A 243,793-nucleotide genomic window follows, 5' to 3' on the forward strand; every position below is an offset into this window, starting at 1 on the left:
ATCAGTTTAACAGCTCATGGATCCAAGTTGCTGACAAAGATAATATACAGAAGAATGGAAAAGCAAATTGAGGATGTATTAGACAACGATGAATTTCGCTTTAGGAAAAGTAAAGGCACTAGAAAGGCAATTCTGACGTTGCGGTTCATAATGGACGCAAGACTAAAGGAAATTCAAGACACGTTCACGGGATTTGTCGAAACGGAAAAAGCGCTTGACAATGGAAAATGGTGCAAGATGCTCGGAATGCAGAGAAAAATAGGAGTAAGCTATAGGAAGAGACGGGTAATATACAATATGTACAATAGACAAGAGGAAATAATAAGAGTGGACGGCGAAGAACGAAGTGCTCAGATTAAAAAGTCTGTAAGACAGGGATGTAGTCTTTCGCTCCTACTGTTCAATCTGTACTTCGAAGAACCAAAGAGGGAAATAAAATGAAGGTTCAGAAGTGGAATTAAAATTCAAGGTGAAAGGATATCAATGATACGGTTCGCTCATGAAATTGCTATCGTGAGTGAAAGTGAAGAAGAACAAAGTGATCTGTTGAATGGAATGAACAGTCTAATGAGTACAGAATATGGACTGAGAGTAAATAGAAGAAAGACGAAAGTCGTGAGAAGTAGCAGAAATAAGAATAGCGAGAAACTTATCATAAGGATTGATGGCCACGAGGCAGATGATGTTAAGGAACTATACTACCTAGGCAGCAAAATAACCAATGACGGACGGAGCAATGAAGACATCAAAAGCAGACCAGCACTGGCAAAAAGATCATATCTGGCCAAGAGAAGTCTACTAGTATCAACAACAGACCTTAATTTGAGGATGAAATTACTGAGAATGTACGTTTGGGGCACACCATTGTGCATAGACTGAGAGAAAACTGAAGCAGAAGAAAATCGAGGCATTCGAGATGTGGTGCTACAGACGAATGTTGAAAATTGGGTGGACTGATAAGATGTGGAATGAGGAGGTTCTGCCCAGGATCTGAGAGGAAAGGAATAACCGGAAACACTGACAAAGAGGACATCTATTAAGACATCATGGAACGATTTCCATGGTGCTCGAGGGAGCTGTAGAGGGCAAAAACTGAAGAGGAAGACAGAGATTGGAATACACCCAGCAAATAACTGAGGACATAGGTTGCAAGTGCTACTCTGAGATGAGGTTGGCACAGGGCAGGAAATCGCGGCGGGCTGCATCAAAACCATCAGAAGACTTATGACTCAAAAAAAAAAAAAAAAAAAAAAAAAAAAAAAAAGGAAGAGAGAGAGAGAGAACTGATAGTAGAGCTCGAGTGTGGTGCAGACCCCATGAAGCCATGGACCGAAGTTGTCAACAAGGCACGATGCAAGCTGGTTGTGGCTCCATGGTCGTCTGGGCCAAGTGAACCGACCATTTGTTCGGCTACTTGGAGACCGTTTGCAGTAATTCATGGACTTCATGTCCCAAACAACGATGGATTTTTTTTTATGGATGACAGTGCGGCATGTCACCGGGCCACAAATGTTCACGATTAATTTGGCCACCCAATCGCAAGACATAAATCCCTTCGAACATGAATGGGACATAATCGAGAAATCAGTTAATGCACAAAATCCTGCACGTGCAACACTTTCGCAAATGTGGACGGCTATAGTGTAAACATGGTTCAGTTTTCCTCCATGGGACTTCCACAGCAACTTCTGGAGTCCATACCACGTCGAGGTGCTGCACTACGACGGGCAAAAGGAGGTACGACTCGATATTAGGAGGTGTACCACATCTGTGACGTCAGCCTCACATGGAAAGGAAACATCTTTCAAATATCTTTTGACCTTGTTTACCAGATGGCGAAACTGCCATAAGGACAAATGGTTCAAATGGCTCTGAGCACTATGGGACTTAACATCTGAAGTCATCAGTCCCCTAGAACTTAGAACTACTTAAACCTAACTAACCTAAGGACATCACACACATCCATGCCCGAGGCAAGATTCGAACCTGCGACCGTAGCGGTCACGCGGTACCAGACTGAAGCGTCTAGAACCGCACGGCCACACCGGCCGGCTGCCATAAGGACATTTGGGGCTTCGAAAAAGAGTCTCAAATTCTCGGTCCAAACTCATCATGGTTTCCTTTAAAACTACGAAAAGCGGGATGGTCAATGTGGAAGAAGCGTTTTGAGCGTCGTACCAGCGTACAAGAAACGTCTGGTGATCTCAAAGTGCTCGATGGCACAGGTACAGCCGTGGAATGTATACGACTTTCGACTCTGAAAGAACTTTGTGAGAAGATTTTCAGATCTAATTCTGTTGAATGTTTATGACGTCAATCTCCATCTGAAAAACATACAGTCAACCTGCAGTCACTAGTACATAACTAATTTTCTCCTCTAAGACTTACCAATGTACTGAAATATGCCAAATACAAAACAGCATATTTCGAGGATCATCCGTGGCAGATTGTAATCCTGCTGTATTTTGTTTTATTATGTCTTCTCCATCGTGTATATTACGCAAAGAAATTTCGTTCATTTCATGTGCATGGTGTGAAAAAACGTTATGTTTTAAGCATTTCTTTACAGATTAACATTATTGTGATTATTTTCTATTTTAGTAACGGGTTGCTTATTATTTTCAATTAACAAAATACACTAAGTAAAAAGATAATCTAGAAAAGAAAGAATACATGAATATAAAACGTGAAATAACAATTTTAAACATAAAACAATTATAAGAAAAATATATAATTAGAATATTAGCGAATGTTCAAATTACATTTCGGAGTGTGTTTTACCCCGTAAAAGGGAAATTGGGTGCAAGCAACAAGACACGTATTGCCAAGTTCATCAAGAACTTCTACGGACACTTGGGAAGTTTTCTTTGTAAGTAAAGTTGAAAACAGAGAAATGGAGGTTTCAAATGAAGAGCAAAGGGCGTAGTCTATTCCCTGATAGTGAAAGCAGCGTGGGGGCCAGAAATTCATCGGAGAATGGCAGAAGTGTATGTAGAGCACTGTGTGTTCCTAACAAGGGTCAAGGAGCGACACAGGCGCTTCAAGGAAGGGCGGACGTCCTTCGCCGATGACGCCGCGATCTGGAACGCGACACTGCATAACCGGTACCGTTGACCGGTAGGTGCCTGCCCTCATTAGCGAAGACAGATACGGTGGCAGTCATCGCCGCAGAGGTCGGATTGAGCGTCGGATTCGCAAAGAACATTCAGTGTTTTCCGTACACTCGGGCTATTCTTCGATGAATTTCCGTTCCGCACTCCTCTTTGCCCTTCTTCTGAAGCATCTATTTCTCCGTTTCCAGCACCACTGAGTCCAGTGGACGCCCCGAAGCGTGCACGTTCTCGCTCTGTTGCCACGTGATTATGCATCCTGTCCCTCCAGCGAAGAATCTGGGCTCTCAGCGCTCTTATAAGAAACACGCCTTCTTCCGTAGGCAGTGGCATTACGACCCCTTAGGTGGTTTTCAGTTTACAGCCACCTGCAGATTTTTTTTATCGTACTAAGAAGAGAGGGAGGGATAATTCCTCCGCCACTCTATAATCGCCAACATCATACAAATTCAGCACGCAGGATATGCTTTCCCTTCATGCAACCAGCAGGTGTGACTTCAATCCCCTTTGGACAATAGAAGAAAAAATACAATACCATTTACGAGGAGAGCGCTTGGTATTTCAAACAGAGAGTGGCAACTGCACGCCACATTTCTGAATCAGGGGAAAAGTTCGTTGTGAGACTGTACGGTGGAGACATGAACAGAGATACACGATACGATATCGCCTAGGCCGGCCGGAGTGGCCGAGCGGTTCTAGGCGCTACAGTATGGAACCGCGCGACCGTTACGGTCACAGGTTCGAATCCTGCCTCGGGCATTGATGTGTGTGATGTCCTTACGTTAGTCAGGTTTAAGCAGTTCTAAGTTCTAGGGGACTGATGACCTTATCAGTTGAGTCCCATAGTGCTCAGAGCCATTTGAACCATTTTGATATCGCCTAACTACTGGCATGGCTGGCTAGCGAAAGGATTCCATCCGTTTGGGGTTGGACACTGTCAAAACGAGGACTAATTCGTAAAACAACAGAGAACAACATATCTCCAGACTCCTTACTTTAAATTTCTCGCGAATGCACGAAAGCATATAGGATACGTCACTATAGCATTTAAAACGGAAAACAGTAATCCTGATACTCTGACGTTGTCAGTGTTATGGCCATATATGCGAATATGAAAGAGTTCACCATTGACAGACCTCAACGAAGAGGATGCTGAAAGAATTATGACGAAGGGGGAACCCTATCTGAAGCCGAGGCTCCATCAGATTTCCCTGATACACACATACACACACACACACACACACACACACACACACACACACATATATATATATATATATATATATATATATATATATATATATATATATATATATATCGATAGAGAAACATGTCTACGTAAATGTATCTGTTGCTTGTGTGTCACTAGTCTCTCGGAAGGAATTGTATCGTTTACATTGATATGTTGTTTCTTTTCTTTTTTAAGTTACAAATACATGGGCATCTGAATCTTCCCCAAAGCCTTGTTCTATTATTTAACCTGTGGTCAGTGATTGAAACGAGTGATGTGAGTTTTCGTGAGAGTATCCAGTAGCTATCGCATACTGTAGTTTCGTCTGCTCCTCCAGTTTTGGCAACAGCTTTAGGGGAAGAAGAAAGGCAGAGATGTCTAGCTTGATCATCATAGCAGGTACAATATCACGCTAAAGTGTTAGGTTGGCAGGTAAGACGTCTAAGACATCTGCATCTTTGGTCCCTCCCACTACCACAGGGGTAGCGGAAGCGGCAGAGTGGGAGTCTGAAGGGGTTGGTTGCTATTCTGCTGGAACCTAGTGAGTACTTACTGGTATGTGAGCTGCCCATGGATGGTGGTATTTGAATTTTTTAGTGTGTGAATTTCAATCATTTCAGTTCCATTGGTAGTCAGGAGTAATCGTGCTAGTTATCGTGGGAATACTTTCATGTGAAGGTTTAATATCATTGTTGGGTTTTTAATTAAAAACACTTTGTGTATAAGTGAGCTAGGCTCGATGGGTAGGGCACAACAAAAATACTTTGTCTTACCAGACCGGTAGGATAGCGGATTAATTCTCAGTGTATACGAAAGACACGAGATTGAATTTTATATCGTTCATGAGGTTTTTGAAACTTCCAAGTCAGTCGCCTTGTGCAGCCACACTGCCACGTGGCCGACGATAGAGTCTACGTCCATTCTTTGTTTACCTACAGTAAATGTGTGCGCTATCAGTGCATGAGTATTGTATGAAACGCATTCCGAGTTCTACTGAATTTTTCTGTCGTAAATTAAAGATTTTCATTGTGGAAATCTGAATTTCTCAAACAAGTGGGAGCAGAGTAAAGCGTATTGCATCTTTACAAGCAGTAGATTTATTTCAATCTGTAGTATGGAATATGTATTTGCTTAGTCAAGATATTTTGCGATTCGAGAATTGATCACTTCATAGTACTTTCGCTGATTGTGGGACTCGATCACATTTTACTACTTTTACACCAACTGCTCACTCCTTGTGCATTCGTAGATCGTTTGTATGCTTTGCTATATTTCTGTAAATTTTGTCGAAGTTATAACTGGGGCTTTTCTTTGTATGTACTGTATCATGTGCGACAACGTGTTGATCAGCCCACGTTCTATCTAACGTATCTAGCCAAGGTACTCTCTGCTGAGTAGTCATTGTGTTTTATGATAGTTTTGGTAGTACTAATGCGATGCTTATTTCAGTGTGTTCGTGTGTTGTCGTATGAGTGAATGTACGAGTGTTAGATTCGTTTTCCTAATTCCTGTTCCCCTTTGTTTTCTAACCAACCTACATTATTGTTCGGTTTGGTGCTCTTACGTATTTGTAGGTATTGGTAGGTTTGATCATCACGCGAGTGTTACGGAAATGCTTCAGGAACTCGGGTCGGAGTCTCTAGAGGAAAGGAGGCGTTCTTTTCGTGAATCGCTACTAAGGGAATTTAGAGAACCAGCATTTGAGGCTGACTGCAGTACAATTTTACTGCCGCCAACTTATATTTCGCGGAAAGACCACAAAGATAAGATAAGAGAGATTAGGGCTCGTACAGAGGCATATAGGCAGCCATTTTTCTTTCGTTCTGTTTGGGATTGGAACAGGGAGAGAAGATGCTAGTTGTGGTACGAGGTACCCTCCGCCACGCACCGTATGGTGGATTGCGGAGTAAGTATGTAGATGTAGATGTAGATTGAACCTTCGTGTAAGGCTGTGGACTACTTTGCGTTAGTCAGGCAGCAAGTCAGGCAGCAGCAGCCGGCCGAGACTACGCAGCAGCAGCCGGCCGAGACTACGCAGCAACAGGGAAGTAACCGATTTTGTGACTTTTACGAGTTCCTAACCAGGAGCGAATTTTATAATGTCATCTGTGTGCTTTAATAGTTTAGTTTCTTGTGTTTCTGCGTGTTACTTTAATATCTAATAGCCAAAGATCCTGCTTTATCGTTTGCGTCGGAAAGTAATCCGATTTTGTGACATATTACAAGTTTCTAATCAGGGGCGAATTATTTAGTTTCACCTGAGTGCTTCGGTAGTTAGGTTTCTGAATCTCTGCGTATTAATCTAATCTATTAGATACGGCTCCTGCAATGTCGTCAGTGTCTACAGTAGAATACCGCAGAATGTGCCGATAGTCCGTTTATCTACACAGTTTAGGTTTCCACGGTCTTTAGCATGGACAGGGACTGCGATTGTTGTGTATGGATGCGAGACGAGTTGGTGACACATCGCTCTCAGCTCCAGGCTGCAACGGCTTCGGTTACACAGCTTGAGCCTGCAGTGGATGGGCACCACTGTTGCGGGCCGGCCGTGGAGATCCTAAGGACGTCCAGCACGTCCGAGTCCTCCGATCGGTCCTCACCGATGGCCAGCCCTGTTACTGCTAGCGCTGACGTTGACCCCTCACCTGTGGTCGAGTGGGTGGTCGCCCCAGAGCGTAGCAGGCGGCGAAAGATTTCCCAGGTGGCCGCACGTAAGGCATACCCAGTTTGTCTGTCAAACAGGTTCCGGGTGCTGTCTGTGGCTGACACTGTCGCTGAGCCAGATGCCGTCGCCTGTCCTGATTCAGAGGAAACTTCTCAGCCTGCAAGATCCGGAAATCACAGAGGGTGGGATTATTGATAGTTGGGAGCTCCAACGTTAGGCGCGCTATGGGGCACCTACTAGAAAGCACTGATGCTCAAATCGTTATAGGCACTGAAAGCTGGCTAAAGCCGAAGATAGCTGAAATTTTTGCGAAGAACCTGACGGTGTTCCGAAAGGATGGGCAAAAAACGGTTGATGGTGGCGTGTTTGCTGCTGTTAGAAGTAGTTCATCTCTTCGTGAAACTGAAGTAGATAGTTCCTGTGAGTTGGCCTGGGTAGAGGTCATTGTTGGCAACCAGAATAAAATAAAAATTGGATCCTTTCACTGACCTCCCAGTTTAAAAGATACAGTTGTATCTGTACAGAACAGGGGACCTAGAAACGACGGAGCCTTCGACCCCGCCGTAGTCCTCAGTGGTTCTCAACCTCACAACAGGCTACCGCAGTCCACCCACACCAACACCGCCCCACACCGAACTCAGGGTTATTGGTTATTGGGCGGTTTGGCCCCCAAGGGAGTTAATAAAGAGCATCAAAACGGAAACAGGGATAAGTGAACAAAGGGTTGTCGTAGCAAGACTGAATATTGTAACCCCCAAATCCTCCAAAAATAAACGAAAAATACATCTGTTCAAAAAAGCAGATAAAAATTCACTTGACCCCTTCCTGAAAGACAATCTCCACTCCTTCAAAATTAATGATATAAGTGTAGCCCAGATGGGGCTTGAATTCAGAGAAATAGTATCGGCAGCAATTGAGAGATTTATACCAAGAAAATTAACAAACAACCGAGCTGATCCTCCGTGGTACACAAAACGGGTCATAACACTGTTGAATAAACAACGAAACAAACATGCCATATTTAAAGGGAACCAAAATCCCCAAGATTGGCGATCTTTTACAGAAGCTCGAAATTTAGCGCGGACTTCAATGCAAGACGCTTACAAAAGTTTCCACAACGAAACTTTGTCTCGAAACCTGGGAGAAAATTCTAAGAGATTCTGGTAGTATGTGAAGTATGTTAGCGGCAAGGCACAATCAATGCCTTCTCTGCGCGATAGCAATGGAGATACCATCGAAGACAGTGCTGCCAGAGCAGAGTCACTAAAGACAGTCTTCCGAAATGCCTTCACAGAAGAAAACGAAGAAAATATTCCAGAATTCAAATCAAGAACAGCTGTCAACATGAGTGACCTAGAAGTAAATAACCTCGGAGTAGTGAAGCAATTTAAATCACTTGCCGGCCGCTGTGGCCGAGCGGTTCTAGGTGCTTCAGTCCGGAACCGCACTGCTGCTACGGTTGAAGTTCGAATCCTACCTCGGGCATGGCTGTGTGTGATGTCCTTAGGTTAGTTAGGTTTAAGTAGATCTAAGTCTAGGGCACTGATGACCTCAGATGTTAAGTCCCATAGTGCTCAGAGCCATTTGAACCTTTTGACACACAGTCAACATGGATTTAGAAAACATAGTTCTTGTGAAATACAACTCGCTCTTTATTCACATGAAGTGTTGAGTGCTATTGACAAGGGATTTCAGATTGATTCCTTATTTCTGGATTTCCGGAAGGCTTTTGACACTGTATCACACAAACGGCTTGTAGTGAAATTGCGTGCTTATGGAATATCGTCTCAGTTATGTGACTGGACCTATCAGAGAGGTAACAGTTCGTAGTAATTGACAGAAAGTCTTCGAGCAAAACAGAAATGATTTCTGGCGTTCCCCAAAGTAGTGTTATAGGCCCTTTGCTGTTCCTTATCTATATACACGATTTGGAAGACAATCTGAGCAGCTATTAGGTTTTTTGGAGATGACGCTGTCGTTTATGGACTAATTAAGTCATCAGAAGATCAGAACAATTTCCAAAACGATTTATAAAAGATATGTGAATGGTGCGAAAATTGGCAGTTGGCCCTAAATAACGAAAAGTGTGAGGTCATCCACATGAGTGCTTAAACTTCGGTTACACGATAAATCAGTCAAATCTAAAGGCCGTAAATTCAACTAAATACCTAGGAATTACAATTAAGAACAACTTAAAATGGAAGGAACACAAAGAAAATGCTGTGGGGAAGGCTAAACAAAGACTGCGTTTTATTGGCATGACACTTAGAAAACGTAAGAGACCTACTAAGGAGACTGCCTATACTACGCTTGTCCGTCCTCTTTTAGAATACCGCTGCGCCGTGTGGTATCCTTACCACTACAGGATTGACGGAGTACATCGAAAAAGTTCAAAGAAGCGTAGCACATTTCGTGTCATCGAGAAACATGGGAGAGAGTGTCACTGAAATGGTACAGGATTTGAGCTGGACATCATTAAAACCAAGGCGTTTTTCGTTGCGACGGAATCTTCTCACGAAATTCCAATCACCAACTTTCTCCTCCGAATGCGAAAATATTTTGTTGACACTGACATACGTAGGGATGAATGATCACCACGATAAAATAAGGGAAATCAGAGCTCGTACGGAAAGATATAGGTGGTCGTTCTTTCCGCGCGCTATACGTGATTGGAATAATAGAAAATTGTGAAAGTGGTTCGATGAACCTGTGCCAGGCACTTAACTGTGATTTGCAGAGTATCCGTGGAGATGTACACCAACCTGTTATTTTATGGATGCTGCTGTTTTTTCTGTACATAATCCACGTTCAATCAAATTGTTTAATAAACCATTCAGACCATGTGTTGAAAAATATTTCACTACTTCTATATTCCAATCCCATCCCCTTTTCTCTTGTGTATTTTTGGAAGAATGAAGTTAAAACATCATTAATAAATTAGAAGTTCTGCTCTGTCTCCTTGGTTAACATGTTAGATATAAAAGATAGTTATCCCATGCGCTCTCTTTCTAAATGATAATCAGATGCAGGTGAAGGGTACGTTCAGAGTTATATGTTAAAAGAAAGGAGCTCTCTCTAAACTGAAATAACTATTTTAATTTTTCCTCCACTTGTACTTTTTAACAGTAACAGAAACTTTTCAAGGTCAAGGCGTTAACCGTTTGTGTGTGATTCTGTTCATATTTTTCCAGTCTAAGTAATTTTCATTTTTTTATATACATTTAACTGGTAAGAAATTACATTTTATTAAGAGTGAGGAGGTATTCAGTGACTGTTAAACTTTGACATTTAGAACCAACTACCATGAAAAACAAGTGATTTTTGCCATTTTTAAGCAGCCTAATCAGAACTGAGCATCCTATTAGAGATAGTGATGGGGAAGGGGGACATTTCTTGATATTAAACGTTGACCATTAGAGGCATCTACCATCATCCTTACAAAAAGTTGTCCAGTTAAAATTTTAAAGCTAAAATCTGTGTGTTTTGCAGCGTTTTTGACCATTTCAGAATTTTGACGTTTCTTTTAAGCTCTTATCATGGTAAGTATGTAGTGTAAAAGTACTTTTGATCAGTGCAGACTGTAGAAAACTTAATTCTGTACTACAAAGAGAAAAAACTGAAAAGTGCCAAAATTCCGTGATTTTTCGGAAGTCACTGCCCCAAGTTACCACAGGTTTAAAATTCGGGCTTTTGTAAGGCACAGTGCCAACTGTACTAAGTTTGAGGAATAAATTTCTGATAGTGAACGTTTGGAACATAGCAGTGTTTGAAAGTAGATCATGGAATGTGGGAAAACCGGAGAAGAAGAAAATCGAAGAGTCGGAAACGTTGTGTTGCAGAAGGAGGCTGAAAGTTATATAGACAGATAAGATAAGAAATAAGGAAGTTCTCCTCAGAATCACAGAGGAATGAGATAGGTAAAGCTTTCATCAACATAACTCGCCATGGTCTTACTAGACATGGGATGTCGTTGCCTTCCACTGACCTTTGAAATAGCTGCCCTAGCCACTAAGAGTCAGACCTACAGTTCGTCATGGATGCCGAACAAATGCACAACTCGTTCTTTTTTACATTAACGAGTGACAAGTGACATATGAAAATCCTGAGACAGACTGGGGATTGAACTCGAGACTTTCGGATGCGTAGTCTGACACTTTTTCTCCTACTTTTTTCCTCTTTCAGTATTGTTTTTGTCTTTCTTTTACCTTTTTCTTTTTCAGCCATCTTTGTTTTGTTTATTGGGCCTCCCACATCCCCTCTGATAGCCCATCCTCTCCATCTCCTAAAAATACCTTCTATGGCTAGCTTCTTACTGTACGTTCCTCAACGTTTTGATAAGGTAACATCCCTTTCAACGTAACATAACAACCACTATTCCTCTTCAAAACAACAAACACTTTTTCCAAAAACAAACATGATGCCTCTTCCAAAACAAACACGACTCCTCGTTCAAAGCAAATAAAACTCCTCTTCTAAAGATAGCAAGATTTCTCTTTTATAACAAACAAAACTCATATTCTGAAATGAACACTGCTCCTTTTCTAAAACAAACCAGAATTCTCTTTTTTTGTCTAAAACATTCTCGTCCCCTCTTTTAGATCAAAGCTTATTTTCTAACACAATCAGAGCACTTTTTCTAACACGAAGCTTCGTTTCTAGAAAAATTAAGACTTCTCCCATAAGTCCACGGGGTCCCTCTCTCAAAACAAACAAACCTCCTCTTGGAGAAAAACCTACAAACTCTTCTTCTGAAATGAACCAGTCGTCTTCTTCTGAAACAGACAAAGGCATCGCTTCTAAAACAAGTCAGAGTCCTTTCTCAACACTAACCGGTGTATTCTTCTATAACAAAGCACTTCTCCTATAAATCCTATATAATACAAAATACGACAAATAGTTGTTGCCAATGAGATTCGAACGAACGACCTTACGATCGCTTGACTACTACGCTAGTCACTCAGCTACCGACAACTGTGTACCACACAGCCACACATATGCAGGGTCAGTCAATAACTATTGTCACCAAGAGTAACTCCGAAAATATGAAAGGAGCTGAAAAGTTTGTGGAAGAAATGTTGCATGGGACAACGGGGGTCAAAATATGACGTTGGTTTTCTGTTGCTAGGTTCGGTCTCGTCAGAGATATGAAGGTCAACTTTGTTTTTTTTTTTTTTTAATGGGATGCTATAGTCTGGTACTTATTTTCTGATAGCGGCTATCGATACGAATCCAATGATGCGTAATAGTAACGTCTTTGAAGCCCGCCCAGTTGGCCGTGCGGTGTAACGCACGGCTTTCCGGGCGGGAAGGAGCGCCTGGTCTCCGGCACGAATCCGCCCGGCGGATTTGTGTCGAGGTCCTGTGAACCGGCCAGTCTGTGGATGGTTTTTAGGCGGTTTTCCATCTGCCTCAGCGAATGCGAGCTGGTTCCCCTTATTCCGCCTCAGTTACACTATGTCGGAGATTGCTGCGCAAACAAGTTCTCCACTTACGCGTACACCACCATTACTCTACCACGCAAACATAGGGGTTATACTCGTCTGGTGTGAGACGTTCCCCGGGGGGAACCGCACAATAACCCTGAGTTCGGTGTGGGGCGTCGGAGGGGTGAAGGGGACTGCGGTAGTCGTCGTGGGGTTGTGGACCACTGCGGCTGCGGCGGAGACGGAGCCTCTCCGTCGTTTCTAGGTACCCGGTTAACATACAATACAATACAACGTCTTTGAAGGTAAGCGAAGGTTTAAAAGGTGGCATGAACGTCCATTTACGGAAGGTGTTCGAAATGATGACCATTGGTATCAATGCAGTGCTTCAACCTTCTTATCATGCATTGAGTGGTCCTTATCACATCGGCATTTATCGTAGAACATGCTCTGACAACTCTCTCTCGCATATCTTCAGGTGTAGCTGTAACGTCTTTATAAATAATGTCGTTTACCAATTCCCACAATCCAGAGGTGTCACGTCTGGCGAACGAGCCGGCCACGACACATCTCCTCCACGTTCAATCCAACGACATGGGAGTTGCCTCTGCAACTCATATCCAGCCATCAGCGAAAAATGTGCCGGACACTCATCATGCTGATACCACATTCTGTTCCTTGTTCCTAAAGGTATTTCTTCCAAAAACAGACCTAATGTTTCTTGCAGGAATGTGGTGTACTTCCTACCAGTATCATTTCCTTCAATGAAATAGGGACCTATAGTTCTGTCCTCCAGAATCCCACACCATACATTCACCAAGGTTTTTGGTGTGCAACTTGCCGCAGCCAACACGGATTTTCAGTTTCCCAATAATGCATGTTATGCAAATTAACATTGCCATTGTTCGTGAATGTAGCCTCGTCAGTAAATGAAATCAAATTAATAAATGTGTCATCCCTCTGAATCTGAAGTTGAGCCCATCGGCAAAATTCAATGCGACGCATACAATCCGTACCAGTTAATTCTTGGTGAAGACTGATATGGTAAGGGTGATATTTATGGCGATGCAGAACACGAACAACACTAGTCTGCCTCATGCCAGATTCCCTTGCAATTTGACGCGAACTAACTCAAGGATCTCGAAACACAGAGGCAAGAGTACCAATTTCCGTTTCCTCGTTAGAAACTTTCCTTTGCCGGATATGTTTCCGATGCGTTAAAGATACAGTTGTTCTCAATTTATCATACACATATTTAAATGTACGAAGTGTAGGGTGAGTACGTTGAGAATATCTTTCAGCGTAAAAGTCCCTAGCTCTCACTGAATTTCGTTCTCATTCTCCGTAAATGAGAAGCATATCGATTTGTTCTTCGAAGGAATACATCATTCACATTCGCTTGACTGGACGATACTAGTCTTACCGTTCCTGTTAGTGTTGTTTTGCGAAAACGTCGAATGGTGTTTACGTATCAATGGCACGTTAGATGGATACGCCACATTCGGCGAATATTTACTATTTGCACGATATACAAGAGAGAATTGTCAGAGCGTGTGCTTCGATAAGTGCGGAAGTGATAAGGAATACCACTCAATACATGATAAGAATATTGAAGCACTGCACTGATACCTATGGTCATCTCTTCGAATAGCTTCTGTAAATGGAAGTTCATGCCACCTTTTAGACCTTCGTTGACCTTCAAACACCTTAACTGTTACACATCATTGGATTCGTCTCGATAGCCGCTATCAGAAAATAATTACCAAACTATAGTATCCCATTTAAAAAAATATAATTGACCTTCATATCTCTGACGCGACCGCACCTATGAACAACTTTTTTTTCAACTTTATTGAATTTCGATTCTCCCAGAAGTGTGCGGGCTGGCAGCAGCTTAGTACGTTGCTCTTCAGCCTACAGAATTTTTAAAACATAAGAAGATAAGAAAGAATAAAAGCAGGCGATAAAACGGTGACTTAAATTGTGAAATGGCGGAAAAATTGTGGAAAGTTAAAACATAAAACAAAGGGTGGGCGATGTAATGCAGAATTGACCACTAGATGTCACGAGAGGCGAACCCGCCAGTACAAGAGGAGGTGGGGACTGTCGAGTTGCCAGTAAAGGAGCAGTGACAGCAGAACGGACCTATCAGGAGAGCTCTGTGACTTCAAACACGGGATACCCATTAGATGTCATCTGAGTAAGAAACTGAGCAGGAACATTGCAACCCTTCTAAAGCTGTCCAAGTCGACTGTTGGTGGTGTTATTGTAGAGTGGAAACGAGAAGGAACAACTACAGCTGAAGCGAGACCTGTACTGACGGACAGGGATCGTCGAGCATTGCGAAGACTGATTATAAAAATCGAATTAAATCAGCAAAAGGCGCTCGTGAGCTTCAATGTGCTACCAACAACTCAGCGACCACAGTGAATGTGCGTAAGGGATAAAAATAACGCTTGAGATGGTCTCTAGAGCGACGCCACTGGACAGTGGATGACTCGAAACATATTATTTGGAGTGATCAATCACGCTATACCGTGTGGCAATCTGACGGAAGGGTTTGGGTTTGGGGGATGTCTGGAGAACGGTAGCTGCCACCATGCGTATTGCCAGCAGTGAAGTACTGAGTAGGTGGTGTTACGGTGTGAGGGTGTTTTGGTGGATAGGGTGTGGTCTCCTTATTGCCCTTTAGAATACGCTAAATGCCGAGGGATATGAAAAGTGTTTACAGCACTGTGTACTGCGTACAGAAGAGACCAGTTCAGAGATAGTCATTGCTTGCACGAGCACGCCAGTGCTCCGTTTCACACAGCAGCATGTGTGAGGCAATTGTTTGAGGACAATAACATTCGTGAAATGGACTGACCCGCGAGAATCGCAATGTGAACGCAGTGGAACGCCTTTTGCGACGAGTTAGAATGTCGACTTCGCTCCAGACACGACCGTGAAACACCAATAAGATAAAGGAACCAAATATGGCCCCTTATCCAAATACGGCCAACTTCTGCACACTTTCCACTAAGTGGCACATTCAGGCAGTACTGGCATGAACCACTTCAGAAGGCGCTGATAACACAGAGTGCGTGAAACAAGAAGCTTTCTTTGTAACTGTCGTGCATCTTTTGTTTTGGGAGCAAAGGGGAGTTTTTGGTAAGTTTTACTTACATAATGTGTTTCACTGTAAAATATAAATACCAGAAACCAAGTTTTTTAATCGGAGAAAGTCAGCGTTTTTTCCTTTATCTTGGATCTGATGAATATATTTTGCGTCAACTGTTCCTTTGGCGTCTAAGTCCCATCTGCAAGTGCTGCCCGCTCTTCTACTATGTCCCCATAATACATGTTGGTAACGAAAGTGACGGCGGTGAAGACGCAGCATGCCCAGTGCGCAATGAGCTATGTTCGCAGAATAACAAAGGGTAAACATGAATTCAACGCGTAGTGTGCATTTTGTTCAAATGTTCAAATGTGTGTGAATTATTAAGGAATCAAACTGCATACGTTATCGGTCCCTAGTCTTACACACTACTTAAACTAAGTTAAACTAACGTATGCTAAGACCAACACACACACCCCTGCCCGAGGGAGGACTCGAAACTCCGCCGGGCGTACCCGCGCAGACCGTGACAGGACTCCTCAAACCGCGCGGCCACTCCGCGCGGCTGCATTTTGGGGAACCCTGCCTACTCTCCCTCTGCCACCCTTCTCTCCACCGAGTCGTTTTGCATTTCCCTCCTCTGCCTTCCCCATTCCCTCTCACGCCTGCCCTGTCCCGCCCCCCCCTTATGAGTCCTCCCCCTCCGTCGGTTCCCCCCTTTCGTTTGATAGCCAAATGTAATGAATGTGTTTCACTTAAGACTACAGTTATGTGGCGAGTGTTCATCAGAGACAAGAATGTTATCAGGAGCGCCCCAGCCAAATGTGATACGACCGCTATTGTTCTCTACATACGTAAATGATTTGACGGACAGGGTGGACATCAATCTGCGGTTGTTTGCTGATGAAGCCGTGGTGGACGGTAAGCTATCGAACTTGAGTGACTGTAAGAAGATGCAAGACCACTTAGAAAAATTTTTCAGTTGATGTGATGAATGGCAGCTAGTCCTAAATTTAGGACAATGTAAGTTAATGCGGATGTGTAGGTTGGGATTGTTTTGAGGGAGGAGACCAGACAGCGAGGTCATCGGTCTCATCGGATTAGAGAAGGACGGGGAAGGAAGTCACCATGCCCTTTCAAAAGAACCATCCCCGAATTTGTCTGGAGCGATTTGGGGAAATCACGGAAAACCTAAATCATGATGGCCGGACGCGGGATTGAATCGTCGTCCTCCCGAATGCGAGATGAGTAGGAAGAACAAACGTGCAATGTTCGGATACAGTATTACCCGTATCCTGATTGACACAGTCAAGTCGCTTAAATATCTGGACGTGACGTTGCAAAGCGATAGGATATGGAACGAGTATGTGAAAACTATGGTAGGGAAAGCAAATGCTCGACTTCGGTAACTTGTGGAGCAGATGCAGATGATCAAGACAATGTGTCTAAAGCTGTGAAAAATCGTAATGTTAACTTCGCTTTAAGGGGCGTACACATTAGGGCAACGAACGACAGTCAACCGCTTCTTTGGCCGAGATTTGCTTAGTGTGTGCGGGCGGCAAATCGGAGTCAAGCGGTTGGCCTTTGTTACATTTCGGTCTGTTGGCGGCAACATCAAAGTTGGCGAGTGCGTGGCGTCGGGACCGCTCTCCCAGTGTGGATGCCACGGTCGAATGGTCGTTGGTTCGGTGGCGATTTCTTGTATCCCCAGAACGGACGTGTCTTTAAGTTTTCAGGACAGCCACAAGTTTCACTTAGCATGTTTTACTGACCCGTTTCGCTCTTTAGGTTAACAAGAGCATCATCAGAAAACTGGAATTTACAGCTTAAAATACAATAGTTGGCTATTAAATGAAAGAGCAAAACCAGTCAATAAAACGTGTTGATTGCGACTTGTGGTTGTCGTGAAAAATTTAATTTGAGCAGTCGCTGTTTCCCCTGAAGGTGATGTCTGCTCTCGCTAAAGGCTTAACAGGAGCTGTTTTCAGCTCAGAAATGGTTTTGGGTTTATTGATGTACATTAATATAGTCCAAAAAAGAGGAGACGCATGTGCTCAGTTCCAGAGAATATGGCGGCCAATCGAGGCCCCCGCCAGTGCCCTCGGGGTATCCCAGAGCCAGAATTCGGTGCCCAAAGTGCTCCTCCAGAACATCAAACACTCAGTCGGGCTCGGTCTTGTATGAACTACATCTTGTCGAAATCGAGGTCACCTTGGATAATGGGGATGAAATCATCTTCCAAAACCTTCACGTACCGTTCGGTAAATCAACGTGCCATCAAGGGATATCGCACCGCCTATTCCACGACTGGACGTTGCACACCACACAGTCACCCGTTGAGGGTGAAGAGACTTCTCGATCGCGAAATACGGATTCTCATTGCGCCAAATGCGCCACTTTTGCTTATTGACGAACCAATCCAAATTAAAGTCGGATTTATCGCTAAACCGAAACATAGTCAAATCATAGAACTGTTTGTCAATTCTGTGGACAACTGTGTTGGCGATACACAACCGCTGTTCATGGCTTTGGGACTTAATGGCTGATGGGTTTTAATTTTGTATGGGAAGAGATGCAAGTCTTCAACAACAATTTGTCGCAGGGTCTTCCAGTTGACTCCCACCTGTGGTGTAGCACGCCTGATCGATTTCCTGAGGCTCGTTTGAACCACGGCGCGTGTCTTTTCGATGTTTTCAGGCGTTTTCACCGACATTGCCAACATGCCATCACGAAAACTATCCGTCTCCTGCTACGTTGACAGATGCGCCAACCACTACACCACCATATCAGTGTAACTACAACAGCACCACGGACTACCCCACTCCAATGCCCTTCCTAACACAAGCTTCAGTTCACACCTTCAACCCGTTTTCCCCATCTTAAACCATCAGTATTGCCGAGGCTCTCCACCATTGGAACAGCACCGCAGCTTTGTACGCAACGGGAAAATCTTTCCTGAATCCCAGATGTATGTTAGGGATGGGAAAAATACATCGATATTTCAAAATGTCGGTATCTTTTCAAGAAGTAATCGATATATCGATTAATCGATATTAATATACGAATATTGAAAGTTATATCTTTTATTGTCTGTCTTATCTTGACTCATAGGCACTATAGTTGTCATCGGCAGTTTTCTTGCCCATTCCAGCTATTACCAATGTTTGCAGTCTAACAGTAAAGGTCTTACTGTAGTGTCGGCAGACTTGCCAACACTACGCACACTAATTGAAAGAGGCGGCCTAGATGCACGCGCTAACTCACGAAGGATGGAGTGAGGTCTGAAACAGGAGACTTAATGAATGTGATAAAGAAAATACGTAGCTTCTGGACTACTTAACTTTTAATCCGTCCTTGTATACATCGTTCTTGATTATACATCTGGAGATTGTGGCGATACAAATGAGACTCGTATGATACATGCACTGATACAATTGGCGCCTTGCTAAGTCGTAGCCATTAACTTAGCTGAAGGCTATTCTGTCTGTCTCTCGGCAAATGAGAGCAAAGGCTTCGTCAGTATAGTCGCTAGCACGTCGCCGTACAACTGGGGCGAGTTCTCGTACGTCTCTCGAGAACTGCCGTGTGGTGGCGCTCGGTCTGCGATCACACAGTGGAGACACGCGGGTCCGACATGTACTAATGGACCGCGGCCGATTTAAGCTACCACCTAGCAAGTGTGGTGTCTGGCAGTGACACCACATTCCTCCCCCGCAAATCGGCGAACGGTCGTGTTATAAGGCTTCCGCCCGCCGTGGGGAGGACCCCATGTTGACGTATGCGATGAGGTGGGGAGCCTAACAACAGGCGAGGCTGTGCCACCCGCACCCGGCCATTCGGTCCGAGGGGAGCTAGGAAATGCCTGAAAACCTAGTCCAGGGTGAACGTCAACATGCGGTGTATGCGCCCATAGAGAGACAGGAGGGGCCGAAGGGTCGACCTCCTTGTGGTCGGGGCACCCGACGGGCGAAGACGACATCTGGGCCGGAGCGGGCAAGAGTTCCATGGCGGAGGACATCTGGTCACGGGAAGCGATCGGCGGCGCGTGACCCAGGGAGGTGCCATGCGGTTGCAGTGACACGTCCACTGCGGGCGGCGCCGGCGGGAGAACAGGCGGCGGCGGCTCGTCGCCATGAGGCAAAACGGAAGGCAGCGTCGGTAACACCTGGGGATGAGGCGAGCCAGTAGATGGGTCCCCAGGGCGCTGACCGGACGGCACCGTCGCTGAAAGCAGACGGGGAGCGGCAGAACCCAGGCGACGGCAGAGGCGCAGCTGATTGAAATGCCGACGTACCTCACCAGAGGCCCCCAAAACCAAATACATCGCGCGGCCGAGGCAGCGAAGAATGCGCCCTGCGAGCCAACGCCGTGAACCTCGATAGGTGCGATAGAAGACAACGTCGCCAGGAGCAAAAGCAGTAGTCTGCCGCTGCACAGGAACCTGATGCGGCGGATGCAGCAAAGACATCAAGGTTCGATGAGGACGACCATGGAGCAACTCAGCCGGCGAGCGACCATCACGGGGCTGAGAGCGATACGAAGACAAAAAGAGCAACAATGCGTCCTCCCTAGAATGCGACTCTTTCAACTTCAACATCTGTGACTTGAAAGTCCGGACCAGTCGTTCAGCGGCACCGTTTGACTGAGGCGAAAACGGCGCGGATGTCAGATGTTGAATACCATTGGCCTTGCAGAATGACTGAAATTCTGTGGACATGAATTGTGGGCCATTGTCGGAAACAATAGTCTGTGGTAGACCTTCAATCCAAAAAATAGCGGACAACGCTTGGATGGTGGCAGATGACGTCGTGGAAGACATCCAGACAACAAAAGGAAAATTACTGAAGGAATCCACCACAACCAACCATCGAGCATTCCAGAATGGACCAGCAAAATCGATGTGCAAGTGTTGCCAAGGGGAAGTGGCGTTCGGCCATGCAAAAAATTTCCGCGGCGGTGCGGATTGTTGTTCAGCACACGCCATGCAAGAAGAGCACATATTCGTAATCGCAGCATCGATTCCGAACCAAGTACAGTGCTGACGAGCAAGTTGTTTCGTACGCACTATACCCCAATGTCCTTGGTGAAGAAGCCGTAAGACAGAGGACCGTAACGAACGTGGGACCACGACTCAGGATTGATCATTATCCGAACGCAACAACAAAACACCACGTCGTACAAAAAGTCTCTCCTTGTGAGCAAAAAAGCGGCGAACCAACGGATCCTCGATCCGTGACTTTGACAAGGGCCATTGCGTAGCAACAAAACGCAAAACAGTAGCAAGGACAGGGTCAGCAGCTGTGGCTGTAGCGACACGACAAAAATCAATCGGAAACGATGCGACCACGTCATCGGTTTCCGAATCAATGAACATGCAAGCAAGTTCGGAAGAATCGAATGCTTTATCCTCAGCAACAGGCAAACGGGACAACGCATCAGCGTTTCCGTGCTGAGCAGTGGACCGATACAAGATATCGTAGCGGTACTGCGAGAGAAAAAGAGACCAGCGAATGAATTTCTGCGCTGTACGTGGAGGTACAGGCTTGTTCGGATGAAAAAGCGATGTCAAAGGTTTGTGGTCCGTGATGATGGTAAAGTGACGACCATACAAGAAATCATGGAACTTAGTAACACCAAACACGAGAGCTAAAGCTTCTTTCTCCATCTGGGAATAATTGCGTTGCGCAGACGAGAGCAATTTTGAAGCAAAGGCAATAGGACGATCATGCGATCCATCTTTGTGCGCAAGCACAGCACCGATCCCGAATTCCGATGCATCGACCATCAACAAAAGGGGTTTCCGGGGATCGAACGGCGTAAGGCAAGTATTGGAAAGCAACGCCGATTTCAACCGGCGAAAGGCGCGTTCGCATTCCGTCGTCCAGACAAACGGAACACCTTTACGGCGCAAGCGATGAAGCGGAGCTGAAATGGAAGAAGCGCGCAGCACAAACCTGGCATAGTAGTTAATTTTTCCCAACACACTCTGGAGCTGTTTCAAGTTCTGTGGCGAAGGCAACTCCTGTATGGCATGGAGGTGCTCTGGACTCGGATGTATGCCTTGGGCATTTATGACATGGCCCAGATATGGTAAGTCACGAGCAAAAAACACACATTTGTCCTTCCTCAAGCGAAGACCATTTTGTCGCAAGACCTGAAATAACGTTCGTAGGGTGGTTAAATGTTCGGCTTCTGTCTTTCCGGAGATCACAATATCGTCCAGATAGTTCGCAGCAGTAGGGACCGACGCACAAACAGTTTGTAAATATTGCTGAAACAATGCAGGGGTGGATGCACACCCGAATGGCAGTCGTTTGAATCGGTACAATCCAAGATGCGTGTTAACCACCAAGACACGCTGGGATTCTGCGTCCACCGGTATTTGCAAGTACGCATCTGCTAGGTCCAATTTCGAAAAATACTTTCCCGGGCACAGTTTGTCAAAAAGATCTTCCGGGCGTGGCAAAGGAAAAGTAGCAGTCACAAGTTGTGGATTCACAGTTGCCTTGAAGTCCACGCAAAGTCTCAATTTTCCGGAAGGTTTTGGCAAAATTACTAAGGGTGAGGCCCAGAGAGAAGCCTGCACACGTGCAATTACACCTTGAGATTCTAAATCGTTTAATGTTCTTGCGACCTCATCATGCAATGCGTGGGGAACATTGCGCGCTCTGAAAAATTTCGGTTGCGCGTCCACTTTGAGTTCCAAATGTGCTTCATAGTTCTTAGCGCAACCAAGGCCCGGTGCAAAAATGTCTGCAAATTCTTCACAAAGACGAGAAACACTGGCGGAAGGCACAGTCTGATTCACGGATAGGACCTGATTGACTATAGACAAGTTAAACAACTGAAATAAATCTAAACCAAACAAGTTCACTGCAGTAGAAGAACGAAGAACGTAAAATGACACAAGTTTTGTTTGTCCCTTGTATGTGGCAAGAAGGCTGCACTGTCCTAACACAGGTATCTGCTGTCCTAAATAACTATTGAGCTGAACATTTGCGGCACGCAACGGAGGCTTGCCCAGCTGTTTGTACGTGTCTTGATTGAGCAATGAAACTGCAGCTCCGGTATCGAGCTGGAATGGTATCACTTTGCCTCCAAAGTCTAAGTCTACAAAAAGGTTATTGTCCTGCTGACGACAAGAGCGACTTTCACGTGCAATTTGAACTGATACAGGGACAGAAGCACTTGCGACTTTACAGGATTTCCGGCGACGTCGACGCACACTGGACGGGGTGGAATGAACGACATGAATGTCCATGGGCGAAGGTTCACGAGCCTGATTGTCCCTGGTTCGATTCCGGCGCGAAGCAAAGGGCCTGGAATCGTTGTGATTGTCTGATCTAAGCTTTTTCTGGCAAACACTTTGAACATGTCCTTTCTTATGACAGTAAAAGCAAATAGCTTGGCGTGACGGGCAATTGTCACGCGAATGTCTGGTTGCACACCGCGGGCATGATTTTAGAACTGCAATGGCATGCTTACGCGGCACACGTGTGTGCGAGCTAGGCTGCAGCTGCGCGGACGCGCGCGAGGGCCGTTTAGCGTCCCGTGCCGCGCGCCCGGCGGGCCGGTCAATGCGACACACTGCTGGCGAAGTTTCAAATGATTCCTGAGCAAAGTCAAGTGTGTCTTGCCTATCTAAAATGTCTATCACTTGTTGAAGGGAGGGATTTACTAGTTTCAAAATCTGTTCCCGTATGCGAACATCAGAAACGTTCTGTGCAATTGCATCATGCACCATAGTATCTGAATACGGAAGTCCACATTCACATGCAAAATCACAATCCCTAGTAAGTCCTTGCAATGTTGCAACCCACTCCCTATTAGTCTGACTGGCCGTACGTTTGGTACGAAAGAACGTATACCTTTTTGCAACGACATTAACTGTTTCTTTGAAATAGGCACCTAAAGCAGACAAAATTTCTTCGTAGGACAGAGTTGCTACGTCGCGTCGGGGAAACAATTTCACTATCACACAGTAGGTGGACACACCGACACAAGAAAGCAAAAACGGCTGCCGCTCATTACCTTGAATTCTGTAGGCGGCTAGATGAAATCCGAATTGTCGAGACCATTCCGGCCAGGTCTCGTGGGCTGCGTCAAAGCTACGAAACGGAGGTGCAACCGCGTGTTGTGGCTGCGGTAGCGATGAAGCGGCGGCGGCCGCATCGTTTTGCAGCGCACGTTGACCCTGGACGAGCTGCCCAAGGGCATCCAATAACGCCTGCGTCTGCTGATTCGGCAAGCGATAAAACTCGGACAGTACATCTGGCGAAGCCATGACACAAGTAATGTAAGCAAAGCAAGAAGAAGAAAGACCGTTTTTACGCTCGTCGCCAAAATTGTAGTGTCGGCAGACTTGCCAACAGTACGCACACTAATTGAAAGAGGCGGCCAAGATGCACGCGCTAACTCACGAAGGATAGAGTGAGGTCTGAAACAGGAGACTTAATGAATGTGATAAAGAAAATACGTAGCTTCTGGACTACTTAACTTTTAATCCGTCCTTGTATACATCGTTCTTGATTATACATCTGGAGATTGTGGCGATACAAATGAGACTCCTATGATACATGCACTGATACAATTGGCGCCTTGCTAAGTCATAGCCATTAACTTAGCTGAAGGCTATTCTGTCTGTCTCTCGGCAAATGAGAGCAAAGGCTTCGTCAGTATAGTCGCTAGCAACGTCGCCCTACAACTGGGGCGAGTTCTCGTACGTCTCTCGAGACCTGCCATGTGGTGGCGCTCGGTCTGCGATCACACAGTGGCGACACGCGGGTCCGACATGTACTAATGGACCGCGGCCGATTTAAGCTACCACCTAGCAAGTGTGGTGTCTGGCAGTGACACCACACTTACAATGATCTTAATCTACTTTCATTCAGTGCTACAAATGAGCACAAGAATTGTACATGAATGTATCCGTGCTGCATCTTCATGCAAGTTTGTTACTTCCGAGTGTCGTTTCTACCATTGTAAATGATAGATACAAGGTGCAAAAGGAACACGTTTGGTGACAGCCGCGTATGAGAATGGTGGAAATTACCACTCCCTGCTCCCAACTACGTACGCCCACCTTACTCTTTGAGTGTCTAGATCAAGAAAAGATAGATGCACTATGAAAGTAACGTGGACTCTGCACAAAAGTCACCCACATTACTGCATTGGTATTTAATGAAAAACAGACTCTTGTTGTCTGAAACGTTTACTGTAAATACAATATTTCATGGGCAGAACACATCAGAAGTGTTTGACTCCAGAGACTTCTCGCGAGTAGGTATGTGCCAAACATATCGGTATTTCAAAATGTTGTTACTTTTGTATCGTCTATGTCGGTACCTTCTATAAATATCGATACAATATATATTGACATTTTTAAAAACTTGCCCATCCCTAGCGTAGGTGGTCTATTGACCTGATGGAATTATATTTTCCTGGAGATGTATGAACCTCAGCTTCATCTTCGGTAAGGATAGAAACTGAAGCAATGAATTAATTTTTGTACCACTTTTAATTCATTGCTTCATCCTTCATTCTTATCGGAGATAAGGTTGAAACTCAGACGTCTCCAGTAAAATGTAGTTGCTTCTTTTTCTGATCATCAATTTCTTGCAGTAAAATAAATGCTGCACGTGCAACGACTGCTAAATTCTCTTCTTCCCTCGTAATAGCGGCCGATGTATACTGTTATTAAAACATTACTTCATAACTGTAATAGAGCGGGAGCAACGTCCCGCGAGTTACAGAGACAACTGCGATTGCATATGGGCGAATCCCTTGGCCCCAAGCCCTTCGTTTGGTATGGATGAGAAGGACAACTGTGATTGCACATGGGCGAAGCCCTTAGACTCAAGCCCTTCGTTTGGTATGGACGAGAAACCGAACTAGGATTCATTGGCCACCAACGACCAACCGGAACCGATCTCTGCCATTCATTGGCCTTCGTTAGCTTAGTGCAGTAGTCGTCACACCTCTCTACCCAAGAGCCAATACTTGTGGGGCGGCACCGGGGGCCGCATATGCCCAGATCATGTCATTGATTGATAACCTACATAAATTACTACGTTATGAGCCCCCAAATAGGCTACTTAAAATATGGGCTCGGTAAGTTCGCTGCTGGTTCCAAAGTACTGATCGGTAATAGTCGGCAATGCTCGGGACAGTATGTTTCAGACAGCTGCCGCTCTCAGCGACCTCAGAACTATGACATTGTACGCTGCTGGCCATTAAAATTGCTACACCACGAAGATGACGTCCTACAGACGCGCAATTTAACCGACAGGAAGAATATGCTGTGATATCCAAATGATTAGCTTTTCAGAGCATTCACAAGAGCTTGGCGCCGGTGGCGACACCTACACCGTGCTGACATGAGGAAAGTTTCCAACCGGTTTCTCATACACAAACAGCAGTTGACCGGCGCTGCCTGGTGAAACGTTGTTGTGATGCCTCGTGCAGGGAGGAGAAATGCGTACCATCACGTTTCCTACTTTGATAAAGTTCGGATTGTAGCCTACAGCGATTACTGCTCTGGTTGGTCGAGATCCAATGAGTATTAGCAGAATATGGAATCGGTGGGTTCAGGAGGGTAATACGGAACGCCGTGCTTGTTCCCAACGGCCTCGTATCACTAGCAGTCGAGATGACAGGCATCTTATCCGCATGGCTGTAACGGATCGTGCAGCCACGTCTCGATCCCTGAATCAACACATGAGGACGTTTGCAAGACAGCAACCATCTGCACGAACAGTTCGACGACGTTTGCAGCAGCATGGACTATCAACTCGGAGACCATGGCTGCGGTTATCCTTGACGCTGCATGACAGACAGGAGCGCCTGCGATGGTGTACTCAACGACGAAACTGGATGAACTAATGGCAAAACGTCATTTTTTCGGATGAATCCAGGATCTCTTTACAGCATCATCATGGTCGCATTCGTGTTTGGCGACATCGCAGTGAACGCACATTGCAAGCGTGTATTCGTCATCGCCATACCGGCGTATCACCCGGCATGACGGTATGGGGTGCCATTGGTTACACGTCTCGGTCACCTCTTGTTCGCATTGACGGCACTTTGAACAGTGGACGTTACATTTCAGATGTGTTACGACCCGTGGCTCTACCCTTCATTCGATCCCTGCGAAATCCTGCATTTCAGCAGTATAATGCAAGACCGCATGTTGTAGGTCCTGTACGGGCCTTTCCGGATACAGAAAATGTTCGACTGCTGCCCTGGCCAGCACATTCTCCAGATCTCTCACCAACTGAAAACGTCTGGTCAATGGTGGCCGAGCAACTGGCTCGTCACAATACGCCAGTCACTACTCTTGATGAACTGTGGTATCGTGTTGAAGCTGCATGGGCAGCTGTACCGGTACACGCCATCCAAGCTCTGTTTGACTCAATGCCCAAGCGTATGAAGGCCGTTATTACGGCCAGAGGTGGTTGTTCTGGGTACTGATTTCTCAGGATCTGAGCACCCAAATTACGTGGAAATGTAATCACATGTCAGTTCTAGTATAATATATTTGTCCAATGAATACCCGTTTATTATCTGCATTTCTTCTTGGTGTAGCAGTTTTAATGGCCAGTGTTGTAGTTTCCTGACGAAGTGCTGTCATGTTGCTTTTGTGAGTGGATGATAAATAAAAAATAGTAATTGTGTTTGTATTTAAATGCATCGTTAATTATTAAAGACGATGTTTACTAAATGTTTTTCGTATACTTATTGCGTTGTGTCACAAGAGCCTTATTGTCTTATTCCTTTCTACAAGTGTCGTATAGCATTTTAGATTTGCTATTTCTAAAACGCGTATTTACAAGTGCACGTTACTTTCGTTTGACATTTGTACCACAGCAGCTGATTGGTACCAGACGCATAAGTCCTGAGTGTCAGTATTGGTGGACAGACAATAAAAGCCCACCCCCGCCCCCTCCATCTCACATCCTCTAACCCCTGAGTGGGTGCGCGACTTACCCCTATGCCCCTGAGGCAGGCGACCAACATTTTTTTTTTCTTTTTCTTTTAACTGAGCAGGAAAACTATACTCTTAAGAAGCTGTCACCGTTGGCTGATGTTTTTGGATTCGGCTGTTAATTGCTAGGTGTATATTATTAGAAAATACGGAAGAAAAGCACGGGCCGCAGTTTGACGATCAGTGGCCTAGTGGATACACGCCTTTACGGAAGCTGGCAGCCGAGTGCAATCACCGGTAGTGGCTTCGCGTGAAGCGTAGCTAAATGGCTCGTAACAGATGATTATCTCCGGTTGCGTCCGATTAAGCGCCTGCGCATCCAGCCGCCAGCGCGGAGAAGCGCGTAGCGACTTCCTGCTACTGGCGGAGGGGGGCGGGGCGGGGCGGGCGGCCGTGTCGTGTGGCCGCAGTCGCGTGGCGTGCCGGAGTGTGAGAGTGGCGGCGGCGTGAAAGTGAAGCTGCCGCGGCGCGCGGAGAGAGCCAGTGTGAGCGATGCGGCCGCGGCGCTGGCAGCTGTGCGCCGCGCTGGGCTGCGCCGGCTGGCTGTCGCTGGCGCTGCTCGCGCTGCTGCCCGCCGGGCCGGACGCGCGCGCCCCCCGCCAGCCGCAGCAGCCTCCGGACGCCGAGCAGGCAGCCGGCAGCACGTCCCCGCTGGCGCCCGCCGCCGACCCGCGGGTCCTGGCGTCGAGCCCCGCGGCGCGCTCGGCCACCAAGTCGCTGGCGGAGGTGGCGGCGATGCCGCCCTCCGCGCACGTGCTGCTCTTCAACCGCGTGCCCAAGGCCGGCGGAGAGATGCTGGTGCTGCTGCTGCAGTGGCTGCAGGGCCGCAACGGCTTCCGACACGTGCGCCTCGGCCCCGGCCCGCGCAGGATGACCCGCTCACAGCAGGTAAGCGGGGTCGGAGGAGCCAAGACTCTAACGCTGGCATTGTAATACGAGCAGTCCCAGCTGCATCGGCCAGAAATCGGGGATATGCGACTGTTATGCCCATATACCTACCTGACGATGGAGATTAAAGCTTCGAAACGCATCGTGGAAAAACATAAACAGTGACCGGTAACAGTAAACTTGTTGTTTCATCGAACAACTCGTTTATGCAGGGTGTCCTAGGAGGAACGTAGATATGACGGAACGATCATTCGAAGCAAAAACTGCCGACCGCTGTGGCCGAGCGATTCCAGGCGCTTCAGTCTGGAACCGCACGATCGCTACGGTCGCAGGTTCGAATCCTGCATCAGGTATGGATGTGTGTGATGTCCTTAGGTTAGTTAGGTTTAAGTAGTTCTAAGTTCTAGGAGACTGATGACCTCGGCTGTTAAGTCCCATAGTGCTCAGAGCCATTTGAACTGTGGTGTCACCACCAGACACCGCACTTGCTAGGTGGTAGCCTTTAAATTGGCCGCGGTCCGCTAGTATACGTCGGACCCGCGTGTCGCCACTATCAGTGATTGCAGACCGAGCGCCGCCACACGGCAGGCCTAGTCTAGAGAGACTTCCTAGCACTCGTCCCAGTTGTACAGCCGACTTTGCTAGCGATGGTTCACTGACTACCTACGCTCTCATTTGCATGACGACAGTTTAGCATAGCCTTCAGCTACGTCATTTGCTACGACCTAGCAAGGTGCCATATTCAGTAATTAGAATGAATTCTGAACAGACAATAATGTGAATCATGTACCGTCAAGAGCGACGTTCATCATTAATGGATTAAAGTTAAGTATGAAACTAATTACGTCCGCTTTCTGAATTCTAATTCCTTGTCATGTTCCAGACCTCACGTCAGTATAGTTCTCCCTCCTCAAGCCAGCCTGCGTGATCTAAAAAGCGTGCAAAAAAAAATGGCTCTGAGCACTATGGGACTTAACATCTATGGTCATCAGTCCCTACAACTTAGAACTACTTAAACCTAACGAACCTAAGGACATCACACAACACCCAGCCATCACGAGGCAGAGAAAATCCCTGACCCCGCCGGGAATCGAACCCGGGAACCCGGGCGTGGGAAGCGAGAACGCTACCGCACGACCACGAGATGCGGTAAAAAAGCGTGCATTTCGGCCTCCTCTAGTAACACGGTGTTGGCTCTTCAGCCAACACAACATGAACCATTTGAACCAAAAACTTACAGTAAACAGGGGCTGTAAAATGCATATCTTAAAAGATGTGAGCACTTCATCCTAATACCGTGAGTCGGGGATTTTCTCCACTCGGGGACTGGGTGTTTGTGTTGTCCTCATCAATTTCAACATCATTTCGGAAATGACGAAGACTGGAAATGGAAAGATTGGAAACTTTTACGGATTTTCGTGACCACAATGGTGAGCGCCCCAGAAACCTCCACCACAGTTATCATCCTAATACTGTGAAACAAATTCTTTCTACTGCAAGCTCTTTGCTTTCCATATTTTTGGAGGAGGTATTGCGGACCAAATCAAGAAAAAATGTCTAGAAAACATGGGCCCTAAATGGCTCCCTTAAGAACTACTAGCACTTGTGCTGTAAGAGAAATGTGTTTCACACTAGCGAAAATGAACAAGTGCACACAGCTCTCAAGCTGCGCCGTTTAGAGCCCATGTTTGCTACACTTTTTTGCTTCCAGTGATCGTCCCTGTCATATTCCTGAATACTGACCATTGATCCTCGGACAACTAGTGCAAATGAGTTAGCTAACGAAACAAAAAGTGTACTGTTGCCAGTCACTTTTTATCTGTTTCCACAGTGCGTGTCGAAGCTTCAAATCCCCATCATTAGGAGAATTAATGTGGATTAACATGGCATGTATATGTACTGTTACGACACTGGAGTAACTTGTGACAGTGTCTCCAGTGCTCACAGGCTTGTTACTCTGCCAATACATATCACGTACACCATCACACTTTGTGACAACCAAGGTTGTAACGCAACACATACTTTAGATACCATATTAACCCACGTAATCCACCTGAACGAACCGCGTTGTGGAAATAAACAGACATAGATTGGTAGCATTAAACTTCTTCTTTCATTCGATAATTAGTAAAAATCACGTTATGGTAAAACCTTACCAAATAGGTTTAAAAATAAATGAGTTGGGCAGTTTGCAGACATGCCATGCCACAAGAAAACCATTTTATATGTGACACAAAAAGTGCCATGTCCGGATGATATGTGATAATTCTGTGATGAATAAAAGCCCTGTACTCTACATTCCAGACGAGGGAGAGGGCAACAAATGCCACCTCTGCTTCCACTTGCAGACTCCTGTGCTCTTCTCCTGTACACTCTCTTTCCCACAACCTCCTCCACTTCTGTCAATATTGTCCTTCTTGTGTTCAGTAAAACGCTCAATGTAACTTATAAATGATTTCCCATCCATCGCAGTGAATCTTAAGGATTCCTGGCAATGAAATGGATGTGATTCTTCAATTTTTCCAGGCGTATTTTATGACGAAATAAATCTCGGGTGAACAGCCTGGTACAAGTGTGCATAGGACACAATATTTCGGCAATCGACCACGTTGCCATCATCAGCTGCGCTGATGCACCTGATGATGGCAACGTGGTCAATTGCCGAAATATTGTGTCCTATGCTCAATCATACCAGGCTGTTCACCCGAGATTGATTTCGTAATGAAATGGATAGTTACAGCATTGGACATTTCTTTACTTTATTTATTTATTTATTGCAATATGGAAACGTGCTCTCTTCTGTGTCCAACGCAGGTCGTACAATACATTTGCAACATTGAAAATTCTCTATATAATGATATTTTTTTTTAATTCTGCTATAATAAAGACGATAATTTATAGAACATAACTTTACAATAGCTATATAAAAACCAAAATTCTGGTACCACTAGCTCTGTATGACATCTAATTTCTCTAACTTTCTCGTTCCGATCGTTTCACGACACCTATGTGGGAGGAAGCAATGCGTTGCCCGACCGTTCCTTGAACGTTAGCTCTCGAAATTCCAGCAGTAAGCCTGTCCGTGATGCACGACCCTACTCTTGCAACGCCTGCCACTGAAGTTTGCTGAGCATCTCGCTCCGAGTGATCCACTTTGTGACGAAATGCGCCGCTTTTCGTTCGGCCTTTTGTATTTCTTCTATTAATCCGGCTTGATAGGGAGACGGATTGATGAAAAATACTCAAGAATCGGCCGAAAGAGTGTTTTCTGAACCACTTTTTTCGTGGATGAATTACATTTCCTCAACATTCTCCCAATAAATCTCAGTCTGGTGTATAATTTTCCTAGTGTTTGTTTTATGTGGTCGATCAACTTCAGATAGCTGCGGATTGCTACTCCTACGCATGTAGTACGTACTGTTACCAGTGACTTGTTGGCTATAGTGTAATAGAATAGTGGCGGATCTCTTCGCCCATTTACGACCAATACGTTAAATTTATTTACGTCCAATGTCAACTGCCCTCCCCGAGCAGGTCTTCCTACATTTCATTACAGCCTTCCTATAGACAACAGCAATCCTCCGCGAATAGCCTCACAGAGCCTCCAACATTATCCTCTAGTCCATTAACAAATTTAAATAGTTGCGGCTTCGTAACATTCCTGTGAGGTACTCACGAAATTATCTTTACATTTGTTGATTTTGTTCCGTTTCGAGCAACATGCTGAGTTCTACCTGCAAGCAGGTCGTGCATCCATTCACAAACCCGATCAGATACTCGTTGAGTACATATTTCATTCTCTAAACGACAGTGTGGAATTGTATGGAGCGCCTTCCAGAAATCAAGGAACACAACAATAACCTCAGCTCCTTTGTTTACGGCGCTCTGGATCTCATCCTCGATTAGAGTGAGGTGAATTTCGCAAGATTTCTGTTTATGGAATTCGTGTTGATTTTTCTACAGGAGATTTTTGTTCTCCAAGAATGTCGTAATGCGTGTGCCTAAAACAGGTTTCAAAATTTAGAACATATTGAGTTCAGCTATACAGGACTTTAATTACTTGCATATGTCCGATAGCTTTTCATGAAAACGGGAATGACCTGCGCTTATTATAAATCTCTAGTTAGTCTTCGTTGCTCCAATGTTCTAAAATAAACTACTCCTGGAAGGAAAGCAAGTTCTTTCGCATAATCTCTGTACAAGACATTCCACTTGCCTTTCCACTGTTGAGCAGCTTTAGCTGATTTTCTATTGCCCGATCGCTTATCTCATATTTGCCACTTCGGCATTCGTGCTATGATGGAGTGGAGGAATCGTATATGGTCTTCCACCGAGAAACAATTTCGGTAGATCGAATTAAGTTTTTCGCCCATCCAGTGTGCGATTTGTGCTTTTACCAGTGAGGGGGGTGTCTTAGGGGGTTAGTATAATTACATATGTTCCTAGCTTGGACCGTGGCATTACCCATGGTTAAACAGTTATTTATAAATTGATGTTAATGTCGAAACTCACTATCCACGCGTATGCACTATCAGAAAAGCCATCCCCCCTTGTTATATCTTTAAAAGTACATTATAGTTAAAGCTTAGTTACGAAGTCATCTACAGACAGCTATACGACGGGAATTCAGAAAGTAAAGGCACATCTGTAAAAATCTGCACTTATTCTGATGATATAAAACTGAAACATGCGTTATTTTTCTACGTAACCTCCCTGGACTTCAATGCAGTTTTCCCGACGTTTTACGAGTTTTTTTATTTCATCAGAAAATACGTTTATCGATTGCACCGCACCGCACCGCAGCAATAACGTCTTCATCACTTTCAAATCTTCTTCCCTGTAGTGCTTCCATTAAGGGTCCAAACATGTGAAAAGTGCTTGGAGCCAGGTCTGTACTGTATGGTGGATGTTCCAGCACCACGAATCTCAACTCCTTTATTGCGTCGGCTGTCCGTTTGGCAGAATGTGGGCGAGCGTTATCTTGCTGCAGGATGACACCTCTTCAGAGTTTTCCACGACGTTTGGATCTGATTGCAGGTTTTAGTTTCGTACGCAACACGTCACATCCACCATACAATACAGACCTGGCTCTAAAGCCTCGTTTACGCTGGGGCGACATCTTGCACCATTGTGGCATGCTACGGAAATGTGGCGTGCGTCGTCGTGTAGCATGCTACAACAGGAAACATCTTGCGGCGTATGTTGCATGCGGCAGGTTAATTTACACCAGAGAAACAGAATTTGTGCCACATGTGTGTCGATCTTGCAGTATAAAGGATGATGAAGTATCGCAGCGGCGGCCTACTTGGTACTTGCACATGCAGCTAACAACGGAAATGAAAACCAAAGGAAAAGAAAACGATGGTGGAAGAGAAGAGTATTTAAAGAAGGTCCACAAAATAGTATCCTAGGAACTAGAAGCAGACGATGGTGCGTTATTTAGTAAGGTGTGATTTCGTCCCAGGCGCGTTAGTCCGCTCCATACCGTTGCCAAAAGGTGGCCTAACGGTAAATGTTCGCACAGATAGGCTCCAGATATACTGAACTCTCCATTTTCAGCGTCGAGCGCGGATCGAGTTTACCACGTTATAACCTGTTAGGGCGTACCGTGAGAACGTCAGTTTGGGGAAAACAGACATTGCTATTAGCCTAATGGCGCGGGGAACAGTGTCGATGACATTGCGGATAATAATACGTTGTTCCCACAAATGTATCTGACTTCCCTAAATGGTGGTCTGTTGTGGACGTCATATAGGGTTAGCAACATTGTACGTGAGCCAGAACGACGTCATCTCTCAATTCGTGCAATTAAGTACAATTCAGTAAGGTTACTGTTGTTCTGCTGAAGACTGTATGGTTCTCCCGAAGAACTGCTCAACATGTTGGATTTATTCCTCAGCCGTGTATCGAAGGTCTACAGCAAATATACTGTCTCTTCCCTCTACTCTCAGGCAGCAGTGGCGTACAGATTCACACCTAGACCGCCGCTTACGATTAACAACTATTCCTGAACGTATGGCGTCGGCAACACAGATTCGGAGCAATGTTGCACCCATTGTCAGCTGAAACCATCATTAGCCTTCTGCTAACAGATGGGCTGCTACCAAGGGAGTTCCTTTTCTCATGTTTCGCCTCTCAGTGGAAGTTGACACTTCATCAAGCCTATTATGTTACAGTTCCCACAAGGCCAAGGAGATGTGCTTTTACAGCTGCAAAATAGAATTAAGCACACTTACCACTATTCACAGAGCTTGGTTCGTTCTGACAAAGAGCTTAATCATTCTGAGGGGATATGATACGTACACAAGTAACAAACAGAATGGTGTTGAATGTATATGCAAGTACACCACCTTGCAAATCATTTCGTAGTGGTCTAGTTTAGTAAGCAAGGTAAAGGGGTGCCTTCAAATTATTTAGGGAACTCACGGAAAACCTAAGTTAGTTTGGTCAGACAGGAATTTGCACCACGCTTCTGAACCTCATAAGGCTTCTGGTAGACTTGCTGAAATACTAACGGAAGCTCCATCTTCTGTTCTGTGCTAAGTATGATGTATCAAGTAGGTATGTGTATCGAGTGGACGACTGCGGTGAATTATCCCTCATTGTACTGTTGGGCTGTTAACAAGGACTAACGAGTGGAAGGATATCAAAGAGTGAAAGTCAGAGCTGGCAAACATAAATATCCATTCCTCACAATTAGCACCAAAGAGCTGCTGAAAAATAGTCCCCTTCTGACACAAGAATGAAACTGCTTCACGCACCGTAATTCGACTGCCTGATAGTCAGACGCTGTACGCCACTACGTCACCTAAAACGTCCGGTGTGACAGGCCGTTCTCGATGCATAACACTTTCCTCAAACATTTCGTCTCCGACTATGGGAAACACCTGCAGCGGTAGAGTGGCGAACTGCAACCAGAACTCGAGGGAGCGGCGAACATACAGGGTGTTTCAAAAATGACCGGTATATTTGAAACGGCAATAAAAACTAAACGAGCAGCGATAGAAATACACCGTTTGTTGCAATATGCTTGGGACAACAGTACATTTTCAAGCAGACAAACTTTCGAAATTACAGTAGTTACAATTTTCAACAACAGATGGCGCTGCGGTCTGGGAAACTCTATAGTACGATATTTTCCACATATCCACCATGCGTAGCAATAATATGGCGTAGTCTCTGAATGAAATTACCCGAAACCTTTGACAACGTGTCTGGCGGAATGGCTTCACATGCAGATGAGATGTACTGCTTCAGCTGTTCAATTGTTTCTGGATTCTGGCGGTACACCTGGTCTTTCACGTGTCCCCACAGAAAGAAGTCACAGGGGTTCATGTCTAGCGAATAGGTTCAAAAATGGTTCAAATGGCTCTGAGCACTATGGGACTCAACTGCTGTGGTCATCAGTTCCCTAGAACTTAGAACTACTTAAACCTAACTAACCTAAGGACATCACACACACCCATGCCCGAGGCAGGATTCGAACCTGCGACCGTAGCAGCAGCGCGGCTCCGGACTGGAGCGCCTAGAACCGCACGGCTACCGCGGCCGGCTTAGCGAATAGGGAGGCCAATCCACGCCGCCTCCTGTATGTTTCGGATAGCCCAAAGCAATCACACGATCATCGAAATATTCATTCAGGAAATTAAAGACGTCGGCCGTGCGATGTGGCCGGGCACCATCTTGCATAAACCACGAGGTGTTCGCAGTGTCGTCTAAGGCAGTTTGTACCGCCACAAATTCACGAAGAATGTCCAGATAGCGTGATGCAGTAATCGTTTCGGATCTGAAAAATGGGCCAATGATTCCTTTGGAAGAAATGGCGGCCCAGACCAGTACTTTTTGAGAATGCAGGGACGATGGGACTGCAACATGGGGCTTTTCGGTTCCCCATATGCGCCAGTTCTGTTTATTGACGAAGCCGTCCAGGTAAAAATAAGCTTCGTCGGTAAACCAAATGCTACCCACATGCATATCGCCGTCATCAATCCTGTGCACTATATCGTTAGCGAATGTCTCGTGCGGCAATGGTAGCGGCGCTGAGGGGTTGCCGCGTTTGAATTTTGTATGGATAGAGGTGTAAACTATGGCGCATGAGACGATACGTGGACGTTGGCGTCATTTGGACCGCAGCTGCAACACGGCGAACGGAAACCCGAGGCCGCTGTTGGATCACCTGCTGCACTAGCTGCGCGTTGCCCTCTGTGGTTGCCGTACGCGGTCGTCCTACCTTTCCAGCACGTTCATCAGTCACGTTCCCAGTCCGTTGAAATTTTTCAAACAGATCCTTTATTGTATCGCTTTTCGGTCCTTTGGTTACATTAAACCTCCGTTGAAAACTTCGTCTTGTTGCAACAACACTGTGTTCTAGGCGGTGGAATTCCAACACCAGAAAAATCATCTGTTCTAAGGAATAAACCATGTTGTCTACAGCACACGCTTACAGCAGAAAGACGACGTACAGAATGGCGCACCCACAGACTGCGTTGTCTTCTATATCTTTCACATCACTTGCAGCGCCATCTGTTGTTGAAAATTGTAACTACTGAAATTTCGAAAATTTGTCCGCCTGAAAATGTACTGTTGTCCCAAGCATATTGCAACAAACGGTGTATTTCTATCGCTGCTCGTTTAGTTTTTATTGCCGTTTCAAATATACCGGTCATTTTTGAAACACCCTGTATATAGGCAGTGTTGAGGACACCACAGTCTATGACATGACGTCGGCTATGTGATTATCTCTCGTAATGCCAACATTCTCGATCGAAAGTAATCAATCGTTATTCTTACGTTGCAACGTTGACATCCAAATTTTATCTATTTTAACACCTTCTTTCCCGTTAAAATTGTACGGTGTTTTTAATTCTCAATACTCACTATGCATGCGCGCATAATAATGCGATTTTTTCGATATAACCCTCGTCTCCCTTAACTTTATTTGATGATCACCCTCTTAGTAAACCTGTTCCGCTTCTACCGATTTATCAGACATCCCAGGCGGCAATTCCTCTTGTGTTCATTCATCCTCACGGGTGAAACTTCCTGGCAGATTAAAACTGTGTGCCCGACCGAGACTCGAACTCGGGACCTTTGCCTTTCGCGGGCAAGTGCTCTACCATCTGAGCTACCGAAGCACGACTCACGCCCGGTACTCACAGCTTTACTTCTGCCAGTATCTCGCCTCCTACCTTCCAAACTTTACAGAAGTTCTCCTGCGAACCTTGCAGAACTAGCACTCCTGAAAGAAAGGATATAGCGGAGACATGGCTTAGCCACAGTCTGGGGGATGTTTCCAGAATGAGAATTTTCACTCTGCAGCGGAGTGTGCGCTGATATGAAACTTGCTGGCAGATTAAAACTGTGTGCCCGACCGAGACTCGAACTCGGGACCTTTGCCTTTCGCGGGCAAGTGCTCTACCATCTGAGCTACCGAAGCACGACTCACGCCCGGTACTCACAGCTTTACTTCTGCCAGTATCTCGCCTCCTACCTTCCAAACTTTACAGAAGTTCTCCTGCGAACCTTGCAGAACTAGCACTCCTGAAAGAAAGGATATAGCGGAGACATGGCTTAGCCACAGCCTGGGGGATGTTTCCAGAATGAGAATTTTCACTCTGCAGCGGAGTGTGCGCTGATATGAAACTTGCTGGCAGATTAAAACTGTGTGCCCGACCGAGACTCGAACTCGGGACCTTTGCCTTTCGCGGGCAAGTGCTCTACCATCTGAGCTACCGAAGCACGACTCACGCCCGGTACTCACAGCTTTACTTCTGCCAGTATCTCGCCTCCTACCTTCCAAACTTTACAGAAGTTCTCCTGCGAACCTTGCAGAACTAGCACTCCTGAAAGAAAGGATATAGCGGAGACATGGCTTAGCCACAGCCTGGGGGATGTTTCCAGAATGAGAATTTTCACTCTGCAGCGGAGTGTGCGCTGATATGAAACTTGCTGGCAGATTAAAACTGTGTGCCCGACCGAGACTCGAACTCGGGACCTTTGCCTTTCGCGGGCAAGTGCTCTACCATCTGAGCTACCGAAGCACGACTCACGCCCGGTACTCACAGCTTTACTTCTGCCAGTATCTCGCCTCCTACCTTCCAAACTTTACAGAAGTTCTCCTGCGAACCTTGCAGAACTAGCACTCCTGAAAGAAAGGATATAGCGGAGACATGGCTTAGCCACAGCCTGGGGGATGTTTCCAGAATGAGAATTTTCACTCTGCAGCGGAGTGTGCGCTGATATGAAACTTGCTGGCAGATTAAAACTGTGTGCCCGACCGAGACTCGAACTCGGGACCTTTGCCTTTCGCGGGCAAGTGCTCTACCATCTGAGCTACCGAAGCACGACTCACGCCCGGTACTCACAGCTTTACTTCTGCCAGTATCTCGCCTCCTACCTTCCAAACTTTACAGATCATTCTGATCCTCACGGGTGTTTTCTTTTCGTCGTACCAATATAAACCAGTCCACAACTACAAGGTATTTTATGCACACTGACCAGCCAGAACATTATGACCACCTGCCTACTATCGATACAGACCGCTCCAGGCGATAGCAGCGTCATCCGGAGAGGAATGACTGCTAGTCAGACACACGCACCGAGTATGTGGTATCAGTGAGAGTGTGCTGCCCATGTGTAGAATGGGGAAAGCGCTCGATCTACCTGAGTTTGACCGAGGGCTGACAATGATAGCCCGGAGGCTCGGCACGATCATTTCGGAAACTGCGTGACGTGTCGGGTGTTCGAGGAGTGCTGTGGTGAGTGTCTTCAACACGTGACGAAACCAAGCTGAAAGCACGCCCAAACGTCGGGGGAGTTGGGCGACAACCCCTCACATTAGATGTCGGACCTCGCCGCTGGGCAGAGTTGTAAAATAGGACAGACGGCGAACTATGGCGGAAGTGACATCAGACTTCTATGCTGGGCAACTGTATCTGAACACACAGAGCGCCGAAACACCTAACGATGGATCTCCGCAGCCTACGACGCACGCATGTGTCAATGTTAACACCACGACTTCGGCAACTACTACTGAAGTAGGCACACGAACATCGACACTGGACGTTAGATCTGTAGTGGCGTGGCAAGACAGCCAAGCCACTCGGAGGTAGCCGAAAGGCACGCGTTAAGCTCACGCAGATTGGCGTGAGGTCTGGAACAAGGTGAAGTAATTATCCTATAAAGAAAAGAACGTAGTTCTTGGAATACTTAACTCTAATCCACAATTGGAGAACATCGCTCTTGTTTAGACATTATTACACTGGATATAAACTGGTAATGGCGCCTTGCTAGGTCGTAGCAAATGACGTAGCTGAAGGCTAAGCTAACTATCGTCTCGGCAAATGAGAGCGTATTGATCAGTGTAGCTTCGCTAGCAAAGTCGGCTGTACAACTGGGGCGAGTGCTAGTAAGTCTCTCTAGACCTCCCGTGTGGGGGCGCTCGGTCTGCAATCACTGACAGTGGCGACACGCGGGTCCGACGTATACTAATGGACCGCGGCCGATTTAAAGGCTACCACCTAGCAAGTGTGGTGTCTGGCGGTGACACCACAAGATCAGTGGCGGAGCTTTGCATGGTCTGATGAATCCCGATACCTTCCTCATCATGCCGATGGGAGGGCGCGAATCCGTCGTCTTCCAGGGAGACAACTCCTTGACACTTGTACCGTGGGACGGAGACAAGCTGTTGGCGGCTCCATTATGATCTGGGGAGCATTCATGTGGGCATACATTGGTTCAGTGGAGCTCATGCAAGTCACCGTGACGGCCAAGGAGTGTCATGCACTGCTTGCAGACAACGTACACCCCTTCATGCCTATAGTGCTTCCCGTTGGCAGTGGCATTTTTCAACAAGGTAACGCGCCATGTCACAAGGCCAGGAGTGTTATTGAGTGGTTCGACGAACACAGTGGCGAGTTCCAGTTGATGTTCTGGCTCCCCAACTCGCCCGATATGAACCCGATCGATCATAACTGGGAAGTGATTGAACGTGGCGTCAGCGCTCATCGCCACCCTCCCCGGAATTTGCGGGAATTAGGTATCTCGTGTATGCAGACGTGGTGCCAACTCCCTGCAACGACCTACCAAGGCCTCATTGCTTCCATGACACAACGCGTCGACGCTGTTATCTGTGCCAAAAGTGGACATACCGACTACTAGGTAGGGGGTCATAATGTTCTGGCTGATTAGTGTACACATGGTGTAGCCAAAGGATGTTGTATATCTTTTGCCGATCTTAAGCATTCTTTTACATTGCTGACGGGTGTGAAGATCGTTTCAGCACCATACTTGCTCAACATTTCCCAATACGATCAGTAATCTTACTAATGAACGGAAAGAAACCTTTCCCCTTTGGCGACAATTTTTCTTCATTGATCCTGATGCTCTCCCTAGGGCGAAGTGCTCGAACTGTCTCCTTCTTGGAATAACCATTCTTCTTGAATGTCGACATAAGGTGTTCCACCCCATCTTTTAAATAAGTATGTTCACAAATTTTGTACGCCATGTCTACTAAGACTTTAATCATATCTCTTTTTTGCCTGGTTAGAATATTGATGAAGGTAACGATGGGTATGCGTGGCTTTTCTAGTTACCCTATGGCCAAACGTCGCATCCCCTCGCTTGATATCAGACACATCCTAAAAAATCTGTTGGCCCTTACTCTCCGTCTCCCTAGTAAATTGAATTTTCGAATTGATACTGTTGAGATGGATCAGGAAGGCATCCACCTCATCTGCACCGTGTGTCTATACCACGAAAGTATCATCGACATAGCGGCATCATCTGGCTGGTCTTTTACTGGCAGTCTGCAACGTCCGTTGTTAAAAGGTCTCCAGAAATAAACTGGCCACAAACGTACTAAAAGGACTTCCCATTGCCACCCCGTCAATCTCTTCATTAAAATTGTTAGTGTATTGAAAATAGGTTGTGGTGTGGCAGTGTGTGAATAATTCCACTACATCTACAGGAAAAATATCAGCTATGCACGAGATAGCTTCGTTCACCGGAATCATGGTAAGTGACTACAAACATCAAAACTAACAAGATTATCATCTGGGCCCAAGTACATTTCTTTTAATTTGTCAGTGAAATTATACGAATTTTTAATACGACGCTCAGTCCTACTAATATAAGGTTGCAGCAATGAGGCAAGGTGTCTAGCTAACTCGTGGCTGGGAGACCCTATAGTACTCACAATAGGCCTCAAAGGAACCTGTGATTTGTGCACCTTCGGTAATCCATAGGTCTTCGTAGTCAGATCCTCCTGAAGTTTTTTTTAATAATTGGTGTGATCAAAAATATTGTTCATCTTCTCATGATACTCCTCACTTCCTTTCAAGACAGTGATATCACCGTTCTTCGTCGTAAGAACAATAATGTTTTTATCTGCGTTGATATCCCGCAGCTCCTTCCTTTGTGCCTGAGACAACTTACTATTAGGTGGGTTATATATATGCAAAATCCAAGCTGTTTCCATCTGAATTACATGAGCGGATTATTGTGAGAGCCTTCTAGTGACGTCACAGCTAAATTGCCTCTTTAGGCTGTTACAGAAATTTCAGCTTGAGTCAACTCAGCGACCGTGGTGACTGCGCCTTCAGAATACACACTCCTGGCGAATAGCAGTCTACAGCACCCCACCCAGTTATTGTATGGATCCTATGATGCAAGAGTCAATGGCTCGAAGTACACATGTGGTTAACGGTAGGAACTGAAGATGACGCAACTATTGCGTTGAAACTAGTTCAAAATGGTTCAAATGGCTCTGAGCACTATGGGACTCAACTGCTGAGGTCATTAGTCCCCTAGAACTTAGAACTAGTTAAACCTAACTAACCTAAGGACAGCACAAATATCCATGCCCGAGGCAGGATTCGAACCTGCGACCGTAGCGGTCTTGCGGCTCCAGACTGCAGCGCCTTTAACCGCACGGCCACTTCGGCCGGCGTTGAAACTAGTGGTCTGAATAATAAATACTCTGAGAATACGTCTGTGGGGTTCCATTTTTATATTACTTAAATCTGTACGTAGGAGTATGAGTCTCTCATTATGGTTACATACAGTTAACTGCGTTTCTAATAAGTGAAACACTCGTTAAAACGAGACTGCTATTCAAGGTGTTTACCTTTAAATTTTCGCTAGTGTGTAATACGCATGAAAATTGTATGTTTATGGCACGGAAACTGGCAAAATGTAATACGTAGTGCTGCTTTAAGAATTAAGACGAGAGATTACAGAAGTCTATCAACAATGCTAAGCAAGAGAAGGATGAAATTAGTGGTATATCCGCTAAGGCATAGAGATAGTATTAATTTGGCATTAAAAGAAGCATTAGAGGGGAGGAAATGTAGAAACAGACAAAAGGTTAAAATATGCACTGCATCTTAAGGTACCTCGCGTGCGGTAGATTTGTAGAGAAGAGGTTAGTGCAATATGTGTGTTGCCACAGCTCATCACAGACGTTCGAAACCAGTATCTCAAGAGCTCGTTCAACTAGAACAACTGACAGACGTTGACACCTTTCCTTGAACTTTCAGAGTAGAACTAGGTAAATAACCCGCATAGCTAAGCACCACAAGACGATGCAGTTGACATTAACCGCAAAGATAATAATTATTCGTTCAGATTCCTTTTCTTCTGCCTTTCAAGAATCGGAGAAACATTTTCGACACTCTGTATTTTCTTATACGACTCACATGTATTTTTCTTCCTTCCGAAAAACGACTGACTGTTCGTTCGCTGAAGCATCCATTAAAAAAACGACATTTTCACTTCAAATGCTGGCGATTGTCGCAATTTTAACGAGTGCCCGAGGACGTCTCGTGGATAGGAGCTTGTTAAGTCATCAAGCTGTAATCACCCAGTCACACTACGATGCAGGGTAGAATTGGTCACACTATGCGCCTGCGAATCATTGTTTCTCTCGTAATTAAAGTCATTGGTACAGCACCCAACATTTCTCAAAACTCATTGCGTAAACGTGCCACTAATGAATTGCCTGTAGGACTGATGACCACAGAATTTCGTATAGCAAAAACTGTTGTGACCAGACAAAACTACTTTCGTCCAGCCAGAATTGTGAGTTCTTTGATTGCTCTGGGAGAAGGCGCATCAAACTAGAGTAGGTGAAATATTAGTTCTCTTTATTACATAAATAAATAAAAGATTTACTTACCTTTGACACACTTCTTTGTCACAGGAGCACTGGATAATCAACGACTGCCGTTGACTATGAAAGCATCACTGGATGCACTAAGTGACAAACAATTGTCTTGAAGTACAATATTCGACATTTGCAGCTGTACAAGTTCATCTGAAACTTAGACAGCTCGTTGGCCCTACACGACGATGTTCACTCCTTCAGCTGAGCAGAGCCCTTGCATGCTCGACACTATATTGACCTCAGCACGAGGGCGCTGCTACAAGGAGTGGTAGGATGTGTCTTCTGGAGTATCTCCCATTGGTTGTTGCGGAATGCAGTAAGCTCTCGCTAACGTTTGTGGTATAGATTCGCGTTGCTGACTTTGGCGTGGCACCGCTATCTTTGAACGATACCACAAAAACAATTATCATTACCACTACCAAGAATTTACACACATCAAAAAAAGTTTTGCATCACCTCGGTTCCGAAAGTTCCTGAACCTGTACAGAAAATTGGAATAGAAGTCAACATAAACATCATTTACGCCCTTTTTATTGTTCATGAAAACCTCACATTGCACGTTGTACCACCATACAGCGAGATCTTCATAGGTGGAGGTCGACATTGCTGTACACACCGGTACCTCTAATATTCAGTAGCGCGTCCTCTTGCAGTCATGCATGCCTGTATTCGTCGTGGCATACTATCCCCAAGTTCACCAAGGCACTGTTGGTCCAGACTGTCCAACTCCTCAACGGCGATTCGGCGTAGATCCGTCAGAGTGGTTGTTGGGTCACGTCGTCCGTAAACAGCCCTTTGCAATCTATCCTAGGCATGTTCGATGCGGTTCATGTCTGAAGAACATGCTGGCCACACTAGTCGAGCGATGTCGTTACCCTGAACGAATAGATGTGCACGATGGGGGCGCGAATTGTCGTCCATGAAGACGAATGTCTCGCCAATATGCTACCGATATGATTGCACTATCGGTCGGAGGATGGCATTCACGTATCATACAGCCGTTACGGCGCCTTCCATGACCACCAGCGGCGTACATCGGCCCCACATAATACCACCCCATAACAGCAAGGAACCTCCACCTTGCTGCAGTCGCTGGACAGTGTGTCTAAAGCGTTCAGCCTGACCGGGTCGCCTCCAAACACTTCTCCGACGATTGTCTGTTTGAAGGCATATGCGACACTCATCGGTGAAGAAAGAGAACGTGATGCCAATCCTGGGCGGTCCATTCGCCATGTTGTTGGACCCATCTGTACCGCGCTGCATGGGGTCGTGGTTGCAAAGATGGACCTCGCCATGGACGTCGGGAGTGAAGCTGCGCATCATGCAGCCTATTCCGCACAGTTTGAGTAACACGACGTCCTGTGGCTGCACGGAAAGCATTATTCAACAGGGTGGCGTTTCTGTCGAGGTTCCTCCGAGCCATAATCCGTATGTATTGCTCATCCACTGCTGTAGTAGCCCTTGGGCAGCCTGAGCGCGGCATGTCATCGACAGTTTCTGTCTCTCTGTATCTCTATCATGTCCGAACAACATCGCTTTGGTTCACTCCGAGACGCCTGGACCCTTCCCTTGTTGAGAGCGCTTCCTGGCACAAAGTAACAATGCGGAAGCGATCGAACCGCTGTATGGCCATCTAGGCATGGTTGAACTAATGACAACACAAGCCGTGTACCTCCTTCCTGATCGGCTGTCGGACGCCCTCCGTCTAATAGGCGCTGCTCATTCAAGGTTGTTTAGTTCTTTGGTCGGGTTTAGTGACAACTCTGAACAGTCAAAGGCACTATGTCTGTGATACAATATCCACAGTCAACGTCTATCCTTAGGAGTTCTGTGAACCGGGGTGATGCAAAACTTTCTTTGATGTGTGTAATAATGTATCCATTTCACAGCTTGATAGCGCACAGCCATCGTTGACTGGGCAAACTGATCGTTATTTCCGATATATGTGTATTTTTCTCCTACATGTATCTTTAACAACTGCTCCTTTCACATTATTTTGTATGAATGAATCATTTAGCGGTGCTTTTTATAATTTGAAGATGTTACGTAAGTACTGTCCCAGTAAAGAAATGAAAGACACAAACCAGTTCATTTCGTTCTTGCTTATCATTCAGCTCACATTCAAAATATTTGCAAGTGTCTCTTTGCACTGACTCTTTTTCTAACAACTTGTCTCTCCAGACTGATAGAGTCAAAATGTTTGGGTCAAAACTGTTAGTGGTATGTTTAGTCCGTGTTATATCACGTTTTTTGTGTTCCAAGGTTTTGTTACCAAATCCCGTAATGGCTTAAGTGTTGTATCGCCATTCGGGAAGCAGAAGATCCAAAGAAAAACAGCGAATTTTGTCACGGTTGGGTGTAGAAACCGTGAGAGCCTCAAGGAGATGCACATCAAACATCTACGGCAGAGGCTACAAAGAAGCGATGTTCATAACGAACATTTTTGCTGTTGAAACTTCCTGGCAGATTAAAACTGTGTGCCGGAGCGAGACTCGAACTCGGGACCTTTACCTTTCGCGGGCAAGTGCTCTAACAACTGAGCTACTCAGCGAGTTCGAGTCTCGCTCCGGCACACAGTTTTAATCTGCCAGGGAGTTTCATATCAGCGCACACTCCGCTGCAGAGTGAAAATCTCATTCTGGAAACATCCCCCAGGCTGTGGCTAAGCCATGTCTCCGCAATATCCTTTCTTTTAGGAGTGCAAGGATTTTGAAGTGTAGTATACAGTTTTTCTATACTATATCTAGAAATGTACTCGGCAAATCAACGTGCAGCATGTAGTATGGGAAACATGGCTTGCAAAAATTATTTTCCTTCTTTGTTAAATATGCGGACAATGCATAGTGATATACACTATCTGATAAAAGTATCCAGATACCCCTATCTAATGCGGACAGGCCACTAGATGTCATGAGAGGTGAACCCATAAGTATAAAAGGAGGCGGAGAGTAATAATAGCGGAATAGATCGGTCAGGAGAACTCAGTTACTTCGAAAGTGGACCAATCGCTGGATGTCACACAAGTAACATATCATTCGGGAACATCTCAACCCCTCTAAAGCTGCCAACAAATCCTTCACGAACATTTCAGCCCCTCTAATGCTGCTCAAGTCGACTGTTGGTGATGTGATTCATAAAGCAGAAACGCGAAGGAACAACCACAACTAAAACATGACCAAGCAGGCCTCATGTACTCATGGGCAGGGACCATCGAGCACTGAAGAAGGTGGTTATAAAAAATCGCATAAAATCACCCGCAGGAATTATTTATTAGTTCCAAAAAGCTGCCAGTAGCACAGCTAGCACAATGACTGTGCGTAGGGAGTTAAAATAATTGTGTACTGTGGTCGAACAGCTCCTCATAACTCGCGGACTAATGTAGTCAGTGCTAAGTGGCGGTTGAGATGGTGCAAAGAGTGACGCTACTGGATACTGGTGGTCTTGAAACTAGTAATTTGGAGTGATGAACCACGCTATACCCTGTGACTCAAAATGGTTCAAATGGCCCCGAGCACTATGGGACTTAACATTTGAGGTCATCAGCCCCCTAGAACTTAGAACTACTTAAATCCAACTAACCTAAGAACATCACACACATCCAAGCCCCAGGCAGGATTCGAACCTGCGGCCGTAGCAGTCGAGAGGTTCCGGACTGAAGCGCCTAGAACCGCTCGGCCACCACAGCCGGCACACCCTGTGGCAAAAAAAAAAAAAAATTTCAAATGTGTGTGAAACCTTATGGGACTTAACTGCTAAGGTCATCAGTCCCTAAGCTTACACACTACTTAACCTAAATTATCCTAAGGACAAACACACACACACACGCCCGAGGGAGGTCTCGAACCTCAGCCAGGACCAGCCACACAGTCCATGACTACAGCACCTCAGACCGCTCGGCTAATCCCGCGCGGCATACCCTGTGGCAATCAGGTTGAAGAGCTGGGTGTAGACAGCTTTACCTGCCATCATGTGAAGTCCCACCAGAGAAGTACGGACGAGGTCGTGCTGCGGTTTGGTGGTTCTCTGCTGGTCCCATTATTGCGCTTAAGAAAATGTCAAACGCTGAAGGATATGATCACAGTTTACAGCATTGTCTGCTGTGTACGGTAGAGGAAAAGTCTGGAGACGATGACTATATCAGTGTGGCAATGCACCCGGTCGTAAGGCACCATCTGTCTGGTAATGCTTTGGCGCCAGTAACATTCCTGAAATGGACTGCCTGCCCAGAGTTCAGCCAGAACCCAATGGAACACCTTTCGGGAGAGTTACAACATAGACTTCGTTCCAGATCCCAGCGTCAGTATCACTGTCTTCTCTGGCTTTGGCTCTTGAGAAAGACTGGGCTACCAGGTCTCCACACACAATCAGACACTTCATTGAAAGTGTCTCCAGCAAAGTCCCACCCGTCATAGAAGCGAAGGGTGGTCTCACCCCATAATAGCATCCACTAATAGGTGTCCGGATACCTTTGATCAGATTGTAAGTGTCCATCTGTTCACTCCCGAATTTCTACTCTTGACACATTCACGCGAGATGCAGGAAGTAGTATTTTTCATAACTACATCTGGAACGTGGGCTCGTAGAATTTTTTAAGGTCTCCGTGTAACACAACGCCTTTTTTTTGTAACGTCTCCCAGTGCAATGTCTTGAGCATTTTTATGGTACTCTCCAGCCACCTAAACAGTCCCATGATGAATCGCACAGTTATTCTTTGAATCAGTCCTATCCTATCAGTTAACCCAATTTGATATGACCGAGCGCGGAGGCGCAGTGGATGTCATACGGGACCCATATTTAAAAAGATGACGGTCCAGATTACATCCAGTCATCCAGATTTAGGTTACCCGTGATTTCCCCGAATCGCTAAAGGCAGCGCATGACCAATTTCCTTTCCGATCCTTCCCTAACACGCTCAAAATGGTTCAAATGGCTCTGAGCACTATGGGACTTAACAGCTATGGTCATCAGTCCCCTAGAACTTAGAACTACTTAAACCTAACTAATCGAAGGACAGCACACAACACCCAGTCATCACGAGGCAGAGAAAATCCCTGACACCGCCGGGAATCGAACCCGGGAACCCGGGCGTGGGAAGCGAGAACGCTACCGCACGACCACGAGCTGCGGACCCCTAACACCCCTCTAATGACATCGTTGTTGACGGGATGTTGAATGTTAATTTTCCTTCCTTCCCAGACTGATGCACAATACTCAAGAATATTAGACTAGCGAGGGTTTTGAAAGAGAGTCCTTTCGCCGATGAATTACAGAGCCTTAAACTGCGGACGTGGACAGGAAATCCATCGTCACGAGACACAGCGCTGTCGACACACGGGCCTCTCTCGGAACTCTCCAGCGTCAATTGCCAGCTGCATCTGGCTCCTAAACCAAAAAGTTTGCTTACGAAAACAGACGCGATTAAAATTTATACTTTAGATCAAATAAAATGCTCATTTTCTCCCTTTTATGCTAGTCACGTTGTTCTGTCTTTTGTCTACATAAATAAAAATGTCAGTGGCCATGAAAATGTAATAAAACGAAAGGAAAAGTTACATAACAGTCAGTAAGAACATCAGCTTAAAAAAGTTCACAAAATCGAACAAATTCACTACTGACAGAGAGTGCACTGATATTTATGTAACATCAAACATTATAGAAGTTACTTCTATTAATTCAACAAAAATGTTTCACAACCTTTTAGAAAACACGAAGGTGGAAAAAAAATCTGGCTGTAAAGGGACACGAACTAGCTACACACTGTTCCCTATCGCTACGCTGACTTTTTGCAAGAAACGGACTTGTATTTTACGTTACTTTTTCTTGAAGGCTCTATTCGCTGACATATCATTTATTGACTTTTAATAATTACCAATCCTAACGACAGAGACCAAAGACACGTTTTTAATGACTCTTTAATGTTCCTTTACCTCAAGAGTGGATATACGATAGTTTATAAGCGGGGAAGGGGGCAAAACCCTAGGGTATGGAGTATTTTTAATATTTTGGAAGATGAATGGCGGCTTTAAGTACGCATAAAATGTTCTACGTCGGCCCCTTTCAAAAGCCACGTAGTACCGATTTTTAAATCATTTTCTTGAAAGAACAATATCTGATTATACTAAACTTTTTCTTTTCCTTGAGAGCTTGGGGAAGGGGTTGCGGCGTCTTCTTCCCACCGAGTGTAAATGCCCTTGTTTTGCTTTAAAAAGGCATATTTTTAGCCACTAATTTGACGTTCCCAGTTATTTCATTACAACAAATCATACCAATAACGACGCGTTCCCCAGGAATTCAACGTGCTTGTGCTTGTAAGCAGCATATATTCATAGGGTGTAAGTCATAACATAAAACCCGCCAAAGATGGTTTTCAGCTGGATACGAAAATTTCAATACGGCGTCTCTGCTTGTGACGTAGAGAGCGTTCTTGCTGGTTCTACTTTACGTGCCACTTTGCCGAATTATCGCAGAACCGACTTCGTGTTTCACTTGACAAACAGGCTCCTCAACGTGAAACAGCAGGAAGTGACGTCAACAAAACTCGTATAGCGGCACATCACCGTTAGGATTATTCTGTCAAATTTCAGTCTGGCATTTTCTTTCCCCGTGGCTAAATTTAGGACGTTTCACTTTCAGTCGCTCTGAACAGATGTTGCTGTATGCTCCATGGTTGGAACAGACTTCACTGGCGGATTGCCGATCGAATAAAATAATGTACTGCGCATTTTCGCCTCGCGCAGTTAGTTACACTACTGGCCATTAAAATTGCTACACCACGAAGGTGACGTGTTACAGACGCGAAATTTGACCGACAGGAAGAAGAAGCTGTGATATGCAAATGATTAGCTTTTCAGAGCATTCACACAAGGTTGGCGCCGGTGGCGACACCTACAACGTGCTGACATGAGGAAAGTTTCCAACCGATTTCTCATACACAAACAGCAGTTGACCGGCGTTGCCTGGTGAAACGTTGTTGTGATGCCTCGTGAAAGAGGAAAAATGCGTACCATCACGTTTCCGACTTTGATAAAGGTCGGATTGTAGCCTATCGCGATTCCGGTTTATCGTATATCGCGACATTGCTGCTCGCGTTGATCGAGATCCAATGACTGTTAGCAGAATATGGAATCGGTGGGTTCAGGAGGGTAATACGGAACGCCGTGCTTGTTCCCAACGGCCTCGTATCACTAGCAGTCGAGATGACAGGCATCTTATCCGCATGGATGTAACAGATTGTGCAGCCACGTCTCGATCCCTGAATCAACAGATTGGGACGTTTGCAAGACAACAACTATCACTAGGAACAGTTCGAGGACGTTTGCAGCAGCATGGACTATCAGCTCGGAGACCTTGGCTGCGGTTACCCATGACGCTGCATCACAGACAGAAGCGCCTGCGATGGTGTACTCAACGACGAACCTGGGTGCACGAATGGCAAAACGTCATTTTTTCGGATGAATCCAGGTTCTGTTTACAGCATCACGATAGTCGCATCCGTGTTTGGCGACATCGCAGTGAACGCACTTTGGAAGCGTGTATTCGTCATCGCCGTACTGGCGTATCACCCGGCGTGATGGTATGGGGAGCCATTGGTTACACGTCTCGGTCACCTCTTGGTCGCATCGACGGCACTTTGAACAGTGGACGATACATTTCAGATGTGTTACGGCCCGTGGGTCTACCCTTCATTCGATCCCTGCGAAACCCTACATTTCAGCAGGATAATGCACGACCGCATGTTCCAGGTCCTGTACGGGCCTTTCTGGATACAGAAAATGATCGACTGCTGCCCTGGCCAGCACATTCTCCAGATCTCTTACCAACTGAAAACGTCTGGTCAATGGTGGCCGAGCAACTGGCTCGTCACAATATCTGTGGTATCGTGTTGAAGCTGCATGGGCAGCTGTACCTGTACACGCCATCCAAGCTGTGTTTGACTCAATGCCCAGGCGTATCAAGGCCGTTATTACGGCCAGAGGTGGTTGTTCTGGCTACTGATTTCTCAGGATCTATGCACCCAAATTGTGTAAAATGTAATCACATGTCAGTTCTAGTATAATATATTTGTCCAATGAATACCCGTTTATTATCTGCATTTCTTCTTGGTGTAGCAATTTTAATGGCCAGTAGCGTATTTATGTTGTGGGTCAGTAGCCAGTCTTTCCATAAAGCATTGACGAGTCTTCCTGCACTTCGTAATGAATTTCGAAAGATATGACCTCTCAGTACACAACTGCGTCATCTGGAATAGGTTCAGAGAACTTAAAAGTACGTACATGGATATACAAAAGAAAGGAAAGATGAGGTGAAATCCTATGGTATCACGTAACTTACTGTTCTCAAATAACACGTGAGCTAAAGCCCCATTCAGCGGACAGATTACCAACAACAGCGTGACGTTATCGTACTCTGTGAGGCAATTCGAAGACGTTCATATTTGCAGTGTTACTGACTGAATCAGTGAGCACATTACTTCTCTATATATACAGGGTGAGTCACCTAACGTTACCGCTGGATATATTTCGTAAACCACATCAAATACTGACGAATCGATTCCACAGACCGAACGTGAGGAGAGGGGCTAGTGTAATTGGTTAATACAAACCATAAACAAATGCACGGAAGTATGTTTTTTAACACAAACCTACGTTTTTTTTAAAAGGAACCCCGTTAGTTTTGTTAGCACATCTGAACATATAAACAAATACGTAATCAGTGCCGTTTGTTGCATTGTAAAATGTTAATTACATCCGGAGATGTTGTAACATAAAGTTGACGCTTGAGTACCACTTCTCCGCTGTTCGATCGTGTGTATCGGAGAGCACCGAATTACGTAGGGGTCCAAAGGGAACGGTGATGGACCTTAGGTACAGAAGAGACTGGAACAGCACATTACGTCCACATGCTAACACCTTTTTATTGGTCTTTTTCACTGACGCAGATGTACATTACCATGAGGGGTGAGGTAAACGTACACACGTGGTTTCCGTTTTCAATTACGAAGTGGAATAGAGTGTGTCCCACTGGAAACGCGTCGACGTATGTGGTATCAGCATGATGGTGCACCTGCACATTCCGCAATTAACACTAGGCTGATTCTTGAGAGGATGTTCGACGGGCGTTTCATAGGACGTGGAGGACGCATAAATTGGCCAGCCCATTATCCTGATCTTACACCTCTGGACTTCTTTCTGTGGGGTACGTTAAAGGAGAATGTGTACCGTGATGTGCCTACAACCCCAGAGGATATGAAACAACGTATTGTGGCAGCCCGCGGCGACATTACACCAGATGTACTGCGGCGTATACGACATTCATTACGCCAGAGATTGCAATTGTGTGCAGCAAATGATGGCCACCACATTGAACATCTATTGGCCTGACATGTCGGGACACACTCTATTCCACTCCGTAATTGAAAACGGAAACCACGTGTGTACGTGTACCTCACCCCTCATGGTAATGTACATGTGCGTCAGTGAAAAAGACCAATAAAAAGGTGTTAGCATGAGGACGTAATGTGCTGTTCCAGTCTCTTCTGTACCTAAGGTCCATCACCGTTCCCTTTGGATCCCTACGTAATTCGGTGCTCTCCGATACACACGATCGAACAGCGGAGATGTGGTACTCAAGCGTCAACTTTAGGTTACAATATCTCCGGATGTAATTAACATTTTACAATGCAACAAACGGCACTGATTACGTATTTGTTTATATGTTCAGATGTGCTAACAAAACTAACGGGGTTCCATTTAAAAGAACGTAGGTTTGTGTTAAAAAACATACTTCCGTACATTTTTTTATGGTTTATATTAACCAATTACACTAGCCCCTCTCCTCACGTTCGGTCTGTGGAATCGATTCGTCAGTATTTGATGTGGTTTGCGAAATATATCCAGCGGTAATGTTAGGTGACTCACCCTGTATAGGTATATTTCAGTCAAATAATTTTGTGAGCATTGACTGAAATTAGCTTTATAGGGCAATTCGAAGATATCTAGGATTTCACCAGCATCATTAGAGCAGTCTGTTGATCAGGAGTATTCCACCCTTTACTGGCAAGATATGGACGCTGAAGATATCTTTAGGATATTTGACCTTGTACGTACAAGTCGGGGTCACCACACTAACGTTTATCAGTGACTTCAGTTATGGAAACCGATAGCCATACCATGGGTAAGTAGATTAAAACACCATTTGGATAAACAACGTAGAACGTGTAAGAGTCTCACTTGCGGGTTACGAAAGTTATCTTAGTTTCGCTTGAAGTTTATGACATTTCTTGACTACTAACCCGGAAGTAAGCAATTTATAATGAAGCTTGCCAAAGGTACTCTTTCCGCACGGGAGTTGGACGCTTCTTGGCTGCGAACGCCTGACCTTGGCGTACTCTGAAGGCCTGGGTGGTGACGTAACGGACGCATCAACAATCGCAGCACGCTGAGACACGGCTATTATGTTCTCTTTTTCTTTGCTGCTAGCCGTCTGAGCAATTGAAGAGCTATTTCTGGAGAGAGTGACTAGCTGTTTCCTAATGTACCTGACTAGTAGAGTAGGAACTTTCATTTCAGAACAAAAAAGTATTCACGAAAGAAGACGTACATGGAGAAGCACGGAATGGAAATTTGCCGACTGGGAACAGGTTAATACATACACCGCTTATTCACAGTATGTCTGATTTGGATCAAATTAGAACCGTTGATAGTGGGTCCAGAACCGATTGAATTCGGATGGGGAACCAATGGTCGGAAACGCACATTCGTTGTCATATGGACACACACAACGTACAGCGGTGCATGCCGTTCTGCCGCGCTGCGGCCTAGTTTGACTCATCCACGTTAACTGGTGTTCCTGCGAGATGTGCTATCACAGTTCTTGGAGACTGTGCCCATTGTTGCCCACGAAAGAATGTGGTTTCATCGCGACGGTGCACCAGCGCACTTCGATATTAATGTTCGCGAGCACCTAACGAACACTTATACCCATCACTGGATTGAAAGGGGAGGTTCTGCCCCATGGCCAGCGCGATTATCGGATCTCACGCCTCTGGACTTTTCCCTCTAGGATTACGTCAAGGCGTTGGTGCATGACACCCTTGTAGATACGGATGGAGACCTGCAAGCTAGGGCTCAAGCTGCCTATCTCCTGGTACAGCAGACACAACGGAGTATTGAGAGTGTGCAGCAGAACTTCATGAGCCGTTGCATGATGTGTTGAGACTGGTGGTTCTCATTTGAACAATTACTATGAGCTATATCGTTGCTAAGCGGTGTACGCTGTGTATGTCCGTAACACAACAGACATTCATTTCAGACCACTGGTTCCCTATCTGTCTATAATTGGTTGTGGACCCACTAACATCTGTTTCAGTTTGACGCAAAAGGTTTTGAGACATCCTGTATAATATCTGACCTCAATGTGGACAGCGTTCATTATTGCTGTCTCTGATCGAAGTCGATAAAGCGCTTGAGCTTCCAAATGTAGCCGGTTCCAGTCTTTGCGCCGGCCGATGTGGCCGAGCGGTTCTAGGCGCTTCAGTCTGGAACCGTGGGACCGCTACGGTCGCAGGTTCGAATTCTGCCTTGGGCTTGGATGTGTGTTATGTCCTTAGGTCAGTTAGGTTTAAGTAGTTCCAAGTTCTAGGGGATTGATGACCTCAGAAGTTCAGTCCCATAGTGCTCAGAGCCATTTGAACCATTCAAACCATCCAATCTTTGCGGTCGAAGATATTTTCTTCGTTGGGGTTTGTCGCAGAACGAAAGTATGTTCATCAGTGTCAGGGTCACATTCTGAACTTCTAGGCGTGTGTCGCGTAGCAGTGATATAAAATAATCAATAGTGATTCGTTTACTATACACGGAGGACAACCTCGAACTATCTAATTGGTGATTTACTAGACCACCTCCATTTCCCAAATTTTCCCTTATTTTCAGTACATTTTCATCCAAAATACAAATATTTATAAAGAACAAACTTGACAAATATAACAATACACATGTCAGCAATCACTGCAGTCAGTCATACACACACAGCCGGCCGAAGTGGCCGTGCGGTTAAAGGCGCTGTAGTCTGGAACCGCAAGACCGCTACGGTCGCAGGTTCGAATCCTGCCTCGGGCATGGATGTTTGTGATGTCCTTAGGTTAGTTAGGTTTAACTAGTTCTAAGTTCTAGGGGACTAATGACCTCAGCAGTTGAGTCTCATAGTGCTCAGAGCCATTTTTGAGTCATACACACACACACACACAAACAAACAAACAAACACGCACACAAACAAACAAACACGCACACACAAAACACACACACACAGTGAATGGATGGATACGTAGGAATTTCAGAAAGTAAGTTACACATGTCGTTTCACGCTAAGACTGTACCGCAAACGCAATGTATAACAGCGGCAGCTCCAGCGTATTCCGCAGTTGAAGTACGTGGGATTATGCTTATGGGCAAGGCATCTAAACTGCACACAGAGCCTTAGTATAAAGGTGCCAAGAAATTTGACCACGGCCGCACAGACGTAGGTGATATTGACCGAGAAGTCCAAATCTTGCATCACATACTTCCTGTCTTTTCCGGAAGTTGAAAGTACTTCTGGAGGGAAAGAGATTTTCCAACGAGAGGCATGTTCACACGGCCGTTCGAATGGCACTGTGACTGAGGAGCAGATTTCTGTCGACAGTGAACTGAGCGATTGCTAGAACGGTCCAGCCGTTGTTTGCTGAGACTTTGTGAGTTACGTTTAAATATAGTGTCGTGTATCTGAGTCACTTTGAATAAGGTTTGTCATACATTTTGAAGTCTTCTCCTATAAGAAACACCATTGAAAGAAGACAATAGTAAGCCACCTCCACTAGGGACGTCTCTGTATTGTTGCAGAGAACATTCTTAGTCTGCGCTGATCAAAATTAGTAATACAATATACGTCCGGAATGAAATTTTGTTGACATTAAGTGCTCATTTCTTATTCGTTGTGTTTGTTTCTTTGTCTTACTGTCAAACTGTTATCAGATATAGCATTTAAAACTGTCTCCTTCATCAGTCACCTCGTACGTCCGATTCTGATATTGTGGTGGGATCTGGCCAAGCTACTGATCCCGAGGAGTGTGAACATTGTAAGTAATGAAATTAAATCCAAATATTAAACGCGGGAAATGGCAGGTATGTTATTTTGCTAAGGTTTAGTTAACCGACCTAACGGAGAGGCGCGTGTCATTCAGGGGCAAGTGCTGTAGCTCGGAACACTTCTCAGAATTTCGCCTCTAGCCAGCCCCATAATACAATAGAAGTGTAACACCTTTTCTTACTGCACTTTTGAATAAAAGCATTGACTTTTTGTGCGCTACTGTGTTTATTACGAAGTAGCAAAATTTGTTCCAGAAAAGAAAAATTTTTCCAAATGCGAAAAAATGTTCCAAGGTATAACATGGTCATGTGGCTGTGAATAAATATTCTATCAAACTTGACATATGTTTCAGTCATGAAAATTCTCTCAATACTATATTTAATAGTCTAGCTTTTGCATTATTACTCCCTTACATATCCTTAATCAGTATGTGAGACCAAATTAAGTGGAAGTATTATCAATAATTTGCAGAATGTATCATGAAATAGAAACTATTGGAGAATAACACAAATTTCCATTTTAAATGTAGGTAAACTTGGAAAGACTGTAAAGAAACTCAATTCATCCGCAAATGTTGCATGTTCTACGGTATAAAATCTTCCGTTTCAATATATAAGATGATGCACGACCGACGAAGTATGGCTTACCGTCGTCGTTTTCAGAATTCTATTTTTTACGAAGTATAACGTGTACAAATATGACTGAGGCATCAAATGGTTCAAATGGCTCTGAGCACTATGGGACTCAACATCTTAGGTCATAAGTCCCCTAGAACTTAGAACTACTTAAACCTAACTAACCTAAGGACATCACACACACCCATGCCCGAGGCAGGATTCGAACCTGCGACCGTAGCAGTCCCGCGGTTCCGGACTGCAGCGCCAGAACCGCTAGACCACCGCGGCCGGCTGAGGCATCAATAGGACCATATACTCACCAAGTTTGCATTGTGCCCGCAAGTAGGGCTATGCCTTCGATTTAGCATCGCAATGCTGGACGCATTTGAAGACGAAAATTTCTCCTCCAAGCTGATGTTCAGCGACGAAACAACCTTCCATTTATCTGGAAAAGCTAATCGCCGTAATGTGAGAGTGTAAGCCACTGAAAATCCTCGTGAAATTGTGGCGCATGAACGAGATTCTCCGAAGATTAATATTTTCTGTGCAGTGTCACAGTCTAAGGTGTATTGACCATTTATCTTCTGCGAGAAACAGTGACTGGTACCCCTTACCTTGATATGTTGCAGTTATGGTTGTTTCCCCAAGTGACTGCTGATCCCAGAATTTCAGGACGGGGCACACCCTCATTGGAGCACACATGATCGTCGCTCAGTACCACGGCATTGGGCGAAGTGGTGAGGATATGGCTTTGTCCCCTCGGCTCCTCAAGTCGCCCGACTTAATTCCCTGTGAGATTTTCCTTCTCGCGTACATTAAGGATGATGTGTACGTACCGCAACTGCCAAGAACACCGAAACAGCTCAGAGAACGCGTCAATGCTGCTGCGATGACATTGCTACATAAGGAGTGGAACGGACTTGACTACTGTTCGGACGTGTGTCGCGTAACCAGAGGAGAACTCATAGGACATTTGTAGAGTACAAAACACAAACTTGGCGAGTTCCTGGCTCTATTTACGAATCAATGTATTTATACATGTAATACTACGGAAAATGTAGGTCTTGGAAAACGAATGAATCGTTTATAGTAGCTCTATATTATACAGGACTTCCATATATACAATTCGTAATATTTACAAGCACTGCAAAATGCATTACCTCAGGTATCACAGCAATAGCAAAAACAAAAAATGCCAGAAATTGCATCTTGCGGTCTCTAGTGCGCATTCCTTCGTTTGATTCCAAAATCAATCACTAGTTTGAAACACAGACCAGAAAATACCATGTGTTTCTAGGTAATTCTCACGGTACAACAGCACCCTCTATTCCTAATTACATCCTTGATGCAGCATTCCACCAGTAAAAAACTGGCGTTAACAGGTTGTTCTAGCTACTTCCAGACACGGGATCTTTCGCAACAGGAACAAAGTATCCCGTTGGACATCGCACAGTTCTCATGTCAGTACATGTAGGAGGGAGGCGCGAATGCTGCGACGGGTAGATGTTCTCAGACAAGTGAGCGAAGTCCTGAAGCTGAAAAAGACGTTAAACACGCTGTTGCGTGGTCAGTTCTGCAGCAGCATCCATTAGGTATCTGGCTATGAACACATTTAAAAGTATTAGCGTATTCCCGACTCACTGACAACGTATATTGGTCACAGGAGTCTGTCTCACGCATGTGATCAAACCATAAGGCAGCCAGGTGTGTTCACAGGAGTTCGTAATTCTATTTTAAGGAAGGCTGAAGGATACATAAGAACTCACTGAGCAACTTCTACACTGTCAACAGACAGATGACTGGCATAGGTCAAAATGGCCTGTTGTTGTTGTTCTGGTCTTCAGTCCTGAGACTGGTTTGATGCAGCTCTCCATGCTACTCTATCCTGTGCAAGCTTTTTCATCTCCCAGTACCTACTGCAACCTACATCCTTCTGAATCTGCTTAGTGTATTCATCTCTTGGTCTCCCTCTACGATTTTTACCCTCCACGCTGCCCTCCAATACTAAACTGGTGATCCCTTGATGCCTCAGAACATGTCCTACCAACCGATCCCTTCTTCTGGTCAAGTTGTGCCACAAACTTCGCTTCTCCCCAGTCCTATTCAATACTTCCTCATTAGTTATGTGATCTACCCATCTAATCTTCAGCATTCTTCTGTAGCACCACATTTCGAAAGCTTCTATTCTCTTCTTGTCCAAACTATTTATCGTCCATGTTTCACTTCCATACATGGCTACACGCCATACAAATACTTTCAGAAATGACTTCCTGACACTTAAATCTATACTCGATGTTAACAAATTTCTCTTCTTCAGAAACGCTTTCCTTGCCATTGCCAGTCTACATTTTATGTCCTCTCTACTTCGACCATCTTCTTGACGTATTTTTGTACACATTTCCTAATTTTGACTAGTTCTGTCTCCTGCAAGAACGTGGAACTCTTTTTTTAAAAACTACTTTTACAGCTAAAATATTCTACTTCTTTTGTAGTTTTTTCCAAATTTTGATGTTAAGTCAATGTTATTATTCCTCGTCAACTAAGTCTGTAAAAGTCTTACGTTAGGTATCTAACCCATTCCCTTTAACAATTCCAACTTCCCTTGCTTTTGGCCAGAAGAGGTGTGCTGCCTGCGAACTTAGCAATAGTACGCATTCATCACAAACTTTTAATGCCACTTGTAATCTCCTTACACTTTGTTCGTTGCTTATTTTATGCAAAAGTAGAACATTGCTGCTAAAAATTCCCCTCGATTTTTTATTCGTATCATAAAAGAGGCCTCTTTTGTTCACACCTGCTTTTCTTCTGATTTTTTTATACTACTATAAACAGTCAAAGACTTAAATCTAGGTACAAAAACGCCATCGGTATGTCGCTGCCGTTATGTATTCATCTTTCTATCATTAAACGCAAGCCGGCCGCGGTGGCCGAGCGGTTCTAGGCGCTTCAGTCAGGAACGGCGCTACTGCTACGGTCTCAGGTTCGAATCCTGCCTCGGGCTTGGATGTGTGATGTCCTTAGGTTAGTTAGGTTTAAGTAGTTCTAAGTTCTAGGGGACTGATGATCTCAGATGTTGAGTCCCATAGTGCTCAGAGCCAATTTGAACCATCATTAAACGCAAGGACGTAAATGGTCCCTAAGAGTACTACAGTTTCTGAAATTAAACTGGTCTTCATTATTAAGAAATAACTCCACTGAATATATTTTTTAAACACGCTGAATTGTAGTGCGGTCCTTGGTTATTGCACTAGTTTATGTTGGTGGTGATAGCCTTCCGAGTGATCCGAAATTATTCTTACATAAATCGCGGAAAGTAAAGCCTCCCGTAAATGTTTGTAGTAATGATACGCAATAATAAACGGTCAGTTCGTAAGCCCTCGAACCATTAATATTAACGGCAATTTTGCATCTTTATGGGAAGTAACACTCTCATTACACGTTCACAGAAGACACTAACAGTTGCTTTCATAAGCGGCGATCAAGAAGTTTTCGTTCGAAGGCCACACCAATTCCTTGCCTATATGTCGGTGGTTATATACCTGTACCTAGCGTCGGAGACGCGCAGGATTTCATATATGTTGCAGCAACATCAGCAAACAGAAGCTTTTTGATCGTATCTTATACATGCACGACGCAATTTTAGTTCAGCAAACCTAAATACTCTCACTCGGATCAAGACTTAAGGCCGATATCGGAATTTCCTGTATGCGTGCGCAGTCGTTGTGACCCTGAGGGACTCGCTTTCGGGAGATGGGAGTTTCAACTCCCCGCCCTGTTGTTCTGATTTTGGATTTCGGCGATTTCCCTAAATTAGTGCAGGTGATTCCGGATTGATTGCTACAAAAAAGGTATCTCCGATTCCTGATCAACCCCTCAAACACCCCGTTACCAATCCGTATTGATTCTTACAACAAGCATATATATCCGATTCCTTGTCACACCCAGCACTCCGTCACCACCGACAGGGTGTGAAACATCCCTTCCCGCTACCGTTCTTTTTGCGTCTTGGGTACCTTAGTCAGTACCGCCATCTTCCATTGACTTACTACCAGGTTCCCAGGATCTTCTGGAAAAGAAAACATCTGGACTGACAACAAAATGTCCCGAGATAAAATAAAAAATCTGTTGCTGGTGCTAGAGTCTAGCATAAAGTATTCTAACTTTATTTTGTCTACATATTATGCACATTATTTTTAAGCCTTTGCTTTCATCATCTGGTGCAATCCGGTGAAACTGTACGTTGAGCATTAAATATCAGTCAGACTTAATTTTAAAATTACATAATGACGCTACTCATTTACGCTTCACCATGGAGAATGACCAAACGTTTAATCTCATAATCGTCTACCTAATGATGTGCGATAGATTTGTAATTCATTGCGCAATGTGTATAATGCCAACAAAGAGGTATACGTCAGATCCAAGACGAATATTTTGATGTAAAGCTTCATAGACAAATTATAATACTGTGGGACCTCTACTCAGGTGACTTACCAGATATGGTGAATATTATCACGGCTTGCTGAGCTATTTGAAGTTTTAAAATTAAATCACTCCGTCTTTCTCTGAGGATGCCTTCAGCATTAAGAGAGGAAGGTACAGAAAAATACATTTGACTTCAGCCTAATCCCCGTACAATAGAAATCTCCAAGAAATTAAATATCAGCCGTGAAAGCCTGCATTTTATAATCATTCTTGTGTAAATTATACACTTGTGCACTCGTGGATGCGTATGTGAAACAGCTACGAATTGGTATGCAGTAATAGTAGTAAAAATTATAACTGTCACCAATATCACGGGAAAAATATAAAACTACCAGATGTATAAGTGACGCTGACATTCCCTTGCGTCGTCAGAACACAGCAGTCGACTTCTATTCCTCAGTCTCAGTTGCACTTTCTTTTTTTGCACAAAAAGTATGCAACTGAGGCTGAACAATAAATGAGCATAAGAATACAATTGCTGATTCTCTCGGGACGAATATATCAGCTATAGTGAAGATTGTATCTTCGACAGAAAAGTGCATTTGTGGATTCAGAGTGATAAAAGACAGGTGAGAAAACCATCTGTTTGAGTGACGTTGAGAGACCCGTAAACTGGACAAACTACATTGCAGGGCCAGTGGCAGATTGTAGGCGCCGGCCCGTAGTGGCCGAGCGGTTCTAGGCGCTACAGTCTGGAACCGCGCGACCGCAACGGTCGCAGGTTCGAATCCTGACTCGGGCATGGATGTGTGTGATGTCCGTAGGTTAGTTAGGTTTAAGTAGTTCTAAGTTCTAGGAGACTGATGACCTCAGAAGTTAAGTCCCATAGTGCTCAGAGCCATTTTAGATTGTAGGCACGTGAAACTCGCAGGCAGCCGGGCGTTTGAATACTGACTCACCTGTTGTAGCAATCTCGTGCCTCCGGTTTGCTATTTGGAAATTAGTACAAGAGCCATGACGCATGCTGATGACTTATGTCTGCTGTCATGCACTCGAAGGAATAGGTCCGATCACTACCGCGGCCCGTCCTTGCTGCAGCTGCCGAAAGAGTGATATCATCGAGTAAACGTGCAGAAGGCTTCATGAAGGTCATAATGAGCTCGAGGCGACAAGCTACGTGGAGCATACAACTCGTCACAAGTGGAAGCGTCTTAGTGCGCGAGTGAACACATAAGCTGGAAAGCAGGTCAGAACGGGCCGTTTCTTTACAAGTAAACAACTGTGCAGTTCACAAAGTGACAACAAATTTATACAGACACAGGCCAGTGCTAATTTGTGCGCTGGAAACTGTATCAGGCAGCGCAGACGTCCTTATCTTCTCAGATGGAAAGAGATGATTTACTTGTACAAGGCGATTTCATTAGACAACAAAGGAATGTTATGGTGCGCAAATACCGTGAACAAGAAACAGTTAAGAGAACGGAGTGGCCAGTTGGAACCTCTGGCCTGCGTCCCATTCAGGAACACACTCTGGGATGCTATTGTAAGACATTTTCCTACTGTTGTTGGTTCCCTTGATCCGGCCATTGCTGTGACAAGAACAAGTTTTCAAGAAGAGCTCGCAAACAAAGCAATTGAAAGCATGACACATCGTAGTAAATGCTGTAGCTCTCACTTGTACGTACATCAAATTACTACGTACATTCCACACTTGGAGCTAGGTTTTCATACACACATCAAAAAAAAGTTTTGCATCACCCCGGTTCGCAGACTCTTGAAGACGGACGTTGAATGTGGATATAGTATCACAGACACAGTCCCTTTGACTCTTCAGAGGTGTCACTAAACATGCCCAAACGTGTAAACAACCATGCATGAGCAGCTCCTATTAGTTGGAGGGGGTCCGACAACCGATCAGTTCCAGTCATTCCACGAGGAAGGAGGTACACGGCTCGTGTTGTCTGTAGTTCAACCATGCCTAGAGGGTCAAAACTGCGGTTCGATCGTGTCCGCATTGTTACTTTGTGCCAGGAAGGGCTCTCAACCAGTGAAGTGTCCAGGCGTCTAGGAGTGAACCAAAGCGATGTTGTTCGGACATGGAGGAGATACAAAGAGACAGGAACTGTCGATCACATGCCTCGCTCAGGTCGCCCAAGCGCTACTACTGCAGTGAATGACCGCTGCCTATGGATCATGGCTCGGAGGAACTCTGATAGCAACGCCACCATGTTGAATAATGCTTATCTTGCAAACACAGAACGTCGTGTTATGACTCAAAATGTGCGCAATAGGCTGCATAATGCGCAGCTTCACTCCCGACGTCAATGGTGAGATCCATCTTCCCAACCACGACAACATGCGGAGCGATAGAGAAGGGCCCAACAACATGCCGAATGGACCGCTCAGCATTGGCATCACGTTCTCTTCACCGATGAGTGTCGCATATGCCTTCAACCAGACAATCATCGGAGACGTGTGGGGAGGCAACCCGATCAGGCTGAACGCCTTAGAGACACTGTCCAACGAGTGCGGCGAGGTGGAGGTTCCCTGCTGTTTTGGGATGGAATTACGTGGGGCCTACGTACGCCGCTGGTGGTCATGGAAAGCGCCGTGACGGCTGTACGATACATGAATACCATCCTTCGACCGATAGTGCAACCATATCGGCAGTATATTGGCGAGGCTTTCGTTTTCATGGACGACAATTCGTGCCCCACCGTGCACATCTTGTCAATGACTTCCTTCAGAATAACGACATCGCTGGTGTAGAGTGGCCAGCTTGTTCTCCAGACATGAAACCCATCGAACATGCCTAGGCTAGATGGAAAAGGGCTGTTTATGGACGACGTGACCTACCAACCGCTCTGAGGGATCTACGCCGAATCGCCGTTGAGGAGTGGGACAATCTGGACCAACAGTGCCTTGATGAACTTGTGGATAGTATGCCACGACTAATATAGGCATGCATCAATGCAAGAGGACGTGCTACTGGGTATTAGAGGTACCGGTGTGTACAGCAGTCTCGACCACCACCTCTGAAGGTCTCTCCGTATGGTGGTACAACATGCAATGTGTGGTTTTCATGAGCAATAAAAAGGGCGGAAATGATGTTTATGTTGATCTCTATTTCAGTTTTCTGTACAGGTTCCGGAACTCTCGGAACCGAGGTGATGCAAAACGTTTTTTGATGTGTGTATATTAATTTTGCTTTTTATCTTATGGGCTTTGGCTACATTTCATTAAATTTGACCTATAATTTTAGGAGTCACCGCTATTTTTTTATATTACGTGATTTATAGAATGGAGCGTTTTATAATATTTTTAGCTGTACAGTTCCGAAAGTTAAATTTGATCTAAGCTACCAAATCAGTTACATTTGACAAACTTGGCCATGATTCCACGACGAGTAATGTAATACACTTCATCTACATCTACGTGATTACTCTGCTTTCACAATAAAGTGCCTAGCAGAGGGTTCAATGAACCACCTCCGCCGGCCGGAGTGGCCGTGCGGTTCTAGGCGCTACAGTCTGGAGCCGAGCGACCGCTCCGGTCGCAGGTTCGAATCCTGCCTCGGGCATGGATATGTGTGATGTCCTTAGGTTAGTTAGGTTTAATTAGTTCTAAGTTCTAGGCGACTGATGACCTCAGAAGTTAAGTCGCATAGTGCTCAGAGCCATTTGAACCATTTGAACCACCTTCAAACTGTCTCTCTACCGTTCCACTCTCGAACGGCACACGGGAAGAACGAGCTCTTAAATTTTTCTGTTGCGAGCCCTGATTTCTCTTATTTCATCGTGATGATCATTTCTCCCTATGTAGGTGGGTGCCAACAGAACGTTTTCGCAATCGGAGGAGAAAACTGGTGATTGAAATTTCATGAGAAGATCCCGTCGCAACGAAAAACGCCTTTGTTTTAATGATTGCCACTCCAAATCACGTACCATGCCTGTGACACTATTTTCCGTACTTCGAGATAATTCTTTGTACTTTTTCGATGTTATCCGTCAGTCTCACCTGATGCGGATGCCACACTGCCCAGCAATACTCCAGAATAGGGCGTACAAGTGCGATGTAAGCAGTTTCTTTAGTGGACCTGTTGCACATTCTAAGTGTTCTGCCAATGAATCGCAGTCTTTGGGTTGCTCTACCCACAACATTATCTATGTGATCGTTGCAATTTAGGTTATTTGTAATTGTAATCCCTACGTATTTAGCTGAAATTACAGCCTTTAGATTTGTGTGACTTACGGCGTAATCGAAATTTAGCTGATTTCTTTTAGTACTCATGTGAATAACTCCACAATTTTCTTTATTGAGGGTCAATTGCCACTTTTCGCACCATACAGATATCTATCTAAATCATTTTGCAAGTCCTTTTGACTTCTGATGCAAACTACGCGACTCCTCGTTTCGTAGTTTTGCAAACCAGGTCCCATCTTTTATACGCCTTGACAGATGACGCCATGAGAGAGCGACAACGAAAACATGTCTCAGTGTTGAACAACTGAGAAAGAAAACAAAACTCGAAATTTAGCGGTGTTATAAAAATATTTAGTAATAGTGCTGGAAGACATTACCATGTTTATAGCGAAAATTACGAGGGTTGGAACTTTAATAGTGGCAACTATTTATCTACAGCTCGTACAACATTGTGTATAACCCGTTGCCAGTTGTAGCAGTTCTGAAGCGAATGCCGTGAAGTGTTTCCTTCAATTTAGAAATCGAGTTGAACTCACGAGAGCTTAAGTCAGGGTAGTGCAGCAGGTGGTACAGCATTAGCAGCCCCATCAGTCAAACAAATCTGTAACAGTTTACACTGTACGTGCTTGAGCATTGTCCTGCAAAATGATTGTCAGGCCCTGCAGAAAGTGTCATCACTTCTGTCTCTAAGCTGGTCGTAGGCTGTGTTCCAAAAATGAACAGCATAGAGACAGAAGTGATGACACTTTCTGCAGGACCTGACTATTATTTTGCAGGACAATGCTCAAGCACGTACAGTTCTATATCACCTACTGCACTCCCCTGACTTAAGCCATCTTGAGTTCAACTCGATTTCTAAACTGAAGGAAACACTTCACGGCATTCGCTACAGAACTGCTACAACGTCGTCGGGCAATAGACCGCGGCGCTCGAACTGTCAACACAACTGGCACTACTAACAGTATCGTACGACTTCCACGTCGCTGGCAACGGGTTATATACAATGCTGGTGACTACTTCGAAGGTCAGTAAAACTTTGAAACACGTATCTATTTTGTACGAGCTGTAAATAAATAGTTGCCACTATTAAAGTTCCAACCCTCGTATTTCTGCATTGAGACACAACGTTATCGCTCAACTCTCACCGCTTAACAAAGTGGTATTATGTACTCGAGTACCTTCTCGTTTGAACTTATCTGTAGCTCACCATGCTGTTTCTGTGGCGAGACTGCATTCGCGTGAAAGAACAGCTGACAGCTTAAGCCACGACGCGCTTGTCTGGCAACGAGGCGAGACATGCTAATGCGACAGGTTGCCTCACGTGAGCGTGACTCACAGATCGGAGGAATGAACCCTAGGCCCACCCACCTTGTAAGCCCTGCTGAAAGTCGTCACTGAGTCATAATGCTGAACACCTCTGGTTTTCTCGCTGATTTCTATACGTATCCACTACAAAACATTCCAGGCAAAACTGCGCTTCGAAAATGAAATCAATGTTACACAGGTGTCCCTACTACAAAACTGTAATTTTGGCAAGTCCGTTCTTATAGTCTCCTTTACTTGTTTATATCACTAAGCGCCTAATCGGAACCCCGTGCTTCTTGCGGGTTGCCTATCCAACGGCTTCCCGGAAAACAAAAATTTTATTTTCAAGATCTCGCGTAATTTTTGACCAAATTATAAAATATAAAATGTTGGCCGGCCGTTGTGGCCGTGCGGTTCTAGGCGCTTCAGTCTGGAACCGCGTGACCGCTACGGTCGCAGGTTCGAATCCTGCCTCGGGCATGGATGTGTGTGATGTCCTTAGGTTAGTTAGATTTAAGTAGTTCTAAGTTCTAGGGGACTGATGACCTCAGCTGTTAAGTCCCATAGTGCTCAGAGCCATTTGAACCATATAAAATGTTGTCATAACCTACGCACTAAGAGGTATAATCCTACGTTAAAGGTTTAACACAATAAGACAAATATTACAGTTAGAAACTGTGTGTTTGCATTGAGCCAGAGTACTCACCGCGCGCATATACCCGGACTTCATTCATCTGATAGTTGAAAACCAGAGCGCTTAGTGATTTCCAACAAACGTTTTCCTCACTAACAAAACCCACAAAATAGAGAAAGGAAAAAAGTTTATCACTTATTACATTTTCACTGTTCACGCAATAAGAGTACAGTATCAAACATGACGTTTCAATTTATTGCTTCTTTAGTACAGGCTCTATTCGCAACGCAGTTTGCATAAGATATCCACATATACCACTGAAGGCACATGCAAAACTATATCATTGTACGACACATAGTTCAGAAAATATACACATCAAAAAACGTTTTGCAAAAAACCGGTTCGCAGAACTCCTGAAGATAGAGGTTGACTGTGGATATTGTATCACAGACACAGTCCCTTTGACTGTTCAGAGATGTCGTGAAACTCACGCAAAGATGTAAACAACCATGCATGAGCAGCGCCTATAGACGGAGGGGGTCCGACAGCCCATCAGTTCCAGTCATTCCTCCAGGAAGGAGGTACACGGCTCGTGTTGTCCGTAGTTCAACCATGCCTAGAAGGTCAATACCGCGGCACGATCGAGTCCGCATTGTTACATTGTGCCAGGAAGGGCTCTCAACAAGGCAAATGACCAGGCTTCTCGGAGTGCACCAAAGCGATGTTGCTCGGCCATAGAGAACATACAGAGAGACAGGAACTGTCGATGACATGCCTCGCTCAGGCCGCCCAAGGGCTACTACTGCAGTGGATGACCGCGACCTGCGGATTATGGCTCGGAGGAACCCTAACACCAACGCCACCATGTTAAATAATGCTTTTTGTGCAGCCACAGGACGTCATGTTACGACTCAAACTGTGCGCATGATGCGGAACTTCACTTTCGAAGTACATGGCGAGGTCCATCTTTGCAACAATGACATCTTGCGGCGTGGTACAGAAGGGCCCAACAACATGCCGAATCGACCGCTCAGGATTGGCATCACATTCTCTTCACCGATGAATGTCACATATTCCTTCAACCAGATAATCGTCGGAGACGTATTTACAGGCAACACAGTCAGGCTAAGCGCCTTAGACACATTGTCCAGCGAGTGCAGCAAGGTGGAGGTTCCCTGCTGTTTTTGGGTGGCATTATGTGGGATAGACGTACGTTGCTGGTGGTCATGGAAGGTGCCGTAATTGCTGTACGATACGTGAATGCCATCCTCCGACCGATAGCGCAACCATATCGGCACCATGTTGGCGAGGCATCCGTCTTCATGGACGACGATTCGCGCCCCCATCGTGCAAATCTTGTAAATGACTTCCTTAAGGATAACGACATCGCTCGACTAGAGTGGCCAGCATGTTTTTCAGACATGAAACCTATCGAACATGCCTGGGACAGATTGGAAAGGGCTGTGTATGGACGTCGTGACCCACCAAATAATTTGAGGGTTCTACGCCGAATCGCCGTTGAGGAGTGGGACAATCTGGACCAAGAGTGCCTTGATGATCTTGTGGATAGTATGCCACGACTAATACAGGCATGCATCAATGCAAGAGAACGTGCAACGGGGTATTAGAGGTACCGATGTGTACATCAATCTGGATCACCACCTCTGAAGGTCTCTCCGTATGGTGGTACAACATGCAATGTGTGGTTTTCATGAGCAATATAAAGGGCGGAAATGATTTTTTTGTTGATCCCTATTCCATATTTCTGTACTGGTTCCGGAACTCTCGGAACCGAATGATACAAAACTTTTTTTAGATGTGTACATAACCTCATAGGCATTTAGATGCGTGAAAAGCCAGCTTTTGCTCAAAATGGCGAGAAGTGCAATTTCGGCATCAAGTATGACATTTTAATTTATTACTCCTTTACTATTATCTCGGTTCCGAACACACTTTGCGGACGATATCTACGAGGGGCGTTTGAAAAGTCCGCTCAAAGTCCGATAGATGGCACCATCGGTGCATATCGAGGTCATGTTGAGTTAGTAGTATCTTTGGAAAGAATTCACACCAAGTTTCAGTGATATTGGTATATTTCTTTGTATTTGGCATTCGTGTGAATCAAGAAAGTAAAGTGATTGTCAAAAAATGGACAAAAAAGAATTTCATGTGTGATTAAACATTACTTGATGAAAGGCTAAACGCCTGAGGAGACTAAAGAGAAGCTTGCTAAACATTACGGTGACTCTGCACCTTCGATCAGAACAGTTTGTAACTGGTTTCAAAATTTTCGGAGTGGCCATATGGGCACAAGTGGTGCAGAACGTTCTGGACGCCCTGTTGAGATTAAGACTTCAGAAATCATTGATAAAATCCATGATATGGTGATGGATGACAGAAGAGTTAAGGTGCGTGAGATTGCTAGTGCTGTGGGCATTTCGAATGAACGGGTACATAATATTTTGCATAAACATTTGGACATGAGAAAGCTATCCCCAAGATGGGTTCCGCGATTGTTCACGCTTGACCAAAAACGGAATCATGTGAAGTGTTGCTGCAAAGATTGTTTCCAGCTGTTCAGGAAGAATCTGCAAGACTTTAAGCGTCGTTTCGTCACTGTGAATAAAACATGGATACATTACTAAACTCTTGAGACCAAAGAACAATCTAAACCATGGGTCACCAAGGGAGAATCTGCACCGTAAAAGGCGAAGACCATTCCTTCGACCGGAAAGGTTATGGCAAATGTCTTTTGGGATTCGCAAGGGATATTCCTCATCTACTATCTGGAAAAGGGTAACACTATTACAGGTTCATATTATTAATCGTTATTGGACCGTTTGAAAACCGAGATGCAAGAAAAACACCGGCGATTGGACCGCAAAAAAGTCCTTTTCCATCATGACAATGCACCACCACACACCTCAGCAGTTGTGGTCGCAAAATTAATGGAAATAGGATTCCAACTCGTTTCACATCCCCCCTATTCTCCAGACTTGGCTCCCTCGGACTACTACACTCCTGGAAATGGAAAAAAGAACACATTGACACCGGTGTGTCAGACCCACCATACTTGCTCCGGACACTGCGAGAGGGCTGTACAAGCAATGATCACACGCACGGCACAGCGGACACACCAGGAACCGCGGTGTTGGCCGTCGAATGGCGCTAGCTGCGCAGCATTTGTGCACCGCCGCCGTCAGTGTCAGCCAGTTTGCCGTGGCATACGGAGCTCCATCGCAGTCTTTAACACTGGTAGCATGCCGCGACAGCGTGGACGTGAACCGTATGTGCAGTTGACGGACTTTGAGCGAGGGCGTATAGTGGGCATGCGGGAGGCCGGGTGGACGTACCGCCGAATTGCTCAACACGTGGGGCGTGAGGTCTCCACAGTACATCGATGTTGTCGCCAGTGGTCGGCGGAAGGTGCACGTGCCCGTCGACCTGGGACCGGACCGCAGCGACGCACGGATGCACGCCAAGACCGTAGGATCCTACGCAGTGCCGTAGGGGACCGCACCGCCACTTCCCAGCAACTTAGGGACACTGTTGCTCCTGGGGTATCGGCGAGGACCATTCGCAACCGTCTCCATGAAGCTGGGCTACGGTCCCGCACACCGTTAGGCCGTCTTCCGCTCACGCCCCAACATCGTGCAGCCCGCCTCCAGTGGTGTCGCGACAGGCGTGAATGGAGGGACGAATGGAGACGTGTCGTCTTCAGCGATGAGAGTCGCTTCTGCCTTGGTGCCAATGATGGTCGTGTGCGTGTTTGGCGCCGTGCAGGTGAGCGCCACAATCAGGACTGCATACGACCGAGGCACACAGGGCCAACACCCGGCATCATGGTGTGGGGAGCGATCTCCTACACTGGCCGTACACCACTGGTGATCGTCGAGGGGACACTGAATAGTGCACGGTACATCCAAACCGTCATCGAACCCATCGTTCTACCATTCCTAGACCGGCAAGGGAACTTGCTGTTCCAACAGGACAATGCACGTCCGCATGTATCCCGTGCCACCCAACGTGCTCTAGAAGGTGTAAGTCAACTACCCTGGCCAGCAAGATCTCCGGATCTGTCCCCCATTGAGCATGTTAGGGACTGGATGAAGCGTCGTCTCACGCGGTCTGCACGTCCAGCACGAACGCTGGTCCAACTGAGGCGCCAGGTGGAAATGGCATGGCAAGCCGTTCCACAGGACTACATCCAGCATCTCTACGATCGTCTCCATGGGAGAATAGCAGCCTGCATTGCTGCGAAAGGTGGATATACACTGTACTAGTGCCGACATTGTGCATGCTCTGTTGCCTGTGTCTATGTGCCTGTGGTTCTGTCAGTGTGATCATGTGATGTATCTGACCCCAGGAATGTGTCAATAAAGTTTCCCCTTCCTGGGACAATGAATTCACGGTGTTCTTATTTCAATTTCCAGGAGTGTATTTGTTCCCCAATTTGAAGAAATGGCTGGCGTGACAAAGATTTTATTCAAACGAGGAGGTGATTGCAGCAACTAATAGCTATTTAGAAGACTTGGACAATTCCTATTATTCAGAAGGGATCGAAAAATTAGAACAGCGTTGGACGAAGTGTATAAATCTAAAAGGAGACTATGTCGAAAAATAAAAAAGGTTTACCCCAAACAAGTAAATAGTTTTTATTTTTGCACGGACTTTTCAAATGCCTCTCGTACATATATCACTGAATGTGCCCGTAGAATTATGTCATTGTACGATATTCGGGAGATATAACACCATAAACATTTAGATGCATGAAAATCTCACTTTCGCTTCAAACTGAGAGCAAAATACCCAGATAATATGTATCCAATGTTCCATAGTGAAAGTACTTAGGTCTTCACGTAACTTCAGACATAATTTCAAATCTTTTTTAAATTTATTTTCTCTCTTACATGCTTACCGTATAAAACTTAGCACAGTAACTCGTTTGAAAAGTAATCACACGTTTGAAGCTAATATAATTCGATTCTTTAAAGAATCTGAGGTTTACTAGTATCATATAAAACATTAAAAGACAAAGAAAGAGGTTGAAGAGCTGCTCTTGAGATCATATAGGCTGTATCTTTGGCCGTAGTGCAAGGAATTCAACAACCTAGTTTTGTTTGAACAGTGCACTACTAACAGGATCTGCCTGCTATTTTGAGGTCTTCGATAATCGTAAGTAAAATACCGAGTAAAACAGCAAATCATCAAAGGCGGAACAAAACGCTGCTCTTCAATAAGGTATACATTTGTTGATTTCCTGTGCAGTAACATAACTTATTTTGTTGACTTCCGTGAACTCGTATTTTCAGTATTTGTTATGTTCTATCTAAAGGTTTAATGCTACGTGATGAAAATGATGGAGAAGATTAAGTACGATTTGTATAAATAATAGTTGTTTTTATGTGTGGAACATTTTAAAACCAAATTATAAGTATTCATTACACGACGCAGTAACGTGACGATTAGTAACACAGGCCACATCACCGGACAAAAAGCGTTCACTGAAGCTCTTTAATTCCTAGAAAGTGAGCTCTCTGAAGAGTACCTGAAAGTACTGCTACGGGAAGTACAGTGTTACATAAAGGTGTCAATGCCGTCAGCAACAGCAAAGCGACTCCTATGCAATATGCTTTTCACGAGGAGAGGTTGGCGTTTGCGGTTGCTCGCGGTTCTGTATTGCCAAGGCGAGTAGAAAACTGCCGTTAATGGTTCTCGCGAAGTGTGTCATCTGCCGCCAGAGATGTTGTCTGCATTTGGCAAGCACTAACTAGCTCCCCTGAAGTTGACGTTGGGAAATGGCAGCACTCCTCATCTTAACTGCTCCCAGAAAGTTAACTAGGCTTACAGAGCACATCAATTAAAAATGAAAGCATAAACTTCTGTTTCATAAAAATGTGGTTCTTTTAAGGCTTCTGACATTATCATGATTTATTATCTTATTACAACACGAACGTCGGCCGTAAATCAGTCGCTAAATGTTACCTTACCGTCGATGTCTTAAGGTCTTGGCCCGTTTCTGCGTATTTTGCTCAGTTGTTGATGTGTCCAATGTTTCGAAGCAACGCGGCAGCATCATGTAGTGAGGCTTACATAGCTGATGAACTGTGGTCACACGGGACTGTATCTCATCAATGGCTACCTTACGCCCGGAGCTGCGCCGGGAATATTCACAATCCTAGTGTTCCCTCACAGTCGGTCATTATATGTGACCGTTGAATGTGTTCAACCTTCCTCTTATAAAGCCCTTATAATCCCAGAATATTCGTGGCCTGTAAGACCTATCCTTTCGATTCCTGATCGTGTCTGGAGTTGTATCGTTTCTTTGTTAATCAGAGTTACTGGAACACCGCTTCCTTTCCCTTTATTTGAACGCAAAACACCAGTTACAATTTCGGTGCAGGTTGAGAGCTCGGTGTACAATACAACATTTTGGCTGGCTGCAGTTGCAGAAAGAATGGACAATGCGAGACACTGCAAGTCCGTGAAAAAAGCCCAAGTCTGTCATGCTGCTATGAAAAGTCCAAGGTTGCAACATAGTTTATTAACAAGAAGACAGCCATTTTTTTGTGTTTGTGTGTGGATCGAAAATGTTTTTTTTTTCTTTGAGACTGACGTTACAGTTCTGGGATGATGGAAGTTAATGACTCAATTTTGGCTTTATTTGGGCGTGAGCAGCAGCGTAGGCTCATGGCACGGAGGCTCTTCTATACTGGTGGTTTCTGCAGTTAGTTTGTAGTTTTATTAGGGCACTGTCACAAACGTGCGAGGCACTCTTATAGGGTGCCAATGTTCTGGGGCGACTGAGCCTGTGTAGTCCAGACATCTGCTGGTGGGCCGAAACGTGTCGATTTTTTCCAGTAGGGTTTGGGTTTTAATTCTGAACTGGTCGCAGATCGGTGGGAAGTGGAGTTCTTGTGTAAGTCTCTTGTGTAAGTCGCTGACTCGGGCTCATCCCAGCGCGCCAAGGGCGAGTCTTAAGCACCTGTTCTGGTTCACCTACTGTGGCTTGAGATGTGTGGTGCTAGTCATCCCCGACCTTGAATAATGTGGGTAGGACCATTACCTTATACAATGTAAGCTTTATCCTTACGTTCCTTTGCACCCTGGCCAGTAGTGGGAGGTAACTGGTCGAGGAGATGTGGTAATTGCACCATTTTAGACTGGATGTGAAGTTTGAAAAGTTATTTTCCGTCCAATAATACCCCCAGATTTTTAACTTCATTGGTCCAAGCGACTTCTCGGTTGCGGAAAACAAGTCTATCAGGCAGGTCGGGACGTCGGCGAGTGAACATGATCGCTCTGGTTTCTTCACGTTGAGTCTAATGTGGTTCGTTGCAGCCCATTCGTCCGTGAAAGTGAGTTGTAATTGTAATGGCCCTGTGAGGGCAGCCGGCGCGTATGTTGTAAGCGTTTGGACTAAATGCGACACTGGCTTGTTGAATGTGTGCAGACAGCTTTATCCCGCTGCAGAGACCACGGGATCACACCACGTGACGTGACGTGACGTGGCGGAGGAGGGCGTCACTTCGGTCCCTGGCGATGTGCTCACCACCTTCCACGCGTATGTGGCCCCGTCTTTTGTGGGAGTAAGTAAATAAGTTTCGCTATCACGTCGCTGCCTACAATAAATGTGTAGCCGCAATCCAGTTGTTAAGTATTTTTCGCAACTTTTCTTTATTACTGAAATTATATTTGCATTTATAAAACTTAATTGCTTTGCGAGTACTAAGGGTAATCTCTCTCGTGGTGCTGACCACAGACGTTCCTTCGAATAAAACACTGTGGTTCTTACAGAGAGCCTGGTCGGCTATTGCAGACATATTGCTATACACCAGCCTACGTTAGTTTCCAAATCCCACTAACAAAATTCCGTGCAAATGCGGTCAGATGCGTAATGAAACCACTAAGAAAAGAATCGACACATAGTTAAGTGACTGCAGAAATTACAGTTGACTGAATCTGTCAGAGCAGAGCACGCTGTCGAAAGCACACACGATTCAAAGAAACCTATATGATTAGCACCACGACAAAGCTAATGTCCAGCATTAAATATATATATATATTTTTTTTTTAATTGAGACGCTGTCTGGGGGATCTGATGGGAGCAGTTAACAGCAACGTATAAGCTGTGACCGTGAGTGGAATACAAAAGGATTGTTAAACACACTTAGCAGTGCTATATTTGTGACAATTGTCGAAGGAGCGTTAGGCTTGGGAAGACGCCCCGCGCAGCTCCAGATGAAACGTCAGAGATAAGCTACACACCTGTTGAATAACGATCTATGAAAAACCATTTAGCTCTTTACATATCAATGGCAGAATCTTCCAGGCGCCGTGTTACCAGTTAGCGCTCGTCTAGGGATTTTCGGCTGACGGTCGTTTACTTCTGATCCTTCACCAGCTCGAGTAGCTAACGTTGACAAAAAAAGTTCACCGTCCATTGCGTGCAGCAGACTGGAGTCGAGAATATGGGCGAAGGTTATATGTACTTGACGTTCAGCCGTCTGGGGCCTCTACCTGGTCATTTACCGAGCGAGGTGGCGCAGTGGTTAGCACACTGGACTCCCCTTCGGGAGGATCACGGCTCAAACCCGCGCCCGGCCATCCAGATTTGGGTTTTCCTTGATTTCCCTAAATCTTTTCAGGTAAATGCCGGGTTGGTTCCTCTGAAAGGGCACGGACGACTTCCTTCCCCATTGTTCCCTAATCCGATGGGACCGATGACCTCGCTGTCTGGTCCCCCTCCCCCAAATCAACCAACCAACAAACCAACCAACCAACCTAGTCCTTAGCGCTGTGGTTATCCCTGTGTTACCGCTATAGCGACGGAATCCTGAGTCTGTTTAAGATTTCCCTCTTTCTACCGCACCTCTTTACTCATAAAAGCCATCGAAAATTTCAAGTAGGACAACAGTTTCTTATGCAACTGTTGCCCTACTTGAGATTTTCGATGGCTTTTATGAGTAAAACGGTGCGGTAGCTCTTCCATCCTGTGAGAACCTGCGTGTAGCCTAATTTTATTACATGATCCGTCTCAAACAATGTGTGGCCTGCCAATTCCTCCATCTGACTCGTACTGCAAAGCCGTTTACGTTTGCTAATCATGTTACTGATGGGTTGTCCAGTCCTTACATCATAGATTTTTCCACACGTACAAGGTATGCCACATACTTACGACACGGCGAATGAGTCCCAACCTCCTTTGCCGATATGAGAAACTCTGTAATATTCTCAGTCGGTTTGCACAAAGCCTTTAAGCCAGCCGTGTCAGCGCTATATACGGCCATTCTGTCACTCTGAGGAAGTACGGCAGAAAGCTCGCGATCGACGTATATCTTTCTACAAATGAAATGACACTATTTGAAAGACGTTACTGGTCTCATACAAATATAGTTTTATGTGTACAGACTGAAGTGGAGAGAGAAAATTTGTACCAACACCGGGAATCGAAATCGGGTCTCTTGCTTGCTTGCTAGGTAGGTGCGCTAGCTATTAAGTGGCACAGTGGTTCGCACAACTGGACATATCACCTAGCACGCCTTTCTCCTCAATCCAAATTCTCCCCGTCAACCCAATCTACTTTAAATTTCCACTTGCACACGAATCGCCAAGGCTCTCCATGTTCTCGAACAGCACCTCTGCATCGAACGTGAATGGGGGATCCAGCCTGAAACCCAGGTGCAGGTATTTATAGAAATGAAACGATAAAATTTCAGAGACTTTACTGGTCTCATTCAGATATGATTTTATGTATATGGAGCGAAGTGGTGACTGAATATTTGTAATCCGTGCAGTTTGTGAACCGCTGTGCCAAGGCGGCTTAGTGGCTATCGCACCTGCCTAGTAAGACGGAGACCCGGGTTCGATTCCCTGCCTTGGTACAAATTTTCACTCGCCGCTTCAGTCTATATACATAAAATACATCTTTTTGGTTTGTCTCACTTCACAGTGTGTTAGGTTTCGCGACACTTGTAACTCCTGTGGTGAAGTACACATTGTTCCTCTGAACGCATTCCATCTAGCTTCCGAGGTGTTGCGTCTTTTCTGGGTCGGCTGTGTGGATTCATCTGTGTGTGTGTGTGTGTGTGTGTGTGTGTGTGTGTGTTTGTCGGTCAGTGATACACACTGCAGTCCAGGTTCCCACCATTCATCGAAACCAGCACGTCCAGAAAGGTTAACTGTTGATCCGTTCATAGTAAATTTAATGCTAGTGAGGAGACTTTTCAGATGTCTTAGGAAGTCACCACGCCGTTCCTCACAATGGCTCCACACAACGAAGGTGTTTCCGAAGTACCTTTGCCAAATCCAATTCCTGTCTTCCGAAATTCTCCATGAAGACTTTGGCATCCACCAGACTAAGCAGACTACCCATGGCGACCCGTTCCACATGAAGTAGCTCGTGATAAGACATGCGCAAAAGAGCTTGGTGATGACCTGGGAGAAAAAATGTTCAAATGTGTGTGAAATCTTATGGGACTTAACTGCTAAGGTCATCAGTCCCTAAGCTGGCACACTACTTAACCTAAATTATCCTAAGGACAAACACACACACCCATGCCCGAGGGAGGGCTCGAACCTCCGCCGGGATCAGCCGCACAGTCCACGACTGTAGCGCCCCAGACCGCTCGGCTAAACCCGCGCGGCTACCTGGGAGAACACGGAAACAGTGTGTTCCAGAGAGTTTTAAAGTGGGACTTAGACAAACGAAGAGACAACATCAAAGCTGGTCATGATCCTATTTAGTGCAACTTTCTATTTCTTCAGCTCCTCGAGCAAATATCTCTAGTCCTTTATGGACGTGACGTTGGATAATGCAGGGGACCAAGTGTTTCATCATTTTATATGTCGAATTGGCACTGTATCGAAGATTTATGCCGCACACAGGTAAAGTGGAGAAACATCATCTGCTAAGTTAAAACGCGGCCAACATAGTCTGTAGACCTCAATATCAATAGCCTTTGTGATCTAAATTGGAGAGAAGGGTGTGTGATCGCTATCCACCAACGTCACCGTTATCTGAACATGGCACTCTTTTGCAGTCAGAATGGTATAATACACCCTAGAAAACAATTCAGGGCCTTTTCTTTATCCATTCCGCGACGACTGGAAGCTGTTCTGAATGCCATGGGTTCCCTACCATATTGTTCGTGGTAATGTGTTGTGCTTTGGGTGCTTCCAAAATTTTGCCATCCCTCCCCCCATCCCCAGCCCTCCCCCTGTATGTCACATTTCAATAAGTATTCCACTGAGTGCATCTATCCACAATCACACTGGTATCTTCTTGTAGACCTCACACTCCCATCATCTTCCTTCATCTGTCCATTCCCGTTCTCGCAAGATGCAACGCCATCCATAGTTTTCAAGTGAGGGTCACTCACAAGGTCATGGTTTCGAGGTTTGTTTATGTCCCAAATCTCCTTCCAAAACTCCTTTGCATCTAAGTTTAGTATTCTGTATGTCTGCCATTGTGGAAGCCTGAGTTGGGGTGGTTAATACCTATGAGATCCTGGTATACGAGAATATCGGAAGATCAGAGTTGTTTTTGATTTCCTAGTACTCGACAGCTGTCTTTAAGGCTCTTCTGCACTGTCGGACAAAAAAGTGCTCGTGGTCTAATGTTAATGTGACTTCGTACAGACACATACATCCGCAGGTACATAGCACAGCCACCAGAGGACTTTAGTTCTGTTCCCAGGCTTGATACGGGGTATAATGGGAGTGAACAGCGTCAGATGTTCAGCATCACCATGTAGGATCGGAGATGCCGCACACTCGTGAGAGAAGCGTTGTCAGCATCTGACAGAGTTTGAAAGGGACCACATTGTGGGTCTCCTTTTGGCAGGCTGATAGAATCAGGCAGTATCCAGATCTGACGAGCATTCGGATGCGCAGTGGTACGATGTTGGACAGCGTGGCAACGTGAGGGCAAGCACACTCGTCGTCAAAGTGCCGGTCAACGGTGTTTGACCACCACATTAGAGGATCGCCGTATTCCGCACCAAGCACATAGTAGCCCCTCCACATCAGCACCTGCCATTCGAGAACAAGTAATGGACTCCTGAAACATTCTCTGCCATCCGAGACCGTTAATCGGAGACTAGCAGCATCCGGACTAAGAAATAACCGTCCCATGTGTAGGCCGCCGTTACTAAAACAACACATTCGGCTGCATGTGGAGTGATGTCATAATCAGGAAGCATGGACTGTAGATGAATCATCGAGTTTAGAGATGAACTGTGGCTCCGTATTACACCAGACGACCAACGTCGGAGAGTATGGCAGCAACCTGTGACGAGGCTTCAGTCTTCCAATGTTATGGAGGTGGTGTGGGGAGACATCGAGTCTGACTTAAGGTGAATGACGGTAGTAGTGACTGACGGAAGTCTGCTAGCACAACGGTACATCTCGGACATCCTGCGTCCTCATGTTTTACCTCTCTTGCGACAGTACCGTGGTGCCTTTTTTAAAGGGTTATACTCGTCCACACAAGGCACCTGTCTCTACGAGCTGCCTGAAGATGAGGTACTGCCCTGGCCTGCTAGACCCGCAAATCTGTTCCCGACAGAACGTGTGTGAGACCAGCTTGGACGTCAACTGAGTCCCAGTGTCAGTATCCAAATTATCAATGACCAGTTAAAACAGTTCTGGGCCAGCTTGCCTCAGGAGAATATACAACGACTTTGAGATATCCTTTTCAGCCGAATCGGTGTATTCGCCTAGATCAGAGCCGATTCAGTGTCACACTGATAAGTGGACTCATATTGTTACGTCCTTTGTAAATTTGACTCTATATTGTAATCACTGCAGTGACATCAAATACCCTCTGGACACGATGAAGTTTCATTCTGTTTCCTGCTCACTTCCTGGGACCTCGATTTTCGTCAGACACTGTATTTGCATAAAATACGTCGTGGTTGTTGACTATATGATACTGTAAAGCCAACCACTGGTTTCAGACATGATTAGGCCTGTATGTGTCCGGAACGTCATTAATGAGGCAAATTTTCATGGAAACTGTCTCTGACAGTGGCCAGTTATGAGGCTACTGACATCGATGCGCTGAAAATGAGGCAGGCCGCATTGAAAAATTATCCGATGTCAAGTGATGAATTACACCAGCTTAGATGCGAAACTAAAATATTACTCTTTTTTCTTCTTCCCCGCTACTTACACAACTGCATACAGGAGAGAGCGACGGAGCCGGTGAGATCAGTGACCCCTGATACAGAGGTCGCGACTCATATCCCCGTTGTAACTGGCGCTGGGAAAATCTCAGACTGACGCAGCTTGTTGCGCAGAGGAAAACCAGAAGGAGAGTTTCTCCTCCAGAGGTTCAAGGCTAGACCACACCGTTCCCATTCCGCGCAGTGGCCACCGTGACGACACTGCTCCGCCTCCATGTGCGTTACCGGTTCTGATGCCAATTAAGCTTCCGACCCAAGCAGGCCTCAGCTGTCATATGTAGGCAGACTGAACCCTTCATACTCTCAGTTTGCTGGTACGTACAGACAACTGAAAAAACCTGCTAACAGATCGTACAGTAGCTACAACATAAACATTTACCTATAACAATCTCATGAAACTTGTTGAACAGATTCCTACATCTACATCTACGTCTACATCTACGTGATTACTCTACTATTCACAATAAAGTGCCTGGCAGAGGGTTCAATGAACCACCTTCAAGCTGTCCTCTACCGTTCCACTCTCGAACGACGCGTGGGAAAAACGAGCACTTAAATTTTTCTCTGCGAGCCTTGATTTCTCTTATTTTATCGTGATGATCATTTCTCCCGATGTAGGTGGGTGCCAACAGAATGTTTTCGCAATCGGAGAAGAAAACTGGTGATTGAAATGTCAGTGAGAAGATCCCGTCGCAAGGAAAAACGCCTTTGTTTTAATGATTGCCACTCCAATTCACGTATCATGTCTGTGACACTATCTCCCCTATTTCGAGATAATACAAAACCAGCTGCCCTTCTTTGAACTTTTTCGATGTCATCCGTCAGTCCTACCTGATGTGGTTCCCACACCACACAGCTATACTCCAGAACAGGGCGGACAAACGTGGTGTAAGCAGTCTCTTTAGTAGACCTGTTGCACCACCTAAGCCAATGAATCGCAGTCTTTGGTTTGCTCTACCCACAACAATATCTATGTGATCGTTCCAACTTGGGTCATTTGTAATTGTAATCCCTAAGTATTTAGTTCAATTTACAGCCTTCAGGTTTGCGTGACTTATCGCGTAATCGAAATTTAGCGGATTTCTTTTCGTACTCATGTGAATAGCTTCACACTTTTCTTTATTCGGGATCAATTGCCACTTCTCGCACCATACAGATATTGTATCTAAATCATTTTGGCCGGCCGAAGTGGCCGTGCGGTTAAAGGCGCTGCAGTCTGGAACAGCAAGACCGCTACGGTCGCAGGTTCGAATCCTGCCTCGGGCATGGATGTTTGTGATGTCCTTAGGTTAGTTAGGTTTAACTAGTTCTAAGTTCTAGGGGACTAATAACCTCAGCAGTTGAGTCCCATAGTGCTCAGAGCCATTAAATCATTTTGATATTCGTTTTGGTCATTGATGACTTTACAAGACGTAAACAACACCATCATCTGCAAACAGTCTAAGAGGGCTACTCAGGTTTTCTCCTATGTCGTTAATACAGGTCAGGAACAACAGAGGGCCTATAACACTTCCTTGCGAAACACCGGATATTACTTTTGTTTTACTCGATGACTTTCCGTCTATAACTACGAACTGTGACCCTTCTGACTGTAAATCACGAATCCAGTCGCACAACTGAGGCGATATTCTATACGCACGCAGTTTGGTTAGAAGACGTTTGTGAGGAATATATCTTTTGTATCAAATACGTTTGTGTTATTCTTTTATTCTACATTGATTGTTCAGTAGAAACTTAAGATTTTCTTTTGTGTTTTGTGTTCACTATTAATAAATTCGTCTCAATGAATCTGCTAATCCTTAATTTATACTTCACAAGCTACAATCGATGTGGTGAAGGGAGCGTCCAGATATTTTATTTCTATAACTCTTCCACGCCTTTACATTAGGAGACTAATGCGCTGAAAAAGCGACTCCTCCTATGCTTCCGCATATGGCCTATACCTTCTAATTTTACTCGAATTGTATCTGAGATACAGCACAAAAATTTCTCGGTTAACTTCCGGCGCTATATTCGATTAAATCCTAAGCTAATGATGATGAGGACAATCACCGAAAGCTTTGTAATTTATTCGAATTTGGTTACCCGAAAACTTTTTATCCAAGAATTCTGTCGCGGAGGACTTCGTAGTGTCATTTGATATATAGTTCTTCTCAGAATGGGAGTGCTGAGGTTTTCACTTTATGTAATTATTAAAGAATTTTGATTTATCACTTGCACTAGATTTTGTTGAGGAAATTTATCGAACCCAATAAATAGATAAATGACAAATCTGACATCGCTTTTTCCACCTGTCGCTGTCTTCCGTTATCTTGTTTACTCAGATCTTCACGTAGGGGTACATTACTTTCTCTACTTCCAAAATGTCTTTGATGCAGTTCCACGCCCTTGTCTAGTAAGCAAAGTACTGCCGTAACCGAATACTCCAATACCAATGGAATTTGACTGAAGACTTCTTAGCAGGCTGAAGTTATCATGGGTTTCTTAATGGTGAGGTATCATTAGAAGCAAAGGTAGTTTCCGGCATACGTCAGCGGAGTGTGACAGGGATCTGCTCATAATTACACTGGTCGGCCACAAAATGATGACTACCGATGTGCTGTCGATATAAACTAATCCATGCGCGCCTGGAAAGGGACAACTGCTAGTCAGATACATGCACCGTGCATGTAGTATCAATCAGCACGCTGTCCGTGTATAGAATGGGGAAAGCTTGCGCTCTATCTCAGTTTGACCGAGAGGAGATTGTGATGGCCCGCAGGCTCGGCACGATCATTTCGGAAACTGTGCGACTTGTCGGGCGTTCGAGGAATGCTGTGGTGAGTGTCTTCAGAACATGGCGAAACCAAGGTGACCACGTCTACACGAACGTCGTACGATGGACAGACTAGTAAAACAGGAGGCGGCAAACTGCAGCGGAAGTAATATCAGACTTTAATGCTGGGTAGAGTACAAGTGTTTCTGAACACACATTGCACCAAACACTCGTGACGACGAGTCACCGGAAACGACGACCCATGCATGTGCGAAACACCACGACATCCGCAAATACCACTGAAAGGGCACGTAACCATCGCCAATGGACTTGGCACAGTGACAGAACGTTGCATGGTCTGATGAATCCCAATACCTGCTTCATCACGCCTATGGGAGGGCACCAATCCGTAGTCTTCCAGGAACCGCTCCTTGACTCCTGTACTGCGGGATGGAGACAAGCTGGCGGCGGCTCCATTATGCTCTGGGGCCATTCACGTGGGCATCCATGGGTCCAGTGAGGCTCGTGAAAGGCACCATGATGGCTAAGATGGATCGTACACTGGCTACAGATCATGTTTCCCAACGGCAGTGATGTTTTTCAACAAGATAATGCGCCGTGTCACAAGGCCAGAAGTGTGACGGAGTGGTTCGAGGATCAGAGTGGCGAGTTCCGATTAACGTTCTGGCCCCTTAACTCCCCAGATCTGAATCGATCGAACACATCTGGAGTGTGATTGAACGTGGCGTTAGCGCTCTTCGCTCCCCTTCTCGGAGTTTACGGGAATTAGGTGACTCGTGTATGCAGATGTGGTGCCAGCTCCCTCCAGTAACCTACGAAGGCCTCATTGATTCCCTGCCACGACGCGTCGCCGCTGTGATCCGTGCCAAAGGTGGACATACCGTCTGTTGGGTAGGTGATCATAATATTCTACATCTACATCTACATTTATACTCCGCAAGCCACCCAACGGTGTGTGGCGGAGGGCACTTTACGTGCCACTGTCATTACCTCCCTTTTCTGTTCCAGTCGCGTATGGTTCGCGGGAAGAACGACTGTCTGAAAGCCTCCGTGCGCGCTCGAATCTCTCTAATTTTACATTCGTGATCTCCTCGGGAGGTATAAGTAGGGGGAAGCAATATATTCGATACCTCATCCAGAAACGCACCCTCTCGAAACCTGGTGAGCAAGCTACACCGCGATGCAGAGCGCCTCTCTTGCAGAGTCTGCCACTTGAGTTTGCTAAACATCTCCGTAACGCTATCACGGTTACCAAATAACCCTGTGACGAAACGCGCCGCTCTTCTTTGGATCTTCTCTATCTCTTCCGTCAACCCGATCTGGTACGGATCCCACACTGATGAGCAATACTCAAGTATAGGTCGAACGAGTGTTTTGTAAGCCACCTCCTTTGTTGATGGACTAAATTTTCTAAGGACTCTCCCAATGAATCTCAACCTGATACCCGCCTTACCAACAATTAATTTTATATGATCATTCCACTTCAAATCGTTCCGCACGCATACTCCCAGATATTTTACAGAAGTAACTACTACCAGTGTTTGTTCCGCTATCATGTAATCATACAATAAAGGATCCTTCTTTCTATGTATTCGCAATACATTACATTTGTCTATGTTAAGGGTCAGTTGCCACTCCCTGCACCAAGTGCCTATCCGCTGCAGATCTTCCTGCATTTCGCTACAATTTTCTAATGCTGCAACTTCTCTGTATACTACAGCATCATCCGCGAAAAGCCGCATGGAACTTCCGACACTATCTACTAGGTCATTTATATATATTGTGAAAAGTAATGGTCCCATAACACTCCCCTGTTGCACGCCAGAGGTTACTTTAACGTCTGTAGACGTCTTTCCATTGATAACAACATGCTGTGTTCTGTTTGCTAAAAATTCTTAAATCCAGCCACACAGCTGGTCTGATGTTCCGTAGGCTCTTACTTTGTTTATCAGGCGACAGTGCGGAACTGTATCGAACGCCTTCCAGAAGTCAAGGAAAATAGCATCTACCTGGGAGCCTGTATCTAATATTTTCTGGGTCTCATGAACAAATAAAGCGAGTTGGGTCTCACACGGTCGCTGTTTCCGGAATCCATGTTGATTCCTACAGAGTAGATTCTGGGTTTCCAAAAATGACATGATACGCTAACAAAAAACATGTTCTAAAATTCTACAACAGATCGATGTCAGAGATATAGTAGGTCTATAGTTTTGCGCATCTGCTCGACGACCCTTCTTGAAGACTGGGCCTACCTGTGCTCTTTTTCCAATCATTTGGAACCTTCCGCTCCTCTAGAGACTTGCGGTACACGGCTGTTAGAATATTCCGGCTGATCAGAGTGTACTTCCTGAGAAAAAAGTACAACACCCAGAAGAGATAGTCGCATGTTAAATTAACTTCGCACAGGTACACGCCACCGGCACGTACGTAAATTATTAGAGTTGTAGTTCTATCTTCTAGGTAGATCGGTCGCCGGAGTGTATTAGTGTTGGTAGTATTTAATGTTGTTACCAGGCCTGGTGGCGTATATAATCGAAGCGAACTGTGCCCGACGTGAAGGACACGGGGATGCTACGTACTCGTGTGAGACAGCGTTATCAACATCTGCCAGAGTTTATAACGGACCTCATTGTGAATCTCCTTTCAGTAAGCTGGTCGAATCACGCAATATTTGTATCTGTGGAACATTCGGATATGACAGTGTTCCGATGTTGGATTGCATGACAAAGTGATGGCAAGCACATTAGTCGTCAGGTCTCCATATGCCACCGGTGGCCAAGTTACAGCCTTCCTGCAACATTCTGTGCCATCCCGTTACACTGACCAGAGACTATCAGCAGCTGGGATAGGAAATTACCGTCCCATGCACAGGCTACCATTACCAACACAACACAAATGGCTGCAAATGTTGATGAAAGAGGACACATTGTGTTTAGCGATGAATCACGGTTCTGTACTACACCGGATACCCATCATCGGAGAGTATGGCGTCGATCTGGGGAGAAGTTCCACTCTTTCAATGATTTTGAGAGGAATAGCGGTGTTACTGGTGGCGTCATGACTTGGGGAGCCATCGGTGTGACTTCAGGACATGGCTGGAAGTGGTTGTGGGAACTCTGACAGCGCAATGGTGTGTCACGGATATTCTGAGTCCTCTTGTGTTACCTCTCATGCCACAGTATCGTGGTACCATTTTTAAACGGTAATGTTCGCCCAGTATGGGACTGACACTTTGAACTGTCTGCCTGGTGTATAGGTACTCTCAAGGTCAGCTAGATCCCCAAATCTGTCCACAATAGAGCATGTGTGGGACCAGCTCAGACTCAACACCGTCGCATTGCCAGTGTATATCTTCCAAAAGCGCCAGTGCATGGATCTAGGCCAGATAGGGTGCAGCGTCATACAGTTAAGTGGGTTCATACTGCCAAGATTTTCTAAATCCACTCGATTTTTTAATCATTGCAAATAACATTAATAACCTTCTCAACCTATCAAATTTCATTTTGTTGTCTCCTACCCTTTTATGTGCTTCTCTTCTTTGTCAGGCAGTGAGGGATATCTTGAGGCTGTTTGTAGACGACGCAGTTGTGTACAGGAAGGTGCCATCGCTAAAAACTTGCCATGGAAAGTACAGAGACTCACAGATGGCCAAAGTCTGGAGCATATATTGGCAGCTTACTCTAAATATAAATCAATAAAATGCAATGCGCTCAAATAATTGGAAGGCTACGCAGTTGATGATGTCACTGGAATCAGCCATAATCATAAGAAGCTCTTAGTTGCCACCCGGAGCAATAGGAGGTAGGACGGTCACATAACGACAGGTACGAGACTTAAATTTATTGGTAGAATGGTAAAGTACAACCTTGTTCGCCGAAGTCTTAGGTACTGCTAAGCAGTCTGCGACACTCACCAAGTTGGATTAAGGGCAGACATAGAAATGTCTGAAAAAAGAACTGGACGATTAATCATGGGTTTGCTTAGTCAGAGTAAAAATGTAACACAAACGCTCAACAATGTGCACTGGGAGACATTACACGAGAGGATTGGATTGTTTTGTTTTATGACGCAATAACAACTGGGGTCATACGCGTCCAAGTCAAAACTATGGAAAACGAACACGGAGAGAAGTTAAAAACGACTACACGTCAATCCCAATTGACGTAAGAGGAAACGGATGAAAGCAAGGTCGTGGAGAAAGGTCAATAAAATACACCATAGCGAAACGGAGGTCCAGAACTACAAATTAAATGGCCTTCGCCATATTGCTACGATGGATAAAAAGTAAAACGTGGTCGACAGTCCGAGCGTCGTTCGCTAAAGCGGCCGGTAACGCAGACGGCAAAACGAAGCTGGAATGTAAACGGTTAAAAAATGAGCATTCCGTCAGGAAATGGCGGACAGTTAACACTTGGGCGCATTGTGCATAAAGTGGTGGGGGAGCGCCACTTAACAAATAGCGATGGCTAAAAAGGCAGTGCCCAATACGCAACCTAGTTAAAATGACCTCCTCCAGGCGGGAGGGCCAAGAAGAAGTCGTCCAAGCAGCTGGGAGAGGCTTAATAATCTGGAGCTTACTCCCATGAAGTGAGGACCAATAGCGATGCCGAAGTGACACCACCTCCTGACAGACGGCAAGACAGAGATCCTCGTTACACGAGAGACAATCAGCTTCACGGGCAGGTATACGCATAAAATTACAAGAACCCACGTTGCAAAAGGAATCAGCAAACATAATGCTTCCTCCAGCATGCATCTCGTGTAATGAGCGCGAACCGTGATGCTGCAATTAGAGAAATTCGGACTGATCGCAAGGGAGTCTACATCGCGCACCATCCCGAAATGATCGGTACCCTGTGTACCATCTGCCACATTCCATGCTGTTGCTTGCTGAGTACAGATGTAAATGTACACTGACGGAAACGAAATATTAAATGGTAAAATTTTCATTCCATTAGGAAATGCATATCAATTATTAATATCAGTATGAAGTGTAATCCCCATGGACACGAATACCCCCTCATATTCATTGTGACATTGAAACAAATACCCTCCGAATGTCATCTCAAAGAATTCCTTGCACAGGATGAAACACTTGCTTGGTCACTTCATCAAGATTGCTGGCTGGAGGCTGGTATGAATGTACACATCTTTCCATTGCATCCCAGATATGTCTCATGGGTGACAGGCCAGTCAAGGATCCGCACAGTCGTCGGAGCGGTTGTTCTGTGAACTGCGGTGTGGTCTTGCGTTATCCTGCTGGAATATGCCATTTAGTACCCTGGTCCTGGATGATATGACAATATAGTCTACGTGCTCGCGAGTATATAACTTCCGATCAACAATTACACATCAGTCCTGTTGTCATAGCCAATAGCTTCCCACACAATGACTCCGTGAGTTGGAGATTCCATACATTTCTCAAGGGGCTTATGTGAACTGCAGTGTGGGGTCTTGCATTATCCAGCTGAAATATGCTGTCAGGTAACCTGGTCATCAAGGATATGACAACAGGCTTTACCATTCTTGCCACATAGTGGAGTGCATTCAGAGTCTGATCAACAATTATCACATCAGTCCTGTTGTCATATCCAATAGCTCCCCACACGATGACTCCATGAGTAGGAGAGAAGGGGTCCCGAGAATCATCCCGTGACCTTCCACCAGGTCACTTACAGACATGTTGGCGTCGATCTAACAGCCAAATATCGAAGGAAGACTCTTCGCTGAACACCACAGAATGCCACTCAATGTACCATTTGACTTTGGCTGCACACTATACCAATCTCTGTTCTCTGTGGGATGATGTCAGCAAAACTGCCGCATAGCAAGTCGACATCTCAACCCAGCTTTCAGTAATTTGCTGCTGACAGTTCGTTATGACACTTTGACTGTAAACTATAACAAGTTTCAGTTCCCGTTATGTATATTTGTAACAGACAGTCGGACCAGCCTGTGATCTGCTCATGATATAGTCCTTCTGTAAAAACACATGCATACTATATTTGCCACACTGTTGTGTGAGTACATCTCAACAGCTTTGGATTTGCTGTCATTGCACTACAGCCAACTATCTGTGTGATTTGCTGGTATGATGGTCCGGTGTCTCTCACGCCAGTGATTCGTCCTTCCTCAAAGTCCGAAAGATGACAATAACCTGTACAACGCTCATAGTCTGGCCATGGCGTGTTGCAATCACAAAGCGAAAATTGCCGGTAACATTAGACACACACAACAGCCATTATGTATTCAAACCATTCGTCATTTCTAGGAATGGGTTTTGCTGTTCTGAAAGTACTGATATAAGCTCGGATCAGATCCTACATCTACATCTACATTTATAAATACACTCTGCAAGCCGCCGTACGGCGCGTGGCGATGGGTATGCTGTACCGATACCAGTGGTTTCCCTTCCTGTTCCACTAGCAAGCGGTGATAGGCCGATTGCCTGCATGCTTGCGTATGAGTCCTAATTGCTCTTATCTTCGTGGTTCTTAAGCGAAATCTACGTTTGCTAGTAGTAGAATCGTTCTGCAGTCAGCATCAGATGCCAGTTCTCTAAATTTTCTCAATAGAGCTGCTTCGAAAAGATAGCCGCCTTCCTTCCTATTTGTTGTTCAAACATACCGGTAACAAGTCTAGCAGCCCGCCTCTGAAATGCTCCGTTGTTCCCCTAATCCGACCTAGTGCGGACCCCAAACCGTCGAGCAGTACTCAAGAATAGGTCGCACTAGTGTTCTGTATGAGGTCTCCTTCACAAATAAACCACACTTTCCTAAAATTCTCACAATAAACCGAACTCGACCATTCGCCTTTCCTACGACAATCTTCACATGCTCGTCCCACTTCATATCGCTTAAGCCCAGGTATTTAAATGACGTAACCTCGTCAGGCAGGACACAACTAATGTTGTATCCGAACATTATGTGTTCGTTTTTCCTATTCATCCAAATTAACTTACATTCTTCTACATTTAGAGCCACCTGAAATTCATGACACCAACTAGAAATTTTGTCAAAGTCACCTTGTATTCTCCTACATTCACTAAACGATGACACCTTCCCGTAAAATACAGCCTCAGAAGCAAACAGCCGCAAATTGCTGTTCAGTCCGTCTGCCAGATTATTTATGTGTGTACAAAATAACAGCGGTTCCATCACACTCCCTTGGGCCACTCCTGACTATACCTTTGCCTCTGATGAACACTCGCAGTCAAGGACATCATAATGGGCTCTATTATTTAAGAAGTCTTGGAGCACTCGCATATCTGGGAACCCTTTCCGTACGCTAGTACCTTCATTAACAGTTTGCAGTAGGGCAAATTGTAATCAACATTTCCCACAGGCATGGAAATACTGGACTGTACGTTGACAGCGCTCGATCAAGGTGTTTATGGTGTAACACATTCAACTTCCGATGGTGTAGAATTTGCAACGTTTCACTTTTCGTTGGACGTGATTCAATTAATGAAGATTTAATGTTTTCTTCTTTACCTTTTCCTTGCTCGACCGTGGTCTTGTCTACAATTATGACAGATTTCGTCTCCTCTTTTCATAGTCATTGTTGTAAGGAAATATAATGCTGTTACTTTGTATCGTTATAATAAAAAACGAACGGCTTTCGGTAACTCGTGTATTGTCCAGAAACATATGCAACATATACTGGATAACATCAAACTACTGTCAAATCATAATAAACAGGTACATTGATTTTATTGCACAGAATGAATGAATTTGAACGATATTTCATTGACATTTCATTTGTCTGATCAGCATGACAACTAATGTCAGAGTTATAGGGGGTTTGGCAGCTGGAATGGACAACATGATATGGCATTCAAAGCAAAAAATTCTGGTAAATATGGGCTCTAAAATGCATACATTAAGAGCTATGAGCACTTCTTCATCTTCGATACTGTGAAACAAATGTCTTCTACTGCAGGCCCTTTGCTTTCCGTATTCTGAGAGATGGAGGTATGGACTAAAACAGGGAAAAAAGCCCAGTAAATTGAAACGTCCCCTTAGAAAAATTAGTGAATTACTGTGCCGGTAAACTTCTACGTTATTTGATACAAAGACAGCTGAGTAAAACGGAACGTACTCAGACAGTTCTCTCTTTACTTATTCTGATCATCACTAAACTGACACACAATATTTTTAGCGCAACGCAATCTGACTTTCAATAATCCTTACACAAGAGTGGCCCTGACTAACAATAACCTATACCTTTCATGAATCACTTACCTCACAAAAATCTTCGTTATTCGAACTACAGCAATACAGCGTGGGCCAATACTGCCAGCTGAATAAAAGATTCTAACTACTGAAGGCACTAACTACTGATGGGCATATTTAGCAAATGAAAAATTTTGATAGGGAACAAACAATGTATTTACCTTAATAATGTTCAAAAGTCATCATACATGTATCTATCAATTCATGACATCCACCTTTAAAAATTTCCTTTTTCTGGCGGGTTCACGTCCAGATCGTCCTCTCAAAATACTGGCATCTCTCTCTCCACATCCACCACTGCTGGTGGCTCACCTCCAACAGCCCAACGCTACGTGCTGTTCACATGCAATTGCCCAACACTGCACAAGCGAATATTCCAACGATGAGTCCAACAAGGCACAGACTGCACACAGCACAGTCAGTGATTTTCATACAGAGCGCTGCGTGGCGTTACCAACATAAAAAACTAAACAGCCTATTTACAAAATATGGACTCCAAAGTGCATAATTTAAGAACTTTGAGCACTATTTCATCGTCGCTAATGTCAAGCACATCTCCCCTATTGAACAAGTGCTCACAGCTCTTAAGGTATTCATTTTAGATCCCATGTTGACTAGAATTTTTTGCCTCGAATGATCGTTCTTGTCATATCCCCTGAATGTTAGCCCGCATCTCGTGGTCGTGCGGTAGCGTTCTCGCTTCCCACGCCCGGGTTCCCGGGTTCGATTCCCGGCGGGGTCAGGGATTTTCTCTGCCTCGTGATGGCTGGGTGTTGTGTGCTGTCCTTAGGTTAGTTTAAGTAGTTCTAAGTTCTAGGGGACTGATGACCATAGATGTTAAGTCCCATAGTGCTCAGAGCCATTTTTGAACCTGAATGTTAACCATTTCTCCTGGAGCAACTTGTATATATTCTCCGAGAACTGGGTGCTTCCCCAAAGTAGGCCGGCGATGCTCGGAGCTTTTATTTTCGCTTCCGCACACGTTCTGCCTATTGCGAAGCTAATGCGATCATCGGGCCTCGCTGAAGACATGCGACGTCCCTCGGCTTGATTCTCCACATCCAATTAAATCTTTGTGCTGTACTCTACGATAACTTGTTTTATGGCCTCAGTCGCCATACCATCCGTCGATAAGAATACTTAGGGACACAGATCACTCCTCTGGAGTGGTTTCTGGCACTACGAAGGGCAAACGTTGCAACGGAGAGAGAGACAGCTAAAACGAGTGGCTGACGACAGAACACTCTGGGCAGTGGTTACTGCAAACTATTCTGCTGGCTAAGCATTGAAACAAATAGATGGCAATTGATGCGTGCTGACAGAAGAGTTGAGTAGCGGAAGAAGTCTGCGCGGAGGTGCGGTCAGACGCGTAAATGGTACGGAGGCGGCATCCAGCACGCGGCGTGCTGGGGGTTAAGGCCGCGACGCCAGAGGAAGACTCGGTGTCAGCGGGCCACGAGGCAAGGAGCGAGGTGGAGGGGAGGCTGGCAGGAAGGAACAGCCCGCCGGAAGGCCGCGGGGGGAGCAGGGCGTGGGAAGCGGGCGCGGCCCGGCTGGGAACCTGACCTATTGGCCACTCTCCGTCCTGGCCGGCTGGCTCGCCGGGCGGCACACCTGGGCCCAACTGCCGCCAAATAAATGTCACTTCAGCCACGGCATTTCACACATGGAGGTAAAAATAACAGGCGTAGTCATGACGCCACAAACTTGAAGCCGACCCAAGTCAAGATCCGCCATATTAACTACCGCAAAACATTCGCTACTGGTGGTTTGATTCCGTGTAGTCGTGAAGTGTTTTGATAAAAAATTCTGGCTTGAGTCGCTTACGGATGTACTAATCGTTCTGATTGTAGTCTAAAGTTTAAACAAATCACATTTCATTCGTAAGTGGACTTATTTAAGCGCTATTTTCTTATATATACTTGAAATTCTGATGCACTGTAAAGTTTTACAGTATGATTTTATTTCTGTGATTTGACTTTAGATTTCCTATCAATCCAACGCGAAGATCTCTCTGGAGGTGAGCAATAAACTTGGTTTTCAGTGTATGGTTATTCCCAAGTAACTGAAAAGTCCTGGCAAGAAATATCCTGGAAATGGAGACTAATGTTTAAAAATGCGATAATTTAATATAAAAGTAATGTATCTACATGTAGTTGATTAAATCTTCAGTAAAATGTGTGGAACACCTGTTACAGTGGTTAACTTATAAGTACTTAAAGAGTTACATATTTGTTAAAGCATAGTTCCCTATCTAAGTCCAGGCTATTTAGATCATTACATTAGTCACCGTGTTGTCGTGTTACCGTGTAACTTGCTGTTATTTGCCGCACCGGATGTCACTTGGTAGGTACAAATTAAGAACAAAGCAGATGTGTAAACTACGATGGGCCTGACAATCTTAAATTCCGTTCTTTTCCTTCGTAATTTGACGAATCTTTCACTTTGTTGACATGACAGCTGGCTTGTTTATATCATCCCTGCATACATCTATGGGGCACCATAGGAAATAAGGTAAGTTTCTTGCATTTAAAATTTGCATTTGACTTGAAAATGCAACGAATACAAATCGATGCCTCTGAACTATCAATCATTGCTTTTGGAGTTCTGGCTTTATCAATTATCGACACAAACACAATGAAAGTGAATAGAAATGGATTACGAAAGCACGCTCTTCATAGCACATACTTCTCGGTTATTCGAAGTGTATAAACAAAAAGGAATTACAGTACTGAGGCCAGAAGCGTCATATTTTCGTGTCGTATTATTGTATGAAATAAGCATTTAAGACCAGAAAATCGTTTGAAGTTGCGTTCCTTATCCTGTGTTCTTCACTAAAACAGTGTAACGTTTACTATATAAAATAAATATCGCGTACACAAGACAGAAATAACGAACAAGAAGCAATTATAAACACCCGTCTGCTAATGTTTTGGGGGATCCAAGATGGCGGTAGGCCCCGCCCACTGGCTTCAAAACAACGTACAGCGTAAGTCTGTAGCACCATCTCCCCTTATTCTACCTCCATGGTTTCACAGGAACACGCGGAGGGCTTGTCCTCAGCCAGGGGCTGTTTGGTGAAAATCAGATTGGGAAGGGGCGGGGCGGCGCGGAAAGAGGGGGGGGGGGGGAGGAAAGGTGGCTCATACTTTGGAAAACAAATCTCTCTTCAGCTTCCCACGCTAATGTGCCATTCCCTTATTTTGAAAGGGCCACAAATGAATAAGATCATCATAATAATAACAATAAAATATATAAAATGTTTTGATGTTGTTCTGGCACCCAAAAAAAAGACGCACCACGAAAGAATTATCCCAACGGGTCGCAATCGGTGGATATGATGTAGATGCGCAGACATACAAATGATCACTGTTTCACAAAAATTGGATGATTTATTCAAGACAAAGAGCTTCATAAACCGAGCAAGTCAATAACGCGTTGGTCCACCTCTGCTGTTTATGCAAGCAGTTACTCGGCTTGGCATTGAGTTGCAGGGTTGTTAGACGTCCTGCTGAGGGATGTCGTGTCAAATTCTCTCCAATTTGCGCGTTAGATCGTCAAAATGGCTAGCTGATTGGAGGGGCCTGCCGATAATGCTCCAATTTTTATGATGACTATGCTACAAATATAGCACCATTCTTATCCGTCATCTATCAGAGATCATTGGAACGGCGGAAAGTTCCACGGGACTGGAAGAAGGCCCAAGTCATAGCAACTTATAAAAAGGGTAGAAAAACGGATGCACATAATTACCGGCCAATTTCACTGACATCGATTTGCTGTAGAATCATGGAACATATTTTGTGTTCAGACATAATGACCTTTCTAGACTCTGAGAAACTCATCTGCGGAAACCAGCACCGTTTTAGAAAACAGCGGTCATGCGAGACACAGCAGGCCCTCTTGGTGCGTGATATAGAACAGGCTCTAGATATCGGCTCCCAGGTTGATGCCATATTTCTCGACTTTCGAAAGGCGTTCGACTCAGTTCCGCACTGTCGCTTGCTACAAAAAGTGCACGCTTACGGTCTATTCAATGACATATGCGGTTGGACAGAAAGTTTTCTAACAGACAGGGAGCAGTATGTCGTCCTGAACGGGGTAACTTCAACAGAAACAAGAGTAACTTCAGATGTGCCCCAAGGCAGCTTAATAGGTCCTCTGCTTTTTACGATTTACATAAACGATCTGGTTGATGGTATCGACAGCGGCCTTAGACTGTGCCGATGACGCTGTAGTCTACAGGAAAGTAGTATCACATGAAAGTTGTGAACAAATCAATGAGGATTTGCAGAAAATAAATGCGTGGTGTAATGACTGGCATTTACCTCTCAATATTAGTAAGTGTAACCTACTGCGTATAGCAAGGCGAAAATCCCCATTAATGTACGAGAACAAAATAAATTATCAGTCTTTGGAAGCGGTAACATCAGTCAAGTATCTGGGTGTGACTATTCGAAATGATCTCAAATGGAATGAACAGATTACACAAGTAACGGGTAAGGCGAACTCTAGATTGCGGTTTATTGGTAGAATCCTGAAGTGATGCAGTCCTTCAACAAAGGAAATAGCTTACAATACGTTAGTTCGTCCAGTCTTAGAGTACTGTTCGTCTGTTTGGGAGCCTTACCAGTTGGGTCTAATTCAAGAGATTGAGAAGGTCCAAAGAAGAGCGGCAAGATTCGTGACTGGTACATTTAGCCATCGCGAGAGCGTTACAAATCTGATAGAAAGTTTGAAGTGGGACACATTTGCAGATAGACGACGCGCTAAACAGAAGGGGCTGCTCACTAAATTCCGAAATCCAATCTTCGACGAGGATGTAGAGCATATATTATTACCACCAACTTTCAAATCGCGTAATGATCATCATTCAAAGATAAGGGACATAAGAGCTCGTACCGAGGTGTTCAGACAGTCGTTTATCCCTCGCGCGATCCGCGAGTGGAACAGAGGGGGGGGGGGGGGGGGAATATGACTTTGGCGCGAATTGTGCCCTCCGCCACACACCGGTTGGTGGCTATCGGAGAATATTTGTAGATGTAGATGTAGAATTCTGGCCTGATATTTCAACAAGATAATGCTCGTCCATACACTGTGAAAATTTCTTCTGCTTTTCTTCGTGCTTGCCTACATAGATATGCAAGGTCGCCGCATCTCTACCCCATTGAAAACGTTTGGAGCATTATGAGTAGAGCCCTCCAACCAGCCCGTGATTTTGACCATCTAACGCTGCAATTAGACAGAATTTGGCGCAACATCCCTCAGGAGGACATCCAGAAACTATTGTCAATCAATGCCAAAGCGAATAATTTCTTGCATAGGGGCCAGAGGTGGAACAACGCGTTGCCAACTGGTTCAACTCATAAAGCATTTTCTCTTGAATAAATCGCCAATTTTTCTGAAATTTTGATCATTTGTATGTTTGTACATGTACATCATATCCACCGTCCGCCCGCGGTAGCTGGGTGGTGCCGGCACGGTAGCTCATCGTGTTCGGTCAGAGAGCTGGTTGGCCTCTGTAATAAAAAACTGAGTGGAAGGATCAACAAACGAACTTGACCTCATATCACGCGACGACCGTAACGACCAAATACAACGATCAACAACTAACAAAATAAAGAAAAGAAAACACAGGGGAAAAAAGTGGTCAGCGCGACAGAATGTCAGTTCTGAGGGCCCGGGTTCGATTCCCGGCTGGGTCGGAGATTTTCTCCGCTCAGGGACTGGGTGTTGTGTTGTCCTAATCATCATCATTTCATCCCCACCGACGCGCAAGTCGTCGGAGTGGCGTCAAATGGAAAGACTTGTGCTCGGCGAACGGTCTACGCGACGGGAGGCCCTAGTCACACGACATTTACATTTTTATTTATCATATCCACCGAAATCTGTCCCGTTTGAACCGTCGTGGTGTGTTGTTTTTTCTTTTCTTAGAGAGTAATTATAATTTGTATACATCAATGCTTGGTACATTGCTTTAGCACGATTTTCAAGAAATAGCAATTTAGAGAAATGAAAAAATCTGGAAAGCATTTGTCCGAAAATTTGATATGTCATGCAGTTGATTTAAGATCTATAATAGCAATACTTTCTCTACACTTTCGCACTTTCGCACTTTCGCAACATCAAAATTGACACAATATGAAATAGAAATGTCCTTTCTCCATTATCAGTACTTCTTTTTGCACCACGACTGGATACAGATGTTCATACTGCAGATATTACGAAGATATGTGAGCTTGTGAATTGCGGGAGTGAGGATGGGGAAGGGGAGGGAGAGGGGACAGCTATTTGTTTGTCATTTCCGCCATATTCCGAAAGTCAGTATTTCTGTTTCTTCCCCTTTATTGGAGGCTATTTCTCTTTCTGCCTTCCAAACTTCCTTTGATTAATGCAGATGCTGTTCTATGGTGTTTTTCAAAGCCTGATTGATATTTTTTCATGGTTGGTGTAAGTTCTAACGTAATCCATCAGATATTCGTGGACAGTGTACACCGAGTCGTTAGATACTGCGGGTAACATGCCGATCGGCCTATAGTCAGCTGGTGATTTTTGGTTATCATTCTCAGATATTGGTTCACTTAAGCCATTTTAACTTGATCTGGTGTTAGATCATGTTAAAATAGCTTAAGTGAACCAATATCTGAGAATGATAACCAAAAATGGCGGCAGGCGAGAGTGGTGGCTTTACTAAAACCTGGCAAGGAGATAAAGGACCCCAAAAGTTACAGACCAGTGTCACTTCTATGCGATCTCTATGAGATACTGGAGCGGATGATTCTCAACCGGGTGGCAGAAACTATAGATGGAAAGCTAATAAAGGAACAAGCCGGTTTCAGACCAGGAAGATCTTGTTGTGGGCAAATACTTAATCTGACGCAACATATAGAAGATGTATTTGAAAAAAAAATTAATAACCGGAGCAGCTTTCATAGATCTTACTGCTGCATACGACACGGTAAACCACAGAAAGCTATTGCGCAAATTATATCACCTCACAGGGGACTGTAGGTTGACGATGGTTATTGGTAGTCTTCTGCAGAATCGAAGATTTTATGTCTCCCTAAACGGTAAGAACAGTAGATGGCGACTGCAGAAGAATGGCTTACCACAAGGAAGTGTACTTTCTCCCATCCTTTATAATGTGTACACTAATGACCAACCTATACCTCAAGATGCAAGACTGTTCGTATATGCTGATGACACAGCTGTGGTGGTCCAGCGGTCCAATTTTGATGCAACATCTGGAAATCTCTCTAGAGCGCTTGAAGAACTGGCTCAATACTACGACGCCAATCACCTCAAGCCAAACCCTGACAAAACCCAAGTATGTGCTTTCCATCTGCGCAGTAGAGATGCTGGAGTTGAGCTCAACGTTACATGCAAGGTAACAAGCTAAAGCACTGTCCAACACCTAAATACCTTGGGATTGTACTTGACAGAACGCTTTCCTTCAAGCAGCATTGCCAAAACACCAAGGCTAAAGTCTGCTCCAGGAATAACATCATCCGCAGGCTGACAAACTATGAATGGGGAGCTCAACCATCAGTACTGAGAACATCAGCACTTTCTCTGTGTGTTTCGGCAGCAGACTATGCAGCGCCAGTATGGGAAGCATCTGCACATGCTAAACAGGTTGATGTAAGTGTAAATAAGACCATGAGAATTGTTACAGGCTGTCTCAGACCCACACCAACGGGTAATTTGTACCTACTTGCTGTAATTGCCACATCCAAGATCAGAAGGCAGGTGGCAGCAGACGCTGAGAGAACAAAGAAAGAAACAGATTCTCGACACCCACTGAATGGGCACGTCACTCAGGCTCGGAGGCTTAAGTCTAGAAATAGCTTTATTGCAAGAACCAAGATCCTTGACGGTTCACAGGAAGATAATAGAGTCCGTAAATGGGAGAATGAACAAACCGCACTGCAGATTAATACCAAAAGAGCAAATGGCACCTGGAAACAAACTTCCTTATACAGTGTGGAGAACACTAAATAGGCTGAGGGCTGGTGTACCCAGATGCAAAACCAATCTGTGCAAGTGGGGACTGCTGACTAACGACGACGACGTTCTTTGCGGATGCGGAGAGGTGCAAAACGAGGCACATCTGCTCATGTGCCGACTACTGCCGGAGCCCTGCAGCTTTAGTGACCTGCTACAAGCCAACGACAAAGCCGTAGCGGTGGCTAACTATTGGAAAAATAATATTTGATCTGGACACGGAAAAGTAAAGTACTTAAGCTATGCTTTCACCAAGTTGGATATGTACGGCCAACAAGAGAGAGAGGTTGGACATGTCTGTGAGAAAAGGAATAATAATACTGAAAACTTTATCTTATATATGTTTACTTCTACTACTTCAGAAAGGATTCTCATGCGCTTCTACTAAAAAAATTGAGAGGAAAGAGTGACGACCACCATTACATTCCCCTTATCCATGGATCCGTGCCTGCCTTCAGTAACACGGCTTAGTGGACTGCCTAGAGCAAATGGATGCACAGAATAAATATCGACTTTGTGCCGTCCCCACCCCTCTCCCCTGTTCAATCGTCATCGCTACTTAGCCTAATCATTTGCTTATTGATACCAAAAAGATTTTACAATGAAGGAAAAGGTACAGATTCCACAAACTTTTTTATGATATAATTCAAAACTTGAACATCATACAGTCGAAAGCGTCGTTGCCTGCAACTATAACGCGATTTCTTCTTCGTGGTTTCATCAATACAGAAAAAAAATAAAACCTGACGCAAAATATACTACTCACAGTTTGGTAACGTTAACACACTTTCTATAACGATACTGGCTCTACATCTACACTACTGGCCATTAAAATTGCTACACCACGAAGATGACGTGCTACAGAAGCGAAATTTAACCGACAGGAAGAAGATGCTGTGATATGCAGATGATTAGCTTTCCAGAGCATTCACACAAGGTTGGCGCCAGTGGCGACACCTACAACGTGCTGACATGAGGAAAGTTTCCAACCGATTTCTCACACACAAACAGCAGTTGACCGGCGTTGCCTGGTGAAACGTTGTTGTGATGCCTCGTGTAAGGAGGAGAAATGCGTACCATCACGTTTCCGACTTTGATAAACGTCGGATTGTAGCCTATCGCGATTGCGGTTTATCGTATCGCGACATTGCTGCTCGCGTTGGTCGAGATCCAATGACTGTTAGCAGAATATGGAATCGGTGGGTTCAGGAGGGTAATATGGAATGCCGTGCTGGATCCCAACGGCCTCGTATCACTAGCAGTCGAGATGACAGGCATCTCATCCGCATGGCTGTAACGGATCGTGCAGCCACGTCTCGATCCCTGAGTCAACAGATGGGGACTTTTGCAAGACAAAAACCATCTGCACGAACAGTTCGACGACGTTTGCAGCAGCATGGACTATCAGCTCGGAGACCATGGCTGCGATTACCCTTGACGCTGCATCTCAGACAGGAGCTCAACGACGAACCTGGGTGCACCAATTGCAAGACGTCATTTTTTCTGATGAATCCAGGTTCTGTTTACAGCATCATGATGGTCGCATCCGTGTTTGGCGACATCGTGGTTAACGCACATTGGAAGCGTGTAGTCGTCATCGCCATACTGGCGTATCACCCGTCGTGATGGTATGGGGTGCCACTGGTTGCACGTCTCGGTCACCTCTTGTTCGCATTGACGGCACTTTGAACAGTGGACGTTACATTTCAGATGTGTTACGACCCGTGGCTCTACCCTTCATTCGATCCCTGCGAAACCCTACATTTCAGCAGGATAATGCACGACCGCATGTTGCAAGTCCTGTACGGGAATTTCTGGATACAGAAGATGTTCGACTGCTGCCCTGGCCAGCACATTCTCCAGATCTCTCATCAATTGAAAACGTCTGGTCAATGGTGGCCGAGCAACTGGCTCGTCACAATACGCCAGTCACTACTCTTGATGAACTGTGGTATTTTGTTGCAGCTGCATAGGCAGCTGTACCTGTACACGCCATCCAAGCTCTGTTTGACTCAATTCCCAGGCGTATCAAGGCCGTTATTACGGCCAGAGGTGGTTGTTCTGGGTACTGATTTCCCAGGATCTATGCACCCAAATTGCGTGAAAATGTAATCATATCTCAGTTCTAGTATAATATATTTGTCCAATGAATACCCGTTTATCATATGCATTTCTTCTTGGTGTAGCAATTTCAATGGCCAGTAGTGTAATACTACCAAAATCAAACAGTGTACCGCAAGGGGACATAAGCACTTGCACCGAGCGAGGTAGAAAATCCCGCCTGGCATTCCAGATTAGAATTTCGTGGTTTCCCTGAATCAATTAAGGAAACGTAAGGATGATACTTTTCGAAAGGATGTGCGCAATTTCCCCCTAGCATCTTTGTGTCATTCGGTACTGTACTCCAATGAGATGGTTATCAATGCGACGCTAAACCCTAATCTTCCTTGATTTAGAGCTGTTGCATTCGCTATAACGCTCTTACTGACTGGACTGGTCAGGTAGGACTCACAACCTCAAAGTCTGGTTCCATCAGCTGGCAGCTCTCCTATCTTTCAGATTCCAACAAGCTCTCTTCTTGTCCAGAAGGTAAAAGAGACTTACCAGCAGATGGCAGCTGTGAAATTGGCAGTGAGTTCTCCTTGGCTATAGCTGCAATCACAAACGATGCTGGTCGACATTAGGCTCGTTCTGCGAGCCCACGTCACTCATTCTTCGAAAGCCAATGAGTGTTCAGTACTGTTCTGTGTGCTCTGCTATCAATGTTGCACCCAGTGCGAGCATTAAACGAGATGGTAGCGAGTTATTCAGTGAATTTTTATTCCATTTGTTGCGAGTTGTCATGGGTAATGATGGTGTTAAGCGACAAATTCTAGACAAGCAAGTGAGAGACATAATTTGTAGGACACACAATTATATCGGGCGCAAAGCACGTGTGTGCGCGTACAACAACTGTCGCTTGGAACCTGCTACAAGACCATTCCCGTCCGTTTTCGACTTGTGCTAACTTCCATGCGTCATGGCTCGGACTATATTAGTGACAGAGTTGCCACGGAAGCCATGTTCTCGCGTTTGGGTTCCGATGTGGCAAGCAGATGTAATCGTTTAGGAAGGTTCACAAAATCATTCTGGAAAAGCTGAATGATGATTCCAGCTATTTCAGGCGCCGTTACGTGACTGTAAACGAAACGTAGGTCAAAATACATACTCTAGTACTTCTAACTGCTGTAATAATACAGCAATATGGGGTCGGTCAATGGGAGAAAAGGTATTAACCATAGAATATGCTGGGAGGAAAGGTAATAACTGTACGATATGATGCGAGTACGGGGTACATTTCTTCTTCGCTCAGCCTTAGACACCGTCACAGTTCAAAATTATACATACAAGCCCCTCAAAGGCTATAATGGTTATTAGAAATAACACGCACATTTTTTGTTGTAATTCCGTTGTGGAATGGAACTGATCAGCCCACTTCTTTTTCGTCACATATAGAAGAATCTGATACATATTAGTTCACAACACGAACCAACGGAGTCAAAGTCGTAACTCTGTATTTGTTGTGATTCTGATAACTTATTCTTATATCTTTTATAAACAGAAATAACTCATTAAATTAACGTAAGAATTATTTTTTTATTTATTTATTTTATTATTTATTTATTTATTTATTTATTGTTCCATGGGACCACATTTAGGAGAAGTCTCCATGGTCATGGAACGAGTCAATACATGAAATTATAACACGATTGTAGAAACAGAATGAAATAAAATATAAGAAACATATTCAGGCGACAAGTCGTTAGTTTAAATAAAGAAAATCAAGAATGTAACACTGGAATTTGCTTAATTTTTTAGCTCTTCCAGGAGCTCCTCGACAGAATAGAAGGAGTGAGCCATGAGGAAACTCTTCAGTTTGGACTTAAAAGTGTTTGGGCTACTGCTAAGGTTTTTGAGTCCTTGTGGTAGCTTATTGAAAATGGATGCAGCAGAATACTGCACTCCTTTCTGCACAAGAGTCAAGGAAGTGCATTCCACATGCAGATTGGATTTCTGCCTAGTATTAACTGAATGAAAGCTGCTAACTCTTAGGAATAAGCTAATATTGCTAACAACAAACGACATTAAAGAAAATACATACTGTGAGGGCAATGTCAAAATTCCCAGACTATTGAATAGGGGTCGACAAGAGGTTTTCGAACTTACACCATACATAGCTCGAACAGCCCGTTTTTGAGCCAAAAATACCCTTTTTGAATCAGAAGAATTACCCCAAAAAATAATACCATATGACATAAGCGTATGAAAATATGCGAAGTATACTACTTTTCGTGTTGAAATGTCACTTATTTCAGATACTGTTCTAATGGTAAATAAAGCGGCATTTAGTTTCTGAACAAGATCCTGAACATGGGCTTTCCACAACAACTTACTATCTATCCATACGCCTAGGAACTTGAACTGTTCCGTCTCGCTTATAACATGCCCATTCTGTCTGATTAAAATGTCAGTTCTTGTTGAATTGTGAGTTAGAAACTGTAAAAACTGAGTCTTACTGTGATTTAGCATCAAATTATTTTCCACAAGCCACGAACTTATATCATGAACTACATTATTTGATAATGTTTCAATATTACACACAAGATCCTTCACTACCAAGGTGGTGTCATCAGCAAACAGAAATATTTTTGAATCACCTGTAATACTAGAAGGCATATCATTTATATAAATAAGAAACAGCAGTGGCCCCAGCACCGACCCTTGGGGAACGCCCCATTTAACAGTGCCCCATTGGGACTGAACATCATTACCACTCTCAATATTGCGGAGAATCACCTTCTGCTTTCTGTTCTTAAAGTAGGAGGCGAACCAATTGTAAGCTACTCCCCTTACTCCATAATGTTCCAACTTCTGCAGTAATATTTTGTGGTCAACACAGTCAAAAGCCTTCGTTAAATCAAAGAAAACACCTAACGTTCGCAACCTTTTATTAAATCCGTCCAAAACCTCACAGAGAAAAGAGACTATAGCATTTTCAGTTGTTAAGCCATTTCTAAAACCAAACTGTACATTTGACAGCAAATTATGTGAATTTAAATGCTGCAGTAACCTTGTATATACAACCTTCTCGAGAACTTTAGCAAACACCGATGGCATAGAAATAGGTCTATAATTGTCAACATTATCCCTGTCTCCCTTTTTATAAAGTGGCTTCACTACCGAGTACTTTAATCGGTCAGGAAACCGACCACTCCTAAAGGAAAAGTTACAGATATGGCTAAGTACTGAGCTAACATACGTGGAACAATACTTCAGTATTCTGCTAGATACCCCGTCATATCCATGAGAGTTCTTGGTCTTTAGTGATTTAATTATTAACTCAATCTCCCTCTTGTCAGTATCATGGAGGAGCATTTCAGGTAACAGTCTGGGAACACTTTTTTCTAAGAGCGCTATATGATTCCCTGTTGGGACTAGGTTTCTATTTAGTTCACCTGCTATATTCAGAAAGTGATTATTGAGTACTGTACATATATGCGACTTATCAGTAACACGGACATCCCCACTACGCACTGATTCTATATTCTCGACCTGTCTCTGCAGACCAGCCACTTCCTTTACGACTGACCATATGGTTTTAATTTTATCCTGAGACTTAGCTATTCTATCTGCATACCACATACTTTTTGCCTTCCTAATAACTTTTTTAAGCACCTTACAATAATGTTTGTAATGGGCTGCTGCATTTAGATTGTGACTGTTTCTAACGTTTTGATATAATTGCCACTTTGTTCTACAAGATATTCTTATCCCTTTAGTCAGCCACCCAGGCTGCCTGTTTGTGCTAGTACCCTGTTTTGAAAGTTCTAACGGAAAGCAACTTTCAAAGAGCACGAGAAAAGGCTTGAGGAAAGCATTATATTTATCGTCTACTGTATCAGCACTATAAACATCTTGCCGCTCTTGTTCCTTGATAAGGTTTACAAAAGTCTGTACAGCAACTGGATCAGCTTTCCTAAAAAGTTGGTAACTATATTTAACATGTGTTGCAGCACAAAAATCTTTTAGACTTAAAATTTGTGCATCATGATCTGAAAGGCCATTCACCTTTTTGCTAACAGAATGCCCTTCTAATAATGACGAATGAACAAAAATATTGTCTATGGTTGTTCTACTGTTCCCTTGCACTCTCGTTGGAAAGAATACGGTTTGCATAAGATTATATGAATTAAGGAGGTCTACCAGCATCCTTTTCCTTGCACAATCACTTATACAATTAATATTGAAGTCACCACATATAACTAACTTTTTGTATTTCCTATAAAGTGAACCAAGAACCTCCTCTAGCTTTAGCAAAAATGTTGTGAAATCGGAGTCTGGGGATCTATAAATAATAACAGTAAGAAGTTTAGCTCCACTAAATTTAACCACACCTGCACAACATTCAAACACCTTTTCAGTGCAGTACTTTGAAACATCAATTGACTCAAATGGGATACCGTTTTTCACATACATGGCTACTCCCCCACACCGCAAAGAGCTCCTAGAAAAGCTGCCAGCCAACCTGTATCCTGGTAAAGGAAGCCTCTGAATTATCTCCTTATTTAAGAAGTGTTCAGATATACCAATAATTTCAGAGTCAACATCTATAAGCAGTTCACTAACTTTATCTCTAATACCTTGTATATTTTGATGAAATATACTAATTCCCTCATTAATCGGATACCCAAGCTTTGTAGAAAGTGGTTTCTTTGTTAGAGAGACTTCCCTTAAGCAGTAATACCTATCAGCTGACTTCAATCTAAAAAAGGTACAGCTCTCTAACACCCACAACTACCGGAATTTTCCCATGAGTGATCCCACCACCCCCACCTATGCTGTCACCTATAAGTTTTGCCAACCTCCCCTTCCCATACCTGTTGAGGTGTAGGCCATGTCTAGTGAAACCCGTCCTGCCGATAGACTCCACCGACACCACTGAAATGTGCCTCATGCCTTCTGTCATCAGCGCACCCCCAAGTCTCATGTTATTACGCCTGACGGCTGTATTAAGATGAGGCCGATCGTGACGCTGAAACAGTCCCACGAAATGCACATTCGTGTTGCCAGTCTGAGTGGCTATCTTTTCCAGGTCACCATCTATGTCATACTCCCCATCCCTATCAATACTATTACCAGCCCCACCCACAATCACTACCTGATCCTCTTTAGTAAAATCCCTACATAACCCCCCTATGTTAAAAGTCACCTGAGCCAATCCTGCATTAGGCTTCACAATGCTGGTGACCTGGTACTCACTCCCCAAAACTTCCTGCAACTGCTGGCCTACACCTCTACCATGAGAACTACCTAACAGCAGAACCTCCTTCTTTCTCTTAGACTTTGCAACTGTCCTAGCCACCGTAACTGCTGAGGTCTGCTGCATACTTCCTACATCTACAGCTACTAGAGATTCCTCTCCACTAGACTCTGACAGTTGGTCATATCTATTACAAACACCAATAGTAAAACTATCTGAAAATCGCCTTCTCCTAGCAGATCTCTTGCCAACAGCCAGCTCCCATTCCCCAACCCCCTTCTCCCTCCTCATCCTATCTAGCTCCTCCTGTGCGTTTTTCAACTGCACCTGAAGGGCACAGATCTTACGCTCCTGCTCCTCTATCAACTTACTCTTGCTACATAACCTGCAGTTCCAGGAGAGGATCTCACCAGAATGCCCACTGGCTTCCCCACTGCATTCCCCCCAGTGAAAATACTTCGAACAAGTCTCACACCGCAATCCACTGCTCACGAACCTACGGCAAAGCCCACACTTCTCACTCATGATAAAATTTTACAATTATTGAAACAAGAAAACAACTTTATCTAAGTTCCGCTACTACAATAAGAAGATGTTAAAAACTGACTACAATAATCACAAACTTGCTCTACAAGGGAAGTAACTACTATTATTGACAGTATTAATCAACAACAAATGAGAATATAACAAAATACCAACACAGAAAGAAAATCAAACGTCTAATGGCAGTAACGAAACTGAAAGTAGTTCGCAAAAATTTCTTCTGAAGTTATTTCACCGGAAAACACCAAGAACACCGGTTGAAGACTACTAAAGTTCCTAAATAAACTACTATACACAAACAATTAATTAGTACTTAGCTTTCGATGCGCCGCTACAGCTGCAACTGGTCAGCGCGGAATGTAAACACGGGTAAGAGGTTAAGTTGCTTGATACGAAACACTCACAAATATCAGGTCACAACACAAGAAATGCAGAGGTGAATGAAGAAACCACTAAAAAGTCATTTATATAGTAAATATTATCACAAAAACAGTTAAAATATATATCTGAAACCTAAAAATAGATGAAAACTTAGAGAGCGATCTCACACGCAGTCACGCGCTTTTCAGGAAACGGTTACTATATTTCGAATTTAATTCGGAAGTTTAATCACAATATGTGATCAAAAGTATCCGCACACCTGGCTGAAAGCGACTTGCATGTTCGTAGCGCCCTCCATCGGTAATGCTGGAATTCAGTATGGTGTTGGCTCATCCTTAGACTTGATGACAGCTTCCACTCTCGCACGCATACGTACGATCACGAGCTGGAACGTTTCTTGGGGAATGGCAGCCCATTCTTCACGGAGTGCTGCTCTGAGGAGAGGTATCGATGTCGGGCGTTGAGGCCTGGCACGAAGTCGGCGTTCCGAGACATCCCAAATGTGACAAACTGCCTATTGGCTTCTGTCTCGGGTTCTTTGGCCGACGTTCATCTAATGATTTTTCTGACGTTTCGCCAGCACGAGTGGCTGGCATTGTCAAAGCTTCACCCTCCATTGCCGGTGGTGAACTGGAGGCGAGCTCGCGGCCGCAGAATATATGTACCTGGCGCGCCAACGTCCGAGGGCTTCTCCGCGGTCATTTCCGGTGCGGTTCTCCTCTTGCTACCTGCGACGGTCGTTCGCTGCAGTACGGGAAGCCAGGATCCGTTTACCTTAAGGCTTTCCTCTTTCTTGTTGAAACTGTTCGCGTGTTTTTGGATTTCTACAGCTTCTCTGAACAAGCGCGTGTGATAGTGCTTCTCTACAGCCAGAACTTCCGTGTCGGCGAATTCTATTACGTGGTCGGTCTCATTCAGTGCGTGCTCTGCCACGGCCGATTTCTCCACCTGCCCCAACCTGCAATGTCGCTTATGCTCTTTGATCCTGGTGTTAATGGATCGTCCAGTCATTCCGACATAAACTTTTCCGCATGTGCAAGGTATACGGTATATTCCCGACATTGCAAGTGGGTCTCTTTTCTCCTTCGCCGATCTAAGACACTCTTTGATCTTCCTTGTCGGTTTGAAAATCGTCTTTACGCCGTGTTTGCGCAATATACGGCCGATTCTGTCCGTCACTCTGGGAATGTGTGGCAGAAAGGCCGTACCCGACATTTCTTTTTCTGGTTCCTTACTTCGCCGAGTGTTTGGCTCTGTTACACTTCTAATGTAATTTGTGGAGTACCCATTGCTCCTCAGAACAGTTTCCAGGTGTTGCATTTCTCGTTTGAGGTGTTGAGGCTCACATATTCGTTCTGCTCTCGTTACGGGCGTACTAATCATGCCTCTTTTCTGACTCGGGTGGTGGTTTGACAGTTTGTGCAGGTATCGGTCCGTGTGTGTCGGTTTTCGATACACGCTGTGTCCCAGGATTTCGCCGTCCCTTGTGACCAGCACATCTAGAAATGGCAGTTTAACAATTTTGTATCCCAAATGTGTTCCATAGGATTCAGGTCAGAACTCTGATCAGGCCAGTCCATTACAGACATGTTATTGTCGTGGAACCACTACTCCACGGGCCGTGCATTATGAACAGGTGCTCGATCGTGTTGAAAGATGCAATCGCCATCCCCGAATTGCTCTTCAACAGTGGGAAGCAAGAAGGTGCTTAAACCATTAGTGTAGGTCTGTGCTGTGATTGCCACGCAAAACAGCAAGGAGTACAAGCCCCCTACATGAAAAACACGACCACACCATAACACCACTGCCTCCGAATTTTACTGTTGGCACTACACACGCTGGCAGATGACGTTCACCGGGCATTCGCCATACCAACACCCTGCAATCGGATCGCCACATTGTGATTCGTCAATCCACACACAACGTTTTTCCACTGTTCAATCGTCCAGTGTTTACGCACCTTACACCATGCGAGGGGTCGTTTGGCATTTATCGGCGTGATGTGTGGCTTATGAGTAGCCGCTCGACCATGCAATCCAAGTTTTTTCACCTCCTGCCTAGCTGTCATAGTACTAGCAGTGGATCCTGATGCAGTCTGGAATTCCTGCGTGATGGTCTGAATAGACGTCTGCGTATTACACGTTACAATTCTTCAACTGTCGGTGGTCTCTGTCAGTCAACAGACGAGGTCGGCCTGTACGCTTTTGTGCTGTACGTGTCCCTTCACGTTTCCACTTCACTATCACATCGCAGACAGTGGACCTAGGGATGTTTAGGAGTGTGGAAGTCTCGCGTACAGACGTATGACACAAGTGACACCCAATTACATGACAACGTTCGAAGTCCGTGAGTTCCGCGGAGCGACCCATTCTGCTCTCTCACGATGTCTAATGACTTCTGAGGTCACTGATGGAGTACCTGGCAGTAGGTGGCAGCGCAATGCACCTAATATAAAAAAACCTATGTTTTCGGGGGTGTCCGAATATTTTTGATCACATAGTGTATTAAAGTCATTCTGTAATTTATTCTGAGTGAAAATTTGACAATATCTGTAAAAGAACTAATTCTGTATTAACATATTGCATGTAAAAATCTAAATTGTGTAACCTCAATGTACTGCAACGTTTCGCACTATATTTGTTCTTGATGGTCTGTGTAAGTAGTTGTTGGAGGAAGTCAGGCCCGAGTTGTTGTTACGGAGATGGCGTGAGAATTAGTTATGGAGAAGTTGTTACGAACTCATCTGTTAAAATGAGCTGATTGTATCAGAATGGACGTCAGATTCGTAACATTTTACTGAAATATGATATGAAGAAAATAAAAGATCTATTGTAAAAGTTTAATCGCGCAGTGTCCAGATTGTCAGACTTAAAAGAACCCGATCATATCGCCTAGAAAAAAGTATTGTTTTCAGCAAGCTATATTTTCTACGAGCCACATTATCGACGAGGACTGAGAGAACTAGATGAGTAATTTATTTTATTACAGAACTGCGCATGAATAATAATTTATGATTGTTAGAAGTGACAGAAGTTCGTAATGCTTGCTTTTTTTCAAAAATAATGTGTGTGGCGTGTGATATTGAGTGAGTGACATCCGAAAGGGTAGATTCGTCTTCGGCAGCGCGTTCTAATGGGATCTCTCCCACACAAGGCCTCTCCTACATTGACTCAGCACATTTGCAAATGAGCATCATGATGTCAAGTTTCTCCAGAGAAGGTTAATGGTCCACCAAAGCGCGTCCCACTATTGGCGTTGCGCGTCGAAAATAGAAAGCTACGTCCTCATGTGCGTTACTTGCAGAGGAGAACAAACTCGGAGTATTTTAATCCTAGATCCCTATTCTTGTCTCCAACCGTTTATACTACAATAAGGCAAAATTGTAATTTGATCTAGACAAGATCCTATAGTTAGGAATCCGTCAAAAACTTTTATATCGTTCCTGACTTCTAACTGCCTGTTGCTGAATTTATGTTACGCTACCGTCATTTAGAATGTGACACGAAGTTAATTTGCAGTGGAAGACGTGGGCAGTTTGCACAGAAGGTTGCAGCACTTTATGCTATTTATGAAATCCAGCCGGAGGCACACTGGTAACAAAGATTCTTCCATGGTGACCTGCGATTTTGGCGGGTCAGGTACTGTTTTTGGGCACAATTTTCTATCTAACGTCCATCTCTAGCTGTGGGAGACAAAGATAAGGACTATCGAGGCTAGTGTCTAAATTCTCTTCTGTTAACTTTTAACGAAAAAAAAAAAAAAAGAATGGTTCAAATGGCTCTGAGCACTATGGGGCTTAACATCTGAGGTCATCAGTCTCCTAGAACTTAGAACTACTGAAAGCTAGCCGGCCGGTGTGGCCGTGCGGTTCTAGGCGCTTCAGTCTGGAACCGCGTGACCGCTACGGTAGTAGATTCGAATCCTGCCTGGGGCTTGGATGTGTGTGATGTCCTTAGGTTAGTTAGGTTTAAGTAGTTCTGAGTTCTAGGGGACTGATGACCTCAGACGTTAAGTCCCATAGTGCTCAGAGCCGTTTGAACCATTTCAACTGAAAGCTAACTAACCTAAAGACATCACACACATCCATTCCCGAGGCAGGATTCGAACCTTCGATCGTAGCGCCCGCTCGGATCCAGACTGAAGCGCCTAGAACCGCTCGGCCACACCGGCCGGCCAACTTTTAACCCTTTACTGGCAAAATCAATAAGTACAGGTGCACTCTTTTTCGCATGCTTTGGTTGTGAAACGTGCGACAGTAATATCTGTTCCAAAATTGTTGTATTTCGAACGAAAACAGCGGCGAATGCAAATTGTTGAGGAATCTTGAGATGAAGCCAGCAACGATGGAGATGTGTCACAACATGCGATGAGAACAGGTTTATAGATATGACGTCGAAACCAAGGTTCAGTCGTCCCAATGGAAGCATTCTGAATCGTCAATACCGAAAAAAGTTCGACAACTGTTGTTAGGTGTGAAGATTACCCTCACCGTGCTGTTAGACTTTAAAGACAGAGTGCACCATGAGTTCCCATCATTTCGAACGGCCAAGCAGCACTTCTTACAAATGAAACGCCGTTTGCACAAAGTAGTCCGACAAAAAAAACATACACTCGGATCTGTGATGAAACAATTCATGTTTGGCGGCAGGAGCGGCCGTGCGGTTCTAGGCGCTACAGTCTGTAACCGAGCGACCGCTACAGTCGCAGGTTCGAATCCTGCCTCGGACATGGATGTCATTAGGTTAGTTAGGTTTAATTACTTCTAAGTTCTAGGCAACTGATGACCTCAGACGTTAAGTCGCATAGTGCTCAGAGCCATTTGAACCAATTCATGTTTTCGCCCGATGACAATGTATCTGCTCTCACTTTTCAGCGCTTTCGTGAATTTATGACCAATACAATACTACAGTGCACTCCAAATTAATGGTCGTGAGCCATGACCCCATGTGACGAAAATCTACAACGACGTAACTTATCCACAACACTCGTAACTTACGAGACTTTAAAACAAATACTTTTATAAGTGCCCGAAAATTGTCGAAATAAACGTGTTTGCCGGCCGCGGTGGCCAAGCGGTTCTAGGCGCTTCAGCAGGGAACCACGCGACTGCTACGGTCGCAGGTTCGAATGCTGCCTCGGGCATCGACGTGTGTGATGTCCTTAGGTTAGTTAGGTTTAAGTAGTTCTAAGTTACTGGGGACTGATGACCTCAGATGCGAAGTCCCATAGTGCTCAGAGCCATTTGAACCAAAAACGTGTTTCTCACACAATTATAAAATGAAATCAGGGAACGAATGTTTCTGAACGACCATACGCTTGCTGTTGTCAAAAATTACCAAATAGATCACTATTTAACTTTAGGCCTACGAGTGACGATAACATATTGTGAGGGAAGAAATGACCCTTCACGAAGGATTTATCCGAAGGGGTCGCAAATCGGTAGATGTCATGTACAAGTACAGACAAACAGACAATTACAATTTCAGAAAAATTCGACTATTTATTCAAGAGAAAGAACTGCACAAATTGAGCAAGTCAATAAGGCGTTGGTCCGCCTCTGGCACCAATACAAATAGTTTCTTCGACTTGGCATTAGATTTATTAGAGGTCCTCCAGAGTAATGTCGTACCAAATTCTGTCAAACAGGCGCGCTGGATCGACAAAATTCCGAGCTGGTTGGAGGATCCCGTCGATATCGCTCCAAACTTTCTCAACTGAGGAGAGATCCGGCGACCTTGCTATCCAAGGTAGGGTTTAGCACGCACGAAGACGAGCAGCAGGAGCTCTCGCCGTGTTCGAGCGGACATTGCCTTGCTGAAACACAAGCCCAGAACTGCTTGCCATGAAGGGCAACAAAAAGGGACATAGAATATCATCGACTTACCGCTGTGCTATAAGGGTACCGCGCATGACAACCAAGGGAATCCTGCTACGAAAAGAAATGACACTCCAGACAATCACTCCTTCTTGTCAGGCCATACGTCGCGACAGTAAGGTTGGTGTCCCATCGCAGTCCAGGGCGTCTCCAGTCACAACTTCACTGGTCATCGGCGCTTGGTTCTAAGCGAGATTCATCAATCACTGGACACAATTCTACTCCAGTGAATGAGATTCCAGGCCGAAGACGTGTCTGCAGCCACGAGTGACAGAGTGGGGTATTTTTTTTTTCGTTGCAGGACCCCTTTGATTGTCATGTGCGTCACCCATACAGCCAGCAGAGCAGTACGTCGACGATATTATACGCCAGGTTTTGTTGCCCATCCTGGGTGTACATTTTAGCAAGATAATTCCCGCCCGCACACCGCGAGAGTTCCTACTGCTTGCCTTCGTGCTTGCCAAACCCTGCCTTGGCAGCAAGTCGCCGGATCTCTCCCGTATTAAGAACGTTCGGAGCATTATGGGGAGATCCCTCGAACCACCTCGGGATTCTGAGCATCTAAAGCACCGATTAATCAGAATTGGGCACGATATCCCTCAGAAAGACATCCAACAATTCTGTCACTCAATGACAAGCCGAATAACTTCATGCATAAGCGCCATAGGTGGGCCAACAAGTTATTGACTTGCTAAGTTTGGGAAGCTCTTTTTCTTGAATATAGCCGGCCGGGGTGGCCGAGCGGTTCTAGGCGCTACAGTCTGGAACCGCGCGACCGCTACGGTCGCAGGTTCGAATCCTGCCTCGGGCATGGGTGTGTGTGGTGTCCTTAGGTTAGTTAGGTTTAAGTAGTTCTAAGTTCTAGGGGACTGATGACCTCAGAAGTGAAGTCCCATAGTGCTCAGAGCCATGTGAATCATTTCTTGAATATATCATCCATTTCTTTCTGCAATTATAATCATTTGTTTTTCTGTACATGTACATCACGTACACCGATACCCGTCCCATTCGGTCAGATTGGTGATGCAGATGCAGTAGTAAGCGTCAGAGCCCACGCCGAACACGATGACCTTCCCTCTTCGTCTGGAGAACGATCTTCTTGCGACCGTACATTCTCATGACCGCTGTCAGCAATCGTTTACAGTGGCTATATTCGTGCCAAGTCTTTCTGCAGTATCAGAGAATGAACATCCGGCTTCTCGTAGCCCTATTGCACGACCTTATTCAAATTCAGTGAGGAGTTATTATAGCGTCTTTGTCGCTTTAACTAACATCAACTCAACGCGTCACATCTCAAAGGTAACTAACGCTCATGACTGTTGCAGTGTCTATTTAAAGCAAACCCGATTTTCATCTTCACAGTGACACTACTAACGCCACTCTTATGCAGCTGTCACGAAATCTGAACAGATATCATCCTCATATGTAGAAATACGTCTACCAACTTTCATTTAGATCGCACAACTCGTTCTTGGTGTTGTGATTTTTTATCCGTCAGTGTATTTTCGCTTGATAAGGAGAATAAATTCTCGAAACGGGTCGTGCTATTCATGGAAAAAAGTAAGTTTTACACCGTTTTATTATTTAAATCATGTAAACACAGTTTCAGGCTTTCAAAAAACATCGATTGTAATGAACAGAAGTTAAGTCTCGCTCTTTGTTTCAGATCGTATCACCACAAACATTAATACTGCCTCAATACCGTCTGTTAAAGGCTCTTTGCTCAACACATCTGCTGTCACTTCGCACTTTTCTTTGTAAAGAAAACGGTTCTTTATTCCGTGCTTCCCCGTGTGTGCCTTGGGTTGGACACTGCAAACCTGATATCACGGTAGTGAGCGACAAACGTAGCTGGTTTGCGTCACGTACAGATGACCTTGATTAAGCATAAGCTCTATAGTCAATGGTGTCATCCTCTCGTCGGCTGCGCGACTCCAATACGTCAGCCCTTGGTTGAACTTCCTTACGCTGAAAACGTGATTAGAAATCCTTACAACAGGAGGTTCAATATTTTAACACCGATTACATCTGAGGGCTTTTTTTTTCAGTGTACTGGCTCTCGGGTCGTACCCATTCAGTCAACGCAGTTGTGTAATGAGAGTAACGAGGATACGAGCACCTAGTCCCCGAGTGGAGAAAATCTCCGATTCGGCTGGGTGTTGAACGCGGGCCCTTTCGCTTAGCAATCCACCTCGCCAACCGCGCAGCTACGTATGAGTTTGACGTGCCTCTAATCTGCCATTGGCTCTGCAACACATTCATGCGAAATACAAGATATTCCGGACATTTGGAATCCAAATTATACAGACCGTAGAAGATCCTAAACTGAATGTCTTGAGAAAAGGAAATAATGGTTGGTAACGAAAATTTCACGCATTACGAGGACTTGAAAGAGTGTTAGACACTTACTGGTATGCTAGTTATATTTCGTAACAAACAACAATGATAATACGGTCAACAACGCAGTCATCTGTGATGTGTCCACGATGAAGGTTACAGTGTTTACGCTTCACGACTGGTTGTCGAAGCTGGAGCTTTAGTCTTTACGGGAACTTACAGACTTGTATGGAATTTTATTCATCTGCAAAGAACTGTTACACACACACAGACAGACCTGAAATCCAACCATTTTGGCAGCAAACAAGGCCACAGAAGAGCTTCAAAACCAAATGATGACTAAATAAAGAGTGAAAATGTCAAACGTTCTGAGCGCCAAATCTCACATTGGTCATAAAAATAAAACAAACAATTTAGCTCTTTTTGTGCATAACTTGTCTGTACTCAAAAAAACTGGAAAGGTATTCTAATGCCACAGAATCATGTTTCTCACCTCATCACTGTAAAGAATAATCAAATAAATTAGAAAAAAATAATTTTAAGAACGTTCTAAGTGCCTATAACAAAGTTTTTGAGCCTAGTGCCATTAATAGTGCAGCATTACGTTTTATTTGTGATAATATATGAACAGAAATACACCAGTAATGTTTTAACTTGTAGCACTATTATAAACAAAAAGCATTTCTCATACCTTGCAAATTTTTTGCAACAGATAAAAAAATTAAATTTAAGAAAAAATCTTTCAAAATGGACTCCTGTTTCTTACACATCTCAATTCTTGGCATCAGATGTTGCTGTGTTTATTGCAGAGCTCATAGTGCTGTTGAGGAAAAAACGGATTTTCCTAACGTTTGTCAGACACCTGTTTTGTCTCTACACTTTTCCAACAGTTTTATTATTTTTTGAAGCCCAATTATCTCCTTCCATTACAAAGACGTTTTACTGATGCGTGCAGAGACTTAGAAGAACTATGCTTACTACACAAACCGAGCATCGAGTAAACGAAGGAGACGCATAGGTCTTGGAACTCCTTAGGGAACCACTGCTAGGCACCAAGTCCATGCGGCATCAAGTAATGAATATCTGAAACATTTTCTTCGTGAATTGGCACTTGGAACAAGTCTAGTGATATGCAACAAAGTACCGAGAACACAAAAGGACTAAAAAAGCGTTTTGTGAAAAAATGGCACTTAGAACTTTGACATTTTCACTCCTCAATAGTATTTAATTTATGATGAAGAAGGATGTAGGGCCTGGTAAGTCGGACGACTGATGAAGAAATGTTTCGCTACGAGTAATATTGTAATTGCAGCCGGACGTAGTGGCCGAGCGGTTCTAGGCGCTTCAGTCCGGAACCGCTCTGCTGCTACGGTCGCAGGTTCGAATCCTGCCTCGGGCATGGATGTGTGTGATGTCCTTAGGTTAGTTAGGTTTAAGGAGTTCTAAGTCTAGGGGACTGATGACCTCAGATGTTAAGTCCCATAGTGCTTAGTGTCATTTTTCTAATTGGAAGAAATGTATGGCCTTGGACAAATATAGAAGTCGCGTATCTTTTCTTCTCCGGACCTTATAAAAAGTGTTTCAGGTGTTCCGTGAGTAACCACTGTCCAAATATGTAACACATACTAAGAATGTGTGTGCGCTCATGAAGTGTCATCTAGAGTAGCGCATACGCACAGACCATACTGTTCCAATAGGTCGGTACATCTCATACGAAAGTGTTAACAGAAATGCTCGGAGAACTGGCACTCAGGGAAAAAAATATCATTCAAATAGCTATCGACGGAACGTGCTAAACTGTAAGCTTTGGCGGCTTATGGATGAATGGGAGACGCTGCAGAACAATTTCACCGCGTACCTGGCAAGGATTGCAAACGGGGGAGATGTCGATATTAGGGCAAAAAGTCCTTGCGTATTTTGTGTACTCAGCTGGATAGTAACTGTGCCTCGCAGACAGGCGCTTGAAAAATACATGCAGATGTCAGAATTTGAGAGAGGACGTATACTTGGGCCCAAAGAAGCCGGTTGGAGTAATCAGCGAATCGCTCGACATTTGAATAGGTGTCACTACTCGACGATGCTGGTAGAATGTGCGAAGAATGGCCGAACACAGCGTCACGAAAGAAGCGGTCTACCTAGAATGACGACAAAACGTGAGGATCCAGCAATCGTCAGAGAGACACTTAGAGCCTCGGATTCATCATTATCATCGACCGACGCGCAATTGGTGCTTCAGTGACGACAAGACGGCTCCCAGAATGGGAGCTGAGGTCAAGGCGCCTCTTACACCGACTACCATTGATCTCTGTACACCAACAAGGCCGTTTGCAGCGGTGTCGGGCACATTTGGCATGGAATTTCATTGATTGGAGTAGAACCGTCTTCAGTGATGAGCCCTGATGACCTGCGAAGAATTATCCGAAGGCGTTCCGGACAGCGGTTGGATGCCAACCTGACCGTCGCCCGCGTTACGGCAGACAACCATCAGTGGTAGTCTCGGATGCCACTTCATTTCATAGCAGGACCACTTTGGTTGCCATGTGCAGCACTCTTACAGCACAATGGTACGTCGACGATATTGTATACCCCCTTTTGTTGCCCTTCGAGGAAAGGCATCCTGGGCTTACTATTCAGCAAGATAATGCCCACCCGCACAAGGCGAAAGTTTACACCACTTGTCTTGATGTTTGCCAAACCCTATCTTGGCCAGCACCGTAGCCGAATCTCTCCCTAACCGCGACCATTTGGAGCATTATGGGCAGGGCCCTCTAACCGGCCCGAAATTTTGCCGATCTAAGGTGCCAATTGGACACAATTTTACACAGTATTCCTCACAAGGACACCCAACAACTCTATGAATCAATCCCCAAACGAATAACTGTTTGCATAAGGACAAGAGGTGGACCAACGTGATACTGACTTAACTGGGTTTGTGAAGCTCTTTCTCTTGAATGAATCATCAAATTTTTCTGAAATTGTAATCGTTTGCTTGTCTATGCATGTACATTACGTCTACCGATTTCCGTCCCAATCGGATAATTCCTTCGTGGTGGTTCTTCTTTTGTCTTAGAGTGTAAATGGGAATCCCTTGGGAAAAAAGACGAAAATCTCGCGAAACGCTGTTGGATAAATTTAGAGACGTATTCAGAGATGACTGTGCGGTCAATAGGTTGCTACCAATGCATATCTTGCGTAGGGGTCATGGGAAAAAGACGAAAGAGATTACGGTTGTAACCTCCCAACGGTTAAAATTATTATAACATTCACACTTAGTGTAACCTCCCAACAGTTTATTTACCGCAATGGAAATCTGACTAACCTCCCAATAAAACTGTGACTCATATATAACCTTTCACTAATTAACTGGCTGTGAATATAAACTGGTAAATCTGGACGTCAGCAATGCTGCGTCATGACCCTGAAAAGTCATTCTGAATAAATTGAAAATTCTTACCTCAATTATGTCGCCGGATGACGCGTATATATCTGCTCCTATAAGAAATTGTTCTGGCACAGCCCAGTGCAATGCTGGCCGCTAGATTTGTCATGTATAAAAAGAAACAACTGATTTTTATTTACGATAATCGGGATGACCATGGATTGGAGAAATTAGTAAATTCTTTAAATTCAGATGAATGATTGTCAAAAGTTAATTTTATAAGAAAGATTATTATTAAAAGATTTTTAAAAACATTTACATGGGACCTGATATAACAATAGTACAAATTTTGTTGTAACTAACTACATATGCGCACGGCTGCTTTTACGTTATACTACATCGCTCAGGCACCGCCATCGCTCTCCACGACCGGCCCAGCCAACTCCATACACCCGACTGTCAGCTACTACTTACTCCCAACGACACTGCTCTTACTGCAGCCAACACTGCTCTCTGGTCTGAGATTCTCTTAAAGCTTACATATACAGGCAGCGCGTGAGCAATCCATCGAAATTACATCTGCTCGAGTGCGCTAGCAATAAATTTCTTAGTCATGGACCTCTTACGCGGTGCCTTCAGGGGCATTCGGCGGGTCGTTTTTCCATCGTTCAAGAGGTGAATGGAATATGAAAGAAAGTTAATAATAATGGCACGATACATCCTGAGCCATGCACTGTACAGCGGGTTGCAGAAAATTTACGTAAATGCAGAACCAGAAACGGAAGTTTCATTACAAACTGAGCAAAATGACAAAAGAGACGCGAGCAATGTTGGTGCAAGTGAAAGTAATAGACTACGGGGATAGGAATTATGTTCATGGCTCGTTCAGTCGTTTTCGAGATGAAATGGAACTGTTGTTGATGCTAAACGTTGCGGTTGACTCTCAACAAATGCAAAGACAGAAAATATCGAAAAGGACCGGTAGATCGTGGCAAAAAATCGGCGATTCTCTCTGACTCCGAACAAATTGGGGGATCAGTAGAGGCAATGTTTATGCCGTCTTCCTAAAGATTGGGGTAAGCGGAAGATCTGTTCTGCGTTGCAAAAAAAATGACCGACGAGTAGAAGACAGCACAGACGACAGACAGACTGGAGGTTTAGTTGACACCTGTCGATATCTGACATTCCTGGGTACCGTCATCACAGGCGATGAAACCTATAACTCTACGTTCAACTCGGAGTGCGGTAGGTTCCCTTCAGAGTAGCGGTTCATCCACGGATATCTGGCGTCAATGATTTGATTGACTAGAAAAGAGCCGCTGAATTTCGAAATGCACGTAATGATGAACGACTGTTGTCGAGGAAAATACAAAATTATGCCTCGCACAACGACATCAGGTCGTCAAAACTTCTGAACATAAAATGGTCACTTTGGAGCTAACCATGCACTGTTCACGGATAGTCTGAAGACCACCATTATGGAAAAAAAGAGTGTGTTATCACTGAATACGATGCCATTTTGGGGCGCTATTTACATGTGTGGCAACGTTGTTGCGGTCGTTATAACGGTTGACATTCATTTATAACTTTACAGCTGATAATTCGTCTTTTAACTGGCTCACTATTTTACTGGCGAATTATCCGGCCATTGCCGTTGTGTCACAACAAAGCTTCAATTAATTTGCCGTGCGGTATACAGTAATAATTCACAGGGTTTAAGCACGCGGATGACATGTCATAGCTACTAGAGACACATAAAACATTTCGTTTCTCTTTTGTAACGAGTACTTTCACCTCGATACTGATACTTTTTTCTCGATACTTTTCAGTCAATATTTTTACTTATATCTTTGCTTTATAGGTGCCGTATCGAATGATCAAAAGGATGGAAACAGCTTTTACCTAGGAACAGCTGTGTCACCACTGTACACTAAACCTTTATAACAATGAGAAAACTTGAAAGCTTCATTCCCCAATTTATGTAAACTAGCCAACGGGTACCTGATAATTCTACAGAAATCAGTGCCCTCCGAGTGTTTAGTTTCAAAGGCAGGCAGTAAGTTGTCGGACTCGAGCAATAGATTATCTGCAAAACGGCTGGTTGGAATATTGTTTTTGAATGGCTATACAAAGAAAGAACGGGAAATTTAGGTAAGATTTAATTTATTTACTTGTGGGCATTATTCGGCTGTTTTTCTTGTAAATACGGGATGGGCAAAACAGGCCTCGCCCGGAAACTTTTCGCGCGCCTTAAGATAGGCAACCCAACTCACATCCCCCTCAGGTACAGAATGTGTGTTTCGTTTGACAATTGTTCTATTTTAAAATATATTCAAATAGACTTACCCCTCCAGTTCCCATGTTGTTGTTGTTGTGGTTTTCAGTCCTGAGACTGGTTTGATGCAGCTCTCCATGCTACTCTATCCTGTGCAACCCTCTTCATCTCCCAGTACCTACGATCTTCTGAATTTGCTTAGTGTATTCATCTCTTGGTCTCCCCCTACGAGCCCACATCTCGTGGTCATGCGGTAGTGTTCTCGCTTCCCACGCCCGGGTTCCCGGGTTCGATTCCCGGCGGGGTCAGGGATTTTCTCTGCCTCGTGACGGCTGGGTGTTGTGTGATGCCCTTAGGTTAGTTAGGTTTAAGTAGTTCTAAGTTCTAGGGGACTGATGACCATAGACGTTAAGTCCCATAGTGCTCAGAGCCATTTGAACCATTTCTCCCTCTACGATTTTTACCCTCCACGCTGCCCTCCAGTACAAAATTGGTGATCCCTTGATGCCTCAGAACATGTCCTACCAACTGATCCCTTCTTCTGGTCAAGTTGTGCCACAAATTCCTCTTCGCCCAAATTCTATTCAATACCTCCTTATTAGTTATGTGATCTACCCATTTAATCTTCAGCATTCTTCTGTAGCACCACATTTCGAAAGCTTCTATTCCCTTCTTGTCTAAACTATTTATCGTCCATGTTTCACTTCCATACATGGCTACACTCCGTACAAATACTTTCAGAAACGACTTCCTGACACTTAAACCTATACTCGATGTTAACAAATTTATCTTCTTCAGAAACGCTTTCCTTGCCATTCCTAGTCTACATTTTATATCCTCTCTACTTCGACCATCATCAGTTAATTTGTTCCCCAAATAGCAGAACGCATCTACTACTTTAATTGTCTCATTTCCTACTCTAATTCCCTTAGCATCGCCTGATTTAATTCGACTACATTCCATTATCTTCGTTTTGCTTTTGTTGATGTTCATCTTATACCCTCCTTTCAAGACACTGTCCATTCCGTTCAACTGCTCTTGCAAGACCTTTGCTGTCTCTGACAAAATTACAATGTCATCGGTGAACCTCAAAGTTTTTATTTCTTGTCCATGGATTTTAATACCTAATCCGAACTTTTCTTTCGTTTCCTTTACTGCTTGCTCAATGTACAGATTGAATAGCAACGGGGAGAGGCTACAACCCTGTCTCACTCCCTTCCCAACCACTGCTTCCCTTTCACGTCCCTCGACTCTTATAACTGCCATTTGGTTTTTGTACAAATTGTAAATAGCCTTTCGCTCCCTGTATTTTACCCCTGCCACCTTCAGAATTTGAAACAGAGTATTCCAGTCAACAGCGTCAAAAGCTTTCTCTAAGTCTAAAAATGCTAGAAACGTAGGTTTGCCTTTCCTTAACCTTTCTTCTAAGGTAAGTCGTAGGGTCAGTATTGCCTCAAGTGTTCCAACATTTCTACGGAATCCAAACTGATCTTCCCCAAGGTCGGCTTCTACCGGTTTTCCATTCGTCTGTAAAGAATTCGTGTTAGTATTTTGCAGCTGTGACTAATTAAACTGACTCATTAAACTCTTCGGTAATTTTCACATCTGTTAACACCTGCTTTCTTTGGGATTTGAATTATTACATTCTTCTTGAAGTCTGAGGGTATTTCGCCTTTTTCATACATCTTGCTCATCAGATGGTAGAGTTTTGTCAGGACTGGCTCTCCCAAGGCTGTCAGTAGCTCTAATGGAATGTTGTCTACTCCTGGGGCCTTGTTTCGAGTTAGATCTTTCAGTGCTCCCATTTCATCTTCATCTACCTCCTCTTCCATTTCCATAATATTGTCCTCAGGAACATCGCCCCTGTGGAGACCCTCTATATACTCCTTCCACCTTTCTGCTTTCCCTTCTTTGCTTAGAACTGGGTTTCCATCTGAGCTCTTGATATTCATGCAAGTGGTTCTCTTTTCTCCAAAGGTCTCTTTAATTTTCTTGTAGGCAGTATCTATCTTACCCCTCATGAGATAAGCCTCTACATCCTTACATTTGTCCTCTAGCCATCCCTGCTTAGCCATTTTGCACTTCCTGCCGATCTCATTTTTGAGACGTTTGTATTCCTTTTTGTCTGCTTCACTTGCTGCATTTTTGTATTTTCTCCTTTCTTGAATTAAATTCAGTATCTCTTCTGTTACCCAAGGATTTCTACTAGCCCTCGTCTTTTTACCTACTTTATCCTCTGCTGCCTTCACTATTTCATTCCTCAAAGCTACCAATTCTTCTTCTACTGTATTTCTTTCCCCCATTCCTGTCAATTGTTCCCTTATGCTCTCCCTGAAACTCTCTACAACCTCTCGTTCTTTCAGTTTATCCAGGTCCCATCCTCTCAAATTCCCCCTTTTTGCAGTTTCTTCAGTTTTAATCTACAGTTCATAACCAATAGATTGTAGTCAGAGTCCACATCTGCCCCTGGAAATGTCTTACAATTTAAAATCTGGTTCCTAAATCTCTGTCTTACCGTTATACAATCTATGTGAAACCTTTTAGTATCTCCAGGGTTCTTCCATGTATACAACCTTCTTTCATGATTCTTGAACCAAGTGTTAGCTATGATTATGTTATGCTCTGTGCAAAATTCTACCAGGCGACTTCCTCTTTCATTTCTTAGCCCCAATCCATATTCACCTACTACGTTTCATTCTCTTCCTTTTCCTACTGTCGAATTCCAGTCACCCATGAGTATTAAATTTTCATCTCCCTTCACTACCTGAATAATTTCTTTTATCTCATCATACATTTCATCAAAAAAATGGCTCTGAGCACTATGGGACTTAACTGCTGAGGTCATCAGTCCCCTGGAAGTTAGAACTACTTAAACCTAACCAACCTAAGGATATCACACACATCCATGCCCAAGGCAGGATTCGAACCTGCGACCGTAGCGGTCGCGCGGTTGCAGACTGTAGCGCCTAGAACCGCTCGGCCACTCCGGCCGGCCATACATTTCATCAATTTCTTCATCATCTGCAAAGCTAGTTGGCATATAAACTTGCACAACTGTAGTAGGCGTGGGCTTCGTGTCTATCTTGGCAACAATAATGCGTTTACTATGCTGTTTCCCATATTGTCTTCAAATGAGAGCCATCTTACCCTTTGCAGTAATTGCTTTGGACTGTATGAGATTTTGCGATGAAAAAAAAAATAAAATAAAAACTCAGTGAGTTTCTTATATAGACTGGAAAACATAAGCGATAAGTCCTGTTCACGAATCAAGCCGCACAGCTAAGAGTAAATACTGAATCATTGCCATTTCTGATAATGAACTCATTCACCTGGTTAGAATAGGTTACGCTGATTCCTCATTGCCTCTACTATTCCGATGAGTCTTAATATACCAAGTAAGATAGATGTCGGACGACAACCCACTAGCTGAAATCACGGACAACGGATGCTACGCAGCTAACACGCTCAAGCCAGTATCCTGCCTCACTGAGAGAAAGACACATCCTAGGGCAGACAGCAGGTTGCACACATCATGCACTGACGTTAAGCGGCCAGATAACGTGAGATGATGTAGCGTTGATGCGTCTGGTCTTTGCGATGTGCATTGTAATGGCACTGTGTCTGATCTTGACCATCACTGACATTGAGAAATGTATGTCTCAGACTTCTGGAATGCCTTGATCTTTAATTGCATGATATAGCCACAACCCGGAGAAAATAAACTGTAAGCACCGAAGAGGATTTTTTCTTACCGACCTAATGATTTTTTAGCGGTTCTTTCAGTAAGTCCAATAACATACACGCAGTCTGGAAATTCGCACAAGATCCGCAGAAAATCCCTCCAATGCGTAGGACAGTGTTGTACACGAGTTGCCTATTCTCCTTCCAGTAATGTCTAACGTTAACGACGGCACCACAATCAGATCTGTGGAAAAGGCGTGGTAAACAGTTCCCGCGCGATGTGAAATTCAAGAAGTAGAAACTAAAAAATTAAATTAACAATCGGGATATCCATTGGAGTTATTGATCCAGATAACTATGGAAGGCAGACGTATGCGGATTTCGCTTAATAACTACAATATGGATACCTAAAACATATAATTCAATATGAATAAGTTCAGTGAAACCTGAGTTGAAATTTACCCAGTATATGATTAGCAGAATGCAGCTGAAAGCTGGCTGACGCTCACTGTTGAGAAGTGAGGAACATTGCACATCCTGTCGCAAGCCTGGCGTTGTTACGCCATCCTTTTAGCGTGTCGCCGAACGCGACCAAGTGTCTGTGACACAGCACGCCGGCTCCAAAGTCAACACTTTGCCTGTAGACGACGCGACGTCGTCTTCCAACTGATATCCAACCGGGTATTTTTCTTTGGTGCACATACAGCAAGTAATGCAATGTTAGCAAAGGCCATTGTTGATGGCTTTGCATTATAGATGATGTACATGGACTTTTTCACTTTCAAGTTTTATTGTGCTCATTACTTCACCCAGCTACTACAGTATTTTTCTTTACAGTCATAAACCACGTTGTTCTCTCTCTCTCCTTCCCCCGTTCTCTAAACTAGGTAACAAAATTTGTATCTACTAATTTCCTGGGCCGGCCGAAGTGGCCGTGCGGTTAAAGGCGCTGCAGTCTGGAACCGCAAGACCGCTACGGTCGCAGGTTCGAATCCTGCCTCGGGCATGGATGTTTGTGCTGTCCTTAGGTTAGTTAGGTTTAACTAGTTCTAAGTTCTAGGGGACTAATGACCTCAGCAGTTGAGTCCCATAGTGCTCAGAGCCATTTGAACCATTTTTTTGAACTAATTTCCTAGCTCTACATAAATACTCTACAAACAACCGTAGAGTGCGTGTCGAAGGATACTTCGTACCAAAATCGGCAGTTTTCTATCTTATCTCATCTTCGTGTTATCGAATGAAGAATGACCGCCCTTCTGCTCTGTATGAGCCCTACAGCCTCTTGTCTTATTCCCATGATTTCTACACGAGATATACGATGGCGGCAGCAAAATTGTCTCATAGTCATCCACAAATACCGGTTCTCTAAATTTACCAAACAAGATTTCGCGATAAAAATGCCTTTCTTCCAAAGATTCTTATTTACGTTCCCTGACCATCTCACACACATTCGTGTGGGATATATCATCTGTTACAATCATAGTACAGCGTCTCTGAATTTGTACAATCTCTGCTGTCATACCTACTTGATAAATTATACTGTAGGCAGTACTGCAACCAGCCACAAGTTTTTTTTAAATTATTTTATAGTCTCATTACTAGTTTCGGGCCTGAGTCCACTGTCAGATGGTAGCGTTGACTTCTTTGCAAGTTTTAAGTCCTCATTTACGTTTTATAAGCCAAAGGTCTTTTTTCTTTTACAATTCATGTTGATCAATGAACTTCACTAAATGCAAGATGGCAGGTACGTTTTTCATGATGACAAATGTAAAACTTGTAAATAAGTCAACGCTACCATGTGACGATGGGCTCAGGCCCAAAACTAGTAATGGTATAATAAAATTACAAAAAACTTGTGGCTGCTTGCAGTTTTTCCAGCAGTGACATTTACGGAAACAGATGTGGTGTGCTATAACCAAAATGAATAAAATAATATTTGTTAAGGACTCCAAATGCTGGACCAGTACTCCAAAATGCAGATTCAATGCACTTTTCCAGAACCATTCCAACAAATCTACGCCTTCCATCCACTTACCTTTTACATACTTTATCTGTTAGCTATACACTGCCTGATAAAAAGGCGCAGCACCCGGAAAGGGAAGAGGGATCAAAATGAAATGAATGTTGTTTCAATTATTATAAAATCGACTCGTATTTACAATGAATCCGGAAGTATGAGCCCACTTACAAGTATGACATTGCACCCTCTCTGGCCTGAACGCAAGCACTAAAATAATAATGAGCGTATGGCATAGGTGGCCGGGAGACCCCTCGCGGGGCGGTTCGGCTGCCGCTCCACAAGTTCTTTAACGCCACTACGGCGACTTGCGAGTGAATGAGGATGAAATGATGATGAAAGACACAAACCACCCGGCGGGAATCGAACCCGGGACCCCGTGCGCGGGAAGCGAGAACGCTACCGCAAGACCACGAGCCGCGGACAACGTAAGCACTTATTCGGTCGGAAAGCGTGTCATAAAGACATTGTATCCTGTCCTGAGACAAGCTGGCAACTGGATAATGGCGCTGGAATGGAGTGGATGTCCGAGATGGTTCCACACATGGTTCCACATGGTGTACAGATATACGGAACTTGCTGGACACAGGAGCACCTCATCAGCACGCAGACTGTTGGTAGAGACGCGTGCCATATGTGGACGAGCATAGCCTTGCTGAAAAATGACACGATATCAGCCCAGATATTCACAGTAAAACGTACTTGATGGTGTGACTCTACTACAGCGTGAGGGTTTTCCTCGTCCCACACATGGCCATTTCTGCTGTTCGAAATACCACCATGATCAAATGAGGCCTCGACAGTAAACAGCACGAGTTGGGTGAAATATGGTGGATCAATCCACTGTTGGAGCTACCACTGACACAACACCCTTGGTGCTAAGTAAATCATAAGCACTGCATAGACTCGTTGTGGGTGAAATGGGTGTAACTGTTGTTCGTGGAGTACTCGCCGCACGTTAGTACGTCCACCGCCCATTTCACGTGCAATACGACGAGTACTCGTAATGGGGTCCGCTGCAAGACGTTCCAGCACTCCCTCTTCAAAGTGGTCTTCATGTTGCGAGGCCCCCGTTTCTTCTTGCCAATGAACTCGTCTCCCGTATTCGTCGGATGATGCCTGTTAGGCAATCGTTCCCTGTACAGCCGTTCAGCAGCGAGACCATTGCAACGTACTTCCCTATACACAAGATGCATGTCCATGATTTCAGCGAAACTATATTGCTCCATCGTACTATGCTGTACGCCTCTGAATAGTACTGAGTAATGAATGGCTCTGTCGTTAATTCATAGCATGTTCTGTCATGGGACAATGTAAATACGATACAACAGAGCCACCTTATGGACAAGTAATGAAACAAAACCTGCACCATGACTTCCTAATAATCAGACTAGTCCTTGTTTCCTTGCAGGCAATAAAGAATGTACATGTAAATAAACAGCACAGGTCGTGTAAACTTGTACATATGTTAGTTGTAATTAAGCTGAAAAACAGAAATGCTAGACAAAGCGTCAGACAAATTTACTTCCACATCCCCTTAAGCTGGTTTCTTCGACTCCAGGTTTATCGACCGAGCGAGGTGGTGCAGTGGCTGGCACACTGGACTCGCATTCTGGAGGACGACGGTTCGAATCCGCTTCCGGCCATCCTGATTTAGATTTTCCCTGACTTCCCTCAATCGCAATGGTTCCTTTGAAAGGAAGCGGCAGATTTCCTTTCCTAATCCGGTGGAACTGATGACCTCGCTGTTTGATTCCCTTCCCCCAAATCAACCTATCCCAGGTTCCCGACCTCAAATTGTTCAGTGGCGTATTCTGTATGTCGTATTAGATTTCTGCACGCTATATGGAAACACTCTGTATATGGCCGATTCCCTCTGAAGCAAATTCTCTCTTCTTCTCTTTTCATATCTCAGCTGATTACCTTTTTTCTCTCTCTGTTTCTCTCTTTATTACTTTTATCTACAACGTTTCTCGTTTCGTTAGTCTCCTGCCTCTGCTGCCACGTGCATTGCTCCCACGGCTTACAGTCTAAATATACTTGCCTGTAAATTACCTTCATTACACTCTTCTTCTCAAACAAGAAAAAACTATGGTGCTGATGCTATAGCATTATGTTTTCTATTATGTCTTTGGTAACTGTTCCTAAGAAGTGCTACATTGCATACTAGATGTGATGCCTCTCATACCGTGTATGTGTTAATGAATGCATCGTGAAATATTAAGAACGCCTGGTTAGATGTAAGAGAGATCCTTTTCCAGGATCAGTAAAGAAGCAAACGTAAATTGCTTCTCACAGTAATGTGCGCGCACAGATAAAGTCACCACACAAAATATGGCACATCCTTAAGAAAGCACACTGTGTGCTTTGGAGCGATAAATATGTTGTAGAACTGGTATCAAGCAGTCAAGTGATCTTCCACCGCTAGTGTATGTCGTGGCAGTGAAGTGAGTAAATGTGGCAGTCCGTTGTATGGAATCAGCGCAGTTAAGATGGGTCGACGTGAAGACTTGACTGAATGGCAGAAAGGAACCGTCGTGTTTGCATGTCCGTATGAACACACAGTGAATAAAGTTGGCCCATTCGTTGATGCGTCAATGGGAACTGTCAAAATGTCTACAAGGCATGGTGAACCACTCGCAGCTTCGTATCAGTGGCCATATGAAGATCGTAACCAAAATGGCTCTAATGGCTCTGAGCACTATGGGACTTAACAGTTGAGGTCATCAGTCTCCTAGAACTTTTAGAACTACTTAAACCTAACTAACCTAAGGACATCACACACATCCATGCCCGAGGCAGGATTCGAACCTGCGACCGTAGCGGTCGCGCGGTTCCAGACTGAAGCGCATAGAACCTCTCGGCCACAGCGGCCGGCAAGATCGTAACCGTCAGGGACCGAAGATCAATGTCGCGACTTATCAATGACATTCGGTTTCACGACCTTACATGGATTACTGCTCTCAGTCAAGGCAGATCATCTCGACAAGTTTGCGAGCAAACATTGTTAAGCGAAGTGCGTGCAGTGCATAAATGGAGACGTCTATCCCACAAAATGTGGTTATTCACAGCGGTGTAGACAGCTGTAGTCTTCAATGGACGAAACACATAAACCGGACGCTAGCTGACAAGACACGAATAGTGTGGTCCAGCCAGTAGCGATTTTGTCTCTTTTCAAATGATGCAACGTGTCGAGTGCGCCGGTGGCTCTATGAGGCGTTACACTCACTGTATGGAGGGTGGGAGATGACTCTGTAATCTTTTGGGGGTGTTTTTCGTGCCGTGAACTGGGCCCACTCATTTAGGTTACCGTGTACGTGAACCAGGATGTTTGTTTCAACATTATCGGAGACCAACTATTGCTCTTTCTTCTAAATCTTCATGATGTGTATGTTGTGGACACTCCCATCTTGCAAGATAACAACTGCGTTCGCAGGACTGCATGCATACGCTCCTGGTTCGAGGAACGGTTAGTCACCCCACTGCTCCTCGACTCGCCCGGCCCCATAAATCATTAAATCTTAATCTCTTAGGAGTGTCTGGTATTTTTCGGGCAGCAGGTGAAGCATAGCAGTGTATATCCTTGCAGTTCGGTAACTCTGCGCGATTATTAATCGCCGCGCGGGATTAGCCGAGCGGTTTGGGGCGCTGCAGTCATGTACTGTGCGGCTGGTCCCCGCGGAGGTTCGAGTCCTCCCTCGGGCATGGATGTGTGTTTTTGACCTTAGGATAATTTAGGTTAAGTAGTGTGTAAGCTTAGGGACTGATGACCTTAGCAGTTAAGATTTCACACACATCTGAACATTTTTTGATTATTAATCAACGAGTGGTTTCAGTTGGATACAGCGTAGCTGAAGAAACTTCTAGACACGCTCGCCGAAGTGAAGCCATTGTCAAGGCCAGAGGCGGTGTTAAATGTAAAAGCATGGCTGCTGCTCGGAGCGACTAGTTTTTTCCCAGCGTGCTGACATGGTCACTGCGCCAATGATTGCAGTCGACCGGATACGAAAGCTGATGGCCGACGGTGAAGAGAAAATCCAATTAAAACGGTGAGGCGCTTTCTCGCGGAGCACGGCAGCAGCTCGATCGACAAGCGGACAGTGGCCGAACGAGTAACTGGAGCGAGTCGTAACACTTGTTAGTCACTGATCGCTGGGTATCAAAATAATTTCTCTTTTTTAGTGCATCGTTAGCAACGTAGTTCTTGAGGAAGACAGAAACCCTGTTTCAGCATCGTCCTTCTTTTGAACAGTTGCCCATATCTTTTCTTATAAGTGGCTATCAAAAAGTATTCGTTCGAAGGGCGTGCAGTTCAGAATCGGTATGCCAAACAGGCAAAATCGCTTTGAGCACTGAGGCAACCAGACCACCAACGAACCAGGTTGCAGATATCAGTTTGCTAAAACGCCGTGTCTAGCTGCATGAAGAAGTCCGACCGAGCGAGGTAGCGCAGTGGTTACCACACTAGACTCGTGTCCGCGAGGACGACAGTTCAAACCCGCGTCCGGCCATCCTGATTTAGATTTTCCGTGATTTCCCTAAATCGCTTGGTTCCTTTGAAAGGGTACGGCCGACTTTCTCCCCCGCCCTTAACAAATCCGATGTAACCGATGACCGTGCTGTTTAGTCTCCTGTCCCAAATCAACCAACCAACCAAGAAATGAAACTTCCTCCTAGATTAAAACTCTGTACCGGACCGAGACTCGAACTCAGGACCTTTGCCTTTCGCGGGCAAGTGCTCTACCAACTGAGCTACCCAAGCACGACTCACGCTCCGTCCTCACAGCTTTACTTCTGCCAGTACCTCGTCTCCTACCTCCCAAACTTTACAGAAGCTCTCCTGCGTTAGTAAGGTAGGAGACGAGCGAGGTATTGGCAGAAGTAAAGCTGTGACGACGGGGCGTGAGTCGTGCTTGGGTAGCTCAGTTGGTAGAGCACGCCGGCCGGAGTGGCCGAGCGGTTCTAGGCGCTACAGTCTGGAACCGCGCGACTGCCACGGTCGCAGGTTCGAATCCTGCCTCGGGCATGGATGTGTGTGATGTCCTTAGGTTAGTTAGGTTTAAGTAGTTCTAAGTTCTAGGGGACTGATGACCTCAGAAGTTAAGTCCCATAGTGCTCAGAGCCATTTGAACCAGTTGGTAGAGCACTTGTCCGCGAAAGGCAAAGGTCCTGAGTTCCAGTGTCGGTCCGGCACACAGTTTTAATCTGCCAGGAAGTTTCATATCAGCGCACAATCCGCTGCAGAGTGAAAATCTCATTCTGGCAACCAAGAAATCCCTAACTGCCTGCTGCATATCTTCGTCCGACGGTAGAAGTCGACTCTTCAGGTCCTTTTTAAAGGACCGAAGGATTGAGAATCGCATAAGGAGAGATCAGGGCTATGGAGTGTATGCTCGAGTGTCTCCCACTTAAATTGGCGTAACTTCTGCGTTACGGCATTTGCTATTTGGGACGTGCGTTACCATGAGGCAGCAGCATTCCTTCTCGCACCATTCCACAACTATGGTTTTCGACGGACATGGTGCCCCGCAAAATTCTTCATTTTCCCATGGATGTCTACCGGTGCATGTTCTTCGGCAACCAAAAAGAGAAAAACAGCACGTTGGTCCTGTTTGGACACATTTGGTAATAACGTCGCATAATTCAGTTTCCGCAGTTCCGCACCCACGTCGGAAAGACACAAATGCCACACTGATCCCTAGCCTACATCTCTTATTAAAGTCTACTGAAAGCAAGATGCATTGCACTAACAATCTGGCACCTTGCACATCATTTCAATACATTGTAACATAATATTCAAACACTCAATAATTATAGAACATTTTATAAAGAACAAACATAGTGCTATATTCGGCAACTTCCTTCAACCAGTATGAACGTACCTTTTCCGCTGCCACAGTTCTTCACTTTATGTCCCACTTTTGCACTAAAATTTCCCATGAGGATATTTTTATGATATTTCTTATAGTCCTGCATCGGAGTCACGCTATGTTGCATATACGCTGCAACAGCGCTTTCAAACAGAAACCTTTTGATCGCCCCCTTGCATTTCACTGCATCCTGCGTAACGTGAGCGTACATGGACATTCTCGGGTGAGAATGACGATATCGTCGGCCCTTTAGTGCTTCTGGGGAGAAGTAGAGAAGTTTCCTGCAGCAGATTTCGCCGCCCTGTACGTGATCTTAATCCCCTTCTCGCCATTCTGACATGTTTATGGCGGTTTCCCTAAATCTCTTAAAATTAATGTCGCTATGGTTCTTTTGGAAAGAAAACGATCACTAGGCGAGGTACTGGGTAAATTACTAAGAGCCACGAACAAGTTTATGCTCGTATGTGTGTGCAATAGCTCATTCCTGTACCGTTGATCGCTATATTTTGGGTAATGGTATATAATATTAAAGGAGCTAGTGACTCAAGAACCAAGTGTTCAGGCTGGAATAAATGCACAAGAATAAAGCGTTATCCGGGAGCGTTCGGCACTTCACAAAAAAAAGAAAAATGAAAAAAAAGTGAAGCAGTTTGTGACTTTTGCATGACGCTAACTAATTTTTCTCTCCTGTTTCTGCGAAAAATAAAGATACGCCCTGAGATTCAGAATTCAAACGGATAGCCTGCAGAAATCTCGTAAAAATATCGTCACGGGAGATTTTAGTGCAAAAGTTGGACATAAACTGAAGAACTGTGACAGCGTCCGCAGCTCGTGGTCGTGCAGTAGCGTTGTCGCTTCCCGCGCCCGGGTTCCCGGGTTCGATTCCTGGCGGGGTCAGGGATTTTCTCTGCCTCGTGATGACTGGGTGTAGTGTGATGTCCTTAGCTTAGTTAGGTTTAAGTAGTTCTAAGTTCTAGGTGACTGATGACCAAAGATGTTAAGTCCCATAGTGCTCAGAGCCATTTGAACTTTTTTTTTTTTTTTAACTGTGACACTGGAAATGGCAAGTTCATTCTGGTTGCAGGAAGTTACCGAATATACCACTATGTTTGTTGTTGATAAAATGTTCTATAATTATTGAGTGTTTGAATATCATCTTACAATCACCACGTACATTATCGGATTCTGCGGTTAATCTATGCACAAATCTACAAATCAAAAAAAGTTTTCCATCACCCCGGTTCCCAGAACTCGGGAAGATAGACGTTGACTGTGGATGTTGTATCATAGACAAAGTCCCTTTGACTGTCCAGAGATGTCACTAAACCCGACCAAAGATGTAAACAACCATGCATGATCAGCGCCTATTAGACGGAGGTGGTCCGACAGTCGATCAGTTCCAGTCAATCCACCAGGAAGGAGATACACGGCTCGTGTTGTCTGCAGTTCAACCATTCCTAGAAGGTCATTACTGCCGTTCGATCGCGTCCGCATTGTTACTTTGTTCTAGGAAGGGCTGTCAACAAGGGGCGTCTCTGAGTGAACCAAAACGATGTTGTTCGGACATAGAGGAGATACAAAGAGACAGGAACTTTCGATGACATGCCTCGCCCAGGCCGCCCAAGGGCTACTACTGCAGTGGATGGCCGTTACCTACGCATTATGGCTCTGAGGAAACCTGACAGCAACGACACCATCTTGAATAATGCTTTTCGTGCAGCCACAGGACGTCGTGTTACGACTCAAACTGTGCGCAGTAGACTGCATGCTGCGCAACTTCACTCCCGACGTCCATGGCGAGGTCCAACTTTGCAACCACGACTCCATGCAGCGCGGTGCAAATGGGCCAAACAACATGCCGAATGGACCACTCAGGATTGGCATCACGTTCTCTTCACCGAGGAGTGTCGCATATGCCTTCAACCAGACAATCGTCGGAGACGTGTTTGGAGGCAACCCGGTCAGGCTGAACGCCTTAGACACACTGTCCAGCGAGTGCAGCTAGGTGGAGGTACGTTTTTGTTTTCGGTTGGCATTATATGGGGCCGACGTACGCCGCTGGTGGTCATGGAAGGCGCCGTAACGGCTGTACGATGCATGAATGCCATCCTCCGATCGACAGTGCAACCATATCTGCAGCATATTGGCGAGGCATCCGTCTTCATGGACGAAAATTCGCGCCCCCATCGTGCACATCTTATGAATGACTTCCCTCGGGATAACGACATCGCTCGACTAGAGTGGTCAGACTTATGACCACAGCAGTTGAGTCCCATAGTGCTCAGAGCCATTTGACTAGAGTGGTCAGCATGTTCTCCAGACATAAACCCTATCGAACATGCCTGGGACAGATTGAACAGGGCTGTTTGTGGATGACGTGACCCACCAACCACTCTGAGGGATCTACACCGAATCGCCGTTTAGGAGTGGGACAATCTGGACCAACAGTGCCTTGATGAACTTGTCGATAGTATGCGACGACGAATACAGGTATGCATCAGTGCAAGAGGATGTGCTACTGGGTATTAGAGGTACCGGTGTGTACAGCAATCTGGACCACCACCTCTAAAGGTCTCGCTGTATGGTGGTTCAACATGCAATGTGGGGTTTTCATGAGCAATAAAAAGGGCGGAAATGATGTTTATGTTGATCTCTATTCCAATTTTCTGTATAGGTTCCGGAACTCTCGGAAGCGAGGTGATGGAAAACTTTTTTTTGTGTGTGTAGTTCGCTATGACACTGCAAGACCATTGAAAGCTGATAATTCCTCGGAGATACTACAAGTTTGTTTTGTGCATTTGCGAGAAAGTTTATAGTTTAACATCTCGTTGGTGACGAGATCATGAGAGACGAAATTTGAATACACCTTCAACAAAAAAAATATACGATGTGATATAACATGCAGTTCTTCACAAGCACGCGATAGCGTGCGCACTTGTTTGACTGTGTGTGCGTGAAACTGTTCAAAGTTCTCTTTGGGTGTGGTTGAGTGTTTTTGAGCTTTTTTGTTGAATATTTGTTATATATTTTTAGTGTTGTTGATGATGTTTTTTGTTGAGTGTTGTTGGCAAACTCTTTCGTTCCATGTTTTGTGTGTTTTTTTTAGTATTTTTGAGTGCTGTTGGTGAGTTTTGTGTGTTTATGCTGAGCATTGTTGGGTGTTTCCCGGTGTTGATGACTGATGTTCTGTGTTAGTATTTTCGAGAGTTGATTGTTTTTAGAGCTTTTAGGAGCAGTTATTGGGTGTTGTGTTAAGAACAGTTGTAAGCCATCTCAGCGGCTGTATGGATTTTGTTTCCAACGTGAAACAATTGCAAAAAAGTAGTTATGAATGTTATTAGAATGTGGATGTTAGGAACAGGTTATATTTCTGTACTGCACTCCCGCGACAGCAGACTCAAGAGCAAATTGTTTCTCTGAGAAACATTTTCTTGCTTTCTCTCCATTGCGTAGGGCCGAAAACGTCAGTGAGTCATAAAGAAAATATGGCTACAACTCCTAAAAAAGTAATACGTCCGATCTACATTCCAGACGAAAATAAATAATAAAAGAAAACTGCTAAGATGTACAAAATACAAGGATTTATAAAGCACTGTAAGGGACTCATGAAATTGAGAGCAGAGGGATGTTTTGAAACACCATGTCACTGTTAGATTTGAAGTACGTTACCGACTTATGAGATTCATCCCACTGATTTCGTCAGGACGAAGTTGCGCTCACTGCAGAGAAAGGGAGTAAGGAGGAGACGAGCCTGCTGTGTATTTTTCGTGCCAATTACACGGCTGTCAGGTGTCGCTGATTGCGCAGTCTTCAGACATCCAGCGAAAGGAAGGCATTGAACAAACGGCGCGGAAGTGAAGGTGCGTCGCGAATGCGGCCCGTCTGGTTGTCTGACGGCAGGCGATGCTCCCCTGTAATTGCCGCACGCTCCTGTGCCAAGCGCCCTCCTTTCCTAAGGCCGTGACTCTTTTGCCAGGATTTTAGGCAATCTTCAAGAAGAACGAAAGTGAGTGGACACTAACTTTCCCCATGTAACTGTTCTATTAATCAGTGCTGCTAGAAATAAAATTCTACACTAATAGCAAAGTGTACGGAAAACAGAAGATGGATAAATTTCAAACGATTCTGTTGCTTGATGACTAAAAATACACAGTTTATTCAGTCAGTGTCAAAACCTTCTATTGTTTTTAAAACCACAACACATATAATGATGAGCAATGCAAGAAAAGAAGTGAAAATTCACCACGCTTTGATGAAATAATGCTCTACATGTGTGGTATTTATCAGATAACGGTAGTCCGATATGTAGTCGAGATCAGTCTCTACTTTTTCCTAGTAATTTTGTGACACTGTAGCAGCTATCTGTGATCTAAACTCCACCGGTTTCTGTGGTAGTTGATGTCAGCAAACATGATTTTAACGTCAAATTCCAAAGAGGGAAAACATATGTAGATAGGTAAAGCTAGCAAAACGATCAGAAATGCCAGACTGTAATGACACATTCCGACGCAGAGACATACAATACCTTAAAGGCTGCGCCAAAGATTAAATTGAGAAGGATGTAGAATATGATCTCTGTAATGTTTATATTGGATTCTCTTTTGTTTCATACTCCAAGGAGGAGTTAAGATACACTATCGATTGTTACCTTGTATGGGGATGGGCGTAATTTTTGGTGTGTGCGGAAAGGCAGCCATCTTGTTAGTATTAATGGTTTGCGCGACGAGCAGAGCAAGTCTTATTGTCTTGTGAATAAAAAATAGTGAGAAGTATCTAAGTTTTACGAGAATTATTTAAAGCGACGTAGCATTGTATTCCTTGGTTTCCACCGTTTTCGTGAAGTAAACCGATGCCGACTTAGGACGATACACACGGTCAACAAGGAGAAGAACATCTATGGTGACTAATGAATTAATATTGTGGCAGGACGACTAATTCTACGTCTAAGGTGAGAACTCTGATTAATTCAACAATGACGTAGAATTCAAAAGTGTAATTAATCGGAATTGTAAATTATATTACAGGCAAATTTCACGCAACACTGAATTTGTCCGCATTCAAGCCGGTCAATAAAGTCCGTAAAAAAGCCTTTCAAAAATTCTAAAGTTAAAGTTCCATATCCATAATTTTTTTCTCTTTTCAACAAATCAATATTTTTTTTTACTTATTTCGCCACAAGACGTAGATGGAATGACAAACGTGAAGAAGCAAACACAGCCTTCAAGAAACACAAATCACGCGTCTTTTTTAGAGAAATGAAGAGAAGAATTGAAGGTTTCGAGGCAAAAGAAACCTTAGTAATAGGACAAGATGACACAATAAGAATAGGCGAGAAATACGTGTGCGAGGAAAAAGGCTAGGTATTTTAGGGATTTGCTGAATGCAGAAGCACCGACAGTAAAGTGGGCACACTTACGCTCTATGGACGAAAATCAGGAGAGTCTAGACAATGCACCCACCGGGGCAGAAGTAGCAGAGGCAATTAAAAACCTCAAAAACAACAAAGCATCAGGTGAAACTTCCTGGCAGATTAAAACTGTGTGCCGGACCGAGACTCGAACTCGGGACCTTTGCCTTTCGCGGGCAAGTGCTCTACCCAAGCAAAACTCACGCCCCGCCGTCACAGCTTTACTTCTGCCAGTACCTCGTCTCCTACCTTCCAAACTTTACAGAAGCTATCCTGCGAACCTTGCAGAACTAGCACTCCTGAAAGAAAGGATATTGCGGATACATGGCTTAGCCACAGCCTAGAGGATATTTCCAGAATGAGTCATCAGGTAATGATGGTATCTGTGCAGAAGAGATCAAGTGGGATGGCCTGATGGTTGAAATGGCTCTGAGCACTATGGGACTTAACTTCTGAGGTGATCAGTCACTTAGAACTACTTAAACCTAACTAACCTAAGGACATCACGCACATCCATGCCCGAGGCAGGATTCGAACCTGCGACCGTAGCGGTAGCGCGGTTCCAGACTGAGGCCTGAAGTACAAAGAAGTACAATATAGTAATGGATCTCAGGAGAAATAAGAAAATACCCATATACTGGAAAGAAACCATTATAATACCACTACACAAGAAAGGGGACAAGAAAGTACTGGATGACTACAGGGGCATCTCTCTCTTAAACAAAGCATACAAGGTTTTGTCGAGAATCTTGCTGAACAGAGTTGAAGAACAACTGGGGCCTTCAACAGGAGAGTATCATTGTGGCTTTAAAGAAAGGGAGGAACTGTGCAGAACAGATATTTGGAATAAAAAGGATAATAGAACACAGACACAGGAAAGGAAATAGTGACATTTGTGGAAACGTTAAGCGACACTACTGCCAGGATCAGGCATCGCAGTACGCTGTCATGCAGCTTCGAAATTAAAACAGGAGTCCGTCAAGGGGATGGAGGCCGGCGGCGGTGGCAGTGCGGTTCTAGGCACTTCAGTCCGGAACCGCGTGACTGCTACGGTCGTAGGTTCGAATCCTGCCTCGGGCATGGACGTGTGTGATGTCCTTAGGTTAGTTAGGTTTAAGTAGTTCTAAGTTCTAGGGGACTGATGACCTCAGATGTTGAGTCCCATAGTGCTCAGAGCCATTTGAGCCATTTGAGGGGATGGAGTGTCACCAGTTTTATTTAACCTGGTTTTTGGAGACAACTAAATAGTAACATGAAGATCAAAGGTGTGCAAATAGGGTACAAGATCAAACATAATGCAACATTGGACTGCATGGCACTCGAAGATGACATGGCAGTCGTAAATGAGACAGAAGAAAAGGCAAAGACAGCACTAAAAAATCCAGCCGAAACAGCAGAAAATGTCGGACTGAAGATTGCATATAAGAAGACCAAGACATTGAACACTGAATCTGACTGTAAGATAGCTGGTCAAGTAGTTGAGAAAGTCAACAGTTTTCGTTATTTGGGGGAGAAAGATAACCAGTGGCATACAGGGCAACAGTGACGCAGTAGACAGGGCACAGCTTTTGCAGAAGCTTCGGTATGCATTGGAAACAACACATGGCAAGAAAAATCTGTCAGCGAATGCCAAATTGCGATACTACACAGCAACTGTAAGAAATGCTCCTCTGTATGCATCAGAAACGATCACACTCGGCAAGAGAGCTTGTGTACAGTTGGAGGAGGAGGAGCGGAAAATTTTCAGAGATATATGCGACACCAAAAAACATGGGGATATCTGGATATACAGAACACGACATGAACTGTATGAAATTATTGAACCCATACCGAGCGAGATACAGAAGAGGAGGTTACGATTTGGTGAGCACATCATGAGGATGGACGAGGAGAGGTTGACTAAGAAGATATGGAATGTAACATGTCATACGGGAAGCAACTGGGTGAAGGAAGTCAGAGACGACTGGAAGGCTGTAGGAATAAAAGAAAGGAATCGGCAGCTGGTGGTACAGGACAGGGAGAAATATAAAGGGTCGGTGGATGGTCACAGATGGCCGGACACCAAAATCAAGATTGTCTTATCAAAAGAAGAAAGAAACAGAAGAAGCGAGAGAATGAAAAGGTATTGGGAAGAAAGAAGACGTACAAAGCAAGCCACACGTGTTCCTGAAGGGTCCTAGTCGCGCGGGATTACCCGAGCGGTCTTGGGCACTGCAGTCATGGACTGTGCGGCTGGTCCCGGCGGAGGTTCGAGTCCTCCCTCGGGCATGGGTTTGTGTGTTTGTCCTTAGGATGATTTAGGTTAAGTGGTGTGTAAGCTTATGGACTGATGACCACAGCAGTTAAGTCCCATAAGATTTCACACACATTTGAACCTTTTTTTGAAGAGCCCTAAGGAAGCAAAAGAAGAAGAAGGTAAAGGTAACAAGGGAGCGTGGATTGACCAATCTCTCTTCACCGTTCTATCAGACAGCGCCGTGCCCTTAAATAGCCTAAAAGTGACCAAAGAGGAAAACCACGGCCACGCGACGCGATAGAGTGTCGATCGTAGAGATCTTATAGAACGCCACGTATCACTAACAATTATTTCTCAGGCCAGTCTACCCTACAATGCCCTTACAAGCTTTTCGGACTGCTTGTCACCACCCTATACAGGGTGTTACAAAAAGGTACGGCCAAACTTTCAGGAAACATTCCTCACACACAAATAAAGATAAGATGTTATGTGGACATGTGTCCGGAAACGCTTAATTTCCATGTTAGAGCTCATTTTAGTTTATTCCACCTACGCACAATGGAGCACGTTATCATGATTTCATACGGGATACTCTACCTGTGCTTCTAGAACATGTGCCTTTACAAGTACGACACAACATGTGGTTCATGCACGATGGAGCTCCTGCACATTTCAGTCGAAGTGTTCGTACGCTTCTCAACAACAGATTCGGTGACCGATGGATTGGTAGAGGCGGACCAATTCCATGGCCTCCACGTTCTCCTGACCTCAACCCTCTTGACTTTCATTTATGGGGGCATTTGAAAGCTCTTGTCTATGCAACCCCGGTACCGAATGTAGAGACTCTTCGTGCTCGTATTGTGGACGGCTGTGATACAATACGCCATTCTCCAGGGATGCATCAGCGCATCAGGGATTCCATGCGACGGAGGGTGGATGCATGTATCCTCGCTAAAGGAGGACATTTTGAACATTTCCTGTAACAAAGTGTTTGAAGTCATGCTAGTACGTTCTGTTGCTGTGTGTTTCCATTCCATGATTAATGTGATTTGAAGAGAAGTAATAAAATGAGCTCTAACATGGAAAGTAAGCGTTTCCGGGCACATGTCCACATAACATATTTTCTTTCTTTCTTTGTGAGGAATGTTTCCTGAAACTTTGGCAGTACCTTTTTGTAACACCCTGTATATTGCCGAACATCTGCTGCACATCTTATAGTCTTTTAATATGTCTGCTCTTTTGCCCTTAAATACATATTTCTTCGTGTATTTTCCCTGAATTTTGTACGCAGCACCAGTTTTCGCTAACACTGTATGCCATTCCAAAGGAGGAGCTTGAAAGCAGTGTTTAAAAATCGCCTTTCTAGTTACTCGTTCCTAAGTGAGTTGTGAATTGCTAAGCTATTGCATAAACTTTCTGTACCAGAGTTCTCGATTTATAAGCGTAATACGGTCTTCGGCTGTCGAAGTGAAAGTATATCTGTAGTCGCACTTCGAATAAAAAAAAAGTTGGCTGACTAATCAGGTGCCAGTGCGGCAGAGTTCGGTCGAAGCGTGTTCCGTTAGACTCTAGAAAAACGCATTCTGCTTTCTGCGATCTGTTTGCTGCAATCGGTATTTCATGTTGGCGGTCGTGCTGAACCTTCACGCATTTCGGGACTGGCTTGTTGACACTGTGTACTTAGTTGAGGGTACGTTCCGACGGCCATATCCATGTTACTGTAAACGACAAAAATTACGGTGGGGTCGTGGCTATGCTAGCAAACCCGGGGCCTAATATTTTGTTTGCAACGCTTTCAGGGTTACAGATGTACACTATCTGATCAAAAGTGTCAGGACACCTGGGTGAAAATGACTTACAAGTTCGTGGCGCCCTCCATCGGTAATGCTGGAATTTAATATGGTGTTGGCCCATCCTTAGCCTTGATAACCGCTTTCACTCTCGCATTCATACGTTCAATCACATGCTGGAGGGTTTCTTGAGGAATGGCAGCCCATTCTTCGCGGAGTGTTGCACCGAGGATAGGTGTCGATGTCGATCGGTTAGGCCTGGCACGAAGTCGGCATTCCAAAACATCCCAAAGGTGTACTGTAGGATTCAGGTCAGGAGTCTGTGCAGGCCAGTCCATTACAGTGATGTTATTATCGTGTAACCACTCCGCCACAGGCCGTTCATTATGAACAGGTGCTCGATCGTGTTGAAAGATGCAGTCGCCATCCCCAAATTGCTCTTCAACAGCGGGAAGCAAGAAGGTTCTTAAAACATCAATGTAGGCCTGTGCTGTGATAGTGCCACGCAAAACAACAAGGGATGCAAGAGCCCTCCATGAAAAACACGACCACACCATAACACTATCGCCTCCGAATTTTACTGTTGGCACTACATACACTGGCAGACGACGTTCACCGGGCATTCGCCACACCCGCACCCTGCCATCGGTTCGCCACGTTGTGTACCGTGATTCGTCACTCCACACCACATTTTCCCACTGTTCAATCGTCCAATGTTTATGCTCCTTACACCAAGCAAGGCGTCGTTTGGCATTTACCGGCGTGATGTGTGGCTTTTGAGCAGCCGCTCGACCATGAAATCCAATTTTCTCGCCTCCCGTCTAACTGTCATAGTACTCGTACTTGCAGTGGATCCTGATACAGTTTGGAATTCCTGTGTGATAGTCTGGAGAGATTTCTGCCTATTACACATTACAACCCTCTTCAACTGTCGGCGGTATCTTGTCAGTCAAGAGACGCTTTTGTGCTGTACGTGTCCCTTCACGTATCCACTTCGCTATCACATCGGAAACAGTGGACTTAGGGATGTTTAGGAGTGTGGAAATCTCGCGTACAAACGTATGACACAAGTGACACAATCACCTGCTCACGTTTGAAATCCGTCAGTTCCGTGGAGCGCCCCATTCTGTTGTCTCACGATGTCTAATGACTATTGAGGTCGTTGATATGGAGTACCTGGCAATAGGTGGCAGCACCTAACACGAAGAACGTATATTTTGGGGGTGTCCGGATACTTTCGCTCACATAGTGTACCTTCAGCCATGTTCAGAATTAACTGCCATTGTTCAGAGACAACGGTCGTATTTCCTGCTAGCGTAACACTGTCGGTATTTGTTGTCTATCCATGAGATTAGCATTCGTTACGTTCTCAGTATTCTACAGTTGTTCAGAGTATTCCATAGGGTATTGAGTTTTCATTTGATCTGATTCTCAAATATCGTGGAATTATGCACCACGTTATCTCTCATTGGACAAATGTAATTTTATTGTTTGCTACTGCATATTGAGTTACTTATCAATAAACAGGAATTTCTCTGAAGCAATTTCGATTTATTTTCGTCTCATATCAAGTTTCCACGATTTTTGAACTTTTTACACGTGACCTCATATTTTACTTGAGACAGTATTTGATCTGAGAACAATACATTACGTATATTGTGCCTTCGGCAGACTTATTAGTGAAAAAAGAACTTCCATGCAGAAGTATTTTGAGTTCGTTGCATGCTTTTATGTTCAGCAAGGTAAGTCAGTGTTAACGAGGCTTCTAGGCTTCATGCTATTGCAAACCATGTTCAATGTGACTGGTAATCATATTCTTTTTGTGGATAGACATTAGTCTTCGAAAATGAGGTTGTATGTCCTCACTGCACGTAATCTGCCTACAGGGAGGTCACCCTTACGCTTAAGAATCATGAAAGGAAGATACAAAATATAACTATGATCTTGGATTCATTGCAATATTCGTCAAGCTCCCCCTTTTTCCGCTGAGCAAGGAAAGCATTTCCTACTGCTGAGTATTTCAATTAGACATTGATCAGAAGCCTTAATAATTATTCTTGGGCCAAAATTTTTGTGTAAGAGGGAAATCTTTTCGGAGCGTTTTACTGAAATCATTTATTTTATGTGTTCAGTTTAGTTCAAGGAAGAGGAACACGAGGCTTTCAAGCTGACAAAATTTAGTGGTTTCGCTCCCGTCTGAACTAACTTTGGAGAAAGTCACGGTCGCCATGCTGGTGATGTCATTAATATGGTTATTTCAGATTTAATCGCTTCTACACTAAATTCATGTTTTGTTGCCATGAATCGTCTAACAAAAGCCGTAAAGTTAAGTGTAAAATGCATAGCTGAACAGCTTTGTAAAGAGCAGCGATGCGAAGGATACCCAGGTGTAGAATCTGCCGCGCATCCTTGAAGCGCGCGCAGACGGATCCGGTAGCTGGCTCAGTCATCTGCAACGCAAATGACTCACTGGCCAGAGCCTCACGGCCGCGCTGGTGGACAGCAGCACAGCACGCGCCAAGTCTCGCTAGATCGAGCAGTAGAAGCCGACTGCCGACTGCCAGACAGTGAGCTAGCGCAATACCTTGCTGCCTAACCGGCTCTGCATTCAATGAAATACACTTACAAGATTACACTTACAAAGATTTGCTAGCAGCTGTTGAAACAATTGTCACTAAAGATGAGCAACGTGGTGATATATTACAGGAAAAGGGAGAAACCAAGTTTTATTTATTGAGTGAACATCATAAAATAGCACAATAAAAGAATATTTTGCGTACTCTAACGGACACAGACCTACCATCACCGTTCAGTATGAGAGATCGCCTTCTGTATCATCAGGTTGAAGCTCACACTTATGTTCGAGTTTGCCTACAAATGTTTGGGTTTTTGGGTAAATGCCGCCTTGAGCAAACACAATTTTCTTTTTTTTTTTTCTTACCTACGCATTTTCTCTGAAGTTACAGCATCATCGGGGTGCTTTTATTTTCTTTCTATTAAATAAAAGAAAAATTGCTCTTTTATATCTGTAGATACAGAATTTCAGTTTTTAAGAAGAGAATCTAACACATTTGAAAACAACACTTTTTTTTATATGTGTGGCTTGTTAACACATGTCGTGGTTTCAGTGGCTTTCTGCATTTTGCTTTGTAGTTGCTTTTCTTTCACATTTCTTCATCTGTAACTATAGATAGATTAATGTAGGAAGTTATTCATATAGAAGTTTACGACAAGGAACGTTGTGGTTCAAATTATTTTAATGTACGTGAATTTGTGATTGTGTGTATGTGTATGTGTGTGTGTGTGTGTGTGTGTGTGTGTGTGTGTGTGTGTGTGTGTCTGAGTTCGTCACGCAATATGTTTCTACTAAGTTTGTCAGGTTTCTACATTTCACACAGTGCATGTTTATAAGTGCAGTTTCGCACAGAAGAAAATGGGGAAACCTGAAAACTTTCCCAGTCGTAGTTTTCAAAGTAAATAATTTCCTCCGCTAAGCTCTCCATGGTTGCTGATGGAAAACTGTGAAAGGCAGAATGCTACAATGCCAAACACAAAAAAAACCACAAAAACAGCAGCATGTGTTAACAAAGTACAAATAAAAAATTTGATCTGCTTTTATGTCTGTGAATACTTTTCTTAAAATCTGAAATTCTGTATGTGCAGCAAGTAAAGATCAATTGTCCTGTTGTTGAACGGAAGGGAAAATCAAACACCGATAATGCTGTAACTTCAGCGAACGTGTCTTGCCAAAAAAGAAAATATTGTTTGCACAAGACGGACCCTACCCAAAAAAAAAAATTATCCCTTAGAACTACGGAATCACTTCATCGGTACTCTGTCAACAACTAAATAGACTGAAGGAAAAACTGCTCTCAAAAATGTTATTTTTACAGTTTGTAGACGAATGTTAAAAACATCGATGTTCAAAAAAAAAATGGTTCAAATGGCTCTGAGCACTATGGGACTTAACATCTTAGGTCATCAGTCCCCTAGAACTTAGAACTACTTAAACCTAACTAACCTAAGGACATCACACACATCCCATCGATGTTCAGAGGTCGATTATCAGCCATCAATGTTTAGTCGACGATGATGAAATCCAAATCAGCATCTATGATTTTCCAGTACAGCCCATCCTTAAGAGAGAGTAGCAAGGGTGCAGAGCTCCGTCATTTTGGACTGTCGAAAGAGGGACCACTGGAAACGATTCGGTGGTGGAAGTATTCTAGTTTAGCGAATGTTTACGTGGGATGAAATGGGGCCTATCACTGGTGACCTATACAGGGACCTATGCTCCAGTCTAACTGTAGCAGGAGAGTGCATCACTCCTCCGCTCCAGAACTGTCACAGCTGTGTAAGAACCAGTCCAAGCACATGTGCGTGCTTGAGTGGCTCATTAGGTCACCTAATCTCATATTTCTTGAGCAAATTTACGACCTCTTCGTGGGAGAGGTGCACATCATGGGCGCAATTTCGAAGACTCTCGTGAGATTGACGGTTGTTGAGCTGTCCTGGATCAGCATGGACCCACAACGGAAGTTTATACTGTGACGGTTGACTACCGCTATCAGGCCGTGAGTGGTGTTACGAACACCTCCTACGTGTTTTGTATACAGCATGTATTTTATGACGCAGGGCTACGTCGCATGATGTCCATTGGTGAAACAGAAATACAAGACTAGCGATAAATACGAAATTTCGTCATTGCTATCATGAATTAAGAAGACTATCATTTGACTTAAAAACAGATGACATCGGTTTTATCATTATAGATAGTAATATTTTTCAACGGTAAACATGGTGAACAGTTTGCTTGCCCTTACAGTAAAACTGTGTCGTAGGTAACTACAGTGACACCATTATAAATAACTACAGAAACTGCTGAGTGTCAAGCACTATCACTTACCAAAGTAACAGACTGTTGTGAAAGCAGCATCCTTCAGTAAAACATTGTTGTTGTGGTCTTCAGTCCTGAGACTGGTTTGATGCAGCTCTCCATGCTACTCTATCCTGTGCAAGCTTCTTCATCTCCCAGTACCTACTGCAACCTACATCCTTCTGAATCTACTTAGTGTATTCATCTCTTGGTCTCCTCCTACAATTTTTACCCTCCACGCTGCCCTCCAATACTAAATTGGTGATCCCTTGATGCCTCAGAACATGTCCTACCAACCGATCCCTTCTTCTGGTCAAGTTGTGCCACAAACTCCTCTTCTCCCCAATCCTATTCAGTACCTCCTCATTAGTTATGTGATCTACCCATCTAATCTTCAGCATTCTTCTGTAGCACCACATTTCGAAAGCTTCTATTCTCTTCTTGTCCAAACTATTTACCGTCCATGTTTCACTTCCATACATGGCTACACTCCATACAAATACTTTCAGAAATGACTTCCTGACACTTAAATCTATACTCGATGTTAACAAATTTCTCTTCTTCAGAAACGCTTTCCTTGCCATTGCCAGTCTACATTTTATATCCTCTCTACTTCGACCATCATCAGTTACTTTACTCACCAAATAGCAAAACTCCTTTACTACTTTAAGTGTCTCATTTCCTAATCTAATACCCTCAACATCACCCGACTTAATTCGACTACATTCCATTATCCTCGTTTTGCTTTTGTTGATGTTCATCTTATATCCTCCCTTCAAGACACCATCCATTCCGTTCAACTGCTCTTCCAAGTCCTTTGCTGTCTCTGACAGAATTACAATGTCATCGGCGAACCTCAAAGTTTTTATTTCTTCTCCATGAATTTTAATACCTGCTCCGAATTTTTCTTTTGTTTCCTTTACTGCTTGCTCAATATACAGATTGAATAACATCGGGGAGAGGCTACAACCCTGTCTTACTCCCTTCCCAACCACTGCTTCCCTTTCATGTCCCTCGACTCTTATAACTGCCATCTGGTTTCTGTACAAATTGTAAATAGCCTTTCGCTCCCTGTATTTTACCCCTGCCACCTTTAGAATTTGAAAGAGAGTATTCCAGTCAACATTGTGAAAAGCTTTTTCTAAGTCTACAAATGCTAGAAACGTAGGTTTACCTTTCCTTAATCTTTCTTCTAAGATAAGTCGTAAGGTCAGTATTGCCTCACGTGTTCCAGTATTTCTCCGGAATCCAAACTGATCTTCCCCGAGGTCGGCTTCTACTACTTTTTCCATTCGTCTGTAAAGAATTCGTGTTAGTACACTCCTGGAAATGGAAAAAAGAACACATTGACACCGGTGTGTCAGACCCACCATACTTGCTCCGGACACTGCGAGAGGGCTGTACAAGCAATGATCACACGCACGGCACAGCGGACACACCAGGAACCGCGGTGTTGGCCGTCGAATGGCGCTAGCTGCGCAGCATTTGTGCACCGCCGCCGTCAGTGTCAGCCAGTTTGCCGTGGCATACGGAGCTCCATCGCAGTCTTTAACACTGGTAGCATGCCGCGACAGCGTGGACGTGAACCGTATGTGCAGTTGACGGACTTTGAGCGAGGGCGTATAGTGGGCATGCGGGAGGCCGGGTGGACGTACCGCCGAATTGCTCAACACGTGGGGCGTGAGGTCTCCACAGTACATCGATGTTGTCGCCAGTGGTCGGCGGAAGGTGCACGTGCCCGTCGACCTGGGACCGGACCGCAGCGACGCACGGATGCACGCCAAGACCGTAGGATCCTACGCAGTGCCGTAGGGGACCGCACCGCCACTTCCCAGCAAATTAGGGACACTGTTGCTCCTGGGGTATCGGCGAGGACCATTCGCAACCGTCTCCGTGAAGCTGGGCTACGGTCCCGCACACCGTTAGGCCGTCTTCCGCTCACGCCCCAACATCGTGCAGCCCGCCTCCAGTGGTGTCGCGACAGGCGTGAATGGAGGGACGAATGGAGACGTGTCGTCTTCAGCGATGAGAGTCGCTTCTGCCTTGGTGCCAATGATGGTCGTATGCGTGTTTGGTGCCGTGCAGGTGAGCGCCACAATCAGGACTGCATACGACCGAGGCACACAGGGCCAACACCCGGCATCATGGTGTGGGGAGCGATCTCCTACACTGGCCGTACACCACTGGTGATCGTCGAGGGGACACTGAATAGTGCACGGTACATCCAAACCGTCATCGAACCCATCGTTCTACCATTCCTAGACCGGCAAGGGAACTTGCTGTTCCAACAGGACAATGCACGTCCGCATGTATCCCGTGCCACCCAACGTGCTCTAGAAGGTGTAAGTCAACTCCCTGGCCAGCAAGATATCCGGATCTGTCCCCCATTGAGCATGTTTGGGACTGGATGAAGCGTCGTCTCACGCGGTCTGCACGTCCAGCACGAACGCTGGTCCAACTGAGGCGCCAGGTGGAAATGGCATGGCAAGCCGTTCCACAGGACTACATCCAGCATCTCTACGATCGTCTCCATGGGAGAATAGCAGTCTGCATTGCTGCGAAAGGTGGATATACACTGTACTAGTGCCGACATTGTGCCTGATCTGTTGCCTGTGTCTATGTGCCTGTGGTTCTGTCAGTGTGATCATGTGATGTATCTGACCCCAGGAATGTGTCAATAAAGTTTCCCCTTCCTGGGAGAATGAATTCACGGTGTTCTTATTTCAATTTCCAGGAGTGTATTTTGCAGCTGTGGCTTATTAAACTGATTGTTCGGTAATTCTCGCATCTGTCAACACCTGCTTTCTTTGGGATTGTAATTATTATATTCTTCTTGAAGTCTGAGGGTATTTCGCCTGTTTCATACATCTTGCTCACCAGATGGTAGAGTTTTGTCAGGACTGGCTCTCCCAAGGCCGTCAGTAGTTCCAATGGAATGTTGTCTACTCCGGGGGCCTTGTTTCGACTCAGGTCTTTCAGTGCTCTGTCAAACTCTTCACGCAGTATCGTATCTCCCATTTCATCTTCATCTACATCCTCTTCCATTTCCATAATATTGTCCTCAAGTACATCGCCCTTGTATAGACCCTCTATATACTCCTTCCACCTTTCTGCTTTCCCTTCTTTGCTTAGAACTGGGTTTCCATCTGAGCTCTTGTTTTTCATACAAGTGGTTCTCTTACCTCCAAAGGTCTCTTTAATTTTCCTGTAGGTAGTATCTATCTTACCCCTAGTGAGATAAGCCTCTACATCCTTACATTTGTCCTCTAGCCATCCCTGCTTAGCCATTTTGCACTTCCTGTCGATCTCATTTTTGAGACGTTTGTATTCCTTTTTGCCTGCTTCATTTACTGCATTTTTATATTTTCTCCTTTCATCAATTAAATTCAATATTTCTTCTGTTACCCAAGGATTTCTACTAGCCCTCATCTTTTTACCTACTTGATCCTCTGCTGCCATCACTACTTCATCCCTCAGAGCTACCCATTCTTCTTCTACTGTATTTCTTTCCCCCATTCCTGTCAATTGTTCCCTTATGCTCTCCCTGAAACACTGTACAACCTCTGGTTTAGTCAGTTTATCCAGGTCCCATCTCCTTAAATTCCCACCTTTTTGCAGTTTCTTCAGTTTTAATCTACAGGTCATAACCAATAGATTGTGGTCAGAGTCCACATCTGCCCCTGGAAATGTCTTCAATTTAAAACCTGGTTCCTAAATCTCTGTCTTACCATTATATAATCTATCTGATGCCTTTTAGTATCTCCAGGGTTCTTCCATGTATACAACCTTCTTTTATGATTCTTGAACCAAGTGTTAGCTATGATTAAGTTATGCTCTGTGCAAAATTCTACCAGACGGCTTCCTCTTTCATTTCTCTCCCCCAATCCATATTCACCCACTATGTTTCCTTCTCTCCCTTTTCCTACTCTGGAATTCCAGTCACCCATGACTATTAAATTTTCGTCTCCCTTCACTATCTGAATAATTTCTTTTATTTCATCACACATTTCTTCAATTTCTTCGTCATCTGCAGAGCTAGTTGGCATATAAACTTGTACTACTGTAGTAGGCGTGGGCTTCGTATCTATCTTGGCCACAATAATGCGTTCACTAAGCTGTTTGTAGTAGCTTACCCGCGTTCCTATTTTCCTATTCATTATTAAACCTACTCCTGCATAACCCCTATTTGACTTTGTAACTTTGTAACTTTGTAACCCTGTAGTCACCTGACCAGAAGTCTTGTTCCTCCTGCCACCGAACTTCACTAATTCCCACTATATCTAACTTTAACCTATCCATTTCCCTTTTCAAATTTTCTAACGTACCTGCCCGATTAAGGGATCTGACATTCCACGCTCCGATCCGTAGAACGCCAGTTTTCTTTCTCCTGATAACGACATCCTCTTGAGTATTCCCCGCCCGGAGGTCCGAATGGGGGACTATTTTACCTCCGGAATATTTTACCCAAGAGGACGCGATCATCATTTAATCATACAGTAAAGCTGCATGCCCTCGGGAAAAATTACGGCCGTAGTTTCCCCTTGCTTTCAGCCGTTCGCAGTACCAGCACAGCAAGGCCGTTTTGGTTATTGTTACAAGGCCAGATCAGTCAATCATCCAGACTGTTGCCCTTGCAACTACTGAAAAGGCTGCTGCCCCTCTTCAGGAACCACACGTTTGCCTGGCCTCTCAACAGAAACCCCTCCGTTGTGGTTGTACCTACGGTACGGCTATCTGTATCACTGAGGGACGCAAGCCTCCCCACCAACGGCAAGAACATTATATTGTCTAAATCAATTAGTATGCAACTAGACTTCTATCTACCGCAATAGTACAAAGCGCTCTGGAGCACTCTGGCCCCAAATCAGACGGATGGCAAACGCCCGTTGTAATTGATAAATATTTTGCAATCGTTACGGCAGAAACATAAAAAGATGGCAACAGTACCATGACTGTCAGATTATTTCCTGGCATTCTCTGGCGCTTTTGAGCGTGAATTCATGCTAAAAGAGCATGTTTCTTCCCTATTAATGATAGCCTTTCTTCTATAGAGCAGAATATTTTTAGTTTCACATATGGCCCGGAGTGTCCGCAAATAGCTCGATAACACGATCAAGACTTCAGAATACATTTCTGTCCCAAGAATGTCTCAGACCTAAAATTAAAATTTCGCTCGCGTGTTGACTTTAAAGCTATGATGGTGTGTAGTTGACAAGATTTTTGCTTTGACTAGTGTTGGGTGCACATTATTAGGTGAGTGCTATATGAGACACACTAAGAGACAGGGAATACTTTGGAATGTCACCAGAACGTTCTCTTCGTCTGTTTCACACGAGACTAAACGTGGGTCATTCGCAGAAACGGGTCTGTAGGAACAGTTCACTAAACTGAATGAAAGGACCAAAGTACGATGTCTAAGGAACGGTCATTATGCGTTCCCTTCAGGTCGATCTCATTTTCACCCCAGTCTCGTGTAGTCGGTGTAGTCGTTTTTCGGATAATTGCTCATTTCTCGCTCCAGCTCCACAATTCTTCGTTCAGATTCAGTGTTTTTCGTTCACTGCATTCGCTTATTCTTGCACAATTTCAAACCGTGTTCGAAATTTAGATTTCTAATTCTTTCCGTGCACCGTTCGGCGTACACGACTGGTAATTCACAACTCTACAATTTTTGTACGTTAAAATCAACATAAGAAATTTCCATCCACTAGAATTAGCTTTTGGATGTGTTAGTCCGTGTTTTTGAAAATATAACGCCCATAATCCCAACTTAATGGTGGTGGTGGTGGTTAGTGTTTAACGTCCCGTCGACAACGAGGTCATTAGAGACGGAGCGCAAGTTCGGTTTGGGGAAGGATTGGGAAGGAAATCGGCCGTGCCCTTTCAAAGGAACCATCTCGGCATTCGCCTGAAACGATTTAGGGAAATCACGGAAAACCTAAATCAGGATGGCCGGAGACGGGATTGAACCGTCGTCCTCCCGAATGTGAGTCCAGTGTGCTAACCACTGCGCCACCTCGCTCGGTCCAACTTAATGTTACCAAATAATACTTATCATGTACCATCTTCGCTTCTTTACGTCTGAGGCACAGCTGGTTATCTTTTGAAGGAATTAAGGAGAATTCGGACTACCAGGTGCCCATTCTCATCTATTTCATTCTCTTAATTCATCAACTTTTTTAGTTGTAATTTCGAAAATTTCTGATCCCACTAGAGTTGGGTGCATATAACATACTTTTCAAACAAAGGGCCCCTACGGACTGATCTGCCCTCTTCCATTTTCTTCATACTTCAGGTGTTGAAAATCAATGCCCAAATATCAGTTTGCAAAGCAGTACGACGCAATTCTCAAAAAACTTGATAAATCGGCTTTGAAGACTGGAATATTTCTGAGCTCTATTAAGTACAAAACGACTCAGGTTTAGGAGTGCAGTTATTGGCAGCCATGCGTGTAACAAAGTAGTTCTGTAATCATAAAGCCGCTCCTTATAATCGTACCAGGAGAAACTACTTTTTACTTTTATTTAAATTTCATATGTATTAAAAATAGAAATGTTAATTAACATATATTGAATTACAATTTTCAATAAAAAGAACGTATTTCCATTTTTAATTACTGGCCATAAACGAGTATTTGACAAAGATCTACAGTATTACATAATTAGATAAAAAAGGTGCAGTGAACGAATAAACTTGATTGGGTCCCAAAAAGGACCAGTCACCAGTAAACTAGTTCCCAAAGATAAAATAATTTGCTCTCTCGACTCCAGAAACCCCAGCTGTTCTGTCCCTAGGCAGTTGACACAAGCACACATTGAAAATACAGGGTGTTTCAAAAGGAACGACCTGATTTCAGAACTCCATATTTATTGATAAAAACATACTACAAACATGGGACGAATTGCAAAATACTCACAAAATCTTAAAGTTTTATCTACGCTATTACAAATGCTCTGTGTTTTCATCAGCAGCAGCACGAACAACATCTAGACCGATGGTTCCCAACTTGGAGATAATTACCCCTGAGGGGTAAAATGATATTTTACGAGTTGTAAAAACTATTATGTTTTAGTCACGAAACTAAATTATTTTTAAAAGATCGTTTCTACTATCACAATTTTGTGAGTCCCTAATACTGATTATGTAAGTTATCAATAATTACTTTTTCTCAATTAGTAGGATTAATCCGGTTGTTACAGATTCCTTATACAGCCCACGCACTACACACATGTATGTTGTGCTTTGTCCCGAATTCTGCTGATGATACAAGTGAGACATATACGTAAAAAATGCTAAATATCTCGAGAAAATGTCTTCTCCATTTTGCAGATAGTTCCTGCAGTCGTTCTGAAATTGCTTCATTACTCGCTTCAAACCAGATAAATGAATTAATTGACAGCACGATACAACACTAGCTACATAAGGCTGTACGCGTATTATTATAATTATTATTTTTAGACTCGTTAGCCACAAAGCATTAACCGCCTGAAGTTGTCCAATTTGTACCAGTTCAGAAGTAAGGAGTCCAGTAATAAAGTTATTCATAAACAGTAAGTATAGTGCACACATCTTAACTTGTTTGATTTTAAATGGGTTTGCAGTGTGCAGGCCAAGCAAGTGCCGCAATGGTGAGGAGAATGCAGGGGAAGCATGTTTTGTAGCAAGTGTCTATCTTCAATATGGATAGTTAGCTTTCTTATCTGAGAACAAGTTGTGGATAGCACTTGCGATTCTCCATGAAAACCTTCCCAGTTCACCCCTCCCCCCCCCACCCCCCCCCCCACCCCTCCTACTGGGCAGGGATACAGCTAATGTCTGATTACACTCAGGGGTACTGGTCTGAGAAAGGTTGGGAGCTATTGATCTAGACGATAGCTAAATTCTTCATAAGCTTTACGCAGTGTATCTACTTTTACAATAGTTATGGTAGCTGTTATTCTGTTCTTCACTTATTTTGTGTCATGAGGTAAAGGGGAGTGAACACACTTTCCATCACAGACCCCCACAAGAAAAACTCGCGCAGGGCATGTCTGGCGATCTCGGAGGCCAAGAATGTAGGGCAGTGTCTCGGGATTCCATACGCCCTGTACAGCGTTGAGGCAGAGTGTCATTGAGAAAGTAATTTACATCGTTGTGCCAGTGTGGTGGGGCTCCATCCTGTTGGAAAATGAAGTCATCGGAGTCCTCCTGAAGTTGTGGAAAGAGCCAGTTCTGCAGCATTTGAAAATATCTCATTTCAGTCACTGCGTTTTCCTCATCAGCCAACGGCCTTGCCGCAGTGTTAACACCTGTTCCCGTCACATCACCGAAGTAAAGTGCTGACGGGCTTGGATGGGTGACCATCCAGTCTGCCGACCGCTGTTGCCAAGAGGAGTGCACTCAGTCCTTGTGAGGCAAACTGGGGAGCTACTTGATTGAGAAGCAGCGCCTCCGGTCTCGTAAACTGACATGCGGCAGGGAGAGCGGTGTGCTGACCAAGTGCCCCTCCATATCCGCATCCAGTGATGCTTGTGGGCTGAGGACGACACGGCGGCCGGTCGGTACCGTTGGGCCTTCCAAGGCCTGTTCGTACGGAGTTTCCTCTTCAGAAGGGCGAGATAGATCTGGACTTTTACTTTCACACAACCATCGTCTCTCTTCAAACTGGCGATACCAATGACAAATGTTTTTGCGTGCAGGTGGATCAACGTCGAAATCCTCACGAAAAGCACGCTGGACTGAAATCTATTTGCAGCGTCCATTCCGTCCGCCTGTGACATCGGCATCCTGTATGACAGAAGAGAGATGCGGGATGACTTCATCACAGCGAATGAAACCAAAGCAGATGTTTACGGTAAGAATGGGGCCACTGCCAGAGACGAAAACACAGCTTCGTGTCTCACAAGGGGAGGCCGCCAATTGTGAAATTCAGATTCGATTCATACTGCGCATAATAAAAGCTCATGGCCAGAGGTGTAATGTGGCAAAGCACCAAGATGCACTTCTCAGCCGTTGTCGAGAAAATCGACAGTTAAAAGAAACCGCTGCAGTGAAATACCCTCTACGATTAACGCCTTTCTACAGCGTCGCGGCGCAGCGGTAAGCGCTCGGGTTCGTAATCCAAAGGTCGCCGGATCGAATCTCGCGCCATGCAATTTTTTTCTATTATTAGTTTTTTGTAATTAATTGCTTATGCATGTTGGTGAAGGCGGATCGCTTTCCAATTGTACCGCCTCCATTTTTCCGTTTGTTTAACAGGGTGTACCAAAGCTCTCACGTCCGCACCGATTTTCGACGATGTTATAAGTTGCGCTAGGGACCCCATCTACCTTCTTTCGAAGTTAGCAGGCAACTACGCTGTTATGCGGCGGCTCGTTTCGGCCCATTCAACATCTGTCCTTCAAGTGTAACGAGCGAGTAACGGAGTTTATATTTCATACCTGCCACAGCAAATTTGTGTTCGTGGGGTCTCTATTCTAATTCGAACGTTTGACTTACGCTATACGTATTCGTTTCGGAATATCGTTTCTACGTCTTCCGTTAACTATACGTGGTTAACATTATGAGGACAATTAATAACATTTATGAAATACAACTTTGTTTGCGGAAAACATAATGATGTTCGAAGTCGCCAGTTTTTCCACGACAAACGACTTTCAACAACTTATTATATGCATAATTGTTGCAACAGATTGCCGGGAATTATATATATATATATATATATATATATATATATATATATATATATATATGTGTGTGTGTGTGTGTGTGTGTGTGTGTGTGTGTGTGTGTGTGTGTGTGTGTGTGGCACCACCGATAGACAGCAGCGCCAGACGTCGCGATCAACAAGCGAATTATTTTCCTACGCTACTCACGTGATCGAAAATGGTCCCGGAAGATCCATCCACCAACCGGCTTTATAAGCACACGCACCGCCGGCCAGAAGGCAGTTTGACACGCCTCCCGGAATTTCGGGGTCTGCCATCGCGGACGCAACATCCACGCGCCTCGCCTGTTGGTAGTCCCGGATCACAGGAGTGGTTGCTTCGGACTGTCTGAAGAGTGTCGTGTAACGGTAGTCTGGCCTCCCTGGGTTTTTTTGTAGTAATGCTGTACCGACCACTCTCTCGATAGTTTTGTTTCCGTATTATCTTTTGTGGAATCTATCGAGCGAGAGACTTGTGAGGAAAAATATTTTATTTTGTTATTCTTCTGTTATAAGAACCGAAGTGGGGTCCATACTTCGTTTCTTGTTTAGATTGTGTTTTGTTTCGACGACATTGTCGGTATCAGCATTGTTCTTGTTTATGTGTTTTTTCCAATAAAAACAGAGGAATATAGTTCGCGTTTTGTCTCTGGTACCGCAGATACAGCACAATTATTCACTGTTTGCAAACTCCAGCACACAAAACGCCTTCTGTTGAGCAGACGGCATCTTACTTCTGACTGACTGCAAACTGAGAAGAAGCATTGACTGACATCCATCACTGATTTTCTGAATCTGTAGGCCACGCCCATTCAAGCTACACACATTTCCTTGCCAGCGCGTCCCATATTTCATAATTATTACCGTCAAAAATGAGGTCATTCTTTTTGAAATACCCTGTATTATACAGTTGGAACACTAACACTGTGGATTGTTAACACAATACGTCTTTGTTTGCTTAATGTCCACAATGAATACAGCCATGTGAGAGTAGCCATCACCAGTTGTGCGCTAACACTAAAATCAAAACGCCAAGTGCAAGGCACAACAAAGCAATTGCTGCGAGTGCATATAATGGCAGAATTTAAATATAGCAAAAGAAACGTAAAACAGGATGTCAAGAACAGCACTAATGGAACTAGATTATGACTTGACTTTAAATGAATTAGAATTTTCGAGTATTTTGGTTGTCCTGTTTCGCTTACCTACGACGTTTGATGCGAGAGTATTTCAACAAACGACTCATAGCGATCTTTGTTAATAATCTAGTGCAAATAATCTACGTCGATACTGTGGCGAAAGTTCACAATAATACATAAAAATTTGGCTCTGAGCACTATGGGACTTAGCTTCTGAGGTAATCAGCCCCCTAGAACTTAGAACTAGTTAAACCTAATTAACGTAAGGACATCACGCACACTCATGCCCGAGGCAGGATTCAAACCTGCGACCGTAGCCGTCGGACGGTTCCAGACTATAGCGCCTAGAACCGCTTGGCCACAGCGGCCGGCGTGGTAGTACTCATCAAAACAATAAAAATAAGTCCAATAAACAGGGATCCAGACATGCATACTTTCTGTGATAAACACGTGTTTACAGGTGGTGGTCAATGTGGCGTCCATTCATGACAATGCACCTCTCTGCCCTCCAGCGTAAGGAAAGACGCACCCTTCGAAGTATACGCGATTGTTGTTGTACCTGCTGGCACACACTGAGGGCGCGACCATGTAGTGTACGCACAACGTTGATTGGCATGGCGGAGCTCAATTCCTTCAAGTGTCCCCATAACCGAAAGTCTAGGGGGTTTAGTTTTGCGGAACGAGCAGGCCAAGGTGATGGGCTGCCCTGACTAATCCGGTAGTCTTGAAATGTCTGTGTCAGATGTTCGCGTACATTGTGAAGAAATTGTGCTGGTTCGCCATCATGCATGAACCACATTCGTATTTGTTGCTGCAATGGTACAGTCACCAGCGAGGAAGGCAATACATTAATGAAAAAGTCCACGTAATGTGCCCCAGTTGACCTTTGTGGTAGTGCGTATGGCGCTATTAATCTATCAGCAAGTGTGCTTGCCCATACGTTGATTGAGAATCGGTGTTGATGCCGTCTTTCCTGAATTGCTTCGGGATCTACATCTGCCCATACATGCTGGTTGGGGAAATTCACAACACCATCTCTTGTGAACCCTGCCTCATCGCTAAATAAAATCTTGTATATGAACAGTGGATCTGCAGCACACTTCTGCAACAGCGATTGACAGAAGCGCCGTCTGCCATGATGATTCCTGTGGCGTTAGGGCCTGGGCGCGCTGTAGATGATATGGCTACAGCAGTTGTTCATGAAGTACTCCCCAGATAACAGAGTAAGACACGCCTTCTGCTGCTGCCAATCGTCGCACACTGGTACCAAGGGTTTCTTCCACCGAACGTAGAACACGCTCCTGCTTGTCAGGTGTGCAGACTGTACGGGGCCTTCCACTTCCACTGTCAGTCTTCCGCGGTGCTAGGATACCTGTGTCCCTCAGATGCTGTAAAAGTTTGCCAAACAGCTTATCTGAGGGCCCTCTGCGCTGTGGATATTTTTCAGCATAGTGGGCACGGGCTCACAGGCTACGTTAATTTGCTAAACAATAAATATATCTGCCATTTCAGTTGTCGTATAGTAGGCTTCCATTACTAACAAGTTGTGGAAGAGAGAAAATGTAACTGTACTACACCATTTCAATGCACAGACAGCGCAATAACAATTAACACATTAGCGAATCCGCGTTTTGAAGAAGGTAAAACATCCTAATGCTTACCCATGGTTGGCAGTAGTGTACAATTAGGCTCACGAACACGACGAAAACTGAAGTAGCCTACGACATGACTCGAACCACGCAACTGACTGTAGACCACCTAATCGTATATTGAGTACTGTAAAACATCATAATACCCTGCAGACACACTTGAAGGAGCGTCAATGCAGCAATTGTGCCAATATCCGCAACCAAGTGTCGCGCAGTCCTTTCTGTAAACATGTGTTTATCTCGGAATGTATGCGTTTCCAGACCCATGTCTATTGGATTTGTTTTTCTTGTTTCGATAAGTGGCTTGGTTCAAATGGCTCTGAGCACTATGGGACTTAACTGCTGAGGTCATCAGTCCCCTAGAACTTAGAACTACTTAAACCTGACTAACCTAAGGACATCACACACATCCATGCCCGACGCAGGATTCGAACCTGCTACCGTAGCAGCAGCGCGGTTCCGGACTGAAACGCCTAAAACCGCTCGGCCACTCCGGCCGGCTTTTCGATAAGTACTTTCACCTCTCAAAGTACTCGACACTTTTTCTGCACACCCTATACTGTTGTGCAGAATGCATCATTTATGCATTAGGGCAGCCCTTGGTCTCGCTGGTGATCTGCCCACCATCCTTGCAGATACCAATACTAGCGTTAACAGAGTGGTGAAATTTTGTGAAGTGTCAGGCCTCAAGCCTAAACTGGTAGGGAAGGGCGGCAGACTTTAGTACGTTATATAGTGCTCCGCATGTGGGGTCAGACTACGTCCCCACCCATGAGATTTCATGTTGACTTTTCGTCAGGGCGCTGATGACCATGATGTCGAGTGCCCCCTCAACTAAATCTTCATCATCATTTATGCATTCAAAAATGCACACAATTTTATGTCAACGATATAAAATTCCAGTGCGTCAAAAATACTGAACAATCATTTCGTTCAAAACGTTTATGGTTAACTTTCCCCCGAAAAAGTTCACATTGTGGCGCGGGATCCCTGAAAGCACGGGGTGGAGCACGAGATACGTTAGGTGGCTTGGTTGCTTCCGGATATCTTTGTTTTTTGTCTGTCGCGAGCTTATGCTGCACCTCTTATAACCTCATCGTAGAAGGGACGATAAAATATAATCTTCCCCCCTTCCTTCACAACACCGCAGTGTACTAGCGAAGGCGATGTATACGTTATAGAGAAATGTGACCACGGCTTGCGACTACATGACTGTACGTTCCAGTTAATGAGTGGGCATTATCGGCGGCTCGCGGTAAATGTGAAACAACTACAAGCAATGCGTTAGCTCTCGTTATGTTAGGAATGGGTGTGAATAAAGTCTTGTTCAATTGTACCACTAATCGTTAACGACTAAAGCAAGAAAGCTGTAAAAATACCTCCAACGTTAGTTAGTACTTCTCTCTAGTAGTTGGATATTCCAGTCATGGTGGCGCAGTGGTTAGCACACTGGACTCGCATTCGGGAGGACGACGGTTCAATCCCGTCTCCAGCCATCCTGATTTAGGTTTTCCGTGATTTCCCTAAATCGTTTCAGGCAAATGCCGGGATGGTTCCTTTGACAGGGCACGGCCGATTTCCTTCCCCATCCTTCCCTAACCCGAGCTTGCGCTCCGTCTCTAATGACCTCGTTGTCGACGGGACGTTAAACAACACTAACCTAACCTAACCAACCATTCCAGTCATGGACTGCGCTGCTGGTACCGGTGGAGGTTCGAGTCCTCCCTAGGCCATGGGTGTGTGTGTTTGTCCTTAGGATAATTTAGGTTAAGTAGTGTGTACGCTTAGGGACTGATGACTTTAGCAGTTAAGTCCCATAAGATTTTAAAAAAATAAAATTGGATATTCTAAACTCTAATGTTTATTACTGAAGGACGTAACTGAGTTACGCAATAATTGCTGGTGAGGATGAGATTTTGCGCCGACCACATTAAAGCAGACTGCAGCGTCACGAATGGTGTGGCTAAAGTGCAAGTAAAAGGTATTACTTAAAAATCTGCGACATTTAGACGAAGCGCACACTCGCCAACTTCATGCGATGCTGACGGCTGATGGAGAAGGAATAAATACACCGAGAGGATTAATGTTCTTTGAGGAACGTAAGCGTGCACGCGCAGGCAACAGTCTTCAACTCCGACAGCACACTTCGTAGAAAAGCGATGAAAATACGGCGTCGGATTGCTACCGCATCCGAACACTGGAAGTAATGGACATTTTATTTTTGTTGGTGCGTCTTCTTCTTGTAGCCTTCATGATTAATGCGCGAGTAACTCCTGATTCCACGCTTCACTGGTGGTGAAACGTCCCCTTAGAAAAATTAGTGAATTACTGTGCTGGTAAACCCCTTACGTTATTTGATTTTCAAACAGCTGAGCAAAACTGAACGTACTCAGACATTTCTCTCTTTACTTATTCTGATCATCACTAAACTGACACACAATATTTTTAGCGCAACGCAATCTGGCTTTCAATAATCCCTACAAAAGAATGGCCCAGACTAACAATAACTTATACCTTTCATGAATCACTTACCTCACCAAAAATCTTCGTTACTCGAACTACTGCAATACAGCGAGTGCCAATACTGCCAGCTAAACAAAAGATTCAAACTACTGAAGGCACTAACTACTGATAGGCATAGTTAGCAAAAGAGAGATTTTGATAGAGAACAATCAGTTCATGACATCCAGTCTTACAAATTTACTCTCTCTGACGTACACACGTCCAGATCATCCGCTCTCAAAACTCCGCCATCTCTCTCCCCACATCCACCACTGCTGGGGGCTCACCTCCAACTGCGCAACGCTACGCGCTGTTAACAAGCAACTGCCCAAAACGACAATAGCAAATTCCAACAATGCAAACCAGCCACAGACTGCTCACAGCATTCAGTGATTTTCATACAGAGCGCTACGTGACGTTACCAACATAAAAACCTAAACAGCCTACTTACAGTGGTACATCGCATACCTCTGTTATCTAAATGATTACTTGTGTGGACGTGGGCAGCCCGTTTCACGACACAGTCCCGTAAAGAGTAAGTAGTGAAGAAAGTGTTCATAGTCCAACCTGTGTCCTGCTGAGGTGAAGAATAAACAGAATGACGCAGGATAAAAAATCGGAAGCTACTCCTGTACGCCTCTGCATTCAGTAACGCATCCGACTGTGAATTAGTGTGTATGTCAGTCTGTACTTTCGTCTGTGGCCTTGGTGTCTCAGTCGGATAGAGCGTCTGCCACGTAAGTAGAAGGTCCCGGGTTCGAGTTCCGGGCGGGGCGCGCATTTTTCAACTCTCCCCGTTGATATTTATCAACGCCTGTAAGCAGCGAAAGGTCTATATTTCATTATAACTTCATTCTTCGAGAGCTGTAAGATCACCAATGATATCTGTACAGATACCAGCTTCATATGAGTGTATAATTCGTTGTGTGACATTATCCTGTAAAGTTTCATATGTGTTACTCACATGTTGTAATGTTTATTGTGTATTTCAGTTGACTGAGTGATAAAGTTTTGATAGTTGCCTCTTGCGACATTTGAAACGTAAATATGATATTTGTAACGTTTTAACACTCTATTTCTCATATTTTCACCGACGTTCTACAGAGTGCTCTGCTATCAGGGTACTGCAGCGAAATACGAGGGCTTGCTGAAAAGTAACGCCGAATTTTTTATTCCGTTCTCAATTTCAGCTTACTCTGTCGATTTACCGGCTTCGCTGACCCAAGTTGCAACCCCCTGCCGCTACAGAGCTCCGAATCGTAACGTCTAACATGGCGGTTTGTAACGTAACTACGTTAGCGGTTGAGAATCGGGATGCTGTAATTAGTGACGCCCGCAGGGGTTGCCAGTGGGGTCCCAGTGTGGGCAGCTGCCCCTAGTGAAAACTCATTTTAGTAGTATGATAAAAACCTTTAACTGCAGTGCCCAAATTTTTATGACCTAAAATAACTCGAAATATAATATTAAAATGATCTGAAAATATCGATAAAGGGACGTAAAAATGTTATTACATACATGTAAAGCGAGGTATAAAATGAACTATAGTAAATTCAAAACTGTAAAGGAGGTTGAAACTTAATTTACAAAAATGGTAGGTAATTTAAAACCGCAAATTTTTCTTAAGAAATCTCGTTCTTTTAAGATGTACTAAAACTGCTGAATAAAGATCTTAGAGCTATTACAGTATCCTTGAGCATCATCGTTGCGTTCTTTCTACAGCCACATGCATAGTTCTTTCTTACCATCATTGATAGAGTGAACTGTTGTGTCAAAACTGAACATAAAACACAAATAAGTAAGAAATTAAATAAAACCTTAAAAATGAGATTGTCCTACATGACAAAACTGCAGAATTAAATTGACATTTCGAGATTTCAATACTTGTGAACAATGTTTAACTCTAAGTAAAGAGAGATTAAGTGTCAACAGTCTCCGGGCATCCCTAATAAGGTACAATAAAATGGTATGAAGACGTCGATCGACTGAGAGACGTAACTAATACATGGGTATCGGTGCAATTAGAAACCCTAATGAAGTACGGGGCATGTAATGTTCGCCGCAAGGCTATGTTATGCAGCACTTGCAGCTTCTGTATCTTGTCTGAAGCAGCCATAATTACGCAAGCAGCGTAGGCCCACCAGGCTCACTACGATATCGTGGATTAAAATTAATAACCCGAAAAAATATCAATACATTTAAATCTGTAAACTTGGTCAAATTTACATTAATTATAGTGAAAGTGTTGTTGAACGCATCTAACAAATGTATTGCAAAACTACGTTGTTCAGTAACTGCGAATGGTTGTTTCAGGTGCAGTTGTGTTAGTCGTTAAAAAAGGTAAAATGTGGGAAATGTTATACATACGAAATTTTTAATGGCAGGAAAACAGTTAATTGAGAATACGCGGCTTGGGACGGGGCCCAACGGAAAATAACGTAAATGATGGGAAAATGTAAAATCTGTAAATATCAAAACAGGTTTTACTATAATTATACTGTCAGCTCGTTTGTGTTTGTAAGAGTAGTAGGAGAAAATGATGAACAAGAACAACGTCCTCAAAATTTCTGAAAATGTTCTGCCGCTACTGACATGAAAACTTGCGGGCGCCCCTAGCTGTAAATGAGTTCCTAGCGGCAGAAAACACGATATTGTTATTCTCCTGTCTTCGTTTTCATCTGGTCCCTGCGGTTTTGTTTCTTCCTTCTTCTCTTCTCGTGATAAGGTATTTACTTCTCTGTTGAAGGTGCTGCAATTATCCTGGGTCGGTGCGTCATTCTCTTTGGCATGGGCGCTCAGCTGTCAATTCGAACGTTTTTCGGGGTTTGGTGTTCTTACCTCCACCTCTTCTGTCTGTATTCTCTTTTCTTGCTCTGCTTGTTGATATTGGTTTCTTTGTTGATAATTTGTCGGTCTATTGGCGCTCCAATACCCGTTCCGGTTGTCGTTGTTCCCTCTGTAACAGTTGTTGCCGTTCCTGGGTGAATTATAGTTATGGCCATATTATCTTCTAAATCCATAACCGGTTCTTTGTTGAAACCTATTGTCATTTCTTGGTGCGAAGTTATCACGTGGTTCGTAATTATTGTTTCTTCGTACTGTGTCTTGTGGATTCCACTGCTTTTTGCTTTCGTTTTCACGTGCGCTTCGTCTTTTTTTTTTTTGCGTCATCTTCCGAAAATATAAACTCTAGTTCCCTTAGAATTCCTTTAAATGCTTCGACGTCATTGTCTCCGCGACCTACTAATGATTGCTGGTATTTCAATGGTAACTTCATCGCGCATAATTTAATCAACTCTCCGTCACTGTATGGTATACCTAAGCATTAATTTTTCTTTGCCATTACTTCGAAAAATTTCACGGGACTCTTCTCCTCTGAATTTTCAAAATATGGGTTCTGTAATAATTCGTACTTCACTCTGTTCTGTGCTTCGCTGGACCAATATCAGGATAGAAACTTCTCTCTGAAATCTTCGTACGATCGGCATGTCGCTGCAACATTCTGCATGGTTTCCGCGACTGTTCCTGACATGTGTGCACATATAAAGTCTAATTTGTGTGCTAGTGTCCAGTGTTCTGGTAATCCTACTCGGAATTGATCAATAAAAGTTCGTGGATGTAATGAGTTTCTTTCTCGAAAGTGTTGAAATTTTCTGACTGCGAGGAAATGATCGTTGTCGTACTTCGTCATAGTTCCATATGAAATTCGCGATTCTTCGCCACTTTTGTTTCTGATCATTTCTCCCGTCGTTCTTTCCGGTTGTGGTAGATCCATTGGATATTGTCCACTGTAACTTTCGCGTACCCTTGCGTAATATCGTTGAAGCGGTACGCAATAATTTTCTTCCATCAGTTGTGAACGTGTAGCTGAATGCATTGCATTGTACTCTTCACGACCTGGCTTTCCATTGTCACGTATTGGTTCGGTATCTTGTCTGGCTAACCTTGCCGCTTCATTGCACGATCCAGACTGTCTTGAAACATACATTTGTGGTTCTGCATGTGTTTGTGGTGCCGTTTGTTCATCAAGAATTTCTAAACGTGTTTGTTGCGGTGCAGGCTGTCTGATTTCACGTATGTTACTTTTCGCCTGTGATTGGAATCGAAAATGCATGATATCTTCGTTAATTGCTTGTTTTTCCGGTACTGTTACAGATACCGATGTGGTTGCAGACTCAGTGCTTGTTCGATCCTGTTCACTACGCTCTTCAATAGTTTACAACAACTCTGTTCGCAATTTCTGAAATTGTTGCTTCGTTTGCGTTTCTATTTTGACTACGCGATTATCATATCTTTTCAGCGCTGCTTTTGTGATACGTTTGTGTAACACACTGTTTTCAACAATTTCACGCGCTGTACCTGCTGCTTGTCTAGTAATTACGGTTATCTGTTTCTCTAGTTTCTTGACTTCTCCCTGGGTGTTGTTACGTAATGTTTTGATCTCGTCCTGAGTGTCATTACGCAATGTTTGTACGTCCACTTGTACCTTGTCAATGTCTGTTCTCAATTGATTGTGACCTGTTATTAAGTTTCCTATCACTTCTCGAGATTCTTTTGCCTCGTCTTCAGTATGACTTACGTGTAACTGAATTTTTTTTGTTTTGTTCTTTAATCTCACGCATTTTTCTCGTGGTTTCTGCATTCTGAATTTGAATTTGGTTCGCTATTTCTTTATTTTGCCTTGTCATGGTTTCCGTAATTTGTTGTAATAATTCTGGCAGATTGGTGGGTCCTATTGCGTTTTCTTCCGACGTCCTACGCTCTGTGTTTTCGCCCAAGTGTTGGTTCGCAACCGATTGCATTGAACTGTGCTGTGACACGTTTCTGCTCGCATTCCTTGTACTCTGTGGTGAGGGAGCTCTGATTACTTGTACTATGGGTTCTACGTATTCAAGACGCAAGTTAGAATCCTCATCGACTGTCTCTCTACTTTCCTGCTCCTCTGTCGTATGCTGACTTATGTTTTTTATGCCTTGACGTACATTATCCTCGTTATGGTGCGTTATCTGTCCTATTTCTCGCGATACTGCATCGTCTGTTGTACAGTCCTCTATTCTCTGTCCATCTTCATGCTGGGTCTCTACCTCAATTCGGTCAATGTCTCGATCTGCCATTCCTAATCTTTCCGAATCCCTTATTTTCTGTTTTAAAAGCAATTCACGCGCCCTACTTCGCGTCAACATGCGCTCATACGATCTCACGCGTTTCATAAACTTTATGTTCACACGACTTGACACTTATTATACCCAAGACTGACAATCCATTCACTTACTTGTTGGGTCAGAACCAACTTGTCAACGATGTATCCGCCACCTATGTGCTTGCATTGGAGAGAAAACTTAATTCTAACAATATTAAAATTCATAACTTAATTATGCTAATGTCTCTGCTAGAATGTCTCACTTTCTATTGAATACTTTATTACTATCTATCGCTGCAGCTACTGTTTTCAACTACTTATGCCTTTCAAAAAAAAAATTTATTACGAAAAATTTTTAACAGGATATTTTTCTGACCTAGTTGGGCATGTGGTCGACCTTCAATCATGGTATTTTACCATCCTGGCAGGGTCGCCATTCTCTAACATTCTGCGTGGTGTCTGTTTGTTCTAAGTCGTGTCTCCCTACCACTTTCACGCAACGACGCTCTGAGCGTGTTTTTTAGGGAATTGACTAGTTTGAACCTGGGACCTGTTGCTGGTAAGGAGACGCCAGACCACACATGACATGTAGAGTTCAGAAGAGTTCAGTGAGACTAGCGATGATATAACCAAATACTTAATGATTTCAGCGTCAGCTCCACTGCACTCCCTGTAAAAGAATCTTAATACTAACTAAATTTAGTGGAAGGGGTTCAAGGCTTTCCTATTTTTAGCTAGCTGGTAAAATAACGTCGAAAAAGCAGTTAAGTTTACCATTGGAAATTTTATTCTACTCACAAAACATTGTTTATAAATTGCACTATTGATAAAAGGAAATGTTTTAATACAGGATGATAAAAACCAACTGCGTTCAACAAAAATGCGAACGAATATTCCCTGAATGGGTTTCCAAGATCTACAATGGATCGAAGGATGACCTATGCCATATCACATCTATAATCTAGGTTTAAATTAAGTTTCACAAAAGAGAAAACTATCAAAATGGTCTACAGTGACCCTCAATTATCTTTGATTACTTATCTAACTTGCCGTAAATTACAGTGGCTGATGTGGCTTCTCAATAATTATATAATAGAAAAATCATCGCGTTTCAGATTTGTACTTCAAGTATCAAATGTGAACACCATGAGATTTAATTGACGATCGACACTGGTATTACGTAAAAAGGGGGTGTAACAGATAAGACTTCTGCAGTTCTGAGTGAAGCTTTATGCGCTGTTATGCGGCATCGCGTGCGTTCATTACCTTGTCGTTGGTTAGTCAGCGTCAGGGGCCGGCGGGCGGCGCAGCTCCATACAGCTCGCCGTCTCGAAAGCAACTCTCTCCTAACTTCTCCTTACTACAATTTACCGAAGTTGGTTTAAAAAAAGCTATCTGGCTGTGTTTTCAACTGACCAATCAGGGTCTCAATGTTACCCTTAAGCTCCGCCTACAAAATTCTGTCTATCCAATGAGAAACGTTATACTTTTCGTGGTGGGGCAATGTTTTTAACGTTTGCAACGTAACAGAGACGCGAAAAAGTCTCACGCTAAATCTTGCAGCTGGTGTGGCCCTTTTAGTGTTATCGTAAGATCTATACTGTTCTTCTGGGGGCTCTATCTTTTAACATGGGCTGGGGGGTGGTCCTGGTGGTCGGCAGGCTATGTGGGTGTCCGTCCCTTATCGTAGGCCCTTCTAGCTTAACACGGTTCTGCTCTCGGCTTCTGTTCTCGTTTCTTCCCTCGGAACTGCGTCTGTTTCACGGTGGGAAGATATGACATGCATTTAGGCGTTCTTGTGTTAGTCTGTGGTATTCCATTTGCTCACTCGTTGATCGTATTACTTTGGTTAATTTAATGTCAGGATTTATTCGGAGCTATGTGACATACTGCCGGATTTGCTTATCATGTCAGGGTTTTCATGGAAGGTGTTGGATTTGCCTGACACCTTACAGACTATGTTGAGAAATAAACATATAGACATGAAGAATAACGATATAGAATATTAGTGAATGCTTGAAGAGTTTTCACATCAAAAAACAGAAGAACTACTTTTCAGCTCGCCCTCGTACTTCCTTTCGAACATGTTTGTTTTTTTCCCTTTTTTTCAGCAACATTTAATCCACCGCTGTAAATGAATGTTCTGGTCTCTACATACTTTCAAAATACCTCTTCTAAACAAAAAAATGTAAAAACGATTACGTCCGCTATATTCGACATGCAATTGAAATTATTACGATATTAGTCATTCAAATACTCGGATCAGCGTAACCACAATTGAGAGCTCACCTCTATTGTGAATCTGGCAGTGAAACCAGAAAACAGGAGCGATTGCTGGACGCGTTATTCAAATGTTTCAAAATGGCTCTGAGCATTATGGGACTAAACTGCTGAGGTCATAAGGCCCCTAGAACTTAGAACTACTTAAACCTAACTAACCTAAGGACATCACACACATCCATGCCCGAGGCAGGATTCGAACCTGCGACCGTATCGGTCACGCGGTTCCGGACTGAAGCGCCTAGAACCGCATGGCCACTCCGGCCGGCGACGCGTTATTTCTGTAGCGATGACCAGACAGAAAGTGAGTGAATGGTGCTGTCGTGTCAACTCAGTAACAGTTGTATGTCATGTCGCAGCAAAGATATTAGCTTCAAACAGGATTCCTAATCGATAAACGTGTAGGTGGCTCGCACTAGAATTACACATTTTCTTTCATTATGCAGCCCCTACACTAATCGTGCTGAAAAACTTAGGTTTATAAAGTTCTTGAACGCGAAAATTGTGGCACAGAGGAAGTTCTTCCTTTCATCATTAGAAACATCACTGAAAATAATTGGCGTCACAATTTATTTTGCAATAGACTTTCTACGTCTGACAACTCTTTCGAATTTTAAATTCCGCAAACTGTTACTTGATTCTTGTCTTGCTGGCGAAGTAAGTGTGGCTTCTTGGACCTAGTCTGCTATATCCTTTTTAACAAGTGCAGCAGGAACAACCAGTGTACCTCGTAATAAACAGCGATCATGATGATGCAGTTTAGATGTGTACAGTCTCTGTAGTTACAAACGAATGAAAGACTGGTAGAAGCCGACCTCGGGGAAGATCAGTTTGGATTCCGTAGAAATGGAACACGAGAGGCAATACTGACCCTACCGCTTTATCTTACAAGATAAGTTAAGGAAAGGCAAACCTATGTTTATAGCATTTGTAGACTCAGAGAAAGCTTTTGACAACGTTGAATGCAATACTCTCTTTCAAATTCTGAAAGTGGCAGGGGTAAAATACAGGGAGCGAAAGGCTGTTTACAATTTATACAGAAATCAGATGGCAGTTACGGGTCGAGGGGCACGAAATGGAAACAGTGATTCAGAAGGGAGTGAGACAGGGTTGTAGCCTATCCCCGATGTTATTCAATCTGTATATTGAGCAAGCAGTACAAGAAACAAAAGAAAAATTTGAGTAGAAATTAAAGTCTTTGGAGAAGAAATAAAAACTTCGAGGTTTTCCGACGACACTGTAATTCTGTCTAAGCTAGCAAAGGACTTGGATGAGCAGTTGACCGGAATGGACAGTGTCCTGAAAGGAGGATATAAGATGGAAATCAACAAAAGCAAAACAAGGGTAATGGAATGGAGACCAATGAAATCAAGTGAGGCTGAAGGAAATGGGACACTTAGAGTAGTAGATGTTTTGCTATTTGGGAAGCAAAATGACTGATGATGCTCGAAGTAGAGAGAATATAAAATTTACATTGGCTGTGGCAAGGAAAGCGTTTCTGAAGAAGAGAAATTGTTAACATCGAGTATAGATTTAAGTGTCAGGAAATCCTTTCTGAAAGTTTTTGTATGGAGTGTAGCCATGTATAGAATTGAAACATGGACGATAAATCGTTTAGACAAGAAGGATGTAGAAGCTTTCGAAATGTGGTGCTACTGAAGAATGCTGAAGATTAGATAGGTAGATCAGGTAACTAATGAGGTACTGAATAGAACTGGAGAGAAGAGATATTTGAGGCACAACTTGACTAGAAGAATGGATCGGTTGGTATGACACGTTCTGATGCATCAAGGGATCACCAATTACGTATTGGATGGAAGCGTGGAGGGTAAAAATCATAGACAGAGACTAAGAGATGAATACACTAAGTACATTCCGAAGAATGTAGGTTGCGGTAGTTACTCGGAGATGCTTGCACAGGATAGAATAGCATGGAGTGGCTGCATCAAACCAGTCTCTGGACTGAAGACCACAACAACAACATAGCCGATATGGACATTTTGGCTTCTGTGTTTTGATTTACTTTACACAAAACAAAGCTCGTTTACAGAATCGTAAACAACAATTCTGCGACAGTCAAAAACTATCGCCCATTTGTGCCAGATTTGCCAACTGTGTTTACCGAACGTTATTGACTCCAACATAAGCGACCAGCGTCCCAAAGAACAACTGCGCGGTGTTAACGTTAAAAAAAGCGCAGTGATAATGTGAATCATAAATTACGCATTACCTGCAATCATTACTGTACTAACGTTTGTTGAAGTTTCAACCCCAAAGGTACATGTGTCTGAAGTGAACTTTACGTTGCAGATTAAGTACGTGACAATACCCACGTGATTAGTATTACATAACTACGTACGGTCTCTGGCTTAAAGAATTTTGTATGATATAAAAGACTGACATGCTACACCCAGAGCGTCCATAAAGCCTGATGTACATTACGCGAGACTTGCTTCGCAAACAGTAGCGAGGAGGAGAGGGGAGGAGGTCATGGAGTGGCTGCATCAAACCAGTCTCTGGACTGAAGACCACAACAACAACATAGCCGATATGGACATTTTGGCTTCTGTGTTTTGATTTACTTTACTTATATTTCTCATATGTCAGTTTCTAAGTTTCTCAGCTGGATTTCGTGAAATAAAGTGTGAAATTGAGTCTCGAAACTGGAGAGGAGTTCTAGAAAATTACGAGCTACTCGTATGTTTCACAGCATAGGCCTACTTTTCAGTTCATCGCCTGGGGGTAGCCCACGTGGACACGCTTGCAACCTGACCGGCTGCAAAGAACATTCCAGACAGGAAAGGGCACACATTCACTAGTTGAACGTACTTGCCAAAATTTCAAAAATAACTGGTAAGCCCACAGGTAGATCTAATGAACCGCACGAAGCTGAGTGCAGTAAAACAGAAAGAGGGAGATCCGCCATTAAGAAAAAAAAATAAGAGTGACTTTCTAGAAAGGAAGCCGAAACCGTTGGCAGATACACATTCATCCACGCTTGTACAAACCCCGATTTACTTTGTAATGGAGTTAAGGTATTAAATATTTGACAAACGATGTAAACGAGAAAAGTTTAGGAAGGGTTCGAAATTATGCTCAAAGATTTTTGGAAGTATCTAAGTGCTCTCATTACCAAATATTGGATGAATAAAGTCTCAATATTTGCACGCCGTAAGTTAATGCCGCCTCAAAGCAAAAACGCTGTTTCCAACTGTAATATTTATATTACTGTGTTAAACTTTTAACATAACTTTATATCTCCTTATGAGTAGATTACTACAGCAATTTTAAATTTTTAAATTCGCTCAATCATTACACGAATTTTGAAAGTCAAATTTTTGTTACCACTGGGTGCAGTTAGATAGAAAGTTCTGCATCTGGCTATGGGTTCCCGGTTAGCGGTTTAGTAGATAGTCCATAGATTTTTTTGTTCACAGTCGTAGTGCTAAATGAAACACCAATAATGGTGAGTGCACAGTTCAGTTTTATGTCGTGTAAATTTTGGCGCTGTTAAAGCAGTGGGAGCCTGTTGCTATTAATTGTGAAATCATTTGCATGATATTTCTCAAATTTTCGAACGAATGCTTCTAAATTGATGTATTTTTCTGATCTGCATTTTCTGCAAGTTTTGCTAAAGCGATTAACATAGCATTTACGTAAAGGAATAATAAAAATTATTCTTTTTCTTTCGTTTCGTGTCTTTGGATACTGTTTTGCAGTTTTGGTGTGAGCATGTGTTCTGTGGTTTGGATTTTTAAAGTCCTGCGTTTCCTTGTAGCAATTAGGTTTGATTTTTATGTTGTACCCATAGCCGTGTTCTTTTTTTTTTTTTTTTTTTTTTTTTTTTTTTTTTTTTTTTTTTTTGTTAGTCCATTAATATTCACTCTGAAGATGTGCCATAAAAATCTACTCTTTATATTCATCATTGTATCTCAAAGTTTTCGGTTATTTGGTAAAGATACATTTCTGATGTGAGTTCGTTAGTTGTTATGGAATTTGCGTCTAGCATTTTTCTTTCTTTGATCTCCAACCCTTAAATTGGGCCATGCTTGTGTAAGCGCTCCTGGTTTAAATACGATATCATATTGTCCTTTTGTTGTATTTCATGAGAGGGACTTCATGTTACGTGTATTTGGTGAATTGGAAGACCAATTCAACTTTATTTCTTATAGATTCCATTGCCTTTTTCTCGAGGACATTCCAGCTGGTACTGTATCCAAGATATCTCAGTTCTTTGGCGATTTTTATGTTTTTCTCCCACTTTAAAATGTTTCGGTTGGTTTTTTATGATATCTTTTATTTATCTTTTCGAAAGAGATTTTGAGACCTATTTTTTCTGCTTGTTTTTGTAGCTCAAGAATCTGTTATTCTATTCAAACATTTTATTTATGTTATCGTTATTATTAAAATCCTAGTAATTTGTGCTACATTAAAAGTGTGGATAACAGCAAACCATATTTGGTTGGGAAGGAGGGGGAAGGAAGAAGATAAGAAACTGTGACTCCTCCCCAGATACACCTGCCACGAAGAGGGATGCTAAATAGTGGGGCATCGGTTGGGACAAGCATGCTCTGTCGTACTCTCGGCTGCTGCATCTGCGTTCATCCTCACAAAGATATACATTTTCACTATCTATAAACAAGGCTTTTTTAATATAACAGTTTTGTAATGAAAGTATGCTATGGAGCATTATAAAATAATGAGTGTGCATAAGTAAACAAAATTTATTTAACCAATCTAGTGAGCCTGCTTTTGTTGTCTCTACATCTTTCACTTCTGTACGACCCCAGCAAAGTCATCATTTTGTATTTCAAAGTTGAGACTGGCTGCTGAAGGATTACGTTCATTTCCTTCCAGACATCCTTCCTTCTGTGCTTTCTCATTGGGATCTCACAAACACGTGTAGGATTTGTACAGTTCGATGAGTCGGATGTTTTTCTCCTGGTTCAGTGCCTCGCGAAATACGTAACGACGTTTACAATACCGAAACGAGACAGGCCACACGGCAAAACAGCAGCTCACAACACATTTCGCGGTGGAAAGCACGTGTAGTCTATGTGAGACTTGCTTCGCAACTCTGTTCACAGGTTTAGTGTGTAGCGTAGGGGAACAGTACAAAGCGTGGCACGGAAAAAATAGGAGACCTGGTTATGTTCTTAAGAATCTCCCTCCACGTAGTTTATATGAGATGTGGCAATGCATCAACAATGAGCGCTAGAGGACAATGACAAACAAATTGCATATAAATAATATCCTAGACATTTCCGCCAAACATGCTGGACGGAAAAGCAGTGGTACACATAATTCTTTGAAGAAAAACATTCCTCACCGGTTGTGGCTGAACATTGTTTTGCGGAAATATAGCGTAATTACCGTACGTCTCATTTGTCTACCTTGCCGTTCACCAATGCTGGCTGCCGGGTTGTGGTCTCCTTGGAACCATTCGATACGTACGAGGCCATCACTGTAGGACCGGCTGAAGCAGGAGTCGTCCGAATACAGAAAAAACACTAATTTTTGCTACTCTTTCATCATTCATTTCATATCCGATGACGTTTAGTCACCGTTGTAGTCTCATATCTCATTCATTTCCGTCTCTCTCTCTCTCTCTCTCTCTCTCTCTCTCTCTCTCTCTCTCTCTCTCTCTCTTATGTCGGATTATGACATATCAAAATCCCGCAGACCTACGTCGTGATATTCTGTCCCATTCGAACTCAGTCGCATGCCGATAATGTGCTCTTAGATGAGGCGTACTACCACTTATCGCTCTTCTCTGAATGAAGTTAACTTACTTAATATGAGCTTCCAAGTCCCAAAAGAGAGGCCGCTGTAGGGCGTAGCTCTGTGACATAATCACAGCAGTCGTATTTACTTACCGATGCGGATTCACGCACTTGGTTATTGCCATTGTTTTTAAATCTTCATTTATGGCGCAAGTAGCAACAAGTTAGTTGAAAATGCACTTGAAAAGCCCAATGTTAAGAGAGAAAATATTTCGAATGTAGCAATTTTCTTAAAAGTTATTGTAGAAGAAGAAGCGGGTAGGAAGTAGGAGCCTAATTAATAGGCCATTTTGTATCGCTGCACTCCGTGGAATATGCTGAAATTGTTATTCGGGAAGACGTGCAGGAAGGGAGTCAGTGAGGTTCTGGAAGGTACCGATAGAGATGTGGAGTGGTGTTGACTCGACACCAGTACCGTGGCCAGCTGCCCCAGGTTTCTCAGTTGAGGATCCATGCGCGAACAAAATGGTTCAAATGGCTCTGAGCACTATGGGACTTAACAGCTGAGGTCATCAGTCCCCTAGAGCTCAGAACTACTTAAACCTAACTAACCTAAGGACATCACACACATCCATGCCCGAGGCAGGATTCGAACCTGCGACCGTAGCGGACGCGCGGTTCCAGACTGTAGCGCCTAGAACCGCTCTGCCACCCCGGCCGGCCATGCGCGAATAGCCCGATCAAAGTGGTCCCACAGACTCTCGATAGGGTTTAAGTGTGGGGAGTTTGGTGGCCGTGGGAGCACGCTGAACGCATCCTGGTACTCTTCGAACCACGCACGTACACTGCGCGATGTGTGACACGTTGCATTGTCCTGCTGGTAAACGCTATAACGCGAGGAAAAAACAAGCTGAGTGTAGGGGTTGACATGGCCCCCAAGGATATATGCATACTTTCGTTGATCCGTTATGCCTTCCATAATGACGAGATCAGCCAGGGAATGTCACGAAAACGTTCCCCAGACCATCACGCTCACTCCTTCAGCCTGGACCGCTCCCGTGCCTGTTACAGGGTTTTGCTTTCAGATGTTCCACGCCGTAAACGCCAACGGCCATCTATCAGAAGGAGCATAAAACGTGACTCATCTGAAAAGGCCACCTGTAGCCACTCAGTGGACGTCCAGTTGTAATGTTGGCGTGCATGTTTCAGCCTTCGTCGTCGATGAACAGCAGTGAGCAGGGGTGCATGGAACAGGCGCCTACTGCAGAGGCACATACGCACCAAGTTCAGTGAACGGTCGTTGAGACACAGTAGGTAGCCCCCTTTGTTCATCTGGGTGGTCAGTTGGTCAGCAATTGCATGCTTATTCACCGTACACATCTACGCAACAGTCGTTCACCCCTGTCCTTTCGGAAATTTGTGGCAAGTTCCTATGGGACCAAACTGATGAGGTCATTGGCTAAAAATGGCTCTGAGCACTATGGGACTTAACATCTATGGTCATCAGTCCCCTAGAACTTAGAACTACTTAAACCTAACTAACCTAAGGACATCACACAACACCCAGCCATCACGAGGCAGAGAAAATCCCTGACCCCGCCGGGAATCGAACCCGGGAACCCGGGCGTGGGAAGCGAGAACGCTACCACACGACCACGAGATGCGGGCGATGAGGTCATTGGTCCTTAAGCTTACGCACTACTTAATCTAACTTAAACTAACTTACGGTAAGGACAACACACACACCCAAGCTAGAGGAGGACTCGAACCTCCGACGGGGGGAGCCGCGCGGACCGTCACAAGGCGCCTGAGACCACGCGCGGCTACCCCGCGCGGCACCCCTGTCCTCTGCCCTCCACGGCCCGTTGTGCACCAGAGTTTCCTCGGAGCCGATTTTTGATGGTTTCCTTCTGCCTTGCACGGTATACTTTAACCACTGCGGCACGCGTACAGTTTACAAAGTTAGCCGTTTCGGAAATGCTTCCACTCTTGGCACGAAAGCCAATAATCGCGACCTTCTTGACGTCATATCAATCGTTTCATTTCCTCATTACAACAACTACTGCGCTGTTTTCCGCGTCCCTCTCCGACACGCTTAATATACTTTCCACTGCTAGTGCTGCCACCTGCCGTCCGTGAGTGGTTATTGCATGTTGATATCGAACAAAGGAGGTGTGACTGGACTCTGTAGAAATTTACCAATGAATGAGATGAGAAGTTTTAATGGGTACAAAATATACCTGATAATCTGAACTCAAGATTGGGATAATCCATGTTGTAATCAGATCAGCATTCGTTAATTAAACAAGCATGTACACTGCTTTGTAAATGCCAAGTGTAACTCCACCCTTGGGTCATTGTCACACGGTTTCACTAGTTTTTTTTAAAAGTTTTAGCTCTTCCTCATGTCTTCGTATTTGGAAATTTGTGGTAAGTTCTGTGGGACCAAACTGCTGAGGTCATCGGTCCCTAGGCTTATACACTACTTAATCTAACTTAAACTAACGCTAAGGACAACAGAAACACCCATGCCCAATGGAGGACTCGAACTTCCGACGGAGGCAGCCGGGCGAACCGTGGCAAGCCGCCCCAGACCGCACGGTCGTCGTATTACTTACGGGATATTAAAACCATGCGTTAGCTTCGACTGCAACAAGACGACGTAAAATTTTTTTATAAATACGATCAGGGTTATTTACAAAAAAAAATGGCTCTGAGCACCGTGGGACTTAATTGCTGAGGTCATCAGTCCCCTAGAACTTAGAACTACTTAAACCTACCTAACCTAAGGACATCACACACACCCATGCCCGAGGCACGATTCGAACCTGCGACCGTAGCGGTCGCGCGGTTCCAGACTGTAGCGCCTAGAGCCGGCCGTGGTGGCCAAGCGGTTAAAGGCGCTACAGTCTGGAACCGCGCGACCGCTACGGTCGCAGGTTCGAATCCTGCCTCGGGCATGGATGTGTGTGATGTCCTTAGGTTAGTTAGGTTTAAGTAGTTCTGAGTTCTAGGGGACTGATGACCTTAGAAGTTAAGTCCCATAGTGCTCAGAGCCATTTTTGTAGCGCCTAGAAGCGCTCCTCCACTCCAGCCGGCTTATTTACATATTAATCTAGTAATGTGTATCGTACATGAAAATAATATGTGTGTGCATACTGAACGACTGTTGTGTTCCGAAAGCTACAATCTGTCTAAAAAAACTAAACAAACTTTTTACGACTGTATTTCATAAGTGGCAGAATGTAAAATTAATCGTAAGACTTATTATTATTCCTTGCACAATCATATTTTATAACACAATCGCAACAGGTTTCGCCCTACATTGGAAATATTGGAAATCTTCAGACGCAGTTAGTCATGGGCAGCATTTGGTGAACACAAGGTTCATTACATACTCTAGGAATGCTGGATAGCAGTTGGTTATCACACAGTTCTATGACAATTAGAAATCAAAATATTCGAATCTATAATACATAGACGGAAAATAAAATCCCAACATCAAGGAATAATTAATGTAGAGTAATGAAATTTCGGCAGTATATTTGTCTAGGTAACATATTTAAGTGATTGACGATACAAATTTACAGGTTAGGTAAACGCTAGAAAAGCTGTTGCAAATGTGAAATGCTGGTACTTTAACAACCGGCGTAGCTGCTAGAACGTTATATGAAACCATGCAAACGTGCATGCATTGTGTCGTACATGTGCCGTATGTCAGTTTGTGGAATGGAGTTCCCTACCTGTTGCACGTGATCGGTCAATACAGGGACTGTTAATGCTGGTTCTGGATGACGCTAGAGTTGTCATCCGATGATATCCCATATGTGCTCGCACTGTGTGCTGTGTACAGTAGAAGAACAGTTCTGAGGTGGTGACTGTATCTCCATGACAGCGCACCCTGTCAGCAAGCAGCATCTGTGAAGCAGTGGGTTGTGGAAGACAACATCCCTGACCACCCTCCCCATTCTCGATCTAAACCCAATGGAACAGTTTCGGGACGAGTTATACCGTTGACTTCGCTCAAGAATCCAGCGCCCGAGGTCACCAACGTCTCTTATCTGGTCTCCTGGAGAAAAATGGTCTATCATTCCTCTGCGAACATTCAGACGCGTTACTGAAAGTATCCCCATCAGAGTTGAGACCCATATTAATGTCCCCGAACAGGTGTCCCGACACTTTTTGATGAGACAGTCTAATTGTATTGTTACCTGTTCCATATGTAATTGAAATTTTGAATGAGATCTCATGGAAATGATGGGAACTACGATCTGATCATGTACAAAGGAGGCGGTCTGGCAGGAAAAGCAGTAAGAAGCCGCCATAACTCCACAGCGCAGCGGAGCTTGATCAGAATGAGTGCATCTGTACATATATTTAATGAATATGTACACTACTGGCCATTAAAATTGCTACACCACGCTGATGACGTGCTACAGACGCGAAATTTAACTGACAGGAAGAAGATGCTGTGATATGCAAATGATTAGCTTTTCAGAGCATTCACACTATGGCACCGGTGGCGACACCTACAACGTGCTGACAAGAGGAAAGTTTCCAACCGATTTCTCATACACAAACAGCAGTTGACCGGCGTTGCCTGGTGAAACGTTGTTGTGATGCCTCGTGTAAGGAGGAGAAATGAGTACCATCATGTTTCCGACTTTGATAAAGGTCGGACTGTAGCCTATCGTGATTGCGGTTTATCGTATCGCGACATTGCTGCTCGCGTTGGTCGAGATCCAATGACTGTTAACAGAATATGGAATCGGTGGGTTCAGGAGGGCAATACGGAACGCCATGCTGGATCCCAACGGCCTCGTATCACTAGCAGCCGAGATGACAGGCATCTTATTCGCATGGCTGTAACGGATCGTGCAGCCACGTCTTGATCCCTGAGTCAACAGATGGGGACGTTTTTCTGGATACAGAAAATGTTCGACTGCTGCCCTGGCCAGCACATTCTCCAGATCTCTCACCAATTGAAAACGTATGGTCAATGGTGGCCGAGCAACTGGCTCGTCACAATACGCCAGTCCCTACTCTTGATGAACTGTGGTATCGTTTGAAGCTGCATGGGCAGCTGCACCTGTACACGGCATCCAAGCTCTGTTTGACTCAATGCCCAGGCGTATCAAGCCCGTTATTACGGCCAGAGGTGGTTGTTCTGGGTACTGATTTCTCAGGATCTATGCACCCAAACTCCGTGAAAATGTAATCACATGTCAGTTTTAGTATAATATATTTGTCCAATGAATACCCGTTTATCATCTGCAGTTATTCTTGGTGTAGCAATTTTAATGGCCAGTGGTGTATTTAAGTTCCCCACCACGTTTTTCTGTCTCTAGGCGAAGACTAATTTCAAGAACTACAATAGGGACTATAATACGGTTTTCACTAAGAGACTCATTCTAGAGGAAGGTTTATGTATATTGCGACCTATTATAATCAAGTCCTCCACCCATGCGAATCTGGGGGGAGGGGAAGGAATTGCTAGTATAAATTATTCAAGAAAAATGTCCTTCTGCACTACGTTTTACAAAGACTAACAGATACTTCTATCATGAACGGTCAGTGAAGAATTGCATCATTCTCAGAAATATTAACTCATTCGATTAACACATAAAGGTATTATTGTTGATTTTAACAGTGGTCTAACACAGGAAACATCTACAGTAAGGTGTAGGAGCCTTTTAGATTAATATTGATGTAACTTTCGATATCGTTTTACAATGTAATTATTTGAACACTCCATGTGTTTCCAATTCAGTAGTCATGCCTACGTATCTTAATATGTCAAGTATTCTGCTACGGTGAGAAAACCTGCATATCGGTTGTACCTTCAAAATTGTGACAGTTGTGACAGTACCTACTGCGGTTGCACTTAACTCGCGTTAGGAGCGCCATCATACGTTGATTTTTCTCACGCTGTTATATCTATCGCAACAATCTGTTAAGTAGTAGTAGTAGTAGTACACGGTGATTGAGAAGGTACGCCATTTTTCAACTTTTTACAATAACTTTATTATGGCTGAGCACTATGGGACTTAACCTCTGAGGTCATCAGTCCCCTAGAACTTAGAACCACTTAAACCTAACTAACCTAAGGACAACACACACATCAATGCCCAAGGCAGGAATCGAACCTGCGACCGTAGCAGTCGCGCGGTTCCGGACTGAAGCGCTTAGAATCGCTCGGCCACAGCGGCCGGCAAATCTTTATTATTGCAGGTCTTCATGATGTACAAACACAGACGTGTTATTCAGTCCTTGAAGTTTCATGCGATGTGTAGCACTTGCATCTGAAAAGACCACATCACTAAGATGAGCTCCGCCTTTATCGGAGCACTCATGTAGACAAACTATGAACCTTGCACCCAAAGCGTTCTCCAGGACAGCAACAACAATACCGGTTTCTTCTCTACGGATGTTGGTTTCCAGCGCCTGGAGGTCTGCACGGCGATTTTCGAACGCTCTGGACCGAAGGTACCCCCAAAAGAAAAAAGTGCCGGACACGCCACATCACCAGATCGGGAGATGAGACGTCAAGGAAACCGTTCACGAAGTCCGTCCATTGATAGACGAGCGATGTACGCAGTTTCACCGTCCTGTTGATATTATCTGCTTGAACGGGGTTGCTATTGTAGCGCAGGGAAAATAAAATTTGGAATCACGGACACATATCACTCGGGAGGCACAGTACGTGTTGCACCATTGTTGTCCCGAAAGAAATATGGACTGGCGATCCCAGCTGTAGTGAATCCACATCAAACCGTTAATCTCGGGCTGCGTAGCGCCTCTTCATGGACTTGCTGTGGATTCACAGTACCCCAAAAACGCCGGTTTTGCTTGTTAACTGAAGTGTCCCTCGTCAGTCAATGTCAGGTAGTCAACAATTCCTGCATTAGCAGTTCACATTTCCAGAAACGTATCACAAAACCGGACATGTGTGACCTTGTTGGTGGGCCTTAAGCGTTGCACTACCTGTGTCTTGTAGGGCCGTGACTGCAAATCTAGGTGTATAGTGCGTCGTACGCTACAGTAGCTCATGTTCAGTGCCTGCGATCTGCGGTGGAGCGATCGTCGAGGTCCAGCTAAACTGATGCCCGTACACGATCAATGTTTTCCCCGTGTCCTCACATTTCGCGATTGTTCAAGAGATTTGGCATCACGCACTTAGCCACACCTCCGCCACTGAGCTATCCAAAGCTGTGTGGTATGGCCACCTGGGAGGTGGCATCGTTGGTTTAACCTGCAGAAAACTCGTTGGGTCGTTACTATTGGCTTCGTTTCAGTGTGAAGCTCTACCAGCTGGACATGGCCTTGCGCATTCCAATTCACCATCGCAACTGAACTTCCCACTCCCTCGCAATGCTGCTAGCATGTAACCGACTACCTCTGCACACACCCGCAGTCACAATGACCAACTGAAAAGAAGCGTTCTTTCTGACTCACCCTGTAGTTCTGCGTTTGGCCTTAGATGTGCTAATCAGGTGCGACCGACCACCGTGTCATCCTCTGCCAAAGGCGTCACTGGATGCGGTACGGAGGGGCGTGTGGTCAGCATACCGCTCTCCCGGTCTTTGGTTTCTTGCCCTTGGAACCACTACTAATCGAGTAAGTGGCTCCTCAGTTGGCCTCAAAAGTCTGAGTGGATCCCGTACCAGGCCTCCCACCAAGGAAAAATCCCTGCCAGTACCAGGAATCAAACCCGGGTCCTCCACATAGCAACTACGGAGGCAGGCTTGGTGGAAGCACAGCCATTTTTGGTGGCATGTAGTGTGATAATGCTCGACGGTGGTGGTGGTTAGTGTTTAACGTCCCGTCGACAACGAGGTCATTAGAGACGGGATAATGCTCGAGGGAGCGAAATTAGATAACTGCTAATAGTAATGAAATAAGGTATTCATTTCGAAATAAAAGAATAGCTTACTGACGAAATGACTTCTTTTAAGAAAGTGAATTATTTTCCAAAATGTAATCCTGTTTTAAGAATTGGACTGGTTCAAGTTGTCTATTTTGTAATAGTCTTGTGCTACTTTCGTCACAAACTGCGACTGCACTGCGACTGTACTGTGTGTGTGTGTGTGTGTGTGTGTGTGTGTGTGTGTGTGTGTGTGCGCGCGTGCGTGTGTGCAGCGATAGCCATCAAATCAGGTAATTAGGAAAGTGGTAGCGGTTTCGTCCGGAAGGTATTTGGTGAAAGTTCAGCCTGCGGCCGTACCACTGTGCATTAGTAGCCGCCTGCGTCTCCAAACGGGTTTCAACCGGCACCTTGACGCTAAATCGCGGCCGTGGCATTAAATAAGGTCGTCGCTGACTCAACAAACTTGTCAACTGCGCCGTTGAAGCGAAATCTACTTACTTACGGTCTCTCCTGAATAGTACTAACAATAATAGAGAAAGAACAAAGTAATATTCGAAATTTAAGGCAGCAGTACTTGTACTATAACAATACGTACAGCTGACATAACAAACCTGCTCTCTACTCTATTGCGGGTTACAGGTTGTTGTTGTTGTTGTGCCGGCCGGAGTAGCCGAGCGGTTCTAGGCGCTACAGTTTGGAACCGCGTGACCGCTACGGTCGCAGGTTCGAATCCTGCCTCGGGCATGGATGTGTGTGATGTCCTTGGGTTAGTTAGGTTTAAGTAGTTCTAAGTTCTAGGGGACTGATGGCCTCAGAAGTTAAGTCCCATAGTGCTCAGAGCCATTTGAACCATTTGTTGTTGTTGTTGTTGTTGTGGTCTTCAGTCCAGAGACTGGTTTGATGCAGCTCTGCATGCTACTCTATCCTGTGCAAGCTTCTTCATCTCCGAGTAACTACTGCAACCTGCATCCTTTGAATTTGTTTAGTTTATTCATCTCTTGGTCTCCCTCTACCATTTTTACCTTCCATGCTTCCCTCCATCACTAAATTGGTGATCCCTTGATGCCGCAGAACGTGTCCTACTAACCGATTCCTTCTTCTAGTCAAGTTGTGCCACAAATTCCTCTTCTCCCCGATTCTATTCATTACCTCCTCATTAGTTACGTGATCTATCCATCTCACCTTCAGCATTCTTTTGTAGCACCACATTTCGAAAGCTTCTATTCTCTTCTTGTCCAAACTATTAATCGTCCATGTTTCACATCCATACATGGCTGCACTACATACAAAGGCTTTTAGAAAAGACTTCCTGACACTTAAATCTATACTCGATGTTAACAAATTTCTCTTCTTCAGAAACGCTTTCCTTGCCGTTGCCAGTCTACATTTTATATCCTCCCTACTCCGACAATCATCAGTTATTTTGCTCCCCAAATAGCAGAACTCATCTACTACTTTAATTGTCTCATTTCCTAATCTAATTCCCTTAGCATCGCCTGATTTAATTCGACTACATGCCATTATCCTCGTTTTGCTTTTGTTGATGTCCATCTTATATCCGCCTTTCAAGACACTGTCCATTCCGTTCAACTGTTCTTCCTGGTCCTTAGCTGTCTCTGACAGAATTACAGTGTCATCGGCAAACCTCAGACTTTTTATTTCTTCTCCATGGATTATAATTCCTTACAGGTGGCGAATGAATTACTCATAGGCTAGGTGAAAAATTCCACCGAATGAACTTTGGCATATGATGCGAAAAGTCTTTCAGCGAGATGTATGATTGGTGTTGTAGGATTAAAGAAGACGCCCCGGCATTGACGGGCACTGATTGTTTCTGATCCTTGCCATCTTCGTCTAACAGACTAAAAAATGTTCGTGTCGAGATCCTCGAAAGTTTAATTGACACTCTTCTTTTTCCTGGCCTTGTCTCGTATGTTACGGGTCAGCAAGTTAATCTGGATTTGTAAGAGGTACAGAATGGCCGGATGGCTTCCGGACCCCCACTCCATTCCCCCCCGGGCAGAAACTGTGTACGCCATCTATTTACGTTTAGTGTTATCCATGTGAAAGTGTTAGAACCTATTCGAAATGTCTGCGATTTTTGTAACTAGTGTTGCACGTGGGTACCAGCCCGGTAATCACCTATTCGGATGTGGGAAATCCTCAGGTCGTCACGTTAATGTGACTTGATTGTATACTTGCGTACATATGAAAATTCATCACAAAGTACCCTATTAACTTAGCAGAAACCTCACCTCGACGTATTTACTCGTTTCAGTATACAGGGCTACTATAAATGATCCTTTTGTTTTCAGTGTTTTATATTTTACAAAGTATTACATGCACATATGTTATTGACGCCTGGATAAAACCGCGTATTCACGGAGTTTCCATTGTGCACACTTGTTGGTGTTACGAGTGCAACGCCTTGAGAAAACTGTGACAAAGCAAGAAAAAAGTTTGTCGGTTGTAATATGCGAGATGTTTATCGTTACAACAGCGCAGCGCTCATGCAGGAGGAATTATGGGAAAGAAACACCATGTAAGCAGAGCAGCGTGCATTGTTATCGACAATAAAGCAACAGATGAAGCCACAAACTTGGAAAAGCCGCAGCGTTTGTTGAAGATCGTCTGTAGCACTGCCGTATTATAACGCTCGTCAGTTGAACTTTAGTCTTCACGGAGAGGTCTTGCATACGTACATCATAACGGTCACTGTTGCTGTTAAACGAGACGTCGTTACGGAGTTCTTAGAACTCTGAAAGGAATTCAAAGGTTTGTGGGGTATTTCTGACAAACGGTATTGCAACAAGGATGCCAGAAACCAGCGACTACAAATCCTTGCTGATGAACTGTACCCGGTGGTATATTTATAACGAAATACGTTACAGTTTTCACCTCATTAGAAAGCAGGATAATTGACACAACGCTCTCAACGAAGGACGATGTCCCAAAAATAAGTTAATATGGTTCTAATCCAGGGATTCCGAACAAGATTTGTGGGAGCTTTCCCTAGGTTGTAAGGCTAATGCCAGAACTGGAAGGCCCCCAGCGACCCTTTAACGGAGCAGATCTCTAACAGTGGCACGGGTCAGACTCCCAGCACAAACGTCGATATCGGACTGTCAGTAAGGAATATGCCCTCCTAATGCACTAATGCGCATTTTCCACCTGTTATCCATGCTGACTATCAAACTGTTACATCTTAAAAGCAAATGTTAGTCTTTTTACCTGCTTTGGACTGCCTTAATAGGTATGACGTGTTAATGGTCCAAGAAATTTTAGCACTGTACTCGACAATGGCATAAAAGCCGAAATCTAGGCAGTACAGAAGATAAATACACTAACACACAGTCAAATGTCGGTTTATTTCAAAGAATATTGCATGACTGTGGCTCAATACCATCGATAACTTTCGTTGAAGAGTCCTTTATGGATATATCCCACTGCTCCCTCAAGGTGCGTTTCAGTTCTTGCATGATTCAGGAAGGAGGTGTTAGTTGAGAAATACGTCTACCAAGAGCATCCCATGTAGGCTCTATAGGGTTTAGGTCTGGGGAGCACGCAGGCCATTCCATACCTTAAATATCTTCAACTGGTAATGTGTCCGGTACCTCAGCGGTCCTATGAGGGCAGACACTGTCGTCCATAAACACAAAGTCGGGACCTACCGCAGCGCTTAACAGATGTACACGATTCAGATTAACGTACATCATCCAGAATACTCTCCATGCAATACCGCTGTGCTGTAACAGCACTTCGCGCAAAGATATGCAGCGGTATTCTGCCATTGTACATAACGCCTGCCCCCACCACAACGCCAGGCCATACCGATGATGTTGATGAATATTCTATAATGTTTAACGTGTTCTCCTCTCTCTCCACATGAACTGGTGATCAGAATCACTTGCCACAGTGAAGTGGGATACGTCGGAGAACGTCACTCTGGACCATCGTTGCTGACCCCAACCACAGGCCTCCGAGCATATAAACCAGCCTGGTTTAATCACCGCGAAATGGTTCTGGCAGAGCAGTTGCAACGTCTACAGCGATCAGCCTAGGACAGAGATGTCTGTTCCTTTTCGTCACTAGGGCTACGAATCGATGCTCTTGCGGTGTGATGGTTTGTCTAGGACCATCGTTGTACTTCCGCACAGCATTTCCACCTTCAGTGGGCTTTTTTGTAAATAGCTAGAGGATACTGAGACCCATTACTGTGGCCGCAGTTGTGAAACTTGGGGCCAGCTTCAAGCCGTCTAACCGCTCGTCCACGATCGTAACCACTGAAATTATATATTGCAGTCATTTCGCCGTACGTCACGGAATGTCGCACTAATCGGTTCCACAACCCTCGTCAAACACCGTACTCCATGAACTGTCTAATGCATACAGAGAGTACGTGCACAGACTTCACTGCAGATAACACGTCTCGCCCTCTACATTTCCATCTACCACCACTGATCGGGTGCTCCGTAATAGTTGTCGGCTGTTCCACAGCAGTTAACAGTTGTTCCGTAGCAAGCGTCATTTATTGCTTAGCAATTGTCAAGGTAGTGTTATAGGCCCCTTTGCTGTTCCTTATCTCTATAAACGATTTGGAAGACAATCTGAGCAGCTGTCTTAGGTTGTTTGCAGATGACGTTGTCGTTTATCGACTAATAAAGTCATCAGAAGATCAAAACAATTTCCAAAACGATTTAGAAAAGATATCTGAGTGGCGCGAAAATTGGCAGTTGCCTCTAAATAACGAAAAGTGTGAGGTCATCCACATGAGTGCTAAAAGGAATTCGTTAAACTTCGGGTACACGATAAATCAGTCTAATCTAAAACCCGTAAATTCAACTAAATACCTAGGTATTACAATAAGGAACAACTTAAACTGGAAGGAACACATAGAAAATGTTGTGGGGAAGGCTAACCAAACACTGTGTTTTCTTGGCAGGACACTTTGAAAATGTAACAGACCTACTAAAGAGACTGCCTGCACTACCCTTGTCTGTCCTCTTTTAGAATACTGCTGCACGGTGTGGGATCCTTACCAGATAGGACTGATGGAGTACATCGAGAAAGTTCAGAGAAGGGCAGCACGTTTTGTATTATCGCGAAATAGGGGAGGGAGTGTCACTGAAATGATACAGGATTTGAGGTGGACATCATCGGTATCGGATGCGAATTTCTCGACCTCTGCTATTGAGTGCAAAATTGTAGGGTTCCCCTTAAAAGAGCACACGTGCACTACACGCAGGAAGCGGCTGCTAGGGTATCGGAGTACGTGTGGCGTGTACATAGGGCTTTTTCAGGTTAGAGAACCCCTCCCTTGGGCTCAAAGACGATTTGCCTGTTAAATCAGCCACAGTGACCTCAGAGAATCTTGGTCCTCGTGGATCAGAGATAGAAAAGATTAATGTGATTTTAGTAAACTGCAGGATCATCCAAGGAAAGATCCCACAATTAGTAATGCTTACTCAAGGCTATAACGCACAGATAGCATTGGGAACAGAAACCTGGTTGAAACTGGACGTCAGTGACAACGAAATCCCAAGTTTAGATTGGAATGTTTATCGTAAGGATAGGTTAGTCGCCAATGGTGGCAGCATGTTTTATTGCAGTAAGAAATTCGATAAAATCTAGTGACGTTATCACGAATTCCGAATGCGAATTAATCTGCCCTAGAAAAGTATGTTCCTAGTAAGATTTTGAAGGGATGGGAAAGATCGACCATGGTTAATACCCGTGTTAGAAAAACGCTACGTAAACAAAGAGCACTTCATCTCAGATTCAAGAGAAGAAAAAACCTAGCTGACAAACAAAAGCTGAACGAAGCAAAAATGAGCGTAAGGAGAGCAATGAGAGAAGCGTTCAACCCATATTGAAAGTAAGACGTTGTCAACCGACCTGAGTAAAACCCTAAGAAATTTTTGTCGTATGTAAGATCAGTAAGTAGGTCAAAATCATTTATTCATTGTCTCAGTGACCACACCGGCACCGAAACGGAAGATAACAGAGAGAAGGCCGAAATACTGAATTCGGTATTGCGAATTTTTTTCACTGTGGAAGAGCCTAACACTGTGCCTCCTTTCAATCGTCGTACGAACGGCGTAATGGAAGTTGTTGAGATAACCGATCGCGAAATTGAAAAGCAGTTGTAATCACTTAGTAGTGGAAAGATGTCAGGATCAGATGAGATACATATAATATTCTCGTACGAAGATTATCTGAAAGAACTTGCTTCCCTTCTATCAGTAATTTAACGTAGATTGCTTGAGCAACGAAACGTACCTAACCACTGGAAAAAAGCGGAGGTCATTCCCGTTTTTAAGAAAGGCCGTAAGACAGATCCGGACAATTATATATCTATATCGTTGACGTCAATCTGTTGTAGCATTATGGAATATGTTTTATGCTCAAGAATTATGACATTTTTGGAAAATGAACATCTGCTCTATAAAAACCAACATGGATTCCGCAAACAGAGATCCTGCGAAACTCAGCTCGCTCTGTTCCTCCATGAGATCCACAGCGCACTGGACAACGGCGCTCAGATTGATGTCGTGTTCCTTGATTTCAGTAAGACATTTGACACCGTTCCGCATTGCCGTTTAATCAAAAAAATACGAGCTTACGGAATATCAGAACAGACTTGCGATTCGATTCAAGACTTTCTTGCAGATAGAACTCAACACTTCGCTCTTAACGGAACTAAATCGACAGATGGACAGATGTAAAGGTAATATCCGGAGTACCACAGGGAAGTGTGACAGGACCGTAGCTGTTTACAGTATATATAAATGATCTATTAGAAAGCGTAGGATGCTCTTTAATACTATTCACAGATGATGCAGTTGCCTATACCAAAGTAGCAATGCCAGAAGGTAGTAAAAATTTGCAGAACGACTTGCAGAGAATTGATGAATGGTGCAGGCTCTGGCAGTTGACCCTGAACGTAAATAAATGTAACATATTGCGTATACATCGAAAAAAAATGGTTCAAATGGCTCTGAGCACTATGGGACTTAACATCTGAGGTCATCAGTCCCCTAGAACTTAGAACTATTTAAACCTAACTAACCTAAGGACATCACACACATCCATGCCCGAGGCAGGATTCGAACCTGCGACCGTAGCAGTCTCGCAGTTCCTGACTGAAGCGCCTAGAACCGCATGGCCACCACGGCCGGCATAGAAAAAGAAAGCCACTACTTTACAGCTATACTATTGATGACAAACAGCTGGAGACAGCGTCTCCTGTAAAATATCTAGGCGTAACTATCTAGAGCAACCTTAGGTGGAATGACCATATGAAACAGATAGTGGGAAAGACAGTTACCAGACTCAGATTCATCGGAAGAATCTTAAGGAAATGTAACTCATCCACGAAATAAGTGGCTTATAAGGCGCTTGTTCGCCCGATTCTTGAGTATTGTTCATCTATCTGGGAACCCTATCAAGTAGGACTGATAGAGGAAATAGAGAAGAAATAGAGCGGCGCCTTTCGTCACAGGATTGTTTAGCTGGCGAGAGAGCGTTACGGAGAGGCTAATCAAACTCCACTGGCAGACGTTACAAGTGAGGCGTTGTGCATCATGGATAGATTTATTATTGAAATTTCGGGACAGCACTTTTCAGGAGGAGTCGGACAACGTATTACTTACCCCCACATACATCTCGTTTATTCGAGAAATTAGAACCAGTACAGAGGCTTACCGACGATCATTCTTCTTATGCACTATTCGCGAGTGGAACAGGGTTGGAGGGATCAGATAGTGGTACCGAAAATACCCTCCGGCACACGCCATTAGGTGGCTTGCGGAATATGATGTAGATGTAGATGTAGATCATTAAAACAAAGGCGTTTTTCGTTGCAGCGGAATCTTCTCACGAAATTTTAGTCACCAACTTTCTCCTACGAAGGCGAAAATATTTTGTTGACGGCGACCCACATAGAGAGAAACGATCACCATAATAAAACAAGGAAAATCAGAGCTCGTCCCGAAAGGTATAGGTGTTCGCTTTTTCCACACCGTACGAGACTGGTATAACAGAGAATTATTGTGAAGGTTGTTCGATGAACCCTCTTCCAGACACTTAAATGTGATTTGCAAAATATCCATGTAAATGTAGGTGTAGATGTAGACTATGTGACATCACTAAAGCATCAATACTCTGGGTAACTGAAGGATTTGACTAAAGCAAAAACTGACGTAACAAACATATCAGACAGGGATACATCCATAACTGGAAGTTTACTCCAGAAACGGAACCAAAACCATACCGACCAAAGTGGACCGAAGAAAGAAAGAAGGCCCTCGAGGAGAAAATGAATAAATTTTGGGAAAATAAGAAGAACCCTAAGAGAGATTGAAAACCACCTGCTTATCGTCCTCTAGTGGGAACATTCGCTAATAATAATAATATCATAATAATAGTAATTCCGTATGTCTCAACAGCCTCTTACAAATCTTTCAGTAGGACACCACTTAAGTGATCTGCGTGTCTCTAACCTAGCCCTGCAATTCTACAGGGTAAAGGGGACCCACAGCTTAACGTGGAAGCCGAGACACGTGTCGTTTCTGGCGAAACTTCAAATCACTAATAGGTGAAGGCTAGATTAAGGGCAGCCTGAAAATTCCGTGGGCCGACTGGAATTCGATCCCACGAACTTTCGGATTCCGAATACGCCCTTTTCCACCATGCTCGACTTTGAATGAATGAAGAAAATACTTTTCACATATAAATTGCTCTTTAATTTACAGAATGATTCTCGTCTGCATTCGTCTTGGGGGAAAGCGGTAGGTGGTACATTCACAGGAACATCGTGGAAAGAGACCAAAGTGGTTGCCATAAGATTCAGATGTGGGGAGGCATCAAGAAGGTAGCCGTTTTGAGCGTCACACATTCATTGGTGACTGAAAGAGTACTGTTAACGCTCAGAGGTACAGAAATCACGTACTGCAGCCGTATGTTCAAATACTTTAACTTTTGAATCTACTTTGAAACGCATCAAGACTGGCCATAAGGCGCTGCACCAGTTCCTACAGTCTATTCATGGTTGTGCTTTTTTTATTTATGTTAACAATAGGAAGTAAATTTTAGTAGTTTTATTCAGAACAGCCCTCTAATATAGAGCTTGGCTTTCGCTCTTTGTGAGGTAGCATCTATGATTTGATTATTTAAAGCTTTGTTCTTGTTGTAATAAGAAGTTGGTTTCTTGTTCTCATATTCTAGAAAATAATTTCGCCAGAACCACCTCAGTTGAAATTACTGGATGGAATATTAGTTTGTGTTAACTAGAAGCTTTATCAGAAACTGTTTTCTTTTGGAAAAGTCAAGTCGCAACTTGGAAAGTATCTGCTAGTAGTAAAAATAAAGAATTACAAAGAGGTGAGTATTCAAACAACCAACCGATAGCAATTGCCGACATTCAAGGTAAAATTTTGTTACGTTTCTATTTTTGACGTCCGCTTGGTAAAGAGCAAATTGTTGTACATCCATCAATTGCGACAAAAGCTGCAACGTCCCAACTGGCTCTTTGGCTAACAACCAACAATTCGTGGTATCGTACAGCGTTTTTAAACCTAAATTACACGACATTGGTACAGGGCCTGAAGCCGCCACCTGCATTATTTGGAGCCAGTGTGACGCCGCTCTGAACTTTGACTTTTCAAATATGCACCTGATCCAGACTCTCTTTTAAATGGCAATAACGTCCCTCTGCATCGGGCTACTCTGGAGGATGAATTGTTCACGGGTGGAAACATCCACCGCATAAACTGGTTAGGGATCTATGTGTAACTGAATCTCGTGCAGCATATCTGGTGTGCACTGGCGAGATGAAATGCGGCCTGTCAGCTTCCACCGAGAACTCTTACATAGTTCCGTATAGGCTTTTCTTGTAAATGGGAAAAATTGACAGTAAGAAGTGTTCAGCTCTTGTTACATTTTTTGCAAACGGAGCGGAGCAAAAGGATACACAGCTAAACTTTCAGAACGCATTTCTCTCACATAAAAGAAGAAGAAGAAGAAGAAGAAGAAGAAAATGGACGAGACTAGCGACAAACGCTGTATTCATACGAGCAGCGCTAAGTAAGCCTAATTACAGCTGGACGGGCCTGCCGGAGTGGCCGAGCGGTTCTAGGCGCTACAGTCTGGAACCGCGCGACCGCTACGGTCGCAGGTTCGAATCCTGCCTCTGGCATGGATGTGTGTGATGTCCTTAGGCTAGTTAGGTTTAGGTAGTTCTAAGTTCTAGGGAACTGATGACCTCAGAAGTTAAGTCCCATAGTGCTCAGAGCCATTCGAACCATTTGAATGGCTGGACGATTTGCCTGCCGTAGGAGTAATAAACTAGGTACACAAAAACCTTCCTCGTGAAGTGGTCTAATTAGAGAAAACCATATCAAAATGTATGCATTAGCTAATGAGATAAGATCTCACCTACCGACAGAAACACGCGACGAAGGACTTTATAATATACCGACTGAGATCCCGGCGTTTGCTAAGGTATATATTTATTCCAATCTTCTATTAGACTGGAATATATACCTCCTATATATCCTCCTCCCGCCCCTGTCTGTGTACATCTGCTCCTTCCCCTCGTTATCTGTCTGTCTTCTCCTGGCCCCTTCTCTCTCCACCTCATCACGTTCATCATAAAAGGACACTGGTGGTTTTACCCTCCCCTCCCCTCCCCACCCTCCCCGAATTTCTTTCCATATCATAATTCATATGTGTTCCATATTTGACTGGCATCGTTCAAGGGTTATAGGATGAGCTTTTTACCCATGGCTTTGCCCATGTGCACACATGTAAAATGTATTTCACGTATATCTAACTTATGTCATATGTATTCGTACATACATAGGTATTTCACTTCTATCTCTACCGAATTTCGTTCTGCACCTTCATTTCCATCCAGAGTAATGTTTATAATGTCGAATCTGAACTATGTGTTGCACAATGATAGACGTATTTCTAAGTATATTTAGCAGCATTTGTGGACAGCGTCTTTTCAATCTATCCCAGGCCTGTTCGATACGATTCATGTCTGGAGAACATGCTGGCCACTCTAGTCGAGCGATGTCGTTATCCTGAAGGAAGTCATTCACAAGAAGTGCACGATGGGGACGCGAATTGTCGTCCATGAAGACGACTGCCTCGTCAGTATGCTGCCCATATGGTTGCACTATCGGTCGGAATATGGCATTCACGTGTCGTACAGCCGCTACGGCGCCTTCCATGACCACCAGCGGCGTACGTCAACCCCAGTAATGTCATACCAAAACAGCAGGGAACCTCCACCTTGATGCACTCTCTCTACAGTGTGTCTAAGGCGTTCAGACCTCCAGACACGCCTCCGACGATTGTCTGTTTGAAGGCATATGCGACACATCCGTGAAGAGGACGTGATGCCAATACTGAGCGGTCCATTCGGCATGTTGTTGGGCCCATCTGTACTACGCTGCATGGTGTCGTGTTTGCAAAGATGGACCTCGCCATGGACATCGGAAGTAAAGTTGCAGCCTATTGCGCACAGTTTGAGTCGTAACACAACGTCCTGTGGCTGCACGAAAAGCATTATTCAACATGGTGGCGTTGCTGTCAGGGTTCCTCCGACCCATGATTCGTAGGTAGCGATCATCCACTGCACTAGTAGCCCTCGGGCTGCCTGAGCGAGGCATGTCATCGACAGGTCCTGTCTCTCTGTATCTCCTTCATGTGCCAAAAACATCGCTTTGATTCACTCTGAGACGCCTGGACACTACCCTTGTTGAGAGCCCTTCCTGGCACAAAGTAACGACGCGGACGCGATCGAATAGCGGTATTGACCGTCTAGGCATGGTTGAACTACAGCCAACATGAGCCGTGTACCTCCTTCCTGGTGGAATGACTGGAACTGATCGGCTGTCGGACCCCCTCCGCCTAATAGACACTGTTCATGCATGGTTATCTGCATCTTTGGGCGGGTTTACTGACATCTCTGAACAGTCAAAGGGACTGTGTCCGTGATGTAATATCCACAGTCAACGTCTATCTTCAGGAGTTCTGGGAACTGGGGTGGTGAAAAACTTTTTTGATGTGTGTACAACACTCACACAAATTATTAGTAATTTATTAAAGCTTGGACTTGGTAAAAACTTTGGTAGCAACTAGTGTCCGCGCCAGCCGGTGTGGCCGAGCGTTTCTAGGCGCTTCAGTCTGGAACCGCGCGACCGCTACGGTCGCAGGTTCGAATTCTGCCTCGGGCATGGATGTGTTGGCTCAAATGGCTCTGACAAGGGAACCTCCCCATCGCACCCCCCTCAGATTTAGTTATAAGTTGGCACAATGGATAGGCCTTGAAAAACTGAACACTGATCAATCGAGAAAACAGGAAGAAGTTTTGTGGAACTATGAAAAAATAAGCAAAATATACTGAGTAGTCCATGTGCAACATAGGCAACATCAAGGCCACTATGCGCGTAGGAGCGCCGTGGTCCAGTGGTTAGCGTGATCAGCTGCGGAACGAGAGGTCCTTGGTTCAAGTCTTCCCTCCAGTGAAAATTTTATTTTCTTTATTTTGGCAAAGTTATGATCCGTCCGTTCGTTCATTGACGTCTCTGTTCACTGTAATAAGTTTAGTGTCTGTGTTTTGCGACCGCACCGCAAAACCGTGTGATTAGTAGACGAAAGGACGTACCTCTCCAATGGCAACCGAAAACATTTGATCGCAAGGTCATAGGTCAACCGATTCCTCCACAGGAAAACAGGTCTGACATATTCTCTATGACACTGGTGACGGCATGTGCATCACATGACAGGAATACGTTGTCGACCCACCTAACTTGTACACTTGGCGGATGGGTAAAAAGATTCGTCTACCTTGCCCGATTTAAGTTTTCTTGTGGATGTGATAATCACTCCCAAAAAAGTGATGAAAACATAAGAGTTTGTCACATAAACTGCAACAAATGAATGCAACAGTTTCACAGTCGCACGGTTTTCCCTGTTCTCTGTCAAAACATTTGTTTTTAACGTTTTCAAATTTTTCCGTGTGTAGACCGTCAAATCCTCCATATGTCCAAGCAATTCTGAACATGTCCTGGAATTTTGGAGAGCGAAGCTGATTATGTGTAAGTACCTGAACATTGATAATTGTCTGAAAATAAAAAATTAAACTTTTCAATCGAGGGAAGACTTGAACCAAGGACCTTTCGTTCCGCAGCTGCTCACGCTAACCACGGGACCACGATGCTCCTGAGTTCAGAGCAGCCTTGATGTTGCCTATCTTGCGCATGGACTATTCATTTTGTATATTTTGCTTATTTTTTTCATAGTTCCACAAAACTTCTTCCTGTTTTCTCGATTGATCTGTGTTCAGTTTTTCAAGGCCTATCCACTGTGCAAATTATAACTAAATCTGAGGGGGGTGCGATGGGGAGGTTCCCTTGTGAGTACTATGGGTCTTAACATCTGTGGTCATCAGTCCCCTAGAACTTAGAACTACTTAAACCTAACTAACCTAGGGACATCACACACATCCATGTCCGAGGCAGGATTCCAACCTGCGACCGTAGCGGTCACGCGGTTCCAGACTGAAGCGCCTAGAACCGCACGGCCACACCGGCCGGCCATGGATATGTGTGATGTCCTTAGGTTAGTTAGGTTTAAGTAGCTCTAACTTGTAGGGGACTGATGACCTCAGATGTTAAGTCCCATAGTGCTCAGAGCCATTTGAACCATTTTTTGAACTAGTGTTCACACAGATGACATGTGTTTGGTACTGCCGCTGACACCACAGTTACCATTTCGTCACTTCAAAATTAGAGTTCACATCAGATTACAATTGTCTTTATAAAGTTATGAGTAACTGTTCTACACTCCTGGAAATGGAAAAAAGAACACATTGACACCGGTGTGTCAGACCCACCATACTTGCTCCGGACACTGCGAGAGGGCTGTACAAGCAATGATCACACGCACGGCACAGCGGACACACCAGGAACCGCGGTGTTGGCCGTCGAATGGCGCTAGCTGCGCAGCATTTGTGCACCGCCGCCGTCAGTGTCAGCCAGTTTGCCGTGGCATACGGAGCTCCATCGCAGTCTTTAACACTGGTAGCATGCCGCGACAGCGTGGACGTGAACCGTATGTGCAGTTGACGGACTTTGAGCGAGGGCGTATAGTGGGCATGCGGGAGGCCGGGTGGACGTACCGCCGAATTGCTCAACACGTGGGGCGTGAGGTCTCCACAGTACATCGATGTTGTCGCCAGTGGTCGGCGGAAGGTGCACGTGCCCGTCGACCTGGGACCGGACCGCAGCGACGCACGGATGCACGCCAAGACCGTAGGATCCTACGCAGTGCCGTAGGGGACCGCACCGCCACTTCCCAGCAACTTAGGGACACTGTTGCTCCTGGGGTATCGGCGAGGACCATTCGCAACCGTCTCCATGAAGCTGGGCTACGGTCCCGCACACCGTTAGGCCGTCTTCCGCTCACGCCCCAACATCGTGCAGCCCGCCTCCAGTGGTGTCGCGACAGGCGTGAATGGAGGGACGAATGGAGACGTGTCGTCTTCAGCGATGAGAGTCGCTTCTGCCTTGGTGCCAATGATGGTCGTATGCGTGTTTGGCGCCGTGCAGGTGAGCGCCACAATCAGGACTGCATACGACCGAGGCACACAGGGCCAACACCCGGCATCATGGTGTGGGGAGCGATCTCCTACACTGGCCGTACACCACTGGTGATCGTCGAGGGGACACTGAATAGTGCACGGTACATCCAAACCGTCATCGAACCCATCGTTCTACCATTCCTAGACCGGCAAGGGAACTTGCTGTTCCAACAGGACAATGCACGTCCGCATGTATCCCGTGCCACCCAACGTGCTCTAGAAGGTGTAAGTCAACTACCCTGGCCAGCAAGATCTCCGGATCTGTCCCCCATTGAGCATGTTTGGGACTGGATGAAGCGTCGTCTCACGCGGTCTGCACGTCCAGCACGAACGCTGGTCCAACTGAGGCGCCAGGTGGAAATGGCATGGCAAGCCGTTCCACAGGACTACATCCAGCATCTCTACGATCGTCTCCATGGGAGAATAGCAGCCTGCATTGCTGCGAAAGGTGGATATACACTGTACTAGTGCCGACATTGTGCATGCTCTGTTGCCTGTGTCTATGTGCCTGTGGTTCTGTCAGTGTGATCATGTGATGTATCTGACCCCAGGAATGTGTCAATAAAGTTTCCCCTTCCTGGGACAATGAATTCACTGTGTTCTTATTTCAATTTCCAGGAGTGTATTTGCACGCAGCCGGACCTATGTTAAGACGACAATGTTGTCGTTAGCGATGATTACAAGTGGTCGCTGATTACACGGAAACTGAGCGATTACATAGAGACTGGAGAAGCGGCACTGCACTAACATATAAAATCGTAGGGAGTTCAGTAAGTGAGGCAACACTTCTTACCTGAGACCAGGTTGGTTTTATTCAGTACTCCAATACACCATATTATTCCCTAGTCTTCTGGCTACAGTACCCTATTTTTCAACATAATCTCTGTTTAGTCGACAGCCAAGCGCCAGCTTAATGGTAAGGCTTCTATGCTAGCAAGATACCACTCTACTGGTCGACGTCGTAGCCAAAGTTTTGCTGCATCAATAACCTCCCCATCATCCAAGTACTGCTTCCAGCGGAGTGCATCCATCGACAGTCGGAAGGTGTGAGATCCGGTTCTGTGGGAGGATGAGGAAGAACAGTCCAATGAACTTTTGAAAGCTCCTGTCGGGTTCGCAGACTTCTGTGAGTCCTTGTATTGTCATGGGGAAGGACAACTTCCTTTGCATTTTTGTGGTGACGGACACGCTGAAGTCTTTTCTTCAGTTTCCTGTGAACAACCCCTTCAGAGTCCCACTAGACCATCACCATGATTACAGGCTGAGGGTGCAGCTCTGAACTTTCTCTTGGGAGGAGACGTGGAGTGGAGCCACTTCATGGATTGCCATTGTGTTTCCGGTTCGAAGTCATGAGCCCTTGTTTTATCGCCTGTGACGATGTTCGACAAAAATTTCGGTCAGCCCGTCAACGCATAAGTAATTCCACACCGATGGTCCTTCGATGATCTAAATAGTCTTCTGTTAGGCGGCGAGGCACCCAGCGGGCAGACACTTTTGTGTCCCAACTGGTGGGAGAGTGCGTCAGCACTACTAACAGACATCCAGTTGATGAGCGAGGTGTTTGATTGTGATCCGTCGATCACCTCGCATGAGGTTCTAACACTGCAAGAGTCACAGCTGTGTGCAGCCGGGAGGCACGGGGGACAAAAAACGGTTCAAATGGCTCTGAGCACTATGGGACTCAACTGCTGAGGTCATAAGTCCCCTAGAACTTAGAACTACTTAAACCTAACTAACCTAAGGACAACACACACATCCATGCCCGAGGCAGGATTCGAACCTGCGACCGTAGCGGTCGCGCGGTTCCAGACTGTAGCGCCAGAACCGCTCGGCCACCAGCGGCCGGCCACGGGGGACATCGAACAGGTTTGCCGACCTTGTTGTGATTATGACAGAAGCCTCGTACATCGATTCACCTTGCTTTTGTTCACTGCAAGGTGTCCATAGACACTCTGCAAGTGCCCATGAACATCTGCAATGCTCTGGATTTCCGCCAAAAGAAACTCAATGACAGCTCTCTGCTTGGAACTCAGCTCCGTTACAGACGCCATTTTGAAGGCCACTTACAGTGCTGCAAACAGTCGAAACTTCATGAAATTATATCTACATCTACATATACACTCCGCTAGCCACCAAGCGGTGTGTGGCGGAGGGCACAATTCGCGCCTAAGTCAGATTCCCCCCCCCCCCCTTCCCCCCGCTCTGTTCCACTCGCGGATCGCGCGAGGGAAAAACGACTGGAACGCCTCAGTACGAGCTCTTATTTCCCCTTTTCTTTGAATGATGATCATTGCGCGATTTGAAAGTTGGTGGTAATAATATATGCTCCACATCCTCGGTGAAGATTGGATTTCGGAATTTAGCGAGCAGCCCCTTCTGTTTAGCGCGTCGTCTATCTGCAAGTGTGTCCCACTTCAAACTTTCTATAAGATTTGTAACGCTCTCTCGATGGCTAAATGTAGCAGTCACGAATCTTGCCGCTCTTCTTTGGACCTTCTCAATCTCTTGAATCAGACTCAACTGATGAGGGTCCAAACAGACGAACAGTACTCTAAACTGGACGAACTAACGTATTGTAAGCTATTTCCTTTGTTGAAGGACTGCATCGCTTCAGGATTCTACCAATAAACCGGAATCTAGAGTTCGCCTTACCCGTTACTTGTGTAATCTGATCATTCCATTTGAGATCATTTCGAATAGTCACACCCAGATACTTGACGGATGTTACCGCTTCCAAAGACTGATAATTTATTTTGTACTCATACATTAATGGGGATTTTCGCCTTGTTATACGCAATAGGTTACACTTACTAATATTGAGAGATAACTGCCAGTCATTACACCACGCATTTATTTTCTGCACATCCTCATTGACTTGTTCACAACTTTCGTGTGATACTACTTTCCTATAGACTACAGCATCACCGGCAAATAGTCTAAGGCCGCTGTCAATACCACCAACCAGATCGTTTATGTAAATCGTAAAAAGCAGAGGACCTATTACGCTGCCCTGGGGCACACCTGAAGTTACTCTTGTTTCTGTTGAAGTTACCCCGTTCAGGACGACATACTGCTCCCTGTCTGTTAGAAAACTTTCTATCCAACCGCGTATGTCATTGGATAGACCGTAAGCGTGTACTTTTTGCAGCAAGCGACAGTGCGGAACTGAGTCGAACGCCTTTCGGAAGTCGAGAAATATGGCATCAACCTGGGAGCCGGTATCTAGAGCCTGTTGTATATCATGCACAAAGAGGGCCAGTTGTGTCTCGCATGACCGCTGTTTCCTAAGACAGTGCTGGTTTCTGCAGAGGAGCTTCTCAGGGACTGAAGCCGGAATATTCCACGATGTCCCACTAAAAGCTCCGAATTTTTTTACTGACTCACATTATGTAATTGTAAGTAAGCAGAAACAACAGCTTCAAACCGCGTTTCGTGTAAAATGCAAATTAGTTTTCCAACAAAAATGCAGTTTAATTTTGAAATCTGTCTATAACCGTTAGAAATTCTTATAAATATGTATTATTTTCTATGATGTATGAATGGATAATGTGTGTTTCAATCTACCATAGTGTCAAGCTCGAATTATCGCACAATGTCTATACGAGTGAATACAAAGATCACTAGGCAAGGAAACTTCGTAGGAAAATCTATAATATGTTGTATTCCGATTTGCCTATAATTACAATGTTTGTAAAATTCACGCTTCTCCATACCGATCTGACTCAGACAAAGCTTGATAAACCGTCTTAATGACTGTTCTGCAAAATCAGATTACCCTGAATGTAAGTGCAGTATCGAAAATCTTCACATTCATTAAACATACATTCCTGAGAGAGTTTACTTTGCAATCGTAAATAATTGCAATCAATTTGACGCCTGTGGTTTGGGTTCCAAGGATTAGTAGAGCTCATATGCTCGATGAAAGCTTGCTTACCTTCTGACTGCTGCCGGCCGAAGTGGCCGCGCGGTTCTGGCGCTGCAGTCTGGAACCGCGAGACCGCTACGGTCGCAGGTTCGAATCCTGCCTCGGGCATGGATGTGTGTGATGTCCTTAGGTTAGTTAGGTTTAACTAGTTCTAAGTTCTAGGGGACTAATGACCTCAGTAGTTGAGTCCCATAGTGCTCAGAGCCATTTGAACCATTTTTTCTGACTGCTCACGTTGGTCCATGCTCTTCATGCGCATCGCTTAAGCTTTTCTTGAGATTTTGGTGACGGCAGACTAATGCTAAGCGACGGCCTAGGCCGCTGCATAAATAGGCTATTGTTGAGGACGGCGCCACGTTGTCCAATGTTGTTTGCTCTAAGAGGATATGTGGAAAATAATCACTACACAATTAAGGAAACCATCCAACGATAATAGCAGCGGCAAACTACGCTGGGACGCCCGGGGCAGTTCCTCCGAGTATCATGTGCTGCTGGAAATAAGAAAAAATCGGGGGAAAATGAGAGAGGGTTGAAATTGTAAGGAAAAGAGGAAAAATTAGCAAAATCTATCAGTAAAGAGAAGTAAACACATCAAAAAAAGTTTTCATCACCCCAGCTCCCAGAACTCCTGAAGATAGGCGTTGACTAGGAATATTGTATCACAGACACAGTCCCTTTGACAGTTCAGAGATGTCAGTAAGCCCGAACAAAGATGTAAACAACCATGCATGAGCAGCGCCTCTTAGACGGAGGGAGTCCGACAGCCGATCAGTTCGTCATTCCACCAGGAAGGAGGTACAAGGCTCGTGTTGTCTGTAGTTCAACCATGACTAGACGGTCAATACCGCGGTTCGATCGCGTCCGCATTACTTTGTGCCAGAAAGGGTCTCACCAAGGGAAGTGTCCAGGCGTCTCAGAGTGAACCAAAGCGATGTTGTTCGGACATGGAGGAGATACAGAGAGACAGGAACTGTCGATGACATGCCTCGCTCAGGCCGCCCAAGGGCTATTACTGCAGTGGATGACCGCTACCTACGGACTGCGGCTCGGAGGAATCCTTGACAGCAACGCCACCATGTTGAATAATTCGTTTCGTGCAGTCACAGGACGTCGTATTACGACTCAAACTGTGCGCAGTAGGCTGCATGATGCGCAACTTCACTCCCGACGTCCATGGCGAGGCCCATCTTTGCAACCACGACACCATGCAGCGTAGTACAGATGGGCCAAACAACATGCCGTATGGACCGCTCAGGATTGGTTTCACGTTCTCTTCACCGATGAGTGTCGCATATGCCTTCAACCAGACGTGTTTGGGGGCAACCCGGTCAGGCTGAACGCCTTAGACACACTGTGCACGGAGTGCAGTCAGGTGGAGATTCCCTGCTGTTTTGGGATGGCATTATGTGGGGCCGACCTACACCGCTGGTGGTCATGGAAGGCGCCGTAATGGCTGTACGATACGTCAATGCCATATTCCGATCAAAAGGGCAATCATATCGGCAGCATATTGGCGAGTCATTTGTCTTGATGGACGACACTTCGTGTCCCGATCGTACACATCTTATGAATGACTTCCTTCAGGATAACGACATCGTCCGACTTAGAGTGGCCAGCATGTTCTCCAGACATGAATGCTATCGAACATGCCTGGGACAGATTGCAAAGGGCTGTTTATGGACAACGTGACCCACCAACCACTCTGACAGGTCTACGCCGAATCGCCGTTGAGGAGTGGGACAATCTGGGCCAACAGTGCCTTGATGAACTTGTAGATAGTATGCCACGAGGAATACAGGAATGCATCAATGCAAGAGGACGTGCTACTGGGTATTAAAAGTACTGGTGTGTACAGCAATCTAGACCACCACCTCTGAAGGTCTCGCCGTATGGTGGTACAACATGCAATGTGTGGTTTTCATAAGCAATAAAAAGGGCGGAAATGATGTTCATGTTGATCACTATTCCAATTTACTGTACAGGTTCCGGAACTCTCGGAACCGAGGTGATGCAAGACTTTTTTTGATTTGTGTATTTTGCTGTATTATAATAATGAAAGATTATTTTGGAAATCATTGTGATGTAAAGATAAACGAATTATATACCTCCTTTATCAAGGTCAAAGATCGGCCTGCTTTGTAACACGTATATTAGTTAATTGAATGTAAATAACGAATGGGACTAGATGGGAGCAAGTGTGTTGGCCTAGGCTCTGATGCAGCATCTGTCAAGAGTGGTATATACACCGGTGTGCTCTAAGGGATCATTGAAAACGTCTGATTCCACCCATCTGCTTTGACCTGTGACGTAATGGAGTTGTGGGTTGTGACATCACTATGTCGCTGTGTTTTCCAATTGCTTCGTGTTTGTAGATGTCGTGTTGTTGTATTTGATGGCATCCTCTGGTGGTGGATGTTGACGTGTTGAGTTTAACGTGTGGTATTTGGTTCATTTGAGTCTTGGTTATCACTGTGGTAACGTGGTATATTTTGAGTCTGCATAGTCAATGCTGAAACGTGGACTTGGAAGTGATGTATGCGTATGTGTGTGTGTATGTACGGTGGCAGCCAACTTAGATGATTTTGTTTTGGATTTATTCTATACTAATTTTAATAGTCTGTCTGTTTTATGTTGTTGTTGTTGTGGTCTTCAGTCCTGAGACTGGTTTGATGTAGCTCTCCATGCTACTCTATCCTGTGCAAGCTTCTTCATCTCCCAGTACCTACTGCAACATACATCCTTCTGAATCTGCTTCGTGTATTCATCTCTTGGTCTCCCTCTACGATTTTTACCCTCCACGCTGCACTCCAATACTAAATTGGTGATCCCTTGATGCCTCAGAATATGTCCTACCAACTGATCCCTTCTTCAAGTCAGGTTGTGCCAAAAACTTCTCTTCTCCCCAATCCTATTCAACACCTCCTCATTAGTTATGTGATCTACCCATCTAATCTTCAGCATTCTTCTGTAGCACCACATTTCGAAAGCTTCTATTCTCTTCTTGTCTAAACTATTTATCGTCCATGTTTCACTTCCATACATGGCTACACTCCATACAAATACTTTCAGAAACGACTTCCTGACACTTAAATCTATGCTCGATGTTAACAAATTTCTCTTCTTCAGAAACGCTTTCCTTGCCATTGCCAGTCTACATTTTATATCCTCTCTACTACGACCATCATCAGTTATTTTGCTCCCCAAATAGCAAAACTCCTTTACTACTTTAAGTGTCTCATTTCATAATCCAACACCCTCAGCATCACCCGACTTAATTCGACTACATTCCATTATCCTCGTTTTGCTTTTGTTGATGTTCATCTTATATCCTCCTTTCAAGACACTATCCATTCCATTCAACTGCTCTTCCAAGTCCTTTGCTGTCTCTGACAGAATTACAATGTCATCGTCAAACCTCAAAGCTTTTATTTCATCTCCATGCATTTTAATACCTACTCTGAATTTTTCTTTTGTTTCCTTCACTGCTTGCTCAATATACAGATTGAATAACATCGGGGAGAGGCTCACTCCCTTCCCAACCACTGCTTCCCTTTCATGCCCCTCGACTCTTATAACTGCCATTTGGATACTGTACAAATTGTAAATAGCCTTTCGCTCCCTATATTTTACCCCTGCCACCTTCAGAATTTGAAAGAGATTATTCCAGTCAACATTGCCAAAAGCTTTCTCTAAGTCTACAAATGCTAGAAACGTAGGTTTGCCTTTCCTTCATCTAGCTTCTAAGATAAGTCGTAGGGTCAGTATTGCCTCACGTGTTCCAATATTTCTACGGAATCCAAACTGATCTTCCCCGAGGTCGGCTTCTACTAGTTTTTCCATTCGTCTGTAAAGAATTCGCGTTAGTATTTTGCAGCTGTGACTTATTAAACTGATAGTTCTGTAACTTCCACATCTGTCAACACCTGCTTTCTTTGGGATTGGAATTATTATATTCTTTTTGAAGTCTGAGAGTATTTCGCCTGTCTCATACATCTTGCTCACCAGATGGTAGAATTTTGTCAGGACTGTCTCTCCCAAGGCTGTCAGTAGTTCTAATGGAATGTTGTCTACTCCGGGGGCTTTGTTTCGACTCAGGTCTTTCAGTGCTCTGTCAAACTCTTCACGCAGTATCTTATCTCCCATTTCATCTTCATCTACATCCTCTACCATTTCCATAATATTGTCCTCAAGTACATTGCCTTGTATAGACCCTCTATATACTCCTTCCACCTTTCTGCCTTCCCTTCTTTGCTTAGAACTGGGTTTCCATCTGAGCTCTTAATATTCATACAAGTCGTTCTCTTTTCTCCAAAGGTCTCTTTAATTTTCCTGTAGGCAGTATCTATCCTACCTCTAGTGAGATAAGCCTCTACATCCTTACATTTGTCCTCTAGCCATCCCTGCTTAGCCATTTTGCACTTCCTGTCGATCTCATTTTTGAGACGTTTGTATTCCTTTTTGCCTGCTTCATTTACTGCGTGTTTATGTTTCCTACTTTCATCAATTAAATTCAATATTTCTTCTGTTACCCAAGGATTTCTACTAGCCCTCATCTTTTTACCAACTTGATCCTCTGCTGCCTTCACTACTTCATCCCTCAGAACTACCCATTCTTCTTCTACTGTACTTCTTTCCCCCACTGCTGTCAATTGTTCCCTTATGCTCTCCCTGAAACTCTGCACAACCTCTGGTTTAGTCAGTCTATCCAGGTCCCATCTCCTTAAATTCCCACCTTTCTGCAGCTTCTTCAATTTTAATCTGCAGTTCATAACCAATAGATTGTGGTCAGAGTCCACATCTGTCCCTGGAAATGTCTTACAATTTAAAACCTGGTTTCTAAATCTCTGTCTTAGCATTATATAATCTATCTGATACCTTCTAGTATCTCCAGGATTCTTCCATGTATACAACCTTCTTTTATGATTCTTGAACCAAGTGTTAGCTGTGATTAAGTTATGCTCTGTGCAAAACTCTACCAGATGGCTTCCTCTTTCATTTCTTACCCCCAATCCATATTCACCTACTATGTTTAGTTCTCTCCCTTTTCCTACACTCGAATTCCAGTCACCCATGACTATTAAATTTTCGTCTCCCTTCACAATCTGAATAATTTCTCTTATTTCGTCATACATTTCTTCAATTTATTCGTCATCTGCAGAGCTAGTTGGCTTATAAACTTGTACTACTGTAGTAGGTGTAGGCTTCATGTCTATCTCGGCCACAATAATGCGTTCACTATGCTGTTTGTAGTAGCTTACCCGCATTACTATTTTTTTATTCATTATTAAACCTACTCCTGCCTTACCCCTATCTGACTTTGTATTTATAACCCTGTATTTGCCTGACCAAAAGTCTTGTTCCTCCTGCCACCAAACTTCACTAATTCCCACTATATCTAACTTTAACCTATCCATTTCCCTTTTTAAATTTTCTAACCTACCTGCCCGATTAAGGGATCTGACATTCCACACTCCGATCTGTAGAACGCCAGTTTTCTTTCTCCTGATAACGACGTCCTCCTGAGTAGTCCCCGTCCAGATATCTGAATGGGGGACTATTTTAACTCCGGAATATTTTACCCAAGAGGATGCCATTATCATTAACCATACAGTAAAGCCTAATGCCCTCGGGGAAAAATTACGGCTGTAGTTTCCCCTTGCTTTCAACAGTTTGCAGTACCAGCACAGCAAGGCTGTTTTGGTTAGTGTTACAAGGCCAGATCAGTCAATCATCCAGACTGTTGCCCCTGCAACTACTGAAAAGGCTGCTGCTCCTCTTCAGGAACCACATGTTTGTCTGGCCTCTCAACAGATACCTCTTCATTGTGGTTGCACCTACAGTACGGCTACCTGTATCGCTGAGGCATGCAAGCCTCCCCACCAATGGCAAGGTCCATGGTTCATTGGGGGGGGGGGGGGGGGGGGGTCTGTTTTATATCTATGGTATTTTGGTTGTGTGAAGTTTATGGTTGTAGTGTTTTTTATTTGTAGATTGCCGATGAAATGTTTGATTCCACTTTTCAGAGTTGTAAGTGTCAGTTAATTGGTATCGATGTCCTCGTTTGAGTTGTACAGGTCAAGGAAAATGTCAGATTCCACTTTTGGGAATTTCAGATGTTGGTTTTTTTGATGTCATGGGCTTAGTTTGAGCTGGAAATGTCGAGTGTATTGCACGATTCTTGTTGGTTTTGTGATTCTAGCGTTATATAGTCGTCCCGTTAGTTTCATTTTATTGTTAGAGTGAGACATTCTTGTGACCATATCGTTGCCATTTTGTATATGCTGGAAGTACTGCCATAGTAATGGCGTCATGGGTCAAAACAGGCGGGTGAAATCGGACGCTAGCCTTATTCGGTTCTTAAAAGGCGCAGTGGTGGAGAATCAAGTAACAGACCTGCGTGTCGAAATAGGTGAGAACAGCTACAAAATTTTTGGTCACATCATGTTACGCTGGTAGAAGTTAATTATTCGCTACTACAGTACTTTCAAGGTAACTCTAGACTGGCTCCACATGTCAGAGTAACAAATGGTTGAAATTGCTCTAAGCACTATGGGACTTAACATTTGAAGTCATCATTCCCCTATACTTAGAACTACTTAAACCTAACTAACCTAAGGACATCACATACATCCATGCCCGAGGCAGGATTTGAACCTGCGACCGTAGCAGCTGCGCGGTTCCAGACTGAAGCGCCTAGAACCGCTCAGCCACAGTGGCCAGCTCAGAGTAACAATGAGCAGTCTTTTGTAATTGTAGCCTATCAGTTTTATCCAATTTTTCATACTCGTACAACCAATTTCAAGATTCCTCTCCATCACCATCTCAGAAAGAAAACACAGAAACAGCTAAAATGTACTCGTACAGAAAGAACAAGGCATACAAAAATCACAGAAAGTGAGTATGTACAACTTTACTGCATAATGGTAAGATTTTTTCAGTGAAGGAGATGATATCTAGCAACAGAATCAAAAATAAAAAAGGTTCCAAATTTTGGAAGGGTGGTAGCCCATTATTAGCAGATCTTGCCACAGTTAGCTGTACTGCAGGCTACAGATGGCACACAAACTGAACTCTGTTAAAATGCTGAAGAAAAAGTAGATGGATCTTTGTGATGAAAATACTGTCACTATTATGTATTAGGTCTTCATTTCATTTTACTGTAGAATAATTCTCATGTGGCAAGAGTGAATTAACTGTGATGTGATGTTATTGTTAACTGCAAAATCTAACAGACATACACTATGTTCCAAAATTATATTTAAAAATTTAATCGCATAGAACCATGGACCTTGCCGTTGGTGGGGAGGCTTGCGTGCCTCAGCGATACAGATGGCCGTACCGTAGGTGCAACCACAACGGAGGGGTATCTGTTGAGAGGCCAGACAAACATGTGGTTCCTGAAGAGGCCTTTTCAGTAGTTGCAGGGGCAACAGTCTGGATGATTGACTGATCTGGCCTTGTAACATTAACCAAAACGGCCTTGCTGTGCTGGTACTGCGAACGGCTGAAAGCAAGGGGAAACTACAGCCGTAATTTTTCCCGAGGGCATGCAGCTTTACTGTATGGTTATATGATGATGGCGTCCTCTCGGGTAAAATATTCCGGAGGTAAAATAGTCCCCCATTCGGATCTCCAGGAGGGGACTACTCAAGAGGATGTCGTTATCAGGAGAAAGAAAACTGGCGTTCTACAGATCGGAGCGTGGAATGTCAGATCCCTTAATCGGGCAGGTAGGTTAGAAAATTTAAAAAGGGAAATAGATAGGTTAAAGTTAGATATAGTGGGAATTAGTGAAGTTCGGTGGCAGGAGGAACAAGACTTTTGGTCAGGTGATTACAGGGCTATAAATACAAAATCAAATAGGGGTAATGCAGGAGTAGGTTTAATAATGAATAAAAAAAATAGGAGTGCGGGTTAGCTACTACAACGCATTATTGTGGCCAAGATAGACACAAAGCCCATGCCTACTACAGTAGTACAAGTTTATATGCCAACTAGCTCTGCAGATGATGAAGAAATTGATGAAATGTATGACGATATAAAAGAAATTAATCAGGTAGTGAAGGGAGACGAAAATTTAATAGTCATGGGTGACTGTAATTCGTCAGTAGGAAAAGGGAGAGAAGGAAACATAGTAGGTGAATATGGATTGGGGGGAAGAAATGAAAGAGGAAGCCGCCTTGTAGAATTTTGCACAGAGCATAACTTAATCATAGCTAACACTTGGTTCAAGAATCATAAAAGAAGGTTGTATACATGGAAGAATCCTGGAGATACTAATAGGTATCAGATAGATTATATAATGGTAAGACAGAGATTTAGGAACCAGGTTTTAAATTGTAAGACATTTCCAGGGGCAGATTTTGATTCTGACCACAATATATTGGTTATGAACCGCAGATTGAAACTGAAGAAACTGCAAAAAGGTGGGAATTTAAGGAGATGGGACCTGGATAAACTGAAAGTACCAGAGGTTGTAGAGAGTTTCAGGGAGAGCATAAGGGAACAATTGGCAGGAATGGGGGAAAGAAATACAGTATAAGAAGAATGGGTAGCTCTGAGGGATGAAGTAGTGAAGGCAGCAGAGGATCAAGTAGGTAAAAAGACGAGGGCTTATAGAAATCCTTGGGTAACAGAAGAAATATTGAATTTAATTGATGAAAGGAGAAAAAATAAAAAGGCAGTAAATGAAGCAGGCAAAAAGGAATACAAACGTCTCAAAAATGAGATCGACAGGAAGTGCAAAATGGCTAAGCAGGGATGGCTAGAGGACAAATGTAAGGATGTAGAGGCTTGTCTCACTAGGGGTAAGATAGATACTGCCTACAGGAAAATTAAAGAGACCTTTGGAGAGAAGAGAACCACTTGTATGAATATCAAGAGCTCAGATGGCAACCCAGTTCTAAGCAAAGAAGGGAAGGCAGAAAGGTGGAAGGAGTATATAGAGGGTTTATACAAGGGCGATGTACTTGAGGACAATATTATGGAAATGGAAGAGGATGTAGATGAAGATGAAATGGGAGATAAGATACTGCGTCAAGAGTTTGACAGAGCACTGAAAGACCTGAGTTGAAACAAGGCCCCGGGAGTAGACAACATTCCATTAGAACTACTGATGGCCTTGGGAGAGCCAGTCATGACAAAACTCTACCATCTGATGAGCAAGATGTATGAGACAGGCGAAATACCCAAAGACTTCAAGAAGAATATAATAATTCCAATCCCAAAGAAAGCAGGTGTTGACAGATGTGAAAATTACTGAACTATCAGTTTAATAAGTCACAGCTGCAAAATACTAACACGAATTCTTTACAGATGAATGGAAAAACTAGTAGAAGCGGACCTCGGGGAAGATCAGTTTGGATTCCGTAGAAATGTTGGAACATGTGAGGCAATACTCACCTTACGACTTATCTTAGAAGAAAGATTAAGAAAAGACAAACCTACGTTTCTAGCATTTGTAGACTTAGAGAAAGCTTTTGACAACGTTAACTGGAATACTCTCTTTCAAGTTCTGAAGGTGGCAGGGGTAAAATACAGGGAGCGAAAGGCTATTTACAATTTGTACAGAAACCAGATGGCAGTTATAAGAGTCGAGGGGCATGTAAGGGAAGCAGTGGTTGGGAAAGGAGTGAGACGGGGTTGTAGCCTCTCCCCGATGTTATTCAATCTGTATATTGAGCAAGCAGTAAAGGAAACAAAAGAAAAATTCGGAGTAGGTATTAAAATTCATGGAGAAGAAGTAAAAACTTTGAGGTTTGCCGATGACATTGTAATTCTGTCAGAGACAGCAAAGGACTTGGAAGAGCAGTTGAACGGAATGGACAGTGTCTTGAATGGAGGATATAAGATGAACATCAACAAAAGCAAAACGAGGATAATGGAATGTAGTCAAATTAAATCGGGTGATGCTGAGGGGATTAGATTAGGAAATGAGACACTTAAAGTAGTAAAGGAGTTTTGCTATTTAGGGAGCAAAATAACTGATGATGGTTGAGGTAGAGAGGATATAAAATGTAGACTGGCAATGGCAAGGAAATCGTTTCTGAAGAAGAGAAATTTGTTAACATCGAGTATAGATTTAAGTGTCAGGAAGTCGTTTCTGAAAGTATTTTTATGGAGTGTAGCCACGTATGGAAGTGAAACATGGACAATAACCAGTTTGGACAAGAAGAGAATAGAAGCTTTTGAAATGTGGTGCTACAGAAGAATGCTGAAGATAAGGTGGGTAGATCACATAACTAATGAGGAGGTATTGAATAGGATTGGGGAGAAGAGAAGTTTGTGGCACAACTTGACTAGAAGAAGGGATCAGTTGGTAGGACATGTTTTGAGGCATCAAGGGATCACAAATTTAGCATTGGAGGGCAGCGTGGAGGGTAAAAATCGTAGAGGGAGACCAAGAGATCAGATTCAGAAGGATGTAGGTTGCAGTAGGTACTGGGAGATGAAGAAGCTTGCACAGGATAGAGTAGCATGGAGAGCTGCATCAAACCATCTCAGGACTGAAGCCCACAACAACAACAACAGATTTCAGAAACTGGGACAGGTAGAAATGTGACATTTGTGGCATAATATTTTACACACACATAAAGATTTAGCGTCCATTTAACAGAGTTCAATTTGTGTACCATCTGTAACCTGCAGTAGAGCTAAGTGATATTCCAGGTCCTTCCATGTCAGGCCTAGCATGTCCTCATTAATGTGTGCAACTGCTGCTCTAAAGTGACCTGTCAGTAGAGGTTCTCAGAGTCTCAAGTCCTTACCTTGACTCAGTTTTCCTTCTCCGGACTTACTGTTGTAGCTTGCTGACATATTTTTCATGGAAATGTCATGATTGAAGATTTACACCACCATATCTTTTGTCACTTTCTCAGACATTTTGTTTGTGTTTCTTTTGTCAACATATTCATGTACAACAGTTCTTTTAGGATAACCTTTTGCAACAATAGAATCAACTTCTTTGGTATCTATTATATGTTCCGCTTATATTCAGACGGACGCTGAACTAACAGTCTATCTTGTAGGGCAGGTCACAAGTTGAGTTCATGAAGACCATTTTGGAGGAAGGGGAGGGGGGGGGGGCAGCTTTGTTCATTACAAAAATGAGAATTTTCTCCTCCTAAGTTCATCCTCATTTTCTTCAGGCCTTTGTCCCACTGCAGTGCGGGTTCAGCCTTGTTACTACGGATTTGGCAATGTTAGTGGCAGAGGGTGGTCAGATGCCCTTCCTGCCCACTACCCTGTACCCCCTGGATGAAATCAGTGTACCCCAGCTGTCTGCATCTAGTGTAAGCCATGAAATAGTGCGAATGTTCTTCAAATGTCTGCGAGTCATGTAACTGATGCAGAACGTGGGGAACAACCCAGTATTCACCTAGAGGGATGTGGAAAACCGCCTAAAAACCACATCTAGGCTGGCTGTCACATCAACCCTCATTGTTAATCCACCGGGAAGATTCAATCCGGGGCCGGTGCATCTACCTGAGTCTGGGAAGCAGCGCATTAGTGCCCTCGGCTAAACTGGTGAGGTTGCTCCTCCTAACTTAAAGAATAATAATTAACTGTAAACAATACCATTGATAACATTTTAAAAGAACTTAGCTGAGCCTCATAAATGACATGAAATTAACTTTTGAACAGAAAAAGGATTCATCTGCAATGTTCAGTTTTAAATCCACTCAAAATTATGTGATATTTGTATACAAGCAATCTAAACAGGATTCCAAATGTTGTAAATTGTATGGCATTTAATGTGAGCTGTGCATGATTAGTCAATTCTGTATTCAGCAATAAGCTTATATACTCATGGTTACACATCCATTAAATAATTTTCTATGTTGTTTAAAAAATAAGAACTTTATACTGTTATTCTCATCGGGTGACTTACTGATCAAGAAATCTTACTCTTTTAGCAGTAGATTTTTCCTAAAAATAATTATTAACAAATGGGTTACAATGAAGTGAGAAACTTTCATGAATATTTGCTACAATCTTAACAGGGACATACCAAATCAAGTATAGCTTCTTCAACATTGAAAAACATATTTTATCATTCTTTTCAGCACTGGTCAAATTAAAACAATGTTTATTTCAAGAAATACATAAAACTTTTACAAATAAAAGTTTGTCCTAAAGTAGTACTTTTCAATGACAAAATACTTTGATGCAATGGCTGATACTAGAGAACTGATTACTGAATATTTTATAATCTGTATTTGTTATGCCCTTCTTAAACAGACAAGTTCTCAAAACAACAAAGAAACTTCAAGGAATTTGTTCTATATTATCATTTCCTTTGCAGGAAAGTCTTGTGGAAACGATAATGAAGACCATACGTGATGAAGCTGTCCCAGTTGCTTTCGATCGTCATGTGTATTTCATAAATTTCACACTGTTTGATAAGCAGTCTCCAACATACATAAACCTTGTTAGAGATCCTGTGGACAAAGCAGCATCAAGGTATGAAGAATTCTTTCATATATTTTGTCTTCTCAGTCATGTATGAACCGACACTGGAAATTAGACCAGCAACAGAAGGCACGCACAGAATTTCAATTGGTACATAAGAATGGTAGATGCTCCTATGATTGTACAGGGTGAGCCAAAAACGACTTTACAACTTTGGAGTGATGTAGAAATTTATTGGAGTAACTTACAGAACATGTAAGTATGCCATTTTGTAACAAACAACTTCTAGTTTCACATAGAAGTGTCAAGTGTCATTTTGACTTAATGTGACTACCATTTGTGATGCGGCAAACATCCCATCAGTAATAAGTTTCTTCCCACACTCATTGCAGCAAATTGTGGAATGGCAGTGTAGATTTGATTTTTCAGGTTGGTTAAATTGTTTGCTGGGAGAGGAACATACACACAGTTTTTAATGAAATCCCAGAAAAAACTTCTGTGAGGAAATGAGGTGGTGCACAATCTTACTGGTAGTAAACTATTGCATCTCTGTCATCTTCATTGATGTGAGGAGTTAAAAAGTTTTCAAGAATATCCAGATACAAAATACCAGTGAGTTTTCTCCATGCAGAAGAAGGGCCTTCTATTTTCAGTTTGTTAAATGCACACAACACATCACCTTTGGGGCAGCCATGAATGCATTCCACAGCTGTGTGTGGATTTTTGTTGTCTCATTTTCTGCATTTGTGGGTGTTCACCATGCCACTGATATGAAATGATGACTCACTGCTGAAGATTATTGTGTTTAGGGATGTCTCATCATCCTGTACTTAATGCAACATTTCCACACAGAATTCTTCAACCAGCAACCTTATCTGCATCACTAATGTGCTGTGCCATTGTGAATCTGTATCGTTTCAAGTGTAAATGTCTACACAGTACTCACCAAACAGTCTATACAGGAATGCTGGTCTTGTGAGATGCATGTCACATTGGTTTTTGTGTACTGTGGGCAAAGCTCTTCCTACCCTGTTTGACATAATCATCAAAATGTGAGCAACCTGATGATTTATCATGTCACAGTGAACAATCTGTCTCAAAAAATTCTTGTGCAAAGAGCAAATTGTAGGCCTGCTTGGAAGTCCTTTACCTTATTTGGTGCAAAATTTACACCAAACAGTTGTTGCAGAGTTCATTTCACGAAACCAAAACACATGGCAAGCCCACTGTGCACCAGTCAAAGTAGCCATTTTAATTGTGCACTATGCTGGTGCTCCTGGTGGTGGACTGCAGACTGATGCACTACATGAATCAAACTTTAGGTTATTGGTGACTGTAAAGAGAACATTACCTGCCATTATGTGTATTGCTGACAGTGAAGTATAGAGAAGGTGATGTTACAGTATGGGTGGTGTCTTTTTTTTTTTTTTTTTTTTTCTTAGTTAGGATGTGGTCCCCTTATTAACTTAATAAAACACTAAATTTGGAAGGATATGAAAATATTTTACAGCATTGTGCAGTGCATGCAGGAGAGGAACAGTTTGGCAACCATAACTGTTTGTATCACCATGACAATGCACCCTTTCATAAAGCAGCATATGTGAGGCAATTGTTCGTCAACAGTAACATTCCTGAAATGGACCGGCTGGTCAAGAGTTGAGACCTGAACCCAATGGAACATCTCTGGGATGATTTAAAAAGTCAACTTCGCTCCAAACCTCAGTGTCCAACATCACCACTTTGTCTAGTTTCAGCTCCTGAGGAAGAATGGCCTGCCATTCCTCCAGGTATTCAGACAACCCGTTGAAAGAGTCCCCAGAAGAGTTCAAGCCATCACAAAGAGACAGGGTGGGCACTCCAAATATTAATGTCCACAGACAGGTGTATGGATACCTTTAGTCAAAGTGTGTAGGATTTAAATAACTACAATACCAGACAGGAACACAATTTATAATTTCCAAGCAGATTTCCCCTCTATACCTAGCTTCCAGAGTGGGTTTCTCTCTTCCATTGTGTAGATCTTCATCCATTTGATAAAGCAAGAAATTGATAAACTCTACAAATACAGAAAAGCATTTAAAAATAACTGGCTATACTTCTTCCACAAATTATCTAATTATGTAGACTCCAGGACTAAAGATTTCTGTAAGCAGAATGACAAGAAGCAATGTTCAATATGGGACACGGATAACTGCTATTGTATTACAAATAACTAAACCCATTTCTAATAAAGCATTGTTTCTGTTCTGTAAATATTTCTGAATCTGTAACAAAAACTTATTTAAAAATGAAATTGTAAGAATATGTCCCTAATTTTAATTTGCTTACTATGTATTACTGCAACTCTTGTTTGACCTCTCCAATATCAGTTGTACAGTTGGTGCAGTATGATAAAACTGGACCTATGAAAAAAATCAAATCAAATATCAGTGCAGTCATATACACACTAAGCAGATAGAACTGAGGAAGCAGCAGATAGCAGCCTTCATATCAATTTTCCAATGTCAAATTTAGTTTGAGTAAGCACAAATAATTTATAGCAGCTCAGTGATAGTCAGTACAGCTGACTTTGACTTGTTACATATCTCCAAAGCTTATCCTTCATGACAGGATCCACAGGATATGGTGAATGAATAAATATACACTGAAGAGCCAAAGAAACTGGTACACATTCCCAACATTGTGTAGGGCCCACACAAGCATGCAGAAGTGCCGCAACATGACATGGCATGGACTCGACAAATGTCTGAAGTAGTGCTGGAGGGAATTGATGCCATGAATCCTGCAGGGCTGTCCATAAATTCTAAGAGTACAAGGTGGTGGTGATCTCTTCTGAACAGTGCACTGCAAGGCATCCCAGATATGCTAAATAATGTTTACGTCTGGCGAGTTTGGTGGAAAACAGAAGTGTTTAAGCTCAGAAGAGTGTTCCTGAAGCCACTCTGTAGCAATTCTGGATGTGTGGGGTGTCACATTGTCCTGCTGGAATTTCCCTAGTCTATCAGAATGCACCATATACATGAATGGATGCAGGTGATCAGACAAAATGATTATATGCATGTCACCTGTCAGTCTTTTCTAGACATATCAGGAATCCCATATCACTCCAACTGCATGTGCCCCAGACCATTACAGAGCCTCCACGAGCTTGAACAGTCCCATGCTGACATGCAGGGTCCATGTATAGACGAGGCTGTCTCCATATCTGTACATGTACATCTGCTCAATACAATTTGAAACCAGACTTGTCTGACCACACAACATGTTTCGGGCCCACGCACAGTGTAAAGCTTTCCGTCATGGAGTCATCGAGGGTAGAAGAGTGGGTCTTCGGCTCTGAAAGCCCATATTGATGATGTTTCATTGAATGGTTCACATGCTGACACTAGTTGATGGCCCTGCATTGAAATCTGCAGCAATTTGCAGAAGGGTTGCACTTCTGTCATGCTGAATGATTCTTTTCTGTCGTTGTTGGCCCCGTTCTTGCAGGATCTTTTTCTGGCCATAGTGATGTCAGGGATTTGATGTTTTACTGGACTCCTGATATTCATGTTATGCTCATGAAATTATCATACAGGAAAATCCACACTTTGTCACTACTTCAGTGACGCTGTGATCCATCACTCATGCGCCAACTATAACACCATATTCACACTCACTTAAACCTTGATAACCTGCCATTATAGCAGCTGTAACTGAACTAACAATTGTGCCAGAGACTCGTTGTCTTATACAGGCGTTGCTGACTGCAGTGCCATGTTCTGCCTGTTTATATATTTCTGTATTTGAATACGCATGCCTATACCAGTTTTTTAAGCGCTTCAGTGTATATTACACAATTGCAACTTAGGATTTCCATTGTTTCTTTAGATTTAGTCTGAGGAATGCCCATGTTACTCCTTCACCAATGTCACAGCTCATCTCAACCAATGAGTGAACTAGTACTAAGTCTGAAATTCAAGGATTATCAATTTTTAACATCCCTCACATATACATAATTGCTTTTCTAAAGTAATAAAAACACCAAAAACAAAGATCTGATCATATGAAACAGCTGCTGTATATGTGGATAATTTCATGAATTATACCATATTTGTTGGTAGTACATATTATTATGGGAAATAGTCAAGTATGAGAGTGTGAATTATCAGTCACGATGAATTAATTTCAGTCTCATTTGTTTACTTTTATTCAGATTGGGTCTTTACAAATGTTTAACATATATTTTCAGGTTTTATTATGCTAGAGTAACACCAGATCCAAGAAATCCTGATTTGCATTATGCTCCTCCAAGGCTCAACAAGAATTTCATCAGCTCTAATTTTGATGAATGTGTTGCACTTCAAGATCCTGAATGTATGTTTGAAACAGGGCAGCCATATGATCTAACAATACCTTACTTCTGTGGACATGAGGAATGGTGTATGTAAGTGTTTGTACCTTTTTTATGCTTGTAATGCTACTAATTCACTATCATTACAATAGTATTTCACGAAACATAGCTAATTTCAGAGCAGTAATAATTTTGTTTTTCTGTAGTAATAAATATGATTTCATAGGTATTGAAATCCTACACCTGCATTAAGTAGGAATGTAAAAAATAATATTTGTTTAGTAAATGTTGTAGAGCTTTTGTATGACAACATTCATGACATTCACTCTGTTGACACACACACACACATGTATATCACATGATATTCATAGGACATCACTTATGGATGCACCTTGCACAGTTCTCTTTAATATTTTAAATAGAACATTTTTATTTACTTTCATATGCTGAATGAAACATAGATAATGCATTAATTTATGAACTCTCCATACAGATTATAAACTTTCTGACACAGCATAGAGTAAATACTCATACTGAAACTGGAAATTCTGCACCACTGTACATAACTAATTTAGTACTATATAAATAAGATTATTTCTCAATCAAAGCAACATGTCATAATGACCATTTTGTTGCAGCACACTTTGTAGTATCATCTTCTACATCTACATTCGGTCTCTACAAACACCTGTGAAGTGGTAAAGAGTATTTGTCATTGTACCACATGTTGGGGTGTCTTCCCGTTCAAATTGTGTATGGAGCATGGAAACAATGACTATCTAAATGCCTCTGTGCATGCTGTAATCAGTCTACTCTTATCTTCACAGTTCCTACAGGAGTGATAAGTGGCTTGAGGTATATTTCTAGATTCTTCATTTAATGCTCGATCATCAAATTTTGTTAGCAGACTTCAGTGGGATGATTTGCATCTATATCCAAGTGTCTTGCTCACCCAAGTTTTTCAGCATTTCTGTGATTCTCATTCAAGAATCAAACAAACATGTCACCATTCATGCTGTCATTCAAATACATTCAACAGCTCTTGTTTGTCCTATTTGTAATGAGTCCCACATACTTGAGCAATATTTTAAGAGGGGACGTATAAGTGTTTTGTAAACAGCCTCCTTTGTAGGCTGACAGCATTTTCCCAGTATCCTGCCAATGAGCAAAAGTCTGTCAGTTGCTTTACATATCACTGAACCCATGTGATTATTCTATTTCATATTCACATAAATTTTTACACCCAAGTGTTTGTATGAATTGGATGATTCATTTTGGGAATCTTCGATGGTGAATTCAAAGGATTCTGCCTTTTCTGTGTTTTGTGAGATGCTTAATTTTACATCTACATGTACAGGGCTACTCTGCAATTCACACTTAAGTGCCTGGCAGAGGGTTCATCAAACCATTTTCATACTACTTCTCTATCATTCCACTCTCGAATGGCGTGTGGGAAAAAAGAACACCTAAATCTATCTGTTCAAGCTCTGATTTCTCTTATTTTATTATGATGATCATTTCCCCCTACGTAGGTGGGTGTCAACAAAATATTTTTGCATTCAGAAGAGAAAGTTGGTGATTGAAATTTCGTAAGAAGATCTCGCCGCAAAGAAAACCGCCTTTGTTTCAGTGACTGCCACCCCAGCTCACATATCATATCAGTGACACTCTCATCCCTTTGCACTTTTTAAATGTCCTCTTCCATCAATCCTACCTGGTAAGGATCCCACACCGCGCAGCAGTATTCCAGCAGAGGACGGACAAGTGTAGTGTAGGCTGTCTCTTTAGTGGGTCTGTCGCATCTTCTAAGTGTTCTGCCAGCAAAGTGCAGTCTTTGTTTCACCTTCCCCACAATATTATCTATGTGGTCTTTCCCATTTAAGTTGCTCGTAATTGTAGTTCCTAGGTATTCAGTTGAATTGACAGCCCTTGGATTTGTGCGATTTATCGTATACCCAAAATTTATGGGATTTCTTTTAGTACCCATGTGTATGACCTCATGTTTTTTCTTTGTTTAGTGTCTTGCCACTTTTCACACCATACAGAAATTCTCTCTAGATCATTTTGTAATTGGAATTGATTGTCTGATGATTTTACTAGACGGTAAATTACAGCATTATGTGCAAAACAATCTAAGAGGTCTGCTCAGATTATTACCTATATCATTTATGTAAATCAGGAACAGCAGAGGGCCTATGACACTACCTTGCAGAAGGCCAGATATTACTTCTGTTCTACTCGCTGATTTGCCATCTATCACTACGAACTGTGACCTCTTTGAGAGGAAATCACGAATCCAGTCACACAACTGAGACAATACTCCATATGCAGGCAATTTGATTAATAGTTACTTGTGAGGAATGGTATCAAAAGTCTTCTGGAAAGCTAGGAATATAGAATCGATCTGAGATCCCTTGTCAACAGCACTCATTACTTCATGGGAATAAAAAGCTAGCTGTGTTGCACAATAAGGATATTTTCTGAATCCATGTTAGTTATCTATCAATAAGTCATTTTCTTCAAGGTGATTCATAATGTTCGAGTACATTATATGCTCCAAAACTGTACTGCAAATTGAGGTCAGTGATATGGGTCTGTAATTCAATGGGTTACTCCTATTTTCTTTCTTGGATACCGGCATGACCTGTGCTACTTTCCAGTCCTTAGAAACAGAACTTTTGTCAAGTGAGCAATTGTATATGTTTGCTAAGAAATGCGCTATTGTGTCTGCATACTCTGAAAGGAACCTGATTAGTATACCATCTGGACCAGAAGACTTGCCTTTCTTAAGTGATTTGAGTTGTTTCGCAACACCTAAGATATCTACTTTTATGCCACTCATGCTAACAGCTGTTCTGGTTTCGAATTCTGGAATATTTACTTCATCTTCTTTCATGAAGGAATTACGGAAAACTGTATTTAGTAACTCCGCTTTAGTGGCACCATCATCGGTAGCATTTCCATTGCTATCACGCAGTGACACTGCTGACTGTTTTTTGCCACTGGTGTACTTTACATATGACCAGAATCTCTTCGGGTTTTCTACCATATTTTGAGACAATGTTTCATTGTGGAAACTATTAAAAGCATCTCGCATTGACATCTGCACTAAATTTCGAGCTTCCGTGAAACTTAGCCAGTCTTGGGGATTTTGCGTTCTTGTGAATTTGGCATGCTTTTTTCATTGCTTCTGCAACAGTGTTCTGACGTGTTTTGCGTACCATGGTGGATCAGTCCTCTCTCTTATTAACTTATGCGATATGAATCTATCTATTGCTGTCGATACTGTATCTTTGAATTTGAGCCATATCTGGTCCACACTTACATAATTAGCTTTGAAGGAATGGAGAATTTCTCTTAGGAAGGCATCAAGCGAATTTTTATCTGCTGTTTTAAATGGATATATTTTACATTTATTTTTAGTGGTTTTGGTTGATATGGTTTTGAGACTCGCTACAATGACCTTGTGTTCACTAATCCCTGTATCCATAATGACGCTCTCTATTAGATCAGGATTATTTGTGACTAAGAGGTCAAGTGTGTTTTCACAACCATTTACAATTTGTGTGGGCTCATGAACTAATTGTTCAAAGTAATTCTCAGAGAAAGCATTTAGTACAATTTCAGAAGATGTTTTCTGTCTACCACTGACATTGAACATGTATTTTCACCAACAAATTGAGGGTAGATTGAAGTCTCCACCAATTTTAACTGTATGAGTGGGGTACTTATTTGTTATGAGATTCAATTTTTCTTTGAACTGTTCAACTATTATATCATCTAAGTCAGGGGTTCGGTAGAAGGAGCTAATTATTATTTTTGTATGGCTATTGAGTATAACCTCTACCCATAGTAATTTGCAGGAACCATCTATTCTGACTTCCCTACAAGATAAACTACTACCAACAGACGCAAACACACCACCACCTACTTTATTTAATCAATCCTTTCTGACACACAGTTTGCGCCTCTGTAAAAATTTTGGCAGTATTTATCTCCAGCTTTAGCCATCTTTTCTGTTCCTGTGTACATTTAAAGCAAGTTGCTAATCTTGGGACCACTTTGAAATCTGACTGGTTATTTAAGCAAATTTTTTAAGATGGTACTTCAGTAAACACTCACAGAAAAGAATTGCAACACCAAAACGGAGTCGTGCAACATAAAAGTTGGCAGGCATGTTTCTACATCTGAAAAATGTTGTCTATTCAAATTTCACACCAGTCACATAAGAATGGCACTAGCAGCCTCACTATAAGGATGCAAATAAGGTTTGCTTTAAATATGTATTGTGACAGTTGTGAGACTAGGTGTGATCACGAATGCCTTTAAGACAACAAAGATGCCATTATCAACACCTCACTGAGTTTGAAAGAGGTCTTGTAAATCTGTATGTCAGTCTGGTGATTCAACCTGTTGTACTGCCATTCATGAACAGTATTCCAGGGGGTGGTTTCCAAGAGCATAGCTATTGCCCACATACTGCTATTGTAACACAACTTGCTCTACAGGGAGCTGAATGTTACCTTGGCCTGCTTGATCACCTGATCTGTCTCCAATCAAGCACATATGAGACATCATCAGACAACTTCAGTGTCATCCATAAACAGCATTAACTGTCCTTGTAATGACCATCCAAGTGCAACGGGGCATGGAAGTCCATCCCACAAAGTAGCATCCAACACTTGTACAACACAATGCATGCTTGCATTCAACATCTTGGCAGTTACACCAGTTACTGATGTACCAGCATTTCACATTTGCAATGGCTTAGATCTCACTTACATTAACCTATGATCTTGCAATTACAATCTTGAAATGGCTACTCTGTTTATAAAGGTCAGGAAACATGGTTACATAGAGGAAAGGTGCTGGATCAATTTTTTCAAAAGTGATATTTATTACAAAAGCCCTTCGTGACAGGTTTTTTTGTTCCTTGGTACTTACTCACTAGAAACAGAGGCATCTAATTTCTACTGGAATTTTACAACAGCTTCAATCATTCTAAAAGTATTCGCCACTCCAATAATTAAGAAAGATTCACTTTGAATTATTTTTAAAAAATTCACTTTAAGGAAAAATATATAAAGGCATTCATTTTAATAATTTAAAAAAATTTCAATAAAATCTGGCACTGGGCTGAATTTTAAGGGAACAACTGTCATCATAAAAGGATGTTACAAACAAGTTAATCCTGAACAAAGGTAGCTTAACCAACACTGATTGCCCATAGAACCTTATTAACTAGAACTTATCAGGAGATTCTCAAAATAGGCAATAACAATTCACAAGTCATGACAAAATAAACCTTGTCAATTGCTACAGAATTCCAGGTAGACACCTATAGGCCACAAACATGGCATTCAACCTTAGCCAACACACAAGTTTCTGATATTAACAATACTAGAGAAGGTTACAGAAACCAACATATCCAGTTTACATACAGTAATGGTTTTCCTTTTTTAAACCAGTACAGGTTTGTTTTGGGTGCACCCTTTTCCCCCAGGCTAGACACAGAATGGTCAAGCCTGCCCCATGTCACCTGCTGTCACAAACAGACTTGACACACACACACACACACACACACACACACACACACACACACACACACAAAGCTATGTTGTGTAATGTGTCCCAATCAGATAGGAAATGTTTTTTTTTTTTTTTTTTGTGTTTTTTTTTTTTTTTACACTGGAATGTTGACATTGCGTTCTTCCAGAGTCTAATTGTTCCAAAGTTCGACACGTCACAATGACCAGTGCAGGAACAGAATATGGTAAGCATAATTAAAAGTAATAATATCAATGTTGAATTACCTCTACTGTGGATAGGCAACTTAAGTTAATTTTTTGGTTACCTGTGTTGATAACTGTAAGGCTCGGAATCTTCACTGGTAAGCATCTGAGTTTGGTGAAAGCGGACCATGTTTGTGTGGAATATAATGCAACAAAATAATTTGCATCACACTAGAAAACATAAATGAGACTTCATTAAAGAAATTTAGACTGCAAGGTTTCACTACATCTGTATCGCACAAATCTGCACATAACAGTGTGCAGACAATGCACAAATCAACAGGAAAGGTAGTCACATCATTCTGGTAAATCAGACATAGACTATATCAGAATTTCCAGTTGTTATTTCAAATAAACTACAAGCAAATATAAGAGATGCTTACATTCTGAAAGGTAGAAGAGAGACAGAAGGTAGGAGGCAATTTGTACCTCTCTTATTTCACAACATGAATGTCAAAATTAACAACAATGTTGGCTGTAGAAATATGGTAGTGGTATTGTGCAATTTTATCTTTGCAGAGTGAACTAATTAGTTACAGTTGCTCCTGCATCACCAGGATAATGTAGTTATCTCGGACAATGTCTATGTCTATCTCTATCCCTAACACACACACTCTCTCTCTCTCTCTCTCTGACAGGCAACATCTTTCTTTGTATGCCTGCCAACTGATCAACGCTTCATCTAGCACTATGTAATCTTTCTATTGTGTTTTTTTTCCACCCAGGACTTCTCTGTATCATATTTTACCATTAGATTCAGATTGAGACTTCTTCACATACATCTGTACTGCAACTGATGTGAAATTAATTAGGGAAAGATAACACTATCGTAAATCATTTTTATGTATCATTTATTGCAGGCAGCTGAACAATCGGATGGCACTAGTGAAAGCCAAAGAAAATGTGGAACATTTCTTTCCTGTTGTTGGTGTCCTGGAAGAACTAAATGCTACTTTAGCTTCCTTGGAGAGCAATCTTCCATATTTCTTTAAGGGCGTTCAAAAAATGTATTTTGAAGAATTGCTACGTAAGTAATATGAGAGCAACTGCAGTTTCACGTAACTACATTCATTAGTGTGGAAGAGTATATAGACATTGCTGATTTATATAGTAAGGAAGTGTCATTTATATAGTTAAAACTTATCAAGTTCTCAGGAATTCTATTCATTCAATGATATGACATATCACAGAGATATTTAAACCTCAGTGTAAAACAAGTTTTTCAGATGTATGAAAATTAAAAATGTCAACAAAAATACCAACTAAACATTACTGTTAACTGAGGAGTGTTACATTATGTAGTATCACAATGTGAGTGAAATTAGATAACATCATAATAGAATTAGTAATTCATTTTGAGAAAGAAGTGAGAATTAAATGTAAAGGATAAGGCAACATAAATGACAACTAGTGTCAAGATATTGTTGTCATACAGTGCCAGAAAGACAGCAGGATACTGATATTAGTAATTGAACTGTAGTGAGTTGTGTGCTATAAGCAAAGTACGGGCTGTAGCATGAGAAGTCAGACATACTTCTCAGTTCTTTAGTACAAGGATGGTACAGAAAGTAACCACTATTCTAGCATGGTGCTAGTATTTGTGTGTGGAGTGCTGCCACTGTCACATCTGCATCTTCTCTGATTCAGGCTGGCTGTGAAAGTATGAATCTCATTCTTTTGTGGGTTCATTTATTATAACAGGACTATATGAGTGCTGTAATAAAAGATCTCATGAATTGTGAGCAGTAATAATATTTCTTTCAGTGCAAAATGTCTCAGCAACAGGCATTTATCATCAATTGTGTACTGCATACAGTCAAAACATTAGCTTTTAGTGTTAGCCATAATGGGAAGAATTCCCTCCCTAGCATTTTCAGTGTGGACTCCTTTCCCCTCTTCCTTTCCTTCTCCCTTCCCCACCGTAGCACCCTTCCATCCTGCTAGGTCACCAGCACGTGTAGCCAGTCCATGTGGTGGAGCTGTTGTGCACCCATATGGCTCAGCCCCCTGAGAACACAGGAATCACACTACTGATACCTGAGCTGTTCCCTCCCCATGTATGCCAAAGAGTGGTAGTTTATCTTCTTGGAGCATCAGAACTCCCAGCAACAGCTACCATGCCAGTCCTCCCTTGCTGTGGCTGGGTGGAGCCCATGGGGAGAGCCCCTGGTTGGAGCGGGTGATATCAGGGCAGATGATTGGCACATGAAGCATATCAAGCTGCAAAAATCTGGCTGTTCTCAAACGGCTGTCTCTTCGAATGGTGAAGGATCATTGAATACTGCTTCGTATGACCTGGCAACCTTCCCGTCCCTGGCTGCACCATGGGGGTGGGGGGGGGCGGGGAGGGGGGTTGGGGGGGGGGGAGGGCCAGGCTCACTGTTTTGGGATGAAATCCTTTCCCCATTACTTCATCTGTACTAGGATGGATGGGAACACATTCACCACCACAAAGCCAATGTTTTTCATGGAAAAGATCAAGGAAAAGTTTGGGGAAGTGGAGTCTCTTCATGAGATGTGGTCAGGCTCCTTGCTGATCAAAGCTGATTCTGCCACACAATCCATAGCTCCTCATGTCAGTGATTGTCATGGCAATTTCCAAGTGTCTATAACTTCTCACCAGTCTCTGAATATGGTCCAAGGAGATATTTTTCATAGGGACCTCATCCTGCAAACTGATGAGGAAATCCAGGTTAATCTGGCGCAGCATGGCATTCGTTTTGTTCAACGTGTACAGATGGGTCACAAAGACAACTGCACCAATACTGGCACCTTCATTCTGGCTTTTGAGGGGGATTCCCTGCCACAGAAGGTCAATATGTGCTAAAAATATGACGTGAACCTGTACATCCTTCCACCTATGTGGTGCTTTCAATGCTTGCATTTTGGGCATATGTCTTCCCACTGTATAGCAGACTCTTTGTGTGGTGACTGTGGCCACCCACTCCTAGAGGGAAGCCCACCTGTGTGTGTCAATAGTGCTGACTGCCTCTCCCCTCGCTTGCCAGATTGCCCAGCTTACAAGAGAGAAAAGAAGATCCAAGAATACAAGTCCTTAGATTGCCTGTCTTATGCTGAGACTCACCAAAAGTATAAAAGTATCCCCCTCGTCCTTGCCCCAGCCACATCCCTCTCTCCACTACGACTCCCCTGAAGTTTCCACGACCTCCCATCAGGGGGTTACTCCCCCTCCTTGGCCAAAGAAGCGCACCCTTTCTTCAGCATCTGCCAGTGATCAGGCTCCCTCCCAGGACTTCTCTCTGTGGCATCTCTCAGGCCAGAAGATTCTTACCACCACTCGGCCACGAGGCACACCATCTGTACGCCCCAAGGTCATCCACTCCTTTCAGTTCCAGATCTTGCAGAAGCCTGTACTCCCCCTGTACCAGCCCTCCTCTACCTGAGAAAGAGAAGAAGAAACATAAATCCCACGATAACGCACCCCCGGTGCCCCAGGATGTGCCACCTCCCTCCTTGCAACCTGAGTCATCTTATTTATGGATGTCACCCCATGCTCCTCGGCTTCTTCATGTTGATCTTGGACTTTCATCACATGATCATCCAGTGGAATTGCAATGGATACTATTGTCACCTACCAGAAATGCAACATCTTGTCTCCTCCTATTCTGCATGCTATCTTGTTCTTTAAGAAACACATTTCCGTGATGACCACTCTCCTAAATTTTGCAGTTATCAGGAGCTCTGTCAGAGCTGTTCTGGCCCCAGGACAGCATCTGGTGGGGTCTGCACTTCGGTTTGCTCTGATGTCATTAGTGATTTGATCCCCCTACATACCAACCTGGAAGTGATAGCAGTTAGAGTGCACACAACTCCAGCAGTCATCATTTGCAATGTCTATGTCCCTCCAGGTAGGCAACTTCCTTACATTGCATTGTTTATCTTAATCTAACAACTCCCGTCCCCCTTTTCCCCTTCTGGGGGATTTCAGTGCCCTCCATCCACTGTGGGGGAGTGCCACTTCAATAGGTATGGGTATCCTAATTGACAAACTTATCACAGACCTCAATATGTGTCTCCTCAATGATGGTTCCCCTACCAACTTCAGTGCTGCTCATGGCACCTTCTCTGCTATCGATCTGATGACCTCCTCCCCTGCCCTTGTGGCTTCCCTACACTAGTCATCCCATGATGATCTTTGTGACAGTGACCATTTCTGGTGATTCTATCATTCCCCTGTTGCTGCCAGGCAGACAGGCCCCCAAGCTGTGCATTCCACAGGGCCAATTGGCCTTTATGTCTGCTGTGAACTTTGACACCTCCATCTCAAAGCCCATTGATGTAGCCATGCAAGACATCTCTGCCACTATTCTCCATGCTGCAGGTACTGTTGTCCCCCTATCCACAGGTCCCCCTCATAGTCGACTGGTACTGTGGTGGACCAAGGAAATCACAGTCACTGTACAGGACCGCCAACAGGCACTGCAGTGATTTAAGTGACACCCTTCACAGAGCAACCTCCTCACTTTTAAGCATCTCCATGCCAAGGCTCATTATCATATTAAGCGGAGTAAAAAGGAATGCTGGGAGCACTATGTTTCCTCCCTGGGGACATATGCCTCTTCATCGCAGGTTTGGTCCAAGCTTCATAGCCTTCTGGGCTGCCAGTGACAGTCAACTGTCCAGGGTCTGAACTTCCAAGGTGATCTGCGTACTGATCCATTGGTCCTTTCATAACACCTTGCAACACACTTTGCGACAGCATCATCATCCTCTTCCTATCCTACTACCTTTCTCCAGCAGAAGTGCAGAGTTGAGCAGACCCCCCTCTGTTTCGTCCCACACCACGTTGAGCCCTATAATGCACTAAAAGGGAATTACTGCAGGCTCTTAGCTCTTCATGAGACACTGCCTCAGGCCAAGATTACATCCACAACCAGATGATCCAACACTTGTATATTCCCCAGAGGCAACAGCTCCTCTGGATTTCAACCACATTTGGCTCACAGATGCTTTTTTGTCACAATGGTGAGACAGTATAGTTACACCATCCTTAAGCCCAGAAAAAACCCTACTACTCTAGACAGTTACCGCCCAATTAGCCCGACAAATGTACTCTGTAAACTGTTCAAAAGGATGGTCAGCTTCAGATTATTTTGGGTACTCGAATCTTTGGGCCTTTTGCTCCATACCAGTGTGGCTTCCAGGCAGGGTGATCTCCCACTGACCAATTACGCCAATTGGACTCAGCCATCCAACAGGCTTTTACTCACTGCCGGCACCTAGTTGTGGTCTTCTTTGACCTACATAAGGCATATGACATGACTTGGCACCAGCACATTTTAGTTACCCTCCGTGACTGGGACTTCCACGGTCCCATTCCAATTTCTATCCATGAGTTTTTATCTCACCGGCTTTTCTGGTTTCGAGCTGGTATTTCACTCAGCACCCCTCAGATTCAGGAGAATGGTATCCCACAGGGTTTTGTGCTAAGTGTCACACTCATCCTCATTGCCATCAATAGGCTTGTGACCTCTGTTGGGCCTCTGGTTACCCTGGCATAGTACATCGATGATTTTTGCTTCTGGTGCAGCTCCCACTTGGTAGCATCTGCTGAGCAGCAGCTTCAAGGCGCCATTCGATGGGCCTCTGCATGTGCCACTGCCCATGGCTTCCTGTCGTCCTCCCGAATGCGAGTCCAGTGTGCTAACCACTCTTTATTTAGGCAACTAGCTTCTCAGTGTTTTAGCACAGTCCCGTTTCTTGGGCTTTCTGTTTGATAACAAGCTGACATGGCTGCCCCACATTCACCACCTAAAGACTACATGTATGTGGAAGCATAATGCTCTCTGTCTTGTGGCCCACACGTCTTGGGGTGCAGACCGTTACATTCTTCTCCATATTTACCATGCTCTGGTCTTGTCCAGACTAGATTATGGTAGTCAGGTTTATGGCTCAGCAGCTCTCCTTCCACTTTGAAACTCCTTGACCCTGTCCATCATTGTTGGATGCGTCTGGCTATTGGTGCCTTTCACACTAGTCCTGTTGATAGTCTCCTCACAGAAGTGGGGATTCCCCCTCTATGCCTCCAATGGAGCCAACTCCTTGTTTCTAATGCAATCACCATTCGCCATCCTGACTGTTCTGTGTACCCTATGCTCTTCCCCCTCTTAACTCCAGTCCACAAGTGGGATTGCCGGTTGGCGTGCACCTCACTTCCCTCTGTTGGGATCTACATCTCCACTCACTGGACTGCACCCCCTGTCTTTCCTCCTCCCTGCCCCCCACCTTGGATGGTGCCTAGACCACAGATTAGGACCAATCTATTCCAGGGTCCTAAGGTCTCTGTTTCTCCTATGGTTTTCCAGCATCTTGTATTTTTCATCCCTTCAGAGTTCCATTGTGCCACCATCTTTCACCCTGATGGTTCTAAGACAACTGATAAGGTGGGTTATGCTTACACATCTTCTACTGACTTCGAACACCATTTATTGCTGGGATCATTTAGTGTGTTCACAGCAGAGCTTCTAGCCATTCACAGGGCCCTCCTTTTTGTTTCTCAGGCCTCTCTCCACAGTGCTTTAGTTTGTTCAGACTCTATGAGCAGCTTGCAGGCTACCGACCAGGGCTACTCTTGTCACTCTTTGGTCTCTGCTATCCATGACCTTCTATTTGCCCTTGTATAAGCCACCTGTTCAGTCATCTTCCTCTGGGTCCCAAGCAAGTCATGTGGGCACCCCAGGGAATGAACTGGCTGACCATTTGGCTAGAGAAGCAGATACTTACCCATTTCCTTTCATGATTCCAGCTGCTGATATTCGGATCAACATCAAATTTCTCTTTGGACAAAAGTGTAATGTCATCTGGAGTGCTACTGCTCATAGCAATAACGCCACACAATCAAGGAGTCTACAGCAGTTTGGCACTCTTCCTTCTGCTCCTCTCAGAGGGAGTCCACTGTTTTATGCTGTTTATGCATTGGTCATACCCAGCTAACCCATTGCTTTCTCCTACGTAACAACCCACCCCAGAGTGTGGTTGTGGAGTCAGACTGACAATATTTCACATATTGGTGGACTGTCCCCTACTTACAGCCCTTTGAGTTAAGTATAGTCTTCCTGATTCCTTAAATTTAATGTTAGCAAATGATCCACAGGTGGTTGAACAGGTCCTCAGTTTCTTCCATGAAAGTGGTTTTCATTTCCAGATATAAGGTTCTACTTTAGTCTTGGAGCAGGGGCAGGTTGGTCATGGTTGGGACTTCTTTTACAGTCTTCTCGGTCTGTGACCCCATGACTGCCCCCCTTCTTCTTCCAGTTTTTACATTTGGTCTCACCTTTTATGCATTTATTGTGTGTGTTTAATATTCATTATTTTATAATTTGACTCCCTTGACTGGATCCATCCATTTTTAGTAGTCCCTTTTTCTTCTGTGACTCATTTCAGAATTGCAGGACTGATGACCTCACCATTAGGTCCCATAACCCCTTTCAATCAATTAAATCAATCAATTATATACAATACTGTACATCTCTGTTTCTTTCCTGAAGTTCTTCAAGGTCCAGGTTCATCTTCCTTGGACTGGTGATTGAGTGATCATTTTTATTTTATTTTATTTATTCCATGTGATCTGATGGTACACAGTGTGTTGCAGATATCGGAAAATGTCATTTAACATTGTTAACATGTATTAATGTAAGCCTATAGTATTCTAACGCATTATATTGCTCAATATTTTCAATTTAGCACAAACAGCAAGATTACTGTTCTAAGTATTCATTTACAGAGTAAAAACAGTGACACAACAAATATGACTTCACGGCTTTGCTAAATTTTATGTTGTCTTTGATGGACTTAATACTAGTGGGAAGATTGTTGAATAGTTGGAGGCCCATGTGGAAAACTCCCTTTTTACACAGTTGAGTGTTTGTATGTATAACATGCAGGTTTGCGTTTTTCCTGGTGTTGTGTTCATGTATTTCATTATTTTTTACGACTCTGGGGTCAGTTGGCACTATATGTTTTCTGAAGAATTTTAGAGTCTCAAGAATGTAGAGGCAAGGCAGTGTAAGCATTTCTAACTTTCTGAAGATGGGTTTGCAGGAGTCTCTGGGTTTGCTCCCATTAATAATCCTCAATGCTCTCTTCTGGATTCTGAATGTGCTCAGAGCAGTTGGAGCATTTCCCCAGAATATTACACCATATTTTAGGTGGGCTTGTATATAAGCGTAGTATGCACTGGTTAATGTTTTCAGGCTAGCACATGTTTTCAGTACACTCAATGCATAACAGCCAGTACAAATCCTGGCATTTACCCTTCCTGTATGTGTATTCCATTTCAGGTTATCTTGAACCCACAGACCTAGGAATTTGAAAACAGTGTCAGTATCTATTGACTGGTTATTTATAGTGATAGATGGCTGAGAGGAATTTGCATTTTGTGTTGTGTGGAAGTTCATGGAAGCTGTCTTTTTGGTGTTGATAGTTAATCTGTTGATTTTTGCCCAGTTGCTGAGTTGATCAGTAGCCACGTTCACAGCTATATTGTGGCATGTACACTGTTCCCTGGCTCAACATGGACTTATTCCCCCTCCTGATAGTACTACCAGAGTTGGTAAGAGTTCTCGTGCCTCATTGATTTGAGATTATCTATGAAGGAAGCACTGTCTGATGGTGTGAGGAACCTGGTTCATTATTTGTAACCTGCTTATCATTTCATTTCTGTTTAGTGTAGAGCCTTGATTTTCTGGAACCAACTTTTAAATTAGAAGGTCCATTGTCAGCCAACCTGTCCACCAACTTCCGTAACAGTGATGGAAAAAATCTTTGGAGATACCACCAGATTTTCATAGGATGAAAATAAGACAGGTGCAGAGGTTGGGTCAGGTGTGTTGCATATGAAGGTAAGGCATTGAATGAAATATCATTGGTTTCAGACAACTTAATAATCCTTGGACTAATATGCCTGCTTATATTGTCCTCTGTAATAACCTTACATCTTTCTTCTTCAGTTCATGTAAGAGTAAAGCCATGAACCAGTCTTCAAAACAGGTTCAGTCAAATCAGCCACTTTTCATGGGCTATATCTGGCTGATAGAGGGCTGTCTTCCATCCAAGTATCCCACATGTTCTCTGACATATAACTGATACATGGTGTAAGATGTCAGCCACATACCCACACATCATGGCAGAGACCAAAGTTTTGCTGGAATTCATTGTGATTCTTATATCCCTGTTTAGTTAAGACCCTTTTCTTGCCCAGGTCATTAACCAGGTTTGTCTTATGGCCACCATGAATATTTTCAGGAGCAATGACTTCCAGTTGCTTCCCAATGTTCTCAAAGTAAACACTTATGATGTCTATGTTCAAAGCAGCTCTATTCCTCTTAATATTATTTGACAGTCATTGTGATTATTGGTCACGGTGTTGCTCAACAATTGACTCAGCCCAACATTTTTCAGGAAACTTGTTGGTGAATCTAAATTCTTCATGGCCATATGAACCCAGGTACAATTTTACAATGCAGCAAAGGTCAAGGGTGGAAATCAAGAATCTGAACTCACTCATTTTGACAGCATGCTGTATATATGATTTCTCCTCTTGCAAAGTAAATGCACAGCTTTGTCCAGGTTGTGCCAAATTATTTCCCCATACAGCTTTCATTTTAAGATTTGTAATGTGCAGTTCTGTGGACTACTGCAGCCTTGTGGGAGGATAGTCTCTATTGCTTTGGTATCTTAAAAATACTGTTGTATCTCTAATTCATTTTTATGCTTTTAATTACGTGGTGAGAAAACTTCTCATCAGGCAATAACATGGAACACAACAATATTTCACACTGGAACATGGACCATAGTTGTGTTCAAGTTACAGATTTTACTTTCACTGTGCAATTCTCTCACATATTTCCAACAGATAACCACCAAACTAAAGATAATATATCCCAAATATATTATTAGGTAAATAAAGAAAATTCCTTTCAGCAGAAAGGAAAGTAGTATGACTAAGTTGAAAACAAGCATCTTCACATTTATATTTTGTCTGCCATGAGTTTTTATCATGTGGGACCTGGCAGTTTCTAGCCCTGCTGGTAGGTGGCACACGACCTAAATATTTCAGAAGCAATGGTAGCACTTGGCTAGTAGTAAATTGTACTCTGTGGAGCTGTGTAAACACAGTGCAGTACCATATGTGTTTCAATGCACAACACTCATCACTGCTATAGAGCGAGGAAAATAAAAGGAGAAGGTAGCAAGCAATATATGATATGCATGTTCCAGTGAAGCAATGAAAAATTTTGGGTGTGAATTTTTGTAACACAATCTGTTTATTATATCAGGCAAACTACTAAACATTATTTTAAAAAAATTTTTAAAAAATGATCAGTACACCTATCTGATGCGTGATTTGCACAGCTAATGTCCTTAGCTCATCAGTTTGAGCACAGAGACAAACATTAAATTTGTAGGTGAGCCTTCACTAAAAGTTCATCCCTTGTATCAGGGCCTGGGCTTATGATGTGAGGACCAACCCATGAATGCAAATCACACCAGGTACAAACCAGCAAAAACTGTTTAGAAACAACAAAATGAATAAAGTTCATAATCATATTGTGGCATCGATAGGTCATATTGACCATAGACAACATTAATCTTTGGGACTCAGGTCGCTCATCTGAGCCACCATGTTAATTCAGTCCGTTCTTATTCCTGTTTTATCCATATCCACTGCAGGATGTGATTTTAGTGTATTTTTGCTTCTGATGAAGGTATATTAATATGTACCAAAACCGTGGTCAAGGATTGCAATAAATCTTTATCCTGCAACTGTTTGGCTGTTATCATTTACCATGAAGATTTTCAACAGTCACTGCTTCAGCCATGTTTAAAATTTTGAACCTTGTATAACAATTGCAAATGGCACTTAATCTAATATGAATAGGGACTTTTTGTTCCAAATTTGGTTTTTAGTAAATAATTTAAAAACTGTTAGAGGTAGCTTAGTGCCGTCACATAGTTATTGTTTTTATATCAAACTGAGTCTACGTACAAAGTTTAATATGTAATTAGTGCCTTCAAATTTTCGTAAAAACACCAGTTTTGACCAGAATATTGCTCTGATCAAGTTGAGACTTGTAATTTTTGATTGTGACATGCATTTGCACATTCTGACCAATTTTTGACTTTCTGGCTTTATTATTTAGTGCCATTTATTTTTTTCTTGAAACAATATATTTAGCAAAACATATTCATGTTATCCTTCTGAGATTTAATAATTTTAACATTAATATACTGAAGCATACAGTGACAAAGTTTGTGAAAGCTATTTCAATTTTTAAGTTCACTCTTACATTATGGCACAATACTTTGTATGTTATGCACAGGTGCATTATGATGATATGACACTAGTAGCAATGAACTGGGGTCAGTCCCCGCACACTCACTCACCTCTGTATCTCTCAAATGATACAGTGCTTATTTCTCTGATCCTTCTCACAAAGTGAAATAAAACTAATAATCAGTTCTGTCTATTTCAAGACTGCAAGGAGAAAATATTTATATTAACTAAAATACAGCCAGTATTACAGCAAATAAAGGTCCACACTGCACATTCTATGCCAAATTCTTCTCATTGTGAAAGCCAATGTACTAATTAACTAGTTAAGCTTTTCCTGATCACTCATTTGACAATTAATAAATTAACCCATAATAAAATAAAAAATAATATACTGTCATTTGTATTCTGCATTAAAAGATGAGTGATACCACAATAAGCCTCATAAGACTGGATTCACAAGTGTAGTGTAGTTCAATATGATTTGAATCATAGAATTCAACTGATACCTAGTGATGTATGCTGATGGAAGAAAAAATCTAACAAGGAACTCCTTGAGTGGGAAGTCGTAAAAGGCCAATGATGTTTATGGCATTTGATAACTCACATATTGTCTATCATGCAACCACAATATTGGCTGCTAATGGCAACTAGGAACTGGACTTGACCATCCAATGATAAGCACAGCCTGAGGCTTGGAGCATAGCTGAACTGCTTATTCAATGAGTAACTCACAATTGTGCTAGAGTGCTAGTGGTGTTGATACAAAGCAGAGCAATGACAATGATAAACAAAGCAAACATTGCATTTTATCTACAACAACAGCTGCCAAAGTTGACATTTCATCAGTAAGGAAACCAAGGAATTTCACAGAGTGAGAAAGAAGTGGCAGATGAAATATTAGCATTTCTGTAAGATGAATCAGTGGAATGTGTGGTGTCGTATAAGCTCAACTGTGCGGACAATGTACATGAGGCGTATAATGATTGTGATCCATGCTTAACACATAAAACTGATGTTAACAGGTTTCGAATAAATCCACAGCATTATGATCTTGTAGTGCATAATAAAAATTACAGATATTTAAGGGAGCACAAGGCACACTTGTTACAGAAACAGGTGTTTGTGCACTTCAAGTACGCTCAATAAAATTTACTAGATGTGCTTGATACTGACCTACTATGTTATGCACATCAAATTGCACATGACATAGATTACAATGATCTCAAGGGAAGCACAGGGTGGTTGCAAAACTTCAAACAGTGCTACAGAATTGGAAAATGTAAGGTAACAAAATTTCAAACAATGCATCAACTTGATGATGCACAGCAATTTGCAGAATTGGCCTGAAAATTTGTAGACAAGATAAACTAACTTATGCCATCTTTTCTGGATGGTAAATTGGCTGGAAAGTTATTTATGTGCCACAAGAAGTTGGAGGTGCTGTACCGCCTACAAGTATTTCTCATATGCATGATCTTGCAAGGGCAGTAGGGAGTATTTATGTCACAGCAAGCAAGAGTGGGAAAATGGGCATAACAGAAGTACAACTATGGTATGAGCACTGCTTTTGGCCAATAGCTGGTCAAAATCATTTGCCTGATTCATGGTCTGTTTATAAAAACCATCCTCCTTTAGAGCAAACTATCCCTCCTGGAAAGTGTATGACATTGTAGTTCAGACCACCTGGAACCAATGGACAAACTCAGTCTGTGGATCTTTCTTTGTTCCATATCTATAAAACATTATTGCACTAACTGCTGTTATGCCTTAAAGCAGGAGCAGGCAGGAATCCTGCAAATTTCCCCTACCCACCACACCATCCCTCTGCTCCTATCTCTGTAATGCGTTTTGTTTCCTAGCTTAGTTTATTGAATGAAGGAATAAGATTAGTAGGAGTGCTTGAAAGAAATCATGGTTTCAGATAGTACCTATTACCTATGATACATTTTATTTAATTATCACAGAGGGGGGGGGGGGGAGGGGGGGGTTTACAATATGTTTAATGTCTGGAACAAAATTTCTACATACAGACAAATGCAACCAGTTATGTAAATTTTCATCACTGATGTTTGCTCTTAACCGATACTTTTTAATTTTCATAACAGAAAAAAATCTCTCACAAATGTATGTCGAGCCAAACACTGACATTATCTTTGCGGCTTCATGATGGAGATAAGGAAACTCTTGTAGTGGAAAGTCGTGATAAAAGTGTATTACACTTCTTGCCAAAAGGAACTTGTCTCAGATGAGAATTACACCGTAGATCAATTAATTCCATTTGCAAATTGGGATGAATATCATCTACAGAAACAGCAAATGGTCTCGAGAACCATTCAGAAGCTTGGGATAAATATGATGTATCCCCAAATTGCTTGAGACGTTCCTCTTTTATTGCACTAAGTACAGAAACATATTCTTTGCAGTTTTGTTCTCGCACTCTAGACAGAGTAGGGAAATGCACTGCGTTCCCTGATGAGAGATGTCGTTCCCACAGCTCGAACTTGCTAGTGAAAGCTTGCACCTTTTCAGCCATTTCACAAGTTAGCTGATTTTCTTCTTGCAAACTTGTGTTCAATGCAGTCATGTGTCCAGTAGTGTCCATTAAAAATGCAAGGTCGATAACCCACTCTGGATCTTCTAAGTTGGGATCGTACCTTCCTTTGTCCTTTAAAAACTGATTTATTGGTATTCTCAGCTCAAAAAATCTTTTAAGTACATTACCGCAGCTAAGCCAGTGGCCTTAACTGTGGTATGGTATGTCACCGTACTCTTCCCCAACTTCAGCTAAATATGTGTGAAAATGTCTACGTGTGATCCATGGGATCTCAAATAATTAACTGCCTGAATAACCACTTGCGTGACGTCCCCCAGTTTTGCTGCTTTTGCACAAAGTACTCCTTGGTGCAAAATGCAGTGGATGCTGTGCAATGATTCTTCTGTATGCTGTAGCTTTTTTCTTAGTAATCCAACAAATCCCATTTGTCCCCCTTTCATTGCAGGTGCTCCGTCTGCTGTAACTGACACCAAACGTTCCCAGTTTAAGCTAGCTGAATCGACAGCTTCCTCAACAGCTTTTAGGATGTCCGCGGCAGTGGTCGTGCTTTTTTAAGATATCATATGTAAAAAATCCTCTGTTATGTGCAGAGCAGTGTCCACGCCACGGACATAAATCACTAATTGCACAGTGTCTGAAATATCTGTGGACTCATCAAGTGCAATGGAAAATGCAATAAACTCCTGCACTGCACTTCTTAATTGACAGCAAACGTCACCTGCCATGGCATTTATTCGACAACTTACAGTCCACCAAGAAAGAGTGATAGCTCAAAACTGATTTGAATTCAGTGGGCAAAGTAAATCAGCAGAGTCATTGATGCACTCCTTTATAAACTCACCTTCAGCAAATGGTTTTCCAGCTATCGCTATATTAAGCACAATCTTATAACTTGCACGTACCGCAGGGCTATCATTGTTGTTGTCCTGAAAAATTGAAAACAGTGCTCCATAAAATGTTAAATCGGTTAGATGAGAGACATGACAAAAGAAAGTCACAGATCTCTGGTGACAACAGCAACTTACGTCAGAGTCATCTAGTATTGTCACATCAGTCTTCTTAAGCTCAGTCAATTTCCCCATCCACTCAGAATCCGAGAATAAATTGTACTCATCCTTGTGAAATTTGTTATAATGGTGTTCAACACTAAACATCCGCTGACCAGTGAGAATACTGCAACATATTAAACATTTCAAATTTTCAGGTTTTTGCACAAATACGAGGGCGGTTCAGAAAGTAACCTCCGATTGGTCACAGTGCGGGTTGTGGGGGGAGTAGCGACGCCATCTGTGCGTTCACGCACTCAACAGGTCAGTCGGCATCAAGCCGTGGTCGAGTGAATGTCGTACCTGCGCTAGTTTAGTTTTTGTGGCAGTTTGAAATGTGTGCTGCAATAGAAAACCCCGCCAAATGTGAAGTGCGTGCTGTCATAAGGTTTTTTACAGCCAAAGGATATTCTGCAGCAGCTATTCATCGTGAGCTTTGTGCCGTGTACGGACCGAGAGTTATGAGTGAAGGAGTTGTCCGTGAATGGGTACGTTTATTTAAAAGTGGACGAGAAAACGTTCATGATGAAGAGAGGAGTGGTAGACCATCATTGGTGACTGACGAACTCGTTCAGACAGTTGATGCAAAAGTTCGTGAAAATCGACGTTTTTCAATGTCGGAGTTGTCTACTGGTTTTCCACAGATTTCTAAGACTCTCTTGTACGAGATAGTGACAGCAAGATTGGGTTACCGTAAGTTCTGTGCACGATGGGTGCCCAAAATTCTTACCGACCACCACAAAACTCAAAGAATGGCCTCTGCATTAGACTTTCTGTCACATTATGAGGACGAAGGAGAACCATTCTTAAACAGAATCGTGACCGGTGACGAAACCTGGATTAAGTACGTGAACCCTGAGACAAAAGAACAATCAAAGATGTGGGCACATTCAAATTCGCCTACCAAACCAAGAAAAGCCTCGCAAGATTTTTCTGCCAGAAAACTGATGGCAACGGTGTTTTGGGATGCCAAAGGGGTGTTGTTGGTTGAATTCATGGAACGTGGTACGACCATTAATCAAGACGTGTACTGTGAAACAATAAAAAAGTTACGACGGGCTATACAGAACAAACGCCGTGGTATGCTGACTTCCGGTATCGTTTTTTTTGCACGATAACGCCCCTCCTCACTCTGCTTGCAGAACAACGGCCCTTCTTGAGTCCTTCAAGTGGGACGTTATCAACCATCCACCTTACAGCCCAGACCTGGCGCCAAGTGATTATCACCTCTTCATGCATTTGAAGAAATGGCTCGGGTCACAGCGGTTTGATGACGACGAAGAGCTCAAAGATGCGGTCACAGGCTGGCTCCCGGCACAAGCGGCTGATTTTTATGCAGAAGGAATTTCAAAGCTTGTGAAGGGATACGATAAGTGCCTCAATCGCTATGGAGACTATGTAGAAAAATAGTGCAAAGATATAGTTGTAAGATGTATATATTAAAATATTTTTATTTAACTTGGTGTATTTTTTTAAATCAACCAGAGGTTACTTTCTGAACGGCCCTCGTAAAAAATGATCCTCCCATTCCTTTTTAAAAGATAGCAAATCTCCACTTCTCCATTTTCTTGATTCACTCTGCCTTTTCCGGCTCTTGAAATACAACGGTTACTACGTAGTGGTTGCTTCACATCAACGTCCGCAGCTTAGCCTGGTACTACACTACCGCAATATGCCGGCTTTCACCACTGCCCCTGGTCGACGATTGCATGCGAGCAGCACACATGCAGCGCTGTGCGCCCATGAGCCACGTGCAACATTTGCCCGCCCCTGCCTTAAAGGATAGCCACTTTCATGATAAGCTCCATGATAGACTGTTTTGCATTCGGTTGCACGCCATCACTTTTCATCAGTTCTCATCACCCCATTACACCAATATGATTCCGTATGCGTTTCTATAAGGGTGGATACTTAGCTGAATGCCCTGCACTGTTTCTAACTCCCAAAGAGTTCAACTCTGATCTTAATTGTGCAAACCCTTGTGGTCACTTGGCGCACCATTTTCCATTCAGTGTTTGTGGTCAAAGTTAAACAGTTTGTTCTGAACATTACTTGAAAGTCAATGCATCCAAAATGGTTCAAATGGCTCTGAGCACTATGGGACTTAACATCGGAGGTCATCAGTCCCCTAGAACTTAGAACTACTTAAACCTAACTAACCTAAGAACATCACACACATCCATGCCCGAGGCAGGATTCAAACCTGCAACCATAGCAGTCGTGCGGTTCCAGACTGAAGCACCTAGAACTGCTCGGTCACTCCGGCCAGCTCAATGCATCCATTTTATGAAGTGTAATACATACATCCTGTAGAAGGTTGGTCTCTGCAGCTCCCAAACACTCATTTTCTGTCGCCTTCCTGATGCATATGGTGAGTCATTAGCAGCTAATATTTTTCCAGTCATAACTGTTAACACAACACTTTCAAATGAGCCTTACTAAAGACCAACTTGTGACTTCGCACTCAAGAAGTTCCTTGTACACCAATGTTTCTCAACCACTATGTCATGACACATGGGTGTGTCATGAGATTTTTAATGTCTTCTAATCTTCCACAGACAAAATATCTAAAACATAAAAAAAATTACCTAATTGTTTCTTGGGGTGGCCCAGTTCACAGGAAATCACCCATCATGTACACATTTATAGATGTTTCATAATAATTATACATTTTTTTGCATTCAACTCTAAAAAGAATGATCCATCATCTCACAATCATTCCATAATTAAAAAAAAGTATTGTATGTATTTGTGTATTAGCTTTTTTACATCTGGATCTCTGCTATGAAAAATTATGTAAAACTCATTATATAGCTCTACAATTCATGATACTACATTTTTATTTTTTTTTTTTTTTTTTTTTTTTTTTTTTTTTTTTTTTTTTTTACAGAACCACACAAAAATAGGAATCGAAAGAAACCACCAGAGGTTGCTCACAAAACTCGAAAGTGGCTACATTCACAACTGAAGCTTGAATATGAATTTTATTATTGGCTACGAGCAAGATTACTGACTCAAATACGGTGATATAATGATAAACTATCAAATTGCAGATTGCAGCATCAATTTTATATAAATGTGACCTGAACTGAAATTTTATACCAAATGTGGTGTGCAATCTCTGTATTTTATTGCTGAATCAGCTATTTTATTTATGACTCTACTTTCTGAATAATAAGTACAAATTTATTTATGTATATTTTCATCTATTTGTAGTGTATTTTTTAATGCAGTGTGCTGCATTATGCTTGTAGCTAGTGTACACCTCTTGCCAGATATTAGATGGGTTGATTGTTTCCTGTGTGTAACTGTTATCAGGTGTCCTTCATGGAACATATGATGTGTAAATGACCTATGAAGAAAATTTTTCATAATTTGCAAATAGTTATGTTTTAATTTTAAAGATGTCTGAGTTACCGTGTTTTTAGTCCCTTTGATACCATATATATTAAAAATAGAAATGCTAATTTCTACCCACAGATTGTCAAATGTTTGCATATAATTTGGTTGCACATTGTTCAATGAGAAGAATAGTTGTAAATATGTAACATAATTGTTGTATGTCAGGGCAATGATATTGTACTTGCATTACAATTGTAACTTGCCATAATGAATAGAAAAATCATTTATAGTTTTGTCAGACATGCATGCCCTCAATAAATGAGTGTGCAATGTCTTCGAAAAGTTACCAAACCATTCATCATATTTGAAATGATTTTTATTTGAAGAGCATTTTTAAAGGGATTAGACCAATTACACACCTCATA

General features: G+C 43.7%; 1 protein-coding gene and 1 non-coding gene across 2 annotated transcripts; both read left to right on the plus strand.

Annotated features, from left to right (window-relative positions):
* Window positions 1-28,177: 28,177 nt before the first annotated feature.
* Window positions 28,178-243,408, plus strand: LOC126237149 (uronyl 2-sulfotransferase-like). Its single transcript, XM_049946998.1, has 5 exons — window positions 28,178-28,397; window positions 214,899-215,056; window positions 219,237-219,431; window positions 225,991-226,157; window positions 242,917-243,408. The coding sequence occupies exons 1-5, from the start codon at window positions 28,245-28,247 to the stop codon at window positions 243,051-243,053; spliced, it is 810 nt and encodes a 269-aa protein (XP_049802955.1). The 5' UTR covers window positions 28,178-28,244; the 3' UTR covers window positions 243,054-243,408.
* Trnas-gga (transfer RNA serine (anticodon GGA)) lies at window positions 132,767-132,881 on the plus strand. The gene is made up of 2 exons: window positions 132,767-132,804; window positions 132,837-132,881. It is a non-coding gene; the product is annotated as a tRNA-Ser (tRNA).
* Window positions 243,409-243,793: the final 385 nt, after the last annotated feature.

This window comes from Schistocerca nitens, chromosome 1, assembly GCF_023898315.1.
Source record: "Schistocerca nitens isolate TAMUIC-IGC-003100 chromosome 1, iqSchNite1.1, whole genome shotgun sequence".
In the NCBI taxonomy this organism is placed as follows: Eukaryota; Metazoa; Arthropoda; class Insecta; order Orthoptera; family Acrididae; genus Schistocerca; species Schistocerca nitens.

Excerpts from the sequence above, each read along its gene's own strand:
- LOC126237149 (XM_049946998.1), top strand. The coding sequence starts at position 28,245 with ATGCCGCCCTCCGCGCACGTGCTGCTCTTCAACCGCGTGCCCAAGGCC. Across the intron at positions 215,057-219,236 it reads GTGGACAAAGCAGCATCAAG|GTTTTATTATGCTAGAGTAA; the intron begins GTATGAAGAATT and ends ATATATTTTCAG. Across the intron at positions 226,158-242,916 it reads GTATTTTGAAGAATTGCTAC|AACCACACAAAAATAGGAAT; the intron begins GTAAGTAATATG and ends TTTTTTTTACAG.